We start from the raw sequence: 271,727 nt of genomic DNA on the forward strand, positions 1-271,727 counted from the left end.
TGGTTATGGGTTTTGTTTTGGGGTGATGAAAATGTTTTGGAACTGGTTGGAGATGGTGCTTGCACAATATTGTGAATGCACCAAATGCCACTGAATTGTTCAATTTAAAATGATTAATTCTATGTCATATGAATTTCACCACAATCAAAAAAGGGAGGGGGATACTCACTCAGCTAGCATATAGCTTTATCCCCTAACTGCCTCACTTCTACCTGAAGGTGTGTGTAGAAAGGTGAAGTATCGGCCATTATGTGACCATGAAGCAACAAATATTTGCCAAGAATGGCTGAGCATAAACATAAAAGGAAGCTACGTCTTTGATATCAAGAAGGAAACCATGGTATCATCAATTTTAATTAAGAGACAAATAAAATCCCTAGTTGAAGAAATAGGACAATCTTTCTTCTTTACAATTTCTTCTTTAAAGATTGACATTAACATAGAATTCACGTGTAAGCTTTCAGTTAGATGCATTTGTTAGATGTACTTTTGGTTAGATGGTTTCACCAGTTGCTGGGAAAATGCACTTTGCTGCGTAGATCAGCACTCACCATCTGTAAGTATTCCAAACAGGAAGATAATTAATACAAAATAGCATCACAAACATTAGGTATTCAAGTAATGACAGAAATGGAAAATAGCAGTCTTTTATATAAAGGCCATGGTTTACTCCTGGCCTGAATAAACATAAATATTTATTCATTCAATATGTATTGATGACTACTTACTATATGTCAGGCATTGAGCCAGGGATATGAGCCAGAACACTGCAGTGAGCAAGAAAGATAAGCCTCTGCCCTCATGGAGCTTACATTCTAGTGAGGGGAGAGACAGACAATAAACACATGAGCAGTCTCACGTACACTGCCTGTTAATATCATGCATACAGAGCAACACACTGGGCTTCCAACTCCTTTGATTTAGGACTGGCTGTCAGCTCCTCCGGCTCTGGTCTGGTTTCACAGGGTGCTCAGGTTCCTCAGTTACCTAGGAGTCAGCAGCACTTTCAACATCACAACATCAGTCTCAGTAGTCAACAATTTCTCAGTTCCTTATCTCCACTGCTGATGTCATCCCTACATTTCATCTTACTTCAGGAAACACACAAACCAAGAAAACACCTCATCCCAACCATTCCCACCCCTAAAAGGGGAAAAATTAAACCAGAAGCAAAATCCATTACTGTTCCCAAGAGAAAGAGCCTACCAACAAAAGAAAGCCTGCCTTTCTGGTAGAGGATGAGGGAGGAGAGGAGGGTGGGCACAGCATTCAGGTCAAAAGCTTGTACATGAGGAAAAACGCAAATAATCACTAAGCACAATACATAACTCTAGCACCTGAAGAGAATGCCCTAGACCAGTGCTGTTCAAGAGAAATATAATGCAAGCTACAAATGTGAGCAAAATATGCAATTTAAAATTTTCTAATAGCCATATAAAAGAAACAGGTGAAATTATCTTTAATAGCATATTTCCTCTAACCCAAGATAGCTACAGTACTATCTTTTCAACAAATAATCAATATAAAAAACTATTAATAAGATATTTTGCATTCTTTAATCCCGTTCTGAGTCTTCAAAATTTGGTATGTATTTCATGTTTACAGCACATCTCAGTTTGGACTAGATATAGTTCAAGTACTCAATAGACACAAGTGGCTAGTGGCTACCATATTGGACAGGGCAGCCCTAGACAAAGTACTCACTAAGTTCCCTTTTCCATGAACATTAAAGCTAATGGCTCCCGAGAACTAAAGCTTCTAGACGTCTCATTGGCTGCACCAAAGAAGCTATATTCTGCTACCCTCTACTGTTAGTCCTGGGGACACAGCCCTAGGTACCACAAACCACAAGTAAACATAATTCACTGGTTAAGAAAAAAGTATATATATATAAATGTATGTATGTGTATACATATACATACATATACATATCCAGGCAGGAACAAAATGATACGACGTGGTAGAGAAAAGACTATGTTTTCCTAGTGCCAATTCATCTGTTCATTCATCCATTCAACATTTGTTGAGAGCCTATCATGCACCAGAATTGACTGCATATGCTAGTATCCTGCCCTCAGGGAACTTACCATCTTTGGGGGGAGAAGTTGATAGATATAAATAATTAAATAAAAAAATAAATAAGTTCACTGTCCATAGCAATTTTGCTATGAAGAAAATAAAACAGGAAAATATCATCATGAATGGGAGAAGAGATTACTGTAGATACGGCAAAGAAGGCTTTTCTGAGAATGTGCCATTTAAGCCGAGAATGAAATAATAGGGACAAAAATGGAGAAGAATGTTCTGTGCAGAGAATACAACTAGGGCAAAGACCTCAGGCAGGAAAAACCTTGGCATATTTGCAAAACGAAGAATGTCAATGTGGTTAGAGAGTAGTTAACAGGGAGAAGAATAGTAGATGTAGTCATAAAAGTAGCCAGGAGCCAGACCTCTTTGGACCCATAGAAAAGGGTCAGGAGTTTAGAGTCTAGATGTTATTCTAAGAAAAAGTCAATGAAGGGTTTTAAGCGCCAGGGGTGAAGGGGGGGTGGTTTGTTAATATGGCTTGGAGTAGGCTGGTAGTGGTGGCGTCAGATTTAGAATATGTTTTCAATTTATTAGCAAGTCCTATCAGCTCTATCTCAAATCTGACAGGACTTGCTGATGAATGCGACATGGGATGAAAAAAAGGAAGGATGGCCAACTACTAGACTTTTGGTGTGAGCATGCAGGTGGAATGGTGGTGTCATTTACTGAGATGGGGAGATAAAACAGGAACAAACACTGCTCCCGCTCCTCTATTTCCAATCTTGATAAATGGAACAACCATTCAGTCACAAGCCAGAGCTTCATCCAAGGCGGTGCCATAGCCAAAGAGTCACCAAATCCGTTAATGCCACCTCCCCAAACTTAAAGCTGTCCCCTCCTTTCCATCCCTACTGACTTGGACAGGTCTTTAGACCTATTACTCACTAAGACTATTGAAATCACCTTAATAATCTCCACATTTAAATTCCAACCCAACGTCAATGCTACAAATTGTTCCCCTGCTTAACATTCTCCAACAATCTTTTTGAAGAGCAACTTGGCAATAGCTATCAGTTTAAAATGGACATGTCCTGTGATTGGCTATTTCTCTCTTATGGTTCTATCCTATAGAAGTACTCAGAGAATGCGGATATGAGGGTAATTCATTATAGCACTTTAATAGTGAAAAACTGGACACTACCTAAACGCCATTCAAGAAGGGAATTGTTACATAAACCATCATATAATTATATTATAAAATTCAATCTAGTCCTTATCTTTAAAAATGAAGCAGGTTTAAATATATTGATTTAGAAAGATCTCCAAGATATTTCAAAAACAAATGGCAATGTGTATATGATTGTATTTATTTAAAAAGCATTGCAGTATATCTGTGGGGATGTATGAGTATGTTGTTTCTAAAGACCTAGAAAATATCACATTAAACTATCAACAATGGTTACCTCGGGGTAAATGAAATAGGGATGGGCTGGGTGGGGAGTTCTCATTTTTTACCATATATATATATATATATTTCTTATTGGATGAATTTTTAAATAATTAATACATTTATATAACAACAACAACAAACTTTACAACTATCCTGTATGCTTTGACATGATTCAAGGCACTTTAGCACCTGGCACCAGCCTTCATTTCCAGACTAATTTCTCAGACTTATTTACATTAGGTAGGCGATAATGTACTTTCGTGTGATAGGAAATGTGGGTTGATTCTTGAAGCTGGGTCGTGTACTACACCTATCTGCTTTGCAACTGGAATAGGAAAGGCAGCGCCTAGTATTCAGGAGGACAGGAAGCTCTTTCTGAAGAGAAGCTAAGGTACTTGTTCCTTCCCTTGAGGGCACACCAGAATTAGTTCATTCCTTTAGCTCTTCAAAGGAAGAAGTAAAATTTCAAGACTCTTGCCCCTTCTCAACCCATTTGGCTTTACATGTTTTAAGAATACCTGTACTTATCTTGTTCACAGTTTATTTTACTTTTATAATATGAAAATCCAACAGAAAAGACAGCAAATTTAGTGCCATAATTCCAATTCCTTTCTGAAAAATCTTCTTCATTTCCCAAGAGATGTTTAGATATTAAAAAAAAAAAAAGTGATAGTAGCCCAGCTCTGATAGAGATAACACATGTGAAATAGCTTTGGTAGAAACAAAATGCTGAACAAACAGAAGGTAGAATTATACCAATTTCTAAATTCTAAAGATTTTCATATTTGTTTTTGGATTGTCATTTCCTAGTTAACGTTTTTTAAACTCAGGAATAAAGAGAACAAGAAAGTACATATGTAAGTCTTTCTATTGTGGTCCTGGCTGGGAATCTAGTCACAGAGTCAACCGGTAGAAAGAAAATGAACTGTTCTTCCCAATCTTATTCCCATTCAGCGTCTAATTCTCTCAAAATGATACCAAAAAGAGTTATGAAATATTCGATTATTTCCGCCCTAGTCTGTGAGATTAGAAATGAAGTACCTTGGCAAGATAGGAAGAGAGAAACCTAATTAGCAACTGTTTATGCTCTGGTTTGCTACATTCTAAATCCTAAACCTGCCACCTACACTAGTCCCTCAATTAAAATATCCTTCAACTGGTTTGAATTGCTGTAGAACATCAGAAGGTTTTTGTTGTTGTTGTTTTGTTATTATTATTCAGCCTCATTATAAAATGTATTAGCTACCACTTACCTCCACAAACTATCAGAGCAGAAAGGAATCATCGGTGATTCTAGCATAATCCTCTCATTACTGACAGATGAGAAACTAGCCCAGAAAGATTACATCAGATAACGGTGTCACACTGCAAGTGTCTAGTTAACTGGAGCTGGGACTAGAACCTAGTCTCCTGACTTCCAGGCTATGCTAAATTGGATATTTTCTTTTAATCATTTAAAGTTAACACTCCTTAAGGTGTTTTGGAAAAAGTGGTATCTAAATAAGAAAAAGGCTTCAACTTCAAGGGCAGATAGAATGAAAGCAGTTTTCCAGCACATACAAAGCTATGGATCATCTAGGGCCAGTTATTTACTCATCATCTTACTTTTGGCCAAATATATGAGTAATATTTTTTTGGTGTAATGAGAGGAGAAAAAAGTTGGAAAGTAGGGGGTGTGGGAAAAAAGTAGGTGGGAAAATGGTTCCTTGGTTAGGGAAACATCTTGATAGGCCACTTTGGATGTGATAGGACCTTTCAAGGCCCTGCTTGGAGTAGGAATAAAACAAAGAACTAAATTATTTTCTCTAATACATTTATAACTTTCCAAGGTCTTTGGAAAGAAAAGGGTGATAATGAGAAGGAAAAAGGAAGCTGAAATTTTAGCAAGGAAGGCAGCACTCTACTTGGGATGAAATATGTGAGAATGGCAAAGACACTCTTGAAGAACAAGGATGTATACAATCCACTCATACCTTGACTCTTCAGTGCTGAGACAAAAACCCCTCTCACTGCCCGCCCCCTGCCCATTACTACAAAAACTTCAGTGAAGCTCTGCTACACAGACTTGTGTCCATAGTACTGTGAGAGTCGGTATACATAGTGCAGAGGAGAGGTGAAGAAGCCAGGGAAGCAGGGAGGCTTCCTGAAGTAAGGAGAAACCTGGCCAGTGTAATGGCTAGGATACCAAACGAAAATGTTTCAAGGAAAAAGTGGGTTTATAGCACCAAATCCTAAAGAGCAGCCAAAGAGATTGAGAAATAAAGGGCTGTTAGGTTGGACAATTAGGACTGGAGAAAGCTGTTTCAGCGTAGTAATAGGGCATAACACAGACTGCAAGAGGGAGATGAAAGAAATACGCAACAAGTCTAGATGAGTCTTTAAGAAGTTGGTAGATAATGGTAAGAAAAACAGAACAGTAGCTTTAGGAAGCAGAACGTGTAAGTTGGATTCAAGAAAAAACAATAACAAGAAACATATATTCACTGAAATGAAGAGCTGAGAGTTCACCTACAACTACATTTTAAAACTTAACATCTGATTACTATTTTATTTAAATGAACTTCTTTCTAAATTATGAATGTTTAGAAAACAATGTTTAAAAGTTGAATAGCCCCATATGCACGAGGTACATAAAGTCATTCTTTTTTTTTTCTTTTACATCAAATAAAAATTTATTTCCAATATATTTATCAACAACCTAACTATACACCTTAAAGAACTAGGGAAAATTAAATTTGAATATATCAAATAGAATGAGATACTATAGATTAAAATGGAGACAGAGGAGAGAAAAAACAACAAAGAAAATCAGCAAAAGTAGGTTCTTAGCAAAGATCCAGAAAATTGACAAATTTTCAAATAAGTTTACTAAGAAAAAAGAGAGAAGATTTAAATTATTAAAATAAGAAATAAGTGTGTGGACATTTCTACTGAATTTACAAACATAAAAAGGATGCTAAGGGTATATTAGCACAATTGCACCTCAAGATTTTAGATAATCCAGGTGAAATGGATGAATTCCTGGAAATTCTCCCACCAAAACTGAACCATGAAAAAATAGAAAATATGACTAGATTTTAAAAATTAAGAAAATTGAATCACGAATCTAGAAACTCCAACAAAGACAGCCATGTACCATATGGATTCACTGTTGAATTCTACCAAACATAAAATATATATATATATATAAAAATATATATATTTTTCACATCTTTATTGGAGTTTAATTGCTTTACAATGGTGTGTTAGTTTCTGCTTTATAACGAAGTGAATCAGTTACACATATAGATATGTCCCCGTATCTCTTCCCTCTTGCATCCCCCTCCATCCCAACCTCCCTATCCCACCCCTCTAGGTGGTCACAAAGCACCGAGCTGATCTCCCTGTGTTATGTGGCTGCTTCCCACTAGCTATCTATTTTACGTTTGGTAGTGTATATATGTCCATGCCACTCCCTCACTTTGTCCCAGTTTACCCTTCCCCGTTCCCGTATCCTCAAGTCCATACTCTAGTAGGTCTGCATCTTTATTCCCATCATGCCCCTAGGTTCTTCATGACCATTTTTTTATTTTTTTAGATTCCATATATATGTGTTAGCATATGGTATTTGTTTCTCTTTCTGACTTACTTCACTCTGAATGACAGTCTCTAGGTGCATCCACCTCATTACAAATAACTCAGTTTTGTTCCTTTTTATGGCTCAGTAATATTCCATTGTGTATATGTGCCACATTTTCTTTATCCATTCATCTGTCAATGGACACTTAGGTTGCTTCCATGTCCTGGCTATTGTAAATAGAACTGCAATGAACATTCTGGTACTTGACAATTTTTGAATTATGGTTTTCTCAGGGTATATGCCCAGTAGTGGGATTGCTGGGTCGTATGGTAGTTCTATTTTTAGTTTCGTAAGGAACCTCCATACTGTTCTCCATAGTGGCTGTATCAGTTTACATTCCCACCAACAGTGCAAGAGGGTTCCCTTTTCTCCACACCCTCTCCAGCATTTATTGTTTGTAGATTTTTTGAGGATGGCCATTCTGACTGGTGTGAGATGATACCTCATTGTAGTTTTGATTCACATTTCTCTAATGATTATGTTGAGCATTCTTTCATGTGTTTGTTGGCAACCTGTATATCTTCCTTGAAAAATGTCTATTTATGTCTTCTGCTCATTTTTGGACTGGGTTTTTTTTTTGATATTGAGCTACATGAGTTGCTTGTAAATTTAGGAGATTAATCCTGTCTGTTGCTTCATTTGCAAATATTTTCTCCCATTCTGCTGGTTATCTTTTATTTCCAATTCTCTAGGAGGTGGATCAGAAAGGATCTTGCTGTGATTTATGTCATAGAGTGTTCTGCCTATGTTTTCCTCTAAGAGTTTGATGGTGTCTGGCCTTACATTTAGGTCTTTAATCCATTTTGAGTTTATTTTTGTGTATGGTGTTAGGGAATGTTCTAATTTCATTCTTTTATGTGTAGTTGTCCAGTTTCCCCAGCACCAATTATTGAAGAGACTCTTTTCTCCATTGTATACTCTTGCTTCCTTGATCAAAAATAAGGTGACCATATGTGCATGGGTTTATCTCTGGGCTTTCTATCCTGTTCCATTGATCTATATTTCTGTTTCTGTGCCAGTACCATACTGTCTTGATTACCATAGCTTTGCAGTATAGTCTGAAGTCCAGGTGCCTGATTCCTCCAGCTCCGTTTTTCGTTCTCAAGATCACTTTGGCTATTCGGGTTCTTTTGTGTTTCCATACAAATTGTGAAATTTTTTGTTCTAGTTCTGTGGAAAATGCCATTGGTAGTTTGACAGGGATTGCATTGAATCTGTAGATTGCTTTGGGTAGTAGAGTCATTTTCACAATGTTGATTCTTCCAATCCAAGAACATGGTATATCTCTCCATCTGTTTGTATCATCTTTAATTTCTTTCATCAGTGTCTTATAATTTTCTGCATACAGGTCTTTTGTCTCCTCAGGTAGGTTTATTCCTAGATATTTTATTCTTTTTGTTACAGTGGTAATTGGGAGTGTTTTCTTGATTTCAATTTCAGATTTCTCATCATTAGTGTATGGGAATGCAAGAGATTTCTGTGCATTAATTTTGTATCCTGCTACTTTACCAAATTCATTGATGAGCTCTAGTAGTTTTCTGGTGGCATCTTTAGGATTCTCTACGTATAGAATCATGTCATTTGCAAACAGTGACAGCTTTACATCTTCTTTTCCAATTTGGATTCCTTTTATTTCTTTTTCTTCTCTGATTGCTGTGACTAAAACTTCCAAAAGTATGTTGAATAATAGTGGTGAGAGTGGACAACTTTGTCTTGTTCCTAATCTTAGTGGAAGTGGTTTCATTTTCCACCATTGAGGATGATGTTGGCTTTGGGTTTGTCGTATATGGCCTTTATTATGTTGAGGAAAGTTCCCTCTAAGCCTACTTTCTGGAGGGATTTTATCATAAATGGTGTTGAATTTAGTCAAAAGCTTTCCCTGCATCTATTGAGGTGATCATATGGTTCTTCGCCTTTAATTTGTTAATTTGGTGTATCACGTTGATTGATTTGCATATATTGAAGAATCCTTGCATTCCTGGGATAAACCCCACTTGTTCACGGTGTATGGTCCTTTTAATGTAATGTTGGATCCTGTTTGTTAGTATTTTGTTGAGGATTTTTGCATCTATGTTCATCAGTGACATTGGCCTGTAGTTTTCTTTTTTTGTGACATCTTTGTCTGATTTTGGTATCAGAGTAATGGTGGCCTCATAGAATGAGTCTGGGAGTGTTCCTCACTCTGCTCTATTTTGGAAGAGTTTGAGAAAGACAGCTGTTAGCTCTTCTCTAATGTTTGATAGAATTCGCCTGTGAAGCCATCTGGTCCTGGGCTTTTCCTTGTTGGAAGATTTTAAATCACAGTTTCAATTTCAGTGCTTGTGAGTGGTCTGTTCATATTTTCTATTTCTTCCTGGTTCAGTCTCGGAAGGTTGTGCCTTTCTAAGAATTTGTCCATTTCTTCCAGGTTGTCCATTTTATTGGCATATAGTTGCTTGCAGTAATCTCTCATGATCCTTTATATTTCTTCAGTGTCAGTTGTTACTTCTCCTTTTTCATTTCTAATTCTATTGATTTGAGTCTTCTCCCTTTTTTCTTGGTAAGTCTGGCTAATGGTTTATCAATTTTTTTTATCTTCTCAAGGAACCATTCCTTCATTTCTTTTTCATTTATTTCTGATCTGATCTTTATGATTTCTTTTTTTCCGCCAACTTTGGGGTATTTTTGTTCTTCTTTCTCTAATTGCTTTAGGTGTAAGGTTAGGTTGTTTATTTGAGATGTTTCTTGTTTCTTAAGGTAGGATTGTATTGCTATAAACTTCCCTCTTAGAACTGCTTTTGCTGCATCCCATAGGTTTTGGGTCATAGTGTTTTCATTGTCATTTGTTTCTAGGTATTGTTTGATTTCCTCTTTGATTTCTTCAGTGATCTCTTGGTTATTAAGTAGTGTGTTGTTTAGCCTCCATGTGTTTGTATTTTATACAGATTTTTTCCTGTAATTGATATCTAGATTCATAGCGCTGTGGTCGGAAAAGATATTTGATACGATTTCAATTTTCTTAAATTTACCAAAGCTTGATTTGTGACACAAGATTATGATCTATCCTGGAGAATGTTCCATGAGCACTTGAGAATGTGTATTCTGTTGTTTTTGGATGGAATGTTCTATAAATATCAATTAAGTCCATCTTGTTAAATGTATCATTTAAAGCTTGTGTTTACTTATTTTCATTGTGGATGATCTGTCCATTGGTGAAAGTGGGGTGTTAAAGTCCCCTACTATAATTGTGTCACTGTCAATTTCCCCTTTTATGGCTGTTAGTATTTGCCTTAGTGTTGAGGTGCTCCTATGTTGGGTGCGTAAATATTTACAATTGTTATATCTTCTTCTTGGATTGATCCCTTGATCATTACGTAGTGTCCTTCTTTATCTCTTGTAATAGTCTTTGTTTTAAAGTCTATTTTGTCTGATATGAGAATTGCTATTCCAGCTTTCTTTTGATTTCCGTTTGCATGGAATATCTTTTTCCATCCCCTCACTTTCAGTCTGTATGTGTCCCTAGGTCTGAAGTGGGTCTCTTGTAGATAGCATATACACAGGTCTTGTTTTTGTGTCCATTCAGCCAATCTATGTCTTTTGGTGGGAGCATTTAATCCATTTACATTTAAGGTAATTATCGATATGTATGTTCCTATTACCATTTTCTTAGTTGTTTGGTGTTTATTTTTGTAGGTCTTTTCCTTCGCTTGTGTTTCCTGTCTAGAGAAGTTCCTTTAGCATTTGTTGTAAAGCTGGTTTGGTGGTGCTGAATTCTCTTAGCTTTTGCTTGTCTGTAAAGCTTTTAATTTCTCCATCAAATCTGAATGAGATCCTTGCTGGGTAGAGTAATCTTGGTTGTAGGTTTTTCTCCTTCATCACTTTAAATATGTCCTGCCTCTCCCTTCTGGCCTGCAGAGTTTCTGCTGAAAGATCAGCTGTTAACCTCATGGGGATTCCCTTAGGCGTTATTTGTTGTCTTTCCCTTGCTGCTTTTAATATTTGTTCTTTTTATTTAATTTTTAATAGTTTGATTACTATGTGTCTTGGCATGTTTTTCCTTGGACTTATCCTCTGTGGGACTGTCTGTGCTTCCTGGACTTGATTAACTATTTCCTTTCCCATATTAGGGAAGTTTTCTACTATAATCTCTTCAAATATTTTCTCAGTCCCTTTCTTTTTCTCTTCTTCTTCTGGGACCCCTATAATTCGAATGTTGATGCGTTTAATGTTGTCCCAGAGGTTTCTGAGACTGTCCTCAGTTCTTTTCATTCTTTTTTCTTTATTCTGCTCTGCATTAGTTATTTTCACTATTTTATCTTCCAAGTCACTTATCTGTTCTTCTGCCTCAGGTATTCTGCTATTGATTCCTTCTAGATAATTTTAAATTTCATTTATTGTGTTGTTCATCACTGTTTGTTTGCTCTTTAGTTCTCCTAGGTCATTGTTAAACATTTCTTGTATTTTTTCCATTCTACTTCCAAGATTTTGGATCATCTTTACTACCATTATTCTGAATTCTTTTTCAGGTAGACTGCCTATTACCTCTTCATTTGTTAGGTCTGGTGGGTGTTTGCCTTGCTCCTTCATCTGCTGTGTGTTTCTCTGTTTTCTTGTTTTGCTTAACTTACTGTGTTTGGGGTCTCCTTTTCGCAGTCTTGCAGGTTTGTAGTTTCCATTGTTTCTGGTGTCTGTCCCCAGTGGCTAAGTTTGGTTCAGTGGGTTGTGTAGGCTTCCTGGTTGAGGGGACTAGTGCCCATGTTCTGGTGGATGAGGCTGGATTTTGTCTTTCTGGTGGGTAGGTCCACGTCTGGTGGTGTATTTTGGGGTGTCTGTGGCCTTAGTATGATTTTAGGTGGCCTCTCTGCTAATGGATGGGGTTGTGTTCCTTCCCTGCTAGTTGTTTCACATAGGGTGTCCAGCACTGTAGCTTGCTGGTCGTTGAGTGGAGGTGGGTCTTGGCATTGAGATGGGGTCTCTGGGAGATTATCGCCATTTGATATTAGTGGAGCTGGGAAGTCTCTTGTGGACCAGTGTCCTGAACTTGGCTCTCCCACCTCAGTGGCACAGCCCTGATGCCTGGCTGGAGCACCAAGAGCCTGTCCTCCACACAGCTCAAAATAAAAGGGAGAAAAAAAAGAAAGAAAGAAAAAAGAAGATAAAATAAAATAAAATAAAGTTATTTAAAAAAATTTTTTAATTAAAAAAAAAAATGGACGGACAGAACCCTAGGACAAATGGTAAAAGCAAAGCTATACAGACAAAATCACACACAGAAGCATACACATACACACTCACAAAAAGAGAAAAAGGGAAAAAATATATATATATCGTTGCTCCCAAAGCCTCCTCAATTTGGGATGATTCGTTGTCTATTCATGTTTTCCACAGATGCAGGGTACATCAAGTTGATTGTGGAGATTTAATCCACTGCTCCTGAGCTGCTGGGAGAAATTTCCCTTTCTCTTCTTTGTTCGCTCAGCTCCTGGGGTTCAGCTTTGGATTTGGACCTGCCTCTGCATATAGGTCACCTGAGGGCATTTTTTCTTTACTCAGACAGGATGGGGTTAAAGCAGCAGCTGATTCGGGGGCTCTGGCTCAGTCAGGCCGGGGGAGTGGGGGTGGGAGGGAAGGTTTTGCATGTGGGGCGAGCCTGCGGTGGCAGAGGCCAGCGTGACATTGCACCAGCCTGAGGTGCGCCATGTGTCCTTCCGGGGAAGTTGTCCCTGGATCCCGGGATCCTGGCAGTGGCGGGCTGCGCAGGCTCCGGGAGGGGAGGTGTGGACAGTGACGTGTGCTGGCACACAGGCTTCTTGGTAGCTACAGCAGCAGCCTTAGCGTCCCATGCCCGTCTCTGGAGTTTGTACTGATAGCCGTGGCTCACGCCCATCTCTGGAGTTCCTTTAAGTGGCACTCTTAATCCCCACTCCTCGTGCACCAAGAAACAAAAAGGCAAGAAAAAGTCTCGTCTCTTCGGCAGGTCCAGACTTTTTCCCGGACTCCCTCCCAGCTAGCTGTGGTGCACTAGCCCCCTTCAGGCTGTGTTCACGCCACCAACCCCAGTCCTCTCCCTGGGATCCGATTGAAGCCCGAGCCTCAGCTCCCAGCCCCCGCCTGCCCCGGCGGGGGCGCAGACAAGCCTCTTGGGCTGGTGACTGCTAGTCGGCACTGATCCTCTGTGCAGGAATCTCTCCACTTTGCCCTCTGCACCCCTGTGGCTGTGCTCTCCTCCATGGCTCTGAAGCTCCCCCCTCCACCACCCATAGTCTCCGCCCATGAAGGGGCTTCCTAGTGTGTGGAAACCTTTCCTCCTTCACAGCTCCCTCCCACTGGTGCAGGTCCTGTCCCTATTCTTTGTCTCTGTTTTCTCTTTTTTCTTTTACCCTTCCCAGGTACATGGGGAGTTTCTTGCCTTTCAGGAGGTCTGAGGTCTTCCGCCAGCATTTAGTCGGTGTTCTGTAGGAGTTGTTCCACATGTAGATGTATTTCTGATGTATTTGTGGGGAGGAAGGTGATCTCCACGTCTTACTCTTCGGCCATCTTGAAGCTCCTCCCATAAAGTCATTCTTGAGGCAACTTATTGCCAGAAAAAGTTTAGACTACATAAAATTGCATCTATTATTTGAAACATGACCAATAAGAGAAAATATTCTGAAATACTTTTTTTTAAATGGGAAGAGTATTCATTTTAATTATGTAAAGATGTTACAGAGCTAGATTAACAAATTTCAGTCAGTATAAAATAGATTTATTGTCAATATTCAGTCATAATACAACCCAGGTAAATGAACCATTACTTTATACAAGGCTCAGATGTTTAAAATCTACCTCAACTTTACACATGTACTATAAAATGATAAATACTTAAAATGACAATGCAAGGGAAAATATTATAAAAAATACAATTGTTGTAGACCTTTGTATGAAAGTTCTTTAAAGTTCTGCCTTAAGGAATAATACCATACTACATATCAGAACCAAAAATAAAGTATTTTTCTTGAGGTTACAATGCTCAATGATATACTGGATGCACTCTAAAATACCATTCCTGACAAGAATCAAAAGAGACAAGGTCATCAATAATGTTGAGAGAAAAAAAAAAGAGAGAGGAGTAATCAATTGTTATATGCTGATTTCTGCTGGAATGGCCTCTTTAAACAATTTATAGCACTGTGGAAGAACTGAAAAAGAAGGGGACCAGTCTCAGCTTTATATAAAGGATTCCCAAATCAGCACACACTCAGACAATGTTAAAGGGTACTGTTCCCAATGCTCTCCACTCTTCAACCCCTTACATGGACTCCTTATCCTAAGTCTGTGTTTTTTCTCTAATTTCTTCCTAAGGGCTTACCAAACACACTTTCTGTTTTCTATTACCTAACATACAAACCAAAAGGCATTATGCACAACAATAATATCTGTCAGTCAAGTCAGTTCTAAAGACACCAATTTTGGTTTAGATATTAATCGTGAGATTTACGCATAACCATCCTTCTTCCACACGCACTCCCACCTCCCCTTACATATCGACTCCATCCTAAACTGTGAAGCAATATGAAGCTTTAAGATTTTTTTATTTCCTTCATCAATGATTTGCCTGTTGCCAAGCTGCTTGGTTGGCAGCAATATCAGGAGCTTTTTGGAATGCTTGGTCAGAATAAATAAAAAGGATGTGATCAATGAATTACTGTAACCTATCAAAGTGGGCTTCTACAGGCAGACATGAAGAATTTACCTTTAGACTTCTCTCACTCATTTCAGAAGGGAGAAAAATGTGTCTTAAAAGGGAAAGAAAAAAGGTGAGATAGGGAAATACAGCAAAATATTAATACTGTAGTAATAGGAAAGGGTATGCTTATAGCCAACCTACCTCGTGGAGAAGTTTCTGGCATAAAAATCAAAATTTCTCTCTCTCCCATTACTCTTTGCACAAGATTAACAGTTGATTTACATCAAGAGAGGCAGAAGGCCACTGAACACTTTTCTTCAAAGGTAGGGAATTTCTTTTTAAATGCACATTAGAGAAAGGAGGAAAAGGTAGGGAAAGCTCACTCAAAGAGGTCCTCAAACATGCGTTGTCCCATTGCTATGTACGCTTCCTTTTCATCTGGTGTCATTTGGGCCACCAGCTCTGGCTTCTGGCTCACTTCGCTGTAGGAGAACGGACGGCCAGCCACCATGACAATGGGGTCATCTGCTACTTCCTCAAATTCATCATCTTCCTCATCCTCTTCCCCATGATGTGCAGCCACAGCTGTAGCACAGGGTGGAGAGTCATCGTCTGACTCACTGGTCTCACTCTCAGAGTCACTGCCATTGGCAGTGGTCACAGGAGCAGCTGCCCCCACTGAGCCTGCTGTGGCAGAGGGGGTCTTCTTCTCATGAATGAGCAGTGCTCGCATGACCTCCTCATTATCATCTGGCCCCGCACGGCCTTCCTCACGCTCCTGAAACGAGTCTATATCTAAGCCACCTGGAAGGAAAAAAACCAGAAAGTCAATACCCTTAAACATAAAAGGCATTCCTTTATAAGTAACAAAATACATAATATTTTAATATATTATATTTAAATATAGGATAATATTATAAAATAACACAAACTTCACTGGTTCCATTTTTTGAGCTACTGTCCACAAGATATTCAAAATGTTTCTCACAAACTGGAACTTAAGTAGCATAATGGTTAAGTACAGTTGACCCTTGAACAACGTGCGTTTGAACTGTGCAGGTCCACATATACATGGATTTTTTTTTTCCAATAGTAAATACTACAGTACTACATGATCCATGGTTGGTTGAATCCATGGAGGTGGAGAAACCATGAATTTAAGTTATACTCAGATTAATCCCTGCACAGTTCAAGGGTCAACTGTACATGGGTTTTAAGAAATATATGGCTTGGATCTGAATTCTGGTTCTTCCACATGCAAGTTGTAACACTTTAGGCAAGTTATTTAGTCTCTAAACTTTGGTACCTTTTTCTGTAAGATGGGATAATAAAAGCATTTGTCTTCTAGGGCTCTGGATAAGAAAATGAAATAATGTCTATGAAGGACCAATTTTGTAGCTGGCATAATAGGACATCAAAATACGGCTCCTTATCTTACTCAGAGTAAAAGCCAAAGGCCTTACAATGGCATATAAAGTCCTACATCATCTGAACTCCTCCTGCCCACCTACTTATCCCTTCATCATTCTGCTCCTGTCACAGTGGCCTCCATGGTATTCCCTGTACACACCACACACACACTCCTACCTCAGGGCCTTTGCACTGACAGTTTCCTTTGCCTGGGATATTTTTCCTCTAGGTATCCATACCCCCTTGCATCTTTCACGTCTTCACTCAGATTTCACCTTCTTTCAATTCATCCCTACCTCTATATTCCCAATGCTCTATTTTCTTCCCCATAGCATTTATTTTCTAACATAATAATTTATGTCTATTGTCTTTGTCACCTACTTTCCACAGCTGTAGGTTCTCCACAACAGATATTTACCTTTTTTATTCAGTGATATATCCCATGCATCCAGAATAGTGCCTATTGCTTGTTAGGCACTGAATAAATATTTGATGAATGAGTAAATAAATGGCAGTTTTATTTTCCTGAAGCAAATTAAGTGTACTTTGAACTGTTTATCTAGGAATCTAGTATCAGAAATGAAACTTCTCCCACCACACACCTCCTATCATTTTGTGTACATATTACAGATGAAGAATTTAAGAAAAACATTTATATTCTGAAAATAATACAAAATATAATGCCATTTAAATATATAAAAGAATTTAAAATGTTGATTGAAACCTGACTCCTTGATTCAAATCCTGACTCTTAACACTTTTAGCTGTATGATTTTGGCCAAGTTACTTCATCTTTTTCTGCTTCAATTTTCTCAAGTACAAAAAGGGGGAAAAACAGTATCTACCTGACTGGATTATTGTGAATATTTGTGAAGGCCTGGCACTTAGATTAGTGTTACTTATTATCAAGAGAAGACCCAGAAATGGCCAATTCTGGCCATGGATGAAGTGAAAGCATCTTCTCATTAACATATTAGGATGAATTAGTTGTAACCCTGGACATTTTAGAAAGTATAGAACTCCTGAGATAAGATATTGGGCACATAAGAGAGAGAAAGGGAAACAGGAATTGAGAAGTTAAAAGTTTAGATCAGAGAAAACAGGCTTTTGATAACATGGATGTAAAAGTGAGGGTTAAAATCAAACTTAACCATTTTAAAATAGTGCCAAAGGCTGAACCTCCTCCTTAGAGCCCTTATTACCAATGCAGTATTTCAAAAGGAAAAAAAGACAAGGAATGTATGCAAGTCTCTAAGACTTATACACTTCTAAAAGAATTTTCCAAATACCTTAATATTACCAACATAGTATTTTGAATAATGCTTAAAGTAAATACAAAATTAGAGGAAAAGCAATTTAGTTTTGTAAATTAAATGAAGTCATATCTGAAAGATTTCTGACAAGGTTCTTGAGAGATTTAGCCAAAAAAGGAATTATTCTGTTACAGATGAAGACAGAAAACAAAAAATAAGGATAAATGAACAAATCTCTAGATGGTAAGGTAGAAACACTAGTTCTAGGAGCAGTCTTATTTAATAGAGTTACAAATTACGAAGATGTATCCTGGGAAACTGTCAAGTTCACTGATGATGCTAAGCAATTCTGGGTTCTTAAAGGCCAAACTGATAGCAAAAAAATATAGGAAGAGCTGAAGGTTGTATAAGTGGGCAGAAAAGTGGCAGATCTATTTCAATATTGGCAAGTGTAAGAAAATCTGCCTATAGAAAAGTAATCTAAAATATACTAAAAAACCTTATCCAAGTCATCAAATAAAGGGCAGGAGAGGGTCTGAAAAAAATCTCTGCACATAATTCTAAAGTTATTGGTCTTAATATGCTTCCAGAAGCAAAGCAATAAACTGTCATGTAAAAACTAGAAGGATATTTGAGATAAAACTCAAATAATTAATGATAAATTCATGCATAAATAACATGTATTGCTCTGGTCACTAGGTCTCAAGTAAAGTATATTACAATTGGAGATGGTCCAGAAAAAGATAATTAAAATAAGACAAAAACTGTAGGTGGAGATGGCTTGGGAGAAGAGAATCCTTTGTAAGGAAAGTAGAATCAAAAGGAATTAGAACTTTCAGTAGAGTAATAAGGACATGATTGAAGTCTATAAAATTCTGAAAGATGTTAAAATAACTTGAACTCTGAGGAAAATTAAGTGTAGGACAAATAAGACTCACTTCACACATTCACTGGATAGAGCCTATTCAACTACAATAAAACCTAACAAAGACAAATTTAGACATAAAAGCATATCCTATTTTATACATAGAAGGAAATATTCACAAAAGGGAACAGGGTAGACTAGATGACTTATTTAAAGCCCTTATGATTCAAGTTGTACCATTCTAGGAATTATAAACATTGACTGTTAAACATATGAGCCTAACTGTATACAATACTTGCTAACAATAGTTTTATTTCATTCAATTTTGTTCCTAAGTTCACAGAAAAAAAGGCTTGGTTGCTTCAAGAACAGGCAAGAAGCCAAGTTGGGGAAAACGAAACTATTAAATAGTTGACAGCCTAACTACTATGTAATCTAAACCAATATGCACCAAAATAACTAAACCTCATAGCCAAGGTAATCAGTGGGAAGGAGGGAGAGTAAAGTATGATTGCCAAGGAAAACTTTTTTCTGGTTGGAATTAAAACACCAAAGAGAATCACACTAGAGAATCACACATCTGCTTTTACCATGACTACCCAACTCCACACTACTTTTACAATTCTTAGCATACACAGTAATGAAACGCTAATTATGAAGGGAAAAGAGTTTAGAAAAAAAAGTCAAAAAACAAGTGGTTTTTAATTACTGATGATTCTTTAGTATTAAAGAAACAGACTCAAGTGATACGTTAGTAATGATACATAACCTAGGAATAGGGACGGGTAGGTTCTAATGCTGATGAAATCTAACCAGAGGGACAGACTCCCTCTTTCACCTCTGTTTCCCAGTTTCTGAGCAATACTTATCCAGTTTTAGTCTCCCATTTTCTACCTAGTCCTAAACCATCATCACCCAAAGTCTCTGAATCCAGTAATTTGAGACTAACATTTAAAAAGTAAAATCGTGCAGTTCTCAAGCTTCTGATTATTATATAATTCTTAACCCTTCAGGGCTCACAGAGATTTCCAAAATCTTCTAGTATAAAGTTTTGCCAATCTTCTTGGATGGTGAGAATCCTTGTCTTTACTCATTTGGTATCTTTTTATATATTTCAAGTAGCGCATCTCCTTGGTATTTATGAGGAGACAACATAACTAGTATATAGTTATGGCTCCTAATTCAAAGAAACAAAAATGCATGCAAGTTAGGGCAAGAGAAGATTAAAGAAGAAATGAATTTCGCCACTTTGAACACAAGAGTACTTTTTCAAGAAATTAACATAAAAAAATGACAATTTCTTAAATCTAAAATGGAAATTTAAAAAGCTGTCTGTTTTTTCAACTAAGTTGAAGTTTAATACAAGTATACTGGTTGGTTTTAATGCTTATTGCTCAATTTACTTCCTGCTATAATGCAATTGTTTTACAAAACAGACACAGTGGGTTTCCAATAAAACTAAGAATTGCCCAGGTGATTTCCTAGGTCAAGTTCATTTTCTACCATACCCAAGACATATTCATCTTACTTCTTCTACTCTTACCTTCCTTCATCTCTTCAGAACTATATGCTCCTTGGACAGTGCTCTCTCTTAACCAAATAGGTCTCTCTTTGGCAGATTTCCCCTCCAGTGAGGCTCGATGAAGATCTTCTTGGTCATCCATGTTAATGACAACATTCTGAGTGTATAAGTCCTCATAAGAGGGACCCTTGGTGGCCCATGCTTCCCGGTGGTGCCCACCTGCCAGGCCAGCAGCTGCAGCAGCAGTTGCTGCACGGTCCTTGCTATATAACAAGATTAGAGGAGGAAGGGAAGAAGAAAACTTGAAGCCTTGGTGCTAGAAAAGAAGGGCAGCTGGGGAAGTAGTTACTGAAGAATTACATATAAATTCTATCTAGCAATCATGCACACATGCTTTCATAATTCTGGAAAATCCGCTCTTATACCACAGGGTGAAAGTTACATTGGTTAGAACAACTCATCATATTTATATTTAAGTTTCTCAAACACTGAATCCTCTGGTGTATATAAATGCATTAGGTGTATATAAATGATTGAGGTTGTACAGATTAAGATGTTTAAATAAGTCTACTTAGAGAGAGGGGAGAATGAAATAGTGACATAATCCACTTAAAGACACTAGTCTGGTGAAAATATCTCCCAGTAACATCTTTGATGAGTATTTTGTTTAAAAACAAAACAAAAACCCCAAACAAAATAAAACACATGTTATATTTTAAAAAGCATGCTCTCAGCTCAACCCAGAAGAATTCAAAGTAGTTCTGTGGGCTTTTCCCTTTCTTTTGTGTGCTGAGAAGCTAGAATAGTATTCTACAAAGCCAGACTTCAACTCAGAATTAATATTCTGCGACTCACCAAATAAGGCAAATCTTTATGCAGAGATCAGTTTCTTTTCAAGTTGTATCTGTCCATCTCTGCACCAATGCTGACTCTCCAAATCCAGGCCCAACCATTATTTCTACCCCACAGCAACCATGATCTGTTTCTGGGTCTATTTTTTTTGTTTCTTACTTCTACTATCCATGATCTTCTTAGTCTGTTCCAGGTTGGATCATTCCTTATCTTTCTCTAGTCACTTAACGTTTCCTCATCTCTATGAGTTTTCAGCCTTTCTGCTGCTCCCCGTTTTATCTGATCATTTCACTTTCAATGTGCTCCACATTCTTTTGAATATACCTGATTTTCTGTGTGTCTAAGCTCACACCTTGTCTTTCTTTGCCTGCTACTGATGCTTTTCTGCATCAAGTTCTAGGCATGACTGTCCCTCCCTTTCTGTTTAGACAGCTCTTTTATTGCACAAACTATCTTCATATTTCATGAACTACCTGCTTATTTAGTACCTGTTCTGTATCTTTCTCCATACCTTTTGCTGTGTTCCTTTCTGTGTCTGCTGACTGATTCTCTTGGCCCTATGTTTCTCCTTTACTTCTCTGCCATTTTTCCTAAATCTTTTCCATGAATCCTGGACTGTCTCCTGTGTAGTGGGCTGTCTCATTCTGAGCCTAAGCAATACTTCTTCATTTATCTTTAAGTTCTGTATCAGTTCTCTCTCTCAGAAGCCATTCACTGTTTTTCCTTCTCTTTGGTCCTACTTCATATCTGCTTACTCCATTGCTCCTCATTTCTTCCTGGGCCCACTCACATCTACTTGAGTTTTGTCTCATGTTTAGTTGAGATTTCTCTGACGTATCCATGTCTCTGACTGGCCCATTACATCTCTCCCTGAGAATACTGTGTTTCTGACCAACCTCTGGAGGTAATCGTGGGTTCATCCCATCCCTCCCTCCTGTTCTGCCTCTGGATATCTACAGACCCACTGCCACTTTTTCTATCAAAAAAATGCACCCTCTCTAGTTGTACAAACCATGCTGATCTGGTCACTTAATCCATGCCTTGTAACTACTGCCTTTAGCTGTACCAGGGCTGCTTTGTAAATCACTCTTTCCTATAGCTTTTTCATCAGTTATTTGCTGGCCCACTCTGAGTCTAGGCCTACGAGGCCATCTCTCTGTACCCAATCTATTTGTCTTACTATATTTTAAAGTCTTATGTTACAGCTTTTTTCCATCTTAAAACAGGACACAAGGAAGGGATGGTCCAATTTTCTGTGCTTGAACATTTTCATCTAAATGTGACCACCTTAGGCTAGCTCCCCTGGTGGTGCCAAGAGGAAAACCAACAGGCCAAGTTCGGCAGAGTAAGTATGGAACAAATCTAGATCCTTGAAGATGTAACTGAGCTGTGGAATTAATTCTGAATTGTGCTACCTAAGGGCTTCTGGTCATGCTAGAAAGTTTTTCCTACTGTTGAAGCTACTTCTAGTTGGTTTTCTGTTATCACAGATAAAGGTATCCTAACTGACACAGATGCTAGAAAAGAAAATTCACAATAACTTGTACAGATACAAAACCTTCTGTATAACTGGATTGTTTTTAACCACCAAAAAGAAACTCAGTTTGCTCAGGACTGCCCAGAACTGGCTTTTCTGCAGCATCAGTACCAGAGGGCACAAAATACTAAGAGTGCTCCCAAAATCTATACAGTTACAACTTGGACTATTGTGTTCTATGGAAGGGAGTAGACGGGTATAAACTCTAAAAGCCCTCAGCTTGAAACTGGGAAGAAGAAAGAAAAAGGGAAGAATAGGAGAGTACTCTCTGACCTCAATTCTCAGTTATACTTTTCAAAGAAGAAAAACCACTTTTTATGGCATGGCAAAATTAAGGCTGCCTCTGCAATTCAAAACTTAGAGTACACTGACAAAAATAGGGAGCCACAGTAAGAAGTATTAACCCATAGGTAACACCCACTATACTTCGCTTTCAAGAAAGTTGCATTGAAAACTAAGGAAGGCAAGAAATGTGTGGTTAAAAACTTCAAAAACAAACATACAAAAAAAGTGAAAGCTGTATTCCTTAAAGAACTTCAGGCTTCAGAACTTGACTAGGAAAATTCAGATATCCCCAAAAGGCACAACCAATTTAGGACTAACTAACAATTGGCTGAGTTGCAGTGGGCCCAAGCAGATTGAGTACTTAAAAGTCAAACCTGACTATTTAAAGATTTTTGCCTAGGGCTCATACTGTTCTGCATTCAGTACAAACAAATTTCATCACAGGCACAAGTTAATACGACATGTGTGGCAGAGCTTAGAATCCACATAATCTTATAGTTTTTAGTCTCCTGGTAAATTACTTACCCAATCCTGCTCTCCAAAGTACAGGTAGTTAAAACAAGGGCAAGCTTAAAAGTGTTCTTGGTAAGAGCACAGGGCCTACACTCACCTCTGTTTCAGGGCTGGTATTTCTGTGGGTTCTGGCTCAAGTATTTCATAGGCCAAGTTCACATCCTCTGTCTCTCGAAGCAAAGCATAAATGGGCTCAATTTGTTCATTAAACCTTGCCAAAAGTGTGCGTGCATCTTTTTTGGGCATTGCTGATTCATCTTCTTCTACCTCTGTATGGCAAAAAGTACAGCGGAAAGTTCCTATAGAGAAAACAAAAGTCTCAGGTCAGGGAAGAGAAATTCTCAAGACTAGCCTTTAGCAAACAGTTTATATCTCCACTCTTCCTCCAACATTTTATTATTAAAACTTTCAAAAACATGGAAAAGATTAAAGAAGTTTACAGTGAACATCCATGCGCCCACCACTGAGATTCTACAATTAACATTTTTCTATATTTGATTTATCACATATCTATCCATCTATCATTTTTTGAAGCATTTCAAAGTAATTTCACCCCTCACTGCAGCACAGCAAACAGATTTTAATCACAACATTTCTAACATACATATACTTACTTTAACTTAAAATCAAATTCTTTACAGCTTACCACTGAAACCTGTATCCTTTTCCAACAGTTTTCTTTTTGGACAGTACACATTTGAGTCTATGTCATGGGGAAAGCCAAACAAGTACCTAAAACCGAAAGTCTCTGGTCATTCTGTACATTGTAACAAGGTTATTTCTTCGAATTTATTAACTATTTACATCTAAATAACTTTAACCAATCCATTTCCAAAATTAAAGTTCAAGAAGCCTTTATTGTTATTTCTACAGCCTTCACATTCAGCTTATAATTATATTGTAGTAATTCCTTAGAAACATCACAGATTTTTCACTTCTACTATTATTTCACTAATCTGGGCCACCATTACTTAGCCTGAAATTTAGCTTCCTAAATCTGGTCTTTGAACCTTTAGGCTATCCCTCTCCAATTCCAAGTTTCCTAAACCACCATTTGAATCATCTCATCCCCCTGCTCTAAAGTCTATCTGATGGCTGAACTTCTAAAGTCCACAGCATCAAATCTAAATTTCTCATCCTAACATTCAAGAACCTGTATAACTTGATCCAAAAATATCATAACCCTACCACAGTCCTTTCTTGTCAAGTAAATTCAAACACTTGAGAAACAATATATTAGTCATTAACATTTATCTTATTTGTATAAGTGCTTTCTTTCTAAAGCACTTCAATTTACACTTTTTGATCCCTATACCAATCCTGTAAAATGACGTCAGAACTGAGGATCTGAGTTTTGTGATTTGTCCAAAGGCACACAGCCAATAAGAGAAAAGTAATAAAAGCAGCTACAGTATACCGAGTGCTTACTAAGTACCAAGTATTGCCAGTCATCTGAAGACAGTATTATTATTATTGCCCATTTAAATCTGTAAAATACAGAGGTTCTAAGGGGTTGAGTAACTTGCTCAAGATCTTATCACTACTAATTGGGAGGTGGTGGCAGGATTCAAACCCAATCTATTATGATGAAACTCACACTCTTAAATATTACTTAACACCACTAGTCCCACTTGGATCTCCAGTTTGGTCCTTATTCCCAATGCCAGGGCTATGCATCCTTCTTTTCTAACCTAATTAACCCAAGAGATTAAAAGAGATCACACAAGCACTTAATGTCTGGCACATAGTAAGTATGCAAACATTTAGTTTTAAATAGCCCAATATATGACTGACACATAACCCCACCCCCAACCCCTCTTCCCCTAGTAAGGAATAAACAAACTAGACATCTCTGCTTCAACATTAACACTAGATTCTACTGATGTATTTCAAACAGAGTAAGTTTCTTTACTGCCTCTCACACATAAACAACCAATCACAAGTAAATTCTTTGTTCATATACCCTGTCTAAACACTCTTAATCCATCTTCCTGCTATCCATATACTACCTCATCTTTTACATCTATTTCAAATAAGTGAGAGAGAGAAAAGCAGCCCCTCATAGCTAAGAAGGAACCTAGCACTCATAGCTAGGCTGTGATGCTTTTCTGCCAAACGGAATCTCACAGATCACCAACATCAGATAAAAGGTCCTCTGAGACCATGATGCAAGTGAGGCAAAACCAAGCCAATCTGAATCTGTCTGAATGTAGACAAAAGCAAGATCTCTGCACAACCACACACACACACACACACACACACACACAAAAACCCAGCTAACACGAATGACTGCTACTTCTTTACCAATTACAGTTTTAGCCTCACCCTGGTCTTCTCACCTCTGGCATAAGATTTATTAAGATATCCAATCATAGAATTACCCTCACTTCTTTTTTTGTTTTGTTTTGTTTTGTTTTATTGTGGCACGTGGGCCTCTCACTGTTGTGGCCTCTCCCATTGCGGAGCACAGGCTCCGGACACGCAGGCTCAGCGGCCATGGCTCACAGGCCCAGCCGCTCCGTGGCATGTGGGATCTTCCCAGACCGGGGCATGAACCCGTGTCCCCGCATCAGCAGGCGGACTCTCAACCACTGCGCCACCAGGGAAGCCCTACCCTCACTCCTTGATAGTACCTAATCCACAGCAAATCCCCACCAATTCCCTGAATCCTCCCCAATATTATCTAACAAAAGCCCATATTCTCTAAGTTTGTTCAGCATAGTCTTGCTGAGATACATGGTTTCTTATGGTGTGTGGTTTCCTTGCTGCAGAAAGCATCAACAAACCCAATTTTGTACACTGTGGGCATGATGGTCTTTGATTAATGGGCATCAACATAAATATTCTGGCTTAACTGATCAAAAATACTATTTACCAAAATAAAGAAAGAGGAAGAACAAGTTTGTTTTTCTTTGTGGGAGAAAGATACCTTTCTTGAAGAAAGATAAATAAAGATACCTTGCTTTAGATATCTGAATCTATGTTGCCCACTGGCCATCAAAATGGATATGTCAGAAGCCAACTTATTACAACTGCTTAGAGCTCAAGAGTGGAATGTAAGACTAGAAATTTTGATATGAGAATCAACAACATATAGATAGTAACTGAAGCCATAAAGTAGATCAGAGTATCCAGAGATTAAGGAGTTAAGAAGCATGGACAGTCAAGATATAAACCCAAGGAAAGAAGAATCATTGAGAGAGAGAAATGGTACAGCCAGAGGGATAGGATGGCGTTTCAAGGAGGAAATGGTATGGCACTAATTTTCAAGGTCAACAAGAATTGAAAGCCAGCCTTTATATTTAGTAACAAAGGGTAAATAGAGACCTTGGCTAGAGATGTTTTAGTTTGTATGCTATCTTAGGGTATTCTCTAACTATTCCAGCCTGCCTCAGTCTCTTCTCTTCAACAGAAATATAAAGAAAATAATCCATGTGGGAGTTAAAACATAAGTCATACAGAGGCACACCTCAAATATATTGCAGGTCCAGATCCAGATCACCACAATAAAGCAAATATCGCAATAAAGTGAGAGCGAGTCAAAAATTTTTTGGTTTTCAGTACATGAAAATGTTATGTTTACACTATACTGTGGTCTATTAAGTGTGCAATAGTATTAGGTCTAAGAAAACAATGTACATACCTTAATTAGAAAATACTTTATTGCTAAAAAATGCTAACCATCATCTGAGCCTTCAGCAAGTTGTGGTAGTAACGTCAAAGATGTTACTGACCACTAACCACAGATCACCATAACAAAGATAACAAAAAAGCTTGAAAGATTGCGAGAATTACCAAAATGTGACAGAGAAACATAAAATGAGCAAATGCTACTGGAAAAATGGCACCAACATACTTGCTCAATGCAGGGTTGCCACAAATTTCAATTTGTAAAAAATGCAATGATCTGTGAAATGCAATAAAGCAAAGCACAATAAAACGAGGTATGCCTGTAAAGTAAGGTCTAACACAGCTCTCAAATACCTGCTGAATTGAAAATCACAGATGTGGGACTTATGTTGACTGCTGAAAAATGAGCGCTTACAGAGACCATCAAGGAGAACTACAGAATACTGCAGAAGAAAAATTATCTACTTTAGTAGTTTTCAAATTATTTTTAAAGGAAGAAATCCCATTCCTCAAGTGAAAAAGTACCTAAACATAAAAGTAAGTGCTCTGGTTGAAGAATAAAAAGATAGCTAAGCAAAGGGCAACGCTATAATCCTCTCATTATATGTCTTCAAAGCATTACAAATCAGCCTCCTCAATGTCTTGTACCAGGAACACTTTGCTGCAGAGCCTTTGTACTTGCTGTTCCCTCTGCCCAGAATGCTTTTCCTCCAGAGAGTTAAATGGCTCGTCTCTTAACTTCAGACCTTTACTCAAGTCACCTCCGTGAGAGCTTCCGTGGCCAACATTACCTAAAATTTCAACACTGTCCTGTCCTCCCTTTCTTTCTCCTTAACATTTGTCACCATCAACATACTATGTTCTATTACCTAGTTTATTAGGTTATTTATCATTGAGATTGTCATGTTACCCAATTAAAAAGAAATGTCCTCCCAACTACCCCATTTTTCTCTTGAAGATAACATACATTCCAAACTTCAGTGTTAAGTAAACAAATCAACACACTTGCCAGTGTAGCTTAACTGTATAAAATAGCAATGCTTTTATTTTGGGAAAAGAGAGAGAAAAATAGATCACTGTTAACATCATTTCATAGAAAGATGATTTCAGAATGATAGTCCTTGAACTTGAATAAATTTAGTTTCATTAAAAAAAATAGGGAGAAAAGAGAAAACACAGTATAGTCATAAGGAACCTGAGTTCTAGCCTCATCTAGGTACCTTTCCAGAGACCCAGGCTTAATGTAGATTAAGGCTTAACAAGAATTACTTGTAGAGGGCCCATTTTGCAGTTCTGAAAAGAGTGGCTTTCATATTACTGTCAAAAACTGTGACGAGTCTGAAATTTTACCCCACTCGTAAACTAACAAATTATCCTACCACGGTTTTATAGATGCTGAAGACAGACAAAAGACTTACAGATTAGAGAAAAGAACTTTATTACTCATGGCAATAGCAGTACCAGTATCAGGTTTTGTGCCAGTTCCCTGAGTCCCATTTCCCATAGGGTAACACAAAGATGGCCAGGTGACAACTGTACATGCAGTGGATCATGTTCCATGAAAGAAACCCTGAGCTTAGGAACCCAAACCTTTTATAATGGGCATAAACATGCTTATCTTTTGCTCTGTAGGGTGCTACTACCTTTACCATGCTGGACACTAAGTAAACACACTCTGAAGGGAGACTTCTTTATTATACTGAATAGCAAACAAACCTGCCTTTTGCTCTGGAGAGAAACAATAACTCTATCTTCCAAGGCTGCTCACTATATAAACCTCCTTGAAAAATACAGTCTAGAAAAAAGGCAGTCAGTAGCATCTCTGCTTGTAAAACATACAAGACATGTGAGAGACCCATGGAGAACTGTCTTCCAACAACAACCATGTCTGGCAAACATTACAAGAAGAAAAGCTAGCCTGACATCTGAGTCTTATGTTTATCATAAAAACACAAGTTGTAGACAAGAAAGCAGCCTGTCAAAAGCCAGACCTGGAGTCCAAGAAAAATAAGAAATTCTACATTTTATGGAAAATGACTTAAGATTAGCTTAACATACCAGGAGCATTTTTTATAAATTTTACTAAACATTGTAAAAATGCAAATCAATTTCCCCAAAGTCTGAAAGGGAGATGGGGCTCAGCACACACTGTACGAAGTACCATTCTACTGAGGGGGCAGTAGTGTAACACATATAGACACAGAATCTGTCATCCAGACGCTTAAAGTTTAATAGAGATGAAAGGTATCTGGAGACAAGGAATCTAATGCATACCCCTTGTGGAGAGCTGCTGTTAAGTAATCAATATAAATATCTCAACTCTTCTTGAAACTGGACTATACTATACTGCACAGAATATACTATTCAATAAGAGAAGAAACTGGAATTGAAACTCAGAGCTCTTTACCATTTTTCCCTTGCCACACATAAGACCAAAAAGCCACATAAGGGAGAACATGCAAGCTAGATCAAAAAATGTGGCAGCAGAGAGAAAATGAAGGCTACAAAGATTCTTCAGGCAAAGCTTGACAGATGATGAGATAAGGAGAAAAAGAAGAGTTCAATGATAACATATATGTCTGATCATATACACCCATAAACCACACACACAAAAAAAAAAACTTAAAAAGCTACTTTACAAATATTCCCACGTATTCATCATAGCCAAGTCTGTGCAACAGTATTATTCAAATCTAACATATGAGGGAATAAAGACTCAGAGAAGTTAAGTTCACCAGGTCATAGCGTAAAAGCAAAAATCATTAAGCCTGGATTCAAATACAAATCTTTCTGATTCAAAAGAGTAAATTCACCGTACCATCCTGAATTACACATCCCTTTCCTAACCTCCTATCATCCCTGCCAGCTACAATTTAGCAAACTTTTCCCATGTATATACATAGGTTCTAACTTTTAAAAATATGGAACAGGAGAGGATTTGTAACAAAAAATTTATTTAACATTAAATGTGCATCACATGCCTGGCATTGACTCAGCTGAGTCTTAATGTATCAGGTTTGCAAGAAGGATTAAAATATATCCAGATGTAGATAATTACCAGGCATTGAAAATAGGGAGAAAAAAGGTCTTTTAAAAATAGATATTTCAAAACTATATTTTAGGGTTGTCCATGCAGTAGTATATGAATGTCCCAATTCTATGACTCAGGACTCTTTTAGTGAAGTTAAGTTATTACTCCAAAATGAGAAAAGAAATAGAGACCTACTTGTTGGGATGAGAGGGAAAGAAGAGGGACAGTGAGGGGAAAGAGGGCCATACAATTTTAAGTTTCTCCCAAAATAAGAAATGTAAAAATAAAAATAAATGTAAAAATAGAAAGGAATCAAGAGACATGGGGGAGGGGAGAGAAGGGACTGGGAACAAAAGGGAAAAAAAAACAAAACAGTAATGTTCAACAAAATTCAAACTTAACACTTTCCTTTGCTAAACACAGAAAAAGAAAATTCAGGTAGTGTCTATTATGCTGGCCAAAGTCTTCTACTTAACTGTTTACTCATCATTTTAATTATGTGAGTATTCAGTCAAGGGAACAATGAATAAATACAGGTAAAACCAAACTGGAAAAAAATGTTTCTCCTCCTTAGTTTAACAAGAAGAAAATGCTTTGGAAATTTATCATAACTGAGGAAAAGGGAAGAGGACATTATGGGTCAAATCCCCAAATAATTAGATATTACTTGGTTTTGTGGTTCTTCCTTCTTTGCTCCAAAATACACAATGAATAGGCATCAGCTAATGCCTAGAGTTCACTGTCAAAGATTTATCAAACATATTAATTGCAACTGGAATATTACTCAGCCATTTTCCTACCAAAAATAAAATCAATCAATCAATCAAAGTAAAAGAAGCCCAATTGTTTTGATATGCTACAGGTGCTGCAGTGCTGAAGCAGGAGTCATGCTGCAGCCCAAGTCCTCAAGGCTGGCCAAAGAAACAGGCAGGATCAAACCTTCCCTGCTGCAGAGTTCTCAATCCAACATGGCACAATTAACATACCAAGGATTTCCCACATTCTGCCTCCCTAAATCTTGCTAATCATCTTCTGAGCTGCTTTTCTGAACTGCTTTTCACATTCTACTGGGGAGTAGTCAAGACAAAAAAATAACATCAGAGGTTGATAAGTATAATAAAGAAAAACAAAGCAGGTGGCCTCCTAGAATGAGTTTGGGAGTGTTCCTCCCCCTGCTATATTTTGGAAGGGTTTGAGAAGGATAGCTGTTAGCTCTTCTCTAAATGTTTGATAGAATTCACCTGTGAAGCCATCTGGTCCTGGGCTTTTCTTTGTTGCAAGATTTGTAATCACAGTTTCAATTTCAGTGTTTGTGATTGGTCTGTTCATATTTTCTATTTCTTCCTGGTTCACTCTCAGAAGGTTGTGCATTTCGAAGACTTTGTCCACTTCTTCCAGGTTGTCCATTTTATTGGCATATAGTTGCTTGTAGTAATCTCTCATGATCCTTTGTATTCCTGCAGTGTCAGTTGTTACTTCCCCTTTTTCATTTCTAATTCGATTGATTTGGCTTCTCCCTTTTCTTCTTGATGAGTCTGGCTAATGGTTTATCAATTTTGTTTATCTTCTCAAAGAACCAGCTTTTAGTTTTATTGATCTTTGCTATCGTTTCCTTCATTTCTTTTTCATTTATTTCTGATCTGATCTTTATGATTTCTTTCCTTCTGCTATCTTTGGGGGTTTTTTGTTCTTTTTTCTCTAATTGCTTTAGGTGTAAGGTTAGGTTGTTTATTTGAGATGTTTCTTGTTTCTTAAGGTACGATTGAATTGCTATAAACTTCCCTCTTAGAACTGCTTTTGCTGCATCCCATAGGTTTTGGGTTGTCGCGTTTTCATTGTCATTAGTTTCTAGGTATTTTTTGATTTCCTCTTTGATTTCTTCAGTGATCTCTTGGTTATTAAGTAGTGTACTGTTTAGCCTCCATGTGTTTGTATATTTTACAGATTTTTTCCTGTAATTGATATCTAGTCTCATAACATTGTGGTCAGAAAAGATACGTGATACAATTTCAATTTTCTTAAATTTACCAATGCTTGACTTGTGACACAAGATGTGATCTATCCTGGAGAATGTTCCATGAGCACTTGAGAAGAATGCGTATTCTGTTGTTTTTGGGTGAAACGTCATATAAATATCAAGTCCATCTTGTTTAATGTATCATTTAAAGCTTGTGCTTCCTTATTTATTTTCATTTGGGAAGATGTGTCCATTGGTAAAAGTGGGGTGTAAAATTCCCCTACTATGATCGTGTTACTGTCAATTTCTCCTTTTATGGCTGTTAGCATTTGCCTTATGTATTGAGGTGCTCCTATGTTGGGTGCATAAATATTTACAATTGTTATATTTTCTTCTTGGATTGATCCCTTGATCATTATGTAGTGTCCTTCTTTGTCTCTTATAATAGTCTTTGCTTTAAAGTCTATTTGGTCTGATATGAGAATTGCTACTCCAGCTTTCTTCTGATTTCCACTTGCATGGAATATCTTTTTCCATCCCCTCACTTTGAGTCTGTATGTGTCCCTAGGTCTGAAGTGGGTTTCTTGTAGACAACATACATATGGGCCTTGTTTTCGTACCCATTCAGCCAGTCTATGTCTTTTGGTTGGATCATTTAATCCATTTACATTTAAGATAATTATCGAGGCCACCATCACCCTGATACCAAAACCAGACAAAGATGTCACAAAAAAAGAAAATTAGAGATCGGTATCACTGATGAACATAGATGCAAAAATCCTCAACAAAATACTAGCAAACAGAATGCAACAGCACATTAAAAGGATCATACACCATGATCAAGTGGGGTTTATCCCAGGAATACAAGGATTCTTCAATATACCCAAATCAATCAATGTGATACACCATGTTAACAAACTGAAGGAGAAAAACCATAAGATCATCTCAATAGATGCAGAGAAAGCTTATGACAAAATTCAACACCCATTTATTACAAAAACCCTCCAGAAAGTAGGCATAGAGGGAAATTACGTCAACATAATAACGGCCATATATGACATACCCACAGCCAACATCGTCCTCAATGGTGAAAAACTGAAACTATTTCCACTAAGATCAGGAACAAGTCAAGGTTGCCCACTCTCACCCCTATTATTCAATATAGTTTGGGAAGTTTTAACCACAGCAATCAGAGAAGAAAAAGAAATAAAAGGAATCCAAGTCAGAAAAGAAGAAGTAAAGCCGTCACTATTTGCAAACGACATGATACTATACATAGAGAATCCTAAAGATGCTACCAGAAAACTACTAGAGCTAATCAATGAATTTGGTAAAGTAGCAGGATACAAAATTAATGCACAGAAATCTCTTGCATTCCTATACACTAATGATGAAAAATCTGAAAGAGAAATTAAGGAAACACTCCCATTTACCACTGTAACAAAAAGAATAAAATACCTAGGAATAAACCTACCTAAGGAGACAAAAGACCTGTATACAGAAAATTATAAGACACTGATGAAAGAAATTAAAGATGATACAAACAGATGGAGAGATATACCATGTTCTTGGATTGGAAGAATCAACACTGTGAAAATGACTATACTATCCAAAGCAATCCACAGATTCAATGCAATCCCTATCAAACTACCAATGGCATTTTTCACAGAACTAGAACAAAAAAATTCACAATTTGTATGGAAACCCAAAAGACCCCAAATAGCCAAAGCAATCTTGAGAAAGAAAAACGGGATCTGGAGGAATCAGGCTCCCTGACTTCACACTATAGTACAAAGCTACATTAATCAAGACAGTATGGTACTGGCACAAAAACAGAAATATAGATCAATGGAACAGGATAGAAAGCACAGAGATTAACGCACGAACATATGGTCACCTTATATTTGATAAAGGACGGAAGAATACACAATGGAGAAAAGACAGCCTCTTCAATAAGTGGTGCTGGGAAAACTGGACGGATACATGTAAAAGAATGAAATTAGAACACTCCCTAACACCATACAGAAAAATAAGCTCAAAATGGATTAAAGACCTAAATGTAAGGCCAGAAACTATCAAACTCTTAGAGGAAAACATAGGCAGAACACTCTATGACATAAATCACAGCAAGATCCTTTCTGACCCACCTCCTAGAGAAATGGAGATAAAAACAAAAATAAACAAATGGGACCTAATGAAACTTCAAAGCTTTTGCACAGCAAAGGAAACCATAAACAAGACAAAAGGACAACCCTCATAATGGGAGAAAATATTTGCAAATGAAGCAACTGACAAAGGATTAATCTCCAAAATATACAAGCAGCTCATGAAGCTCAATATCAAAAAAACAAACAACCCAATCCAAAAATGGGCAGAAGACCTAAATAAACATTTCTCCAAGGAAGATATACAGATTGCCAACAAACACTTGAAAGAATGCTCAACATCATTAATCATTAGAGAAATGCAAAGCAAAACTACAGTGAGGTATCATCTCACACCTATCATAATGGCCATCTTTAAAAATCTAGAAACAATAAATGCTGGAGAGGGTGTGGAGAAAAGGGAACCCTCATACACTGTTGGTGGAAATGTAAATTGATACAGCCACTATGGAGAACAGGATTGAGGTTCCTTAAAAAACTAAAAATACAACTACCATACGACCCAGCAATCCCACTACTTGACATATACCCTGAGAAAACTATAATTCAAAAAGAGTTATGTACCACAACGTTCACTGCAGCTGTATTTACAATAGCCAGGACATGGAAGCAACCTAACTGTCCATCGACAGATGAATGGATAAAGAAGATGTGGCACATATATACAATGGAATATTACCTAGCCATAAAAAGAAACGAAATTGAGTTATTTGTAGTGAGGTGGATGGACCTAGAGTCTTTCATACAGAGTGAAGTTAAGTCAGAAAGAGAAAAATAAATACCGTATGCTAACACATATATATGGAATCTTAAAAAAAAAAAAAAGGTTTTGAAGATCCTAGGGGCAGGACAGAAATAAAGACGCAGACATAGAGAATGGATTTGAGGACACGGGAAGGGGAAGGGTAAGCTGTTATGAAGTGAGAGAGTGGCATGGGCTTATATATAATACCAAATGTAAAATAGATAGCTAGTGGGAAGCAGCCACATAGCACAGGGAGATCAGCTCAGTGCTTTGTGACCACCTGGGGGGTGGGATAGGGAGGGTGGGAGGGAGACGCAAGAGGGAGGAGATATGGGGATATGTAAAAGTATAGCTGGTTCACTTTGTTATAAAGCAGAAACTAACACACCATTGTAAAGCAATTATACTCCAATAAAGATGTTTAAAAAAAAAGAGATAATGGCTTAATGTTTCTAGACAATTCTATGAAAAAAATTTGAGTAAATGTTTTTTACTTCCCCTCACTCAAGAAGCTTCCAGGAAAAACAAAACAAAACAGAAGACAATTCACAGTTCCATGTTAAAACCAAGTTACTGGGACTAGAATCACTAGGATTTTACTGAAATAAAGAGGAAACAAACTTCAAGACACATCACTAATATATGGTATTAATTTTATCACTCTGTAAAAATCCAACCACTGTATATATCTTAGGAGTCAAATTTGGACGTTGGTTCCCCTCTCACTGAATATTTTATAGATTATGTATATATGAGGAAAGGGAGTAAACTGGAGAGCTTGGGAAAATAAGACTGCCATGAATCCTAAATATTATTCCCCATTATGCCACAATGTGTTTCTGAATACGGCCTAATTCAACATAGCATATTTTCTATACGAACACTACTATAACAAGGTGTTTCAGTTCCTAACCTAGGATTTCAAATTAACCAAAGTGACTAACATTATCTTCTAAAAGCAGTGATAAAACATCCCCAAGCTTCTCTATACTTTTAAAATGTCAACTATTCTCCAAATCAAAGGGTGCTTTGAAATTAGAGTTGAAAGAAACCATATATGGTATAGAATAGACTGAACTTATCATTTTACATATCCTTAAAAAAGGCCTACAATGATTATAGGATTTGCCCAGGGAATAGTTACTAACATAGCCCAAGACTGGAAGCCAGCCATGGCTCTGGAATCCTAATACACTGTCACTTTGCTGTCTTATAGCCACTGCTTAAAAAACAAAACAAGATTAAAAAAACCCTCTGAAAATGACATACCCACTGAAAACACTGATTACACAAAAAGACCCAATGTAATAAGTGCTCTGAAAAACCCTTACAATACTAACATAAGTTGGTCAAGCATTAATAACCAGAGCTGTTATAACAACAAAATATTTAATTAAGAATCACCTTCCCTGGGCTTCCCTGGTGGCGCAGTGGTTGAGAGTCCGCCTGCCGATGCAGGGGACATGGGTTCGTGTCCCGGTCCGAGAAGATCCCACATGCCACGGAGCGGCTAGGCCCGTAAGCCATGGCCACTGAGCCTGCGCGTCTGGAGCCTGTGCTCCGCAGCGGGAGAGGCCACAACAGCCCGCGTATCGCAAAAAAAAAAAAAAAAGAATCACCTTCCCTGTGGAGGCCTGGTGTGCAATGGCTACAAACACAGCCTCCTGGGCGGTGTACAGCCTGTTGCTTATACAGGTTGCCCTAAGGGACCTTGGAGACAGCCCTTTCCGGTGGACATTCATGTCTGGATGCTGTCCCCAATCTGGACTCCAGACAAGTATGTACAGTGGCTAGGGTCCACATTGGCCAAGTCATAAATCCATCCACACCAAGCTGAACAAGGAGCACGTGACTGAGGCCCAACTCACGGCCAAGTTCATGTTCCCTGGCCACCAGGAGATCCACATCTCCAAGAACTGGGGATTTACTAAGTTTAATGCAGATGAATATGAAAACATGGCGGCAGAAAAGCGGCTCATCCCAGATGGCTGTGGGGTCAAATACATCCCTAGTTGTGGTCTCCTGGACAAACGGCTCTCACTCATGACAGCTTTGGCACTGTCCCCTCCTTACTCATGCCCACCAATAAATCCTACTTTCCTGTCCAAAAAAAAAGAAATCACCTTTCTTTCTCAGCTTTCAAAAAGGCTTATGGAGGAGGGAGGGTGAGGTGGGGTTGGAGACATAAAGTGAAACGTTATATAATCATAAAACTTACCAGTTGTCAACACAGAGAAAGGTGGAGAGAATAGGGACTGGGCTGCGCGGGAGACCATAGAGAAGAAAAACTAGGTTTGCCATTTTAGTCTATCTATTTTTCTGTCAGTTGAGTCTTCAACAAGTTTACATTAATATATTACTTACGTATTTTTAGAAGAAAGAAAACAAATGTTATTTTGAATTCTCCAAAAGCACTCAACTCCCTTTAATACACAAAAGTTACACAGTCATTCTTAGGATATTCTTTGAAAGCACTATCAAGTCCTCTGTTAAACCTTTTATAACTCAAAATGTTCAGGGGTATATATATTAAAATGTTAAGCCAAATACTGAAGTCTCAAAAAGTCACCCTTTATTCTAATTTCCAAACTTATTTTATAAAGCAAATTTCTTCAGTTTAATTGGGCAAGGGGAAGTGTGTGAAAAAAGGAATTGCTATTATAAAATAATAACAGACATGAGAGGAGCATAGTTAAATATTTTATATAATTATTTTACCTATAATAAAATGGAATTTGAAAAATCATCCTTTAGCGATTCCCTGCAGAACATATAACACTGTAAAATACTCATTTGCATGCAAAAGGAAAAAAATAGAAGTACGTTTAATGTATTTTTAATTTCAGAAGATCTCAAATGTATTCATAATGTACCCAATACAACTCTACCCCCAAAACTCAATTTAATCAATGAAACTGGCTTCTGTCCTTCCTTAACTGAACACATCTAGGTTTGGCCTAATCATGCATTATTCCTAGATTCTGGAACTCATTATAAAGGGGAAAAAAAGTATTATGCCTGGGAGGGAAAACAATAAACTGAAGTGTGGTACTTGGGTGAATACTGAAGCTTATATCAATAATAAATTCTCTGAATTAGGCCCAAATCAAATTCATCTCAACATGCAGTGAGCAGGCAAAAAGTATGTGGTTTTGATATGACTATTTGAAAGACAATAATCAACAGAATGTTATATGCCAGCATCAAAACTAAAAAGCAACTTTTCACAAATAAGTTTGTTCCTATGTAATCAGCTTCAAAATACAAAAAAGATAAAACACAGATGCTTTTTTTTTTTAAGTTTTCAAACCCTTAAAACCAAGAGCAACAAAAGTTTTAAAAAATGAGCCCTAAAGCTTTTGGTGGAAAGTGAAGGGTAGCAGAGAGAAGACACCTGTTTCTTACTATTTTTCCATAACTAGTTTTTTGTGGTTTTTTTAACTCATTCTAGTAATCACCTTCCTTCTGTCCCATCATCAGCCTCCTCAAAATCCACACCACTGAGCTTTCCAGTATAGTTTCTAATGAACCCATCCTGGGCAAAGATTCCAAACCAGCAACTGAGCAAAGTACTCCTAGAAAGATTTCTTTTAACGTTTGTTTGTCTGTGTTTTTAGCATTTCAGGAATTGGAAACACTGCTTATAAGACATCTTCTTGCCTTAAGTAGAGAGAGATGAAAACAGGAAAAAGCCTGCTCTATGAAGGTGAGCATGAAGGAAACAAGTCTTCAGAGGCTCATGAATACAGGACCCTGACAGTTTTAAAATGTTAGGTTAAAGGAACTGAAGAGGAATTTCAATGATGTGGGGATCAGGAAACTGATGTGTCTAAATCAAAAAGCATTCCTGCAGTCACAAGCAAAAGAGGGACTCGTGATTTAACACCAAACTTAGAAATGAATATCCCAAGTAGATAAGGACTTTACTTGAATATTGAGGGACTCAGAACTAACCACTGGAAGAGGTCTGTTTCCATTGTTGGCTTTTTTTTTTTTTTTTTTGCGGTACGCGGGCCTCTCACTGTTGTGGCCTCTCCCGTTGCGGAGCACAGGCTCCGGACGCGCAGGCTCAGCGGCCATGGCTCACGGGCCTAGCTGCTCCACGGCATGTGGGATCTTCCCGGACCGGGGCACAAACCCGTGTCCCCTGCATCGGCAGGCGGACTCTCAACCACTGCGCCACCAGGGAAGCCCTGTTGGCTATTTTTAAGAGTTATTTATTGGACACATTTTAGAGTCAGTTTTTAAAGACTTCTTTTACACTAATCCTAAAATCTACCTGACTCAAAGTCTTTTCCCTGGAGCCACACAAAAGCTGAATCTCCATGAAAGCTATCTTATCTTCCCCAGTACTCATTTAAAACATTCTGGAAATCTATATGGCCCTACATTTATTTATTACTTTGTAAGATCCTCCAAAACCTAGAGTATAACAGACATGTGTGTGTGTATCCACACACATTTGATGAGTTGAACTAGATAATCTCTTAGCTCCTATTTATAAGATTGTATTAAACAAACATTTATAAGATTCCTTTTTTTAAAATTTAACTTACTTCAAAGTTTATTTAAAATGGGATCCCCTGGTCTCTAGGTGAATTCAGTAATAGGGGCTCCCAAACTATTTCTAATTCAAACACCTAACAATTTTACCCAACCCACAATAAAACTACATTGCCTTATGTGCCTTTACAGAAGCTATAAAACTATATTTTTTCACCTAATATTCCCACTGCTGAGAATCCTTAAGGAAAAACTTTAAAAACAAGAATAAAATGCTATATATATAAAAATATTCAGTGTCATATCTATACCAGCAAAAAAAAAATACAAAGTGCCCCAAAGGAGTGGAAAGGAAAACAGGAGAGAAAATCACACCTAAAAACATATTTAGAACACTAGATAGAAACAGAAGAGTTGGTACATTAAGGGACCAAGAGATCACAAACTATTCTTGACTATGACTGTAATTATAAATAACACGTAAAAGGGTAGTGGTTTTGTTGTAATTTTTTCTATTCAAAAATTTTTCTGGCACCATGGTTACATAATTTTTAAATTAAAAATGGAAAATATAAAGCTATTTCCATATCATCTAACTTTAACACCTAAAAAGAAAATACAGGGCTTCCCTGGTGGCGCAGTGGTTGAGAGTCCGCCTGCCGATGCAGGGGACGCGGGTTCATGCCCCAGTCCGGGAGGATCCCGCATGCCGCGGAGCGGCTGGGCCTGCAGCAGTGAGAGGCCTGCGTACCACAAAAAAAAAAAAGAAAAAGAAAAAAGAAGAAAATACAATCTCCCCCTCCCTTTTGGGGAAGCATGTTGCTGAATTTAACTCAGAAGTGTCATTAATGAAATCACTGTGGTTGAGATTGCTATAGTAGAAATGCTATGTCTCTTCACACGGTCAGAGCCTTGCTAAATCTAAAACATGCATTTATGAACCACAAGATGCTATTTTGCTGATTGATGGATTTCATGCCATGCTACCTTTGTTCTGATTACATAAGACCCCCATATTTCAGAAAATAAAACAGCTGATTTTGCCTGATTAAGTTTCTGAAACCAGGGACTAGTGGGCAAAAGCTAGGCTCTTCCATTTTAATAAAATTAGCAGGTGGATGGACCTAGAGACTGTCATAAAGAGTGAAGTAAGTTAGAAAGAGAAAAACAAATACCGTATGCTAACACATATATATGGAATCAAAAAAAAAAAAAAAAGGTTCTGAAGAACCTAGGGGCAGGACAGGTATAAAGACACAGACGTAGAGAATGGACTTGAGGACACGGGGAGGGGCAAGGGTAAGCTGGGACGAAGTGAAAGAGTGGCATGGACATATATACACTACCAAATGTAAAACAGCTAGTGGAAAGCAGCCACATAGCACAGGGGATCAGCATAGCACAGGGGATCAGCATAGCACAGGGGATCAGCTCGGTGCTTTGTGTCCACCTAGAGGGGTGGGATAGGGAGGGTGGGAGGGAGATGCAAGAGGGAGGAGATTTGGGGATATATGTATATGTAGAGCTGATTCACTTTGTTATAAAGCAGAAACTAACACACCATTGTAAAGCAATTACAATAAAGATGTTAAAAATAAAATAAAATAAAATTAGCTATACATATCAAGCATCAAACATTGGGAGAGTTCAACCCCAGAACACCAAAGGCAAAATCTAAATGGAAAGTATGGAAAGAATCTACAATTTTCAGGAAAAAGAGAGGCGGGGGAGGGAAAAGCTATAAACTGAAGTAAGAAAATTGCTGGTTTATGTGTGAATTAATGCCGGTAAAACAATTCTTGCTGGACCCAATTTCCTGAGCCCAGAATTCCTGGATACTCATCTAGGAGTCACTACTCTCTGTCCAGTGGCAGAGTTGCCCATATACTTGAGTTAAGAACTTTTTATCAGGGAAGAAGTAAAGCCTAGAAGGCTTCAAATCTAATTCCTAAGTACCCCCAATTGCTAATATAAACCATAGTTTATAAACCTAACAACTGTTGACATTGGAATGGAGATAGAAGCCCATTAGATACCTCCATCACTGGTCAGAAACACCATCAATCTCCAATAGCAACCAAGAAATAGAACAGCTTTGTACAGCACTGGCTTTGAATGAAAACTGTAACTATTAATTTAAAGAGAGAATAAATATTACAGCAGAAAAACTTCCCTCCTCCTCTTCTGATACACATACCAAATGTTTATTTCTCGTCTTCTTCAAAATGACGGGGAGAGCAATGAATACTGAGCAAAACAGGAAGGGAACAGAGGGAAAAAGACCAAGATTTCTAAAGGGAATGCATAGAAGAACAAGGGAGGGTTGTCAAGGTACTAATAGTGGAAAAACAAAACAAAACCAGACTGACAAGGAGGTTGGGGGGTCTAATATCACCCAATTATCATATTCTCTCTGTAAAGGAAAGTCCAAATGAAAAACCAAATTATAATCAAAAGGCAAGTATATTCTCATAAAGAGGGTTCCCAATAATTAAGAATTTTCAATCATGGTATCTCAGGCTTCACTGAGACATAACTGCCAATTAAGTTGACTATTAGTGCTGGCTGTTCAGGGCATCCTCCCATGAGCGATACCAATGTAAAGTGACTTACTCTTGCTCTCCTGAACCCCTTCTTTCCACCATCATGTTGACCGTAACCCTCATATTAAGAAAACAGTCTCTGTTCAGACTGGCCACAAAACAACTGTTTCAGTTTTAGCTCTCTTTCATAATATGTTTTCACGCTCCCTACCCTATCTCAATTCCCTCACACAAATAATCTTGACTATATTTGGTCAGGCCATCTCTTCCACAAGCCACCTGTTAATTACAACTAATTTCATTCAGATACAAACCCTAGGTAAAATTCGAAGAGCATCATGAATCAAACTCCTAAATACTGATATATAAGTAATGGGATAACTTCCTTTTAGAAACTTTCATGAAATTAAATAAGAATCAAGTGATACGTAAATGTAGTAGAAGCATATTCCTTTAGATTACCCTCTCTGAGGGACTGGATAACACCTTCACTGCAGTCAAGAGTGACGAGGACGACCACTGTAACACCAACATCTGCAGAAAATCAAAAACCAAAACCCAGAGCTCCTTAAAGAAATCTGTTAGAGTGAATAGCAAAAATCATGAGACTTTTCTAGTCTATTTTGAAAGAGCTCCAGATATAGTCTACAACCCTCCTCTATAGTACACTCAAGCAATTCTTAGGATGGCTAAGATTTTCTCATAACCAAGACCTCTCCTAGTTAAGCCCTTTCAAGGTAAATAGTTAGGTTCAGACAAATTAAACATTTAAGACAAATGTGAATTCTTTAAATGAATTTTCATCCAAGATGACTGCTTCACAGTAAATAAGGGGAAAAAAAAGTCATAGGCCATCACTGCTCTTTTTGTGAATAATCTTAATTGATATCAGCATTATTTCCCATTAAAATTTTTAAAAATTCTTTAAAGTGTACAATATATAACATATACAAAATTAAACATGTACACAAACCTGTAATTTTTTTATAATAAAACATTTCATGTGTAAAAGCTTAAATTATATTTTTCAGATAGTTATTTTAAAGTCAAATCTATGAACTAAAAAGTAACCTATACTCCTGAATTCAGCCGTAACAAAGGGACAATCTAACCTAACAGCTGTGATTCTTTCTATAGATTTTTACAAATTTTTAACACAAAATTGATCCACTTGAGTAATTAGTAAAACTATAGTCTCTTTTCCAGTTTACAAATAACAACATAACTATACAACCTAGCACTTTAAAGTGTCCCATGTTAATGTTAGACATGTATTTTTAGAAAAAACATGCTTTGTAGATTCTGTGTTGATTAGAAAAATCCTTAAAACTAAAGTATTTAATTAAATGAAGCAATTTATAACTCCTGTTGATGATTCGCTTCCATTAATGAATGGCTAAGAAACTAAATATCTGTTGTTAACTTGGAAAAAGTGCCCCTCTTATTTCATCTGGCTAACTTTTACTTATTTTTTAGGTCCCCGCTGTTTAAACTTCTTTGAGAGGCCTCCCCAAATCCACATTAGATGCCCTAGTTATGTCTTCCTGATAGCACTTTGCACTTCCACTAACAAAGCATTTAAGTTCTAATAATACGTATTTATTATAACTGTCTGGCAGTGACTGGCACAAGTAGGTACTCAAATATTTGTTGAATGAAGAGCTCAAAAGTAAACTTAGTAAAGTCAGAATAGCCTCAAAGTGGTAGAGAAAGTCAACCCTTTAGATTAGGCTGCAGTTGTAAATAAGGGACGGGGGTAGAAACAGAGGTAGAGGGCTATGGGTAAAAGAACAGTCCATGGACGAGTACTCCCTTGTAAAGGAGAAAGGCTTTGCAACAGCTTCTAAAAGTAGTATGACAGTCAAACAGGACATTAAGACTAAGAATAACTATATGCTTACTTACACCAATATATCCATTTTATAATGATATATATGATCAGTTTAAAAACTAGATGAATCAACTTAAGAAAAAGGTTACATACTTTAAAAAGTTACTTGAAAGATTCATAAACTGGAACAATCTCACCTGTCATGGGATCAAAGAGCTGATTAGCTTCTAAATCTGTAAAAGTACTACTACAGACGGGACATTTGAAGGAAGCCCGGTTGGTGGAATCTCTCTCATCAGTTTCAATCCTCCTTCTCATGTGGTCCAATTTATATTTTACCACATTAACAAGAGTACGATAATTGATAAAGTAGTAGTTGTGGCGAGTGGTTTTCCCATCTGCAGCGGTCTCTACCCTCATTCTGCACTTGATGAATTTGTCTCCCTTTAAATTATTCAAGACTGATCGAAGTTGCTTCCGATCAAACTTGAGCAGCTCCAGCATGTCCTCCTCTTTCACACAGGGGTTTCGGATCAAGATGTCCAAGGCCAAAGCATGCTCAATGCCATAAAACCCCCGGATCACATACTTGGCTAACCGCTTCAAAGCTGCAGGAACCTCGGTGAGGACATCTGGATCTGCCATCTTTAGCAGCAAACTTCAACTTTAAATGTACTGAATTCAGGAAAAAAAAGAGAAAATTAGCTAGGCATAAGGACAAAGTAATCATTTTAAATCTAGAATAATCAACCCATTAGGTAGTTGGTAATCGCTATTCTTGGAGTGCCACAAAGGTACTTACAACATTGTTTTTAAAAGACTTATAATGCTAAGCATTTAACAGAGAACAAGACTTTCCTCTAGAGTACACAAAAGATTACACCTTAAAAGCTTGACATATTTCTTAAATGGTTACTTTCATGACCTACTGTGTGTTTAATTCCAAAAATTAACATTACTTATAGCAATGATATACTATATCAAGCTCACTTTATTTCAGAAAGAGAAACTCAAAAATCTAAACGAAGTCTCATTATTCTTAATGCTACAGATCTTTGGGAATGCTGGGAAAAAAAAAAAAAAAACCCTGAGAAACTTAGCAGTTAGCCTAGTTTTTTAAGTGCCTTTATTTCTTTTCTTGAGTAAAAATTTTCTACCAAGATAGATTCTAGGATGTTTTACATAGTCATGCTCTCACAATAAAATCACAACAAACCAATAAATGCCTAAGTAATCACCAGCTGGGATGTTTGGCAAAATTACTGTTATAAATCTGAAAGAAATTAACAATTATATCCAGACAGCTTTACCAACCTTGAAAAGTTAAATGACCAAGTAAGCAAATGCTATACGGTTCTAAAAAACAGTAACAACAAACACCAAGATATCCTTAAATACTGGATCCCCTGCAGGACAAGTAGAAGCTAACTGTACCCAGAAAGCTGTCTTCTAGAAGCTCAAACTGGCATGGGCTAGACTTTCATGTGGTCATTAAAAAGCCTGGGATTTGGAATTAGAGTCAGATAGCCTTGTTTAAGTGGCTGTGTGATCCTGAGCAAATCCCTTAACAACTTCAAGCCACACTTCACGCTCTGAGAAATAAGGATAATATCAACTACTTCAATGAGGTGGTTGTGATGAATAAATGAGAATGTAATGTGCTTAGGAAGTACCTGTTAATAAAGACACCATCTATATCAATTTAATACATCTCAAACTAAAAACGGCCAGGCACACAGACTATATCATACAGACTATATCAAATGAAATTTCCCTACACTATAAGGAAATTTTTAACAGCCTTCTGAATTATTTCCATAGGGAATCATAGTGTTATTAATACTAGTTTCTACTGAATCTTTTATTTAAAATCAGTAGTTATCAACCCTATCACCCTATTTTATAAGAAACAGTTTTATATCCACAGTACCATTCTAAAAAGATATTCCTAAATAACCAATGAATACACATATGGTGGGGGGAGGGTGGTTATAATACCCTACCTTTAATAAAGGAAAAATAAAAGGAAAGTCAGTTATATTTTGGATTGTGAATACTCAGGCATGACTATATATAAGAGATAACGAAGTAGCACCTAGGTCCAAACCTGTGGTCCTAGAGCCTTCCTGTCATCCCAAGGCTTAAGGATGCCAAGCAAGTGCCTGGGTTCAACACCAAAGTAGTAGTATAACACACTGCCATGTGCATTTTATTCTTTCCAGTTTGGCCTATACATTGAACTTGAACCTAGTTTTTGGGTTTTTGTTTTGTTTTGTTTTACATGGTCAACAGTTGGCAGAACACAATATGTGGCTTCGGAAACAGACCAAAGGATGGTAGACCAATGTCAAAGTAACCTACTTTTCCAGTATTATTTCCTACTATTGTACTCCCCTCCCTGACCTTCCACCCCATATACTCCATTTTCCGGGCCAATGGTTCTCAACCCTGGCTGTAAAGCAGAATCATCTGGGGAGCATTTAAAAATACCCACCCTGGGCCCCATTCCCAGAGATTCTGTTTCAGCTGGTCTGAGCAGGTCAGATTAGGCATCACACTAATTTTTAAAGCTCCTTAGGTGACTCTAATATACAGAATAAGTCCCTGACCACTGTTACCAACAAACTGGGTACCTGACTATTACATACCTGGCCAAAGCACATCCTGCATGGGGAGGGCCCTGTGCCACATCATTCAGCCTGTTACCTTTGCCTGAAACACCCTAGGGGGCCCTAAAGATTTGAGAAAGGGAGTGACATGAGGACTCTGCAGTCCAATAGTTTTAGGTTTTGAATCCCAGTTCCACCATTTCTTAGCCTGTGAACCTGGAAAGTTCTCAGCTTCAGTTTCATCAGATTAACAGTGCCTTCCTCATAGAGTTGATGTATGAGATTAAATGAGATAATTCATGTAAAGTGTTTGACTTTCAAGGCTGGCATCGTAAGAGTTCCATTAAGTACTGGCATACATAACAAGACTCCCTACTTAGAAAAGTGACTCTTACAACAATTTGAGAAATGGGCTGAAGTAAGTGAAAATGGAGGCACTGTGGAAACATTAAGAGTGATAGTAATCAAACCTAAACTACGAAAGACAAGAAAAAATTACAAGAGGACAGGATGAATGAAACTTATTAGAGGAACAAAATCAAAAGGACCCAATAATACATTGGAAATGGAGTTACAGAGTAGGAAAATTTTAAATAGCTATTTGGGGTTTTTTTCCCAAAATTTTATTGGGATAAAATATACATAACATAAAATTTACCGATTAAGTATTTTTAAGCAGACAGTTCAGTAATGTTAAATACATTCATAATGCTAACCAACTATCACCACCAACCACTTCCACAACTCTTTTCACCTTGTAAAACTGAAACATTATACCTATTAAACAATAACATATAGCTATTTGTTTTAAACCAGTGTAACTAGAAAAGTACTACTATGAGAAAGAGGTTAACACCTGAAGAGAAACAGGTTTGGAAGAAACGAGGCATTCATTCAGTTTTAGTTGCTTGTCTTTGAGGAAATAACACAGAATATTACTGTGAAGATGTCCTGCAGGTGGCTGAACAAATGAAACTGGAACTCAGCAAAGAAGTCATGCTGTGCCACCTTGTTCAAAATCTCTACACTCTAAAATCCTCCTTCCTGAACATTGTGTTCTCTCCTTCACTGCCTCTACTCCCCCAATTATGCCGAATCTCCTCAATCTCTGGATTTCATAATACTGAGATGAGAGGTCTCAAACTGGTAGCCTGTGCCACATCGTTTGACTCAAAGAATGTTTGGAAATTTTTCTGAATTTGCGGTTAACATTAAAAATCATGAGATTTCACATCAATTTCAATTTTTTCAGGCCCTCTTGAGAACTGCAAATATCTGTGGAAAAAAAAAAATGAGACCATGTTCCCACATGGAAACAATTAGCTAAAGAGCAGCTGACATTTTTAAACAGGGAAGGAGCTTGGCTGACCTCTGGAGACTTTGCAGTGTGTGACCTCTGGGGGCCAGGGCTTGTTTCTTCTTCTTAGCCTCAGAATCTATCAATCACCTCCCAGCCTCACCTACCACCCTACAGCCCAGACCCCCAAAGGCAAGTTGGTTTTGCTTTTGAACCCTATGTATTCTAATCATACAAACACCGGGCAACAGAGTTGGAGAAACAAAGCTGAAATGAATGCATTCTCTGTGCTTGGTCTACCCTCCTCAGCTTCATCTCTGGCCACACTGGCATTCTCTCAATTCTGTGAGCCACACATGCGTTCCCTACTTCCAGGCCTTTGCACATGCTGTTTTCTCTGCTCCCACAGCTAAGCCCAAAGTCCCTTCTCCTAATCATCCTTCACATCTCAAATGACATTTCCTCAGAGACACCTTCTCAGACTTCCCTTAGTGGCTCAGAATGATCCCCCCCCCTTCACATGTTCCCATAGTTCTTTCCCCTTCTTCGCTGCAGTGAATAGACTTATACTTTCTCCATGTCTACCTCGGAGACCAGGAGATTAATCTTGTTCACCACTGACTTTCCAACGTGCAGCACAGCTGGTCTAGTACTTCCATAAAACTTTCAATAGGTCTCGTAAAGCACCTTTTCTTCAAACATGCCCACCCTGCCATCCCCCCAATTCACTTCCTCCACTGCAGCTTCCACAGTAGAAAAAGATAGGGTATTGGAAACCCTCTTCTTAAACTTCAAATGGTTTTAAGGAGGTGAAAGCATCAAATTCGTGATTGTAAAGGATTATGCTGACTGCAGCGTGTAAAAGAAGGAAGGAGTGGATGTGGGGAGTCCTGTCAGATTATTTCAGTATACTTCTATTCCAGTTCCAGAAGAACTTGGATTCTACACAACCAACTGGCTTTCTCGGCTACCATATTTACGGTACTCTCCACGCCTTCATACATACAGTGGCATATCACCGCGAAACCTCCGGACAAGCTGGCCTCCACGAGCCCGGTAATGTTTACCTCCTCCCCACTGTGACACCCCGACACCCTAGATCCGCTCGGACTCTACCAGCTGAGTCCAGAGGCCACACTCGGCGCAGCCAAGCCCGTCCTACCCGAGGTCGCACATGGGCCGCTCCGGGTCAATAGTTCTTTGGAAACCAAGAAGAGAACCGAGTCAAGAGAGCAGCTAAGGGGGAGGAGGCTAGCTATGGAGAAAGGAGCGAAAAGGAGAAGACACCCTGAAAGGCGGCGCCGGGCCAGGGAACCGAGAACAAGGAACAGGGAACAAGGTTTACCAAGGCGAATCCTCGAACACTCCCACTACAGCTTCCCTCAGCGCCTCAACTACTGGTTTAAACGAGCCACGCCACTTCTGCGACAAGGAGAACGCCCTATTCCTGCGACCAGCTTTAGAAACCACCCGCTACTTTTAACTAGGCAGGCCAATCAGCACAGTGAGGCCTTCAATCAAGACGGTCACGCTCCTATTGGCCAATGACATTGAAGACTCCGCCTTCCAATCCCAGCTCTGATTGGCCTATAATCCCGGAATAGGCGTTAACCTTAGGAAGGCAGTGGCAAGATGGCGTCCCTGGATCGGGTGAAGGTACTGGTGTTGGGAGACTCAGGTGAGCCGCTTAACCCACCTCTGGGGCTCCCGACACTTTTGAGTTATCTGAAAATCCTCCCCTTTCACTCTCCCTTTACACACACACCGACTAACTGACTCCGGCCCGTGGCTGAATTCCCTCTTAAGGCCTAAAGACTACACTTCCCAGAGGACTTTGCTCAATTTAACGGAGCGGCGGCATCGCAGGGGTGGGGGGCGCGGAGCCGGGGCCTTTCTCTGTTTTCGCTGGTTTCTACGTTGGTTTCCAGGGCGACCGAAGCCTAGTGATCCTTTGTTTTAAAAGATCTGCGGAGGTTGAGTGTTGTACTGGGCGCCGTGCTGAGACAGAAGTTCGGACCTTGCCTTTAATAGATTTTGTTAATTAAAGAAATCAAATGTGCACTAAGAAGAATGACACTGTTCCAAGTGCTTTGCATATATTAACTCATTTAATCCTGAGATCAGTCCTATTATCCCATTTCACAAATGACAAATCTCTTTTAAAGAGATGTAAATGACAGAACTAGTTTGAGCCGGGAGTCCACGTACTTAGAACACTAACCCATATTATTTCGTGAAGTATCAGGTGGTTGACCTGTTTTAGTCTCAACTGCGCTTCTTTTTTCTTTGTTCTGTTTAATCTTAATTGAAAAACTGTTATGTGCTGGGCTGGAAGAAATAGAAAAAATAAGATAAGGGCCATTTTATGAAGCAGCTAGGACTTAATGCTGAGCCCAGTTTAATCCTAGTGTTAAAATTCTTACCTTGGACGCTTGAGAACAGGAGTTGAAGTCTGTGTTTCTATCTCCCCTTCACTATCCTGTTTCTCATACCCTCCACTCCTAAGCGTCTTAAGAACTTGGAATAAATATTAACCTTGCATTTCATAGATGTGCTTTTCTGGAGTTGACCTTTGGATGTCTGCTTGAGCAAAGACGTTGTGTCAGATGCTTGGAGGTGGAGAGGACATACCCCCAAAGAGCTTGAAAACTAGCCTTACCAAACTGAATAAAATTGGTGGGGGGAGGAGGTTGAGAACATTTTCACATTGCCTGAAGATTATTTGCATTGCAAAGTATTTTACAGAGAGCATTATTTAATATTCCCTTCAGAAAGTTGCATTATGAAATTCTATGAACATAATCCAGTTTATGTCAACTTTAGCATGAAGTGGTGCTGAAGTTAATTTAATAAAAGCACTCAGTTTTACAGATAAAGAAAGCAACAGTGGTCTAAATGGGCTTCGTAGGAGTATCACCAAGTAGGATTTAGAAGAATCCAGAGCTAACACAGTTCTTCATGATATGTGAAGTGGGTGCTTTCTCTCATTTATAATTACCTTTCTATTGCATCTAACAATCGCTTCATGTTACATCTTGTTCAAACTAATCGATTTATTTTTTTCCCCAAAAAATTATTTCCCTATTATAATACATGGCAAATGCTGAATTAGGTGCTGGGGATATAACTGTGGAATCAATGCATAACACAACAGCATTGAATTGGCTGCTGTATTAAATGTGAAAAAGTGATCAGGCAGTTAGTAAGCCTTTTAAAATTATTATTATAGTTTAGTTGCAAAACAGAAGACAGAGCTATGCCCACCAGGAAAGTGATTGATCTTGTCACACATTCACTGATGTTAGGCTATATGTGCAAAGTCAGTTATTGTCTTTTTATCAGTTCCCTTTTAACAATGATTTGCTGTCTTACAAGTTAGAATATACTTTTTACATTTCATCTGCCTTTGTATTTAAACTTCAAAGTTTACCTTGAATAAAGGCTCATTTCCCCTGTGAAATTTTGAGGATTTCGCAAATATATAAAGGAATGACTAGGGATTTAGAAATTTGTTTGTATCCCATAGAGATATTTGATAATTTAGTAAGGAATCCTGAAAGTCTCTCTAACATGCACACACTCTTTTCTCTTTGTTCCTTCATATGTAAGGGATGAGCTTAATACATTACCAGCTCTGTTTGGAGCTGGCATTTATTTGATTATATTGAACTTTTTTTCCCCAGCAAATCAAGTGCATTCTTTTGATCTAAGTTAGTTCTAATGATGAAAACATAGAATCAGAATTTTCCAAAATTCTTAAAGTTAACCACTATTCTTGGCACTTCTGTTGTTCTTACTGTTTAAAGTTCATCCCATGTTAGCTAACTCTTATCACCCAATGCAGTTAATTCATGGAGAGCTATACAATATTATTACATAGAGCTGTTTACTCTGACACAGTTAAGCTTAACTAGAATTTCAAGACTTGTATCAAGCTGATAACTAAATGCCTAGTTATATTCCTCCAACATAAACAAACCTACATGCAAACACAAAAATCAACAATATGCCCTAAAGGCCATAGATATCAGATGCAATGCAGTAAATAAAATACAAAGCTCACTTTGAGTAGTCAAAAATCTTACGTGCCTGTATGTAAAAAAATAAAAGGAATGGAAGGGAAATCTGGGGAAATGTTTGGTTCAATTACATGAGCAGCTAGTATATGAAGAGGTCATGTAAATTGACAACAGTAAAACCTAGTAGATAAATGGGCGGAGCACATCAGTAGATAATTCATAAGAGAGGAAAAACAACTGGTTAGCAAAGATGAACATAATGTGTATCTTTACCAGAAGGTAAAGAAATGCAGACTAAAGCAAGATGTCACTTTTTTTTCTCTTATAAGCTAACAAAGATGAAAAAGCAACTACATACTGTTGAGGTGCAACAAGACCTGCAGGCTTATGTGTATGGCGGGTGGCATAGTAACCAGATAAACATTGTCAATGTATATCAAGAACTTTCAATGTTGATTTCAGTTTACATATTAATTTCACTTCTGGGAAGGTATACTAATAAAATAATTTTAATTTTAAACGAAAGTGTAAACAGAAATCTTTTCTTAGCATAATGAAAAGTTCAAAGCACCCTAATATCTAATAATGAGAAAATGGTTACATAAATCATTATGTCTCCTCTCTGAACTACTATGGAGACATTAAAAATATTTATGAAGATTCTATAATAACATGGAAATTTTTAGCCACTAAATAAGTACTAATTAAGGCCCTCTCTGAGTACTGGAAATAAAAAATGAGTAAAACCCAGTCCCAGGCCTCAAAGAACTTAAAATCAAGCAGAGTGAGTAAACACTATAAACGAGCAAGTGTAATAGTGTATTTTAAGTGCTCTATAGAAAAATGTACAGTGTACAGCGGAGATGCAGAGGATGGTGGGTGATGTGCTTAGTTCTACCTGTATGGAGTAAGAGAAGACTTTATATCTAGAATGATGCTGAGTCTTGAAAGATTAATTCACCAGGCTAATGAGAGGGAAAATGGAAGGAGAGGATGTGTAGGATATTTCAGACAAAACCAACTGTGTAAGCAAAGGCTATGTTTCATTGTTTTTAAGTACACTGTGTAATATATTCACAGTAACAACCTGCTTATAGAAAAACTCTGCTTATGAATTTAAATCTACATTATTGACAGTAGTGCTCTTTGGGTGATTTATTTTCTTCTTTTTTTCTTTACTTTCTAGATAGACTGTAAATAAAACTTTATAATAAAAAGTGATAGATCCATGCACAGTAATGCACACAAAGAGGTCGGCTAAATTTTTGATAACTAGTGACGCATAAAGATTCACCAACAATGCTTGTTATAATGGCATCCCAGATATGTTAATTGAATGAGTAACTCTACACATAAATGTACAGGGATAGCTCATTCCCTTTCCTCTTCCTACAGATCTCAGAATACTAGCCCTAGCATTAGTAATTAGATTATCCTAAACCCAGGAGATCTATAAGAAAAGAAAGTGCTGTCCTACTGAATGGGAGAAGATATTTGCAAGCAACATATCTGATAAGGGGCTATCCAGAATATATAAAGAACTCATACAACTCAATATCAAAAAACAATCCAATTAAAAAATAGGCAGAATACCTTAATAGACATTTTTCCAAAGAAGACATACACATGAAAAGATGGTCAGCATCTCTAATCATCAGGGAAATGCACATCAAAACCACAATGAGATATCATCTCACACCTGTCAGAATAACTCATCAAAAAGACAACAAATAACAAGTGTTATCGAAGATGTGGAGAAAAGGGAACCCTCATGTACTGTCAGTGGAATTGTAAATTGGTGCAGCCACTGTGGATAACAATATGGAAGCTTCTCAAAAAATTAAAAATAGAATTACTGTATGATCCAGCAGTTCCACTTCTGGGTATTTACCTGAAGAAAACAAAAAGACTAATTCGAAAAGATGTATGCACCCCTATGTTCATTGCGGCATTATTTATAGTAGCCAAGATATGAAAGCAACCTCAGTGTCCACAATAGATGAATGGATAAAGAAAATATGTGTATATATACACATACAGGTCGACTATTAGCCATAGAAAGAATGAAATCTTGCCATTTGCGACAACATGAATGGATTTAGAAGGTGTTATGCTAAATGAAATAAGTCAGAAAGACAAATACTGTATGATCTCATTTATATGTAGAATCTAAAAAAAAATGAACAAACAAAATGAAACAGACTCATACAGAGAACAAACTGGTGGTTGCTAGAAAGGAGAGGTGGGGAGAGGGGTGAAATAGGTGCAGGGAATTGAGGTACAAACTTCCAATTATACATAAGTCACAGGGATGTATTGTACAGCATAGGGAATATCACCAGTGGTACTGTAATAGCTTTGCATGGGGACAGATGGTTACCAGACTTATTGTGGCGATCATTTTGTAATGTATTTAAGGGTTGAACACCTGAAACTAACATAATATTGTATGTCAACTATACTTAAATAAAAAGAAAAGACAAGTGCTGTCTATGAAGTTAAAGGGCCATGATGTAGAAGAAGAAGAAGAGTTGTTCTCCTTTTCCAAAAGATAAGTCTGGGCCAAGTGGTTGACTGCTTTCTAAAAATCACTGTATGGGAGAACTGGAATATCTAAATATGGAATTGTGAAATGGTGAATCCCTGTCACTGATAGTGTTCAAGCATAATCTGAAAGACGATCTAACAGGGTCTGTGGAAGGGGCCTCTGCATTGGTGGTCAGGATAGAGGAGATTACCTCTAAGATATGTTAAGATTCTACAATTCTAAAATAGGCTGAATAGATGAAATCCTTCCAAAGGAAAGGGATTAGTTTATTTGAAATTGCCCTGGACCAGTAGTTCTCAAAGTGAGTTCCCTGGATCCGTAGCATCAACATCACCTGGGAATATGTTAGAAGTGCAAAATCTTTGGGTTCCATGACAGACCTGTCAAATTGGAAACTCTGGGGACAGGACCCAGCATTCTGTGTTTTAACAAACCCTCCAGAGGATTCTGATGCTAAATTTGAGAGAACCAGTGTCCTTAACCATCTTCTCTTTATCAATGAAGCTTATTAAATCATTGGTATGGTATGAACACCCTTTAGACAACCATGCTTTATATATCATTATTACTGCTTATTCTCAGTCTTACTTTTGCCATAATATATTTCAGCATGTCTTTTAAATGACTAGAGTTCTTGTATCTTTTACAGGTGTTGGGAAATCTTCCCTAGTTCATCTCCTGTGCCAAAATCAAGTGCTGGGAAATCCGTCATGGACTGTGGGCTGCTCAGTAGATGTCAGGGTATGTGTTTCTTATATTTTAGTTTTTCAGTGCCATATTAAAGATAACTCCTTCAAATTCATGATCCAATTACAGCCCTGTAGTCAAGACTAAGTAATAATAATAGCTGGGTTTTATTAAACACCTACTTTGTGCTAGATACTATGCCCAATGTTTTACATGTCTTTGCTTACTTAGTCTTTTTTTTTTTTTAATATTTATTTATTTATTTATGGCTGTGTTGGGTCTTCATTTCTGTGCGAGGCTTTCTCCAGTTGCGGCAAGTGGGGGCCACTCCTCATCGCGGTGCGCAGGCCTCTCACTATCGCGGCCTCTCTTGTTGCGGAGCACAGGCTCCAGACGCGCAGGCTCAGTAATTATGGCTCACAGGGCTAGTTGCTCCACGGTATGTGGGATCTTCCGAGACCAGGGCTCGAACCCGTGTCCCCTGCATTGGCAGGCAGATTCTCAACCACTGCGCCACCAGGGAAGTCCCACTTAGTCTTTTTTAAACTGTAAGATATAGCTACAAAAATTAAGGCATAGAGAAGTAAAGTAATTTGATCAAATTCATTCAGTTCATAAGAAGCAGAGTCAAGATTTCATCCTAATTAGTCTGATTCCAGAGACTTCACTTTTAATTACTATACTGTATATCTAGAGTTCACTTAACATGCTCCATAAATCATTCTGCTCGAGGCTTTCCCACTAAGACAGCCAACTTTTGGCTAGAAATATAGTGTAAAGGCAAAAGCTTCTGGAGCCTTATATCTAGGTCATCTGTTCCACATCACATTTAGGAAACCCAAGTGCAGTTTCCACTGAATTAGCTATCTTCCCAGATATTTTGGTCTTGCTAATTCCAGCTATTCCTGTCCAGGCCTCTCTTGTACGAGCATACCTCTCTCCATTGAGTTAAGAAATAAATAAGGAGGGAATAGCAGTTAGCTAGATTGACAGTTATTTTCCTTCAGTTGCTTGAACCTGTTGTTCCACAGTCTGCGATGTATATTGCCACTGATTAGAAATCCTCTGTCAGCCTAAGTGTTATTCCTTTTTAAGGTAATTTCTTCTCTCTAGTTGCTTTAGAAAAAAAAAATTTTTTTATAATCTTTGATGTTCTGTAGTTTTGCTAACCTACATCTAGGGGTGGATTAGTTTTTAGTCATCCTACTCAGAAGTTGTACGCCTCGTATATATCTTCATTTTTCAAAATTTTTAGCCATTATCTGTTTGCCTTACCTCTTTCCTTCTATCTTCTTCTTTTGAACTTCTATTGGATTTTTGTCCTCCACATCTTTTAATTGCACTTTCATGTTGTCTATTGTTTGTTTCTCCATGGTGCATTCTGGATGATGTACTCATATCTGCCTTCCAGTTAACTAAGAATCTCTTCAACTATGTCTAATCTGTTTTTTAATAAATCCACTCAGTTTTTTATTTCAGTAACTGTAACTTCTAATTTCCAGATGTTCCTTTCGGTTCTTTTTCAAATGTCAAAATTTTTCAAAATATTCTGATCTTTCATTATATTTTACTTTTTATTTTAATCATATTCAACATAATATTTTATGGTTTCTTTTGGCTTGTTCTATTTTTTTTTCTGGGTGGGTGACAGATGTCCTACTTGCTATATATGCAGACTCTACCTCATGGAAATGTACCTCTTGTATGGTTTGTAATTCTTGAAGATGACCACATCTTCAACAGGATTTTTTTTCTCCTCTTCCCTTTTGAAGTCTTGTATGCTGTGTTGTGAGAGTACAGTGCCTTTCATTTCTGTTGCTGCCAGAGCCCTAGCGATTTCAGTGATCCTTGTAATTACTCAGCTTGGAATTTCCATGCAATCTTGATAATGTAAATTCCCCCCAGCATCTGATTGTGGTTTCCATTTTTTGTGGATCTTTCATCTACTTTCTACAAGGTCCCTGACAGAAAGTTTTTCCTGCTTTCCTGAGCCAGTGGACAGAGTTTTTCCTACTCTCTTTCACTGACTGGGCTGCTCATCAAGGGTCCACATTTCAAGAAGGGAATCTGTTCTTTGTCACTCACCCACATATACTCTTGCCTTAAAAGCTGGAAAACAGACCCCTATTCTTGGCTGGGCAGTAAAACTTTGGGGACCAAACCCTAAAGTTATATCTGAATCTGGGTCAGCTCCCATTTCATAATCTTTAAGTTTTTCCTTCATTTCTAGCATCTGGGGAATTTCCTTTTTTTTTTTTTCTTAAGTGTGTCCTTTTTATTTTTAAAAAATATTTTTATGGCATTTCTATGAGTTTGAAGTCGGAGGGGACCTGTCTATATCATTTCAGCCTACTATGTTCCCAAATTCTTATCTATGGAAGAAAAAGAAACTAGATAATGAATTCAGTGGTAACTTTATTTAAGTTTGGGAGACCCAATAATAAGCTCTGGACAAAATTTCCCTTTGGACTTTTCTAGCTCCCTTTCTGTGAGAAAGCTTAACATATTGAAAAGAAACTTAGAGTTGAACTTCCACTTCCTGGGTCAGTCGCATATTGCTTTTGCTTCTTAAAGAGAAACTTAGACTAATCAGTTTACTTCTCTGAGCCTTAGTATGTCATCTGCAAATTAGAGGTAAATAATACCTGCTTTATCTAGCCTACAGGTTTGTAGGGAGGATGAGAGAGAAGCTTAAAAGGTGTGAAGTTAAGGTCTAGTGCTTTACAATTTGAAGTTGAAATTGAACTTAAATTCATTTGCCTGCCCCGCCCACCTGCCCCTCTTATCTACTCAGAGCCCAGTCTGCGCGTGTAATTCACCTTTTGTCTTATTTGGGGTTTTTTCCCCTTTTCTTATTGAATTGGCTAAATCCCCAGTACAGTGTTAAGTAGAAGTGGTGCTAACAGGCATCCATGTCTCATTCCCAATCTCAGGAAATTTTTAATGTAATACCATTAAATATGGGTTTTGCTATAGGACTTTTTGTAGATATACTTTATCAGATTAAAGTTACCTTCTCTTTCTATTTCGATGAGAGTTTGAACCACGAACTGGTATTGGATTTTATCAGGTGCTTTTGCATGATAATCATAATTTCCCTGCTTTATTTTGTAACTATGGTAAATTATTTTGATTGATTTTTAAATGTTAAACCAACTTCGCATTCTTGGAGTAAATCCAACTTGGTCTTGATGTATTCTTTTCATATATCACTAGATTCAATTTACTAATACTTTTTTTTTCAAATATTTGCATCTAAATTCATGAGGAATATTGGCCTATCATTTTCCTTTCTTATAATCTCCTTGTGGGATTTTAGTATCAGGATTATGCTAGCCTCGTAAAATGAGTTGGGAAGTTTTACCTCTGTATCTATTCTCCGGAAGAGTTTATGTAAGATTGGTTTTATTTCTTCCTTAGGTATTTGGAAGAATTCACAGTTAAAAACCTCTGGACCTAAAGTTTTCTTTGTGGGAGTTTTTAAATAACATTAAAGAAAATATGAAAATGACTATTTCTTCTATATCAATTTTGATAACTTACGTTTTTGAAATAATTTGCTTCATGTAAATTGTCAAAAAATTTGTTTTTATATCCTCTATTGTCTTTCAATATCTGTAGGATCTGCAGTAGTATTCCTTTTTTCATTTCTGATATGGGTAATTTGTGGCCTTTCTCTTATTTTCTTGGTCAGTCTTGCTAGAGGTCTATCTAGGACCAGTTTGGGGCTTTGTTGATTTTATCTATTATATGTCTGTTTTCTATTTTATTAATTTCTGGTTTTTTCTCTATTATGTCTATACTTTCTTTGGGTTTAATTAGCTGTTTTTTTTTCTAACTTCTTGCACTGGGTAGTTGTTTCACTGGTTTTTTTCAGGCTTCCCTTTAGAAAGCTCTAAGGCTCTAAATTTCTATCTAGGCACAGCTTTAGCTACCTCTCTGAAATTTTGTTCATTATCATTCAGTTCAAAATACTGTCTAATTTCCATTATGATTTCTTCTTTGACTCATGGGTGGTTTAGAAATGTGCCACTTAATTTCCAAACTTTGAGAATGTTTATTATCTTTTAATTATTGATTTCTAGCTTACTTTCATTGTGCATAGAACATGTGCTGTATGATTTCATTCTTTGAAATTTGATGAGATTTGCTTAATGCCAATTTTGGTAAATATTTCTGTGCACTTGAAAAGAATGCATATTTTGTAACTGTTGAGTGCATTGTTCTAAATATATCAATTAGGTCAAGTTTGTTAGTCTTTTTGTTCAAATCTTCTCTATCTCGACTGATTTTCTTTGTTGCTTGTTTCATCAGTTGCTAAGGAATGAATATTATAATCTCCAACTATAAGTGTGGATTTTTCTATTTCTCATTTTAATTCTGCCCATTTTTGTTTATATATTTTGAGGTTGTTTTATTAGGTGTGTTCTAATTTAAGATTGTTTAAACTTCCAGAAGGGTTTAACATTTTATCATCATGATATAGCCTCTGTATATCCAGTAATACATTGTACTTTGAAGTCTATTTTGTCTGGTAATAAAACAGCTAAATCCCACTTTTTTCCCCAGTTTTATTGAGATATAATTGACATATAACTTTGTATTAGTTTAAGGTGTACAACAAAATGATTTGATATATGTATATACTGAGAAATGATTACCACAATAAGTTTAGGTAACATGCATAACCTCACATAGTTACAATTCTTTTCTTGTCATGAGAATTTTTAAGATTGTGTTCACTAATGAATGAATGGATAAAGAAATTGTGTTATATATACAGTGGAATATTACTCAGCCATAAAAAAGAAGGAAATTCTGCCATTTGAAACAACATGGATGGACCTTGAGGGCATTATGCTAAGTGAAATAAGTCAGAGAGAGAAAGACAATTACTGTATTAGCACACTTAGATGTGGAATCTGAAATAACCAAGCTCATGGGAACAGAGAAGAAATTCGTGGTTGCCAGAAGTGGAGGTGAAAGGGGGAGAGGGGTAATATGGGTGAAGATGGTCAAAGGTACAAACTTCCAGTTATAAGGTAAATAAGTTCTGGGGATATAATGTACAACATGGTGACTATAGTTAATAGTATTATATTGTATAAACCAACTTATTTTTAGTTAATGTTTTGTGGTGTATCTTACTTCCATCTCTTAACTTTTGTGTTTCCTGTACCCTTGTATTTACAGTGTATTTCTTGTAAATAAGATATAGTTAAATTTTGCTTTGATAAGCAGTCTGATGTCTTAGTTTTTTTTGTTTGTTTGTTTGTTTGTTTTGCGGTACGCGGGCCTCTCACTGTTGTGGCCTCTCCCATTGCGGAGCACAGGCTCTGGATGCACAGGCTCTGGACACACAGGCTCAGCGGCCATGGCTCACGGGCCCAGCCGCTCCGCGGCATGTGGGATCCTCCCAGACCGGGGCACGAACCTGTGTCCCCTGCATCGGCAGGCGGACTCTCAACCACTGCGCCACCAGGGAAGCCCTGATGTCTTAGTTTTTTAATTTGATTCTTGGACCTTGCCCCCAGATATTCTTTTTTTTTTTTAACATCTTTATTGGTGTATAATTGCTTTACAATGGTGTGTTAGTTTCTGCTTTATAACAAAGGCCCCCAGATATTCTGATTCAGAGTTATACATGCCCAGGAATCTACATTTTAAGAAGCACCTGAGACAATTCTGGTGCAGGTGAACAGTGTTTTGAGGAACACTGGGTAGGATGTGGAATCAGTTTTCCAAGTGGATATGGAAGTGGTTAATGACAGGACTTAGAGAGGCAAGACTATGAATCAGATGCTGACAGGGAGTTAAAAGGTATTAACAGTAAGGGAAGAGGAAGGGAAGGGGAGTATAGCTAGATGGTCCAAAGCCTCATGCAAGGTATTTCCTATTTTTTAACTCCAGGGTAATTCGAATGTGGAAGAGTGAACAGCATCCATCTGAGAGGGCAGCAGGAGAAGTTTTATCTTCAGGGTAGAGGCTGGCATCAGTTAATACAATGAGGTTGAGGATAAGAATATAATGGAATTTTATATAATCATGGAGTAAGTTTCTAGGAGAGAAGTGGAAAGATTTGGAAGAAGGAAACAATTGGGATTGAATAATGGGTAGAGGAAGCAGAAAGCAGTTTGGGAATCAGAATATAAGAAACCAATTAAGGACCCAAAGTATATGGGAACTTAGGATAACAGGTCTTGAGTGTAGCTGGTAGCAAAATTTCCAAAAGAAACTTTGTCTTAGCAGCCTCCTGTATATGAAGGTGGAGACTCGGGGTGTATCTGTAAGGAGTTCTTCTACGTATGTCCCAGATTGCAGATCAATATGAGTTTAGTTAGTTCCCAAGAACCCTGACCAAGTTTTAGAAGTAACAGTAGCGATTTCCTTTGGAAACCCCTACTTTTGGAGAAAGTGAAATTGAAGTTCCCTTGAGTTATCTTATGAAAGACTGCCGACTTTTGAACTCCCTCCATAGTTCCAGGGAACAGTGGGGAGGATGTAAAACTGCCCAAAGGGAGACTGGAATAAAGGCTACAGTAGTCGAAGACAAGTGTCATGTAAGAATGTGATGGATTTTACTGGAATGAGTGTGTTACTGACTTCTTTAAAGCCAGACTGGCCTGAATTGCATTACCGTGGAAGAGTTGGGCATGTGGGGCTGAAAGTGATCTTGCTTTTATTACTCTTCATTGAATTGGGCTGGTTGATCTGTCTTCTTTGAGAAAAATGCATTTCTTGAGTGACAACATAAGTAAAAGGCATTTTTAAACGATAATCTTAAGGTAAGTTCTGATAGACATGTAAATTATATTGACTCTTGTTGTAATAAAGTGAACAGTTCTTCCCTCTAGCAAGGATGGTTAAATCTGATAAAGGCTTTACCTAAATAACTTGAAAGAACACTTTCTGCTGTAGCAGCTTTTATATTGCAATTACAGCTTCTGTGTTACTGAAACCTGAAAGGGGATCTCCAGAATCAGTATAGATCCATAAATACACACTCTTCAGAACTCTTAAAAACAGTTGCCCCATTTAGCTCATTTCACATCTGTTAACAGCCAACTAAAAATAGAGATGGTAAAGATGATAATGTAATGATTTAATTTCAAGTACTGGGTGAAGCTAATAAGCTTAAAGTATGTACTCGGTAATTATTAACATTTTGGATTTAGTATGCAGTGCAGAGGTGTAACTGAACTGAAGGGAAGAGAGAGAAAAGTTTTATTTTGTGGTATTCTTCATTCATTGCTGTGTTCTAATTTTGTTGCCCCAAGTCTAATGGGACCAATATAAATGCATGGCTATGTTTAATTATGAAAACAAAACTTACAGAATTTAATCTTTTCACAAATTATAAATAAGGAAATTGATTTGTCATTTCTAGTTCACTTTAATGGGATTTTTAACTCTAATTTACACATTGCACACAATCAGTATCTATTGAATTCCTCTTGGGCAGCATAACAATATACAAGCACTGGGGAGAAAAAAAAATTTTTTAAGGGCAGTCTTCCTACCACTAAAAATATGAGGTGGGAACTGGTAGGTGGGACAAGGTCTTTATATAAATGATCTTTAAAATAATGGTAATAATAAATGATGGCTAACATTTTTTAGTGCTTACTTTGGCTAGGCACCTATTTTGCATACTAATCCACAAGCCTTAATGCCCACAACCCTTTGAGGTAGGTACTATTAGCTTCCCTATCTGACACATGAAGTAGTTGAGGCACAGAAGTATTAACTGACTTGTTCACGGTCACAATGCTAATAAGTGATGGAGGTGGAATTCAAACCCAGGCAGTCTGGTTCAGAAACCTGTGCTTTTGATCACTACTCTGTACTGCCTTTTGTTCCAGAATGGTATTAAGAAAAAGGTATTCTAATGCTGTTAAATACAGTAACGACTAGACTCATGGAGATTTAAATTTAATTTAAATGAACTAAAATTAAAAATTTAGTTGCTTGGTTGAACTAACCACATTTCGAGTGCCCAGTAGTCACATGTTGCTGGTGGTTACCATATTTGACATTTCCATCATCACAGAAAGTTCTGTGGGATAGCTCTGATATAGAATATAAGTGTTCAAGCAAGAAAGTGAGTCGCTTGTGAAGAACAGAAAATTATACTGAGTGTTAATGATTGAATGGGCAGCCTGGGCAACGGACAAATGTACTATTCCTTAAGAAGAGGGATATATATTACAGGTGGAAGAGAAAGAAATGATAAATTTAGCTCTGGACATGATGAAGGGAGGGATCTGTGAGCTATCCAATGTCTGGAAGGCATTAGACGTGTTGAAGCTCAAGAGAGAATTCTGAATTGGAATTATCTGTATAGGAATAATCCTGAACCATGAGAGCTGATGAGGTTTTCAGAAAGGAAAATTTAGAAAGAGAAGAGCTGAGGGAGAACCTTGGGGTATATTTAGAGAGTTGATGTTGAAAAGGGGGTCAGAGAAATATTGATCAAAGAGATAGGAGGGATAGCCAAGATGATGAAATACCGCAAGAGCAAAAAAGAGATGAGAATTTCATGAAGGAGGGATTGATTTTTAGTATGAAATAATACAGAGATATAAGGACTAAGAGAAAAAAAATTGGATTTGGTGACGATGAAGGTAGTGCTGACCTTTGAAAACGCAATGGAATGTTAGTGGCAGAAACCAAATGATGTGAGTAGGCAGAGAGGAAATAGAAACAGGGGTTTAAATCAGTCGTTTAGAGGTTAAATAAAGGAGCAGATGGGTACAGAATAGAAGGGGAAAGTGAAGGGTTTTTTAATTTATTTTTTTATTTTTATTATTTTTATAAATTATTTTATTTAATTTATTTTTGTCTGTGTTGGATTGCCGTGCGAGGGTTTTATCTAGTTGTGGTGAGTGGGGGCTACTCTTCATTGCAGTGTGTGTGCTTCTCGTTGTGGTGGCTTCTGTTGTTGTGGAGCACAGGCTCTAGGTGCGTAGGCTTCAGTAGTTGTGGCGCACAGGCTCAGTAGTTGTGGCTCGTGGGCTGTAGAGTACAGACTCAGTAGTTGTGGCACACGGACTTAGTTGCTCTGTGGCATGTGGGGCAGGTGGGATCTTCCCAGACCAGGGATCGAACCCGAGGTCCCTGCACTGGCAGGCGGATTCTTAACCACTGCACCACCAGGGAAGTCCAAGGGTTTTTTTTTTTAAATAGAGGAAATGAACTTGGCTGAAGGCAAAACAAGATTACTGGTAAGGAAGAGGCAGTTAGCAGACACCTTTATGATATTATTCATTCATTCATTTATTCATTCATTATATATATGGCATACCTCCTGGGTATCAGACACTGCAAAGAATTAGAAGTACAGCAATGAATGAGACAAATTCAATTCCTACACCCCTGGTACACTCTCATTGTTGACTTTTTTCTATCCTTCTGTCTTTTCTCCCAACTCTCTCCTAAGACCTCCTACCTTCCTGACTCTCTTTAATAATAGTTCTACAGGCACACATACTAAACCAAACTTACTAGAGAATATCTACATCCACTGCTCTTTCCTGATGTGTATCATTTTCTTTACTAAATTTGTTTCTCCTTTTTAAAAATTACACACAATGAATAAACTCTTCAAATGAGACAAAACCTTTTATACTTAGTCTTGATTTGATTTCCAATAAAAAGTTAAGAGGTGAGTAAATGAGAAGTACCAAAGTTACAGTATAGTTCCTTTTCCCATTTGATGATCAGCACATACTTTTGCTACCTGTTGAGAAAAATCCTTCTTTATATAGCTGTAAAGTCTGTAATGACTTTAAATATTCGTTCCTTGATGACCTGATTTAAATATAAAACACATTTCTTATAGTTTGGCATTACCCCCCATCATGTTGGGCTCTTAGTATAGCACCGACGGACCACTTATTGTGTCAAGAGCAATACTTGTTAAAATGTCAGGCTTTCCCTTGGAGATCACTCACCCATATAAAAGATATTATGTCATAGCTACGAGCTACAAGCCACGGTTAAAATTCTTAGGACTCATTACATTTGAATTAAGTAAAACTTAGTTTAATTCACCAGTTTGGAAAGAAAGAAGGGTACCTTCTCTTCTAATTCTGGAAGGAAACATGAAAAGATTTAATTAAGGAAGGTATTTTGTGGTGAAGAGTACAGATGAGTGGGTGAATCTGGCTTGGGAGCGTGTGTAGCCAAAAGGGAGCTGGCTAATAGACTTGGTACATTGCAAGGCTAAGAGGGCATGCTACCTGGAAGTTGTATTACATAGTGGCTATTCTGGAAGGAGTTACAGTCTGTTTACAGTCTGTAAACATTAGACATTTGAAATAACTTTAGAGAAAAAAAATGATGTACTTAAATTGTTGCCCAGCTTAATTATGTATGAGAATCTCCTAGAGAGCTTTCTTTAAAATACAGATCCTTGCGCCTCACCCCAGAAGCTTCAAGAGTTGTCCAAGAATCTGTATTTTTTAAAATAAGCCTTCCTATTGGTTCTGATTTAATTTGTTCTTAGAACTGTACCTGAGAAGCACTGGAATTCAGTAAAATAATAAACTGAGTATAATAAAACCTTAGAGGATGATATATCCTGAATTTATTCCTTGATTTAACTAAACATATCAAAGCATCTAATATGTGCCAGGTATTATGCTATGTTGTAGGCCTACCAAGATGAATAATATGGTCCATGCTCTTAAGCTCAGAGTCTAATAGAAGAGATATCAGCAGATAAATAAGACAGTGTGGTTAGTGAAATGATAGAACTGTGCAGGATGTTATGGGAGCAAATAAGAAGAGTACCTAACTGGCCCTGATTGGTTTTGGAGCCAGGGAGGGTGGCAGGATCAACAAAGCTTCACTAAAGTAGTTGAGCTTTTTGATACCAGGTAACTGACTCCTTATAATACCTTGTATTGTTCGTTTCAGTGGTTTTGCTTAGAAATCTTGATATTATATATTTCCTTGCTTTCATAAACAGAATTCATGTAGTTTAACCTTTTTATTGATGACTTAACATTTTCACATATTATCAGTTATTTATGCCTTATAGCAAAATAGTGATATCTTTTATCACAGTATACAAGATTACTTTCTATTATCCACAATGGTCCCCAACTGCTGTGATTTTGCTGTTGTCATTTTTGTGTCCTATCCTCTTTGTTGCCAGTCTGCTAATTGTCTTATCTTAACGTCAATGTGGCTATCTGTAGAATATCTTATTTACTTAAAGTTTTCCTTGGACAAAAGGATTTGGACCCAAAAAAAATGTGAATAAGTAAAAAGTATGAAGCATTCTGTTAAACATATTGATATATGCATTTTATGACATCTATTTTAACTATTCAGCTATCTTGCTTTCTGTTATTTCAGAGCCATTTGATATACAGAATATAACTTCTTCGTTTTGTAAGCAAAGAAACTGAGACTCAAAGATATCAGGGATAATTAGTAGCAATCAATGAATATAGTCTAGGCTTCCTGATGCCAAAAGAGTTCCATTGTATAAAATGAGTAATTCTTAACTAGAGGTTACAGCAAAATCATTTGGAGAATTGTTCAAATTATGCATGCCAAGGACTGGACCCCAAAGTTACGGATTCAGTAAGTCTGACATGTATATTTCTTTTTTTTTTAAGGACTTTTTTTTCCAGCTTTATTGAGATATAATTGACAAAAAAAGTTGTAAGATATTTAAAGTGTATATTGTGATGATTTACTATATTCTTACACATTGTGAAAGGATTCCTCCCATCCAGTTAATTAGCACATCCATCACCTCACATGTTTATTTATTATTTATTTGGTGAGAACATTTAAGTTCTATTAGCATGTTTCGGTTATACTATAGAGTGTTATCAACTACAGTCACCATATCATACATTAGGTCCTCAGACCTTATTCATTTTAGAGATGAAAATTTGTACCTTTATACCAATTTCTCCCTATTTCCCCCACCCCTGCAACCCCTGGCAACCACTTTTCTATTTTCTGTTTCTATAAGTTTAACTTTTTATTTAGATTCTACATATAGGTGATAGCATGCAGTTGTTTTTTTTTTTTTTCTCTGAGTGGCTTGTTTCACTTAGCATAATTCCCTCAAGATCCAATCATGTTGTCTCAAATGGCAGGATTTCCCCACCGCCCCCCCACCCCAGCCCCATGGCTGAATAATGGGATAATATTCCATCTCATGGCTGTATATCACATCTTCTCTATTCCTTCATCCATTGACAGACACTTGAATTGTCTTCATATCTTGACTGTTGTGCACAGAACATGGGAGTGCAGATATCTCTTCAGTATCCTGTTTTCATTTCCTTTGGATATATACCCAGAAGTGGGCTTGCTGGATCATATGGTAGTTCTATTTTTAACTTTTTGAGGAACCTTCATTCTGTTTCCATGGTGGCTGAACCAATTTACATTCCCACCAGTAGTGTACAAGGGTTCCCTTTTCTCCACATGCTTACCAACACTTGTTATCTCTTGTCTTTTTGATAACAGCCATATTAAGAGGTGTGAGGTGCTATCTCACACTTTTGATATTCATTTCCCTTCTGATTAGTGATATTGAGTACCGTTTCAGGTATTTGTTGACCATTTGTCTTCTTTGAAAAAATGTCTATTCAGTTCCTCTGCCCAATTTTTAAATTGGGTTTTTTGCTATTGAATTGTATTATTTCTTTATATATTTTGGATATTAACCCTTTATCAGATGTATGATTTGCAAATATTTTATCCCATTCCATAGGATGCCTTTTCACTTTGTTGCTCGTTTCCTTTGCTGTGTAGAAGCTGTTTTATTTGATGTAGTCCCACTTGTTTATTTTTTGCTTTTGTTGGCATGTATATTTCTAAAAAAAAAACCTTGAAAGATTCTGATGTACACCCCTGAACCACCGTATTATAATCTGGCTCTTGTCTATATTCTAATAGGTAAGGTTGCCATATATCAGATTTCGTTTCTGAAATATAAGCAGTAAATTCTTATAGAGTCTAGACCATGAGAAAGAGAGAGATTTTGGAGTTTACTCTGAGTAAGAAAGTCATTGGAGAGTTTTGAATTGAAGGGGGATATGATCTAACTTTCATTTTAAAATGATCACTCTAGCTACTATTTGGAGAACAAATGGAGGGTGGTGGGAAAGTGAGTCGGTGAGGCTCTAGTGGGGAAATCAGTTAGGGGATGATTACATTAATTCAGGCAAAGAGATAGATAGAGGCTTTGAGGGTGGTAATAGTTGAGATGGTTTGAAATGAACAGGTTTTGGATATTTTTTTAAGGCAAAAGCAACAGAATTTGCTGACAAATCAGATATGCAGTATGAGAGGAGTTAAGTTTTAAGTTAAGAGTTAAGTTAACGCTTAAGTTTTTGGCCCTTCAACTAACTAGAAGGCTAGAATTGCCTTTTACTGGATCAGAGAAAACTGGGAGAAGAATGGGTTTGGGAGGAAGATTGGGTTATTATTTTTAAATATGTTAAATTTGAGGTGCCTGTTAGACATCCAAATTGTAGTTAGGTGATATGGTAGTCTGAGGTTCAAGAGACTGCTCCAGGATGTATATAAATTTGGAATTCATCAACGTATTTATGACATTTTAAATCATAAGAGTAGATGAAATTGTCAAAAGAGCAAGTGTTGCGAGATATCCAAGAACTAAACCTTGGAACACTCTAACAATTAAGAGGGTAGAGAGATGAGGACAACCCAAATGGAGACTGAAAAGGCTTAGCCAGTGAGGTGGGAAGAAAAGCGGAACAGTATGATATTCCTGTAAGTTAAATGAAGAAAGTATTGAAAGAGGAGTGATTAGTTTTATCAGATGATAGAGTAAGATGGAAACTATTCATTGATTGTTGGATTTAGCAATGTGGAAGCCATTAATGGCCTTGATAAGGAATATTTCAGTGGGGTGACTGGGACAAAAGGTGTGACAGGAATGAGTTCAAAAGAGAATATAAGGAAAAGAATCAGAGACAGTTGAGAAGAGACAACTCTTTGGAGGGCTTTTGCCGTAAAAAGGCATAGAGAAGTGGTTTGGCAGCTAGAGGAAGACATGAGGTCAAGAGAAGGTTATTTTTTTTTTTTTTTTTTTTTGCGGTACGCTGGCCTCTCACTGTTGTGGCCTCTCCCGTTGCGGAGCACAGGCTCCGGACGCACAGGCTCAGCGGCCATGGCTCACGGGCCCAGCCGCTCCGCGGCATGTGGGATCTTCCCGGACCGGGGCACGAACCTGTGTCCCCTGCATCGGCAGGCGGACTCTCAACCACTGTGCCACTAGGGAAGCCCAAGAGAAGGTTATTTTAAGATGGGAAAAATTATGGCATGGTTGTTCGCTGGTGGGAATTAATCCAACAGAGAGGGATAATTTGATGATGAAAGGGAGAATTGATAGAGCTACCTCTTTGATAAGAAAGAAGGGATGGGATTTTATGCATAAGAAGGGGATTTGACCTTAGAGACACAGACAGTTTATCTATAATAGCTGCAAGGAAAGCAGATTATATGGGTACAGATACAGGGAGTGGATAGATAAGCGAAGAGCAGGTTGTAGAGTTCTCTTCTGATTGCTTCTGTCTCTGGAAGCAAGATTATTAGCTGTGCCTGAGGACAAGGAAGAGAGATTGGAAGTTTGAAAAATAGGAGTAAGTGTGAAATAGTTACCTAGGGGAGGAAAAGAGGAAATAGACTATGGAACTGATTGACAGAGAGCTCCAAAGGTAGACTTGAATTTAAAATGAATCCAGTTAGCTTGAATGTATATTTTTCTGAACATTACACTCGCTAGCTGGGTTGCAGACATGGAATACAGGAAAAGGTGGATATAATCAGGGCTGGAGTTTTGTCTAATGAATACTATGTGAGGGAAGAGTAAAGGAGAGATTAAAATGACGAATAGCAGAATTTATGCTTAGTTAGGAAGGAAGTGAAGGTTTGGAAGTGGAAGGGGGGACTTTGGAAGGTGTTAGGATCCATGAACTATAGGGACCTTTGGGGTCAAAGATTATTATTAGAGTTGGAGTGTTAGAGAGAGGAAGCTGTAAAGATAGGAGGTGGTGATTAGAGAGTCAGAGGGTAAGCTGCTGATATGGAATGTTCAGTGCTTTAAACTGGAATGAGGGTGTTTATGAGTTTTCTTAGTGGCTATAATAATTATTTTGATGGATTGATTTGTTAGGTTCATGACTACAAAGAAGGAACCCCAGAAGAGAAGACCTACTATATAGAATTTTGGGATGTTGGAGGCTCTGTGGGCAGTGCCAGCAGTGTGAAAAGCACAAGAGCAGTATTCTACAACTCTGTAAATGGTAAAACATTTTTTATTTTTACCATATATTAATGGTCTCAGATCATCTGATGAGGAATGCTGGACTCATCTTAATTTAAGAAAGATCTAAGATACCCCCAACTCTTAATTTAAATCTGCATATCACATTCCAGTTCATGTTTTTTAGATTCTAACTATGTATTTCGGAACATTAGATATTTGCTTTGTCTAAGTGTTTCTATTTATATTATTGTCATAAACTAAATATTGAGAGATAGTTTGGGTACTCGACATAAAACATGGAACCTTCCAAAACACTGTCCCCTGGGAGTGCTGTTTCTTCAGTCAACTGAGTATATACCATTAGGAGTCCCATGGTCTGAGCCAGATGTCCCAGAGATACTGAGATTTTTTTTCATCTGCTCCTTAGAGTCCTGTGTAATTATAAAAGCTGCCTAAGGATGTTTTTAGGGGTGCAGAAATTTCATCCAGTTATAGATATACAAACACCTGGAGCAGACTTCCAGGTAGATGTGTGTAATAGGACATAATTGCAGTTCATAGAGTGCCTACTCTGTGTCCAGGAACTAAACTACTGACACCTGTGATTTACCTATAGAATTTTTTTATCTTCTCTTTAATTCATTTTTTACCTTTTTTTTTTTTACTGTGAAATATAATTTCAACTTCTCTTTGATTGATGTACCAAAAGATTTAGTATCTTACCCCTTCCTTTCTGGTAGATGCTTAGCTATTAATTGGCCTGCATTTATACTATGCTTAGATCTCATTCTATATTAAGTAAGCATTGTAATTATTCAGTACCATCTTCCTTACTTATATTCCTCTTTCAATATCTTATCCCATATCATAAGGTGTTGTAGATACTTCAAAAAAGTAGAGAAGGCTCTTGTCATTGGATGCGTACTGTAGAATACAGGATGAGTCATGTTAGTTCAGACCTATGTTGCATTTAGCTCGGAATTCTATCTGAAAGTGTCACAATCTAATTGAAGAAACAAAATATTCATAAATGAAACAAAACACAGTTTAAGATGGTGACATTAATATATGACATCATAATGATACATGATAAAGTACATGATAATGGCATATATTAATAGAATGTATATAAATAAAAAAACAGTAAGATAAGACTGGTATAGTATTAGGTGACTTGCTAAAGAGCAGGAGAGAAAGAAATGAAGCCTGGTTTAGATCTAGGATCAAGTGATAAACTTGGATTATATCAGTCAAATGACTTGTCAAAGTTGATATCAATCCGATTTGGCAAAGAAAAGTTTGGATAAATAACACTTTTCCTGTTTAGATCTTTTTGACAAAGAGTTAGGATAAAAATTATAAATAAATAATAAAGACCATTCAGATCCTAGAAACTTTATGGAATTCTGAGTTGTAAGCTTAGTAAGTACTGAAGAAATCCATCTAAATCCATATTTATTTGGTTATCTTTTCTATACCTACTCTCCATTAGTGATTTGTGTCTTCCTTAAATATTATTGAAGTAATTTCATATATCCTATGTTAGTTTTACAAGTAAGACTGAGAGATATTCCTGTTTCTTAAAAAAAAAAAAAAAACAACTCCCTATTAAGAGCAATCTTAATAGGGACTCACAGACAGAGAAAACAAAATTATGGTTACCAAAGGGGAAAGGGAGGGAGGGATAAATTAGGAGTTTGGGATTAGCAGATACAAACTACTATATATAAGATAGATAAACAATAAGGTCCTACTGTATAGCACAGGGAACTATATTCAATATATTGTAATAACCTATAATGGAAAAGAATCTGAATATATATATATATATATATCTCTGAAGCACTTTGCTGTACACCTGAAACTAACACAATATTGTAAATCAACTATACTTCAATGAAAAAGAAAGAAAATCAGTTTCTGTGTTCTTCGAGCCTACCTCTGGAACATTTCTCTTGGTAGAAGCGTTCAAGGTTCTTTACTCCATCTACCATCCTTAGTTTTCTAAGAAACAGAGCATAAGGATCACTCCATTCAAATACAGTCTATTCTTAGCAATAACTTCCTTCCCTCAATACAATACCTCTTCCCACTGTGATGAATGAGGCTGGTAATCCCCAAAGGAAACCTGTAAAGTGTCTCTACCTCTCTATTTTTAAAGATTTAGAACATATTCTGATCAGCTATCACCCTGACTTCTTTCCTTTGGGCCTCACTGTGTCCCATCCCTTCTAGCTCGTAATCTACAAAGCAGGAACTCTCAGCCCAAATGAAAGAAGGAAAATAAGGAAAAAGGTGCTCAATGCCCTTAAAAGCTCAAAAGCCTTAAATAGAGATCCTCAAAAAATAAACTCCTCCCTGTGCATCTAATAGCTCATTTAGGCCTTTGTAATCTTTTCACTCTCCCAACCAAACCCACCCATAGTTTTGTGGTATTTATACCTAGGAAATAAGGAGAGGAGAAAGTGTCTTCCACTCCCTTTGCCCTGAAGTGACTTTATTCTGTCTTCCTCTAATCTTTTACTGTCAGAATACTTGATTTCAAATTCTGCTACCCCACTTACCATGTGATCTAGGGTAAGTTACTCAACCTCTCTGAGCCTCAGTTTCCACATGTGTAAAATGAAGATAATAATTCTTACCTCATAGGACTGTTCTGAAAATCAAATTAGATGCCAGACGTAAAGCACAATATTTACCACATAAATACTGAATAAATGTTAGCTATATTCTTTAACGGTAGCTCTTTATTCCTTTTTTAAAATCTATCCTTGTTCATGTTTCCTTAATGCCTAATAGAGCCCCTCATTGAGGAAAGTAGAGTGAATGCAGTTGGACACGGGGGCAAGTGTCAGATCTCTATTTTTTCCAGATCCCAGGAGAGATACAGATTTATCTGAGCTAACTGGAACTAGTCAACTATAATTTGCACAAGCACCTTAGTTACACAATGTCTGTAAAAACTAGAGGAGCCAAATAATTCTAACTCTTATGCCCTTCTTTTTCAAATTTACATATCTTACATCTTGAAGATGGAAGAATCATCAGTTTCACATTCTCTCTTCACAGTAGAATCTGGGTAATATAGGCAAGGGTTGGGGGTTTAAAAACCTATTGTCTCTTGATCACAAGATGGTACCCTAAATTTCACTAGGCATTAAAGCTTCTCCTTTTTTGTCAATATCATATTGTAATAACCTGCTTTACCTTTCTGTCCAGGATCTTAACTGATTCTGTTTAATTGTATTTCTAAACCTTATTACATTTTGCTACTTTTCAATCTCTTAAAAGTCCATCTGTTTTCTACTATTCATACTTCTTGACTATCTTTTCCTACCTCCTTCTAGTGGCATATTTCTTTTGCTTTGTTAACTAGATCTCTTACAGGTAGAGCAAGCTTACATAGCTAGCCATTAATCCAAAGAACTAAATGATTAGACTTTTGAGTTGATTAGGTTCAGGTGATCTACAAGAAAACATCTTGTCAGCTAAAGAATAGGAATTGTATCAAATTAAATCAATACCATTTTAATAAATTTTTATTATTAAATATTTTAATGAGTGTAAGTAATATGTGTATGTATGATGTCTATGACAGATGCATAGTGCGGAAAAAAATAACCTTTTTGAATGAATATAATTTCCTATATACTTGAAGTAGTTTTGATTCTTTTTATTGATGAAGTAGTTCTGTAATTAGGACCAGGCAGAATAGGCACTCATTAAGTGTTGAATGAAGAAAAAAAGAAGACATTCTAAAAGTTTAATGACATCTGTCAGCCCTTGTAGAAGTTTTTAAAAGTTATATAACTGACAAAGAAAAGCTTTTAGATAATTATTTTTAAATAATTATTTGCAAGAATTTACAGAGGAAATTTAAAAATAATTGTGTCTGAGTTTGTTAGTCGTACCAAAATGCATTCGGTAAGCAACCTAATGTTTTGCCAATTGTGAAATGAAGAGGAGTTGTTACAATATTGACATTATTTTCTTTGGTTATTTTAGGTATTATTTTAGTCCATGACTTAACAAATAAGAAGTCATCCCAAAACTTGTATCGTTGGTCATTGGAAGCTCTCAACAGGGATTTGGTGCCAACTGGAGTCTTGGTAACAAATGGGTAAGCCCAGATTACTTCACAGTTGGTTTGAAATGCTATAGCAATCCCAGGAATGTACCCTCCAAAATAACATTCTGTAAAATGTTTGATTTGCAAATATTTTCTCCCACTCTGTAGATTGTCTTTTCATTCTCTTAACAGTATCTTTCACAAAGCAATAGTTTTTCATTTTGATGAAGTCTAATTTCTCTTTTATGTATTATGTTTTTAGAATCATGTATAACAACTCTTTGCCTAATCCCAGATCATGCAGGTTTTCTCCTGTGTTTCTTCTAGAAGTTTTACAGGTTTTGGTTTACTTTTAGATCTATGATCTGTTTTGAGTTAGTTATAATGTGTGAGGGTTTGGTTGAGGTCGATTTTTGTATATGAATGTCCAATTGTTCCAACATTATTTGTTTCTCTGAATCCTAATCTTCTTCATAATGGTAGTTAAATATAGTGTCCTGAAAGATGCAAGGTTTTTTGTTTTTGCCTAAGTGGTACAGAGCATATAATACAATACCTGGTTATCTGTCTCTTTGTGATGTTAAGGTGTTATCAGACTTATCCATTCATGATAAAATTCCCCATTTGCTTTTTACCTAATGATTTAAAAAGAAAAAAAGGATTTTGAGATCAAATTTCAAATTGGATATAAGATTTAATGAAAGAAAGTGAGAAAAAGGAAAGTTAAAAAGAGAAATAAGAGAACAGATTGTAAATATACATATATTATGTGCAACATATATGTTATGTTACGTATATACAATAAATATATATGTTAATGTGCAAGAGATTATGAAAGACTGCAAGTGACAAATATGTGTATCAAAGATGATGTTTGATAAAATATATACAAAAAGTTGTATGTAAGCCAGAGTTAGAGTATAAGGGGAAAAAAGTCCTAAAGGAGGGTACTTTCAAAACTTTATTCTCTAATAAAGCAAATTTCAGTTTTGGACCATGTCTCCTAAGTCAACATTGATGTTAGTAAGAAGAATCAAAGGCCTTGAACTCAAACTATTGTTGGCTTTGATGCAGTAATTAAGATTATAGTATTTTTATGAAATGGGAGGTAACATAATTCAAAACAATTTTGTTCCAAGTCTGAACAGTAACTGAGGCTCTGCAAGGTTATTGTGAAGGGCAAAAAGATTTGGTAAGTTCTTGTGCGCAGGCGCACACACAAACACAATTTAGATTATTCAAAGAGAAAGAAGAGTGATGTCAAAGGAAGGAAAAAAATTATGCTCACCTGGTTTGTATTGATTGGGTTATGCAATATTGATTTACTCTCATAAGGTGTCGCAACCAGATTTTGCTGACTGTTATAAACTGAGCTTATAATATGTCAAAACTCCAAATCTGTTTCATTTCTCATATGTGAGTAGAATTTATATTAATTGAACAACATTGGGCTCTATGTTCCTTTCAGTAATAGAAAGACAGTGACCCAAGGCCACTAACCCTAAGTGATTCTTACTACCTGTTCTGTGTCTCCCACAGCTCTCGTGTCAGGACAAACAACTATTTGGTACTTAATTCTTTCCTTTTACTATTCATTTTGCATTTCAGTTGTTTCTTTCCCTTTCCATTTGTTGAATCCATCTTTCCCCAGGCTGTAGCATCACCTATGGTTGATTTATGCTGGCCTTCAGCAGTCCTATTTCTGATTTTCCTAAAATGATCTATTTTTCTTTACTATTCATAGACAGAAATGAGTATGGTAGGTGTAAAGCTTATGCATACCCCAGGAGGTACCCAGAAGCTTGACATTTTCCCCTCTGGCAAAAGGCGTGACTGCCATGCTAGGGTACTGGGTTTTCTCTCCACAGAGGTTTGAATCCACTCTCAGCATCTACCCAGAATAATTCCTGAGCTGTTAGCCTTAGAAGACAGAGCTTTGGGAGAAGTCAAGTCAACCTACTTTCATATACCTGGTGGGCACTCAGTTTATTCAAGTAGTCTATAAAGACCCATGGGACAAATTTTGAGTAGTTGAATTAATAGTTGGAACTTGAAAGATGGCGAGGATTGATTGAAAAAATGAACAAGTAGGTGGGAGAAAAGTAAGTTTATAGGTAATGGGTGAGCAAGAGTCAGTGAAGTATCTGTAAAATAGTGTGAGTAGTTGCATTTAAATATTACACATCTACATCAGAAAGGTAAATTCTATTCACCTCTTCATTATTATTTATCACAGGGATTATGACCGGGAACAGTTTGCTGATAACCAAATCCCACTGTTGGTAATAGGGACTAAACTGGATCAGATTCATGAAACCAAGCGCCATGAAGTTTTAACTAGGACTGCTTTCCTGGCTGAGGATTTCAATGCAGAAGAGATTAATTTGGTGTGTATTTTTTACTAATGCATGTTTGTATTATTATCAGGTAAAGGCAAAACCAAAGACTTTGAAAGTTCTATATGCTCACAGAGGAAGCTTTATATTTGAAATCAGGCATTTGGGTTCTAGTCCAAAAAGTAATGAAGATTGGAGCCAACATAGATTATGAGATGGGCAAAGCCTCCTTATATGCTGACCTGTTGGAATGTTCAAACTTTGTTTTATTCTTGCTTTAGAAAAGCCTCTTAGCTTCTTAAACTACAGAATTTACCTTAAAGGGTAAACAAGTATATAAATGAGAAAATTACAAACTGTAAACTAGGAGTGCTTCATAAGCATTAGTTTATATAAACTAATGTATAGTTAGTAATGTATAAGCATTAGTTTATACAATAGATTGAGTCCCTTCCTGAGATATTTAGCTCAATTAGAACTGGACATTAAGAAGGCTAGAAAAGTTCTCATATAAGCTAGTTAGTGTTGCCTAGAGAATGATCCTGGCCAGCAGCTTCAGTCATGGTTTATATGTCATTGTTCGCAAGTAGGATTTCTGCAACATATCTGCGCACTGGCATTCCAGACGTGGTGGTGGTAGTTTAATACCACTAATGGCTAACATTCATTAAGGACTTATTAGTGCCAAGCACTGTTCTAGTACTTTATGTACATTATCTCACATGCATCGTCTTCACATCAATCCTATAAGGTAGGTACTATAAATACCTCCATTTTAAAAACGAAGACTAGAAGCAAAGAGGGGCAATTAGGCCAAGGTTACACGGTCAAACCAGGCACTCTGACTCCAGAGCCCATGCTCTACAACTAAGCCTGTTTTCCACTTAATTATCCTTCACCTAACATTTAGAATCTCAGAGCTGAAAGAATTGTTAGAAATCATCTAGATCACCAATTACTCAAACCTGACTGTGTATTCAATATTATAGTATTTGTGAAAATTTTTGAATAAGTGCCCCACAGCTGGTGCTTTTTATTCATAAGGTTTGACAGAAGGACTCAGTATTTTTTTTTTTTTTTGCGGTACGCGGGCCTCTCGCTGTTGTGGCCTCTCCCGTTGTGGAGCACAGGCTCCGGACGCACAGGCTCAGCGGCCATGGCTCACGGGCCCAGCCACTCCGCAGCATGTGGGATCTTCCCGGACTGGGGCACGAACCCATGTCCCCTGCATTGGTAGGCAGACTCTCAACCACTGTGCCACTAGGGAAGCCCCGGACTCAGTAATTTTAACTAATAGCTCAGCTGATTCTGATGCCCTTTCTCTGTGAATCAGCATTGGTGAACGCGGCTTGGTTCAACTCCACCTGTACCCCCATAATTGAGTCAGCTTCTGCCTGCCATTCCATTGTTTTTTACATTCTGCTTTGCAGTGGAGATGCCTTATTTTTCTCAGCTGCCACCATGGAATATTCAGCATAAATGCCCAGGTAGTCAACACTGGACCATCATATTCCAGAGAATTCCTGTTACATAGAATATATAATATCCTTGTCAAAGAAGTACTGAGGTTACTTTGTTTGAACATTGTTTCCAAAGGGAAATTTACCACTGAATAGCTTAATTTGTTCCAGCAATTACTTTTTTTTAATAATAAAAGTAGCTGGCATTTATTAAGTGCTTACACATTCTAGACACATACTATTTTACTTTTAATGTATTTTAGAATGTATCTGTTTCCAGTGCCTGTGGGCTTCTGTGACAATCATCTAGATATGTGCTTTTCCTATTTTACTTGCAAAGTCAGGGCGATCTTTAATTGTTAACAAAATGTAAAGGTACTCAAGTGGCAAACATGGTCTTCACAGAATTCACATACAACATACTTATGGCCTTTTATCAGTGTACACCTTCAAGAACACAGCAGAAACAAGAGGGTCTTGAGGATGCAGGGAAGAAAAGATGAGGAGGAAAATTGGATAAGAGTTTCAAAAAGAGGTAACAGTCAAAAAGACTCAGCACGTAAATATAAAGTCTCAAGTAAAAACTAATTTAACACTGTTAGTGCTAGCATCTTTGGTTACTGTATGAATTTACTTAAAATTATTAAAAAGTAAGGATTAACATAACTGTATACATCAAAGATAGAATCAAAGCTTTCTTGTGCCTGGAAAAAAAAAAGACAAGTTGTTTAAATTATAAACAGGGAGGAGATTACTTATTTTTTTAAATCCTATTAGGTTTTTTTGTGTCTAGCACAAATTTTCCTCTGTTATGTGTTTACTTCAAAGTGATCATTCTGAAGCATCTTCCCTAGTTAATGTTTCTTTCTCAAGCATTTAGAGCTATCAATTTTCAGGCTTTGCCCTCTACCATATAGTTCTTTCAGATCTAAAACTCTCTTCCTAAAATCATAGGGTTTCTCTAGCCTGGTCAACCTGAAATTCTGGAGGCTTAGAAATAAGTTTTTGGGAGGTTTTGTCTGTTTGTTTGATGTTTGATTTAATTTTTGTATTTAGTACTTTAGCTCTATTTGGAGTCATCTCTGAAGTCTTTTGACAATCTGATGATTATGTGATCAATATCTGTTTTGTAAATCGTATCTAATACAGATCTAGTTAAGGTTTGTCTTTTATATGCCTCAATTGCTGTATAAATGTGTTCAAACATGATTTCAAATACAACAGTTTACACGATGACATTTCAGTCTGCTTAATCCATACATAGAATTATCTTTTATTATGTTAGGTGCTTTTGTGTCTGAAAATTCAATCTGATGGCATTTTCTTGGGATGAAGAAAGAAGGAAACTAATATTTCAGTACCTACTATGTGTCAGACATGCATTATCTCATTTAATTTTCACAAAAATCCTATGGGTTAAGTATCGCTATCTCCATTTCACAAATGAATAAGCTCAACTTTAAAGGTTTAGTAGCCTAACCAATGTCACACAATCTAGAGATGTTGGGATAGATACTCAGATTCAGAGCCTGCTGGCTTCAAAGACCTCTGATTTTTCTTTTACTCTATGATCTTTGAAAAGTTGTAGTCTCTCTTTTGTGGTTTTGGAAAATGTATAGCTTCTGGTCAGAATTTAAAATGCGAGCCTTGAATGTTGTATATTGGTAAAATAGGGATTGTTACAAAATGCACTGGAATGGAATCGTGTGGGCTTAGAGATTACAATCAGAATAAATGCAACAATAATAACTTCAGTGATTTCCCAAGGGACACAGATGATCTATAACTGAAAAAATAGATACTATCCTTGCAAAGGAGCCTATATGATATCCCCATGGTTGGGTCTTAGGTGGCATTTGAGGTACAAATCAAAGTACTCGGTCTCTTGAGTTGGCAAGTCAATGATGACAAGCTAAGGCAATTCAACATTGGAATTCCAGGAAAGGGATAGTAAACGTTTTAAGGTCTTTACTAATCATTGCAATGTACTAGTCACTTCATTATAATGTTTCAGATTCTTTTGTCTCTTCAGAGCCCCATTTTTTCCTATTTGTATCCTAATAGTAAATATCTGTTGTTTATTATTTATTATTAAAAATAATATTTAAAATAATAATAATAATAATATTTAATGATATTTTAAAATAAACTTTTCTATTGTTTATTTTAACCAAAAAATATATCTATTGTTTATTATTATCTTTATGGCCTACCAAGAGATGTAGTGCCTTGCATTCAGTGAGTGAGAAATCCCTGGCCACCGTTCTGTTTGTTTTTTGCTCCTCCTGCTCTTTATTTTCATGCTTCCTACTATTCCTAAGAACTTCATAGTACTTAAGTTAGTTGAGCACTGGTGAGTAACTAGTACTAAAAAATGAAGTGTTGTCCTCAGAATGGGAGAAAATATTTGCAAACGAAGCAACTGACAAAGGATTAATCTCCAAAATATACAAGCAGCTCATGCAGCTCAATATCAGAAAAACAAACAACCCAATCCAAAAATGGGCAGAAGACCTAAATAGACATTTCTCCAAAGAAGATATACAGATTGCCAACAAATACGTGAAAGGATGCTCAACATCACTAATCATTAGAGAAATGCAAATCAAGACCACAATGAGGTATCACCTCACAACGGTGAGACTGGCCATCATCAGAAAATCTAGAAACAATAAATGCTGGAGAGGGTGTGGAGAAAAGGGAACCCTCTTGCACTGTTGGTGGGAATGTAAATTGATACAACCACTATGGAGAACAGCATGGAGGTTCCTTAAAAAACTAAAAACAGAACTACCATGTGACCCAGCAATCCCACTACTGGGCATATACCCTGAGAAAACCATAATTCAGAAACAGACATGTACTACAATGTTCATTGCAGGACTATTTAAAATAGCCAGGACATGGAAGCAACCTAGGTGTCCATCGACAGACGAATGGATAAAGAAGACGTGGCACATATATACAATGGAATATTACTTAGCCATAAAAAGAAACGAAATTGAGTTATTTGTAGTGAGGTGGATGGACCTAGAGTCTGTCATACAGAGTGAAGTAAGTCAGAAAGAGAAAAATAAATACCGTATGCTAACACATATATATGGAATCTAAAAAAAAAATTAAAAATAGTTCTGATGAACCTAGGGGCAGGACAGGAATAAAGAAGCAGATGTAGAGAATGGACTTGAGGACACGGGGAGGGGGAAGGGTAAGCTGGGACGAAGTGAGAGAGTAGTAGCATTGACATGTATACACTACCAAATGTAAAATAGATGGCTAGTGGGAAGCAGCTGCATAGCACAGGGAGATCAGCTAGGTGCTTTGTGACCACCTAGAGGGGTGGGACAGGGAGGGTGGGAGGGAGGTGCATGAGGGAGGGGATATGGGGATATGTGTATACATACAGCTGATTCACTTTGTTATATAGCAGAAACTAACACACCATTGTAAAGCAATTATACTCCAATAAAGATGTTTAAAAAAAAAGTTTGTTTTTAATAGCTCTGTTTCTGCTTTTGAAGGTAAATGTAGGCAGGTCACCTAATTAGTATGTTGGTTTTGTTGTTAGTAAGACATTAACAATCCTGTCTTCCTTTATGAATTATTTGGTGATGAATACAGTGGTTCAGTGTCCTCTAAAATTGCCTAAATAACAAAGAGTAAGTGGCCTCACCTTCCTTTAGCACTTTCCTCTTTGCTGTGTGCATCATAATTTGAAAATTACTTGAATATTTTATGAGAGTATTATGCCTAATATTTTACTATAGAAATGTGCAAGAGGAACAGTAATGACTCACAAAGAGCTTATGTTTCCTAACGTTTAATTGTGGATCTTATGTTTTATCTTCTAGGATTGCACAAATCCACGGTACTTAGCTGCAGGTTCTTCCAATGCTGTCAAGCTCAGTAGGTTTTTTGATAAGGTAATGGCTTCAATTAAGTTATTTTTAAACTTAATTTATATATTATGAGAGTTTAAATTCTTTGTAGAATGCTTTGTCCTTTTATTCCTTCATGCTAAACTTCACAGCCTGAATACTATTTGTTTTGATCTCTTATCTGTTGGTGTAATTGCTCAATGCCTGCTGACGTGTTTATTCTATCACCAGTGTTCTCTAAGCAAAGGATGAAAGCTACTGGATTCAAATGGGGTTTTTTAAGATACCTAATTCCCTCCTTAAAACAATTTATGTTTCCATATTTTCTAGCATTTTTGTGCTTATTCACCACCCCCAAGTCCCCACAAAAGGCACTAAACTGAGGACATTCTGCTTAAAGCCCTGAGTTATTTTTGCTCTCCCAGCTACTAATATTCTCCATATAAATGTTACTGTTACTTTTAAGGCTAGGTCATCTTCTTGATTCCCTAATTTTCCCTATCAGAAACCTTTGCATTCCAGTTATTCACTCTTACCAGCATCATCTTATTGTCCAGAACTGGAATGAAAATGCAGCATTTTCAACATACTGGTAAATTAGAGCACTGTTTGTCTTTCCTTCACAAGGCCATACAGCTGCATTGCATACAATATTGACCAAGTTAAATTGTTTACCCAATGTTGACATTGTGTAGTAAAGTAAAATAGGATGTATTTCTGTATTATTATTGAAAAAAGATTAATTTCTGTCTTATATTTCCTTTTACAAGTAGTCTCCCAAGAAAAAAATTTCCCTCCTCATAGCTCTTCTTTATGAATCATTTTTCTTTTAACTATTTAGAAATCTAATATTTGGCTTTTTTGTCCAATAGGTCAGCATAAGATGAGGCCCACACTCCGTCCCTGTTTAATATTAGGCCACTGGGAAATTTTTGCTTTATTGCAGAACTTCCCAACTGGTGTGTGGCCAAAAGGGTACAGGTGCACTGACATAGTGATCCCCTCAGTTCTCAGAGCAGCCAGAGCCCCTGGCCTGGCTCTTCCATTTACTCCATTTGTACGTTTGCTAATGTATAAATATTAGCATTTTCTAAATGTGTCATGACATGAAAAAATGGTTGGAAGCACCGCAAGGCACCAAATTTTCTCTCCACATTGTTTTCAAACTTAAAACGTAAGAACTTCCATTTGTTTAGATCCGTGGCCACTATCTATGTCCCCTAGGAGCAGCATCATATAGATCTGTGTCTGACATGGAAAGATCCCACAATATATTGTTTAAATTTTAAATAATTTATTAATTTTAAAATTAAAAAAGTAAAATGTGGGCTCCCCTGGTGGCGCAGTGGTTGAGAGTCCGCCTGCCGATGCAGGGGACACGGGTTTGTGCTCCAGTCTGGGAAGATCCCACATGTCGCGAAGTGGCTAGGCCCGTGAGCCATGGCCGCTGAGCCTGCGCATCCGGAGCCTGTACTCCGCAACGGGAGAGGCCACAACAGTGAGAGGCCCGCGTACCGCAATAAATAAATAAATAAATAAAATGTAATAAGTTATATCCTAGAGAAACAATGGGTTATAGATCAGTGTGACCCAAGTTGTCAGGCAAGACTACTTAAAAAAAAAAATTAGAGGGAACTTGGTTGGTTTTAAGAAGAGAGCAAGTTTTGATAAGAGGAGACTTCCCTGGTGGTCCAGTGGTTAAGACTCTGCACTCCCAATGCAGGGGGCCCAGGTTCGATCCCTGGTCAGGGAACTAGATCCCACATGCCACAGCGAAGATCCCGCGTGCTGGCAACTAAGAGCCGATGCAGCCAAATAAATAAATAAATAATTTTTTAAAAAAATGGTTTGATAAGAGAAGGACATCGCAAGTTGAGGGCAGGGAATTATGAGCAAAATTGAAAAGCAACTTCTCTCTTGGTTTCCTAAATCACAAACAAAGTCAGGTGGATTAAGAGGTTGGCCAGGACTTCCCTGGTGGTGCAGTGGTTAAGAATCCACCTGCCAAGGCAGGGGACATGGGTTCCCTGTTCCTGGAGGATCCCACATGCCACGGAGCAACTAAGCCCGTGCACCACAACTACTGAGCCTGCACTCTACTGCCCACGAGCCACAACTCCTGAGCCCACGCGCCACAGCTATTGTAGGCAGCACGCCTAGAGCCTGTGCTCCACAACAAGAGAAGCCACCGCAATGAGAAGACCACGCACTGCAACAAAGAGTAACCCCCGCTTGCCGCAACTAGAGAAAGCCTGCGTGCAGCAACGAAGGCCCAATGCGGCCAAAAAATAATTAATTAATTTAAAAAAAAAAAAAAGAGGTGGGCCAGACCTCCAGACTGAGGTGGTTGCCTGAAAGCAAGGGACTTGGCAGCTAAGATATGACTTTACATCATATCTTCCAGAATTTAGTGTAAAGATTTCTTTTCCAAGGGACTTCGCTGGTGGCGCAGTGGTTAAGAATCCACCTGCCAATGTAGGGGACACGAGTTTGAGCCCTGGTCTGGGAAGATCCCACAGGCTGCAGAACAACTAAGCCCATGAGCCACAACTACTGAGCCCACGTGCTGCAGCTACTGAAGCTCATGTGCCTAGAGCCCATGCTCTACAACAAGAGAAGCCACTGCAATGAGAAGTCCATGCAGTGCAACGAAGACTAGACCCCGCTCGCTGCAACTAGAGAAAGCCCGCGTGCAGCAACAAAGACTCAAAAATTAAATTAATTAATTAATTAATTAAAGATTTCTTTTCCAAGAGGGAATCTAATCCTCTTCCACACTCCCTTCGCTAATAGTAATTCCTAACCACTCCAGAGTAATAGAATTTTCCTGTCCTACCCTGGAGAGAGGAAGGAAAATCAGTCCTGTCATAGTTTTTGTGGTGTCAGGTATTTTAGATGGGTACTAATCATGAACCAGCTTTTCTACTTTTGAGGCCAGTGAGTGCAACCTTACCCTGAGTCTCTTGTGACTAAAAGTAACCCATCCATAGTCTCGAAGATAAAATGAATCCAGATGATATGGCTGTCAGGCCAATGAGAGCAAGCTGCTGCAGGCCTGGAAGAAGATGCTCTGCTTTATTCTGAGGAAGTTCCTAGCCTCATAATTCTAGATTCTAATGTCTTAGAGTTAATCTCCAGATAATCTGTATTCTAATCTGCTGAACTTTTCTTAATCACATGTAAAGCTCTGTGTAAAGAAAATAATACTGCCTCTGTCACCATTGCAGTTTCTCAAGTGTTAAACAGAGTTCTTTTTTTTAAAAAATGTTTTTCATCATGTGAATGTAGAGAACAAATGTATGGACACCAAGGGGGGAAAGTGGCGGGGGGTGGGGGGAGGGTTGGGGGGGATGAATTGGGAAATTTTGATTGACATGTATACACTAATATGTATAAAATAGATAGCTAATAAAAACCTGCTGTATAAAAAATAAATTAAATAAAATTCAAAAAAATGTTTCTCATCCTGTTAAAATATGGTGCTCTTAAACTCATTATGTTAGGGCACATATTTTGAAGGCTTCTTTTCAGTAGTGGTGATGGATTTGTACAGATACATCCACTGCTTTACCTTATTTCTCCTACTGACCAAATACAGACAGTTCCGAAACTGCTGAATTAAGGGTGCAGATTAAGTCGGAAAAGAAGTTAATTGACTGCTTTTGATGTTGTCATCTGTCTCCATTAAGGACTGACAGAATTTACAACTGTGTTTACTAGAGGAATGTGGTAGTTTACTACATTATATAGACAGACTCCTCTTTAAGGAATAGGTATGCTATTGTAGTAGCAAAAGTGCTTTGCTTTTATCTTATGGATTCTGTTTGGTACCTTTTGGGGCCGACTGCTAGGGAACTTTGAGTCAAATTTGCAGCCATACACTAGGAATTGCATGGGATGTCATGTCACTCTCTGGTTATTTAGTCTTTTTTGTTGTTCATGTATTTTTTGACCTATCATTAATGCTTTTTGGAACAAGAGGCAGGCTTTTATAAAAATACTTCCACAATCCTGATCTCATTAGCACCAGATTTAACTCATTGTATTAGATGTCTGTGCTGTTGAAAAGACTCTTAATTTGGGTATATACCTTTTAGTGCCATTAGTGGCCATTGCAGTTACTACCTTTTCAAGGTATATGTGCTAAGCCCTTAAAATCTTTTTGTTTTTCACAGGTCATAGAGAAGAGATACTTTTTAAGAGATGGTAATCAGGTCTGTATCTATCTTTTCTTGATAAAATGATTTCTTGAAATTGGAGAGAGGTTTGACTTATTTGAAATTTATTTCCAAATTTGCTTTTGAAATTTTTTTTAAAACTTGGGGTCAGGGGGAGTCCTTTGTAGGCCCAAGCAACTGACTTTCTTCTGTCCTGTTAAATACAAAAGAAAAAATCAGATCAAGGGAAAATAAGAGTCTAAGAAACAAAAAGAATCCAGAGATAAGGTTACATTATAAAATAATAGAATTGCTTGAGACTCCAAAGGCATATATCCAGAGTCTATCACAATGCAAATAATTCATATAAAAGTCCAATAGGTGAATATTATGAGATTCACCGCCATCCTGTCTGATTTAGATGGCACTATCACCAATTGCTTGGCAAATGTTTTTCATTCTGGTAGAATTTATTTTTATTATTTAATCTGCTGTGGTTTTCGGAGTAAAACCGCAGAAAGATAGTTCTTTAAAGAACAACAGCCCAACATACAGAAACAGAAAATAAGGAGAACATTTTAAAGGCTATTAGCATTTGAACTCTGCCTGCTTGAGTCCTAATATAATTATCTTTCTTGCCTACAGATTCCAGGCTTTCCTGATCGAAAAAGGTTTGGGGGAGGAACATTAAAGAGCTTACATTATGACTGAATTACACTCATCCTTTGAAGAGTAAGCAAGCAGTGGCAGTTTTTCACAGCTTTCTTCTTGCTGTGTCAGTTATTAATGTCTCAGGCTTTTAACGAAATCATCTTAAAATGCCACCCTTCAGCCTCACCCTTTAATGGAAAACTGAAAGGAAGTAACAGCGTGGGAAGTCCAAACTTTGTCCCCATTCTCTCTGTTCCTCACCTTTCTGTCCCTGTTTATAGATTATATAAAAGCCTTGTGGAAATACGAGATGTCAAAATGATGCAGTAAATGAGCAGCAACAGAATGCTGCAGAGAAAATTTACTCTTGCCCAGAACTGGAGGGTTTTTATGGGTCTGTAATTTTCCCACATTCCTTGCTGAAGGCTTAATTAAGTACTTCAAAAATGTATCTCCTTCAAAAATGTATCTCTATTGTTCTACCTTCTGAGGGGAAAGGTTATGTTAACCGGCCCTGAGTTGTCCACCCCAAACACTCTCTGTCATTTTCAAAGAAGCAAAATGGTGTTATTTAACTGCCTCCACCTTCATCACACAAAAGGATGCGTAATAATAGCAACCGTTGTCTCTCTCTCCTCTCCTTTGCAAATGGCTCAGTGGCTGGAAGAGGCGGACTAATAGCTGGAGTTAAATATAAATAGATTAATAATACATAGAGAACAGCAGTACCAGAAAAGAAGAATTATGCGATAAATTGACAGCTCACTAAATCCTTCACTCTTTAGGTTACAGCTGTCTGCACCCTCTTACTGTTTTCTGTTTGGAAATAGGTAGGGTGAAATCTAAGACCTGCACAAGGGCAGTAAGAGAGATTTACAGCCTCTTCAGTTTTTATTTTTATTTTTGAAGGAAAGATCAACTCCTAAAATGTCCCTTAACTATAATCCGTAAACTAAGAATATTATTCTTTGTGTCAACAATGTATTTATGGAGAGAAGTAAAAATAACTTCCACAGCAACACATTTACATGAATTATGGACTAGGATTCTTGGATTTCATAATCCAAAATTGGGGGGGGTGTGTATATGCATAATTGTTCATCACTACTTTTTTTACCCATCTTTTTTGCTCGTGTAATTGCCTTTGCCCCAGTCTTTGTTAATATATAAACCTGTTTTACGAAAACTGTAATTTGCTGCCTTATTCAACAACTCCTTTTCACATGTATTCTTCTCTCTAAGAGGTCTCTGCACTCCTGATTTTGCTCCATATTAAAGTATAATAATAATAAGTACACAGTTTCAGCTTCTCATTTTAAAACTAGGGGAAAAAACCACTAAAATCTCTTTCTATTCCATACTTTGGAAATCAAGGTGTGCTGAAAGAGGATATTAAAATGATGATGTTAGAGAGTGCTTTTAGAAAGTCTGTCTTAGGAATTTGGCAAGGGATTTTAAAGCACTTTTCATCAGCTAGAATTTTCTCCAGTCTTTCTTCACATCCTCCCCCACAAGAGTTAGCCCTGATTTCTTTTTTGACATAAAGGAGAGCTATGCAAATCAGGATCTGTATGTGGAATTTGGCACAAGTATTTTGTGACAGTGGCTGTGCAGTTAAGAAGTAGAAACCAAATGCATATGCAGAAGACCTAAACCAACTGAAGCTCTTTGTATTCCTCTTTTAAAAAATAAATCAATAACCCTTAATTAGAAAGGAGATCTATTCCAATTTCTCTATTTTCTCCCTTATTAAAAAATAAGATGAAAATAACCTATCACTGATGGCTTCAGGGTCAATCTTGAAAAATTAACAATACTCAACTTCATTTGTTCTTGCTGTCAGGCTTGACTCCTGAATTACAGTTTTCTAAGAAAAAATGATTTTAATCATCTAAGGTAAGTTTGTTGCAGCATTAGTAGCAGCAAAATAAGGTTGTTGGCCAAAGTGAATGTTATTAGCCAGAGTTCTTCAAAAAGAATCTTTTGAAGCATAAGTTTTGCTAAGACTTCCTGAAACCTGCTCATAAAAATTGCTTTTAGGTAATAATAAGTTTAAATACCAAATACTTCCTAAAAAGTGTTAATTAAAGCTTTAATTTTCTTACTTTCTTGATGGAACAAATTGCTACCTATAAGAGAACTTTTTTTTCCCCCTGTTGTGATTCAGATGTCTAACCAACGTTCTTACTCACTGTGGAGGCAACCAGACATGAAGATCTGTAGCCACTCATCTGTCCCCCAGGCAGCTTAGTTGGAATCCAACTAAGGATTTGGGTTGGTCTCTCTACCTTAGTGCTCTAGAGAGAGAGCTACTCCCAAAGGGGTTGATCCATATCAGCTTTACTCAGGTTCTCAAAAGCCCCTGAACTTGGGACATCTATGATATAATCCAGGTGCCGTGACACTGCTGTTTTTCTCCATTCTGGAAGTGGACTGCATAGAACTGATGTGCTGGGCCATCGGACTGAGGTGAAGAGCTCCTAACCACTGCCATAATCAGAGCTTCTGAGTCTTCATTTCAACAGGGTATGCTTTAGCACCCAACCTAGGTAGGGCCTTATATGGGTATCTAAATGTTGGTTTAATTGAAATTTTTGAAGCACAGGTAGCATCTATTTTAAGAAGTTTGAAGTCTAACAGGATGTCTGCATTGATTTAACATCTGTTAAAATTCAAAGGAGGATACTCTGGGGGAAGGAGGAGTAGGAAGTTAAAAAATTCATTTCTCCATAGTCCCAAAACTGAGTTAAATTACTGTGGTAGAAGAGGAAGGGTTTCGGGAGATCTAGCACTGGGAGAACCCTGAGCCTCACATATTCCCCAGTATGTTTGCCTAATGCAGAATTGGAGTTGGAGCCTGCCAGCGCTGCTCCATAGAGTAGGAAAAGGATCCAACTTTGAGTAACAATTAATAAGCACCTACATTTAAGGACTCAAAGCAATGGCTTTCAAACTCAAAAGTGTATGGAAGTCCTCTGAAGTGCTTGTTTAAAATGCAGATTCCAGGATTTCTTCTGCCCCCCCTCGCCCAATTCTATGTATATGGGATAGAGCCAGGATTTTGTATTTTTAACAGGCAAACCAGGTGATTTTGATGCAGGTAGCTCAGGATCCACCCTTTGAAAAAAATAAACCCATATCAAAAACGTAGGGAACACATGGATTGTAGACTCTACCTTATGGCACCGTTATAGCAGAGTTCATCAGAGTTCATGATCGCCCCTTAATGAACTAAGTAAGCCACTCCTCCCTCCCAAGGCTACACATGCCACAGCAATTGTAGCGTGATTGTCACATCCTCTGTTGGCAAAACAGGAAATATTTGTCTTCGATGTACTGCTACCCATTTTTAATACTAGCACTTTCTACCCTCTGGGTATATCTATTTCTAATGAAATGCCTTGCCATCTTATACATAGCCCCTCTCTTATACCACATTTTTTTTCTCAGCTGGCCAACCACTAAGCTTTACCAAGATCATCAATAAGTAAAGGTGAAGAATGAAACCCCTAAACTTCAACAAAGATGTAAAATCTTGTTCAGTACCATCAAATATATCAGGTAATCTATCAGTTTCATTTTTTTCTTGGAGACATCGGTCCTGAAGTCCTCCGTCCTCTAACTGCACTCTGGAGTGATTGCTCTCTAGGCCTGCCACTTGCCCTTCACATTACTCTGTAATAATCCCCAGTTTCCTAGATGTAATATTTTCCATTTTCTTGGTGTGGATCAGTGGTCTTCCAACTGGGATGTGTGGAAGAATCTCTTCCAAGAGGTACATGGGCACGGATAGTTTTAAGGGAATCATTTTTCAGATCACGAATTCTCATATGAATGTATCTTTGTTAAGATTGATCTGCTTGTGAAGCAGCTCGCGCTGGCTCTTATTTACCACCTCTACTTTCCCAATTGCCCTTTTCCCACTACAGAAAAAGAGCATCTCACTACTAGTGCAATAGAAATACGGCATATTGCCCAGGGGTGTAAATGTCTTCTGGATGCCAACAAAGGGACAATTCTGAATATTAGTTTTATTTAAGGATTTTGTCTGTTCCACTCCTCACAATTACAAAAAAAAAAAAAAAAAAAATGCAGAGCTCTTAAGGAAGAGCTCCTGAGAACAAAGCAAAGAGCTTTGGTAGGAAACATCCAAGGCTGTGGCACATTCTTTCATGTCAAGTCTTCTTGCCTGGTCTATCAAAATATCAAAATAACATTTACATCAAAAATAATTATACAGGCAAAGGTATATAAAATTAACATTTTTATTTTCCTAACCCTTTCTGAGTAAATGAGTTAGACAAAGCACCTCCAAGTGAAAGGGTAACAGTTAAAGTCACTGATTCCAATAGCTGGGTAACAAAGCCTTTTCCAATCAGGTTTCCAATTATTTGCTTGCAACAAAATTGAAGAAGAACCAACCTGAGTTATTGACTGATAGGTCATTAAAATAATGTTTAATGATAGGTCAGTATGTGATTTTTGGTATTTAATTCAGAAGGAATTTGAGTGCTACCATAACAAAATCCCTTCCATTCATAACTGCTTATTTATGTGAACAAATTTTCTCAACATTTATGTCTAAAAAAGCAAAAAATAGGATTAAATGATGCTGAATCCTGTGTCATTCTAGAAATAAGAATTATTCATGGATATTTGAATTAATATGGGAGGGAGCCATCTACCTCATTAAAAGAAGCACTTCCAGAAAGACTTTGCCTTTTATATTTAATAATTATTGATCAAAATGTATAGTATTTATGGGACACTGTCCTAGAGAAGAATCCTCCAGTGTCCTGTCTGGAGGGTAAAACACTTGCTGATAGCATTCTGGAAATGCAATTGGAGAAGGAAGCTGGAGATTTTATCATCACTACACTTGGTTTTGGTCCTACTCCCCACTCCCTGATGTTTGTGAGTCCAGAGCTTCTGCAGAGAGTAAACCTATCTTGTGCTAGAATCCAGAGGTGGCAGGTATCTGGTGTCTCCAATTTCTGGTCCTTTTCAAGTTCTTCTCTTCACCTGTTCCCCATATCATTCACTGAATCCCTCTCCCTCTGCCTGGCTTTTGGCATCTTTGTTCTTATTGCTCACCACTTTGATACTGTGACTCTGCTCTGGTCCAGTATATGTTTGCCTTGTCCCTGCACATAACCTGCTTCTTCCACTGGGTGTCTTTTTATTTTTTTTTTTTTTGCGGTATGTGGGCCTCTCACTGTTGTGGCCTCTCCCGTTGCGGAGCACAGGCTCCGGACGCGCAGGCTCAGCGGCCATGGCTCACGGGCCTAGCCGCTCTGCAGCATGTGGGATCTTCCCGGACCGGGCACAAACCCGTGTCCCCTGCATTGGCAGGCGGACTCTCAACCACTGTGCCACCAGGGAAGCCCTAGGTGTCTTTTTGAATGCTAATCACCCTGCCTAGAAGTTCCCCTCTTTCCCCTGCTTTAAATGTCTGCCAAAACTCCCCTTTCTGGAAGCCTTCCCTCACTAGACTCCTCCACTCTGTTTCCGTCAGTGCCCTAAAAACAGGTCTTTGAATGCACTGCACTTCTCTGTCTTTGTGTACAATCCTCCCTCTCCTCAGTGCCCTATCCAACTCTTACTCTGTGTGACTTGGCTCAGCTATCATCTCCTCAGGGAGCTAGTCAGAGCTCTGTGGTCCCTAGTCCCTCCCATAGCACCCTGACTCTTTCTTGTCACAGCACACATGGCACTCCGTTATAATGGCCTGTTTATTGGTCAATCTTCTCCAGCATGCGCCCTCCTACAGGACCAGACTCTCAGTCATTTCTGTATCCCCCCACACCTCACAGGGCCTGGCACATAGCAGGTCCCTAATAATTGTAAGATAAATAAATAAGTGTGTGATTAGATTAAAATAGAAAGTCATCAGACATAGACTCAGAGCTATGTGTTCTATATTTTATTTATTCTCATTTCTCCTGTGTGTGTATGGCACAGTACCTGGCACATAGTGGTTACAAAGCAAATACTCATTTTCTTGAATTATTGTTACAAAAACAGAAAAAGACAAGAAATGAAGTGAACCCACTTGGGAGAAATCTCTAAATAGGGAATTGATAGGTTTATTCAATTTTAAATATTTTCAGGCCCCTCAAAATAATTTTCATCCAGTCAAGGATCTGTTACCACTTTCTTACTCTTTCAGAAATCTCTCACACCTTAGGAAGGAACTGAAACACCTCTTAAATCTGCCTTCAAAGCTGATTTGGAAAGAACATATAAAGTTTATGGAAAAACAAAGCAGTAAAGCTTTTCCTTTGTCGTTTATTGGTTCCCATCCATTTTTCCCCCTAATCACCAAAGCCTAACTTCTATGATCAATAGAGATTCAAGACCCAATGTACTCATAAACTCAGATATGCAAGAAATATTTTTCTTGAATTCACTTTTGATTTTGAGTCTGCATACTGCAGGAATAATAAAAACTTAGCCTCAGTAAAGCTAGGGTGTACACCCCCCTTTCTCCCAGGTTTGCATATAAATTCCAGGGAAGCTTATATAATACCACAATGTCAGTTGTCTATGCTGACATATGCTGAGATGTGCTATAAACTCCCTGGTCTGCAGGCATCAATCCACACAGTTTGCTACCAGCCTGTCACTTGTTTATATCAACATGGCTCCTTTGGCCTGGTCCTTTCTGTGCTAACACCTCAGACACAGGCAAATCATTCTGCTGCTACTGCAGTACGCTGGAGCCTGGGGACCTCTGGAGGTTGCTTAGACCCCTTTATCTAAAGCAGAATGTGTCAAACTGGCAGCCCATAGTCATTCACACCTACATGCATGTTTCTTGACATAATTGTATCAGTTATCTATCACCGCTTAACAAAACACCCCAATATTTAATGGCATAAAATATGTCATTCTATTTGCTCACAATTTTGTGGGTCAGCAGTTTGGGCTAGGTTTAGCTGGTGGTTCTCCTGCTGATCTCACCTGGGATCACGTACGTGTCTGCAGTCATCTGGCAGCCACATTGCCTCATTCACACATCTGGCAGCTAGTGCTGGGGTGTTGAGTGCCTGGACCTCTTGGTCTCATTCTCAAGGAGGCTAGCCTGACTTCTCTGAATGGTGGTCTCAAGTAGCAAGAAATGGGCAAATCGTAAGGCACAGCATTTTTCAAACCTGTGCTTGTGTTGTGTTTGCTATTAGCCAAAGTAAGATTCAAGGAGGTAAGTAAAAGACTCCGTCTCATTTTGGGAGGAGCAGCAAAGTCACATTGCAAAGGGGCATACATACAAGGATGAAAGGAATCTGTGGGCATTATTTGCAATCTATTACAATGGCTTTATTCATTCATTCATTCATCCATTCACTTGTTTAAGTTGCCAATGTTTAAAAATTGGAGCTTCGTGTATAAAAGTCATATCTTAAAAAATCACCTAGCCTACTTTACCCATTTACACTTCCTGCCTGTTCTGCTGCACCTGAGTTTATGATAATAAAGCCTAGTTTAAAAGATTGTGAAATTAAATGAGGTAATGTCTGTGGGAAAATCTGGCATGAACAAGCTCTCGATATATGGTTTCTTCCTTCCTGAATGCCATTAGCCATGAAGTTGATACCTGACCATGGCTAAGGAGAGTAGCCAAGATGAAGGACAAGGGAGTCATGGAAAAGGTGGCTGGAAAGTAATCCCTTGGTCTCTTTCTAGAGAGGTACAGGCATTAGGAAATAAGATTCCTAAAGAATTTATAAGAACACTAAATACATTTAAGAAATTAAGAGGAGCAATAGTAAATATCTCAGTTTGCTTTAAGCGAAGTGCTTCAGGCTCTGAACTGTTCACCCAGCTCATCCCTGGGAGCAGGTATGGAGAGCTGTCCAGACCCTGTCCCTGCTTCAGGTAGCTGCGTGAAAACGCCTGTGTCACAGCACGGATCATTTTCTCACTGCTCTCCAGAGAGTGAACACTCCACCCTGTTCCTTCCCAGCCTCAGTCGGGACTGAGTGGAGAAGCCTCTACCTCACACAGCAGGCCCTAACTGCCACAGTTCCTTCCGCAGAGAGCTTTAAATTCTCTGCCTTTAGTCATAAGCCTCTTTCTTTTAACTGGAACAAATCATTGGTCAACATTTACCTCGGGTGAAGAGGAGACAGGCCTCTGCAAACTCTTCAGAAACAGCCCGGGTTTCAAAACCAAAGACAGTTGTGTAAGCAGTTTGGAAACAAGCATGCTGGACTTTCTCCCTAGTGTAGCAGTTAGGAAACGCTTGTGGCTAGTTTGAGCGACCAGCTGACCAGTGAGCACAGTGAAGCAGTAGAATAACAACATCCAGAGGTGATTTGAAGGAGAAACAGAAGCATTTTGACTTCATACCCTCTCTGAGCCTGGGTTTCCTGAAATCGCCACACCTGCAGCAGAAGGAAAATGGCAGAGTTGAAGGTAAGAAACTATCTGGCCACTTCGCTGTGGCTTCTTCAGCCACAACTCATGGAAGTGTCTGAGAATTCCAGAGCTTCAGAGTCAGAAAGAACTTAGAGAGGCCCTCGTCCAAGCTGTTGTGTTCAGAGGCTTCGCCGTGGTGTCCGTAAGCATGGCTGGGGCTGGGGGATGATAAAGAAAAGAGATGACGGCCTAACTGTCCATCTCTTGCCTAGCTTTTTTCATATATTGTCTTGGGAATCTGTAGACGTCATAAGGGCTCTCCTCCACCATGGACAGACATGTTTCTCACTGTGTCTGTTTGCCAGCCCCTACTCTCCCACACCTTCCTGATGCTGCAGCTTCCTGGACAGCCTCCAGCCAACCAATTAGGCATGTTTAGTCTATTCAGTTATTTTGAGGCTCATAATCAGCGCTTGGCCAGTAGAAACCCTAGCACTTCCTCTAGGAAATAATTCCTTTTTATTATTTAATCTTCAATTGAATAATATGTGTGGGTTATGTGGTACTAATGAATTAACTCATAATCTTCAAAGTAAATCTGGAGGTAGCCACTTTACCATTAAGGAAAATAAAGTTTAGAGAGATTAAGTGACTTGCCCAAGGTCACTGCTGATAGGTGATAGAGACTGGATTAGAAATTGGGTTTGTCTGAATCCATGCCCAGGCTCCAAAAGGAGCCTTAGTAGCATCTGCTAGACTGAGTGCCTTAAGGCCAATGTCTAAAACTATGCCTAGTGTCCACCCCAGGCTGGCATCAGTGCCCAACACATGCATGTGGACCTGAGTAGAACTGCCCAGAATCTTGACTCAAGCCAAGTGTGCCAGACTCCAGGCTTCTTTCCAGGGTTTGAGCACTTTCTGAATGCCCTTCAACTGATGCTGAGTTTGAAAATCAAACATCTCCCTAATTAACAGGGGTCCTAAAACCACTCAACACCGAAGTAAAAGAGTTTGCTTCTTTATGCCTGATCAAGAGTTAGAAAGACTGAGAAAGAATTCTCATTCTTTCATTCGGCAAATATTATATGTTAATACATGATGCCACGAATTAACATAGGAAAGGAACTGAATCTGGACTAGGTGGAGCCCAGAGAAACTCCTTGAAGGAGGCAGTTCCTAAGCTGAGTCTTAGGAGAGATGTAGAAATTGACTTAACTGAAAAGGGGCTAGAGGAAACAAGTGCAAAGTGCAAAGGCCCAGCACACACAGAAAGCCCTGCACGTTCTGGGATCCAAGAGTTAAATTTGGGTTGCTGCAGGGACAGCCAAGATGTGGTCAGATGTATGGATCTGGATCTCAGGGGAGGGGGTAGAGCTAGGAGAATAGATATGGGAGGTCATCATATCAATGGTGGTAGTTGAAGTCTTAGAAGAGGGGGAGTGCATAAAACTTCATTTCCTGATGAAAAGGCTATGGGGAAGTTCAGCAGGGGTGGAAACATCCTTACCATTTATAAATAAATTATATCTAAAATCCTATCCTGCTGAAATTTTTGAGCAACTTATTATGCACAGCACCAGCACACCAACGTAAATTGCATGCTGCTCTTTGTTCTCAATTTCAAAGGCATTTTCCCCAGCCTGCTGTCTAATCTCTGCAAGGAAAGGTTAGCCCTACAGATCACAAATCCAAACACAGAAAGCCAGATTGCATCACTCTAATCAATACACACTATAAGTTAAAAAAAATATTTCTCTGCTTTTATTTCTTCCTTTTAATGGATATGTCAACACAAAGCCTCAAATGAAATCACATTAACATAAAAGCAGCACAACTGGGGGAAGAAAGTTCAAAAGATAAAATAGTAAAATTAAATTTTAAATGAACCACCCAATGTTCTTAAGTCTTCTACAAGTCCACTTCTACAAGTCTTGATTTCTTCATTTCTAAAAAAGAGAGCTGTTTAACATGCAGACTTCGGGCCCCAGCACCAAATATTTTGATTCACTAGGTATGGGTCCGTTTTTAACAAGCTTTGGGGGTGATTCTAATTAGCCAGAGATGGGACCCCCTGGTCTACATAATTACTGTATTCATTTCCTGTTTCTGTTGTAACAAATTACCACAAATTTAGTGGCTTAAAATGACCAAATTTATTTTCTTACAGTTCTGGAGGTCAGAAGTCTGAAATCAGTTTCACTGGGCTTAAATATCAAGGTGTTGGCTGGTTCCTTTTGAAGACTCAAGGGGAGAATCCATTTCCCTGCATTTCCAGCTTCTAGAGGTTGCCTGCATTTCTTGACTTATGGTCCCTTTCACCATCTTCAAAGTGCATCACTCATCTCTGCTTCCATCATCACATCACCTTTTCCTCTTTTATAATCAAATCTTCCTCTACCTCCCTCCCTTATGAATACTTATGATTACATTTAGGGCACACCCAAAGAATCCACGACATCTCCCCATCGCAAGATCCTTAACTTAATCACATCTGCAAAGTCTCTTTTGCTATATAAGGGAACACTCACAAGTTCCAGGGATTAAGACATAGATATCTTTGGGGCATTATTATTCAGCCTACTGCAGTTTAGCCTACTTGCAATAATCTTCAAGTTCCCCTAACAATCTATATCCTATGTTCCCATCAAGGTTAACTAGAAATACTGGACTCTTTGCACAGGAGAAAAAGGTAGCTATAGTTCCATCTCTACCCTGACTTCTCTCTCTTTCCCTCATGCCCAGGAAAAGGAAGTGAGGTATAGTATCTGCTTGTCCCATCAGGGTGTTACCCAGAATCAGAGTCAGGAGAAAGCACCTCATAAAACTACTCTGACAAATAAATCATATCCTGGGGACCAGGTGAAAATTAGAAAGCTGTACACTAGGGAGCTGCCAAAGAACTGATGGTACTGAAGTTACATGGACCTCAGTAATTTGTTCTTTCATTTAGAAAGGATGTGTATAATTCTCTTGGAAGGAAACAAAATTGTTTCTATGTGGGAGCAAATTATTCAGAAATCTGGATTGAAGAAAGCATACAAACACACTTGCTTAATGTCAGACGTTTTTATTTTTAATTTTTCGGCATAAGGTATATTTGTATAGTCACTGAACCAGCTGGAGTTGAAAGCTTGGATTTTCACAGCTGATATAAGCAGAGTTCAGATTCTGTCCTTGATCTCAAAGCCTTGGGAAAGCAGCTGCAGAATACTGCTTCCTTGATTCTGATACCTTCAGCAGTAAGGCACATGATATTTTAAAACTCTAACAAACTCATCTGTAATTTTTCTCTCAGGGGATTAGAAAAACCAACTGGTTTGAGAATGACTCAGCAGTTTTCATCTCCCTCTTCAGCCAATGCACCTCAGCTAAGATTGAGAAACCGATTCAGAACTCACACCTCTCTCTGAGCTGGATGGCTCCCTTCCAAAGCACCAGCTGTTCTTTCTACTTTCTTTTCTACTTTTTAAAGCAGTCTGAAGCATATGCTTTAAAATTACATATAGTAAGTCTCTTTTCCTTTGTTCCCAATGTACAAATAACCCTGGACTCTGTTCTGAGGCCAGCAGTTACAAAGAATGGAGAAGGTTAATGAGTAAACCCACCCACTCCTGCCAGAAAGCTCAGCCTCAGACCTTCTTGCCTCCCTTTGCAGAGGGAAACAACGCTGCAGTTGAACAAAGTGAAGCCACTGAGGTACTCAGTGGCTTCAGGCAAGATTGGTCTGCAATTCCATTCCACAGAACTGAAGATAATTTCGGGTCAATACCATTTCTCAGCAGCTCAGATTCAATCCTCTTGATGGTGAGCATGAGGTTCATTAGAGAGAAGAAAATTGTATTCAGTGGAGAGTCAGAATGCTGGATGGTCTCTGCCCTTTCCCCAAGGAAATCATTCCAAATTGCATGCTGCTGTTAACCAATCTCTGTGTAATATAACACACTGTTTTTAGTGCTGATAGATTTTCAAATATAAAAAAATATTGTGTCTGGAGGCAAAAAAGAATAATTTCACTTCCATTGCTTTCTAGGTCATAACATTTCACATTTGATATTCCTTCCAAATATGGGCAGCTGTTGCCCTGATCATTGCTCCCACATCCAGGTGTGTTACATCAATCTCATCCTGCTCCAAGCTGCTGAGAATTCTGGAGGGTTTATCCTCCACCCACTTACTTCCTTCTTATATCTTAAAGACATGTACTCAGATGGTGGCATTTCACTCACTGAGTGACGCTGCACTTTCATTATCGTGGGCTAAAATTAAGTATTGATACATTTATGAGGAACAACTATGGGAAGAAAATGGCCTTTTTTTTTGATGTTTAAGTTAGAGAAAAGGGGGTTCTAACCCTACTTAGATCAGGATACATCCACTCGTGTTAGAATAGGCTCTAAGGGGGACTTCCCCTGGTGGCGCAGTGGTTAAGAATCTGCCTGCCAATGCATGGAACAGGGGTTCGAGCCCTGGTCAGGGAATATCCCACATGCCGCTGAGCAGCTAAGCCCGTGCGCCACAGCTACTGAGCCTGAGCTCTAGAGCCCGTGCTCCACAGTGAGAGGCCACTGCAACGAGAAGCCCACGCACCACAACTAAGGGTAGCCCCAACTCTCCACAACTAGAGAAAGCCCATGCACAGCAATGAAGACCCAACCCAGCCAAAAATAAATAAATAAATAAATAGAATAGAACAGCCTGTAAGGGAAAAACTAAATCATACAGTAGATATCTACTGAGTACCTTCTATAAACCAGGCACAAGGCATATAGAGGTAAACAAGATGCCATAGTTCCAGCCTTCATGGAGCTTATAAACTAGCAGAGAAGCCAGACAGTGAACAAGAACTCACAGGTGTGTTTAAGTGTTGTCAAAATAAGTTTTAGGGGCTCTGCACACTTTACTTTATTGAGAAACTCCCTTTTTTTCCTCTGGGTGAAAAGTAAATTGATGACAATCAGAATGAACTCCATTGTGCCACTGAGGACAGATCTGGCTATTCTCCTGAAAGCCACGCATATCTTCAAAACTTGTTTTCCTATATCCACATAGATGCAAATATATTTACAAGTGCTCCATAGATGAGCCAGATGATATAGGTTTTTGCCTGCAGCGAGGCTGGTTGGAGGGCTTTTTCTCAAGGGTTTTGCTGTCAGATTGGATCCACACACTCTTTAGAGCTACTTGTTTCATCGTATGAAGGGGAAGTGGAGCTTCAACCTCAGGGAGGTTGCAAGCCAGGCCAGCCAGATCTTACTAACCTGGAGTTGAGGTGATGCCTGAGCCATCTCCCCTCTCAGGAACTCCCTGATGGGTCCAGAATTAAAGAACTTGTTCTTGGAGTGGGATAATTAAGAATAAGCCCATAAATCAACTAAGTACAGCTAAGGATGGAAAGTCCATGTAATATCCAGCACTCTTCTCCCAATTAATTGGTGGTCTTTAAAATTCACACAGAGAAACTATCTTTCCTAAATGGTTCACATGCCAAGACATAGCAAAGATGTTATGTATAGAATGTGATACACAAACATATGTCATAAAGAAATTCTTACCTTCATAGACAGTCAAAATAGCAAAATACTCTTTAAATCCCATTAATGGTGGCCTTTGTGTCTTTGTCACATGCAGTACATTTCTGGATTCGGTAATGAGTGTGCCTCAGAGGATCCTCGCTGCCCAGGTGCCCTGCCAGAAGGACAGGTATGAGTGAATAGAATATCAGCTTGGAGAACTCTGAATTATAGGAATGAATGACCAGCTTTCAGGCCAAGTGCTTCTACCCACCATCTTGAAAATTAGCCTGTGAACTGTCTAGGAGTTTCACAAATCATTAAGACAATTGGGATGCAGAACAATGACAATACAAAGTTAAAGTTGGATAATGGTTACCTATGGCAAAGCACTTAGTCCCAAAAAAGTAACATTAAATTTAAGGCTTTCAAGAAGATCCCCTAGGTCCGGGGTTAAGGGACTTCCTTAAAGTTCCCTTGAACAGCATAAGATATGGCAATGATGAGAAAATAATCAGTCCTTGTTAAAAAAAAAAAATATGTGCACAAAGATGTTCATACTAGTGTTGGTTAAAATAGCAAAAATATGGCAAACAAAAATTTTGTCAAAAATTTTTAAGAATATTTCATGGCATGAAAAAATGCTCATGATATAGTGTTTCCTCTTTTTTTTAAGTGCTAATTATTAACAGGACTACACATATCATAGCGTTGCCATTTTGGAGGATAAGAATGGAAGGAAATATATGTCAACATTGGGTTATTTCTGGATGGTGAGATAATGGGTTATAGTTTATAAATTTTCTACAATAAGCATGTACTACTTTTCTAATCAAGGAGGAAAGTCACCTAAAACATTATTACAAGAAGGACGTATGGGTTGGAGATGGTCATGTGCAATGAGTGGCTCAGAGCATCGCCATCCAAGACAGAATTCCCCCACTGAGTTGTTTGATGGGAAGGTGGAATGCTTTTCTGATGGAGTGATGTCATTTATTGCCTCCTTTGTTTTAGAATAATCCTCAAGTTTGCCCTTACAATCTGTATGCTGAGCAGCTCTCAGGATCAGCTTTCACTTGTCCACGGAGCAGCAATAAAAGAAGGTAAAAGGATTAGGTTAATTCTGACCTGCGGTCTATGGGAGCTATGACTAGTATTTAGTGCTGCCTCCTATACCTGGGCCACAGCCTCCCAGGGTTGCCCAAGATCCTGCTTCTTACAGGCTGTGCTCTGGGTCATAGTGAGGGGAGGATGAATCTCATCTCCAGCTAGAATCAAGTAACTGATAGAAGAAGGGGAGAGAGCAGCTGCACAGAGCCTAGAAAACAGACGTGTCTAGTTCCATTTACAATTTGTTGCTTGTACTCAGAAGAAAATCTTCCTCACAGTCTGGCCTTCCCCTGGGATTGTGCAGTTGAGTTCCGAATTTTGATTTACTTGGGAGTTTTTTTAATAATGATTAACTCAAAATTATAGAAGATTCAGTGCAATATTTTCCTCAGCTGACTAGAAGTATTATGTTCTTTGGATGAAAACGTTGGATAATCCAAGCTTGGGTTAGATGAAAGGTCATGTATTATGGCCCCTGGTGGTTTGAATTAATAAGGATTTTTCTCCTCGGAATTTGTCTTTGCTGGAAACCAGCACATTCATTAGCACAACATGTCATGATCCATGTTTGCTCTAATCCTACAAGCCAGGTCAATGAACTCAGTCTCTTGGTTAACTCCTATGGGGCAGGTTGGTTGCAGTACCTGTTGTGGTTTAGGGAAGCAGTTGAGTGTTGTGACTTAAACAAGCAGTGTCTAATTATGGGAATTTCAGAATAGAACACCTGTGTAGAGGGCTGCTGCTTATATTGGAGTTAGGAGGAGGAGGGCAGGCAGTCTTGTACTGCTTAGTGGAAGGTGATTGGGTTTGTCTCCAGCGAGTCCTCCTGAGAAGTAAATGAGATAGAACAAAAGCACCATGGACCACACAAATGATTGGTTGTTTCCCTTAGGGGTTAATCGTGCCCACTCTGGAGGCAGGCCTCCTGAGTTTAAATCCTGGTTCCTTCTCTTTCCAGCTGTGTGACCTTGGGCAGGTCATGTACCCTCCAAGAGCCTTCTGGTTTCTCATTTGTAAAAGAGATAATAATAGTACTTATCTCATAGTTGTGATGAGGATTAAGGGAAAGAACATACGTAAGGTGCTTAGCACATTGCCGGGTACATGGTGAGTGCTCAATTAACATTAATTATTATCATCATCATTATTGCCACAGTAGCAGAGTGTCTCCCTCCAATACAGTGTATCCCTAGAAGGCTGTCGGAAAACTGAGTGGCAGGTGCTATGCTACCATGTCAATATCAATATTGCTTCCCTCTCGATAGATCTGTACATGGAGGGGGAAGAGATAGTTTCCCATACTTGTCAAATCAAGATTAATTCTATCACTATGTAATCATCTCTCTCTCTCTCTGCAAGCCCAGATAGCCAAGGTAAGGTAAGCACACAGACAATTCCTGTCAATTCTAATTTATGACAGCCTGGCCTCCATGACTATGTTCTTGACTTTATGACCCATTCACTAACTGGACACCTGGACTCTGGATTCTGCTGCCTGCCCCCATTATTCAGCAATATCTTCAGTCAGCAGGAGCAGAGCCCTGTTCCAGGAGGCTGAAAAGGAGCTGTTGGCATTTCATTAAGATGCTGGCACCATTCCCTGAATCAGAATTAAATCTCTGTCCAGGGCAGTGTAGTGCTGCCTGGGGAGTTTTATATACTCAGCCAAAAAACAAGGGACACTAGGCATGGTTCACCCATCTGTTTAGAACTCTTCAAAGGTATCCACAAGAATTTTGTGAAAATGCTCAAAATCCCCAGTGGGAAGATGGAACCAGCCCCATCCATAGATGAGAAAGCCTGAAATTCCTACATTTAGTCACTACTCATTTAAGCCACAGAGTTCAGGAACTCCCCGCCCCCCACCCACAAACTATCAGAGTATATCTATCAGGGGTTGATTTTTATCTGATTAGTTAGCTGATCCCTTAGGTCCTGAGAAGGTGAGAGCCAGCACAGAGAATGTAGGAAATCTGGACCATCATAAAAACCCAGATGATTAGGGGTAGACGGATAGACAATTCAACACACATCTAGTAATTGAGCACCTACTGTGTGCCAGGCATTCTAGGTACATAAACTCTGAATCCTCACAACAATCCTAGGAGATAAGGATGAGGAACATAGGATCAAGAAAGTTTTGGGAATTCCCTGGCGGTCCAGTGGTTAGGACTCTGAGCTTTCACTACTGAGAGCCTGGGTTTGGTCCCTGGTCAGGGAACTAAGATCTCACAAGCCAGGCAGGGTGACCAAAAAAAAAAAACAAACAAGAAAGTCTTGTAACTTGCCCAGGATCACACAGCCGGTTCTAAAATACACACACACATGTTCTCAATTCCATATAGAACCTAGAGAGGCCTAGTTAATTCATGGCCCGAAGTCCAATGTCTGAGATTACTTCACCTAGAGCTAGAGGAATCAAAAGAAAACTGAACAAGTCTAGCTAGCCCTTTAATCTCCCAAATGGCTCAGTGTAGGGCCAGGTCAGTTCCACCCCCTGAAGTAGACTGTCCTGGGGCTTAAAGGGCTAGAGCTTGTTCAAGCAGGTCTGGTCTTCCATTGCCCCAAGTGGTGTTCCTCTTCCTGCTGTACCCTGTCAAGGTAACAGCCTCTGAAAGGACTTCGGTCCCTCTTAGTGAGGTTCAGTGTCCCTCTCAACTTCTGGATGGTTCTCCTCCTGGTGTCCTTCAGGGTTCCTTCATCAGAGTCTTCTCTTCCTGAAACAAAGCCAGAAATGTACTATAAGAAAGTAAAGATGGATGCTCTTATAATTTTAGATATGTTAATTTCCTAAACATCTTACAAATTAACATCAAAAAGACAACCGAGGGCTTCCCTGGTGGCGCAGTGGTTGAGAGTCCGCCTGCCGATGCAGGGGATGCAGGTTCGTGCCCCGGTCTGGGAAGATCCCACATGCCGCAGAGCAGCTGGGCCCGTGAGCCATGGCCGCTGAGCCTGCGTGTCCGGAGCCTGTGCTCCGCAACGGGGGAGACCACAACAGTGAGAGGCCCGCGTACTGCAAAAAAAAAAAAAAAAAAAAAAAAAAAAAAAAGACAACCCAATAGAAAAATGGTAAAGGACTTGGGCAAGTAATTTATAGAAAAATTCCAAGGGGCCAATAAACATACAGATTCTCAACCTTACTCATAATAATGGTAATACAAAATAAAAATGAGATAGTATTTTTTACCTACAAGGCCAAAATTAGTAATAATACCCCCTATTTGTAAAGATGTGGGTGATCAGGCACTCTCACACATTAGTGTTGTGAGAATAAAGTGGTACAACAATTTGGCAATTTTTCTTATTATGCATTGGAAATATCTTAGAGAATGTACAAGAAAATTGTTAAGTTCTGATGTCTCTGAGGATTGGCTCTGAAGAAACTGGAGGAGAAAGCCATCTAAGTCTACCTTTTGAGACTTCTTAAATTACTTGAATTATTTTTATCACTGGCATGAATTACTTCTATAATTTTAAAGAAGAAAATTGATTTATATTTCAAAAATGACAAAGAAACCACCCATATTGTCTCAATCTGTGTAGGACTCCTTGTCCTCACTTTCCAGAGCCAGAGCAAGGATTAGTATCCAATATGTACATAAGCTAATGTTTTTCTGTGGATTTGCCTGCACAGATATCCCTCAAGGTACTTTCCCTTCCTTTATAGTTGTCATTGGGAAAGGCAATTCTTTTTTTGTCAGTATGGAAATAACCAAGGGCTAGAGGCTCAATTTGAAGAGTGATGGATCGTGTGGAAAGGTGAGAAGAGGCCAGGGCTATGGGCAGCAGTGGCTATTAAGAAATGATGCTGTGTCATTGCTTCTCACATTAAAGCCCACAGATCATTGTTGACTTGAGCGTCTTCCTAATGGTATTTCCTGAGCCAGTCTGTGCGTCACTCATAACATCACCCTAAGGCTTATGTGTCCTTGTTTCCCCCCAGCTGGCTATATAGGATTCTACCTTCGGTTTCTCACAAGCCTTTTGAATCCATTGACCAAGGCCATGTCACTCACAACTGGGATGAAGTTGATCCTGACCCTAACCAGGTAACCTGGTCCTGTATTCACAGGAGAATAGCACGTATCCAAAGCCTTAAATATAAACATTTAAGTCTAACCTGGGTCTTTGAGGAATTAGACAGATTTTTAAAATAAATGCTAAAGTATATCTGTTCTTTTGCTTAAACTTGGGTAGGAATTTTGGAATTGATTGACCGTGCCTGTGCACGTGTGTGTGTGTGTGTGTGTGTGTGTGTGTGTGTGTGTGTGTAAGCTTTCGTTTTTCTAGCCTAATGGCTTTAGGAGTGCTCCAGTGAGTTGAATGAATGCAAATTATATAGGCTCGTGAAAATACATCTACACATCCGTAGGTTGGTTGGTTTGTTTTAATCGAAACTCACCACAGCATATTGAAAACACATTCAATACTTATGCCTCTGAAAAGAGGCCTCTGATATGGAGAAGAGAGGCTTGTTGTCTGACCTGGTTTCTGTAAGTCTAGTGTCACCTAGGAACTTCCATTCCTTGCCTAAGAGTTTCCTTCTTTTGATCTAGTGACAGGCTTTCCCTCTGCATATCAGTATTATTTATGTACTCTACTTTCAGTAACAAGACAGACCCATTGCTATAATGGACTGAGCTCCTGTTTTTTTTTCTTTACCTTTTGAGCACCCCAGTGTATTCCCTTTGTCCCTGAGTTTAGGTACATGTCACTGATAACTAGAGCATAATGGAGGAAGGAAAACAGACCTGGGTTTGCATCCCTGGCCCTCTACTTGTCACTGTGTCTTTGAGCTACAGTGTTTTACCTGTAAACTGGGATAATCATGACATCTGCCATGCAGTGCTGTTTTGTGAAGTTTACTTGACAGAACAGGTGGTGACCATGCTTCACCCAGTGCCTGGAACACAGTAGGCAAGAACCATGACTCTGATACAGCCATTTTGATATATTCACTTAAGGGCAGTGATAGTACATGTAAATCTCAGAATTTATATTCAGGTAATTTTTTTTTCATTTTGTATTTTTTTAAATTCTGAGGTCTCCATCTGCCAAATTGGCAGAAAACAACTTCATCTCCGTCTTCCCTGAGAATCTCTTGTTTTAAACAATGCCAAAGTAGGACTGGGGGTTGGGCCATGCTTGTTGGTCCTCTTTCACTTGGTAGTGTTGAGATGCCCATTGTTCTGCTGCTATCGTGTCAGGCCTGGGCATGGAATCATCTACAAGACATTTCTAGTTCTGTTGTCCCAGGCATGCCACACAACCATTTCTTCCTTCTGGGAGTTGCTAAGACATGGGCTCAAGGGTCCCCTCTGTATTCAAAGTTCACACAAATTGATCAGTCTCTCTCCCTCCCCTTCCCTCCACTCTCCTCTCCTTCCACAACTCCTTCCCACAGCCCAAGGAAATCTTCTGTTTCCTCTTGGTTTGCCAAGATGTTTGGTCTATATACCTGCTAATCCCCTTCCCTCAAATGCTTAGACTTTTTGTAGAACAAGACAGAATAATTTAGAGTCACTTTTGTTTTCCTGCCCTGCTCCATCTTTTCCCTAATTATGGAAATCTCAGAGAACCAAGTATCTGCTTGAGTGCTACTCACCCCTCTCCAACAGGGACAGGAGGAGAAGACTTAAGAGTGGAAAAATATGTGAGTTAGCAACATACAGTATCACCCGTCTCACAGTCATTTTGAAGCCAAGGCATCCTGTTTAAATAACTGACCCTTAAACTTGTGTGAAGTTTAGTGCATGAAGCAGACATCCTCCCTGGTCTACCACTGGCCTATATATTGCCTTTGAGCCTATGGGAAAAGGCAGCCCAACCCCCAACCCTGCAGGCACAGTCCTCTGCTGAGACACTGCCCCTTTCCCCTTCAGCAGATCAGGGCCCTGTGCTGGACACAGTTTGCACAGCCAACCTGTGGACCCCATCTTTACCTGTCTGAGTCTCACCTGGGATCCTAATCCAACCCCATACATCCTTCTCTCCCATACTCTGGGGTTAGGAACCCATCTGGCAGACATACTCATTTAACCATTTACTTCCCCACTCATCTCACAAAGGGCCATAAATCATTCTATCCAAAGTCACTGTTCATTCTTTGACAATCTGCTTGACTCCTCAATGGGTTACATCTCAAATTCTCCAATTTCTCTCTTAGAGTTACAATGGTCATACTTGTTTGTTTTAGATTAATAAATAGACCTGACTGCTTAATAATAGGACTCCATCTTTCATTAGAAAAAATAAAGGATGGTTGCCTATACCTCTATAGGATTCTTGGTCAGGCTAAAAATTAAACATTTATTATATACTAGCTTTGGAAGGTTGAGAAGGTATTTGAACCACAGTAAGTTTTCTAATTCTTTTCTTCAGGAGGCAAAGAGAATCCCCAATTAAGTTTCTGAGAGTTCTCTCAAGTAGAGCCAAATCTCATATTATACAAAAGAACAGCGTGGCTGTAAAGTCAGCAAGTAAGACAAAAATTAAGTACAAACAAAATTATCTCTGAAAAATTCCTTAAATCACCCATAAAGTATAGGATACATGGCTTTGTGTGTGCTTCTTTGTATGGTAATTCTTATGCACACTAAATTTGAGAACAATTGAGCATTGACTAAAAGAGAGATTATAGGCAAAACCTGTAGGCAGATGTTTGGGAATTCAAGTCGTGGAGCCCTTAAGGTAGCTATCGACCAGTGGTGTATAGGGTGGAGAGGGAAGTTCCAATGCCTCTGCCTGCTCATATCACCCACACAGTTATCTAAGTCTCTTTATACATCGTCATAGATTTGTGCGTGGTTGTGTTGGCAACAGTGGAGCCACACCTATATCATTTTGTTTGGGGTGGGGAGGTGAGGTTTTAAACCTAACCTTTAAGGAAAATGTGAGTGTGATGTGTAATATGTAATATGCTCAGTAATATCCTTTTATTATATAATATTATTATTGCTATGACTACTATCAATACATTTTTTAAAACATGAATACAACACTTCACAATGATTATTTGGGGGTACAAGTGGCTTATCCATGGAAGCTAACCTCATTCTGATAGAATTTTTCTGGTTTTGTCTTATTATAAAAGTAATGTATACTTATAAAAACTTAAATGTTATAGAAATTAACAAAGTAGAAAATGGAAATCTCGCCCATATGTGAGAGTCAAGTACATCAGTTGTGCATGTTAATTCATTATTTCATAAGTAGTTAACATACATTTTGAGAGAGAAGTTTGAGGAAACTGCATTTAAAAGCCTGAGTTAATATAGAGGCAACAAAATAGCTGCATCAGAAGTTTCTGCTTGCTTTCTAGTAGAACCTTGATACACATTTGTTTCCTTCTCCCCTTCCCCATTTCCTTGCTTTGCATTTTCCCTTGAACTTGTTACCTTCCTCCTGTTTTGAATCTTTCAGATGCTTTCTACATAGTGGCCACCAAATATATTTCTTCTCCAGTATTTCCCCTGCTCATTTTCAATGTTGTGCTCACACGTTGGGACAGATGTGCCCCAGAACTCGATCATGCCTCTTTGGACACCAGCTCCATCAAGGTAGAGGTTTATCCTCCTCCCACTCTGTAACCTACACCTGCCATCCTGCTTCCCTTGTCCTGATACACACCCTGGCTGTTCTTGCAAAATCTATCCTTTTGTCTTTTCATTTACACCTTCTTGACAAGTTAATATCTCTTTCCAATTTTATGCTTCATTAATTAACCATAGCAATCTGCATTCATCACTTCCCCCCCATCTCCTTGTAACCTCTTCCAAATATGTACTCCATACTCAAAGAAAAAGTCTGAGAAAATTATATTTAGATACACATCTGACAGTTCTTCTCAGCTGAAACCTGTATAGTAGGTATGTTTTCACCTATCACAGACCAAATCCAATGCTTCATCAGCTTCACCAACTCCCACGTTAGTCATCTCTGGGAATTTGAGAACATGAGAATTACTTAATATTACCTCCAAGGGAGCATTATGGGATATGCTACCATCACCGTGTTCTTTGATACCCTCCCAGGGGAAACTATGCCCCCAAACCTTCATTTTCTTTTAGGGTATATTTAATTAATTATCTAAGAATTAATGCAAACTGTTTTTGAGTGTATTTATATTCAGCTGTGGACATAACAAGTTCAATCCATTAATATCTCACATAAGAAATATACCTAATTTTGTTCATCATGCACCTTCCTCTAACTTCTGGAATCCCAGAATTTAACAAACAAATCTGCATCTAATTTAACTGTGAGTTTACAGATTTCAATTAGCATTCCTGAATCAGCATTCCTCTTTTAAACGTCAGAGTCCTTTAAAGTTTATCTTTGTTATCACTACAGCCCTAAAGTCTTAATTGTTGGAAAGTCAGACTCTTGACTCAGTTAAGCCTCAGCTGAGGAAATTACCTTTTAGTTCTCAATCAATATCATTTGGACCAAGTGAGAAACACCTCAAAGCTAATTAAAGATTATATCATAAAATTCCCTCTGCCTCCAGGACATACAAATTATCAAAAATGTTTCAAAACAATACATTGTTAGTGGGTGTTTGATGCCTTATTTGTCAGACTCTTTAGATCTCACTATCCTAAAAGCCCCCTCCCTCCAAAAATGTCTTGGATTTCCCACCTCTTTAAGCTTTTGCCCAAGTCTCTCCTATTCATAGCAACTTCTTGAGAAAGTAATCTAAGCCCACTTTATCACCCCTATTCACTCCTAACCCTTTGCAATTCAACCTGCCCAGATCACTCTACTGAAAGTATGTATACCTTCTTTAAACAACAATAATGCACCCCTTACCATTAATACATGTTTTTATTCAAAACTTACATAAAAGTGTCAATGCCTAATAATCCCACCAATGCAGAGTTAACCACTTCTAGTGTTTTGGTTTCTTTCTTTCCAGTCCTTTTCTTTGCACATATATGTAAATAAATAAGGTCTGGGGTCTCATGTAGCCAGAGACCAAAAGTAATTGAAAATAATCCCAATCTTCATTTGCTTCCCCTGAAAACATTAAGGAGCATCCAGGCTATGACCCACAGCAACACTTTTCAAAATCCCCATCCCCCAATTTTTCCTAGACTCCAACCCTCTCACACCTAGTCTTCCCCAAGCTCCTCAGGCCTGGACCACTTGTTCATGGCTTGCCTCTGCCTGCCCCTACCTTCTGCCTCTAGAAAATGACACAGTGTAGTTCCTCATCCCATTTTCCCAGGACACACACACACACACACACACACACACACACAAACACACACACACACACACACACACACACACACAACGTTGATCTACATGGTGAGACTGGAGTTCAAAGGACTGAGGGAGTGGGAATGAGCAAAGCAGAATTTTCCATAGGGAGCAGGGAAGGGAAGGGGAAGAGGCTGTGCATACTCTTATATTAATGCTGTTTATGTCTGTCTTTCTCTATCTGACTTCACTAAGTAGAGATTATCATACTACTTACATGTGGAATCTAATATATGATAAAAATGAATTTATTTACAAAACAGAAACAAACTCGCAGACAGAAAACAAATTTATGGTTACCAAAGGGGAAAGGGGGAGGAGGGATAAATTGGGAGTTTGGGATTAGCAGATACAAACTACTACATATAAAATACATAATCAATAAGGTCTTACTATGTAGCACAGGGAACTATACTTAATATCCTGTAATAAACCATAATGGAAAAGAATATGAAAAAGAATATATATACATATATGTGTATAACTGAATCACTTTGCTGTACACCAGAAACTAACACAACATTGTAAATCAACTATACTTTAATTTTTAAAAAGGTAGTTACATATATATTTACTGTAAGTACAATCATTCTCTAATACAGTTTTACATTCTGCTTTTTTTAATTTATTTAAACATCATATTTTGTGCCTTTTTTCCAGGTCTTTGTGGGGTTTTTTGGGGTTTTTTGTTTTTTTGCGGTTCGCGGGCCTCTCACTGTTGTGGCCTCTCCTGTTGCGGAGCACAGGCTCCAGACGTGCAGGCTCAGTGGCCATGGCTCACGGGCCTAGCTGCTCCGCGGCATGTGGGATTCTCCCGGACCGGGGCACAAACCCGTGTCCCCTGCATTGGCAGGCAGACTCTCAACCACTGCGCCACCAGGGAAGCCCTCCATGTCTTTTTAAACTCTTTGAGTGTAGATGATTTTTCATGTGGCATAATTATCCAATACATGTTTATAATTCCTCTGTTGTCAGATATTTAGATTGTTTCCATTTTTACTATTATAAATCATCCATGGCTAAATACAATCCTTTTCTCCTCAACGTCCCAAAGCCTGGAACAGTTGACTTCCCTCTTTTCTTTTATTTTTTTAACATCTTTATTGGAGTATAATTGCTTTACAATGGTGTGTTAGTTTCTGCAGTGTAACAAAGTGAATCAGCTATACATATACATACATCCCATATCTCTTCCCTCTTGCGTCTCCCTCCCACCCTCCCTATCCCACCCCTCTAGGTGGACACAAAGCACCGAGCTGATCTCCCTGTGCTATGCAACTACTTCCCACTAGCTATTTTACATTTGGTAGTGTATATATGTCCATGCTATCTATTTTACATTTGGTAGTATATATATGTCCATGCCACTCTCTCACTTCGTCCCAGCTTACCCTTGCCCCTCCCCATGTCCTCAAGTCCATTCTCTATGTCTGTGTCTTTATTCCTGTCCTGCCCCTAGGTTCATCAGAACTTTTTTTTTTTTTTTTAGATTACCCTCTTTTCTTCCTGGATCTCTGTCGTTTCCTGTGTTCTGTGACATTGTGTAAACCTGCAAAACAGGCCATCTCCAAGGTCCTGAACTAGACTCTCTTGCCCCTGCCCTGTCTCCATCATCCTCCTGGGAGAAAGGGAAGTTCTTACTCTCTCCTGCTGCTCACTTCCTCTTCCTTCTTGTCTTTCTTACCTTCTTTTTTTCTTCTCTTTCTTTTCACCCCCATTGGCCCTTCCCTTCTGTATTAGTTTGCTAGGGCTGCCTTTACAAAGTACCACAGACTGGGTGGCTTAAACAATAAAGATTTATTTTCTCACAGTTGTGGAGGCAAGATGTCTGAGATCAAGGTTTCAGCAGCTGGGTTTCTTCTGAGGCCTCTCGACTGGCTTGCAGTTGGCTATCTTCCCCTGTGTCTTCACATAGTCTTCCCTCTCTACGTCTCTGTGTTCAAATTTCCTCATCTTATAAGGACACATCATGCTGATCAGAGCCCACCCAAATGACCTCATTTTAACTTAATCACTTCTGTAAAGACCCTATCTCCAAATACAGTTATATTCTGAGGTACTAGGGGTTTGGACTCCAACATACGAATTTTGGGGAGGAGACAGTTCAGCCCAATTCTCCCTTTGCTTCCTCCCCTTTCCTTCCAATTATCAGTTAGTGAGTCCCACTTTCATTGGACTCTGTTTTAGAGATGAAGGGTTAATTGCTGCTTATAAGAAATACCCAGCTTTGGTGAACTAAGAGGAGGAATTCCTTTAGCAGCAGGGGGGGTTTCTAGCCCACTTCACTTCCCACCTATCCCCACATGTATACATCTCTGCAGGTAGAATTATAGATATCTAACTTCACCCAACCTAATTTCAGCCCAAAGCTTGGTATAACCTGGTAGGCCATGTTGCAGGAAGTCAGTCCCACCACTCGGGTTTGGAAGCTACTCTGGGGCTGCCTTCATTGCAGAACCTCATTTATACTCTAGCATCCACTTCTTCTCCCTCTTGCCATCTTCCACATGTTTTACTTTTTAAAATCTAACGAACATAATTCGTTCCCATGACATTAACTATTACCTCTCTGCAATATGTTTTACAAATCTCCCCACCAACTTCAAACCCCACAGGAGACATTGCCATGTGTATGTCCCAACTCAACAGGATCCATACTGAAGACATCATAGTCCCATCCAAACTTTCCTCTCTCTCTGGCTTCTCTAGGTCTGTTAATGACACAACCATTCTTTCACACTCAACCTGCTATTACCCCTCCCCTCCACTGCCCAGCCAATCCTTAGAGTCATCTTTGAGAACTTCTTTCTCTCTTTACATTGAATTAGGTGCCATGTCTATAGAATGGTGATTCCCACCTACATAAAAGTTACCGGGGTGACTTGTTGAAAATGTAGATTCCCCAGACTCCCCACCCAGAGATTCTAATTCAGTAGGTCTAGGATGATGCACAGGAGTCTCTCTAGATGATTTCCATTCAGATTGGCTCTGGACCACACTTTAAGAAACACTGCTGTAGCATTTGCTCCCAAGATGTCTCTGGTATCTGTATTCTCCTCCCTTTTCTTCACACCCCTGGTCTGGACCTCTTTTCCTCTTACCAGGACTGTTAAAATGGCCTCCTAACTGATCTGTGTGTCTTCCCACCCTATCCCACACATTGCTGCCAGACTCAACTTACTAAATTATCATTCAAAAATATTTAAATCCTGCCATTAACTCTCCCTCCCACTGCCCAGCCAATCAAGTGCAGGCTCCCACGACAGGTGATTCTTATTGTATCTTTCAAGCCCTTCCCTCTCTTCCATGTCCTCTACCCATCAGCCACACTGGAACTTTCACCATTCCAGGACAATACTCTAAATTTTCTTGCCTGGGTGCTTTATGCTCTTTCATCTACTTAGAATTTTCTCTTCTTCCCTCACAAGTATCCACCCACCCAAATGCCACCCATAATTTAAGATTCATCTTAAATACCACCTTCTTCACTGAACTCTTTCAATATTTCTCAGAGTATTTGAGAGTAGGATCTATGTCTCCATCATTTTCATATAACCTGCAGTGTCCAGCACATGCCTTCTTCCAAACGGTAGAATCACAAGTATTTGTTGAAGTAACTCCCTGATAGCTCAGATCCGATCATCCTATAAATAGACTAGATTACATTTCTCTAAATGCATTCACTGGCGCTTGCCAACACCGCAGTGCACATTGCCCTGTTCAGCCCTTTTGGACAGTTTGCTGGCTCTTTTTAAGTACATCTCCATCAACTTGCACTTCACTGCTTGGAAAGATGTTGAAGCTGTATGCAAACCAGATTATTTTATTGTGTGTGTCTCTTATTGCTCGTGTGTAAGAATGTTAAATATGCCCTGTACCAGGAATTATTCCTGAGGGAACATTCCTGCTTATATTTCTCTTCCAAAGTCACTTCCAGTTATCCATTTCCTTGTTTTTCAATCATGAATTGCCCATACTTGCAGGGTTTTCTTGTTCCCTGAGGGCAGAGACTGTCATGTTCACCTCTGGTACCTAGCACAAAACCTGGCACAAGGAGTGGTACAATAAATCATTTGAATGAGTTAATATATAGGGATTGGACAAGAATGCTGACTTTGAAGGACCTTAGCAGGATTTGGGTCCCAGGAGTCAGACTGGGCCAAGGCAACTCAGCACCTGAGGAGCAGTAGATAAGGGCCCAGATTAGAGGACCAAGTACAAGCCCATTAAAAGGAGGCAAAGCCTGGGAGCCATGGAGATCATGAATGGTTTGGAAAGCAGATCAAGACAGGCTGAGATTAAAGGGCTCAGGGTTTAAGTTGCTAAGGGAGGCTGAGAAATTGTTGGTATCAGTTCTTAGTAAAGAAAACTTATCTGCTCTAAACCATTAGTCTTGTCACTTTAAAATAGAGATAATAATTATGGGAGCCTTAGAGGGTTGTTGTGAGAATTAAATGTCATCCAACAAATATTTATTGAGTGACTACTATGTTTCATGCTCTGGGTGCTGAATAATGGATATAAAGCCCTTAGCTTTACCCTCAAGGGAAGGTCAAATAGGAATCCAGTTTTCTATCCATGAAAAAATGTCATCTAAATACTATGCTGGCTCATCTTTTTTTGTCTTCTCATGAAAGACTTTTAAAAGGCTAAACAAAGTACAATGCTTTGAATCTTCCTTAACTGTGCTCTATTACCTCTAATACCGCCAAAGAGTCGCCCAAAGCCTGATTTCTCTCCACATAAATTATGTTGCCTTTTTCCTCAGATTCTAGATTTGCTGAAGAATTTAATGAGCCACTGTTTTATTTTATCCCCCTGTCCCATCTTCCCTAGTCTGGGCTGAAACTCACTGTAGTACATTACCCTGGACCTCTCCTAGCCATAGCTGCTGCTAACAACTGTTTGCATATTATGATCACAAAACCATCTACAAGTTACTTCCAAAATCTGGGATAGATGTTATCAATTTCTAATGATATGTCTACCTCTAGCTCACCAGTGTTGTTGAGAGTATCCAACTCATCCAATCTAGTTGAGTCCAAGGCAGCTTTGGAGGGAATCTTATGTACTGTTGAAGGTGATACTCAGATCATCCAGTACACCTCGCAATCTTCTGACTTTGGAAATACTGAGTCCAATTCTTTGGTTTCATTTACATCCCTGAGCATGAATTTCAAATCCTGATCATTAAATATTGCCATGATTCTCCTACTCCTTTGGTAACCTTAAAGAATTTTTAATTCTAACTTTAGTCTCTGTTGAAGATGCTTTCCAAATTATTTTTGACCATCTCACTTCTAGTAAGTAAGAGTTTATTTTCCAACAGAATTTGCAGACCACAGCTGCAAAATATGTGAAGCAATGATAGAACTGAAAGGAGAAACAGAGTTAATCCACAATTATAGTTGGAAACATCAACACCTCTCTCTCAACAGCTGATAGAACAACTGGACAGAAAATCAGAAAGGATATGGAAGAACTGAGGGGTTTTCACATGTGTAAAGAACTGACTTATATTTTAGAAACAATCTCAGGACTTTTAGAAACATTTGTCAATTTACTAGCTATTGCCTGAATGTCATTTTGACTTCCAAAAGTCTCACAAATTTGCTTTAGTCTTGTTTTTTGAGATATTAGCAATGTTCTCAGTGTCTTATATTTGTTCATTCATTCAATCATTCAGTACAAATATATTAATATCCACTATAGTCAAGACATTGTATTGGGTACTTCAACTGATTTCATTGTTTTTGAAATGTTAATAATTGAATTCTGTTTGGGGGTTTCTTTAGCAATAATATAAACAAAATTAACTGTTAAAAGTTATAGAATTAAATCAGTTAATAAGCATCCAGTGACTTGCCAGAAGTCACAGAGTCATAAGAACAGAGGTCATAGGAGGAACAGAGGCAGCTGCAGAACCCAGGTCTCCTGGCTCAGCCCAGTGCACAGTCCCCTTGGGCTGGCCTTGGATCAGAGGGTTACTGCTCCATAGCATGCAGTTAGTCTGAATATCTGGCTTTAGCAGGAGATGTTTCCACTGTCCACTCCATAGCCTCTTCCTGTTTATCCTCTCCTCAAATTTCCCTCCCTACATTCAACATGATATTGCACCAAAACTCTTGACCCAAATCTCTTAACTGAAGACTCAAAGCTGGCTTCTTCTTGTGGGTACTGGGTTTATCAGAACCACCTTGGGGTCTTTATTATTGTTCATGATATGCTGAGTATAGGTCCTGCACAATCCTCTGCCATCAGACTCAGCAGATAAATTACTCCTTTCCCTATAACATCTCCATCATCTGAAGGGCATCACCTTTTGCATTAGAGAAGGTTCTTCAAGACCACCGCCTCATCCAGGATGTGGGCCCTATTGAAGGCATGTTACCTACATCATCATGTAGGTGCCCTTCCACCTTCCACTCCGGGCTCTCTCTCCTCATGACTGATGTGCTACAGAAGATTTTGAAAAACTGACCAGCAAAAACCTAACCAAACCAACCCATTGGCCTCTCTGGTTCAGTCTTTCCTACTCAAAATGTACCAACCTCTTCTCTAGGGGTCAGGACTTTATTTCTACCCACAACAGGTATTTTTAATTTCAGGAAGATCTACAAAGGTGCTGTCATGCTGTCAAACCCAAGTTCATGTACCTGATGCACAGTGAGGCTAAACAAAATGAGATGTCAGAGTTTGGAGCAGAGAAAGATTTACTGCAAGGGCCAAACAAGGAGAAAAGGTGGCTCATGCTCAAAAGGGCCAAACTCCATGATGATTTCTGGGGAAGAGTTTTTAAAGGCAAAATTTGGGGTGAGGACTGCAGGGTGTGTGACTTTCTTCTGATTGGTTGGTGGTGAGGTAACACAGTGATGTCTCTGGAATCTCAGCCTTCTGGTTCCAACCAGTCTGGGGTCTAAGTGCTTGTTGTCAGCATATAGTCACCATCTTCTACTGGGTAGGGGTCTTAATTTCTGCAGAACAACTCAAAGATATGCATCAGATACAGATATGTATATCCCTTGAGGAGGATCCAGGAGTCCTGTGACTCTCTCTTCCTATTAAATGCTTGAGCCTGCTCTTTGGAACTCAGAGAAGGCTTAGCAAATTAAAGCCTTTTTTTTTTTTTCTACAAACAAGAAACAGGGGACACCTGGGAGGGCCCTGCAGGGTCCTGCTCAGTTTCAGTGTCAGTGCAACAAACCAGGTAGTGCTTTCCTATTACTGGGATTCTCTCTTGCTTACTTGCTCCCTTTTGTTTATTTCTTTTTTTCTTTCTTCTCTCTCTTTTCTTGCTCTTCTTTCTCCCTTAGGTTTGGAAAGCCTTATACTTGTATTATTTAAACATTCTTGCTATTTGGTAACTGGCCCTAGATACAGCAATTTAGTTGATTGGTTGGTTGACTAAGTGGACTTTTATGAACATGAACATGAATAGCAATACAAAAATCACAGGCTCTCTGGGTTGGGTGTGCTCATTCTTAAACCATAGCTGCACATTAAAGTTTTTTTATAAGACAGAGCTTTTATAAAATACTGATGCCTGGGCCCTACCTTCTCAATCAGAATTAAGATTCTGATTTAATTTGTTTTGGGGTCTCAAAGACTCTCTGGGTGATTCTCATGGCTTGACAGGGTTTAGAATCTCTGGATAGATCTAAAAGGTTGCCCAGGTAACCATTGATTAGATACTTAAATCCCTTCCATTGGGAAATTTAGAATGATGACTCCTCTTAGAACCAAGATTCTAAGTAATATTATCTTCCAGACAATCTTCCTGGGTGTACAAACTCTGTGCTGCTACTAAACAGGGAAGCAGCAGGTAATGGTTCATGGTAAAAAAAAAAAAAAAAAAAAAGCCAGCAGTGCTTAGCTGTGGCCCTGGCTGATGTCAGGGAAATATCCTCCCAGGTCAATGGTGCTCGACCAGGGAATATATGTCCCCCAGGTGACATCTGACAATGTCTGGAGACATTTTTGGCTGTTATAACTTGGGGGAGTGCTATCAGCATCCAGTGAGTAGAGGTCAGGGACGCTGCTAAACATCCTGCAATGCACAGGACAGCCCCTGCAACAAAGAATTGTCTGACACAAAACGTCAATAGTGCCAGAGTTGAGAAACCCTTTCCTAGATCCTTGGTCTCAGGTTCCCCCCACTCCCCCAGGAAATATCATCCCCAGTGGAATTAGTCCTAAACCTTTTCCTTCTCTCTGAAGCATGATTTCAACAATGTTTTTCAAGTCAACCTCTTACATTCTTTTAAAGTAGTCCCAGAATGTGATAATCCTGCTTTGCTTTTAAGAAATAAAGGCTGCTGCCTGACTGTGTACATCAGAGAAGCAGGATCATCCCAGCGCTGCCTTTTCCACGTGCTGCTTCCTTTCCCACCCAGCTGCCTCTCTGGACTACAGAATGAGCTGAGCCCCATGACCCACTGGAGGGCCTGCCTTGACCAGGCACTGCAACCAGTGGAGCCAGCCCTCGGGGTGCAGGTCACTCCATGAGATGTCCTGAGGCTGCTGGGTTTATCAGCTGCCAGACTGCCTGGGTCAGGCCCGCGGCCAAGTTGATTAATAAGTGCTGGGCTGACACTTCTAGTAGGGCTCAGACCTGCTGATTTTATTTCCTACTTGCTTAGATCATTTCATTATTAAATTAAAGATTGTTGTGATTTAAACTGAACCGGCAGGCAGCCTGGGGACAAACACGGGGTTTGGTGAAGAAACTGAACCTGGTACTGCATTTACCAAATCCAATCTCAGCTGGGTGCTTTTTCTTTCTCTTAAAGAAATAATTCAAAACTCCAAGGGCTGGAAGTAAGAAGTAGAGCCTTCCCCTGCAGTGTCAGGAGCCCACACAGAGAGGCTGGCACACCAGGAAAGGGAGCTGATTATAAATAGCATAAAAAGCAGCATCAGTCAAAACTCACTGATGTGCCAGAGCAAAATGTTAAAAGAAATAGGAAGCAATGATTTTTTATTTTTGTAATATAAAATGCTAAGGAATGAAGACAATATATATACATATAGGTTAAACATTCACACACAACACATACACCCTGCATACACACACAGAACCCAACTGAGCCCCTTTAAGGAAATGATGGATAATTATTAAATTGAAAATAACAAAATCACAAGTAGTCAGAGCCTCACAGAGTGAGCAGCTGTCCTTTTTCATGCTATTTATTGAGAAAGTCTGTGGTTTCCCCTTGTGAAATAATTTTTCTGTATGCGTATTTCTTTTCCAGCTGAGATGGAAACCATTTGAGATTCCAAAAGCCTCTCAGAAGAAAGTGGACTTCGTGAGTGTAAGTAAGTCAATACTATCCACACCTGCCCACCACTCTCTTCTGCGGTGAGTGATCCAGCCATTTGCAGGCTGGATGCCAAGCAGAAGCAGCCTTGGAGGCAGGCAGCAGACATAGCACCACCTGCCTCTGCTTTTGGGACTGGCAGAGGGATGTCTTACGTACAGGCACTATATGGCCACTGACACCAAAGGGCACTTGTGAGCTATTTACAACATCTCCAAACAGCCAATGGAAATTGGGCATTTACCTACTTCACGTTTCTTTGTTCCTGGCTAGAACATGGGTTCTGAGCCTTTTTGTTCCATGGACTCCTTTGAAAGTCTGGAAGCCTGTGATTTTATTTTATTTATTTATTTATTTTTTAAGCCTGTGTTTGTTTTTAAATGCATAAAATAAATTACATAAAATTACAAAGAAGCCAATTATATTGAAATACAGTGATAAAAATATTAAAATAGCAAATTTGGTTTGGTTTATAGTAATATATATGCTACCTTCTTAATGCACTAAATCACAAGATCTATGAAAAGATCTAACAACTATGGTTATTAAAAGTATGAGCATAAATGATATTTTGGGATATCTGTAACAACTATAATGTGATATAAAATCATCTATGGTTTCTATCAGTACAAGGTTACAGGCACTTCTAAAACTGCTGTGGTTTGTTGCTTACATTCACGTTAATTGAAGGAAATGATAAATTTCAGTCAGAGATTAGTGAAATACATATATAATTTTTTTCCCCATCCAATTTCATGAACTCCCCAAAATGGACCCCTGGGCTAGAATAGCATCGACTCAGGGTGGCAACTCTAGTTAGCACAATGCTGATTAGAAGTTCTGCTTGGTAGTTATAGGTGCTGGGAGTATTGGAACAACTGTGCTCAGAACAAAGCATATATAGGGGAGAGGCTGGGAGCTAGAAGGAGGTGGGGCTCAAAGAAGCCAGGGGAGGGTTCTGTACACCAAGCTCAGCTCATAGCTTACTTAAGGAGAGTCCAGGTGCCCAGCCTTAGGCCAAATTGTTTGTTCCATGTTGAATTCTTTATTATATTAAGTGCTCCAAGCCCTGTGTGGGCTCATCTAAATAGGCCCCAAACTTGCAAACTGAGTTAAAATATAAAAAGAAATCTCTCACTCTGGGTGAATTGTAGATATCTGGAGGAACAGAGCTCCCTCCTTTCGGGAAGGCCCATGTGTTAAAGTCTTTGGGACTGTGGGTTATTAGCAGAGAGGATTACAGTTGGTCAGAATACTTTCCTCTACCCTGTTCTGGAAAGATTAGGGCTGACCCTATTCATAAGCAGAGGGCTACCCACATGGTAATGTATATTTGAGGGGCATTAATTGGTCCTTAATGCTGCAACTTTCCTCCCCAAGCCTCCTAGATGCCTAATTTTACCTCCAAAGGAAACTCTCCTTCAGGTTGATCTTAAGCACCAAACTGATAAAATGCCAAGTAATGAATTGATGCTCTGTAAGGTCAACTCTGATGGAGCCATTAAGACAATCCAGACCTAGGGCCATGCCTGGCAATGACGGTGAGCCACCATCTACAAAACATAAGTCAGTAAATTCCGGGTTCCCTGGTCCCAAAGGGAAGACCCTAGTAGAATTTGCCTCGTGACTCTCAGGGACCAGTGGGAGGGCTGGCCTCATTCACCTTTCCCTCTCGTACGGGTCTCTCCCAGGGTCTGCACACCTTGTGTGGAGCTGGAGATATCAGGTCTAACAATGGGCTTGCTGTCCACATTTTCCTGTGCAACACCTCCATGGGGAACAGGTAAGTGGCTCAGAGCTATGGCACGAGAGCCCCCTTCCCCAAGAGCTACTGGCAAGAGGGTGAAGGCTGGTTTGTTGTTTTTGTTACTATTTTTTTTTTTTTACCCCAGAGCAATCTTGATATACATTTTAAAATAATGACAATAAATGAGCATTTCTATCTTGACTGACTTCTGTGGCATAAATAAGAATGTCACATAACAATACAAATACAAAAGGGACAATGGAGCACTGAAAGCAGGAGTAGTCTAAGTATTCTGACTCAAACCTTGACTTTAATCAGGTTTGAGTCAGAATATCCTTAACTTCTAAGGTTCCCCAGGGCTGTTCTTGAGTCCAAAGTCATACTGTATGAGCAGCCATTAGGGCTACCTGTTGGTGGCAGACTTTGGCTTCAGCTAATAACTTTGCGTAAGCTTAAAGATCCTAAATAAAAGAACTTACATATTAGATTTTTTTTTCAAAATCAGAAACACTTCCATAAAAGTCATTTTTGCCTTCTCTTTGGGAAGCAGAATATCATAGCAGTTTTGCACACTACCTTTGGAACCAGACGGCTGTGTCCAAAGCCCAATCCATTCTTCTTGGCTGAGCAACCTAGGACAAGTCATTTAACTTCTCTGAGCCATGAATCAGGGCCAAAATCACGGCCCTATGACAAGGCACTGGAGATGTCCCTCAGGGTCCAGCGTCATACCAGGCTCCTCCTGTCTGTCTACCTGAGCTACTAGCCTTCATTCAGTTCTTTCTACCTGCCATGTGCCTTTCTGCCTCAGAGCAGGTGCCTGTGCTGTTCCTTCTGGAATGTTCTCCCCACCCCACCCCCATCCCATCCCCAAGCCCTTGCCTAGATGATTTTTTCAGATCTCAGGTCAGACATTCCCCCTTCAGGGAAGCCTTGGCTGCCTCCTCAGACTATATCAGGTTCATTATTCTTTCAGTCCCCTGAACGTGACATTCACAGTGCCATTACAGTTTATGATGATATGGTTCTGTAGTTGTTGGATTGCTGTCTGACTTCCTACTAGACTCTAAGGCTCCATGAGGGCAGAGATGGGGTCATTTTGCTCATCATTTTACACCCAGCACTAAGCCTAGCACATACCAGGTACTAAGCAATAATTTGTGCAGTGAATTAATTTGCCTGGACAGTGTTAAAACTGAAAATCATAGGAATTATTCTATATGTTTCAGATGCTTTTACAGTTCAGATGGAGACTTCTTGATTGGTAAGTTTTGAAGATTTCAGACCCTTTCATTGGTAATTGATCCCTAGTCATAAGCTACTTTTTAATTGTATACATATGACTTTCCTTTCAATCTGTCTTATTTAGTGCAGTCTACAGACTGAGGTGTAAAGGCGATTGGAGGTCTGGAAAAGATTCTTTGTGTACCCCCAAGCCCCTACTCTACTTCCTGGTCTCCCTGTCTTTGTTCGTTTCTTCTGGGCCTTTCTGATCTGGGAGATCTGGGCAGCTGAAAAGAAATGAAGAGTAATACCAACATGTGATTAACTTGTTAAGATAACTCTATTTGCCTTCACACTCACCCAAGAAAAGACCATCTGTCATTGATATCTGCAATATAAATACAAATTTTCATGAGACCATCAGGAAGGATGGAAAGTCTAGTAGGGATTTCTCTGGTCTACCCATTCTTTTTCGATGGTTTTAGTACGATATTATGGAGTGAACATTTTGATGTAGACAGTAGACATGCAAATGCCAGCATTCTGCTGGAACTATCAGAAATGGATCTTTTTCCATCCTATTTCTTCTGCTCTTTCTGGTCAAGCCACAGAATTGTGCAAATACAAGCTCCTTACCTGGCAACCAAAGAAAAGAAGAAAAAAGCAGAGTCAATTTTTCCATTCATGTTTTTCTAGATAGTAAAATAGCTAACATAAGTTGTCAATTCTGTCATATTCCCCCATGAAACTCAATAAAGTACTTTTCATTTGGAATGAAAAAGCAAATGCAGCCCTTAAGCCTTTTACTCTTCATGAAGTCATTCTCGCCTGAAAAGAGCTACCCACTGCCACCCTGTCTTTTTTGTTAGTTCCCCAGAAAGGGAAACTTCTCATTTACACCGAGTTTGGCAAGATGCTTGTTCAGCCCAACGAGATATGCGTCATTCAGGTTGGTGATGTGTCCCCCTCTCCCTGCTTCTCCCTAATTTGGGAGCAATCTGATGTTGCAACTGCTGCTATTTCCAACTCTAAAATTTCTCTGTCATATCTGGGCAATGGGGAGGAAGTTTGAGTTATACAGAAGGCTCCCTGTGCAGAAGGCTAACTAGACTTGTGTGCCTACTTTGTTTTATTATTTTTCAAATTTATTTTATTTATTTATTTAGTTAGTTTAGTTAGTTAGTTAGTTAGTTAGTTAGTTAGTTTGGCTGTGTTGGGTCTTCGTTACTGTGCGCAGGCTTTCTCTAGTTGTGGCGAGCGGGAGCTACTCTTCGTTGCAGTGCGTGGGCTTCTCATTGCAGTAGCTTCTCTTGTTGTGGAGGACAGGCTCTAGGCACATGGGCTTCAGTAGCTGTGGCATGCGGGCTCAGTAGTTGTAGCTCACAGGCTCTGGAGCGTAGGCTCAGTAGTTGTGGCGCATAGGCTTAGTTGCTCTGCAGCCTGTGGGATCTTCCCAGACCAGGGCTCGAACCCGTGTCCCCTGCATTGGCAGGCGGATTCTTAACCACTGCGCCACCAGGGAAGCCCCCTACTTTGTTTTAAAATAGTACACAATCACAAAGCAAAGAACATTGTCAATTCACTTTCCTAAATATTTATACACACTCTGGATAAGGCCCTGGTGCGGGTGGAAAGCAGTGAAGATGGATTTCTTTAAAAGTTGGCTAAATCAGGGCACTGTTATCTATGGACCCAGTGAGAGAGTAGACTAGAATTGGTTTGAGTCACAGATATGATTAGAAGTTAAATTTTTCTTTCTACCTCCTCTTTGAGCTGGTCACCTCTCTAACATAATTCAACAGGCTACAGAATTACTTGTGCAAGTGAGGCTGGCTGTGGCTCTTGGGCAGCTTCTTTATAACTACAGGTATAATTTGGGAGAGAACACCAATGTTTACTTCCGTTCCAGAGAGGAATGCGATTCAGCATAGATGTCTTCGAGGAGACCAGGGGCTACATCCTGGAGGTCTACGGCGTCCACTTTGAGTTGCCTGACCTGGGACCGATTGGTAAATCTTCAATGCAAGCTTCTAAGCCTGACTTGAAATACAGGACACAGATAATTGCATGAAAGTTAAACATCCATCTCCCCTCTTTATCTCACTCAAACTTCAACTTTCCTTTCTAGACAACTTCTTCCCTAGACCAAGTGTAGTTGGGAATTTCAGAACATACTAGAGTTCCCTGAGCAATCGCAGACTTCTTATTTCAGACTTCTAAGTTCAGGGGCTCCAGGTGGCATAGCTGACCCATCTGATGAGATGACAGCTTCATTAATTAGCTGGTCAGTGCACCAGTCCATCAGCTTGTCTTGGCTCCCATGTTGTGCTGAGCGTAATGACAGGAACCACATTAAGGCTAGAACAAGCTTCTTCCCATCGCATACATGCATAACAGAAAACGATCCAAGCCAACCCATGGTAAATCTCTCTCTAGAATAGTATACAGACCATTGGAGAGCAAAACAATACGTAATAGATTTCAGGTTATACAGAGTATACCCTAGAGGATGTAGAAGTCTGGGTTACTGTAGGCCAAGTCTCCAGTAACAGCTTCATAGAAAAGATAAGATTTGACTAATCCTTGATGGAAAGTTGAGGGAAAATAAAGAGGAAAGAGATGAGCTTAAGAAAAAGTGTACAAGTGGGAATGGGTTTTGTGGATAAAAGGAAGATCATGTTCTTAAATGAGTGGCTTGTATGTAGACAATAAAATGGGAAAAGCCATAAAAATGGTAGGGGCTATGTGGCTATGGAAAGGGGAAACGGACTGAAAGACATACAGTCTATGAACCTCACATTCCTACTGAGCATCCTCCAAAACATCTACACACTTGAGAGGCAAAAAGCATACCTCCCTCAGTACTGTGAAGGAGCTGGAAACCACAGCCTCCACGAGGCAGATTAAAACTTTCAAAAGTGAAACAAGGTCCCCCACCCCCAATTCTTCTGGCAAGCTGGAGACGGGAGAGCAGGAGAGAAGTGAAGGCGGCGGGAGGGGCTGTTCGCAAAACGTCCCTGGGAGTGAAAGGAGTGGTTGGGAAAATTGGCCCTTGGTTCCATCTTTGGCATGTTTGCTGAAGGTGGTGGCCACAGCCCCCAGCTCTTCCCTTTCCTTGTCAACAGATTGTTTTTAGAGCAAACCAGGGACAGGCCAGCATGTGCCTTCTGGTCACTCCCCTGGGGGATCCAAATAGTCAGAGGAAGGTGAGAGGCAGCAGAGAGGCAGTGGAGCCATGGTGGGCCATCTGTTATCCTGCTCTCCACCCGCTCTTCCCACTTTGCTCTGGCTTCCTGCTGCTCCAGAGCCAGCAGAGCCTCCGGGTTCCATGGAACACGTACCCTCTGGAAAATATATATAATTTACTAACCAGCTGGGGACATTTTTTCTTTTAAACCCCAGGAGCTGGAAATGATAAAACACTCCCCAGGTCTCTCCACTCAGAGTTAAATTATGTTTCTGCACTTACGTTTTTCATTTTTGGTCTTTTGATTTATTTTTTTCTCTCTGGAGGGAACACTCACAAAGCAAAGGTAAGCAGGCAAGTCCCAAATACTGTCTCCCTCAGTGACAGACAGATTGTCAGGCTGCAGAGCAATTTTTCAGGCTTGGGTTGATTCTGAGTTCTGTCTGAGGAGCAGAGGCACGCCTGGGGCTACAGTATGTAACCTTTCTCAAGGACTGTAGATGAGTTCTAGAGTCATCAGGGTTTTCTTGGAAAAAAAGATCTAGTATGCTATCATATCTTCCCTTTCCTCTTTTCTAGTTTCTCCCTCTCCTCCCCTTCCCTCCCCTGTAGTGATGAGATAATGCATGTAAAATGTTTATAAACCATATTCACTCTACAACTTTAGGACATAATGCTGGTGATGATGATGATGCTATTTTCATGATTTTTTTCTGACCAAATTCCTTAGGTCCTCCTTAAAAGGCACCAGACTGGGATTCCAATGAGCCTTTGAACAATGAAAGCAAATTGTGGAGTAGCTTTTGACGTGGAAGAAAGCCCTTTCTCTTTGTGCAACAGTGGGCATCTTTCCTATGTGATTTCAGAAGTGTCTAAAAGACTTTTGGGTCATTATGTTCTAGGAGCCAATGGCTTGGCCAATCCTCGTGATTTCTTGATACCTGTTGCCTGGTACGAAGATCACCAAGTGCCAGGTGGTTACACTGTGATTAATAAATACCAGGGCAAGATGTTTGCTGCCAAACAGGTAAAGTAAGCGGGTTTGTAGGCAGGGGAAGGAATGAATAGTTATTAAGCACCTTCTGATTGCCAAGGCTAGTATTAAGTATTTACATATATTATTTCATCTTTACCACATCACTAAGATACTACAAATAAGGTGCTACTTGCCTTACTTGTAGTCATGAAAACAGGCCAGGTGGTGATAACTTACCAAATGTCACAGTAAATGACAGAATCAGCATTCAAACCCATATCTTTCTGACTCCAAAGGGCATGCTCTTTCTATTTATCAAGCAATAAAAACCCCGCAATATCTAGGTCTCTATAAATGTTGGGGAAGCATAATATACAGGCAGGGCAATATGTTCTGAAAAGGAAAATGAGTTAATAGCAGTTCATCTAAGACATATTCAACAATGGTCACCATATTTTCAAATACAAGCAACAATTGATAGAAAACAAGCAGAACTCAGTTAGTTTGACTTCATTTATAGCACCAGCCTGGTAAACTCAGGAGATAAGCAAAGGCATAGATAATAATAAAAATAACAATATATAATCTGTAATATAATACATTATTACTTCATATACTGGATATATAATATAGTAAAATAAAGTAACCATACAGTAAAAATAATCCAAAGATCTCTTCTGTTTACCATTATTCATTTGCTTTATTTTTGCCCATTTAACTTATTGCTTATATTTTGCTAAGGCACATTATTTTCTTTGGACAGCATCTAGAAGGTATGCTAACCAGCAGAGACCAACGCCAACTAGTTTGGCGTTTAAAATTAACTCTTGAGGGTTCATTGTCACACTCATTGACACATAGTCACCCTCCTATTCTCTGGATCAGGATTTCCTAAAATGTGGTTCAGAGACCACTTGCATCAGAAATTCTCAGGAAAGCTTGTTTAAAATGCAGGTGCTGAGCTACTACTCCAGCCTGGCAAAGATGATGACCTCTGGGGATGCAGTGTGGAAATCACATTCATTTTTTTTTCCTGTGCTATACAGTAGGCACTCACCAGCCATCTACTTCGTACATAGTAGTGTACATACGTCAATCCCAATCTTCCAGTCCGTCCCACCCCCCACCCCTTGGTGTCCATATGTTTGTTCTCTACCTCTGTGTCTCTATTTCTGCTTTGCAAATAGGTTCATCTGTACCATTGTTCTAAATTTCACATATATGTGTTAATATATGACTTTTTTTCCTCTTTCCGACTTACTTCACTCTGTATGATAGTCTCTAGGTCCATCCACGTCTCTGCAAATGGCGATAAAGAAGATGTGGTACATATATACAATGGAATACTACTCAGCCATAAAAAGGAACGAAATTGTGCCATTCATGTTCATTTTTAAATGACTATTCCCTGTATTATATTTGACATATATTTGATAGAAGATCACTATGCTAGAGGTAGCCAGCAGCTCCATGGGTTTCCACTTTCCAAATGGACTCTGTGTGGGTTATTCTCTGTGTGAGCCCCCACTGATCCATTCTCCCATCTCTGCCATGATCTGTGCCCTGGGAGGCTGACCTACATGGACTGTATCACCTGGACTCCCTAGCCTAACTACCTTCCTATAACAGAACACTGATCCTCTCTTACCCCAGGGCAGACCCAAGAAGCATCACCTTAGGATTGCTCTGAAATCTCAAGTCCCTGGGGCTGGAACTCTTAGAGACCTTCTAGCCTTCCTGCACTCACCAACCCAGGCTCTGAATATACTAGAATCCCCTCTGGGCAGCAGTTAGCTGGAGAGCAGTCACAGCCAAGTGCCTACCCTCAGCACTGGGAAACCCAGACGGTGGCCCAGATTGTCAAAGAATTGCTGGCATCCACAGATTCTCACAATTGTGTTAAAATTGTTGAAAAGGCACTGCTTGGAGCATGTGCTGTGCTTGTGCTGCACATGTGATCAGAAGCAGCTGCAGCTTATGAACTGGAAGACTAGGGTTAGCGGCATAGCAAGGACAGTTTGAGAGAATGTGAAGCAACCACAAGATGATTCAGGGTGATATTTTTCCCAAAGATGGTATTATTAAATGATGAGAACAGAATCACATCAAAAAAGAGACAATAATGCCAAGTACAAACTGAGGAATCATAGCTACAAAAGCATTACAAGCTAAAATCACCCTTTCCTGCCTTTTTGTTGTTGTTGTTGTTAATCAGGATGTCTCCCCGTTCAATGTTGTGGCCTGGCATGGGAATTATACGCCCTACAAGTACAACTTGGAGAACTTCATGGTCATCAACTCGGTGGCCTTTGACCACGCAGTAAGTCTGGCCCATGGAGGGGCCCCAGGGAGAGGACACCCGTAGGTGGGAGGGGTCCACAGTAGACCCCTGACATTCACAGATTTAACACTACCAGTGTCACCCTTGGAAGCCCGAGATTTAGTCATTTGTCACTGTGCTGACAGGAATTTGAATCATCTGCTGCAAGGCTTCAGTGAAGGAGTAAATAACATAGCTAGAGGGCGATCCAGGCTAAAAGCTCAGCACTCACCCTGCAGTACAGCTCAGCTCTCTACAGAGTATTCACAGGAACTCTCCTACATGGCTAAAAACTTGGTTTCTTCCTGGAAAATATATCCCCAAAAGAAAACCAGTGCTAATGTTAGTGATGGAGTGGTGAGGAAGGAACATTTCTGGATTTGGAAAGTTCTCTGTCCTGCTCATAAATACCAAGAGTCTGCTAGCTCTGGCTGCCCACTCCAGTGCCTCCACTCCCGGCTCTTTTTAGCCATGATGGAACAGACAGCCCTCTTCTAAAGTTACTCATAATGTTCAGTGCTTGAATTTAAACCAAAGAAATTCTAGATTATGAACTCGATCATATTTTTCAGTCAATCAGGGGACTACAAATAGGTCCCCAGCCTACAGTGCAGGCCCCCAAGGCCCCACATTCTTGATAAAGTGCTACTTCTGAGATCCTGGGGGAAAGTTCACTTTGCGTAATAGATTAACTTTACCCACAAGCTGGAGGGGTAATTAGAGCAGAAGCAAGAAACCAGAGACAGAAAGATTACTCTGAGCCAGTTCAGCTTACCTCTAGGGGCCCAAAACTACCCTTCTGAAGAGCAGCAACAATTAATAAAATCAAAAGGGAAAAGAAAATGAGGCATCATGCCCAAAGCAGCAAGAAAAAGGATCCTGAGACACTGATAGAGCTTTATTTGAGCTTCGCTACCTTTTAACAGTTTCAGATCATTTCTCATGACAGATGAAGAAGTGTTCATTTTCACAGCATAAAGCGTTTTTTGACTTGCATTTACACATGCCCAATCTCCTCTGTACTGCTGCTATAGTTGTTTTCCCAAAATTCAGACCTGATCATTCTATCACAGCATTAGAAAACCTTTGCAGGTTCCCTGTGGTTTAGGATTAAGTCTGAGCTCTGAAGCATGGTATCTGATGGTCTTTGCCATCTGGCCCTGGGCTCATTTCCCAGTACCACCTCTTGCCCCTCTCCCTTTTGCCAGTGCACTTTGGGCTTTAGCTCTCTTGCCTCAACAAAATCTCTGTGCATTTTGATCTTTCCTGTTTTCTGTGCTTAAAATGCCTTTCTGCCTTTTCCTTCCTTTCCTTCCCTTCCTTCCTTCCTCCTTCCCTCCCTCCTTCCCTCTCTTTTTCTTTCTTTCTCCTTTCATTCTTCAGGTCCTACCTCAAATGTCACCTCCTCTTTGAAGCCTTCCCTGATCCTCTCAGTAGAGATAGGCACTCTGTACCCCCTTGGCTCTCTATTTGTAAAGATAGATTTCCCTTGGCACCTTGCTGTGATTCATTATTCATGCACTTGTTTTATTACTCCTTCAGTCCCCCTCACACACACCCACCACCACCACTAATGATGCTAAAGAGCAAGGAGTAGTGGTCAATCATCTTTGAATCCGAGACCCTCACGTGGCATCTGAAAGCAAACATGATCATTGATTGCTATTAAGTTGAATCTCAGTCTTTCCACCGAAGGAGTCTAAAGTTCTTGATAAATCATAATATTGTCCCCCCACCTATTCCCTTTTCCCCTACACTACCACCACCCAGACGAGTGATGCATTTTAGACCTGAGAGTCAAACAAGGGTAAGAAAGCAATGAGGATACCATCTGGAATCTCTGTGATTCCTCCAAAGAGATGCACATCCTACATCTATACCAACCCTTGGATATTATTTTATTTCTATTTCCACCTTACTCTGAGCACCCCTTCTGCCAAGAGCTCCCTGCAGCACATCCCAGCTCTGGTCACTCTGACCTGAGGTTGGGAGGCATGCACTGCTTGTTGTCAGACCCACAGGGTAGTATTTACATGAAATGAGGGCTCAGCAGGGTGAAAAAGCTGCTCAGAATCTCCTTAGCTGGTGTTAATTCATTTTGCTTCAAGCACAGCAAGAGGGGAAAGTCAGATGAGTGATTACTACACCTCGATGACAAGCCCAGACTTCTTAGCCTGGCCTGTGGTTTGATCAGACATTACAGTTTCACTCAAAAACCCTTCATGCATGGGTGACGTGTGTCATTGTTCAGTCACCTCCCTTTCCTCGTGTCTTCAGGCTTTCCTTGTCCTTTCTTTCACAGGACCCATCCATTTTCACAGTATTGACTGCCAAGTCTGTCCGCCCCGGAGTGGCCATCGCTGATTTTGTCATCTTCCCACCGCGATGGGGAGTTGCTGATAAGACCTTCAGGCCTCCTTATTACCACAGTAAGTCTTTTGCCAAGTTACATTTGAAAACCAAAGAGATGGCAGAGTGGTGAGCATTACCCACGGGGAACGCTGCCAGAGGTGTTTTTGGACGCCCTGTCCTGGCTGGAGTTCAAAGCCTGCCTCCCCAGGCCCAGTGCCGCTCCCCCAGAATTTTAGCTACTTAAACGCCACAACTTGTGTGGGGATGGCAGTGGCGTGTTGACTCTGAGAAGGAAACAACTGTGTAATGCCTACAGCCCAGTTCCTCTGACCCTGAAGAATGGCACAAAGGCTGGTAAAGGATGAAGCAAGATGTTTCTCTACATTTTAGGTATAAAGGGAGGAGGAACCACGGGATGTTGTTGGTTAGTTTGCTGTTTTTGGAAAGTTCATTATCTAAGTCTGGTTCAAGAGCCAATAAAATGTGCCTTCTCCAATAATAATTGGAGGGGTAAAGCAGATTGCAGTCCACACTAGGGGATGGATCCCATTCTGGAAGCAGTTTCTGCAAAGCGGTTGTTGTCTAGAACAGAACTTACCAAATCTATGATTTTTTTCATTTTATTAATACTGTTTTTACTTACTGCGAACACTTATTGACAATTTCCTATGGCTCTAAGGTTCTTTAAAAGTATTAACCCATTCAATCCTCATAACAGTTGTGAAAGGTAGGTAGTATCATTATCTGCCTCCACCCCCGCCACTTTTTTTTTTTTCAGAGATGAAACTGAGCTGTGAAGGATTAAGTCACTTGCTCAAGGCCTCACAGCTAGTTAAGAGGTGGAGTCCGGATTTAATGAAGGCAGTCCGATGCTGGACCAGTCATGGGCACTAGCAGATATGCCTAGCACAGTGCCCAGTGCATGATATGCATCTAATAAATATTTATTTAATAGGTGAATGCATCGCCAAGAATGAATAAGGTACCTCATGGCTGTACTTAATGAAGCTGGCATTTTTAATTGTGCAGTAGCTAACTATAAACCCAACCTAAATGTCAACGCACAATTCTACTTCCTGGAGAGTGCATTTTTGTACATAGAGTTCTGGAAAGACTCTGAGGTGCATGTCAGCTGGAACATTCTAAAAAACAAACCCCTTTCTTTAGTTAACCTCAGGGCTTTCTGTCTCTGAGGCGCCTCTCGATATGTACCCAGGTGGCAGCACTTTAACAGGATACAACAGTGACTAAATGAGCAATTTAGGCATTTGTAGAGGTTGGAGAACAAAGGCCCTCACAATGGAAGAAGGTCACTTCATGGTCAAATGTCAGCATCACCTTTCTCAGGTGAAATCACCTGAAAAGGACACAACTGGTTAACACTTCAAGGACACCAGATACTTTGTGAATAGAGATGTAACAAACTATGTCCTTTCTGAAGAATATCAAGCCCATCACAGGTCCCAACTGTTCTCCTCCTGGAAATTAGTCCCCTAGAGAGCCTGTTGTCAAGGCAAGAGAATTGCTCTGGATTATAGCCTGTACATCACATACTAATCCTTGATGCTTCACTATTTCACATAGTTCTTATATGGAGGCTGCTCTTCGTGCCTGAGGTAGTGGTTTTCAAATTTTAGCATGTGTCAGTGTCACCTGGAGGGCTTGTTAAAACGCAGATTCCTGGGTCCCACCCTCAGAATTTCTGCTTCAGAACGTCCAGGGTAGGACCTGAGAATTTGCATTTGTACCAAGTTCCCTCGTGATGCTGATGCAACTGTTCCAGGAGCCACACTTTAAGAGCATTAGGGGATATGAAAACCACTTAGAATGACTTTTTAAAAAAAAATTTTTCCCTGGGTCCACTCTCAGAGAGTTTAATTAGTTGGTATTGAGGTGGAACCTCAGAATCTGAGTTTTGAACTAGCAAGTCAGGGGATTCTGATGCAGGAGGTCTACAGACCACATGTTGAGAAATGCTGGCCTGGGGCTTGTCTCCCCACCCAGGTTCGCTCCTGTGCTACAGCTGTCAATCCACTGCTTGATTTTAGTTTGTAATTCAGACTGCTGAAACAAATGGCCTCGTGAAATGCCTCTTCTAATTTTTTTTTAAGACTCTCAAATAAATTTGGCCCAGGATAGATAAATCTCAGAGAGGTATGGTTGCCCTGAGTTAGTTGGAAAAACCCCAGAACCCTGAGTTAGAAATTATTTTTACCAGAGATATTAAAAATAATGCTTTAGGGCTTCCCTGGTGGCACAGTGGTTGAGAGTCCGCCTGCTGATGCAGGGGACACGGGTTCGTGCCCCAGTCCAGGAAGATCCCACGTGCCACGGAGCGGCTAGGCCCGTGAGCCATGGCCACTGAGCCTGCGCGTCCGGAGCCTGTGCTCCGCAACGGGAGAGGCCACAACAGTGAGAGGCCCGCGTACCGCAAAAAAAAATAAAAATAAAAATAATAATGCTTTAGCAGTAATCAAAATCTCTGCCACTTTGATGTGACTTTACAGAAGTGGAGAATGATTTCTGTAGAAATATTGCCTCCAGTCATCTTGTTTTTTTTAATAAATTTATTTATTTATTTATTTTTGGCTGCATTGGGTCTTCGTTGCTGCACGCAGGCTTTCTCTAGTTGCGGTACGCAGGCTTTCTCTAGTTGCGGTGAGCAGGGGCTACTTTTCCTTGTGGTGTGTGGGCTTCTCATTGTGGTGGCTTCTCTTGTTGCGGACCATGGGCTCTAGGTGCATGCGCTTCAGTAGTTGCGGCATGCAGGCTCAGCAGTTGTGGCTCGTGGGCTCTAGAGAGCAGGCTCAATAGTTGTGGCACACGGGCTAGTTGCTCCATGGCATGTGAGATCTTCCTGGACCAGGGCTCGAACCCGTGTGCTCTGTGTTGGCAGGTGGATTCTTAACCACTGTGCCACCAGGGAAGCCCACCTCCAGTCATCTTAATGCACCTTAGTCAACTGGATTCAGCATTAATCAAAAAGACAAGGTCTACCTTCCCAGTGTCCTTTGAAATACAGAAAATGATGTAGAAATGTCATCACCAAATCATTGCTACCTAAATTCATATTCAGATCAAAGCTGAATTCTGTCTTGCTCTCTTCCCAAAATTAAGCCATGAAGGTGACCCTGAGGATACATACTAGATCAAGGAGTGTGACAGCATATTTAAGTCATGAACAGAACTGCTTTTAAAATATAGACACTTTATGCTTACCGTTGCTTCTTTTACTCTATTTCTGCTTCATGGAGAAACAAGTAGAGCTATGACCTGGGTCTTACCTTTTCTGCAGGGGCCTGCAGCAGCATTTTGTTTTCTGGGCAAAATGGGTATGGCTGCTCAGTCAGTTCCACAAGTATTTTGGCACTTGGCTATATTCACAAGTAAGGAAGGGGGTGGAGCATTTATCATGTCAAATGTTTGGCTTTGCAAGGGTTGCCAATGCCATATCTCTCTTCTCTGTCTAAGATTTGCACTCTCAGCACTCTCATGGGACAGACTATGACTACGACTATGACTATGAAGAACTTTAAAGAGGCTGTTTCTTACTCATTTCTATCACAGTACTTAGCACAGTGTCCATATATGCTGGATGGATGGAGAGGCAGATGGATAGGGTAGGAAATGGACAGATGAATGGATGGATGGTTAGATAGGTAGATTTTCACCCAGGTGTTATATTTCTTTAATTCTTGCTCTAGATAAAGAGCTTTGTTTCAACAGAAACGTAAGATAGAAAAAGTGGAAACATGGTGATTTTTGTCAAATTTTGTTGATTCTGGAGGCACAACTGGGACCAGTATACTTAACTTATATGAAAGCAAATTTCCATTTAACTTGGGAGAACTTTCTAACACCCAGAGTCTTCATTAATATGATAGGTTCCTTTGTTGAGTAGAGTGCTTCCATTCACAGGAGGCATGCAGGCAGAGCCCAGAAGGTAATCTGTCAGGAATGATATACAGAATATATCTGTTTTGAGTAGAAGTAGGGGTACCTTCCAATATTAAGATTTTCAGATTCTATGAAGAGAATGTCAATGGGAAAAAGAATGAATCTAAGAAGCATTTTAGAGAATGAAAGAATAAGTTGATATTAGATTCAGATATAGAAGATATTTGTTAGAATATACAGTATTTATGGATTAGTTTTTATAGATAACAAGATTTTTTCACACAGATTATTATTTATTCACAGCCTCCAAGTCCAGGGTTCTTTCCATTACATCACATTTCCATCAACACACACACACACACACACACACACACACACACACACACACACACACACACACACACATTCAATTTTCTAATTTGGTAACCAGAAATATAGTGATACCCTGTATGATTGTGAGGCTATTTGGGAAGGGATTCAGATCTGAGAAAGAGGATAATTTTTATATGGGGCTTGTAAGCCTAGATGATGGAGTACATCCCTTCTTTATTATGATTTGCATGTTAACTATTATTAAAATTCTTGTCTGGGCCTTGATTTTCTTTAGATCTAGCATAATTTCATCCAGGCAGTGGAACTGAAGACCTCTGATAATCCACAGGGCCATGGAGTAGAGCTTTGCCTACCAAGAATTCCACCCTAATGAATGTTTTGCAGTTGTTTTCCTGTCTATCTATATTCTTTATTATTTCTATGAAATTTATCAGATTCTCCTATCTTCTTGACATTCTGTGGAAATAATGTTTGAGAGGTCTTGGTGTTTTCGGGCCTTGCCTGAGATAATAAAAATAATACTGTTTCAACCTTCCCAGGGAACTGCATGAGTGAATTCATGGGACTCATCAAAGGTCACTATGAGGCAAAGCAAGGTGGGTTCCTGCCAGGGGGAGGCAGCCTGCACAGCCCAATGACGCCCCATGGGCCTGATGCCGACTGCTTTGAGAAGGCCAGTAAAGCCAAGCTGGCGCCTGAGAGGATTGCTGATGGCACCATGGTAAGCAAGTTAGATGTGAGGCTCTGGTGGCTTCTGGGGTCCCCAACCTTGTTGAGAGGCTATTTTTTATTTTTCCAAAGTCACAAAGAAGGAGTCAGGAGAGGAGAGTGTGTGTCTATGTGTATGTTCCCATGTGTGTATGCACACACCCCAATGTATACACTAGACTCCTGATGTGGTAGGGTAAAAAGAGTTTGTATTGTACTTGGAGTCAGACCTGGGTTCAAATTCTAGCTCTTGGTTCCTGTGTGACCTTGAGTAAATCACTTAACTTCTCTGTGCTTCATTTTCTCCATCTGTAGAATAGGTAGAGCATCCAATCCAGCCAGTGGCTGTGATTTAACCCTGCTGACTGTACAGCACTGTTCAAATATAAGGGGGGATATTTTTAATACTATGTGAGGAGTCTTCCCTTATCTGTATGCAGCCCTCTGTATATATGCTCTGTCTCAGAGTCATCTCCTGCATTTTGAAGTAATCTTCTAGGGCCACAGGAACAGGGGATACAGGATGTCACCTTTAGCTAGTTTCTCAAGCCCAGGAGGGTCAAGGAAACCTTTGCCTGACTACAGTCAGAGATTGTGAGCAGCAGTTCTCAGCTGTTTTCTCATTTTCTTTTGCTCTCCTTTGGCATGGGATGAAACTGATGGGATTTAAAACCTGTTTTGTATTCCTCCTGTGTCACGCTGTAAACACTGAGGCTGAACACGATTGCAGTTAGCTGCGGTACTTGATTTCATTTTATTTTGCATTCTAGTTTATGGACCACAATGAGTAATTTTATGCTAAATCATATGTAAATTTGCTTTAAAGTTTTAAACAAATGCCTTCAGTGCCACCTGACTTTAAAATTGATAGCAGAGACCTGCCTGACTCCATGCCAAGCTTGCAAACTACCTAATCAGAGAGCTTATCTGTCCCTCTGCCCAACGCATTTTACTTGCAGTTCCAACTTGAGGACCATAGTTGATGGAGCTGATCTGCGGGGGCAGGGTGCGAGTCCCATCTGCTGGACCTCAGCTCCATTTCCCCTTGCAAGGGCCTCTGCAGAGTTTCTGTAGAACCCCTTCATCTCTGTGCGAGAGCTCTATGAAATATTGATAATCTTAAGCTATTACCTCTGAAAGTTCCTGGAAGTTCACAGGCTACCCCAGAGTTACCACTTAGTAACCTTCGGTGCCCAACTTGGCTTTGTATAGTGTTACCAGGGAGCAGTGCTTTTGCAACAGTGAGGCACAGGACAGGGCTGTTTCTATGAGGAGCAAGACTTTGGGGAATGTCTAGGGCTTGGAGCTCTAGTGAGAAGGAGCTCTCCTATGGAGGGGAGCCCAGACTACCTGGCAAAGGAGGGTCCAACACTTTACTAGACCTAACTGGGTCTCCCTCACCATTTCCCATTACATAATTTGGATCCAGGCTCATCCATATGCCTTATCCTTATACCACTTTGCAATAAATTAACTTTATGATACTGTCTTCATAGCTCAGCTGGGATGGAGTTTTGTTACTCCAGTCAGACAGCAAGCCTCCTAAGAAGTGGTCAGCAAAGAGACAACAATAATTATGGCCTTAATAATGACTTTTATATCTGAATAGTGCTTTATAACGTGCACAACACCTCCATATGATCTTATTTGGTCCTCATATCAAGCTTGTCAAGGGAAGTCAGGCAGAGACAATCAACTCCATTGTTTTATTTTTTAAATATGTATTTATTTATTAGTTTATGTATTTGTTTGTTTATTTATTTTGGCTGCTTCTGGTCTTAATTGCGGCACATGGGATCTTCGTAGCAGCATGTGGGATCTTTAGTTGCAGCATGCACACTTCTTTAGTAGCAGCATGCAGACTCTTAGCTGTGGCACGCATGCAGGATCTAGTTCCCCGACCAGGGATCAAACCCAGGCCCCCTGCATTGGAAGCGCAGAGTCTTACCCACTGGACTACCAGGGAAGTCCCTCGCCATTGTTTTAGGCAAAAAGAAGTTAATGTATATTAGACACCAGACATTAACATGGGTTCTCTGAGTTGTGGCACAAAGAGAATTTTTATCTTCCTTTTGTCCATGTATATTTTTTAAATTTCCAGCGACATGAGCACATAAGAATTGTAGGGTTTTCTTTTTTTTTTTAAGCCATAGTGAGTCGGAAAATCAGCAACAGGTGAAGCTGGAATGTCTAGGATGCACAGGGCACTTGCATATTCTTTCTGTTACAGATGAAACCTGCCTGAACATAGCAGGACATCCACCATTCAGAACCTTCTGGAACAGGGCTTTTAAAAGTGCTACAGACGTTCCTGCTCCCCTCTTCCCATCTCCTCCTCCTCAGTCTCTCTTTTCCTTCTTTTCCTTTTCCCAGCCTATCTCTTGGTCAGAGTCCTGCAAAAGAAAGGCTCAAATCCCAGCTCTATGATTTCTTACTACTATCACCTTAGACAGTCATTTCCCAGCTCTGAACCTTAGTTTCCTCATCTGCAAAATGGGAAGTATGTTCTCCCTCACATGGACATAGCCACAGTAAAGGCCCCTGAGAAGAATATTCCTAGGGCTCTCCCACCTCTGCCCTTGGATCTAGCAAATTTAGCTCCATGATGCTACAAGGACAATGTGATGCTTACGTGTCCAGTTCCATTTGACAGAATGAAACTTGAGTGTCAGAGAAGTTAAGGATCTTGCACAAGCTACTACCCACTTATAAGTAGTAGGGCCAGAGCCAGAACCCAAGGCTTGAGTTTTTCTCCTCACCGCGCCAGCACACATGATTTATTATTCTAAGAGTCTACCTACTCATATCGTCTCTCTTGACATCTAATCAAATGTGTTTTATTATCCACCTCACTTCTTTCTTGTCCCCATCCTCATTCCCTACAGGCATTTATGTTTGAGTCTTCTCTAAGTATGGCCGTCACCAAGTGGGGGCTGAAGACCTCTAATTGTTTGGATGAGAACTACTACAAGTGCTGGGAACCTCTCAAGAGCCACTTCACCCCCAATTCCAGAAACCCTGCAGGAACTAATTGAGACTGGAGCATTGCTACCATAATTGAGGATGGATTTGTGTGATTTCCTTTAGAATCTCATGCTCTTTGGCAGTACTGGGGGAGGAGGTTGGTTAAAATGAGAACTTTTTCACAGTCAAGGAACTCAAACATTTATAGAGATGTATTTGGAAAGTGCTTTCAGCTTAATTACTCAATAAATACTTGCTGGTGTTCTGTGAAAGTGGCAGTTGGTCATAATCAGGCCTTGATGGGGCAGACCTGTGGTGCCCAGGAATGAAAGTCCATGAGATTGGACCAGGAGATTAGGTTCTCCTGGAGTGAGAAGACAGGCAACAGAACAGAAAGGAATGGGAAGCAGTATTTCTCACTACTTTATTTTATTTATTTATTTTGCGGTACGTGGGGCTCTCACTGTTGTGACCTCTCCCGTTGCTGAGCACAGGCTCCGGATGCGCAGGCTCAGCAGCCATGGCTCACGGGCCCAACCGCTCCACGGCATGTGGGATCTTCCTGGACCGGGGCACGAAACCGTGTCCCCTGCATCAGCAGGCAGACTCTCAACCACTGTGTCACCAGGGAAGCCCTTTCTCACTACTTTAGTTCTGTTGTTTTAACACATTTCCCCCACTTTGTTGCCAAATTTTGCTGCTACCAAATTTTTATTTAACAATGTGTAATGAGAGTCAGCTATGTGTCAGGGCCTAGGAACTAGGGTTGCCAGATAAAATACAACATGCCCAGTTACATCTGAATTTCAGATAAATCACAAATAATTTTTAGTATGTCTTGTGCATTATTTGGATATACTTATACTAAAAAATTATTCGTAGTTTATCTGAAATTCAAATTAAACTGATATGCCTGTATTTTTATTTGCTAAATCTGTCAGCCCTACAAGGTCGTCAAGGAGATAGACATGGTCCTGGCCCTTACAGAGTTTACATTCTAGACAGGGAGACAAAATACACAAACAGTATAATTACAAATTGTGAAACAGGCAAAGAAAAAAACAAATAGGAACTGAGATGGGAATGACAGGTGGGATGGGGAGATCTTTCTTTAGAGAGGAAGGTCTTCATTGAAAAAGTGACATTTAGCCAGACCTAAAGGATAGGAAGGAACAAGTCATTGGAAGAGTAGGGCTGGGCTGGGTTGGGCTGGGGTAAAGGAGCATTACAAGAAAAAGCCTCGTGGGTTCAAGGAACTCAAAGAAGAGTGAATGTGGGGAGCCCAGGAGCAGGCCATTGCAATAGTCAAAGCAAAAGACACCACTGTCCTGGACTAATGAGGTGGCAGCAGGGAGAGAGTGGATAAATCCCTGAAAGCTTTGGGGTAGACCTGAAAGAACTTGTTAGTGGACTGGATGTAAGGTCTGTGGGAAAGAGGAGTTGCAGACAGGGCTGGCACAACTGCTAAGTTTCTGGCAGTGGCATTTCATGATCTCAAACAATAAGGTATCTTTGAGGGTGACAGTAGTTGGTGTGCCTTCCCAATGTTCCTTAATATATTAAGAAATCTTTATTAAAAATAAACCATTGTAAACTAGTAAAGCAGCTAATCCTGTAGAATTTTTTAATTGACCCCTATAGCAGGTTGCCAGTGGCTCACCTCTATCCCATTAACAATCACCATCCTGTGTTGACCAGCTGCTTCCAGTTGCCAGCAGGACAATCACAACATTGACTGAGGCCCAAACCAGAACAAAGTGCTGAGGATTTCTTTTTTAACATCTTTATTGGAGTATAATTGCTTTACAATGTTGTGTTAGTTTCTGCTGTATAAAAAAATGAATCAGCTAGTGCTGAGGATTGGATGGCCCTGGACGCAGCCCTCAACCAACGGAACAGAAATTAGTGGATAAATACGCCAGCTCTCTTGCTCCATACTTCTGAGGCTTGTGTTCAGCTGTGATTCCCCTCAACTTCCAGAAGGATTAAGCTCCACTGCTCATGGTGGCAACTTCTAGAAATGCATCCATTAGTAGCTTCCTTCCCTCTCGCCTCCCCACTCTCCTATGGTGCTTCCTGGGCTCTTTTCTCAAATAACCCCAAACTAAGACAACCACTGAATATTCCCAAACTCCAGCACTTCCGTAATGAGCTCATTCTAACCCTCCTTTATACACAAACCTAGACTCTCACCCATTTTGGTTCACTCTATCATCAGTGTGGTGACAAAGCCTTCTAGAGCTAAGGAAACATTCTGGGTTTACATCCATTTAGCATCCAAGCCTGTGTACTTTATCTCCCCAGTGCTGGCAGCAACTCATCAGCAGGAGATAATATTTCACCCAGACCAGGCTCTTCACACTAATTTAAAGAAGATTGTTTCCTTCTGTTGTGCTTCAGATCAGCTAGAAAGATCTGTATCATTTCCTTAATTCCCTATTCTCGAAGATACCTTCCTCTACTATGCTTCCCAAGAAATACACCATCTCTTGGCTTAGAAATTTAAAACTCTTTTTTTAAAAAAAAGCCACCCCGTTTAAGGTTCCTCCAATGACAGGAGAGTTTTCTGCCAGGTACCCTTGGCATCTTTATATATTTTCGAGAGAATGCCACAGAAGCCACCCTTCCCTTTTTTCTTTTTGGGAGACTTCTCTCACAGTCTGGGCTACTGGCAATCGCTCTACAGCAATGGTTCTCAGTAAGGGTGATTTTGTACCCCTCGCCCAAGACATCTGGCAAAGCCTAGAGACATTTTTTGGTTGTCACATCTGGGGAGGGTGCTACTGGCATCTATTAAGTAAAGGTTAGGGAAGTTGGCAAACATTCTACAATGCACAGGGCAAAGAATTATCCAGTACTGAATGTCAATAGTGCCGAGGTTGAAAAACCCTGCAGTGGTTTTAACTTCAGCTATACATTGGAGCTCCTGGCAGCTTCTGAAACTCCAAGTGCCCAGGGTGTATCTCAGATCAACTAAATTAGAAATACTGGGAATGGAATCCAAGTGAGAATTTTTTTGAAACTCCTCTGGTAATTCCAATGCACAGGCAAGTGTGAGGACCACTGTTTTGGAAACTACCTTAAAATCAGTATCCAAAACATTCTGTTTCCAACCTTAGATCCTGGTCCAAATCTGGGCTTCCTGGGGTCTACAGAAAGGAGGTGGAAAAAGTTCCCAATGTTTCATGGAATGAGATGGGATGGGATGGGATGGGGTGTGTAGTGAGCAATTACCCAGGAGGAGAAGCAGGCTACAAGGCAGTGGTGGGGTGGGCCACTGCCTTCCTTCAGAAAGCACAAGCTTTATTGCCCAGATGGGGCACAGAGAGACTGCAGGGAGGACGAGAGGGAAGGTAAGAAAACTAATGCCCGGATGTAAACCATAAGTTAATAGTTAATGTGCAGTTTCTGTGTTGTAGTTTCCCAGAGTGATGAAAGAGTTATCACTTCTGGGTTTGAAGGAAGTTCTATCCTTCTGGAAAGATATTTTACTACTAAAATGAAAAAAAGGTGGGGGGGCTTGAGAGCTGACATTTAAACTTCTTTGTTACATTTAGTAATTAGCTAGCCTTCAATTTAATATAATCAACTTTATATAATTGCATGACAAATCTGAAGTATGTCCAAAATGTATCCTTTTGTGAGTCAGTGTTGTACATAATTAAGAGGACAGATGCTAAAGCCAGACTGCCTGGGTTCCAATCCAGGCTCTACCCCTTATTAGCTGTGTGACCCTGGGTGAGTTATTAATTTTTCTGAGCCTCTATTTCCTCAGCTGTAAAATGTGGATAATGATAGTACCTACTTCATAAGGAATTCAGACTCTGGAATCCAGACTGTGCTTATAGCTGAATGAGTTTGAGCAAGTGACTTAACCTCTCTGAACCTCACCTTCCTCATTTGTAAGAAGGAAATGATTTATTTCACAAGGATTTGGTGGGGGTTAAATGAGAGCCTGCATTGAAAGCATCCACACTGCTTTTGGCATATAGTGAGCATAGGCAAATTTAGCTATTATTGTTGTTATAATTAATTGTTGCTATGGTGACTCAGTGAATACTTATTAGTTCCTGCCTCAGAGAAGCTATTGTGTAACCTACTGTAGGATACACTGGAATGAGTAAGCCAAGGTCCTTGTCCCTAAATAACTAGCCTTTAGCTGAGGAGGAAGGCATGTACTCTTCTAATGCAATAAGTAACAGAAGCCCAAAGTGTGGAAAATTTAAAGTATATACTGCCTTCTTTTCATCATCTTTTAGGTCTTAAAACAAGAAAACCATATTGAAGTTCAATTGAAGATTTCAACAGTGCATATTAATAGCTCAATTAAAGTGAAAGTTAAGACAGAATCTAAAATGGCTTTGATATAAGTAGTTCACCTATGACTAACTACAGAGCTTTTCCTGAGGAATCTTGCCTAATCAAGTGGGCCTTTGGACCCTAATTAGCCTACTCCAGGTTTTTTAAATCTAAAATTATATCACAAGCTTTGACACAACTCACTACAGTACTATTAACAGTGATACCTCATTAAAAAAAACACGTGTATGCAATTCTATACAGTTCCTGGAATAGAAATTTAACAAATGGGGCAGTTTCACTCATTAATGAGCATTTACTGCCCTTATTTTATAAATAAAATTAAAATCTAAAGGACAGGCATATTTTACAACACCGCTTCTCTTAATAAAAGGACATGGTATCAATTGAGTGCAGTCAACTGTAACTGAAAATCTAACATTAGCTTAACAACTAGGACTTTATTTCAAAAAAAGAATCTGAGGTTGGCAGGTCAGGACAAGGACAATGATAACACGAGGTTATCCTGGAACCAAGTTCATTCTGGTTTTCTGCTCTGCTATTCTTGGATATTGTCTTATCTTCATCTCACTTCCATGTCTAGGTCAGGGGAAGGGAGGAAAGCAAAAAGGTGAAGGAACAGAAAGATTTCTCCTTGGGAAATGTCTTTTATTGAGGGAAGGAAGCCCTCCCCAGTAGATTTCTCTTACGTCTCAGGTGCAGAACTGGGTCACATGTCCACCCTTAGACCAATCCCAGGTTCATTCCCTAGGCGTGGGATCATGCCCACCCTCCCTGAGGTAAAGGGACTTCCACCACCCTCCCGAACAAATCAGTGTTCTATTAGAAGAAAAAGGAGAGTGAGTATTGGTGGGCAACAACTACTGCCTGCCATGGATACATTCTTGTGGAAATTCGGCAAGAATAACATGGGAAATGTTGGTTTTGAATCAAATATTTTCACTCTCACAGCCCCAAGAAGAGATAAATCTACTAATACTTGCTTTACACAGAAAATGCTCCAAACGTCTGCCTAGGTTCTCTCCAAATACATCCTTATTAAAATTGTTACCAACCTTCCCGGTTGGTCCCCAACAAAGGTCCTTCTGCCAGTGTCGTTGGAGCTAATAGAACAAGACCAAGTTCAGATCAGAAGCAAAGGAAAGCTTTATTCTTTGATCAAAGAATGGAGATGTGAGCTCGAGCCCTAGAGCACACGCTCTTTCTGGGACAGGCAACCGGAGGGGCTGCTTTATAGGGTTCTCATCTGCAGAGGGAGGGGCAGCGGAGTTCTTGAGGGTCATGCGCAGTTGTGCTGTTCACGGCACTTCAGGCCACAGCATCTCTTCACACGGCACGTGGCCATCTTGAATTGAGGTGTCAGGCACAGCTGTTCTGCCCCAGGAACTCTAATCTGATGTGTTAGGTGCAAGGCCTCTGCACACAGGCCCCTATGGGCAAGTGAAACTAGACTAAGCACAAGAGAAGAGGTTTAGACCTTAAATTATCACCTAGATTCCATCTTATTTTTCCCAGGACCCCAGTGGGCTTTGATGGTGACAAAATGGCTTTTCAAGTCTTCTTTTTATACAGGGTAAGGAGGTTGGCTGGCAGTTGTCTCAATTGTCCTGACAGTCTCATTTCTAATCACAAACAGGTGACACGGACAATCAGAGCAGTAGGACTTAATCAAAACCTAGAATACTGATCCTCAAATTAGCAGGGTTTCTTTCTTTTATTCTTTTAATTTTAACTTTTTAAAATTTTATTTATTTATTTTGGTTGTGCCGGTCTTAGTTGTGGCAGGCAGGCTCCTTAGTTGCAGCCGGCAGGCTCCTCAGATGTGGCTCACGGGATCCTTAGTTGTGGCACGTGAATTCTTAGCTGCAGCATGCCTGTGGGATCTAGTTCCCTGCATTGGGAGGTGGATTCTTAACCACTGCGCCACCAGAGAAGTCCCTTTCTTTTCTTTTTTTTTTTTTTAAATAGACTTTATTTTTTTAGAGCAGTTTTAGGTTCATGGCAAAATTGAGGGCAAGGTACAGAGATTTCCCAAATACCCTCTGCCTTCAGTCATGCATGGCCTCCCCCATTATCAATATCCCCCACCAGAGTGGTATATTTTTTACAACAGAGGAACCTACATTGACACACGAGTGTCACCAAAAACCCATAGTTTACATTAGGGTTCACTCTTGGCATTGTACATTCTGTGGGTTTGGACAAATATTATAACATGTATCTACCCTTACAGTGTCCTACAGAGTAGTTTCACTGTCCTAAAAATCCTCTGTCCTCTTGTCTATTCATCTCTCCCTTGGTTGCTTCCAGGTTATGGCCATTATGAATTAAGCTGCTATAAACATCCATATGCAGGTTTCTGTGTAGGCATAAGTTTTCAACTCCTTTTGGTAACTACCAAGGAGTATGATTGCTGTATCATGTGGTAAAAGTATGTTTAGTTTTGCAGGAAACTGATACTGACAAACTGCCGAAGTGACTGTACCATTTTACATTCCCACCAGAAATGAATGAGAGTTCTTTATCAGGGTTCTTGAAGAATTGGACAAGTTGTTTCTCCTATTCAAACCTTTCCTATAGAGTTAGGCTGTGAGACTAGCAGATCTTTAAAGATCCTTCCAGCTCTAACTATATACCTGTGAATGTGCTAGAAATGTGCACACGGGGGTCCCTGTTCTTAAAGGCAACATCTCTTAATCCCTCCAGGCTGGATTAGGTGTCCTCTCTCAGTATTGGGCTCCACACAACATCAGTCTTTATCACTTTCAAAGATATGCCCTCTGGAGTCAGCCTGCCCAGATTTAACTTCTTTCTCAGCCCTTATTAGCTAGAGGACTCGAGCAAATTATTTAACCTCTCAAAATTTTATGATGATGAGATATAAGATGATTTTAATGATGATTTTTAAGATATGTTGAGAGGTGTGTAAAGCCCTTACTTTAGCTTAGTGCCTGGAACACAAGTAAAAGCTTAATAAGCGTTGACTGCTGTAATTGTTTTTCTCCATTGTGAGTTCCTCCAAGAAGAAGCTGTATCTTCAGATTAGTATCCTTAGTGCTTAGTAAATGACCGGGGCTCAGTCAAGTATTTGATCAACACAGAAAACCAGCAGGATGACACTAGCCGATGATGTAACCCTGGACGACTTGATCACCGCGAAAGATGACCTCTCTGGTGCCGACATCAAGGCAACCTGTACAGAAGCTGGCCTCAGGGCCTTGAGAGAACGTAGAATGAAAGTAACAAATGAAGACTTCAAAAAGTCTAAAGAAAATGTTCTTTATGAAAAACAAGAAGGCACTCCTTAGGGGCTCTATCTCTAGTGGACCACAGTTGCCTTCCAGGAAAAGGTTGGAAGTGTCCCGACCCCTTGGAGGTGTGAGGTTGGGGAAGTTGCCTAGGAGTCCATGTTCCAGTTGATCTTCATTAGCACAGCATCCTGAGTATCTTTTGAGCATGATGTGTAGGATTCCCATCTGGCTCTCTTTGTATGTTGGTCACGTGCAGTGCTGTCTTCCCAATAAAGTGGCTCTTTCTCAAACCCACCCCCCCACACACACAGAAGAGACCTGATGGCCAGTGTCCTACTAGAATTCAGTAGGACACAGGCTCCTTTGTCCCAGTGGCTCCAGGAAACTAACCATCCCCAGTACCTGCAGACCAACAGCAGCTCATTTTCCTTGTGGCCTGCACTTGTCTCTCCTCCCAAACCCCCTGATGGGAAAAAATTGCTTCTGTGCCACTCCTGCAGAGCATGATTTTGGAGGAGAAGCTGCCCATCCAGCTTCTAGTATATGGCACCGGGGTTATTGAAACCCTCCACCTCCATCTACCCTCACCCAAGCCACTCCATATAAAATAATACTACTACTCTTTGATGCCATCTCTATCTCACATAAAGAATAAAACCCTCTTTAGAAAACTTTGTTTTTAATTGATGTGAAACATATAATGTAAATAGAAAAAAGTGCTTAACTGTGCAAATGTAGTTTCAAGAAAAGTCCCCTCTCACATTTTCCTTCTATCCACAACAATTTTATATCAGACTGCAGTCCTTGAATCCCTCCTGTAATGATTTCTGGAGCAGCCTCAGCCAACTTGCCTCTCTCCCCCACCCCCAAGATTTTTCCAGAGCCTAATTATTAAATGAGATGAATGATTTAAATGCAATTGGTGATAAGAACTGACTTTAATCTGATAAGATGATACTCCTTGTGATTATGGGGGAAATGAATTTGAACTTTAGTGCAGGTTTGCTCCAGAATTCTCAGATGTTTCACCAGCCACCCATCTCCAGGGACATTCAGATGTCAGACTTTCAGCTTGACTTTAATCCTATAAATCCTGAAACTTGGCCATAAGATTGATGCTCACTGCACCTTCTTGGGATGATAAAGAGCCTCCAGGTAGATGACACTGTTCAGGCCACAGTGGTTATCGGCAGAAGGAGTCATCTCTAGCTCAGCTAGAGAAATGGCAGTAAACAAGGCAGCCAGAGAGGGAACTATCGGATGTATTACAGTCATAGTTATAGGTACAAATAGGTCCTATAATAGAAACATGATAAAATTCTGTTTGTTCACACAAAGGTAGAAAGTGGCACTGGAAGCTTTGAAATTCAGGATCTTTGAATGTTTTCATAGGATTATGTTTTTACTAATTTTAAAGTGCTGTTCGTATTTTTAAATCACACATATTTGATCAAGACAGTTTCTTGTTCAGATCTCTAATCTCTTCAAATACCCCATTAACGATCCTGAAGACTGTAGAGATAATCAATACCCTGTATCTTCCCCAAAGTTATGAGAAGACTGTGCCAGGAGTGAGAAAAATAAACCAGGGACTGGACCCAGGGGATTTTGATCAGAGCATGAATAATCTTCTTCTCCAGGTAGGATCCATAATAAAGGATAAAAAGACATAGTACTTAAACAAACCAGCCTGTTAGAGAAGGAATATTGTTCCAGAGAGAGGAAGGGATGTTATACAAGGAAAAGGAATTATTAAGAAGACTGGCTCCTCATGCATGTGCCTAAAGGGGAACTAATAGAGATAATATATTTAGACTTTCATAAAGTTTTCGACAAGTTCACATCTAAATGAGTCATCCTGGGATCGGCAGGGGCTGCTTTGTCCTGCACTGAGAGCTGTCTCAAAAATTGAAAATAATTTCTGGCCTGAAGTCTTACAACAGCCTGATTACTAGTCATCCTCCAGCCTCTCCTACCCCAAAATGTTCCTCCAGGATCCAGAAGGATATTCCAGGAGTGCAAATTCAATAAGGTTACTCCTGCTTAACACCTTCAAAGCTCCCACTGTCATCAGGTTGAAGTCTAAATTCCTTACCTGTGATAAAGGCTTTATGATCTGGTTCCTGGTTACCTTCCTCAGTATATAACTATCATTTTTTGGATGCTCAACATTTGAACCACTTTATGTTTGGGAATTCCTTACCTGCTTTAAAGCTGAACATACTACATGTTTGCTTTTTCAGTCTCCCTTGCAGCCAGAACTCAGGCACATAACCGGGGCTCAGCCAGTCCCTGGGTTCAGCCAATCAGATGCCCTGGACTTAGGAGCAAGTGATGGGAAGATACAGTGGCCGTGAGGAACTCTTTCCAGCGGCTGTACTTGTAACAAACTTGAGTTCTTGGGCCAATAGAAGCAGATTACTGTGGGCTTCTGTGCCCAGTGCCCCTAGCAGAATCAGTCAGACAAATGGCAGCACTGAGTGCTCAGATGAGGTGTAACTGGTGTTCTCACCAGATCACTTCTGAGTGTGATCTGGGGCACTGTTCATGGTGATGATAAATCTTTTGAAATTGATTAAACTCTTAAGGACACATTGCTCAATAATTCTCTATGTTAAAAAAGTGTGTGTTTAGGGCTTCCCTGGTGGCGCAGTGGTTGAGAGTCCGCCTGCCGATGCAGGGGACACAGGTTCGTGCCCCGGTGCGGGAGGATCCCACATGCGGCGGAGCGGCTGGGCCCGTGAGCCGGGGCCGCTGAGCCTGCACGTCCGGAGCCTGTGCTCCGCGACGGGAGAGGCCGCAACAGTGAGAGGCCCGCGTACCGCAAAACAAAACAAAAACAAAAGTGTGTTTAAAAAATTCTGCCTATGCCTCTCTGGGTATTGCCTTCTTTCAAAGTTTAGACACAAAAGATATATTGTAAATGTTTTTCCTGTTACTGAGGTGTACTAAAACAACTCTTGAGGAAAGAAGATTGGTATAATCAAGGATTAATATCTTTTTTTAAAATTTATTTTATTTTTGGCTGTGTTGGGTCTCTGTTGCTGCGTGGGCTTTCTCCAGTTGCGGCAAGCGGGGGCTACTCTTCATTGCAGTGCGCGGGCTTCTCATTGCGGTGGCTTCTCTTGTTGAGGAGTGTGGGCACTATGCACGTGGGCTGCAGTACTTGCAGCATGCGGGCTCAGTTGTTGTGGCACACGGGCTTAGTTGCTCCACGGCATGTGGGATCTTCCCGGACCAGGGCTTAAACCCGTGTCCCCTGCATTGCAGGCAGATTAACCACTGCGCCACCAGGGAAGCCCAAGGATTAATATCTTTAATTTACCTTAAGTCTTAAAATCATTAAGAAAAAAAGACGTTTTACATCAGAAAAATTGGGCAGTGGATTTGAGCAAGTAAATAACAAAATAAACATAAATGGACAAAAATATATGAAAAAAGTTATCCTTCAATAATAAATGAAATGCATATTAAAACATTTTCATTAATTAGGTTTAAAAATAATAATAGGGGCTTCCCTGGTGGCGCAGTGGTTAAGAATCTGCCTGACAATGCAGGGGATGCGGGTTCCAGCCCTGGTCCAGGAAGATCCCACATGCCGTGGAGCAACTAAGCCCGTGCACCACAACTACTGAGCCTGCGCTCTAGAGCCCGTGAGCCACAACTACTGAAACCTGCACGCCTAGAGCCTATCTCTGCAACAACAGAAGCCATGCAATGAGAAGCCCGTGCACCGCAATGAAGAGTAGCCCCCACTCACCACACCTAAAGCCCACGCGCAGCAATGAAGACCTGATGCAGCCAAAAAAAATAATAACAGTAAACACTCACTGAGGCCTGAATGTATGCCACTAAATATTTTATAAGTAATAACTCATTAAACAATGAGTTTAATAACAATGTAAGTTTTACTAGTTTATCCATTTTAAAGATAAGGAAACAGAATTTAAATACATTCCAGGTCACTTCACCAGTAAGTAGCAGAGCAGGGATATAAAGGTAAGGAGGGGTGGGACTGAAAGTTCCAACTTTCTAATCACATGGTTGGTTCTCCAGGCAGCCAGCCCCCATCCTTAGGTGTGGCCCAAAACTCACCTCATTAATATAACAAAAGATACCTTTATCTGTTTCATCACTTAGGAAATCCCAAGCGTTTTAGAAGCTTTGTGCCAGAAACAAAGACTGAATATATATTTATTATAAATCATAGTATAACAGGATTTCACTTTAATTTGAAGTTATAACTATCTCCTGGCCATTTGTACCTGGGAAACAGCAATAAGAAAAAAAAAAAAAAAGGTTTTCACACTGGCAGCACTAAGTGACCTTGATTAAAAGGAGCTAGGGTTGCTGCTACACAACGGGGGCAGAAAGGGATATGCCTGGCACCGAGGGGATTCACTGTCTTATCCTGGAGCTTTCATGTCCAGTGATAACTGTAAACAGGCAGTTGCTGCAACAAAGGCCTGATGATGCTAGAGTAACTAAGGTTCTGGCCTTTGGAAATGAAGGTCCTGGTGACTCAGGCAAGCAACCTAGATCTGCAAAAGTTATGGCCAAGAGAAGGGAAATCTACAGCATGGTGGGGGTAGATGAAGATTATCAGCTAGGGCCTCAGACCAGTCACAACTGTGTAGACTGTAGCTTGTTCCACTAACCCTCCGGTTAAGACTGTACCTGACTACCACCCTGAATGATACACTGCAGATTAGATTCAATGTGTGCACAGATCCAAGCAGTACCTGGAGTGGATGAAGAAACAGTATACCTCTTGTGCGTGCCTCACTTCCCCTTGGCCCATCTTTTTACTCCAGTTGCTGCTGCAGCTCTCATTTGCCTGCAGGTGTGACCTGACAATACTTCACCTCAGCTGCACAGCACACCACCCGCTTTCTGCCCTATGCTTCCTCCTCCATGAGATGCCAGTAAGAACCCAGTCAGCCAGTCTGAGCCATGCCCATACCTGGGAGTACAAGGGAATTAACTGCATGAGATAACTCTGGACCAAGAGGGAGAAAAGCTAGTATGTAAATATTCACTTTTTCCGTGTCTGCAGGTAAAATTCTGTGTCCATTCCACAGAGCTCCTCAGAAGGCCCCTATAAGAATTAAGCCCATTACCCCCAGAGGCAATGGGCCAAGAGCACCGTTTGGGCTCTGAAGATCACAGGGGCTGACAGAGTAAAATAGGAGCCCAAAAGGGCAAGGTGTGTTGGCTATGGCTAGATTGGGGGCCACTGTTGGGTAAGAAGACAGGGAGCCGGGAGGCCATGCTGAAGAACACAGGTAAAATGGTATAGAGCATTGGGTTTTCCCTCAACCTGTTTCACTCTGAGCAGTCTCCCACCTGTTCTTTCAGATCACTTCCTAACATAAACTATCTACATACAAGCTTTTCTCTCAGGCTCTGCATTTTGGGGTACTCCAGGCTCATACAAGGATCAAATGAGACAATAGTTGTGAATATGCTCTGAAAGTTAAAAGCAATATACTCATGTAAGCCAGCCCCACAGAGCATGCTGTTCTTCCTATAGCACTTGATTTTACTTTGTCTTCATAGATGAAATTGTCACCCTACTGTTTCAAGACTAAACTACAAAGCATGGGGCAGCTTTTATTGAGCAATACTGTTACTTCATTTTCATCTTTATGACCTTATGAGGTAGTAGGCATTACTATCTCCAGGCCATAGATGATGAGAGGGGGGCCTGGTATTCCAACTGCTAAACTCAAGCTAAGATTCTAGCCCAGATCTGACCTGCAAAGCCCATGCTCTATACCATTTTACCTGTTCTTCAGCATGGCCTCCCCCCTCCCTGTCTTCTCACCCAACAGCGGCCCCCAATCTAGCCATAGCCAACACACCTTGCCCTTTTGGGCTCCTATTTGCTCTGTCAGCCCCTGTGATCTTCAGAGCCTAAATCAAATGCCATCTCCCTAGACAGAACTGCTTCTTCATCAGCTTGCCAACATCACTTTCCTGAATCGCTATCTTTTTTTTTTAAACCACAAGGTTGTAACTGTTCTGCTGAATTTACCACTGGGGCTGGAACCAGATGACAGCTTAGGTTTTAAGTAGTACCAGATACATAATAAGCACTTAAATAATAACTGTTGAATGAACAGTTGTCAGAGTGTGTACTCATTAAGCACAGGGCCTAAGTTGTCCTGTTGATCGCTATATTCTCAGCACAATAGCACAATGCCTGGCTCATAGTAGACACTCATTTGCTGAATGACTGAATGAATGAACATGAATCTGTTTCTTCATTAAACTGTGAACTCTTACAAAGTAGGGATTCTACAATGTCCAGCAAATGTTTGTTGAATCTTTTTAATGATTAATAGATTCATTTAAACAAAAGTACATATAGTCATCATTGCCAGACTTAATATGAGATGTTAAATGTTCGATCCAATTTTCCTTCCCGGATAAGTTTTTCTTTCCTATCCTGTATAGACAGAAAAGAAAAAAGTACATTAAACACAATGCATTCTGGCACAATTCATGGTATAGCTCTAAAAAACAGAAATGAAACACTCCCAGCCTAATTACAATCCCCTATTGTCTAAAGCCTACAGAGTATGAGTGAGGAAGTAATAATCTGAAGAAATAAAGGGACAATAAGAAAACACTCCTATTGAAAAACACTAAATTTTAGTAAGTAGAATTATATTACCCCACTAAATAGCATACACTGAAAGCAAAATGTAAATACCTTCTAGGTAAGTGTGGCCTACCTTTCTGTTAAGCAATAATTTATCAGATAATCAAAATATATACACTCCAGGAGAGTGGACTGGCCAGTTTAAAGCAGTGCTACATGGGTGGGCCCCAGTGTAGATGGGAACAGGAGGCCTGGGGGCTGGGGTTGGGGACCTAGTATCAGAGTGGTCTAGTGTCAAAGATTAGCTTGGCTTTCTGTGCAGTCACATACCCAGGCCTCTGATGGCAGTGAGCCCCACCACAGGCTGCTTTGGCTTTTCTGTTGTTGGAGTATTAATATATTTTAACATTAGTTCACAAAATGTGACCAACAAAACTGGAATTCATGCAGACAGGGAGCATACTAAGTGATATATGTATTCTGCTAATACTTAACCCAATAAACATCTCTTTTAAAAGCAAACAAAATAAATATAAAAATTTGCAAAGATAACATCTAAAGATTAATCAGAATAGAAAAGTTTAACTTCTGTACATCCAATGAGAAAAAAGAAATTAACTTTTTAAGTTATTTCTATATTCTCTTAATATACATAATATAATTTCCTTACCTAATCTAAAACACACCAGGAAAACAAAAATAAATAAATAAAACACATCAGGAAAACTCTTTCATGAGCTAAGTTCAAGTCTTAGATATTTAAAGTGACCAATTCATTATTTTAAATTCTAGAGTAGCCATTAAATTAAATTTGAAAGACCCAGAGACAATCGTAGTTTATAAGAAAGTATATTTCTATATGAGTTGAAACAATAAAGCAATAAAACTAAACATATAATTGAAACTTCCTGTTTTAACTCAGTTGGAAAGGAATAAAGATAAAAGAGGAACTGAAGGAAGAGTAGAAAGACAAGATGGGAATTATCAAGACAGAGAGCTGCAGCCAGCACAGAGGGAACCTATCACACAGATACCAAACACAAGGTCCTAATACTTACTCTGTCGGTTTTGAAAACATAATACCAGAAGAGGAGGGGCCCAATTCCAAACAGAGCTCCTAAAAGTGAGGTCTTGGGAGTGGGTCTGAAATTGGGATAGACATTTGCTGATCTTGCATAGGTCCAACGAATCAAGGCAGGATCTTCCTAAAATGAATGAAAACAAAAGATACAGGAAATTAAGTTCTACACTAAGAAACAATCTCATCAGGACTTTTGTGGAGAAGCACAAGAGATGCCCTTTGTTCTCTTCTACAGTTAAGGGTATACCCCGAATATTCCTAAATAGCTTCAAAGAAGATCTTTCATTTCCAGTATTTGTTGAATAATTCTCTGATGATCCTGTTCAGAATTTAAAAGACTCATATCATCCTTCAGCTTCCTATTTATTTAAGATTTAAGAATCCTAATCATTTTAAGCTGTCAGAGAAGTCACTTTTTTTAAAATCATTTTTTTCTATTCTTTTCTGGATTGTTTTTGGCGTCACTGTCTCTCTTGAAGTATGACAAACAGAACCACACAGTATTTCCAATGAGGACAAACAGATTTCATATGCTCTATCATACTGTGAACTTTGTTTCCAGGACCTTTTCTAATGCTATGCCCACACTGGTCTCTCCAGGCTACAACTAAACTGCAGGAAGAGGAAGACAGAAGTAGGCTAACTCTGAACTTTACATTTTTTAGGCTGACTTGGCTGGTATTTTAAGAGCAAAATTATTACATTTCACATTATTAAAATAGTTTTTTGAAAGGACAAAGTTGTTAAAGAAAAATAATCAGATTGTCTTGGTTAAGAAAAAAGTAACTGTCAATTTTAATATATTTATACTAGAATAACTATGTAAAAATAGCAAATCTACCCCAAATACGTAATTAAATTTAATTAGCTAAATACCCTAATGATTTCACAAAATTATTTGCTCCAGTTAACTGATAGATAAAAATAAGCAAATGAAATCAGCTTTAAAACTTTAATACTAAGCTGTGAGGAGAACATTCAAGGTTTTAACCAACGCCAAGAAGTCATGATTGGTAGGACATAAATAATTAAACTGGATCTTTCACAGTAACATTTTAAATCAAACTGTTTGTCAAACTCTTTGCAGAGACAGTAAAGAAGGTGAAGACACAAGATACAGGTTCAAGGGGACATTTGAGCTCTATACCTGAAAGGATAAATACATCTATCTATTCTTGTATCTATCCCTTCCTGCTATTAATGCATTTGAATGACTCATGCCAGAATTCTCTACCAGTCACCTCTCTACACCTAATATCTGCCAGATCTGTCTTCCAGAAACAGACATTTCATTTCGTAAAAATACCAACAGCTCCATGACCATAGTTCATTGAACTAGGTACTGTTGTTGAAAGAGGTTCCAAAACACCTGCCGTGGGAGACAGTTCTCCTTCCTTGACACCACTCCACATCCAAAGGACTATCAGCAGCATGTGATATGGTGAACACCACTTTTTTTTTTAATTTATTTATTTTATTTTTTTATTTTTGGCTGCGCTGGGTCTTTGTTGCTGCACGCGGCACGGGCTTTCTCTAGTTGCGACGAGCGGGGGCCACTCTTGGTTACAGTGTGTGGGCTTCTCATTGTGGTGGTTTCTCTTGTTGCAGAGCATGGGCTCTAGGCGCGTGGGCCTCAGTAGTTACGGCGCATGGGCTCAGTAGTTGTGGTGCACGGGCTTAGTTGCTCCGCGGCATGTGGGATCTTCCCAGACCAGGGCTCGAACCTGTGTCCCCTGTGTTGGCAGGCAGGTTCTCAACCACTGCGCCACCAGCGAAGCTTATGAACACCACTTCTTGAAATCATTTCTTCACTTAGCTTCAAGGGCACACACCAGCTTGGCTTTCCTCCTAACTCTCTGGCCATTCCCTCTTAGTCTCTTTCACTCTCTTCCTCCTTATCTCCCCAGTCTCTTAATATAGGACCTCAGACCTTGTGGGTCTTTCCTATCTACATTCACTCCCTTGATAATCTCTAGTCAAATGGTTTTAAATATCCACCTATAGGCTGATGACTCCCCAAAACTATGCCTCCAGCCCTAGACCTGTACTCTGAACTGCAGACATAATATCCCACTCCCTGCTCAATGCTGACATATTGTCTAATTGGCAAATGTGATGCCAAACATGATGTATCCCAAACTGATTTGCCAATATGCCATTCCACCTTCATCCCTGATCCTTTCACACTCTTCCCTATCTTGGTAAAAGGCAACTTCATTCTTCACTTCAGTCAAAAACCTTGGAGTTATCCTTGAGTCCTCTCTTTCTCTTATACCACATATCCAATCTGCCAGCTAACCTGATTGGCTCTACTTTCAATACATAACCAGAATGGACCACTTCTTACCAACTCCACTGTCACCAACCTTGTAGCCACCATCAACTAAGAAATTAGATTATTGCAAAAGGCTCCTAACTAGTCTCCCTGCTCCTGCTTTTGCTCCCCCATAGTCTCTTTTCTACTAAGCAGCCAGAGATGTTGTTAAAATGTAAGTCCTGGGCTTCCCTGGTGGCACAGTGGTTGAGAGTCTGCCTGTCGATGCAGGGGACACAGGTTCGTGCCCCGGTCTGGGAAGATCCCACATGCCGCGGAGCGGCTGGGCCCGTGAGCCATGGCCGCTGAGCCTGTGTGTCCGGAGCCTGTGCTCCACAACGGGAGAGGCCACAACAGTGAGAGGCCCGCGTATCGCAAAAAAAAAAAAAAAAAAAAAAAATGTAAGTCCTGATTATGGGACACCCGACTCAGAAAAGTTCTTTCAATGGCCTATGAGGCTTGGTGTGATCTAGTCCCAGGTAACTTTCCCATCTCATCTCTTCCTACTCTGCCCTCACCTTTCTCCATGTTAGTCACAATGGTCTCTTCAGCATTTTGGGGATTAACCAGGCACACTCCTGTCGAAGGACCCTCGTATTTGCTGTCCCCTCTGACTAAAATGCTACTTTCCCAGAGAGCTGAATGGCTAGCTCCCTCCCCTCACTTCTCTGAGATCTTCAATGTCACCTTCCAAGTGAGGCCTTTCCCTGTGCCTTTCTAAAACTGCAGCTGCTTTCCCTCTCTACTACATACACACACTCCTAATCCCCTTCCCTGCTTTATTTTTCTTCTTATCACTTCCCATTACTTAACATACTAAATGATTTAATTTTTTAACTTATTACTTGTCTTCCCTCTGGAAAGAAAGCTTTATGAGGACAGGAGTCTTTGCCTGTTTTGTTCTCCACTGTTACTGCAGTATCTAAAAGAGGACCCTGAGCAATTATTTATTCACTAAATCAATCATTCTTAGACATTAGGCAAAGAATTTCCATGTATTGCTCAATATATAATTGTCAGGCCCTCATTTACTTAACAGAACAACCAGTGAGGCTAGTGTAAAACCTGTTTTACACAGCAAAACTATAACTGCCCTGGGTCACAGAACTGGAAAAAAGAAAATCTGGAGTTTAAACCTCAGCTCTGTCTGACTCAAAGTCTCTCTCTCTTTTTTTTTCTTTTACTACATCTTACTATCTAGCACATCAAACCCAATCGTGTGAGTATGTATACAATCAATGTCTCTGTCCTCACCTTCTCCCAAGTAAATGAGGTTCTGGCTGAAGACAATATAGCCAAATGGTTAAGAGATGCTTTGGGTTATACAGACTACGGTTCAAATTCTGCTCTATCACTTGCTAATGTATATCTCTCTATGACATACTTGTCCTTCCCATGTAGTCTTTCTCATCTGTAAAATGGGGATAGTAATAGAGCTTAACTCTTTGAATAGCTGTGATATTTGAATATCATTCAGAAAGAGTTTCAATAGTGCCTGGCACACTGTAAATTTCTTTCAATTCTCACAACTTCCTAACATTCCTACAGAACACCAATGCAACTGTTGGGAAAAGTCTTTTTTCTTTTTTAATCTAAAAGCACACTTCTTAAATAATAATAGCTATCAGTTTACTGTGCATGTATTATGTGCCGGGAATGTTACACAGACTATCTCATTTAACCTCACAACGATTCTATAAAGAATGTACTACCATTTCCATATATGAAAATTAGAAAACTAAGGTCCAGAAGGCTTAGGAATATTGCACAAAGTCATATAGTTTGCTAGTACATAGTGCCTTGGCGTTTGACTCCAAAGCCCAAAGCTTCAGCAAGCTGTAGGGTGTTTGGGTCTTTAAAAGATATAAACCGAAAAATCACTATATTCCCTTCAGAAGAGAGCAGTATTGCTATAAATGTGAACTGAAAAGTGGAAAACATCTTTAAAAAAAATACACACACACCCCATATTTCCTGAACACTCATCACAAGCCAGGCACTGTGCTGGCCGGTCACGTGCCTCATCTCATTTAATTCTCCTAACAGCCTCATAAGATAGGAAGTACTATATTATCCCCATTTTTCAGACAGGAAAACCGAGGCTAAGCAACAGAGTTGAACAACTTTTTCAAAATCACTCAGGCGGGAAATGATCAAGCCAAGACTCAAACCCAGCATGGTGTGAATCCAGAACCCGTCCTCTTGACCACCGAGCTCTCTACCCAAGGTCAAAGGGCTAATGAACTGGCCTGCTCTCTGGGCCTGGAAGAGGATCCGTGTCTAAAATACTCTTCGGGAACGGTGACCGCTCCGCGGCGTGATTCCCCTTGTCAGGTCTGAGCTGCCCAGCCCGACGGGACCGTCCCGACTCTGGCCCCTCGATTCCCACCCGCTGGCCCCTCACTCACGATGACCCCATGACGGCTGGGGTCGTTGTACTGAAGCAGGTACTCCCGTTTAAGCCGGGATCTTATGGCCAAACGCTCGGCTTGTGCCTTCCGAGTTTCCGGAGATATGTCGTATTCAGCTGGGTCAAGGGTAGTGGGCAGGGTCGCCAGGCGCGACGTCTTGTGCTCGGGGAACGACATCTTGGCGACCCGGCGCACAACTGCGCCTGCGCGATCCGAGGCCCGCCCTCTTCGGTCTGACCTTCGTCCTGAGGCAGTGCGCCTGCGCGTTAGCCAGAGGTTGAAGATGGAGTTTAGTAAGAAGTTCAGCCTCTTTCCTCAACCTTCCTCACGGTCCTGGCCCCCTAGTGGCGACCTGCGCAGGCTCAAGGTACTTTCCTCGCCTTCCCCCACCCCCCTCCTTCCCCTACCCGCCTCCAAATCTAACGCTTGTTGCTCCTTCCTAGCAGCGTTATCTCTACTGAAATACAGAGCTTATTATGTGAAGTTGAGCTGGCAGAGACTGAAAATGGGATTGACTGTGGAATTCTGATTCAGTGTGGGTTCATCTCTGCGACTTGTGACATGTCACTTAACTTCTCGGAGTTTCCTCTTCCTTATCCCGGAGATAATGACCCCTATTCTATCCGCGTAGCAAAACTGTTGTGAGGATTAAAATAAATAATTAATAGATGCCAACATACTTTGCAAGGCACAATTTCTCTTCCAAGAAAAAGAAAATTAGCTTTTCTGTGCATTACCATATTAGATCCATACAACATAAGCAGAAGAGTATTTTTCATTGGCATGAAATAATGTTTAATAGGAGAATGATGTTAGAAGTGTTCCCTGCCTGACTATAGGTCAGAAAAAAATGGTATTGTATAAACCTCGCAAAGAAACAATATCTTAGTTAAAATACTAAAACCTCTTATGTAAAATCCCTAGCACTCTTCAGGTGCTAAGAATAAAAAACATCCTTAGAGATATGAAAATAAGCATAAGGGCACTGTGTCTTGCTGTGAAAGATAATTTTGGGAAACAAGGAGTGTAACCTAAAAGGAAACCTTCTCCACCCCTACTGTCCTTCTCCTTTCCCCACTATCACCACAGAAAAAGGGCAACTTCAAATTGTATGGCAGGGTCTTTGGGTACCAGTCAGACGCTCCTTAGGGGAAAACATGTAAACAGTATTTCCATAACTCAGACAGGGAATGCTGGATCAGCTTGGGTGAAGCGTCTGGGGACATGTAGGTATGTTGGGAAATGGTTACTAGGCAGAGAAGGGACCTAGAAAGTGTTGGCGCTTGAAGTGATGAGGAGCAGCACTACTGTCAAATTTACTCAACATTTTAATACTGTTTTAAAATATTTATTAAGCACTCGCCGCATGAAGCACACTGCACACTAGTCAGTCAATCTTCCAGGCTCAGTGCGAGAAACAACAGAAGAAATGAAGGACAAGATGTTTGTCTCTGAGAAGCTGACAATCAGGCAGTACAGAAAGAACAGACAGAATATGATAATATTTGCAAAGCAGTTTAATGATCAAATGAATATAGTAGCAAAGTGGGCTCAGGAGAATGCAGGCTGAGGGAATATAGAAAAAAGAAACTTGAGACAAATCACTCACACTCCATTTTAAAGGAGTGGGGGGAGAAGTTCTGTTTTTTTCTGAGGTGTTTAAACATATTAAGAAAATAAAATGAAAAGCAGGAGCAAGTTGAAAATTCTAAAGACTACTTTGATAGTTTCAAAAACCTTTTGTTAATAGATTAGACACTGATCAAGGAAGAAGGGCATGTTAAAAAAGAAAAGAAAAGAAAAAAGAAAGGAGTACATTGAGTACAAGCCAACCGACAAAGTTAAAAAAAAAGAGACTTTTTAAGTTTAAGAGAGGGAGAGAGAGAGACAGAGAGAAGAAACTTCATCATTTCGTTTTGGATGAGTTAAGGGGATTATCTCCACATTTGCTTTTTTTTTTTAATGAGGTCATTTATTCATTTATTTATTTATTTTTGGCCGCGTTTAGTCTTTGTTGCTGTGCACGAAGGTTTTTGTCCAGTTTCGCGGCGAGTGGGGTCTACTCTTTGTTGTGGTGCGTTGGCTTCTCACTGTGGTGGCTTCTCTTGTTGCAGAGCGTGGGCTCTAGGCACGCGGGTCTCAGTAGTTGTGGCACGTGGGCTCAGTAGTTGTGGCTCATGGGCTCTAGAGCACAGGCTCAGTAGTTGTGGCTCGCGGGCTTAGTTGCTCCACGGCACATGGGATCTTCCCTGACCACGGCTCGAACCCGTGTCCCCTGCGTTGGCATGCGGACTCTTAACCACTGCGCCACCAGGGAAGTTCCTGCACATTTGCTTAATTATCATAAGGATCCCTTCAGATAACTGTTAAAAATATGAAGTCCTAGGTTTTGTTCTGCTCTTGTAGATTCAGAACTGGTCTTCAGGGAAACCCAGGAGTCAGTATTTTTTACAATTTCTTGAAGGGATTCTTACAATATTGCATGTTTGGGGAACATAGAGATGAATATAAGAGGTCTTCCTTTTCCCAGAAAAGGCCATCTTAGAATGAATCTATTTAAGATGGAGACCTAGATTCTATAGTGAAAGAAAAAGACTTGATTGGGACTTTAGCTTGAAACGGTGCAACCAATTATGAAAATGAACTTATCTTGTATTTAATACATTTTAGGTCACAATTACAACTGTGTGCTAATTCTGATAAATCAGGTGTTAATTTGTGGGGACATTATTTTTATGTAGCTCATTATGCTTCACTGCATTTGGATTTTTTGCAGCAGGGTTATATTTGCAAAAGTGCTGGAGGGCTTTGTCCTTTGAAACCAGATTATTTCCTTCTGAAGCACTGATGTTATCATCATTCTTATTCATTTTTCTCTTTTTCATTTGTTACCTGGTCCAGCTGTAAGATCCTCCTGTATTAGTAACTTTGCATGTGGCTCTAGCACTTCACCAACATCACTTTCATCAATTTCATGAAATTCCACATCTTTTGCAAGATTTGCAATAGATTTCTATTGCATTCGAGAACTGGATATTTCCAAATGGATGACCAAGACTTTGATGGGGTGAATGTAGGCACTAGAGTTAGCAGATGGAATAATTTCAGTGAGCAGCAGTTTCACAGGTGGTCATATCATCAATGTATATTTCATGTTTTGAAGATTTTTACTTCTCTAAGAAATCTCCTAATAGAATTTATGAGAATTTATTGGATTACAGGGACTAAATACATGTATCTGTACTTGGTCGGAAGAGGGGGGATGAAGTGGTGAAGTGTAGAAGGAGAGAAGTGCATATATGCAGGGGTGGTTAAGCTATATAAATGGGGCAGGGTTTCAGGGAACAGAAGACGGACAGGTGAATATAGAAACTGTAAGAAGCAGATAAGTTCCAGCTTGCAACAATATGAAGAACATTCCTTCTCTTAATTGAGTAGGATCATATGTATATTTGGGAATAAACTCTTCACTTTGGGTTGAAAATAAACCCAATGCCCAGAGATTTAATTAATCAGTGATTAACAGCATTTGACATTTAGTGAGTATTCTCTATTACTATTATTTTTTAAAATCTTGTCCTAACATTGAATGTTAGCAAAGGATATACTCTCAAGCTAATGAAAGGTCCCCTCTTTACAGGAGCCCTCTCCACTACCCTGGTAAGGACCCTAAAAATGTGTTCGCATGGTCATTCTGTTTTTGTAAAATTAGAAAATGTAAGCTATTTGAATCACAATTGCCTAAGACTGCTGTGTCTCTCCTCTCTGACTTCCCCCTTCTATCATATTTTTCTCCTGTTGGGTGGTATTGCGGTGGCCTTAGATATTTGGGGGATCTTACCAACAAAAATTGGGGTTTAGTAAGATATATTTATTTGATTCACATCTATGCCAGGTGGAGTTAAGTTATTGCTAGCCATCCAGGTACAGGATGGCTTCCAGGGATACTGCCATCACCTAGTGTGCCATGAAGGTTCAGGATCAGAGTTTGTACTGTGATATAAACTTGTCCTGTGAAGCCTGGCCCTGGAAATAATGAGGGTAGAGGAAGAGAACAAGGTTTGAAATAAACAGAACTAGAAGCTAATTTGTAGAATGTTCTTCTAGTCATCATTGAATCTTTTTTTCTCAAAGATTTTTTTCTCCCCTCCTTCTCCCCCAAATTATATAAACTTCAAATCCCATCAAACCTGGATCTTCCTGTTTGTCAGTCTTGTTAAGGCTGCAAGGAAGAGACTCAGAGTGCTTTGTGAATTAATTTATTTGCAAGGAGATCCAGGAACATGGGGGTAGCAAGGAAAGTCATCTCTTGTTTTGCATAGCTACCCTGGGAACTTGTCTTCCAAAACTGAAACGAACAGCAGTTCCAAGGGAGAATAAGAAAAATACTCCAGAGTTTTCAGAGTCTCACCTAAGCTCACGGATCCCACTTTCCCTTTGTTTATTACCTAGTGTTAACTCTTCCTTTAAAAAAGGATATTATTGAGTCAGTTTGACACTATTCAATTTAGATTGCCCCAAAGCTCTACATGGGAGGTTGGCTTTCATTGTATCCAACTCATCTGTGGCTCTTTGACTTGGGCACTGTCCAAATTAGTCGTGAATAAGATTACACAACTGTTTTTCTGTATCCCTAACAGATACACCTAGGTCAAAGAAGCTTATGGTATTTGGAAAAGACTCACATAGAACTACTATCTTCAGAAGCAGATTGTATCCAGAAGACACTTTGAGACTACACAGCCTCTTACAAACATACATCACTTTCTACTTGTTTCTACCATAGCTTTTTAATAAGTCTTGATATTTCATGGGGCAAATCTCTCCATTTTATTATAGTTCACAATTGTCTTAGCAACTTTTTTTTCCTTTTCTCTTTCAGAAGAATTTTAGTATTAAGCTATCAAGTTCCATGAAAAAAAATAATCCATTGGGATTTTTATTGGAATTGCACTAAAGTTATAGCTTGACCTGAGAACAAACATCCTTATAATATTGTATCTTCCCATTCATTAGTTAGGTCTTTTATTTCCTTCAATCATGTTTTGTAACTTTCTCTATAAAGAATTCTGGCCTCTTCTTTTAGATTAACTCCTGCTACATTATAGATTTCATTGCTATTGTTAATTGTTTATTTTTCCTATTATATTTTCTAAATGGTTATTGCTGTTATATGGTAATATTATTGATGTGATGTTGGTATGCTAATCTTGGAACCAGTACCCTTATTGAACTTTTTACCAGTCCTATTAGCTTTTCTATATATTCTTTTCAATTGTTCTGTGTAGTCAGTCATATCTTGTGAAAATAGCAGTCTTGCCTTTTCTGTTCCAAGTTTTATACTTCTTTTTTTCCTCTCTTATTGCATTAGCTAGGACCTCCAGGACAATATAATAGTAAAATCCTATCTTGTTCCCAGTTCTAATAGGAAATCTTCTGTTAGTTCACCATTAAATATGTTTGCCGTGGGGTTGGTAGAAGCGCTCTATCAGGTTAATAAAGTTCCCTTTTATTTCTTGGCAAAAGTTTTTTAAAATAATGAATGATTGTTTAATTGATCAAATGCTATTTCCATATTTCTTTTTTTTTTTTTTTGCGGTACGTGGGCCTCTCACTGCTGTGGCCTCTCCCGCTGCAGAGCACAGGTTCCGTACACGCAGGCTCAGCGGCCATGGCTCACAGGCCCAGCCGCTCCGCGGCATGTGGAATCCCCCCGGACTGGGGCACGAACCCATGTCCCCTGCATCGGCAGGCGGACTCTCAACCACCGCGCCACCAGGGAAGCCCACATTTCTTGATCTATATGTTTTTTCTCTGTTAATTTGTTAAAAAAGACAGAGAACCTCGGTAGGTTTTTCTGATGTGTTGTCATTTTGCATTCTGGAAGTAACTCTACTTCATGGTCATGTGTTTTTCAATATATTGATGAATTAAATTTATGAGCATTTTTTATAGAATTTTACTATTTATGTTTACAAATGAATTGGCTCTTATTTTGTTCTTATGTACTTTTGGTAATATATTTAAACGAAATGAGTTGGATAGATTTCCTTCTTTTTTTTTCTTTTAACTCTCCAAAACGGTTTGTACAAGACAGGAACTATAATTCTTGAAAGCTTAGTAAATTATCTAATAAAACTGTCTGAGTCTTCTATATTTTTTCAAGAGAGACTTTTGGCTATCAATTCAATTTCTGTAATGATTGTTGGTTTGTTCAGGTTTTCTTCTGGAATCATTTATTGTAATTTACATTTTCTCAAATATCTTTCTTTAAACTTATTGCCATAGAGTTTCTCATCTTATGATCTTTTCAGTCTCCATTGTCTTTTATAATTATGATCCTCTTTTTGCTTCTATTACTATTTATTTATTGCTCCTTATTTTTCTTCCTCAATGCTGCTAGAGTTCTGTCTACCTTATCTTTTCAAGAACCTATTTTTAATTTTTAAAATTATCTCTAATCAGTAATTTTTCCTCTTATACTTTTTTCTTCTATTTTTCTTGAGAGTACTCCAATGTTCTTCTTCCAGCTTCTTAAGCAGAATGCTTATCTCATTTATTTTTGTTTATATGTGTTTTATAATTTTTATGCATGTAATTCTGTACATTTTCATTTTAGCTACATCTCTACAAGCTTTTATTAGTATTTTCATTGTCATGTAGCTCTGAGTATTTCATAATTTCCATTATGTTTTTTTCCTCAACCCATTAGTTATTTAGAAATGCAAAAGATGTTTTGTTTTGTCTGTCTTTTTAATGTTAATTTCTAGTTTAACAGCATTATTGTCAGAGAACTTTGTATAATATTAGCCCTTTGGGACTTCATATGTGATGAGTTTTTTGTTCAGTTTGTTTTGTTTCTAACACACCATTTTTTTTTAAATGTAACCTACATATAGAAAAATGCATTAATCGTACATATGCTGTTCAATGAGTTATTACAAAGTGAACACACCCTTGTAATCACACATTTTTTAAGTGATTTTTAAAAATTTATTATTATTATTATTTTTTTATTTTTGGCTGGGTTGGGTCTTCATTGCTGCACACGAGCTTTCTCTAGTTGCGGCGAGTGGGGGCTACTCTTTGAAGCAGTGCATGGGCTTCTCATTGCAGTGGCATCTCTCGTTGCAGTGCACGGGCTCTAGGCGTGCGGGTTTCAGTAGTTGTGGCTCGCAGGCTCTAGAGCACAGGCTCAGTAGTTGTGGCACACAGGCTTAGTTGCTCCACGGCATGTGGGATCTTCCTGGACTAGGGATCAAACCTGTGTCCCCTGCATTGGCAGGCGGATTCCTAACCACTGCACCACCAGGGAAGTCCCACACATAGTCATTTTTTAATTGAAGTATAGTTGCTGTACAATATTATATAAGTTACAGGTGTAGAGTATAATGATTCACAATTTTTAAAGGTTATATTCCATTTATTTTAAAGGTTATATTCCATTTATAAAGGTTATTATAAAATATTGGCTATATTTCCTGTGTGTACATTAGTCATTTTTATAATAGTTCCATGTGAGCTTTAAAAGAATGTATATTCTGTATTCACTGAGTGCAAGGTTAGATCAAGCTTGTTAATTGTGTGCTTTGGATCTCTCATATCTTTATTCATCTTTGTCTACTTGGTCTATTTCTAACATAGAGTTGTGTTATAATCTTCCAATGCCATTGTGGTTTGTTCATTTCTCCTTGAGTGAAATTAGAATACACAGGGTGAATTGAAGGTGGTATGAAAACATTTTGATGTGCATGCATCTGTGAATTGTTTTTACCATAAAGACAAAGCAGTTCACACATAATGGTTCGCTCACTCCATCCACTTATTGAGCTGTATACAAACCAACCAGGAAAAAAGAAAGATTTCTGCTTAAAATATACAGTACACTTAGAAACACATCTGTCATGTAGACCTAAACAAAAGCTTATGAATATTACATTTTGCATTCTTCTTCTTCAGAGACAGTCTTTTCATCCTAGTCATATATCTGTTCTTACTACTAAAGTCACTTACATAAGGACATATTTGTACTTGAAAGGAACAATAAGTTTCCTACAAAGTGTAAGGTGAAAAAAAAAAAAAAAAAAAAAAAGTGTAAGGTGACATTTTCTTGCAAGTTGTCAATTTAACATAAAAGAGGGTTAATACTCTTAGCTGAGGCTATGTCATGCTTTCTTCTTGGGATAAAGTTCTGCCCTACCATCATCTTTTGCTTGGGAAAGGCGATAGCCTCCTAGTTGGTTTTCTTATATATGTGCACACTTGCCACACTTTCATTTTTTTTTTTCCCCACACAGCAGCCAGAGTGACCTTTTAAAATATCTGTTGTCCTATCTCTCCTAATTAAAGTCTTGCATAACTTCAAGATCCAGTGAGGTCTGCTCCCTACCTCTTCAGCTACACTTGGCTCCATGCTCCCCCATCACTGTCTGCGCTCCAGCCACACTGGCCTCTCTTCAGTTCTTTCCTTCCACAGGGCCTTTGCACCTACTTTTCACTCTGCCTTAAACATTATACTCTACACTCCTATTCATCCTTCAGAACTCACTCAATTCTATATTCCCGTAAGTAACCAACAAGGTCAAATTCTCCTATGAGCTTTCATAGCACTATAGACCTCTCCTTTACAGCACTAACTACAATCCTAACTTCACATTTTGTATTATTTAGTTAATCCCTGTCTCTCCTCACCCCCCACATAAGAATGTAGGCTCTTTGAAGACCAGGACTACATCAGGCTTGTCTCAGCCTCCATTCCAACACTAGCACACTGCCTGGCACATCATAGCAGTGATGAATGAATAAATGACCAGTTGTCTTTCTTCACTTCAAAGAGAATATATTAACCAAACATGCCTACACCCTTCTTGCTGCCTCTGCTTTCATCCCATCCTCACTTCCACCCCATACGCCATACTCATCACCTCTCCCCCTTGTGCCCCCAACCCCAAATTAAAAATTCAAGTAAAAAACCATTGTCCAGTAATGTAGACTTTTACTGAAGATTTTGTGTAGTTACAGAGGAGGGGGTACATCACAAAGCAAAATGCCCTAACAATGCCCTTTTAACATCTCTGCTTTCCCCCCTAGTTCTTATTTCTACAACAGCTTGGAGGTGTCTCATCCCTCTTCTTTTTCCCCCTGCAAAGTCTGCTCTGGGAGCCCCTCTAGCCAAGCTACCTCATCCTCTACCTGCCTCTGCGTCTATGCTCAGCAAAACAAAGCACAGCCATAGACTGAGCCACAACTCCTAGGGCCCTTGGTTTATAGAGCCTCTTGCATTTTTAAAAAATTTGGAACAGAAAACGTTGCCCCTTTTTCACTTTTTCCTTTGCTTGATGATATTATTCCCTCCATCAGTGCCACTCTGTGCCCTCCCTGCTGTCTGTGGCCGACTGAAATATTATGTCCATCAAAGTCCACTTCAAATGTCCAATTTTCTGGAAACCTTTCCATAAAACATCCAAGTAGAAGTGATTTTTCTCTTCCTTAAGTATGTTTACTACTTTTTTTATTCTACTTGTTATTACAGGCAATGTTATGGTTGTTTTTCTCTCCCTCTCTTTAAGAACAAGTTTGGTTTCCTGTTCTACACGTCCCCTGAAGAGCCTGGCTCAGAACCTGTGCACAGCCCGCTCTAGTCCTGAATAGATCATAATGAAATTGTTCATGTATCTTTTCTTAGGCTTTAGTAAAAGCCTCTTCAAGAAAGCGACTAAATTTCATGTTTCCAAATGACAGCCAATGTTTCAATTTTGGAGTTACCTCGCAGGAACTACTCCTCGCTGGGAAAGAGCTCTGTAGATATTGTGGGTGGGTGCAGTACAGCTTTGGTTTAATAGTCTTGGAGAGAAGTTCTCTCTCCAGCTAAAAGATATAGTTCACATTTTTGCCCAGGTAGACTCTAGCTTTCTAAAATGCAGCATCAGTCTGGCCCTTGAAAGACTGTCAGGGCCCCTGAAACAGAGTCTAACTCTTATGACTTCTTAAAAGTTCCAGCGAGGGCTTCCCTGGTGGCACAGTGGTTGAGAATCTGCCTGATAATGCAGGGGGCACGGGTTTGAGCCCTGGGTCCGGGAAGATCCCACATGCCGCGGAGCAACTAGGCCCGTGAGCCACAACTACTGAGCTTGCGTATCTGGAGCCCTGTGCTCTGCAACAAGAGAGGCCGCGATAGTGAGAGGCCCGCGCACTGCGATGAAGAGTGGCCCCCACTTGCCACAACTAGAGAAAGCCCTCGCACAGAAACGAAGACCCAACACAGCAATAATTAATTAATTAATTAATAAACTCCTACCCCCAACATTTTCCAAAAAAAAAAAAAATGCCAGCGAGATGGCTAACGAAAAGTGTTGGCATACAAATTTAAGCTCCTGAGGTCTAGAGAGAGACCTATTGCTAGCACTATATTCTGTTACCATTAGTGTGATCTTCAGGTGAACAGATCTTCTCAATGTTTTATAGTCACCTTGATCAAGCAAAATGTATGGAGGCCCAGTGATGAGGTTACTTCACTTGTAAATAGCTGAGGGCAGCTAAGATATAACTTACCATCACTTGCTCAAATTTCCTGCCAAATTATATTTATGTTCTCAACGCGAAACTAAATATCTTTAGCTTCTTTTATTCCTATTAGCATCTTCATTACCCTGGATTAAACATGGATAGTTTTATATATAGTTCTTTGGTTTATTTTTTAACATTTTTTCCATTCCAAATACATTTCATTATAGGAAAATTTTAAGATAGAAAGAAAAATCAAAAAAAAAATTTTTTTTTTTGCGGGCCTCTCACTGTTGTGGCTTCTCCCGTTGAGGAGCACAGGCTCCGGACGCGCAGGCTCAGCGGCCATGGCTCACAGGCCCAACTGCAACCCGGCATGCGGGACCTTCCCGGACTGGGGCACGAACCCGTGTCCCCTGCATCGGCAGGTGGACTCTCAACCACTGCACCACCAGGGAAGTCCCAAAATATTTTTAAGAATCTATATTTCTACAACCTCAGGACAATCACAAGATTTTTTGTCATTTTTTTCAAACTTTGTTCCATGCAGAGGATGTTTTTAAAACATTGTAATCATGCTATAGATATACTGTATGCTGTTTTTTCACTTAAGATTTTATGTAAGCATTTTTCTTTAGTCTTTATTATGGATAATAATATCCATAATATTATGGATACATAAAATTCCAACAAGAGGAAGTAATTATAATTTACTTATCTCCTGTATTCCAACTTAAAGTTGGTTTTAAAAAAAAAAGAAACTATAAATAAGTACTTAAATAAACTCTAATTTTCTAAACATTTTACATTTATTCATGGAGTTATTTGCTTTTTTTTTGAATTTTGTTTTATTTATATTTTTAAACAGCTGATTCTTATTAGTCATCAATTTAATATACATCAGTGTATACATGTCAATCCCAATCTCCAAATTCATCACACCACCACCCCCACCTCCCAACTGCTTTCCCCCCTTGGTGTCCATACATTTGTTCTCTACATCTGTGTCTCAATTTCTGCCCTGCAAACCGGTTCATCTGTACTGTTTTTCTAGGTTCCACATATATGCGTTAATATACGATATTTGTTTTTCTCTTTCTGGCTTACTTCACTCTGTATGACAGTCTCTTGATCCATCCACGTCTCAACAAATGACCCAATTTCATTCCTTTTTATGGCTGAGTAATATTCCATTGTATATATGTACCACAGCTTCTTTAACAATTCGTCTTGTCGATGGGCATTTAGGTTGCTTCCATGACCTGGCTATTGTAAACAGTGCTGCAATGAACATTGGGGTGCATGTGTCTTTTTGAATTATGGTTTTCTCTGGGTATATGCCCAGTAGTGGGATTGCTGGGTCATATGGTAATTCTATTTTTAGTTCTTTAAGGACCCTCCATACTGTTCTCCATAGTGGCTGTATCAATTTACATTCCCACAAACAATGCAAGAGGGTTCCCTTTTCCCCTCACCCTCTCCAGCATTTGCTGTTTGTAGATTTTCTGATGATGCCCATTCTAACTGGTGTGAGGTGATACTTCATTGTAGTTTTGATTTGCATTTCTCTAATAATTAGTGATGTTGAGAAGCTTTTCATGTGCGTCTTGGCCATTTGTATGTCTTCTTTGGAGAAATGTCTTAGGATGCTTTGTATTTCTGTGGTGTCTGTTGTAACTTCTCCTTTTTCATTTCTAATTTTACTGATTTGAGTCCTCTCCCTCTTTTTCTTGATGAGTCTGACTAATGGTTTATCAATTTTGTTTATCTTCTCAAAGAACCAGCTTTTAGTTTTATTGATCTTTGCTGTTGTTTTCTTTGTTTCTCTTTCATTTATTTCTGCTCTGATCTTTATGATTTCTTTCCTTCTGCTAACTTTGGGTTTTGTTTGTTCTTCTTTCTCTAGTTCCTTTAGGTAAGGTTAGATTGTTTATTTGAGATTTTTCTTGTTTCTTGAGGTAGGCTTATATAGCTATAAACTTCCCTTTAGAACTGCTTTTGCTACATCCCATAGGTTTTGGATCGTCATGTTTTCATTGTCATTTGTCTCCAGGTATTTTTTGATTTCCTCTTTGATTTCTTCAGTGATCTCTTGGTTTTTTAGTAACGTACTGTTTAGCCTTCATGTGTTTGTGTTTTTTACGTTTTTTTCCCTGTAATTCATTTCTAATCTCATAGTGTTGTGGTCAGAAAAGATGCTTGATATGATTTCAATTTTCTTAAATTTACTGAGGCTTGATTTGTGACCCAAGATGTGATCTATCCTGGAGAATGTTCTGTGTGCACTTGAGAAGAAAGTGTAATCTGCTGTTTTGGGATGGAATGTCCTATAAATATCAATTAAATTTGTCTGGTCTATTGTGTCATTTAAAGCTCCTGCTTCCTTATTTATTTTCATTTTGGATGATTTGTCCATTGGCATAAATGAGGTGTTAAAGTCCCCCACTATTACTGTGTTACTGTGATTTCCTCTTTTATAGCTGTTAGCAGTTGCCTTATGTATTGAGGTGCTCCTATGTTGGGTGCATATATATTTATAATTGTTATATCTTCTTCTTGGATTGATCCCTTGATCATTAAGAGTGTCCTTCCTTGTCTCTTGTAACATTCTTTATTTTAAAGTCTATTTTATCTGATATGAGTATTGCTACTCCAGCTTTCTTTTGATTTCCATTTGAATGGAATATCTTTTTCGATCCTCTCACTTTCAGTCTGTATGTGTCTCTAGGTCTGAAGTGGGTCTCTTGTAGACAGCATATATATGGGTCTTGTTTTTGTATCCATTCAGCAAGCCTGTGTCTTTTGGTTGGAGCATTTAATCCATTCATGTTTAAGGTAATTATCGATATGTATGTTCCTATGACCATTTTCTTAATTGTTATGGGTTTGTTTTTGTAGGTCCTTTTCTTCTCTTGTGTTTCCCACTTAGAGAAGTTCCTTTAGCATTTGTTGTAGAGCTGGTTTGGTGGTGCTGAATTCTCTTAGCTTTTGCTTGTCTGTAAAGCTTTTGATTTCTCCATCGAATATGAATGAGATCCTTGCTGGGTAGAGTAATCTTGGTTGTAGGTTCTTCCCTTTCATCACTTTAAGTATATCATGCCACTCCCTTCTGGTTTGTAGAGTTTCTGCTGGGAAATCAGCTGTTAACCTTAGAGGAATTCCCTTGTATGTTATTTGTTATTTTTCCCTTGCTGCCTTCAATAATTTTTCTTTATCTTTAATTTTTACCAATTTGATTACTGTGTGTCTCAGCGTGTTTCTCCTTGGATTTATCCTGTATGGGACTCTCTGTGCTTCCTGGACTTGGTTGGCTATTTCCTTTCCCATGTTAGGGCAGTTTTTGACTATAATCTCTTCAAATATTTTCTCTGGTCCTTTCTGTCTCTCTTCTTTTTCTGGGACCCCTATAATGTGAATGTTGTTGCATTTAATGTTGTCCCAGAGATCTCTTAGGCTGTCTTCATTTCTTTTCATTCTTTCTTCTTTATTCTGTTCTACAGCTGTGAATTCCACCATTCTGTCTTCCAGGTCACTTATCCATTCTTCTGCCTCAGTTATTCTGCTATTGATTCCTTCTAGTGTAGTTTTTTTTTTTTTTTTTTTTTTTGCGGTACACAGGCCTCTCACTGTTGTGGCCTCTCCCGCTGCGGAGCCCAGGCTCCAGACGCGCAGGCTCAGCAGCCATGGCTCACGGGCCCAGCCGCTCCGCAGTATGTGAGATCTTCCCAGACCGGGGCACGAACCCGTGTCCCCTGCATCAGCAGGCGGACTCTCAACCACTGCGCCACCAGGGAAGCCCTCTAGTGTAGTTTTCATTTCAGTTATTGTATTGTTCATCTCTGTTTGTTTGTTCTTTAATTCTTCTAGGTCTTTGTTAAACATTTCTTGCATCTTCTTGATCTTTGCTTCCATTCTTTTTCCAGGGTCCTGGATCTTCTTTACTATCATTGTTCTGAATTCTTTTTCTGGAAGGTTGCCTATCTCCACTTCATTTAGTTGTTTTTCTGGGGTTATATCTTGTTCCTTCATCTGGTACGTAGCCCTCTGCCTTTTCATCTTGTCTATCTTTCTGTGAAGGTGGTTTTTGTTCCACAGGCTGCAGGATTGTAGTTCTTCTTGCTTCTGCTGTCTGCCCTCTGGTGGATGAGGCTATCTAAGAGGCTTGAGCAAGCTTCCTGATGGGAGGGACTGGTGGTGGGTAGAGCTGGGTGTTGCTCTGGTAGACAGAGCTCAGTAAAACTTTAATCTGCTTGTCTGCTGATGGGTGGGGCTGGGTTCCCTCCCTGTTGGTTGTTTGGCCTGAGGCAACTCAACACTGGAGCCTACCTGGCTCTTTGGTGGGGCTAATGGCAGACTCTCAGAGGGCTCACGCCAAGGAGTACTTCCCAGAACTTCTGTTGCTGGTGTCCTTGTCCTCATGGTGAGCCACAGCCACCCCCTGCCTCTGCAGGAGGCCCTCCAACACTAGCCGGTAGGTCTGGTTCAGTCTCCCCTGGGGTCACTGCTTCTTCCCCTGGGTCCTGATGTGCACACTACTTTGTGTGTGCCCTCCAAGAGTGGAGTCTCTGTTTCCCCCAGTCCTGTCAGAGTCCTGCAATCAAATCCTGCTAGCCTTCAAAGTCTGATTCTTTAGGAATTCCTCCTCTCATTGCTGGACCCCCAGGTTGGGAAGCCTGATGTGGGGCTCAGAACCTTCACTCCTGTTGGTGGACTTCTGTGATATAAGTGTTCTCCAGTTTGTGAGTCACCCACCCAGCAGTTATGGGATTTGATTTTGTTGTGATTGCCCCCCTCCTACCGTCTCATTGTGGCTTCTCCTTTGTCTTTGGATGTGGGGTATCTTTCTTTGGTGAGTTCCAGTGTGTTCCTGTCAATGATTGTTCAGCAGTTAGTTGTGATTCTGGTGTTCTTGCAAGAGGGAGTGAGAGTACGTCCTTCTACTCCGCCATCTTGGTTCTCCATCCATCAAAAGTCTATTTCTTAAATAGACCAGCCTCCCTTTTCTTCTAAATGTTCAAAAAATATAAAATCCAGCCAAAGTGTTTTAAAAAAATATTTATTTTTTATTATTTATTTATTTTCATTTTGGCTGCACTGAGTCTTGGTTGTGGCATGTGGGATCTTTAGTTGCGGCATGCAGACTCTTAGTTGCAGCATGCATGCAGGATCTACTTCCCCAACCAGGGATCGAACCTGGGCCCCCTGCATTGGGAGTGCCGAGTCTTACCTAGTGGACCACCATAGAAGTCCCCGGCCAAAGTTTTAAAATACACTTTTGTGGTAGTTTTTTCACAAGTGGTAAAGGCAGTTGGATATGATATCCTCCCAGGACCATCATTAAAATATCAGGGTGACTTCTATTTTTTTTTTAATTATTGAAATCTTCAAATATACACAAAAGGAGAGGAAATCGTATAATGAACCAACCCCATGTACTCATCCCTCAGCTTTTACAATTTTAAATATTTTGTCAATGTCATTTTATCTATCCCCCGACATATACATTTCACTTTTGGTTTTGCTGGATTATTTTAAAGCAATCTCTGACAGTATTTTGTTTTACCCATAAATACTTCAGCATATATTTCTAACCGTTAAAAAGGTTTTTTTCCTACATAACCACAATGCTATTATCACACATAACAAAAATATCAATAATCTCAGGAGCATTTTAAAATTGGATTCTGGAAAAAGCAAGCCAAAGGAATGAGTAATATAGAATTTCAAGCACTAGGGTAAGCAGGTTGGAAAGATGCTTTTGGCAAAGTTGGTACTTTCGCTCTTGTAAATGACATCACAGAGCCAGATGCCACTTTCTCCTACATATTTGAAATTGGATTTACTTTCTTACCCCAAAATGTATTCCCTTGTTCAGTTCAAGGCATTAGCCACCATCCAGGAGCTCAAGGTCAAGACCCAGAGTACTTGTAGAGTCTTTTTTCCCTCCCCTCTCTCTGGTGCTCCATTTGACCAGTTCTAAAGTCCTAAATCTCAGGGTGAATATCGCTCATATCCATCCCCTCCTCTCCATTCCCACTTCAGCTTCTTTTGGACCCCCATTATCTGTCTCTACACTGAGGTACGGGAACGTCTTCGTTTGGGTTCCCCTAGAAACAGAGGCCTGAGACAAGGATTTGTGTATAGATCATTTATTCTACAGGTGATCCCAGGAGACCTGGGAACTGAGTAGGGGAAGTGAAGGAAGCCAATACAAGGTGTGTTATCAAGCACAGCAGGACATTGGAGCTCCATTCTACTGGAAAACTCTGGGGTACATTATAGAACATACCTCAGAGTCATCCCAACTGATGGGCAAGGGAGCTGGGGTATTTATCCACCACCTCTCCACCCATCATCGCTTGATGGCTGCTCTCAGGGGCAAGAAGTCCTGCACTGTGTACAGGCTGAGCATGCTGCCAGTCAGAAGGCAGAGGGTCACAGGCCTTCAGTGTACAGTGGTGAATAAGGAGGGTACATGGCAGGGCACGAACAGCACTCACTACATCGCCTCCGTTCTTGCTCTCTCCCCACACAAAGCCCACAGATAACTTTCCAAAGTGCAAATCTGGTTCTGGCACTTCTCTATTTAATAAAAAGGGTATATGGATGATGCTAAAGAACAACCTTGCTTATTTACCCTGATGGAGGTGACTGTCTTGAGTGGTACTTGACCTTATGATCCTGGGCACCTTTGGCATACCTTTTGCATATGAACAAAGTTTGGATTGGACTTTGAGTCCAATTGTGAATTCAATGGAGAGAGAGCTTTATTCATATGTGTATCATTAAAACCTTGTTTACTTACAGAACAGGTTGGGAGGGGGAGGGACAAGTGATTGCTTCTGGTTTGGATTCTGCTAGTGCAGCCCTTTACACCTCAACAGTTTTGCATAATCCTTCCCAGGCAGTGGAGTGCCTCCCTCCACTGCCGCTGCACCAAAGCTATCGTGGCAATAATTTGTTCTTCTTTATGCAGTCACATTATCTGGAATCTCAGTGTGATTTACAAGCTTACATAACTTCCCAAATGAGTCAGCGTGCTCCTCAAGAAGGCAGCATGGTGAAATGGAAAAAACACAGCATTTGGTAACAGACAGAACAAGTTCAGTTCCTGCATCTGCCACTTCCTAACTGTATGTCAGACAAGCTCTTCTACCTCTCTAAGCCTCAGTTTCTTCCTCTAACAAATAGGGATCAGAGTACCTACCTAGGAGGGTTATTATAAGGATTAAATGAGGTAGAGAGCACTCAGTGTGATACATAACAGGCCCTGAATCAGTGTTGACCTTCCCCATCCTACATCCTGATTTTACACATCTGGCAGCAAGTTCTTGACCGTTACCAACCTGCAGTGAGTGAAAAATGCTGATTTATATTGGTCTGCTTTTAGCACCAGTGGATTTTAGATGAAAGTCCAAATCAGTTCTTTGTAAAGGAAATTGCTCTTGCTCCACCGTGGGCAAAGCAGCCACACTGTGTGTGAAATAAATCCATACTAGAAAGGGCTGGGGTGCTCTAGGAAGAACTGGGCTGGCACAGCCTGGCTCGGTCCCCACTGCAGTGGCAGCCGAAGATCGCTGGCGTTCAGAGGCGACTTTGTGAGCACACGGTCAGACAGACAGCCAGAAAAACAAAATGTGCAGGAGAGGACGTGACATCCCATCTGCATAGCTGCTCACCGCGGCGGGGAGCAGTTAGGAATAGCCTAGCAGGATGCCTTTTGCTAGAAGTGGCAGCATACGAATGTGGGTACTGCTGTGCTGGCCAGGGCTGGGGACGATTCTGGAACTGTTTTTCCAAAGTGGCTGGAACAAATGCCTACAAGTTACAATAAATAAATAAATAAAATCCCTGGTCAGCAAATGAGCACTGCCGCAAACGCTCTTCCCTGCTGGTCACAACGCTCTTAGGGCAGGATTACCAGACAAGCTCATTTCCAGGATCATTATAGCCAGCATAATCCATAGTTAGCAGTCAGCTAGGGTAAGCAGAGAAAGTATTCATAATGAAGGGTGATTGATGAGTGTACTGTATCCATAAAAGCAAAGAAACCTCTGAAAAGAAAAACCAGGAGCCAATCTTTGAACGTCGAAACGCTAGAACATTAGAACAAGAAAGATTCAGATCATCGAGCTGTTCTGGTGATATTTAAATACTAAAAAAATAACAGAACCTTTCCTTCAAATAAAATCTTATTCAGACTCTCCCCATATAAGGCAAATAAAAGGGATACTGCTCAGCAGGGCAGGGGAGGCGGACAGAGGGCAGTGTGGTTCTGGGCAGCCTGTGAGTGAGCCCTCACTAGGTCTCCCAGTGTGGCCCAGAAAGATGTCTTGGAAATCCTGAGGCCCCACTGACCCCTGTGTGAAAATCTCTAGTCTAGTCTACTCCTCACATTGTACAAATGGGGAATTTAGGCTCAAGTTAATCTAAGATGGCCTAGCAGAATTGGGACTAGAGCCCAAACCTCTTGATTTTAAGTTCCTTGCTCTCCTAAAAACCATCTCCCCTTTAAAAAAAAAAAAATAAAGTGTCTTTAAAGGTAAAGTTACCTCATGAAATAGCTTGTTAAAGTAAATGAGAAGGCCAGAGGCATCCAAGTATAAATACTGCCTTTGGAAGTGATCCCATTCTATCTTCTTATCGCTGTACCCAAGTGCAATTTCTTATTACATTTACAACTTTTAGTATGGCAGTCACAAAATCCAAGGAGAATTGCTAAATTAATGGTCTCTTAAGCCAGGATAAGTCTAACCAGTTTGTGCCTTCTAGAAAACAACAACTTAACTACAACAGCTTAGTATTTTTAAATTAAAAAATATATATATATTGACACAATAAGAAAGGAATCTGAAATGCATGGCGGATGGAGATGGCCAAACCAAGGCTGTCACACAGGGGAGCACAAGGCACATCAGACTTCTGATCTACTTCCTGTTGTGAGACCTTGGATAAGTCACAACCTCTCTGGACCTCAATTTTTTTTAATCTATAAAATGATTAAGTCATTAAAGTCACTAAAAGTTAATATTCGACAGAACCCTGACACAGAACTTCCCAGTGCTGTGGGTCAGCCAGCACTGTGCCTATTTCATGTACAATAGAGGTCCCTGTCTTCAAGGCTGAGGACCTGGCAGTATAATTACTATAGAAGAGAGAAACGAAGCAACGTGGAGATCACTGTGGGATAAAAGGAAAGAGGGAGGAGGGAAGCGGATGGAGAGAAAAGCAAAGGCTCTCCTTACATGCTTCAGAGGACTGGATGTTGGTCAGTATCCATCCTGTACATTTTTGTGACACCTATTACCCTGAAATTCTCTAAATGGCAAGATAAATGGCATATGTAGACGAAGAAAAGCCTGTAAGACCATAAGCTGAAATACTAACTGTTTTTTGCTGGGTTGTATGATTATGAATGCCCTGCATTTTCTTTTTTCCTTTCTTCCTTTCTCCTCGTATGTGTTTCCTAAATTTTGTACCTCATCTATATATTACTAGTGTTCCCCCACCAGAAGGTAAGCCAGATAAGTGCGGGAATTTTTGTCTATTTTGTTCACTGCTGTATTTCCAGTGCCTGGAACAGTGCCTAGCATTTTGTAGGTGCTCAATAACTATTTATTGAGTGAATTAATGAGTATGTAATTTAAAATGATATAAGAACAGACACACAGATCATTGGAACAAAATAGAGATCTGAGAAGTAAACACATGCATATATGAACAATTAATTTACAACAAAGGAGCCAAGAATATACAATGGGGAAAGGACAATATCTCCAATAAATGGTGTTAGAAAAACTGGACAGCCACAAGCAAAAGAATGAAACTAGACAACTATCTTATGCCATACACATAAATCAACTCAAAATGGATTAAAGACTTAAATTTAAGACCTGAAACCATAAAATTCCTGGGAGAAAAAATAGGTTGTAATTTCCTTGACATTGATCTTAGCAATGTTTTCTTTTAAGATCTGACTTCAAAGGCAAGGGAAACAAAAGCAAAAATAAACAAACGGTACTACATCAAACTAAAAAGCTTCTGCATGGCCAAGGAAAGCATCAACAAAACGAAAAGGCAACCTACTGAATGGGAGATGTTTGCAAATTAAATCATATATCTGATAAGGAATTAATATCCAAAATGTGTAAAGAACTCACATAACTCAACAACAAGAAACAAAGAACCTAATTTAAAATTTAAACCCAATTAAAAATTTAACCCAATTTAAAAAGGGGCAGAAGATCTGAATAGGTATTTTGCCACAGAAGACACACAGATAGCCGCCAGACACATGAAAAGATGCTCAACATCACTAATCATCAGGGAAATGTAAATCGAAACCACAATGAGATATTACAACTGTTAGAATGGCTATTATTAAAAAGACAAGAAATAATAAGTGTTAGAGAGGATGTGGAGAAAAGGGAACCCTTGAACACTGTTGGTGGGAATGTAAATTGGTGCAGCCACTGTGGAAAACAGTATGGAGAGTCCTCAACAAATTAAAAATAGGACTACCATATGATCCAGCTATGCTTCTACTTCTGGGTATTTATCTTAAGACTATGAAAACACAAATTTGAAAAGATATATGCACCCCTATGTTTATTGCAGCATTATTTACAGTAGTCAAGATATGGAAACAACCTGTGTCTATCAGTGCATGAAAGGATAAGGAATATGTGGTGTGTGTGTGTATACATACAGCTTCTCTTCAGAAAGACATTGTGTCTTAGAACCTTGAGTATAATCATAGCCAACTTCATCATTGTGTGTATGTATACACACACACACACACACACACACACACACACACACACACACACACACACACACACACACACACACATATACACACACCATGGAATACTATCCAGCCATAAAAAGAAGGAAATTTTGCCATTTGCAGCAACATGGATGGACCTAGAGGGTGTTACGCTAAGTGAAGTAAGTCAGACAAAGAAAGACAAATACCATATGATTTCACTTATATGTGGAATCTAAAAAACAAAACAAGCAAAACAAAACAAAAACAAACTCACAGGTACAGAAAACAGACTGGTGGTTAACAGAGGGGAAGGGGTTTGTAGGGGGAGGGTGAAATGGGTGGAGGGAATCAGTGGTATGGCAATGGATGGTAACTAGACCTATGGTAGTGATCACCTTATACTGTATACAAATACTGATTTATAATGTTGTACACCTAAGATTTATATAATATTATATACCAATTTTATCTCAATTAGAAAAGAAAATTAGTGTGATTTTTTAAATTGCAGGCAACACAGATCATGTCTTAAAGCAGTAGCAGTGGCTTTAAATTCTTTTGGACCATGGCCCACAGTTAAAAGTGTGTTTTAAATTGTAACATCACAATACATAAAGCAACACACATATATGACATGTAACAAAGATTTCACCAAATAACACTTTATTATTACTACTTGTGATGTACTCTGGTCTTTCTCATTTAACCTCCCAACAACTCCATGAGGATAGGGTTCTTAGCCTCACTTTACACAGGAGGAAAGTGAAGCTTAGAGAGGTTAAATAACTTGCCCCAAATCAGCAAGTGGCAGAGTTGGTTTCTAATGAAGACCTCTCTGACGCGAATCCCCATATTCCCAACTACAACGCTTACTGTTTCCTAATGGACTTGGTTTGGGGTTTCTATTCAAAGCCCTGACCCATTTGGTGAATGTTCAATTAAAGACAGTTAGTAGAGTGTGGTAGAAAATGATGAAGTGTTACCAGTGGGTGTATATAAGGGAAAAAGAAGCAACGTTTTTTTAAATGCAATATCCTAGGCATTTTGTTTGTTATTCACCTCAATCCTTCCTACAACTTTCAAATTTAGGAATCATCTTTTTTTTCCATCTTATGGATTTGGATGCAGAGAGGTTTAGCAACTTTTTAAAGATAAGTATTTTATGTAGCTATTGGACTGTAAACTTTCCGAGGATAGAGACTTGACTCTCTCATTCGTGCTTCTGTTTTCAGTGCTTAACAGTACCTGGTACATAGTAGGAGATCAATACACATTTCCTAAAGGAATAACAGAAGGAGATAGCCAAGTGTTAAATCCAGATCTTCCCAACTCCCAAATCTAATTCTTTCTACTTCTGAACTCATAATTTATTAAAAACAATTGGTGTTTGGCCCGTGGCTTTTAACCTCTTACTTACTGCATAATTGGAAGTGTTTTGAGCTCTGGTTCCAATGCCCATTTGAAGCTCTAGGTACATAATTAGTTACTGAGTTCCCATCTCTTGGTGGAATCTGTAATTAAGCAGGTTTCATAAGACATACTTAGACATAGTCCCTGGTTCCCTAAAATGCGTTAACATTCACCCAGAAGGCCAGACTTGGAGAAAAACAGGGGGCTGGAAAATATTTACTATACTCCAGTATCATTGCTCTCCCTGGTCACCATAAGAAATTACAGAACTGGAAGGTGCTTTTTTTGTTTTAAATCAGTAAACACAAATTTTAAAAGGCATACACTTTCATAGAGTTTCTTCACAGTGCATCTTAGAAGTGAAACAAATTTTGACTCGCTAGCACACAATGATATTAACATATTACAGTTTCTCCGCAGGAATTGGATAAAGGTGAGAAATGAAAGACATGTCAAGCATGCTGTTCTAGAAGGACGTGTTCAGATGTGCCTGGGACCTTGCCCTGCGTAATGCTTCAGGACTCAACAAGGCAGGCCCAGTGATCTGTGAATCATCTTTATCTTCTGATAAAGAGTGGGTGAATAAAGTCATTTCTTCTTGTCTTTCTTACTCATGTGTTGACCAAGGCCATACCTGGCCATGGCCCCAGGCATCCCAGGGCACATCACTGGGCCTTTTCACTTGTGTGCTCATCTGTTTCTTCATTCCTCCACTTTTTTCAAGTACTTACTAAGAGTTCTTATAGGCTCAGGCTCTGCAAGATGTTGTGCGGCGGCTACAGGAGGAACGAAGTACGAGCTTCTAGACTCTGTGGGCATTATTGATTATACACCTGGAATTCAGGTGTGACTGTGAGGCCCCCAGCAACTGAGCTGGTGACTTAAGTATTATCACCTTCCTTCTTCGCCAGCTCCTGAGAGCTTGGGAAGTCTTTCCTGTTACTGTGCCCTGAGGTGTGTGATTCTCCCTTATTTCCCTCTACACAGGGTGTCACCCTGACATCAGCACAAAGGTGGCCCTCTTGCCTTGAGTGAAATAGCACCCATGTTACCATGACTGCATGATCAAAGAGGTTCCACCCTTTACAAATTAGGCAGTTGGAGAAGATGCAGGATCAGTTCCGCTTTGTGGATAATTCTCCTTGCTTCCTATAGTGAGTTGGGCTACCTCTATTTCCAGTCTGCACTAAATCTACTGTTTTCATTCAAAATATTTTTTAGCTTGGGGATAGGACTGGCTCTCCTAGAGTCAAATATTCTCTTTATATTCTCCTTATTTCCTGCTCTGAGTTTCCCTCTATAACATCTACGCTGCTCAAAATCTTTTTTTAAATAACAGTTTTATTGAGATATAATTCACCCTTTTAAAGTGTACAGTTCAGTGGTTTTTAGTTTATTTGCAGAGTTGTACATCACCACTGTCTATTTTCAGAACATTTTTATCACCCCCCCCAAAAGAAATCACATACATATTAACAGTCGTTCTCCAGTCCTTCCTTTCCCCAGCCCCTGGCAACCACTAATCTATTTTCTGTTTCCATGAATTTGCCTATTTTGGACATTTCATACAAATGGACTCACACAATATGTGGTGCTTTGTGATTGGCTTCTATCAATTAGCATGAAGTTTTCCAGGTTTATCTAGGTTGTAACATGTATCAGTCCTTCCCCCCTTTTTGAGTGAGTAATCACTTGTACGGATAAACTACATTTTGCTTATTCATTCATCAGTCAGTGGACACTTGGGTTGTTTCTACTTTTTGGCTATCATGAATAATGCTGCTATGAACATTCCTGCCCAGGTTTTTGTGTGGACATACGTTCTCAATTCTCTTGGATATATATCTAGAAGTGGGGTTGCTAGGCTGGTTCATATCTTAAAGAAACATTTCTAATGGTCGTCATTCTTATCTGTTTCCCAGGGAACAGGTTTCTCTATGTTCATTAAACAAAAGGGAATGACCAATAGCAGGAACTTCTTCACCAAGTCCTGGACATAGCACCTGCTTTTCCAAGTCAGATACAAAGCCCAAACATTTCCACTCTAAACTATATGCAGCTTTGAAGGACTGTGGCAGACCAGAATGGGGACAAGTCACTGCAGTGGCTCACCATTAATAGCAGCTTGCAGCACCCAGAGGAGGTATGCAGAACCAGCCTTCTCTTATAAACAAAGGAACATTTACAGTTATTTCATTCTGTGCTTATGACCGATTCCTTGAAATCTAGTCCTTCATATCCTGTCAAGAATCTTGGACTATGATCTCTGATGGTATGCATATCATGGAATAAGCAGTTTACAACCTTGGAATCCTAAATTGCCCTTTCCCCACCATCCACTCTGAAGGCTCCTGTTTATAACTGAAGTCTGCCCTCTGCTGGTCGAGGGCAGCCCAGACTAACACCACAGAGCCGCTGAGGTTTCTTCTAAAATCATCTCTTCTCCAGGAGCATTTTGGAAATTGCTACAATTTATTTAGCTATAGAAATACGACGAAATGACCTCTTCTGCAGAGCATTCCTCTTTTATTTTTTATTTTTTGATGTTTTTAGGTTTTTTCCTTTTATTCAACAGTAGCAGAACTGGACCAGTTTTGGTTATATTTATGAGCCACTTTCATTTGTGATAAATAACCATTATTTGTATTTATGCAGTGCCTGCCCAGGCCCGTCTGCTTATATTGACTCATGAATCACTAAAATGCTTTCCTGTGGTAGAAGCGGAAAAGGGCTGTTCGAGATACGAGATGGTGCAATTTATGGGCCGTTAACTGGCCAGTAGTTTTCCAGAGGTGGTTTGTAGACGGAGTGGTGAGTAAAGAAAGACCCAGAGACTGATTCTCCTCACATTCTGTAGGGTATCCATTTGCCCTGTTAGAAGGCTGCAGGGCATCAGGCATTTGGGGATCCCAAGCAGACCTAGCAATCCTTTCTTCCTATTCGTTCCACATGGGCACTGTGGCCAGGAAAGCAGGTGCAGGAGGATGGGAAAGGTGAGTGGGGAAGGAAGCCAGAGCCCAGGGAGACCATGAGACAGTGTGAGCAAAAGTCTGAACCAGTGATAAGAGGAAAGGAAGAAGCTAGGGGAGGGAAGGTGGATAAGAGAAAGGAACAGTAGGTAAGGACAGAACAGGGGACTAAAGAAGTGACTCCATTTTTCTGAGGGCTATTATCTGCTTTCTGCAATGCAGTTAACTGTAAAAATCTGTTTAGTTTTCAGTTAACAAAGGAAGGGAATCCTGTCTGATATTCCAGAGTCCTTGAAAACAACCCTATGCCTCTGACCTAATGTTTTAGGAACATTTATACTTTCTGCCTTGAGAGAAACACAGCACTTTTATGAAAGAAAACTTAATTTTTAGAGAGATGGTTTGGGTTTCTAACCTCTGAGTAGGTGGAGGGGGAGGAACGAGGGCTCCTTATTATGAGCATACACCATAGCCAGAGGCCTGCACATCTGTCCCATTCCCCAAGTACTTGATCCTCAAGTTCAGCCAGAGTGGGGGCTCCACTGCCCACCCCACGGTCACCCTCACCCCAAGGGTCTGATTACCCCTGTCAGTCTGCTTGGGGCTGCAGAGCCCCGGGCTCGGGGTGTAACAGAGATCCCTGTGTCCTGTTCTTTCTCTTCCCCTCCGTTTCCCTCTTGCCTCCTCCCTCACCTCCTTCCCTGGTCCTTTGGACTCAAGTTCTCTCCTCCCACATTGCCCCTCTCCAGACTTTGTGACTCAGAACTTAAGCGCTTGAGGAAAGACAGGGCTCAGTGTATTCCTATGAGTGGGTGCTGATGCCCCTTTAAAATCCACCTGGGAGAGAGAGGAGAGAGAACCAGATCTTCTGCCTTTCCTCCCAGAGATAAAGGTTATTCTTAGCAGTTAATAGGTTTGGTATTTGGGGAGTGTTGTGTTTCTCTCCTTCCTGTCCCAGGGGCTTTGCACATAGCAATTCCTCTTCTTCATGCAGGGAAGACAAACGGGGAGAAAAAGAAAAAATAGAGAGAGGGAGGCCGTCACTGTTGCCCTAGTAGGCTCTTCTCAGGACTTTGGAAGGCCAATCCCATTGGTTCTGTTGGAAAGCAGGGGAGTGCCCTCACCCCCAAGCCCAGAACGCCAGTTTAATTCTAGCAGTCACTTTTGAGGCGAGAAGGCTAACGGCCAAATGAACTCCCTTCAGGCCTTTCCACAGCACTTTGTATGTAGCACGGGTTCGATAAATGTTTGCTCAGCCAGCCTCCCGCTTGCACCCTTGTTAGTAAGGGTCTCCCAGGACTGCCCTCACTGGGTGTTAGGACGGTAGCAGTCAGTTAGGGAATTCAAACCCCAGCATTAGACAGCAGACTTTGGAGAACCAAGAACTTGAGAAATTTTTTAAATTAAAAAAAAAAAAAAAGTGTTAAAAAGGTAAAAAAAAAAAAGACAAAATGGCGGGCAAACCTCGAAAAGACTTACGTAATGCTATTCCACTTTGGAGCCGGATGGTGAGATTTTGCAGAGCCGCCAGCAGGGGGAGCTCGGGCAGTATGTCAGAATGCCAGCGCCCAGGTTGCCAGGAGCCAAAACCTCCCGATAAACAAAACAGTGAACCTTTGTGGTTTCTCTTGGGTTCTTAATCCTGGGACGCTCAATCCAAGACGGCCTGATTTTCATCCTAGGGGACCCAGCTAGCTTCTCACAGAACACTAGCTGGGTCCTGGAATCTTAATAGATCTCTCCCTCTTTTTTCTCCCTCCCAAATTGCTTTCTCTCTGTCCTCCTCTATTTCTAATCCCTTGTCTCAAACTCTCTCAGTATCTCTTTGTGTGTATCTCCTTCTGTAATTCCCATTTCCTCTGAATATGTGTTTCTGCCTATGCTTCTTTCTTGTTTTTTCTCTGTCATTCTAGGCCCACTAGTAAATGTTAATGAAAAATAAATGGAGATGAAACTACTGCAGACTGAGCTCTGAAAGATTTTAAGATCTGGCAAAAACTAACACTTTGAATAAAATTTAAAATATGCTATACAGCAAAAGTGGCTAATCCTGCCAGCACTTACAGTTCAGTCATGTCTTCTGTGTATATTCTCCTGTGTTTGTCTCTAGGCCTGCTGCCCTTGCCATCCTATAATTCTCTGTTGTCCATTTGCTGTTGCCAAGCTGCTGCCCACCTCCCCCAAACCACTGACCTCCAGGGGTCATCTCCCTCTCTGACCAGTCCAACAAGGTGTTTCAGGTCCAGAATAGTTGTACCTCTAGTGACACAGTTTTTTGCTTCTTAAGTAAGACCCAGCCCAGAACACACTGGAACTCTTGGGATTTGGGGTCGAGGGGCTCCAGGTGAGAAACTGGTGAGGAGCTCAGCCTTGCGCTCTACCTGAAACCTCTTGTCCTCCAATATCAGGTGCTCCAGCTGGACCTGGTCTACTCTGCCAGAGTATCTTCGCTCATGGTGACTTTCTCTCGGGGATCTTATTCATTGTCTTTCTTTTTCTCCAGACTGACACCAGGGGACCTCTAGCTTATCACACAGTCTGTATATATCTGACCCCTTTGGGGGACAAAGTTTAAATTCTTTTTCTGGCGTTTTGGGCACTGAGGACTCAAGGAATGCAACTGAGTATGTGTTTTAAGTTTCCAGAATATCCCATGACAGTCAAGAAGCACCCCTAGCATCTTACAAAAGGATGCTTTGCCTGGATCCCACAGAGGCCAAATGAGGGTCCTGAGCATGGACTGTATACAGATGGCTCTGGGCAATGCCACTCAGCAGGCACTGTCTCAGTTCCAGCCCCAGGTACTGTGACTACTGTGGTGGTGGTGGTGAAGTATCCTCCTCATTTCTACATTTTGTGCTTACACCCTCATTAGGATGAGTCTCCCAGGACCCATCCTATGTCCAGATTTATCCTGTCCTATCCAGGTTCTCATTATTTTTCAGACCCTAATTATGTGTATCCCTGAGAGGCAGATTCTAACATGAGATCAGGTAGGACATGAGACTCTTTAACCTTAGCACTTTAACTTTCTTTCAGCCTCCTGTAGCCAAGGAAGGTAGTGGTGGTATGATCTGATCACCCCTCTTCCTGCCCTGCTCAATACTTGGTAACCATTATCATTTCCTAGTTCCAGAGCCTGTTTGGACCAAGTTGAAGACCAAAGTAGGGAGTAGGGGGGCAGACAGGCAATACAATCCAACATTTAAAGGCACTGACGACTTGCTTGCCCTTGCTGGGCCCTGACCACACAGAGAGGCTGAACAAGACATAGGCCCTGTCCTTAGAAAGTGAATGCTTCAATTGGACTGACGCACTATGTCTCTGAATAGGAATAAAAATGAAACTGCTGCAGAAAAACCCAGTGCTGCAAAGTGCTAACATCATCAGGCAGGTTGCCTCTGCAGTGCGATCCATAATCTCTGTGACTTCCAGAGCCAAAAGAGTTGTTATATGACTTTCTAAATTAAGCTTTTGCATTACTTTGGAAACTTACAAAGCATTCCTTCCCACAGACACTGTTCCCAAATTAAACACTTTGTGCTTGTGCAGCTGTTCAAATGTTAGTGAATTGAAGATGGAAAGGTTCTTAGGAAGGGAAGAGAGGTGGGTGCCTAGAAAGGAGAGGAGAGCCCTGCGGGGGAGTTTTTTTTGTTTGTTTTTGTAGGGGGTGGAATTGAAGAGCTGGGGGTCAGATATCAGGGATTATAGAACAGTCGAAGAAAATTATAATCAAGTTAGTCAGCGCATAAAATGTTTTTTAAATTATTAGGTCTCGATAAGTGTAGGTTAAGGGGGGCGCATTATGATCAAGTATTTAAAAGCATGCTTTTTTTTTTTTACATCTTTATTGGAGTATAATTGCTTTACAATGGTGTGTTAGTTTCTGCTGTATAACAAAGTGAATCAGTTATACATATACATATGTTCCCATATCTCTTCCTTCCCTCCCACTCTCCCTATCCCACCCCTCCAGGCGGTCACAAAGCACCAAGCTGATCTCCCTGTGCTATGTGGCTGCTTCCCACTAGCTATCTACCTTACGTTTGGTAGTGTATATATGTCCATGCCTCTCTCTCGCTTTGTCACAGCTTACCCTTCCCCCTCCCCATAGCCTCAAGTCCATTCTCTAGTAGGTCTGTGTCTTTATTCCTGTCTTACCCCTAGGTTCTTCATGACATTTTTTTTTTCTTAAATTCCATATATATGTATTAGCATGCGGTATTTGTCTTTCTCTTTCTGACTTACTTCACTCTGTATGACAGACTCTAGGTCTATCCACCTCATTACAAATAGCTCAATTTCATTTCTTTTTATGGTTGAGTAATATTCCATTGTATATATGTGCCACATTTTCTTTATCCATTCATCTGATGATGGACACTTAGGTTGTTTCCATCTCCGGGCTATTGTAAATAGAGCTGCAATGAACATTTTGGTACATGACTCTTTTTGAATTATGGTTTTCTCAGGGTATATGCCCAGTAGTGGGACTGCTGGGTCATATGGTAGTTCTATTTGTAGTTTTTTAAGGAACCTCCATACTGTTCTCCACAGTGGCTGTATCAATTTACATTCCCACCAACAGTGCAAGAGGGTTCCCTTTTCTCCACACCCTCTCCAGCATTTATTGTTTCTAGAGTTTTTGATGATGGCCATTCTGACTGGTGTGAGATGATATCTCATTGTAGTTTTGATTTGCATTTCTCTGATGATTAATGATGTTGAGCGTTCGTTCATGTGTTTGTTGGCAGTCTGTATATCTTCTTTGGAGAAATGTCTATTTAGGTCTTCTGCCCATTTTTGGATTGGGTTGTTTGTTTTTTTGTTATTGAGCTGCATGAGCTGCTTATAAATTTTGGAGATGAATCCTTTGTCAGTTGCTTCATTTGCAAATATTTTCTCCCATTCTGAGCACTTCCTAACACCATACACAAAAATAAACTCAAAATGGATTAAAGACCTAAATGTAAGGCCAGAAACTATCAAACTCTTAGAGGAAAACATAGGCAGAACACTCTATGATATAAAAGCATGCTTTTAAGTGGAAAACTTGGTGAATGGCTGTTCTCCACCTCTAATCAGTATGAACCAGAGGAAATAAACTGCCAAGGTGGTATCTTAAGGTCATTGTAAGGCCCACTTTTGAAGATGTGACAACAGTTAAACACTAGAATGGGTCACAGAATTTGGCTGGGCACCCTCCTCCAGAGGCCTTTGTTGAAAGAAGCAGCCTTGTGTTCTGCAGGGCTGCAGGTGATACCCGGCATAGACACGGGCATGACCTGGAGAACTTGGCTCCCCAGATTCTCTTCTAGATTGGGAGAGAAAAGAACTCATGTAACATTAGAGGCCTTTAGCAGCATCTGGAAAGAAACAGACAGATACAAGGCCCACGGTTCCCACTGGCCCACCTTTCACCAACATGCCAGGGCCTCTTCTATCAAGCCACCCCTGGGTTATTTGTTTCAAAACTTGTGCCTGAATCTTTGCCTGCAAAGATGTGAGCCATCTTGGCAAATGGTTGTTCAGAGAGTCCTTGCTCACAAAACTTCTGTCTGCAATATTTGGATTGGCTACCAGGCCTCTCACTTTTGCACATAAGGTGACCTCACCTTATCTCTGGGTCTCTTCCAGAGAGGCAGAAGTTATTTGGTGGTGATGTAAGAGGAAACACAGATTCGTCTTGGAAACCATTTTTATAGGGGTTGGCTGCATGGTAAGGGATGGAAACAGGGGTTGGAGCAGAGTAGAGTGAGGAGGTGAATAAATCCACGATTAGCCCCATAGTGTTGTCCACGTGGCTGAGGGAGCCGGAAGCCCAGCCTGCAGCAAACGGGGCCCCCAGGAGCACAGACGCAGAGAGCGCTGCTGAACGCTGGCTGCCTGGCTCCCCCTGCGGTTCCAGGGCAGGGCCCTGAGGAGCCTGTCCTCTGGTCTTGGCTGTGTCCCAGATTAGCTCTTTGTCCCTGGGCCACGTATCCACTCTGGGTCTGATTTCATTGTCTGCAAGAGGAAAATATTTGTGCAAACATCTCTTAGGTTCCCATAAACTCTATGTTCTCTCATTCTGTATGGCCTTGTGTTTTGGTTTTAAATATTAACGATACCTTTTACCTGTATGGTGCTTTATGATTTATAAAGCACTTTCACATGCTTGCCTCATTTGATCCTCACAACCATGCTACGAGATAGGTAGGACAGAAATTATTCTCCCTATTTTAAAGATTAAGAAACTGAGGATCAAGGAGGTTAGATAATGTGTTATTACACAGACAAAAAGTGGAAAGCCAGGACTCCAGCCCTGGTCTGCTAACCTGAGCTCAGTTCTTCATCTTTTGTCGGGGAGGGTCTAGTGTGCTTTTGAAATTGGATAATTATGGATCATCTATCTAGAAAAATGAACTGGGGATTCTTAGATGCTTAAGCTCAGCATGGACCCCAGGTAAAATCCCCTTACTCTCAACCACCCTATGAACTCTTGCAAATGTGTGAACGCCTTGTTTCTCTGACTAGATTGCAAACTCCTTGGAGGTTCAGGCCATGTGTTTTCTCTTCCCTCCTATACCCCTCCAGCAAGTGTCACAGAGCCAAGCACCTAGCAGAGGCTGTTGCATTGCCAGGAGAGGAAAAACAAAGTAAGAATGTGAAATACATAAATGGGACAGATGTATGTTTCCACATTTGACCACTTGTCCCAAAAGAACTATTATCCTTGTACTAGTTCTGCCCTAGACAGTAATCTGATTGCCAGACTATTCCCCAAGTCCTAGAATACAGCGCAATTTCCCCTGATGGCAACAGCAACGTCCTTCCCCTCAGCATGATTTTCCAGGCACAAGATGGGCTCATAGGTACAAAGAGACATGGCCTCAGTGATCTCATGCCTCAGGAGCCTGATGTAAGTAAAGAAGGCCTACTGGCTGCCTTAGCTGAGGAGTAGAGGTGAATTACTTTGGGAGGGTCTGCTCTGAGCTAAACCTGAGAGGAAAAGGAGTGCTGAGGCAGGAGCAGCCAGAGCATCTGAGGAAAGCTGCCACTGACATCTGGGTGACTGGAAGGAGAGAGTGCCTTCTGCCAGCAGGAGGGATGGGCGGGTCTGGGGAATGAACCAATAGGGCTGAGCCCAGGGCCTGTGTGGGTTCTCTGACCACCTGTGCACACTTGGCACCTAACCTCAGTGCAGTCTTGCTTCATGTCCCTAGACCCCTACCCTCATCCGTGACTGTGACTTCAGTCCTTTTGTCAGGACCACAAGGAGGGAACGCTCAGAGATAATCTAGAGGTGAAGACAATCGACGTGATAAACAGGGATGGCCCCAACTTAAGACCTTTGCCCCATTATTACCCTGACATCTCTTCATTATCCTGTATCCCAAGTCCTTACTTTCCCAGATTTGGTGGAGAAGGAGAAGGATTCCAAGACTGTTGCAAGCAGGGCCACTCCCAATAAATAAGACCATCCCATACCCTAGGGGTTCACAGGGTTGAGCTCCACTGGCCAGAAGAATCTTAATTCCAGCTGAAGGAGGTCTCTGTCTCTCCCCTGGTAGCTACCAATCACTCCACTATGAGAAGACTCCTAAGGTGATAGAATATTAGAGATAACATGCACGCTAGAGATTACATGTTCATCCGACACCCTCATTGACGGATGAGGGAACTTAAGAGTATGGTGATGATATAAGTGTCCAAGGCCACCCAGGAAGTTAGTGAAACAACCTGGAATAGAACCCGGAAGTCTTGACCGAGTACCATGCCTTGCTAGTTCTTCTCCTAGCTTACCTGACCCTGGCCCTTTTACACGCCAGAAGTCTCCAGCCAGGGGCAACTCTGAACAACCAAGCAAGGAAGATCTGAATGTGCAAAACTTCTCTGCAGAAGCAGCTGCTCTTCAGGAGACTTGATATTACAGCCAGGACTGGGAACTCTGTCTCTGTCTCCCTGCATCCCCCCAAATTGCTATTCTAAAAGCCTTTCTGGTTACCAAGCCTGCACCCTCTGGCCAAACACAGCACCTGATCTCATCCACTAATCAGTCCTGGTGCCTCCTAGCGGTAGGTGTGAAACCCTGTCAGGTGCAAGGTGGAAGTGGAGAGCCTTGCACAGACACTTCATAAATGTTCTGCAAGTGAATACCTAAGGTTCCAACTCTTCTGCACTCCCTTTAGCCCACCACTTCTGAAAGCATCCAGCAAACTTGTATTCAATCTGTGGATCAATCAAGTCAGACAAACAGATATTTATTCAGCTATAACTGGGAAGGCAATCTACCAGGTGCTGAGCTCTATACAAAAACCGGTCTGAGTCCTTGCCTTCAAAGGACTCACAGGCCAACTCGGGGAGACCAGGTGAAATTATATTTGGATTATATTATAAGGCAGCAATACAAGAAGTGCCATGAAGCAACAAATGACCGTTTGCAACACTATTGGAATAGATAATTTGTGTATTGGTGCACAAAAGAACACCATGAACTGCACAGGCCAGGGAAGTCTGTGGAAAAGGAAAAATCTGATCAGGACTTTAAAGGATGGGAAGTGGAGAGAAGGGATGAGCATTTCAGAAATTAGCAACTGTAAGAAAAGGTACAAAAATAGAAAAATACAAATGTATTGAGGGTAGTGAGTAATAATAATCATAATAGTAGATGATGCTTATCATGTATCAGACATTGTTCTCAGCAACTAACATTTATTAATTCTCTTGATTCTCATGCAATTCAAACTATTTCTATTATTAAGCCACTTTTACAGTTGAGGAAACTGAAATGTAGAGAGGTTTAAGTAACTCACCTGAGGATACAAACTGTAAGTGACTGAGCTGGGATTTGAGCCCAAAGGCTATACATCCAGCCACTGCTTTATACAGCTTCTTTCTTTGTGGCTAAAGGAATTGATTTGTTGAAAAGGTGTGTTGGAAGAAAATCACAGAGGATCTTGATTTTTGTGGGCAGCAGGGAACCATTAAAGCTTTCTGAATAGGGAAGTGGATCTGGATTTAGGTTTTTATTTTTTTTTAATTTTTATTGGAATATAGTTGCTTTACAGTATTGTGTTAGTTTCTACTGTACAGCAAAGTGAATCCGCAATACATATACATGCTGGATTTAGGTTTTTAAATTGAAATACATACAGGAAGAAAATCCTAAGGACACATTCATATAGGAAAAAGCACAGAGAAATATATTAGCACATACATGCAGATGTTCTTCCTTTTCATAGAGTGCCTTGTCCAGAGTTACTTCTGGTGACATCTCAGATCTTAAACTACCAGATAATCAAATCCTTGGTCAGTGGCACCAAGGGAACAACCAGAAGGTAATCGGCCCTCAAATCTACCCAGGCACGTGCTCAAAAGCTAGGGACAGAGATAGGCTTGGAGGGTGGTGTATATACGGAAATAGGAGGCATCAGGAGAGAGTGGGAAAGAGTGGAGGGATGGAAGGTATCAGAGAACAAGTGAGAGGTCAGCACAATGAAATGGGACCTCAATTCAGCAAATTACAGCAATGTAATTCAGCAATACCTTAACCATGATTGGATTGAAGCTTCTGGAAGAAAAAAATATATTGCTGAATATTTTATAATAGCAGATAATTGAATATTTTGTAATAGCAGATAATTTATTTAGTCTCTTCCCTCGATTTACAGGCTGAAATGGAAATTCCTTTCATGCACAGAATGCTTTTATTTCTCTCTCTCTTTTTAAGACTCAATTTTGCTAATACATTCCAATACAGCTGAACTTGTTCTCATGACCATCACTATAATGAACGTGGGACAGATGAAGTAATAAGACCTCTGAAAGGGAGGTAACTGAAATGAGAACATCTTTTTTTTTTTTTTTTTCTGGAACTATATGCACAAAGGAGCCTGCTCAATCCAATGAAGTAAAAACATTAGGTAATTTGAGTCCTGAGCAGAGATTAGATAATGGTCTTGGATGGGACCTTGGGAACAGTCATGGGAGATGAGGCATCATCCTGTTGAGATGGTCTTTGGGGAATATCTGGTTTGTGTGAGTGTTGTTTTGCTCCTGAGTCACAAAGCATGGGTTGTAGGGCTGGCCTTGGTCTGGGCTCCAGGCAAAGTTATGTACTTACCCTTGTAAACTGTGGTATTCAGTATAAGCGTTGCTGCGATTTATGTCCACACCTTTATGACCCCACTTTTGGAAATGACTCCAAATCTGAGTTCCAGGCAGCTGTTTCATGTCCACCCACAGCAAAGCAACAGATAGATGACGTAGGGGTGGCATGAGAAATGGTTTGTGAATGCCCAAATCTTGTTCTCTTGAACATATATTTTTGTTTGAAGAATGGGTTGATTCATATGTGTTTAAGAGAGGACAAAAAAATACTCTAATATAAGAAAATCAAAAGTTGTGTAGACATACCCTCTTCAATCACATGGCATTGAGAAACTGTGGCTGTTGGTCTCTCCTGCCTTTGCTTTCTTCTCAGCTGCTACTATCTGAGAAGACTTAAGCCCATGCCTGACGTTGAGTCATTTCTGGCTGAGGCTATGCATAGGGAGTTTGGAAATGTCACATTCCCAGTCCCACATTTTAGGAACCAAGTCACTACTTTTGGGCTCCTACATTGACCTAAATTCTTCCCTTTCAGCCAGATCTGCGATATCTGGCACCAAGAATAAACCTGGGTGCCCTTGTGGCCCCAGAGCCACAGTGCTCTCTATGTTGGCCTTTCTCTGTATGTTGGCCCAAGTCCCAGAGGTGAACTGTCATCCCTGTTTCCCCTCGTAAATTCTGACTTATTGTTCTGCCTGGATTTCTGCTTCTTCCTCTAGCACTAGGTACTCTACCCAACTTTCATCCACCCTTGTCCCTTCTTTCCACCATGGGGTGATCTGTGATGCCAGCTCATGGAATGACTGTGCCATAGGAAGGTACATTTGCCTTATTGGACCCTCATATTGATTCCTGTTCACTTAAGTCAGTGTCTCTCCATAGGAGTGTTACGACCCCCTAGGAGATATATTGGAAACTCCAGGGGGCATTTTTGATTGTCACAATTATTAGGAGAGGCACTAGTGACGTTTATGGAGAGGAACCAGGGATGCTGGCTATTTGATCATGTGCAGCACGGGCAGTACACCAACAAGTGTGGTGTGTCCTGTGCAACCTTCAAAAGTCACACTGGACATTTGTGCGGAAAAACCTGTTTATAATTATCTGGCTGTGAAACTCAATCCCATTTTACTTGGAAATACAAGTTACTTCTGCATATTTTAATATACACTGACTTTTCTGCAAACACCTCCTAGGCATTTTTAAAGGAAGAGAAGATTGCACTGTATTTGTTCAGAACTTTACCAACAGTAGTCACAATTTCAGAAAAGCACTTCGCTGCCAGCAATTTGCTCTTGTAATTTGAGTTGTCCGCACACGTGTCTCTGTCTCCATTTGTCTCTGTCACGTTCACTCAGATCTCAAAGCAACTGCTTCATTCTGCCTGCTAGTTAGTCATCCCTAAATATTAATATACTCCAATACATATTATTTAATTATAAATTATTCCTCTTCTACCAGTAATTTTCCTTTATCTTTATAGTTAGGACATTGTATTGACTTTTAGAAATGTGTATAGAAGGTTTACAACTTGTGAATTTCTTTTCAGAATAATAAATGGGACCTAACAAAACATTCACTTAAAAATAGGTCATTGGATCTGATGGGGTTGAGAATCCTTGACCTAAGTGTATACTGTGGTACTGTCCATGGAAGGCAGAAAAGGACTGAAGAGGAGGTCGGTGCATTCCTGGAAGAAGGCCGTAGCTACCTACCAGGAGGTCTCATGGGTAGCATCCCCTTGAGGAACTAACCACCTTCCAAATTCCAGTGTTTACTCTCATCAGGTTTTCGGAAGTTTTCAGAATCCAGGGTCACTTGAATCACTCAAATCCATGAGGTTACTCATAGCCATAGTACAAGTTTACAGTGGGAGACATTTCTTCCCAGGGACTGAAAAGCTTATGTCCACTGCCCAGGGCAGCCAGTCCCAGGATCAGAATGAACACAGGATACTGAAGAGAGATAAGAAGAGGCGCTCCTGTCCCATAGCAACCACAAAAGGCAGGGTCTCTCCTTGGCATAGGGCTTGGGTGTGCACTGCCGAGTTAGGATGCCTTGGGTTTTTATTTCCTGTAGTCCAAGGTGACCACTTCCCCTCTGCCCACATCTTCACCCACCTTCACACAGTCTTCCCCCAGGCATGGTACAATTCAATTGATTAAATATCTTCTACGAAATGACATTCACATTCTGGACCTGCCTTCCTCTGATTACATCTGGATTGCCTCCCTTGATTGGAGTTTCCTGAGAGCCACACATTTCAGACAGTCTCTTGCTTTACTCCCACAGGTGACTAACCACATTCATTGTGAATTTTACTAGTTCAACTCAGAAGGTGACCTTATGTCCCTGATCTCCAAATTCATGGAGAGGGAGACCTCCCACTGTTGCTTCCATATTCTGCCAAAACTGATGTCAGAAATGAGGACGGAGTCTGTCTCAGCCTCCTTTCCTGCTCTGCACCAGTCCTATAGCTAGGACAGTTCTCCTGATTCTCAACTCAATTTGATAGAGAATATTCCTGCCTCACTCCAGCTCCCCACTGACTCCCCTCCACCCCCCCGGGTGGCAAAGTTTCAGCACAGATCAAACTGGAGACCACCTGAATTATGGCGATAACTGATTACGGTTCAGAATAGATAACATGGGCATCAGGATATTTGGTTTTGGGGGGTTTTGTTTGTTATTTATTGTTTTCGAAGGTACAGTGACTCCACTCATATAGACTGGTCAGAGATGGAATGATGAGCTAATTAACTGAACAGTCTAGGTAATTAAGAGATAGTATATATAACATAGATGAACAATGTTTTTGTTTGTTTGTTTGTTTGTTTTTTGTTTTTTTTGCGGTACGCGGGCCTCTCGCTGTTGTGGCGTCTCCCATTGCGGAGCACAGGCCCCGGACGCGCAGGCTCTGGACGCGCAGGCTCAGCGGCCATGGCTCACGGGCCTAGCCGCTCCGCAGCATGTGGGATCTTCCCGGGCCGGGGCACGAACCCGTGTCCCCTACATCGGCAGGCGGACTCTCAACCACTGCGCCACCAGGGAAGCCCCTGAACAATGGTTTTTGAAGAATTATTAATGAAATACAGTTAATTCAAAATGTATATTAACTATAATTGAGTTGTTTTTTCATGGTTCAGAAGGGAAAATTTCAGGAAAGTATGCTTGCGCCCCACCCACCTCTCATGATTATATTACAGACTGAAATAATTGTTTCCTCACACTTTTCATCTCAATCACCCAAATCCTCTCAGTCTTATCAGTGTTCTCCGTGCTCTTTGACTTCCCAGAATTGAAACGTTCAGTATTATTTCTGCATCAGTAAGAATCAGTCACTGTAACCTCCTTGTAGCTTCAGCTCATTTTTGCATTACTTTCATTAACTTTTTTGATTGAGTGTGAAGAAGCTTCCCTCACCAAATCAAGAATTTATGTTAGTGTATAACTGTAAGGCTTTAATTTAATGCCAGCCATTCTTCTTCATTAAAAGAAGATACAGTAAATATAGCACAAGTTCATAGCTTTCTCCAAGAACTTTTTTTTTTTTTTTTTTTTTTTTTTTTTGCGGTACATGGGCCTCTCACTGTTGTGGCCTCTCCCGTTGCAGAGCACAGGCTCTGGACGCGCAGGCTCAGAGGCCATGGCTCACGGGCCCAGCCGCTCCGCGGCATGTGGGATCTTCCCGGACCGGGGCACGAACCCGTGTCCCCTGCATCGGCAGGCGGACTCTCAACCACTGCGCCACCAGGGAAGCCCTCCAAGAACTTTTAAATATTGAATGAACACTAAACTGAAATTTAAGTGTAAGAAATATTTTAAATTGTACATAATTTATTCGTTCATTTAATTATGCATTACATGAAACATTTGTTAAACATCCATCATGTGGCAGACACTGTATTAGGCGCTGGAGATACTAAGATAGTAAGTCATGGTCCCAGTTCTCAAGGAGCTCATAGTTTAAAAGAAGCGAGACAGGTAAGTAAAAATACGAGTTCAACTCAGTGAAATGGGTACTACATGGAGGTTTGCTGATGCTCAGTTGTGGCACAAATGAACTAAATGATCAACTCTACTTAAAACAGAGGGCTACAGGGACTTCCCTGGTGGTCCAGTGGTTAAGACTCTGCGCTTCCACTGCAGGGGCGCAGGCCTGATCCCTGGTCAGGGATGGGGGTGGGGGGAGCTAAGACCTCACATGCCCCGCGGCGAGGCCAAACTAAGATTAAAAAAAAAAAAAGAAGGCTACAAAAGGTTCACAGAGGAAAATGCTTATAACAAGTTTTGAAGGAGAGGTAGAAATTTTCCTGCTAGAGACAGCAAAGAAGGACATTTCAGAAAGATGGAAGAGTGTGTGCTAATGTAAAGAGGCAAGTAACAGTAATTGTACTTTGTTCCCAATAACTGGGAATTAGAAGCAGTTTGATGGCACTAATGCCTAAGACGAGACCTTATAGGAGACAGGGCTGGAAGGGCTAGATCCTAAATGGTATTGAATACCTTGATAAAAGGTTTGGATTTCATTCAGTTGGCAGTCGGCAGTAATTGGGTGCTAAATGTGGAAGTGACATGATCAGATCTGTGGTAAGAAGACCACGATTCTGTGCGGATGGATATATGGTGAGATCAGAGGTAAAGAGTGTAGCTGAAATAGTTGGCTGACTACTGAATATTCATGATGCAGGGAAGCATTTGCTCCACCAGTGTCAACATTTCCTAGATCTTTCCAGGTGGAACCCTGTGGCTAGCTCTGGCTAAAGGAATGTGAGTAAAAGTGTATAGGGCATTCTGAGCCAAGGTGGTTAAGTGAATCTACCTCATACTGTCTTCCCTTCCACAGCAGCCCTGGAGGCCTCATTGTGAAGATGGTTATGTCACAAGATGGGAGGAACCTGGATCCCTGAGTCAGAGAAGAGGTGCCCAGGAGAGCCACCCAACCAAGAACACCTACACTGAACTCTGCATGAGTAAAAAAATAATTTGTGTGTGTGTTAAGCGTCAGATATCCAAATATTGTTAACACTGTTAGATTACCTCAATCTAACTAATCTGACTAATGCAAAAGGAGTATTAGGAGATGTTTGCAATATTTGAGATAAGATAAAGACTTTCCATATTATATGCTGAAGTATAGGAGCCCTTGGAGAAGACAAGTGGAAGATGGAAGAAAGAGGGATAATAATTTATGGATAATATTGAGAAGGCAGGAGGAGATAGGATCCAGAGCATAAGAAGCATTAGCTCCTTCAACAGGAGGCAGGAAAGAGGGATGCCTATTTAAAACAGAAGGGAAGACACATCTATAGGTGAGCAGTAAGAAGCCACCTAGTTTTCTCTAAGACAGAGGAGGTAAAGACATCTGCTGAGAGAGTGAAAGGATAGCAATAAAGGTCCAAGACAAACAGTAATTTCTGTGAAGAACAGGAGAGAGCTGGGCAGAGATATTTAACAAGTGAAAGGCCACCAGCCCACATGGTTGGATGAATTTTCTCCAGCCCAGCTCATCATTCTGGGTGCAGGGGGCAGATAGGTGGATTTTAGGATTGATCCAAGGTTAAAGGATTGCAGAGTAGATGCATTGCAAGAACAAAGAAATGGTGGAATTGGCTCAGTAAGTTAGGATAGGCCTAGCTGCTGTAACCACAGACCCAACAGTAATTCAGTGGTTCAAACAAGATAGAATTTTCCAATTCCAGGTACAATGCAGTATTCCACAATGGATGCAGCTAAAAATAAAACAAAACAAAAACCTGGACATAATATATAGAGCAGATTTTTGAGGACTCTGAAAATTAAATAGTAGTTGGTGATTGGGGAAGAGGACTAGAATTTGAAGTACCATCAAACTGGTAGTGAGTTTGTCATCTTTTTGCTCCAATAAGCAGCATAAAACCTGAATGTGGGCATCTGCACGGAGGGAGCTCCAGGAGAATCCCTCTAGCTCTGGCTCAAAGAACAGAGAAGAGTCTCCTAATGCTCTGAGAGAGTGGGGGAAACCCGCCTTTTTTCTTTTCTCCATTCTCTCACACGCCAGCCCCTAAGAAATCCCATGGTGGCAGTGGCAGTGGCAGCATCTGTAGTGACGGTTGGACCTGCAGGATTCTAAAATGCTGAGGGAGGGGAACCTTTGTCCCTGATCAGAGGAGCTGTGATCATCTGTGTGGGGCAGACCCCTGTTGCTTTTTGTTTTCTCTCTGCCCTCCTGCTGGTTGATCCTGGACATCAGTGTAATTGCAAAAACTGTGCAACAGAGTCAATAAAAAGCTCCAACTTTCTGGTTGGAGAATTCCAGGTAACCAGAAAGTACTGAAGAGATTGCCACAGGGAGGAGATTGGGAAAGCAACCCCATAAAGTTGCTTATGAATTCTTGGGCCCACTTCCAAGTGCATATGCCCATGCCCATGCTGACTCCAAACAGCATACAAGTTTAAGAACTGAACTTAAACTTGTTCTAATAAGAACTTGGAATTCTTATTAGATACTATGGAGGACAGAAAGAAGTGAAACAACATTCCTAAAGTGAAGAAAGAAAAAACACTGTCAAGCCAGAATTCTATATCCAGGAAAAATACTTTCCGGAGGGAAGGTGAAATAAAGACATTCTCAATGAAGGAAAACTAAAAGCCAGCAGACCTGCCCAAAAATAATTGCTAAAGGAAGTCCTTCAGACTGAAGAAAAATTATACCAGAGGAAGGAAACTTGGGATATCAGAAATGAAGAGAGAGCAACAAAAATAACAAATACATAGGTAAATATGAGAGTATTCTTCTCCTCTTGAATTATTTAAAATACTTTTCTAAAGCAAAAATTAGAAAATATCTAGAACTGAACAAAAATGAAAATACAACACATCAAAATTTGTGGATGCAATTAAAGCATTGCTTAGAGAGAGATTTATAGCATTAAATGCTTATATTGGCAAAGAAGAAAGTTCTCAAATCAACAATCTAAACTTCCACCTTGAGAAGCTTTTAAAAAATGAGCTAAATCAACCCCAAACAGCAGAAGAATGGAAAAAATAAAGATAAGGGCAAAAACCAATGAAATTGAAAACAGAAAACCAATAGATAAATATCAGTGAAACAAAAAACTCAATAAAACTTGATAAATCTTTAGCCAGACAGAGAGAAAGAGAGAGAGAGAGCATGAGGGGAATGTGGGAGGGTGGCAGTAGGCAGGGATTGCCAATATCATGAATGAAAGAGGAATATGACTACAGACCCTATAGACATCAAAAGAATATTAAGGGAATACTATGAAGAACAACTCTACACGCAAAAATTCAACAACTTCAATTAAATTGACTGATTTCTTGAAAATTACAAACTATGAGATGTACTAAAGATTAAATAGATATTAAAGAGATTGAATTCATGGTTTAAAATCTTTCAAAAAAGAAAGCTCTAAACCCAGATGGTTCCACTGGTGAATTTGCCAAATGTTTAAAGAATAACTAACATTATTTCTACAGTTTCTTCCAGAAAATATAAGATGAGGGAACAGTTCCCAACTTACTTTATAAAAGCAGCTTTACCCCGATACCAAAACCAGACAAAGATAGTACTAGGAAAGAAAACTGGAGACTAATATACCATATAAACAGAAACACAAATATTCCAACAAGATATTAGCAAATTGAATCCAGTAATATATAAAAAGAATAAAACACCACAATCAAGGAAGTTTATCCTGGCAATGCAATGTTAGTTCAATATTTCAAAATTATTCAGTATAATCCACCATACTAATATCAAAACACAGCATTAAGAAAATGAATAGGTGAACCACAGGTAGAAAGAAAATATTTGCAAAACAAAATATCTGATAAAGGACTATTCAGAATATATAAATAACTCTCAAGACTCAACAAAAACAAATTGGACAAAAGATTTGAGCAAACATTTTACCAAAGAAGCTATATTGTTGGCCCACAAGCCCATGAAAAGATGCCCAAATTGTAGTCATTAGAAAAATGCAGGTTAAAACTAGTTTAGCCAGTAGGATAGCTGAAATTAAAAAGACTGACAATATGAAGCCTTGGTGAATATGGAGAAACTGGAATCCTCATACATTATAAGCAAGAATGCAAAGTGGTACAGCCACTTGGAAAATCAGTTTGGCAGTTTTTTTTAAAGTTAAACATATACGTACCATGTGGTCCAGCGATTTCACTCCTAGATATTTACCTAAGAAAAATAAAAATATGTCCTCACAAGACTTGTATTTGAATATAGCATAAGCATTCATAATAACCACAAATGGTAATAATACAAATGTTCATCATCTAGTGAACGGGTAATCAAAATATAGTATATCTATGCAATAGAATATTACTCAGCAACTAAGAGGAATGAACTACTGATACACATAACAGCATGGATGAATCTCAAAAGCGTCATGCTAAATGAAAGAACCTAGTCACAAAAGTCATAACATACTATATGATTCCATTTGTATGAAATTCTAGAAAAGGCAAAACTATAATGACCTGAAGCACATCAGTGGTTCCCTGGGGGAAAGGATGTACTGCAAAAGGGCAGAAGGGAGCTTTCGGTGAGTGAAAGAAGTGTACTGAAACTGGATTGTGGGGGGCTGGCTGCATGACTCTGTACATGTATGCATGCAATTTACCAAAATGCATCAAACTATACATCTAAAATGTAGGTGAATTTTATTACATGTAAATTATGCCACAATACAGATGTAAAAATTAAAATGAAGGTTAAGTAAAGATGCTTCCAGACAAACAAAACATGAGAGAATTCAATGCTAGCAGCTGTAAACCAAAAGAAACACCATGAAGTTCTTCAGGCTAACGGAAAATGATATCAGATGTTAGCGTGGAAGAGCACTGGAAAGGGTAAATTTGTGGTTAAATGTACAAGAATGTTGACTGTTTACATCAAAACAATAATAACCCCATTTGTAGAACTAAAATACAGTACAATGGTAACAATAGCTCAAACTGTGGGAGGGTGATAAATGCAGTTTAACTGTTGCAAAGTTTCTTGCCTTATTTAGGAAGTGGTAAAATCAAAAGTACTTACTTAAGGTAGACTGTAACACATCAAGAAGGCATATTGTAATCTCTAGGGTAACCACTAAAAGAACTATTGTAAGAATGTGTAACTAAAACGTGAATAAAGAAGAAAAATGGAATAATTAAAAATGTTTTCATAATCCAAAAGAAGGCAAGACAGTTGGACCCCCAGGAACCTGTTGAGATCCCGGGCCTGATCCTCTGCCCACCTAGGCCCCTGCCAGCTGCACGGGTCCTGGGGGAGTGGGAGGGAGGGAAAGGGGAGCAAAAGTAAAGGCCGGACCTCCGGGACGGCACCCTGAGTGGTGGCTGGGGAAGGGAAGGAGTTCCTACACCCAGTGGGACCCACCCATGGTTCGGGGTCCAGCGGGGATGGGGTATACCCTGGAGGAGACGGTGGGGGGGAGCGTGAAGGAACAGAAGGGAACGTGGTGAGTGCTTCACCTGTCCACTTAGGCACCGGGAAGGCTGTTGGGCTCCCAGACCTAATCCTCTGCCCTTGGAGCCTCCTTCCCGCTGCGCAGAGCACAAGCCCCGCCCCTACACCCCCACCCAGGGCCCCACCTCTACACTCAGAGACCCCTTCCCACAAGCTGGGCTTAAACCCTACCCACACACCCTCACTCAGGGCCCTACATCCAAACTCTGGAACCCCACACTCCAGAGGCCCTTCTTTCCATGTGCTGTCTCTCCCCTTCCATGCAGGTCCTAAGCAGAGGCCCCGTGCCACGCTCAAACTTAACCCGCCACCTGCCTAGGTCCCACCGCACCCTAAACCCCGCTTCTGCCTAAGTTCCACCCCCCACCTAAACTCCACCTCCACACCCAAGGCTTTTTTTTTTCCTCTTTTAGATTGGGGTTCTGTTTTACCTTGTTGATTCTTTTATATTTTTATTTTTCCTAATCTTTTACTTTTCTAATTTTATTTTATTCTTTATACTTTGTTAGTGATCTCTCCTTTTGGTGTGTTGCCCCACACACACTTTTTTTTTTCCTTTTTTCTGCTGTGGTTTTATTTTACCCGGTTGCAGTTGTTTCAATTATAGTTTTATTTTTCCTAATATATTCTTTATCTTTCTAATTTTATTGTATTTTTTATTCTTTGATATTGTACTGCTCCTTTTTTTCTTTCTTTCATCCTTTTTTTTTAACCATGCCATGAAGCTTGCAGGATCTTGGTTCCCAGGCAGGAGGTCAGGCCCATGCTCCTGTGGTGGGAGCTCCAAGTCCAAACCGCTGGACTAACAGAGAACTTCAGACACCATGGAATATCAGTTGGAGTGAGGCCTCCCTGAGGTCCTCATATCAGCACCAGGACCCAGCTCTATCTAACTGCCTGCAAACTCCAGTGCTGGACACCTCAGGCCAAACAACCAGTAAGACAGGAATACAGCATCACCCATCAAAAAAAAAAAAAAAAAAAATGAAATGACAAAAAAATATGTTACAGATGAAGGAGCAAGGTAAAAACCTACAAGACCAAGTAAATGAAGACAAAATAGGCAAACTACCTGAAAAAGAATTCAGAGTAATGATAGTAAAGATGATCCAAAATCTCAGAAACAGAATGGAGAAAATTCAAGAAACATTTAACAAGGATCTAGAAGAACTAAAGAGCAAACAAACAGTGATGAACAACACAATTACTGAAATTAAAAATACTCTAGAAGGATTCAATAACAGAATAACTGAGGCAGAAGCACAGATAAGTGAGCTGGAAGATAAACTGGTGCCAGGGAGCAGAATAAAGAAAAAAGAATGAAAAGAACTGAGGACAGTCTCAGAGACCTCTGGGACAACGTTAAACACACCACCATTCGAATTATAGTGGTCCCAGAAGAAGAAGACAAAAGAAAGGGTCTGACAAAATATTTGAAGAGATTATAGTCGAAAACTTCCCTAACATGGGAAAGGTAATAGTCAATCAAGTCCAGGGAGCACAGAGAGTACCATACAGGATAAACCCAAAGAGAAACACGCCGAGGCACATATTAATCAAACTATCAAATATTAAATACAAAGAAAAAATATTAAAAACAGCAAGGAAAAAGCAATAAATAACATACAAGGGAATCCCCATAAGGTTGACAGCTGATTTTTCAGCAGAAACTCTGCAAGCCAGAAGGGAGTGCAGGACATATTTAAAGTGATGAAAGGGAAAAACCTACAACCAAGATTACTCTACCCAGCAAGGATCTCATTCAGATTCGATGGAGAAATTAAAACCTTTACAGATAAGCAAAAGTTAAGAGAATTCAGCACCACCAAACCAGCTTTACAAGAAAAGCTACAGGAACTTCTCTAGGCAGGAAACACAAGAGAAGGAAAAAACCTACAAAAACAAACCCAAAACAATTAAGAAAATGGTAATAGGAACAACATATCAATAATTCCCTTAAATGTAAATGGAATAAATGCTCCAACCAAAAGACATAGACTGGCTGAATGGATACAAAAACAACACCCATACATATGCTATCTACAAGAGACCCACTTCAGACCTAAGGACACATACAGACTGAAAGTGAAGGGATGGAAAAAGTCCATACAAATGGAAATCAAAAGAAAGCTGGTGTAGCAATTCTCATATCAGACAAAACAGACTTTAAAATAAAGCCTATTACAAGAGACAAGGAAGGACATTACATAATGATCAAGAGATCAATCTAAGAAGAAGATATAACAGTTGTAAATATTTATGCACCCAACATAGGAGCACCTTAATACGTAAGGCAAATGCTAACAGCCATAAAAGGGGAAATCGACAGTAACACAATAATATAGGGGACTTTAACACCCCACTTTCACCAATGGACAGATCATCCAAAATGAAAATAAATAAGGGAACACAAGATTTAAATGACACATTAAACAAGATGAACTTGATATTTATAGGACATTCCCTCTAAAAACAACAGAATACACTTTCTTCTCAAGTGCTCATGGAACATTCTCCAGGATAGATCATATATTGGGTCACAAATCAAGCCTTGATAAATTTAAGAAAATTGAAATCATATCAAGTATCTTTTCCGACCACAACACTATGAGACTAGATATAAATTACAGGAAAAAAATCTGTAAAAAATACAAACACATGGAGGCTAAACAATACACTATTAAATAACCAAGACATCACTGAAGAAATCAAAAAATACCTAGAAACAAATGACAAGGAAAACACGATGACCCAAAACCTATGGGATGCATCAAAGCAGTTTTAAGATGGAAGTTAATAGCAATACAGTCCTACCTCAAGAAACAAGAAAAATCTCAACCAACCTAACCCTACACCTAAAGCAATTAGAGAAAGAAAAACAAAACAAAACAAAAAACCCCAAAGTTATCAGAAGGAAAGAAATCATAAGTATCAGATCAGAAATAAATGAAAAAGAAATGAAGGAAACAATGGCAAATATCAGTAAAACTAAAAGCTGATTCTTTGAGAAGATAAACAAAATTGATAAACCATTAGCCAGACTCATCAAGAAAAAAGGGGAGAAGACTCAGATCAACAGAATTAGAAATGAAAAAGAAGTAACAACTGACCCTGCAGAAATACAAAGTTTCATGAGAGATTGCCAAAAGCACCTATATGCCAATAAAATGGACAACCTGGAAGAAATGGACAAATTCTTAGAAAAGCACAACCTTCCAAGCCTGAACCAGGAAGAAATAGAAAATATAAACAGACCAATCACAAGCACTGAAATTGAAACTGTGATTTTAAATCTTCAACAAACAAAAGCCCAGGACCAGATGGATTCACAGGCAAATTCTATGAAACATATAGAGAAGAGCTAACACCTATCCTTCTCAAACTCTCCCAAAATATAGCAGAGGGAGGAACACTCCCAAACTCATTCTACCAGGCCACCATCATCCTGATTCCAAAACAAGACAAAGATATCACAAAAAAATAAGCCTACAGGCAAATATCTCTGATGAACATAGATGCAAAAATTCTCAACAAAATACTAGCAAACAGAATCCAACATCATATTAAAAGGATCATACACCATGATCAAGTGGGGTTTATCCCAGGAATGCAAGGATTCTTCAATATATGCAAATCAATCAATGTGATACACTATATTAACAAACTGAAGGATAAAAACCATATGATAATCTCCATAGATGCAGAAAAAGCTTTTGAAAAAATTCAACACCGATTTATATAAAAACTCTCCAGAAAGTAGTCATAGAGGGAACCTACCTCAACATAATAAACACCATATATGACAGACCCACAGCCAACATCATCCTCAATGGTGAAAAACTGAAACCATTTCCTCTAAGATCAGGAACAAGACCAGGTTGCCCACTCTCACCACTATTATTCAACATAGTTTTGCAAGTTTTAGCCACAGCAATCAAAGAAGAAAAAGAAATAAAAGGAATCCAAATCGGAAAGAAGTAAAGCTGTCACTGTTTGCAGATGACATGATGCTATACATAGAGAATCCTAAAGACGCTACCAGAAAACTACTAGAGCTAATCAATGAATTTGGTAAAGTTGTAGGATACAAAATTAATGCACAGAAATCTCTGGCATTCCTATACACTAATGATGAAAAATCTGAAAGAGAAATTAAGGAAACACTCCCATTTACCACTGCAACAAAAAGAATAAAATACCTAGGAATAAACCTACCTAAGGAGACAAAAGACCTGTATGCAGAAAACTATAAGACACTGATGAAAGAAATTAAAGATGACACAAACAGATGGAGAGAGATACTATGCTCTTGGATTGGAAGAATCAACATTGTGAAAGTGACTATACTACCCTAAGCAATCTACACGTTCAACGCAATCCCTATCAAACTACCAATGGCATTTTCCACAGAACTAGAACAAAAAATTTCACAATTTGTATGGAAACACAAAAGACCCCAAATAGCCAAAACAATCTTGAGAAAGAAAAACGGAGCTGGAGGAATCAGACTCCTGGACTTCAGACTATACTACAAAGCTACAGTAATCAAGACAGTATGGTACTGGCACAAAAACAGAAATATAGCTCAATGGAACAGGATAGAAAGCCCAGCGATAAACCCACACACGTATGGTCACCTTATCTTTGATAAGGGAGGCAAGAGTATACAGTGGAGAAAAGACAGCCTTTTCAATAAGTGGTGCTGGGAAAACTGGACAGCTACATGTAAAAGAATGAAATTAGAACACTTCCTAACACCATACACAAAAATAAACTCAAAATGGATTAAAGACCTAAATATAAGGCCAGACACTATAAAACTCTTAGAGAAAAACATAGGCAGAACACTCTATGACATAAATCACAGCAAGATCCTTTTTGACCCACTTCCTAGAGAAATGGAAATAAAAACAAAAATAAACAAATGGGACCTAATGAAACTTAAAAGCTTTTGCACAGCAAAGGAAACCATAAACAAGACGAAAAGACAACCTTCAGAATGGGAGAGAATATTTGCAAATGAAGCAACTGACAAAGGATTAATCTCCAAAATATACAAGCAGCTCATGAAGCTCAATATCAAAAATACAAACAATCCAATCTAAATACGGGCAGAAGACCTAAACAGACATTTCTCCAAAGAAGATATACAGATTGCCAACAAACACATGAAAGGATGCGCAACATCATTAATCATTAGAGAAATGCAAATCAAAACCACAATGAGGTATCACCCGCACACCGGTCAGAAAGGCCATCATCAAAAAATCTACAGGCATTAAATGCTGGAGAGGGTTTAGTGAAAAGGGAACCCTCCTGCACTGTTGGTGGGAATTTAAATTTTAATTTAAATTAAATCGGTACAGCCACTATGGAGAACAGTATGGAGGTTCCTTAACTAAAAATAGAACTACCATACGACCGAGCAATCCCACTACTGGGCATATACCCTGAGAAAACCATAATTCAAAAAGAGACATGCAGCGCGAAGGGGCGGGGCACGGTGTCGGGCACAGGGCACGGCGCAGGGCGGGTGACGTCGACGCCCGGCGGGAAGACGGTGATGGCGTGAGGGTGACGGGGGTGAAGGCACCCGCACCACGCGCTCCTGCCCGGACGCAGACATGCCGGTTCTGGTGAGGCAGAAACTTGAGAGGAGCCGTCCTCTCCCTGAAGCCTCTGACCGGGTCAGCTGTCTGACCCGTTCAAAGGGAAGGATGAAATCTCTTCACAGGCACGCGATGTGAATGGAAGAGGCCTGTCACTATGTGAACAGTACAGCACTCTGAACACAGACTAAAGACAGCTCTCATCTCAAAGAACCCAGCGCTTGTGTCACAGTATGAGAAGTTAGATGCTGGGGAAAAGCGTCTGATGGACGAAGCCTTCCGGCCAAACAGTGATCTCTTTGGACCCATTACTTTGCATTCGCAGTCAGACTGGATAACCTCCCATTCTGAGGCTCCCCAAGACTTTGAAGAGTTTTTCAATGATCTTTACAGAAAGACACCTTCTCCACAGAAGCACAATATTTATATACAGTGCATTGGATTGCTAGGAAACACCAGAAGTATCAGTGAAGAATATGTGAAATGGCTCAAGGGCTACTGTGAAGCATTTTTCTATGGCTTGACGGTAAAACTCCTAGAACCAGTTCCTGTCTCTGCAACGAGATGTTCCTTTAGAATCAATGATAACACGCAGAACCTACAGATTCATGCAGGGCAGATCCTGAAGTTCTTAAAAAAGAAGAAACCTGAAGATGCTTTTTGTGTTGTGGGAATAATGATCAATCTTTACCCAAGAGACTCCTGGAATTTTGTCTTTGGACAGGCCTCTTTGACAGATGGTGTGGAGATATTCAGCTTTGCCAGGTGCGGCAGTGATTTTTACAGCTCACACTACAAAGGCAAACTGAAGAAGCTGCAGAAGAAATCTTCAAGTGACTACTCAGTGTTTGATAATTATTACGTTCCTGAAGTGACTAGTGTTTTGCTGCTTTGGTCCTGTAAGACTTTAACCCATGAGATTGGACATATCTATGGACTTCGGCACTGCCAGTGGCTCGCATGCCTGACGCAAGGCTCCAACCACCTGGAAGAAGCTGACCAGCGTCCCCTCGACCTTTGTCCCATCTGTTTACACAGAGTGCTATCGGCTTCCACCTTAAAGACAGATACAAAGGGACACGGGTTCCAGCCCTGGCCCGGGAAGATCCCACATGCCGCGGAACAACTAAGCCCGTGTGCCACAACTACTGAGCCTGCACTCTAGAGCCCGTGAGCCACAACTACTGAGCCCATGAGCCACAACTACTGAAGCCCGCGCGCCTAGAGCCCGTGCTCCACAACAAGAGAAGCCACCGCAATGAGAAACCCATCCACAATGAAGAGTAACCCCTGCTTGCAGCAACTGGAGAAAGCCCACGGGCAGCAATGAAGACCCAACGCAGCCAAAAATAAATTAAATAAATAAATAAATAAATAATAAATTTACTTTAAAAAAAGACATGCACCATAATATTCATTGCAGCACTATTTACAATAGCCAGACATGGAGGCAACCTAAGTGTCCATCAACAGATGAATGGATAAAGAAGATGTGGCACATATATACAATGGAATATTACTCGGCCATAAAAGGAAATGAAATTGAGTTATTTGCAGTGAGGTGGATGGACCTAGAGTCTCTCGTACAGAGTGAAGTAAGTCAGAAAGAGAAAAACAAATACCATATGCTAATACATATAAAAAAACTGGTTCTGAAGAACCTATGGGCAGGACAGGAATAAAGACACAGATGTAGAGAATAGGCTTGAGGACACGGGAAGGGAGAAGGGTCAGCTGGGACAAAGTGAGAGAGTAGCACTGACATATATACACTACCAAGTAAAATAGATAGCTAGTGGGAAGCAGATGCATGGCACAGGGAGATCAGCTCGGTGCTTTGCAACCACCTAGAAGGGTGGGATAAGGAGGGTGAGAGGGAGATGCAAGAGGGAGGGGATATGGGGTATACATATGCATATAGCTGATTCACTTTGTTATACAGCAGAAACTAACACAACACTGTAAAGCAATTATAGTCCAATAAAGATGTTAAAAAAAAAAGGCAAGAAATGAGAAATAAAAGAACAAAGCACAAGAGGACAGATAGGAGAGAAATAGCAAGTGTTAGACTTAAACTGTATCATTAACTATTAATTATTTTAAATGTCAATGGTCTATGATCCAATTAAAAGACAAAGTTTGTCAGAGCAAATAAAAACACAGAAACCAGCTAAATGCTATTAACCAGAGCCACACATTAGAGAGAAAGATGAGGAAGATTGAAAAATAAAAGGATGAGAAAAGATATCCTACCCAAATACTAATCAAAGTAAATCTGATGTTGTGAAATTAATATCAGACAAAGTAGATGTTGAGGTAAGCAGTATTGCTAGAGGTTAAAGGGGACATTTCATAATTAAACATATTTTAAAACATTACCCGTTTCTATCTTCCTTTCTTTTGTTAAGTGCTATAATTTTCTAATAAAAGAATAACTATATTCAGGTAAGATGATGACTCCAAAATGCTGTGTCATTTCAAGCGCAAAAATATGATGAAACTAATTTTTTAAAAATTATTGCCCATCTATGCATGCCATTAGACTTTTAAGAGAGACACCTTTGAAAATGTTAGAACTATTACATTTGCTGATCACCAAAGGTTTTATTTGTTCCTATATAGCATTAATGTGCAAAACTACTTATTGCATCTGTCCTGTTTAGTAGTCTGCTTCCCTTTCCTCTTTATTCTTCTGAAGTCATGGGTAATGAATTCACTCAGAAAACAGGAGTGAGTTAGCACTCATCAGCTATTATGTGTCTTGATGAGAGTTCGGACATTACCTGTCTTTAAAAAAATAACTACTGTAGCTTCGCGTTCAGCTATTTTTTTCTGGACACACATCTAGCTTCTAATATACCCTTAAACAGAAGGTAATAAATGTAAAGCTATAGAACTTTGTATAAATGTCAGGTTCTGTGATTATTTTTCAACAAACTCAGAACGCCATCATTCAGAAACCACATATGATTCAGTGAGGTGCTTTTGCTCATAAAAACCATTTAGTTTCTCTCGGGGAGCTGTAGCCAGAGGAAAAGACACTCTCTAAACATTGAACCAGGAGCTGTTCAGCTAGAACACTGTAGAGGACACACAGAATGTGTCCATCGTTCAACAACTTCATTTGAATCAGAACCAGTAACGAAACAACAACAAAATGGAGGGGCTGTCATTTCCAAGCTTTGATGTCTTATAAGCTGGTGGAGCTAAAATTTACTGTAACTGTAGACACACTGAAACCGGGAGATCTGAGAAGGTGTGGCCACGGTGTAGGGCCCTCAGAGGAGGGAGTGGTTATCAAAACGCAGAGGAAGCATCCTGTGCAGAGAGGAGCTAAGACTTTTGGTTGGTGGAGCAGGAGAGAGTTGGGGAGGGGAGCAGAAAAACCTTTGCCTTACTCTCCTTCCTTTTTCACACCTCCTGCCAATAATCTCTACTGGCCAAACACAATGGGAAACCAGCAAGCAAGTTGGTGCAGCCTTTGTGGGAACAGAGTAAGATGGAGAAATGTATAGAGAGGATCTGGAGGAGCACAGGGAAACTATCTGGCACGGGGGCTGTCGCAACTGTCTAGATGAGACCACTTACTGAATTTGAATCTCAGCTCTGCCATAAACTGTGTGCTGTTTGACTTTGTGGAAGATGCTTAACTGCTCTGAGCCGCAGTGTCCTATTCTGTTAAAATGAGAGGAATATCCTTACCTCACAGATCATTGTGAGGATAAGGTTAACATGTGTCATTTAGTGCAGTGCCTGGCACACAGTAAGTGCTAGATAAATAAGTTACTTTCCCTTCTTCGTTGAACTTATACTCTTCTTGCCTCTTTTAAGCCAAGCCTAGAGATCTACTTTCTTTTTAACATTAGCATGCTTTAGAAAGATCCTCTTATTCATAAAGGCCCTGGGGAAGAGTTAGGATCATTCCTATGTCAGATACATTACAGTTATAATTGCTTTGGATCATGGTATTATTTAAGCAGAAAAACATTTATTTTTAATTCTTCAGAAATGCTGTGCACACTACAAGGGACTAATTTGGCCCTTAGCAAATAATTCAACATAAATTACCACCTATTTACCAGAAGCAGCAGTTTATTTCCTAGGACCACTAGACACTGACATCAGCTGTACCCTATTTGTTTGTGTCAGGTAATGCGATACTCTGCATGCAGAACACTTCATTGGATAGCCTTTGGGGGAGGCTCAGAAGATTTTCTATAAGCCAATTGCTCATTCCAAGGATTAGAAGAACATTTCTTATTGTAAACTACACACAGATTTGCCAGGTCATTTCCAAGTTCTGATGGAAAGTCTATAATGTATTCTTATAGTCATCTAATGTCTTTATCCATGATCCCTCAGGCTGGAATGTTTTCTGCTATTCCATTCACCCAGAGTAATTCTAAAACAATGATGGTTGCCCTGCTGACTGGGCCTCCAGAGGAGTCTGGAGCATGCCCAGACTACAGGCTTTCCCTGTGGGGTGCTCTGATGAGGTGGGGGGGGGAACTGAGGGTACTGAGTGCAGTGTTGAGAAAGACCCACAAAATGATAATAATGCTTACATGTGTATCCACTTCCCACTTAGCAATTTCACAGCCATTATGCCAGTTGAGGTGGGTAGGATAATTACCTGCTTGCTCTTTTCAGATGAGAAAACTGACTTGCAGGGATGTTAAGTAGCTTGCCCAAGGCCTTCCAACAATTTGGGTTGACACAAGGATTAGAATATAGGTCTAAAGAACTTGTCTAGGGATGAAAAAGCAAACTTACATCCCAGAGTCACTTGCTAACTGCCTGGTCTCTGTAAAAGAATGAAACAAAGACCACCAGAGCTTTAGCAGTAAAAAAAGAAAGCAGAGTAAAGTTTATTTCTTTGCCTGACAAGAAAACACTCATCAGTTAAAAAAAAAAAAAATTCGGCAACTAGTTTGCTGAGGGGAAAAAGTCAGAATTTGTAAGTGCTTTAGAAAGGTAGAGGGGATTCAAGGTGGTTATGCTAAGTAAGCGTTGAAAACTAATTCTTTGGATAGAATGGAGCCAGACCCTAGGTCTTAACATGATCCATTAAAACAAGCCCCACTGTCCATTGATATGGAGAGTCCTTAGTTAGGCCCAGTGAGGGTCTGGTTGCGGGCTCACTAGATGTTGATGTTCCTTTTTCAGCTTCAGCTGGTTACAATAGTTAAAGACGGCATTCAGTTTTGACATCTTCTCAAACTCTCAAAATTCTCAAATATTTATCGGAATTACTCAGAGGGCTTGCTGAAACAGATTGCTGGGCCTAACCCCAGAGTTTCTGATTCAGTAGGTTTGGCATAAAGCCTGTATTTCTAACAGGTTCCCAAATGAAGTTTTGTGGCTGTCCAGGGTCCATGATTTGAGAACTACTACCCCAGACACATGATGCTATAAAGGGGGGGTTTTCATTTTATACCTCTTTGATATCAACGTCCTCTTTGGGATCTAACTACCAGATGACTCCTTTGCACCCAGGAGGGACGGAGGTCTCTTCTGATAATAACCTTCATATTCAACTTACAGAAGACCTGCCTTTTCTTCCATCAATAGTTTTCAGAGGAACTATTTTTGTGGGGGAGGAGGGGATAAAGAAATTGCTCATAAAATCTAAAGTCAACACACCTTCATACCACAAACTTTATCTATTCATTTCCCTTCCTGGTGGGGAATCAGTAGTGAATTATTTGACTTGCCTTTTTAAAAACTAGCATTACATGCATTGATTCAATCTCATTACATTTAGTTTGCTTTTATTACCTTACCCTCCCTGATCAGTAATCACATTTTTCCATCCTCATAACCTTTTCCCATCTGATTTTTGATGAGTGTACAATCTGATTTATTTCTGCTGTGATTCAGCCTTACACTTCTCCAAGCTTACAATTCTCCTTGTAAGAATCCAGTGTTCTCCATTTACACCTTCACTGTTCCTTTGTTAGGCACATATCCTAAGTAAATAGTAGTTATTTGTGTACCTGTTTGTGTCTTCCAGTGGACTGGTGTCTACAGAGAGAAGGAGCTTATTAGAAGGCTTTGTTTTCCTCATACCACTAGTCCAGGCCCTACTCATAATAGGTGCTTAATAAATACTGGTTTCAATTTGTTGGCAGGTCTTAATGAGATATGCCTTAGCTGATTCTTCTTTTTTAATTCATATAAGTAAAATTCACACTTTTTGGCATACAGTTCTGCATCATGACAAACATAAAAAGCCCTGTAACCACCACAATTAAAATACAGAACAGTTCCATAACCCTAAAAAACTCCATCATACATGCTGCCTCTTTGTAGTCAAAAAACTCCCCTTTCCCTTAGTCCCTGGAGACCACTGGTCCATTCTTTGTCCCTGTAGTTTTGCCCTTCCTGATTGTTATATAAAGGGAATGGTGCAGTGTGTAGCCTTTGGATATGGCTTAGTTCACTTAGAAAAGTGCTTTTGAGAGTCATCCATTTCAGTGACTGTATCAGTAGTTAATTCTTTGTTGCTGAGTAGTGTTCCACTGTATGGATATTCCAGTTTGTTCATCCATTCACTAGCTGAAGGACCTTTGGGTTGTTTCCAGTTGTAAATATTTGCATACAGGTTTTGGGTGAACATAAGTTTTCATTTCTCTTGGATAAATAACTAAGAGTGGGATTGTGGGGTAGTATGATAAATCTATGTTTAACTTTTTAAGAAACTGCCGGAGTTTCTTATAAGGTAGCTGTACCACTTATCAGCAATATATGAGTTCCTGTAACTTTGTCAGTTTGTTTTGCTTTAGACATTCTAATAGATGTATGGTATTTTGTCATTGTGGTACTAATCTGCATTTCCCTAACAAGTAATGATACTAAGCACCTTTTCATGTGCTTATTTGCCATCCATGAATTATCTTCTTTAATGAAATATCTGTTCGAATCTTCTGCCTATTTTTTAATTGAGTTGTTTGCTTTCTTACTGTTGAGTTTTGAGAGTTCCTTATATATTTTGGATAAAAATCCTTTGTCAGATATGTGATATGGAAATATTTCCCCCAGTCTATAACTTAGCTTTACAAAGCTTTAAATTTTGATCAAATTCCATTTATTAATTTTTTTCTTTTGGGAATCATGCTTTTGCTACTCTAAGAACTCTGTGGCTAACTTAAACTCACAAAGATTTTCTCCTATGTTTTCTTCTCAAAGTTTTATAGTTGTACCTTCTTATTTAGGCCCATGATCCATTTTGAGTTAATTTTTGTATAAGTTTGGAGCATGGTTTAAGGTTCACCTTTATGCATTTGGGCATCCAATTGTTCCTGCACCTTTTGTTGAAACAACTGTCCTTCCATTGAATTGCATTTGCCCTTTTGTCAAAACCCAATAGACCATATTTGTGTGGGTCTATTTCTGGATTCTCTATTTTGTTTTACTGATCTGTATACGTATCTTTTTACCAATACCACACAGTTTTTATTTAAAAAGACTTTTTAGGGCTTCCCTGGTGGCGCAGTGGTTGAGAGTCTGCCTGCCGATTTAGGGGACACGGGTTCATGCCCCGGTCGGGGAAGATCCCACATGCCGCAGATCGGCTGGGCCCGTGAGCCATGGCCGCTGAGCCTGCGCGTCCGGAGCCTGTGCTCCGCAACGGGAGAGGCCACAACAGTGAGAGGCCCGTGTACCGCAAAAAAAAAAAAAAGAAAAAAAAAAACATAAAAAGACTTTTTAGGAAGTCTTGTAACCAGGTACTAAGAATCCTTCAACCTTGATTTTTTCCAAAATTGTTTTTATTACCAACCCTCCCTAGTCGGTCCCCGACAAGGGTCTTTCTGCCTGGTGTCACTCATGCCAATAGAATGAGACCCAGTTCGGTTCAGAAGCAAAGGAAATCTTTATTCTTTGATCAAAGATTGGAGATGTGAGCTCACGCTCTAGAGCACATGCTCTCCCCAAAAAAGGCCAGCAGTGGGCGGGGCTGCTTTATATGGATCGCCTCCGTGTGGGAAGGGGGCGGAGCTCTTGCTTGGCAGATGCAGCTGTGCTGCTCACGCTCCAGATCACCACAGACCACAGTGCGGGCACAGCGTCTCTGCACACGGTCCACCGGCGCTGGCGCTGTCGCTGGCGCTGGCGCTGGCGCTGCCGCCGCCGCCATCTTGAATTGAGTCAGGCGCAGCGTCCCTGCACTCGGCCTGCTGAGCTGAGGTATTGGCGCAGCCATTTCACACTAGGAACTCTGGTCTGAAGTGCTGGGTGCAAGGCCTCTGCACGCTGCCCCCCCCCGCCCCCCATGAGCAAGTGAAACTAGACAAAGCACAAAGGAAAAGAAAAAGGTAAGACTTTATCTTACTACCCAGATTCTATTTTTATTGCCTGGGAATTGTTAATGGGCTTTGCCAGTGGCAAATCTCTCCTCTGTCTTTTGTCCTGCTCCTCATTCTTGAGGGGCACTGAGGGGTGCAGGTCCATCTTCAGTAACTGCTTTCTGCTGAGGGCAAGGAGCGGAACTTCTCCTCAGCTGCTTTTAGATACATTTGATGGTCACCAGACGTCAGCCCTGACTGTTGGTATCCCTGAGTGACCACCTTTTGTCTAACCTTTTGGAGACAAAGGGCACCAGACAGTTTGAAAAAGTAGTGGTTACCAGTGGGGAGAGGGAAGGGGGAGGGGCAATATAGGGGTACAGGAGTAAGAGGTACGAACTATTAGGTATAAAATAAGGTACATGGATATATTGTACAATACGGGGAATATAGCCAATATTTTATAATAACTGTAAATGGAGTATAACCTTTAAAAATTGTGAATCACTATATTGTACACCTGTGACATATAATACTGGATATCAACTATACTTCAATAAAAATAAATAAATAAATAATACATGGCCCAAATACTAGCAAGAGAATAATGGTCACATGTCAATTTTCTTTCCTAAAAATGCAGGTGTCTAGGTCTTTTGCCTGTAGGCAGAAGTGTGCCCTGATGTTGAGGGTCACTGCCATGGCCTGAATATCCCTGGTCACACTTTTGTTGTTTTTTGGAAGAGAAGCTTCGGGTCGGAGAGAGGTTCACATGAGTAGTCAAGGGGATTCATTGCCCCAGGTTGTTTCTCCAGAGGTTGGGGCTCAGGGGCCTCTTTGCTAGAGTGTGATGTACCCATGGAGTGATCCCTGCAACTTAAGGTTGGAAAGGGTGGTTAAGATTACCAAGTGGAGTCTGTTCTCCCTAGGAGTGAGTTGGTCTTGCAGACTGCCAGCTTTCTAGGTTTTTAGGTTCACCCAGGCTCCTGGCCAGAAGGGGTGCAGGGCAAGGTCAGTGGGTGCAGGCAGCACCTGGTTTTACATATTTCATGAGGGCTTTCATGGTTTCTCCTATCTGGAGGGTATACTTGAGTTGTCCCATTTCAAGGGGGTTAAAGTGTCCCTTGTCTCAGGCTTGGGAATGGGTCTACCATACATGAGTTCAAATACACTAAACTTTAACCTATCTCTTGGAGTTAACCGAATACCGAGCAGGGCAATTAGAAGCAACTGAATCCAATTTTCTTGAGTTTCCTGACATAGCTTGGCTAAGGCCTGTTTCAAGGTCTGATTGGATCTCTCTACTATCCCTGGTGATTGGGGTCTCCAGGCTGAGTGCAAGGTCCATTTTATGCCCAGGGCACTCGTTATCCCTTTGTCACTTGAGAGACAAATGCTGGACCATTATCACTTTGTAGGGATCCTGGGAGCCCAAACCTGGGGATTATCTCTTTTAGGAATAATTTAGCCACTTTGGCTGCCAGCAGAGAACACTTCTACCCACCCTGAAAACTATGCGCTAGCACCAAGAGATACCTGAAGTTGCCTGATGCTCTCAGCATGACGGTGAAATCAACCTGCATTTTCTCCAGGATATGTTTCTCTGGTCTGATGGACCTTATGTGGGGACCTCTGGGGGGTCTGGTGCTGGGGTTGTTCACTGTGCAGATGGGGCAGGTCTCAACTATCCGACTGATGATACTTTTCACGCCAGGAGTTAGCATGACCTCAAATGACCAATTATATAGGGCTTCTCTCCCATAGTGAGTTCCTTGATGAGCCTCCCTGACGGCTTGACAAGCTGCAGTTTAGGGAAAGAAGTATTGCCCATGTTCATCAGGTAGGCACACATGGCCTCCTGGATCTCTACTGAAGCTCCATTTTCAGGCTCTAATTCTTCCTTTGTGTAGATTGGGGAATAATTGGATGGATCTGGCCTTCAAGGTATGAGGGGTCGTTGCCAAGTTACTGTTTCTAGGGCCACCCTTTTGGCAGTTGCGTCTTCCTTGTTTCCCTTTATAACCTCTGCATCCCCCTTTTGGTGACCCCCTGCAATGAATCACTGCCACTTTTTGGAAGCTGTACTGCTTCTAAGAGTGTCAGTATGCTTATGCCATGTTTCACCTGTTTATTCTCCACAGTAAGCATACCTCTTTCCTTCCAAATAGCCCCGTGTGTGTGTGTGTTTGTTTGTAGGATGGCCTATGCATACTGAGAATCTGTGTAAACATTTAAGATCTTCCCTGACCTGAGCTCCAAGGCTCGAGTGAGGGCTGTCAACTCAGCCTTTTGGGCTGAAGTCCCTGGGGGTAGTGCCTCTATGACTTTGGTCTGGGAGGTTAATGCGTATCCTGGTAGCCTTTTACCCTCTCCCATAAAACTGCTCTGTGAACCATTCCTCTTCGACATTTGGGAAAGGATCGCTTCCTAGGTCAGGGCAACTGGAATAGATAATGTGTATGGTTTCTACACAGTCATGCTCCAGGGGCCCCATTTCTATACAGTCATCCTCCAGGGTAGCAGGTGGCAGGATTTAGCATGTGTCAGGTTTTCGTGGTAACAAGTGGGTTGTCTAAAAGCATAGCCTGGACTTGAATCGACCTTCTGGGGAATAACCGTTCTGTTCCCTTAGAAGTTACTGAAGTGTGGACCTGGTGTGGAGTCCATATAATGATTGGCCGACAAACGTTAAATTTCAGCCTCCTTTAGCAGGGTCGTAGTAACTGCTACTGCCCAGAGGCAAGGAGGCCATCCCTTAGCAATCTGATCCAATTGTTTAGAGAAATAAGCAACCACCCCAGTAAGGGGTCCCAGTTTTTGAGCTAATATCCCAAGGGTGATTCCTCTTCTCTCGGGAATGAAAAGGTCAAAGGGTTTAGCTAAATCTGGGAGGACCAGGGCAGAGACCTGCAATAATGGCTTTTTTAATTCTTGAAAGGCCCCTTGGCACTCTGCATTACATTCAAAAGGATCATCATCTTTTCCTTTGAACATTTCATATAGAGGCCTAGACATTAGACCATAGTTAGGGGTCCAGATAGGGCAAAAACTGACCATCCCCAGGAAACCTCTAAGCTGTCTTCTAGTTTTAGGAGAGGCAGAACTGGGGTAGGCTTCTTTCCTGGGGTAGGCTTCTCTGACCTTCTGTGAGAATGAAGCCTAGGTAGGTCACACTAGTTGGTGACCTGTTGATGGGCCAACTTTCCCCGTCTCCCAGCTGGCATTGGGGCCGGGCTGTATTACATAGAAGACCGAATGTTTCTGCAGGATGCACCCTAACAGGCTGTCCTTCGGTATAGTGGACGTTTGGTTCCCCGTACCTTAGATGCTCTGTTTTGGATTTGTCTCCCACCACTGAGGGGGCCGTTGGAGTGATTTATTGGCACACATTTGGCACGTGATTTGACCCGAATAAGATTTCCAGTTCAGGAAATTTGGAACCAGCACCAAACTCTTAATGGATTCCTCAAAAGACCAAAATACGAGATGTCCAAATGGCATGGCCTCGATATAACTGGGGGTCCCCCTTGAATTTGTAACGGCCTGTGCTTGAGATAGTTAGTCCCCCCTCAGTCAGAACATCCCAGAGGAAGTTAGACAGGACCACCTCTGGGCCAGAGCAGCTTAGCCACATTAGTTCCTGGCCCACCTGGTCCGTTAGGGAGTGGCACAGCTATCTGAGGCAGTGGTCTTCTCTTTCCTCCTTTTGGCCAAAAAGTTTTCTGACTTCTCATCAGCTGAGAGCTAAAAACATGAGGGGTTCCCATAGGGTACTCACCGGATCACTGGGGAGGGGAGCCCCTGGAACCTCGGTCAATAAAGAATTGCCTAAGGTTCGCCTCATAGGCAGAAGAGGGCAGAGGTCAGGTGGTGGGTGTTTCCTGTTCTTGTCAGCAGCTCACAGGGCTTCCCGATAAAGGAGTTCCTGGTCTTATGAGTGGCTCACAGGGCTCCCCAGCCCAGGCTCCCCAGCCCATTTCAGAGAAACTAGTGCTGGAATTGGTCAAGTCACCAGTCGCACACCTACACTGGGACCCTTTCTCACTCAGGCATCCCTTGTGGCTTTCCCTGAACAACTCATTCCGTTTTGTCAGGCGGTCCTTATTACCTGGGCCTCTTCCCAGTCTCACCTTTGCGAACCTCCCAAAGCCTTCACCATCCTCCCGCTGGAGCCAGGGTAAGCCTGGAGCCTAGTGGATAGGTGCAGGCAAAAAGGCCACAGTCCGTCCCACCTGTGGTGTCAAAATTTGTTCCCGATCCTTTTGAGTTGGATCCCAACAAGGGTCCTCCTGGATGGTGTCATTTGAGCCAATAGAAGGAGACTGAGTTCGGGCCAGAAGTAAAGGGAAGCTTTATTCTTTCATCAGAGGATGGAGAGGTAACAAGCTTATGCTCTAGAGCACTTGCTCTCCCTGAAAGGCCGTGGGAGGGGCTGCCTTATAGGGATCTCATCAGCAGGGATAGGGGTGGAGTTCTCGAGGGTCCAGGCACAGCTGTGTTGCCCATGCTCCAGATTGCAGTGCGGGTTCAGCATCTTTGCACACGCACACCCCCAACTGAGGTGTTGGTGCAACCATTTCGCACTAGGAACTCTGGTCTGGAGTGCCAGGTGCGAGGCCTCAGCACGCAGCACCCTCTGAGCAAGTGAAACTAGACTAACCACAAAGGAAAAGGAAAAGGTTAGACTTTATTTTATTACCCAGATTTTATTTTTATTTCCCAGGAATTGTTAACAGGCTTTGCTGGTGACATTTTTACTATTTTAATTTCTTTGCCTTTCCATATAAATTTTAGAATCAGGTTGTGAATATCTGCAAAAAATTCCACCCTCAGTTGATTCTTAACTTATACCATTTACAGTGGCTAGCCTATGGTTCTCAAACTCCAGTGTGCTTAATAATTATAAAACGCACATGCCTGGGCCCAACTCTGAATATTCTCATTCAGTAGTTCTGCCTTTTTGAACACTGTCCCTAAGGTGAGCTAATGTAGGTGGTCATGGACTATGATTATGTCCTAGCTTCCCTGGAACCTAGGAAATGCTCCACAAGCTTTGAGGAATCTTATAAATATTACATCCACAAACTTGGTGAAAGGACACGGCATTGGGTTCACAGTTAAACCTAACAGCTGTTACTATATGTTATACAATATTGTGGCCAGTCAGTATTGTCCAGCCAGTGCTGGAACACAAACCAGAACCTCACAGATGTCTAACTACCCTGCTTTAGATGATGAGAACAATGATGTGGATTTCCTTATCCTGTGAGTAGCTCCTCTGTGGTAGGTATTCCATGGACCACTTCCATGAACATTTTCTTATATTCGGGGCAGAATTCTTAAACCATTCTCAGACAAGGAAAAACTGGATTGGAGGGATTCACAAGGTAAGTGAGAGAGTTGCAAGGAGAAGCATTAATCAAATGAATAGATTCTCTAGAGAAAAATTAGATTAACGACCATAAATATTACCTTTGTTGTACATTGAAATACGAATAGACCAACTTGCTCAGGGAATTGGACATTCTTATTAATTTAATTTTCTGGGTAATGGGAGATGGAAGGTTAACTGAAAAAACCTTCCAGTAGAAAAATCTTTCTAAAATGAATTAGTGTACTTTCCATGTTAATTTATTACTAAGCATTCACTGCTTTGCTTATTTCCTAAGGGTAGGAAATAACAATTTACAAAAACCAAAGTGAATTTAAGAGGCTTCTCACAGGTCCCTAGACCGAGAGACTCACTGAATAGTCCTGGCAAACAGGTAGGAAGAAATACATTATTGTAGAATGCCACTGGGGAAGTGAACTCCTTTCCAGGTATTAATTGCTTTGCTTATAGGCCAAAGCTGCTTAGAAAGGGGGAGGGGAAAGTAACAATTTAGAGGAAAACCAACCTTCAGTCTTAAAAGAGCCTTCTCAGAAGCCCCAGAATCAGCAGCCCTTGTGAAAAGGTCCGGCATATGGCAATATTGGTTCCCATTGGGAGAAGCAAATAGGAGATCCCACCACCTGGCACAGGACATTTCTTGGTCTTAAATTTTATCAAGTAACCACCTATTCTTGACTCTTCCTTTAAGTCTTCTTGAGGCACCATAGGGAGGCTTGATGAATCTTTCACTGGGCAGTGTGGTCTAGGGGTTCCTAGGTGGGCTTGGACCAGGATGCCTACATCTACGCCCTGGCTTCACCTTTTGTTGGTTATATGACCTTGGAAAAGTCGTTGCACTTCTGTTTCCCTCAGTTTTACTATCTGCAAAATGGATGAAACAATAGTACCTACCTCAGAGTTTTTTATTGTAATTAGCAAATGAATTCATGTATAATATATGCAGAATAGTCCGTGGATAGTAATCAGTACTTACATGTTAGCCACTACTAATAATAAAATTCTTTATTTATGAGGAAGGATTTAAGACCAAGAAAGCATACTTTCTGAGGCAGATGTTGTAGGACTTGGAGTATGGGTGCTGTGCCTCTTTTTGCCTGAATTGCTACCATATATTTGTTGTATATAAACAAGGTGGTTAGGTCTGCAGCATAGCTGCAGCTTTCCCTGCCCAGTTATGCTTCTTCCCTTCTCTCCTTTCACAGGTGTCAGACCTACCTCCCAGTCTGAAACCTTTCCCTGCCCTAGCCTGCTTCCACCCCCTTTATCTTGACTCTTGAACTCTTGACTCTGTCCCATTATGCTTCCTGGAGGACCCAAACTGACACACTGGGCTCATTGGCCCCCAAGAACACCTCCGAGGACAGAGCCCCCTGGGCCCTCTCGTGAGAGGCAGTATCTCACACTGAATCCTCAGCAATGAACCCTCAGACAGTGGACACTGAGCTGCTGGATGGGGAGGGTTACAGGCAGAGGACTGAATGTACCAGCACTATCTTAGCTCTTCCACTTGGAAGTTGTGCCTTTGGAGGATTAAGAAGATTACTGGAAGTGAATAAGTATCTCAGAAGATGGTGTCAATATTTTTCTTCTCAACTCTGATTTATAATACCAAAATGACAGATTCCCGGCAAAGCAAGGGACGCAGGTTAGGAAGATTAAAAAAAAATGTTTTAGGGACAAAGCTTACTAGCCAAAGGGCTCCACATGAAGTTTGAAGGGAAGGGAGAAAAAGACTCAGAAGAAACTTCTAAATCACATGAATGGAAGTTATTATGAACGACATAGAAAAAAGATTCACAGTGGGAGAAAGAGAAGCCCAGTAATTGTAAGAAAATAACAGAGAACCAGACTGGGAATAATATTTAAGGCTCAATTTTTCATGTTTCAATGTATAAGGTAATACAATATAACTGACAGTTTAAGATAAGCAAATTGTCCCAGGTTGGATTTCTCAGGAAACAAGCACTGAGACAGAGATTAGCTTGCAGGAAGCTTATTAAGGAGTGCTCTTGGGATTAACACCTGTGAACTGGAAGGAAAGAAGCAGAACTGATCAGAGGGAGAAGTGGAGTTTCTGTGCCGTCTCAATGGAATGTCTCAGCCAACCTTGTTGAGGATGACCCTCAGAGCTATCCTGAACTGAGGCAAGAAGGCCTGGCCTTTATCCCCACATCAGTCAGTCATTGGATGCAGGCCACCCTGGAAGGGGCATGGCCTTGGAAGATGAGGCAGCTCTCCCTAGCTGAGACAGTCCCCGAAGAGACTAACAGGTGAAGACCAGCTTCAGTGTCATTCCCAGTAGCTTGAGTAATAATTCCTTTATTCCTGAAGGGGAATGGGTGGCACATCATAGCATCCACCTCACAGATAAGTATAATTTCATAGATCTTACTGAGACTTGGGGAAATGAAACTGGTTTAAGCAATGAAATGGTATGTTTTTCAATGTAAACATATCTGATAAAAATGGATATATAGTACCACCATATATACATAGTGTCAAAACTGCAAATGTATGGAATCCACAAGTACAGTATACAGCATATGGAGAGGATTAAATGAGAGTGATAGAGTACTGTCATTTGTGGGAACATGCTAAGAATGCCAGGCTCAACAGGAGGATGCTTCCCTAAATCAAATGATAAAAATGTCACAGAGGCAGGAAGTAATATTGTTATTTACTTCAACTACTTGGATGGCTGTTCAAAATCTCTACAACAATCTTAGAATTTAATACATCCTTGACTTGCCTTCCTAATAATTTCATCTTTAAAAAAGTACAAGAAGGAATGAAGAGAACTGCTATGCTAGACTCAATCTGACCAGCAAGGAAGGATTTGTTGGTGATGTTTATATAAAAGAAATCTTTTAACAAACTTGAAATAAAATGCAGTCCTTGCCTTCCTGAAGAAGAAAGAAAGGAATCATGTCATTCTAGAATCTGTAATAGAAAAAAAAAAAAAAGAACCTTTCATCATAATAGACATGTAATTGAGGCTTTAGGAAAACAAACTTCAACAAGTTCATAGAAATATAAATATAACCCCAAGGCCAGAGGCAGTAAAAAGGACGTTGGTTTTTCTTAATTGTGAAACTGAGAAAAATTAAACTTTGTACTATACTAATTACCTGCAGAAGCCAATTTGATCCAACATGGAATTCTCCAATGAGTCTGTGTTTTGAAGTGACACATACAAAAAATGAAAGGTCACAAACCAAGATGAATAAAAAAGTTATAAAAACATTGTAAGAAAGTGACAGAAGGCAAAAATCCAGAATGAGGTGAGGAGTGCTAAATGGTAAGGACCACAGAAAGGGCTTTAAAAACACACACACAGTTTGAAGCAAGATGAAGGAACAGATAAGCTGACTGCTTAGAGAAGATTCTGTTAAACGATAACGGAGAAAAGGCAAAGCTACTCAATTGCTTCTTTCTTCTCCAATAAGGAACATGATCTTCAAACTGAGAAGGGTATAATAGATATCACAGAGAATAAATTGAAGCCCAATCTCAATGAGGAGAGAGTCAGAGAGAACTGGTATGCAGGCTTTGCAGGTCTCAGGGAAATAGAAAATAGGACAGGTGCCAGAAATCTAAGCCAGGCAAAAATACAGATTTTCTAAAAGGAGAAAAAATGGATTATGGAATCTATAGAGTGAGCTTAGCATTACTTTCTGCAGTATTCTAGAATGCATATTACATAAACGTTTGTGAACTAAGCGTTAAGACACTGAATTTACTTCATGTTATTTTCCGATAGAGCTAAAAGATAGATAGAATGTAAGAATACCAGGCATAATTAATCTTTTTTCAGCATGATATTTTGCAAAGATGCTCATAATAATTCGTTTGAACAAGATGGAGGGATGTTGCGCAGTTTGTACACTGGTTAGAGGGATCCACTGCTGACCAGACAATTGCATTCAAATGTCTGTTCATTGATCCATGTCCATCATAGAGGAAGGCCTCTAAGGCTGTAATGTGTAGCTCTGTACATGTTCTTTTCCTATTCAACACTTTTTTGGGAAGGTGCATATGAAGACACTATAAAACAGAGTAAAGAGAATATTGTGAAAAGAATGAGAAATTCATAGAAAAGGAAATAGCTCCTCAGCTGCATTAGGAATTGGAGCAATTCAGGTTAGTAAAAATTAAAGGAATTTGTACTAATCAATGTTACTGAAAGTGTGGGAGAATGCTCCCCTTGTGCACATTGGCAGGAAGATACATTGGAAGGCCTTTTTGCAGGACAATTTTCGCATTTGTTATCAACATTTGAAAAGCATATACCTTTTCAATTCCATTTCCAGGTACATAGCCTAGAGAAATTCCCACAAGTGTATCCAAAGAATCAGGTACAAGGTATTTGTTACAGTATTTTTTTAATAGCAAAACGGAAAGGCAAGTTTAATGTCTATCAACAAGAGGAAAGTTAAATAAGTAATACACATCCCTACAATGGAACACTGTGCATCAGATAAAAAAATGACTAGTATATGTAAATGCTGAAATGGAAAGGACTCTAAAATATATTATGAAGTGAAATGGCAAATTTCAGAAAAACAAGTACAGTATGATATCCCACAAAATGAACTATTTCTAGGAGTAAAGAAGTGCATGGGAAAAGTCTTGAAGAATACATTCCAAGCCACATTGGGTGAATGCCTCTGGAGAGGAACATGGGGTTAGAGGAAGAAGGGCCAAAGGGGATGTTCACTTAATCTATGGTGTTTGGTTTTGTGCAACGTTAATGTTATTTAGCATGTTACCGTAAAATTAAAAATACATTTAAAATTTTTAATTAAAAAAGAAATTAGATCATTTTAAAAATATATAATATTTTAAAGAAAAAAGGCACCAAGGCACTACTCTGAAGACATGTATCCTCTGCGCTTGCTAGTAAGTCACCTTGCTGCTCTGAGCTTCAGGGCCCCTGTGAGAAAGAGAATGAGCACTTCCCTGAGACATTGATGATAAAACAAGATAAAAACAACAAGGTTTCACAAACTTCACAGTGCAATGAAGTTTCTTATAATTAAGGTATATCCAAGTTGAAGTTTCAGTGGACCAGGGTTAGGAGGGTAAGCTAATAAATTGATCGAAATAGGGTTGAAATTATCTTAATGAATTGGAACAATTGGCCTCACACAACCAGAATAATGGACTAGGGAAGAGTATAAACATTTATTTAAAGGTTCAGAACATGAATTGCATAAGTGCAGGATATAAGAAACCTAGTGTTAGAATCATCGTTGTAGAAGCAGTTCTACGATGTAGATGCTAAAAATATAACAATTTCAAGCCATATTAGGAGAAGCCTTGGGAAGAGAGATGTGGCCACAGTTGCCACTTGGGTCATCCACTGAGATTGACTGGTCGAAGCTTGTTGACCAGTTTGAAACACTGAAGTATGTATCATACAGGAACATAACAGGTTTCTCTGAACTTCTCTTCATTGAATGCCATACCATTTAGCATTTAATATTTCAATAATTTTCACTGGTGTTCCCATTATATTCTAAGCTCCTTAAGGGCACACACCATAGATCATACTTTTTCATTCCCTGTAAAACTTGGAGGAGAACTGAGCATATAAAAGACATTTAGTAAATATTGAACATAATAAAACAGATTTTAAAGACTGAAGATAATGCAGGCCCCGCATCCGTCATTCTGAGATCAGTGATCCCATACATGATTCTAAGAGTAGATGTAAGGCAGTGGTTGTACCTCTACTGCCAGTTGACTCTTTTGTTACTTTTATATGACCTTGTTTTCTTGGGGTGTTCTTTTTTTCTAAGCAGAATACAGTGGAAATTTCAGTGGATTCATTACTGTATCATATTACTAAAGGTTTTATGTGCAGAGGATTTTATGTTACAGGTGACAGAAATAGCTAAGCCACCTGTAAGAATGTGAGAATAAGTTATCCATCAATCAGAAACAACTGGGGAAACAGCTATTTAAGCAAGGAAACCCTTTATAGAGTTTTATGAGAATTCAGACAGGTACAATTTTTCTCTCTGTTAAAAAAATCCACTCAGGGTACTAATTTTAGCTTTCTCAGAGTTGTGATACTCTCAAAGGAGGAAATATGTCCATTGGAATATGTGGAAAGGTGGGAGCAGTTTTTACCACTTTGTATTGTTTCAGTGAATCCTTCTTCCCTAGCATCTATCTGTGATTTGTCTCAGAATCAGCTGATATACTTATTAAAAAGATATATATGACTTGGTCTCCCTCCTTCTGGTTTGAAATGGAGCCCCAAGTTCATGAATTTTTAAGTGTTTTTATGATGCATGGCCAGGAATGAAAAGAACTTGGCTATCACTATAGAAAATAAATTTTGAAACCTTAATGATATGTTTCTCCTACTGTCCTGTTTTAAATATTGTCTTCATCTAATTCAATTAATCAGTGATTTGGGTTTGAGAAGAAAACAAAAGGAAATATATTCTGGAATTTTACTGGTGAGATGAGAAAATAAGGTCAGGCATGTGCCACAGTGGGGATGGATGTATTTGTTATTTGGGATCATGGCAGGGAACTGATAAAACATGCAAATAGGATAATTGGGGAGAGTTTAAAGAAGCTATTTACAAGGTATGGAGAGGATAGGGAAGTCACAAGGGGTGGGTAAGTGCCCCAGCTAGCAATGGTGGGAACCGCTGAACATGGAGGGGCAGGAGAAAGGAGTGATGGCCAGAACTCCAGCTGTAGGAGAGGGTCACCCAACAGGGGCCTTCAGGATAGAAACAACCTGCAACTCAGCCAGAAGGGAACTGGGGTAATAAACACCCAAACCTTGCCCTTCTGCTACCTTCCCATCTTCCGCCAGCCCCTCCCACTGGCCAAACCTAACTGGAGGCAGAAGGCAAGGAAGCTGGTTGATGAAGTACACATAAGTCAGCCTCTCGTGGCACAGTGCAGGGTGGAGAAGGATGGAAAATGGATTTAGAGGAGTAAATGGAGACTATCTAGCACAATGGATTGTCCCCATGCACCCCCATGAACACTTCTGCTTCTTTGTTTGTTTACCAATTTTAATTTATTAAATGTAGAAAACATTGGCAAACTTCCTAGTTGCTTGGTACCTGATCATTGTTGAGATATTTGGGGAAGCTTCCATGTTCAGAGCCCTGGCTCTACAAGATAGAAAACAGAAAACTAGCTTCCCCAGCCCCTCATTTGCAGCTAGCTTGAGGTGTGAGCTGTAGTACATCAATTAGACATAACAAAGCACAGCAGATTCCTGCTTGAAGAAAGAAGCTTTGCATATTTTGCTACTCAGGATGGCAAGAGAGGTGACTGGCTTTCAGAATTGGTAGGGTTATAACTGATCTCCCATGACTGGAGGAGTATCAACACACTGCACAATTCCAGCAGGTGTCATTTAAAGCATGGTGTATTCTACACAGAAATAGCACTGATGCTAGTGGCAGTTGTAGTTTCAGTAAAGCCAAGTTCCTCTAAGCAACTAGTTCACTATAGCACCCATTGCTCAGTGCTTGAAACAGTAGTGGTTTTCTCAGCAGGCTACTTCTAAAGTTTGGGGCCCTGTTTCTGGAAGCTTATTCTCAGGCCTGATTCTAGCCTTCCCAATGATTTTGTGAGCTACACAAAACCCTAGTAATAAGTTATTTTTCTGTTTAATCAGCTAGAGTCACGTTCTGATGCTTGTAACTGTGGACCTTGAAATACACGATACTTCTTTTTTTTACATAAATTTATTTTATTATTTATTTTTGTGTTGGGTCTTTGTTGCTGTACGCGGGCTTTCTCTAGTTGCGGTGAGCGGGGGCTACTCTTCCTTGCAGTACGCGGGCTTCTCACTGCGGTGGCTTCAGCTGTTGTGGAGCACGGGCTCTAGGCGCACGGGCTTCAGTACTTGTGGCACACGGTCTCAGTAGTTGTGGCTCGCAGGCTGTAGAGCATAGACTCAGTAGTTGTGGCGCACAGGCTTAGTCGCTCCGTGGCATGTGGGATCTTCCTGGACCAGGGCTCAAACCCGTGTCCCCTGCATTGGCAGGCGGATTCTTAACCACTGCACCACCAGGGAAGTCCCCACAATACTTCTATTTTCATTTCTATTCTTATTTTTTATTCTCCTGTATTTATCTAAATTGGATATAATAAGACCATGTGAGCGATAGAATAAGGAGCATCCTGGCTAACTGCTTTCTGTCTGAAGCAAGAAATGCTGGTATGCACATATTTGTATTTGAAAAAAGCACAGTAGATTGAAATTGAGACCTTATAACCTGGATGTGATTTGTTCTGTGAAATGCCTCTACTTTGTAAATAATTAAGCATCGCAGTAGAACTCATTTATCAAGTATCCTAGTTCTATCACTTCTGATATATGCCACAGACAACTTTGTTGGAGAAATACAAACCTAGGAGAACCCAATTACTCAGGCTCTAGCTTTGCTACCAGAATACCATGTAACCTCGAGCAAAAGCTTTCTCTATGCGTCTCCTTTTCCAGGTCCAGAAGTGAGAGGTCTACAATATGTGATCTTTGATGTTCCTTTGAACTCTAAAATCCCATGATTATATATCTTCCTCAAGATCTTAAGAGAATATGCTTAGCTTTTTCTGGATTTTAGGTTCTGAGGGACCACAGAATTTTCAAATCAATTCAGGTACTGAGCTCTAGATTCTGTAAGAATAGTTTAACCCTTGACAAAGAAAATCTTACTCTATTTTTAGAATCAGCAAGTCATTCTAACTTTGCTAATTACAAAAATTCCCATTCATACCTTAAACATTACAACCCATGGCCTATGTTTTAATTAATGGTCACTTTGTCACAGAAAATTGAAAGGTTGGCAAGGGAGATTTTTTAAAAACAATTGCTGGACTTCTAATAAGATGGGACAGGGAGTTCACACTTTGGCATTGCTATTCTTCCCTCAAATACATGGTAAAGATAAACTATGAAAAAGAAAATAAAAATAACATTGCAGAGTTCAAGGCGGAAAAAAAAAGATTGCTGTCTCCAAGGATGAGAAAAAAAAACAACAAAATACCAAAGAGTGAGTAAGGCTAAAGCCATGGACCTGCCAGTCTCCAAGTCCAGAATTAGGTGGTGAAGGCTTTGTGACTGGAAGTCTACTCCACTTGGGACAAGGGACCTCAATTAGGATCATCACCTTAGCCAGAAACTGCCTGAGCTATGAGTTAGGAGAGTCTAGGTAGCTAGGAAGGTGAGAGGACACAGATCTAACCTTGAAAGCAGGAAAAGAACCAAGCCACATGTTGGCCTGGTGACTGGACCTGAGGTAGCTCTGACATCACCATGGCCAAGAGCCCTGAATGGCCTTTAGAGAATCTGGTTCTGAAACAGAATTCCAGGGGGCCAAGTGAAGAGACAATCGCAAAACCAATGAATTGGGAGAAGTAGACACAGGAAAGGAGGAGAGAAAAAAAGAGACTGAAAACAAACAATAATAAAAACATTTCAACCCAAAATTAGCTTGCAAATCAAAATTCCAATAGCCATGAAATCTAATCCTAAAAAAATAAAGTCAATAAAATATGAAATCAGAACATGAATTCACTCCAGAAGGAAATTAATTGTAATGAATATATAATGAGTATAACAAAATGGTTAAAACAAGGAAGCTCAAAGAGATAAATAAGAGAATAACAGTTATAAAAAGAAGCAGCTATTATGGAACAAAAACAGGCATGAATGAATCAAAAACAGTTGGATATGCAAAATGACCAAATAGAACTACTCTTCAAGTAGCCCCTCGAAATTTTAAAATTACTTAATAGACAGAATGAGCTCTAGACTCAGTGAAGAAAGTACTGGTTCCTGGAAAGCTCACATTGAGGAATTCACCCCAAATTTAACACGGAGAGACAAAGAGTTTAAATATACAAAAGAGTGGTTACAGGCATATAATATGAGTCTCAGAAAAAGAGAATGAAAAGAACGACAGCATAAGTTGCTTCACATAAAAGTAATGGCTGAGAATTCTCCAGAGCAAAAGAAAGACACAAATCCTCAGATTGAAAGTTCACTCTTAGTAACGAAAGGATAAATAAAAATAAATCCCCACCTAGGAATGTTGTCACGAGACTTAGCACATAAAGAATAAAAGGAAATCTTAAATGTGCCCAAAAAAAACGCCACAGATTATTATAAAAAAAAAAATCCCACAGATTATCAGACTTCTCAGCAGCAACATTAAATACTACAAAACAATAGAGAAAGCAGTCTTCAAAATGCTGAATGAACAAAACTTTCAACTTAGACTATTATATTCAGCCAAACCACAATTTGAGTGATGAAGAAAAATAAAGATATTTTCAGACACACAAAACTAAAACTATTTATAATCCACAGACCTCCATTGAAAGAACTTTTGCTTTGCCAACCAGGCTTCCTGCCCATCTCTTCTTCAGCAGTTTTCCACCCCAGACCACTCCTACCTCACTTTCCTCCCTGCTTTTGCCATGCTTGGTGCCCTGATAATGTACACACCATTAACCCTTTCCCTCTGGTCTCTCTCTACTCTTCCTCACTTTACTCTCCCCCTCCTTTGACCTGGTTCTCATTATCCCCATGGTACCAAGCAACTGCCATCTCCTGCGTCTCACCCTCTGAGCCAACCAGCCGCATATCTGTTGCTGGATTTTCTGCCATCTTCTTCCCTAGAGCATGCAACTCAGGCAACCTAAGCCTGGAAGCATAAGAAAGGCTTCCCCATTATCCTTTATGCAATTGGGTTAGTGCAGGAGGTAGATGAAATATGTAGAAATAAGAGTGCCAGGGAGAAAAGGAAGAGGGCCAGGTCATAAGAAAAAAGATATAACAGGAAGGAACACTGAGAATTCCAACTATTGCTATAAGTCACGCTCCTAAAATCTGTCTCTCTTTACACTGGGGGATGTATATGTGTGTGTGTGAGAGAGAGACAGAAAGGGAAATGAGATTGAGATTTTGCAGTTTTTAAATACATGTGTCTCGATTCGGGAGTAGCTATTACAATAACACTTTAGTTTCCTGACCATCTTGGATAATAGGGTTTAATGGAATTTCCCATCTAAACATGAGTCATTCTCATTTGTGCTGTGAAATTGCCACGGACAGGGATCCTTCCACAAAAGAGTGCATTGACCTAAGGCCTGATCTTTCCCCAGTGCACAGTCTTACTGGTCAAGGCCTCAATTCTCCATCTACAGTCAGGCAGCTTGATCTGTGCTCTGCATGCTGGAGCACCCTGGCTTAGCATGTATGCCTTCTTTTCAGTTTCTAGGGTTTGCATATTGTTTTGAGGGTGGTGTTTGTCTATGGAGGTTTTTGCAGTAATAAAGGACTGTTTTATTTCAGGCCTCTTGACCAATTTAATGGCCTATTAAAGCCACCTAACAACTTTTAAAGAGGCTTCACAGAAATAAAATTAAGACCATTTCTGTTGACTTTGGCACACTGAAATTTAATTTCACCAAAGCATCGCATAAGTAAAGAGCAGAAAACTTCCAAATATGACAGGAACTGACAGGTATTATTATTTTATTGATGAGAAATATAAGAAGTAGATTCACTCTAAAAACCCAAGTAATTTGAGAGTTATAATTTAAAAATAAGAGATTAACATATGCACCATTTCGCAGCAGATTTTGCAAATGAAATGTCTTTTTGAGGCATTTATTTCTCTTTTCTTTGATTATAGAAAGAGGCAGAGAGAAAAAAATTCAGGTTTTTCTGGCATTGCCTTAGAGATGGCCATGATTAACTTTTGGAGTCTTATTTTTTAACCTGCTTTTTTTCTCAATACATATAATAATTAGTTTAATATATCATAAAATTTTCTTATGAAATTCAATATTACTACAACATAACATTATTTTATAATTGTATAATATTCCACTGTGTGACCATATCATAATTTGTTTAAAGGAGGATTCTCTTTTTGGCTATTTGACTGTTTCCAATTTCTCACAATGATAAATATTGTTGCAACAAATAACCTTCTACAAAGTTTTTTTTTTATTTTGCACATCTTGGATTATCTTTTTTCCTTCCTGAAGGCTGGAGTAAATGACTTGAGAGATAACTTTCAAGTGCCAATTTTTTTCAAGCTCAGGCCCTCCCAGGAATGTTGACCTTCTGGTTCACAGTGGTATCAATTACCGGAAGGCTTGATGTTAGTAGTAAGATGGTGCATCATTCTTAATGGACAGGCTCATGGTTAGTAAACTCTTCATTTCCATCTTGAAACCCTAGATTTGTTTTTGCCATTCTATTCAAACCAATTAGAAAAATCAAAAACAAGTCCTGAACTAACTCACAGGCCAAATTTTTGAAGCAGCTGAAATTAATTTTGACGTGTTTAATATGAGGTTGGGAACTGTTCTCTGAGGATTGTTGTTTTTAGGGTTTTTGTAGCTGTTCCTATGCCTTCCCAATGCCAATTCATTGTTAAGTGTATCAGATCTGTAATGTACATTTTAATTAACTCCGTGGTTGAGTCAAATAGAAATCTGCAAAACGTGGTTGAAATTTTGGAGACGCTTGATGGGCATCTTAACACATAGTTCAGTCCTATTTAACATGAGTCAGAAAAAAGGCATCTTTGGCTCACGAATCTGCCGCCCTTACATTAGCAGTCACTCAAATCCCAGCAGGCAGAAAATGAAGTCACTTTGGACCAAAGCCTAAGAACACAATGACTCAGAACACAAAATCTTCATCTAGGGAGGAGTTTGAACATAAACAGTTCCACTAATGTCCAGGGAGTTTAAATTCTACTTCTAGTTAGGAGGACTATTACAAATAGCCAAAAAAGTAGGGGAGGGAGGAAGGGGGATAGAATTTTCTCCTATTTATCTGTTTCATTTGATTATTTCTCCTTTAGTGGTGCTTTTTGATAGTACAATATCTAAATACATAATCATGGAATACTATAGTTCTCATAATTTCATCATCAATAAAAAAAGAGGAAGAAAATGTAGGTTTATTCAAGCTGACCTAATTACTATAAAGTAACCTTGATAGATTAAAATAAAATCTTTTTTTTCTGAATATAAATAATATTCTGAATATCTTGGGTTTCCAAGGTGCAGCAGCTGAAAATTAAGTTTATGGCCTATGGCAAAAGCAACGTATCTTAAGATATGTCAGATTTTCTCACTGAAAACAAATAACTAGGGAAAGTGGGGATAATGAAAGCATAGAATTTCCAGGTTAATTCCTAATATTTTTAGCAGTCCTGGCCCCAGCAGAATTATAATTGGTTTTTAATAAAGGCCAGTTCAGTAGCATCAGTGTAGAACGTGATGTTCATGGCACCTTCCATAATCATGGCTTGTTTTCTTATAAACCTCTATCCTTCAAGTTGTAAAAATCGGATAAGGCTGCCTGGCTCATTAATAGTTTATATGAGTTCAGACTAAAAGGATGCCAGAGAAAGAAAGACAAGCCTTCAGAAGGGTTGGGAGAGGAACCCAGAGGAGAAACAGAGCCTATGCTGAGAGCCTGGGGGCATGTGGGGCATGATTTCAACCATACTCTCCACCCACACAACTGGGCCAGAGGAACATGTGGGGAGCACAGAGTGAGTGCAAGAATAAAAGCTCCTTCATGTTCTCTTTTTATAATCGAAATGAAGGAAACCATGTGATCTTCCATCATCCATTTGTAACTCAAGGTGAATTGGAGTTGGGAAATTAACAAAAATGCCTAGGGTCAATGTGCTACCACTCTGGGGAGAAAGAGCAGAATCAGGATGTAATAAGATGAGTCTGGGCTTATTGCCAAGCTGGCCAGGCTACAAGGATGGGATTGGACTTCTCCCTGAGGAGTATGAGCATACAAGTCACCAGATGACAGGGCCCCATTCCCTGACTCAGTACATAGAAAATAGAAACCACTGGGGAAGGTTTCAAGGGGTGTTATATACCAATAAGAATAAACAACACCAGCACTCTAGTTTACAAAGCACTTTCAACTTCTTTTTCTCATATCTATTCCATGGACTCCTCACATTTCCAACAATGGGTAAACTCTTAAGAGAAATGATACTGGAAATAGTGTGTAATTCCCACGTTACCAGGGAAAGATTCAGTAAAGGGTTCCAAATAAACTCATGAGAGAGCCAGGTTCTGAGGGAGTAGTTAGCACACAACAGAGTGTAGCACTCTGGACTTGTTGCATTCTTGAGCTCACTTAACAGGCTCAGTTTTGTTCTGCTCTCCCAGGGTATTCAGAGAGATAGAATGTTCCACTACTTGTGAAGAAGAACCTGTACAGGCCAGTCCTACCCAGGCTGTGGTAAAGAGATACCAGATGGGGCTGGGAAGACCTTGCTGCCTACAAGCCTTCACTCTCCTCCTAGGTGACCACATGATATTTCCAGAGGAAATATATCAGATATTTCCATCTGACACTATTTCCACTATTCATCCACTTTCCAATCAAGTGAGGCTGGCATCCTCAAGTGGGTAAGTCAGTGACCAAGACTGAACTCTCTCCCATACTTCAGATTCCCAGTGCATGGTTTAGCCCTGGGAAAGAGGGTCCTGCATTGATACAATATCCCTCATGAAGTAGGGTTACAAGCAATATCTAGTTTTGCCTTCAATATCATAGCTCTGTGTTTTACTAACACAAATCCACACCATCTATAGGGGGCATTAAATCCTGGAGAACCATCTGAGCCGAAGCCAACAGCTCTTCAATGTTGTATTCATGACAAGGCTCTAGAATGTTACAGCCAGGTTTGGCCTTGTCCCATTGTGAAAGGCTATGACCCTAAAGGGCCCTGGACCAGGCATGCAGCAGCACCAAGTGTGGGTCCAGCAGTCTGAGCTCTTTCAAGCATTAACTCATTCACGGAGAGGAGTTCTTAGTTTTAGAGAATGAGGGAAGCATTCAGTGGAGGTGTCTTGTATCTCTCCCTGCTCAAGCTCATTCAGCCCTAAAGCCCTGGAGGTAAGTGGTGAAGCCCCTGGGACTGCTGGAGATGGCTCTGGAGTTCTCCAGGCCATGGGGTTAGGCCTGTGAGTGAGTCAGTAGAATGTTAACCTGAGGTTTGGTGGTAAGGGAGCAACAACCCTTGGGGACCCTATGAAGCCAAATGGGTGGCAAGCAGCGCTCAGAAGGCTCCCTCTGAGGTCCTCCTAAGCAGCTGGGTTACAGGATGGAATTTCTCTGGGCCTTTCAGTGTTCTAGCTGCCACCTCAGTCTTCCATGAGCATTCGCAAAAAGAAGACCCAGTGAGGGTGTTTCAGCAAGAGAGAAGCAATGACAGAGAGGAAAAAAAGGCAAAGAGAAAGTTGGAGAATGAGCAGTTTAAAGGAATGCAGGAAAGAATGGAGGGAGGACTGAGAAAGAGCAGTTACTGTAGCTGTACCCCCTCTGTGGCCCTCAGCATCTGATACTATTTACATCCCACATTTTTTATTTATTTATTTTTTTTGCGGTACGTGGGCCTCTCACTGTTGTGGCCTCTCCCCTTGCGGAGCACAGGCTCCGGACGCGCAGGCCCAGCAGCCATGGCTCATGGGCCCAGCCGCTCTGCGGCATGTGGGATCTTCCCGGATCGGGGCACGAACCCATGTCCCCTGCATCGGCAGGTGGACTCTCAACCACTGCGCCACCAGGGAAGCCCCTACATCCCACATTTTGACCAAACCTCTTAACAAAGATTTTTGCATTAAGAGGTAGGTGTCCTTATTTGTGTTTCATAGATGGAGACATGAAGGGTGAGGACTGGAGTGTCCTTCCTCAAGAACACACAGTGTCAGAGATTTTCCCAGCTCCTCGTTTGTCCCCTGGCCTCTGGAGACTAAAATGCCTATTGATTACCCTTAACCACTTTATGTCCTGTGAACCCTCTCCCTTCAGTGGGTTCCAAGACATAATCTGCCATAGCTGTTCTGTGCACTTCTTAATTAGAGAGCATTGTAGCATTGTTTTTCCAGAATTGTACCAAAGCATCAGAATAATGAAAATAAATGACAGAATCTGAGAGACAGAAGCAACTCTTGAGATCATTGCGCTCAGTCTCCTCACTTTCTAGATTAGGCGCCTGAGTGCAGTCCAGAGAGGTGAAGAGGTTCGCCAGAATCACCTGGCTGCACGCGGAAAGCTGGAACTGCAATTTAGATATCTTGATTTCTAGGAAGCTATCTACCCAAGCGTCTTACCAGACACAGATTTGTTTCTTTTTTTATACCCAATCCCAAGTATTTAGCATTCCCAGAGCATTCCAAATGGGTGAACCATAGCAAAGAACTCAGTGTGATCCAAAGCACTGATTTCTGGTGTTTCTTCAAGGGTGTTTTTGGCTTTCAATCTGTTAACCATAAGGAATATTGAATTTAGCAAAATACATCGAAGTTTTCTACGCAACATGTTAAGAACAGCTGAAACCAATTAAATGCTAATCAATTTTACCCTGTCTGATGCAGAATGGAAAAAATGTTCCAGAGGTCTCTCCACCCTGAGATGTTCTTGGCAATGGGTCTCTGTGCTGTGGGCCCCCTCCCATCTCTCTTAGTCATGTACACTCGGAAGAGGAGACCTGGCCAACTCCCTTCAGTACTGGGAGGAGAGTAGAACCCAGCACAGACTTTCCCTTGAAATGAAAGTTCATCTTGGGAAAAGAAGTCTGCAGACTCTGGGACAATGCACATCACGACTGTGAGAATAGAAGGGACTGAGGAAGGCAGTGAAGTCCAACCACATCTATCAATCCTCTGTGACCACCTTGTGGAGTTTACTGAGGTCTCTATTACCTTATCTCCTGATGCTGCTTTCCCCAGACCCCACCTTCCTCTATGAGAAATAGGCAGCAAAGCAGGCGATGTCCAAATATGACAAACTGGGGTTTGAATTTTGGCTCTGCAATTAATAGATGTGATGCTAGGCAAGTTATTTAAGCTCTCCTGGCCTCAGTTATTTACTTATTTGTTAAAATTGAGTAGTAGGGCTTCCCTGGTAGTACAGTGGTTGAGAGTCCGCCTGCCGATGCAGGGGACACGGGTTCGTGCCCCGGTCCGGGAAGATCCCACATGCCGCAGAGCGGCTAGGCCCGTGAACCACGGCTGCTGAGCCTGTGCGTCCGGAGCTTGTGCTCTGCAACGGGAGAGGCCACAACAGTGAGAGGCCCACGTACCGCAAAAAAAAAAAAAAAAATTGAGTAGTAATACCAACTTTTAGAAATTAAATGAGTAATGTTTATAGAGTATCTGATACATAGAGGATGAGCAACAGGTCTTCTAATTAATTATTCATAAACTCTTTCCTATATTCAAGTCATTTCAGTCACTTTTCTATCAGCCTAGTTCAGTGTCTCACAGTGTGTATGTGTATCTGTCTGTCTGTCTGTCTGTTGACTATCCTGCTCTATCTGTCCTGGGGACAGCTAGATGAGAATATGTGTATTAGGAAGCCACAAGCCAAAGGGTCCTGATCCACTGCTTGTGTGCAGAACTGGGAACATATCACCCTCAACTTTGCACAGGGTTCTGTGTCCAGGGTAACTATCATCTTCTATCCCCAAGGTCTGAAATTCAGGGCCTCTAGAAGATACCCAACATTCTCCAATTCACAGCATCAGTCTAAACGTATATATTTTTGAATATGTTAACTTTCATGATCCTATGTCTATAAAAATATCTACATGGGTAGATAAACATGTATCAAATTATATCTTTATTTTATTTACTTAACTTTTTATTTAAATAAACTCACCTCTTGATTAATTAATTATATTTATATTATTAATTAATCTAAAATATTTTACCAACTTGGTGCTTTTACTCTTTTGTATTTGTGTAAAGGGTAGGAGTGAGAAGGGGGGAAATGATGTGCCTGAGTCAGATCACCAAGTGTTTATTAAGACTTCAAAGAGACCCAGTGACTTCTGCTTCCAAGAAGATGGAGGAAATGTAATTTTCCCTATTGCTCCCACTAAGCACAACTGAAAACCCTGGACATAAAATATAAAACAAATATAAGAAACCTCAGAAAGGTGGAGAGAGGACAAGACTTCTGGACCCGAGGAATGGCATGGTGGCAAATTCCCTGGGTTTTCTCTTTGCCTTGCACAGACTGTTATGATCCCACAGTCTGAGGTTCTGTTCTTTTTTTTTTTAAGTCTATTTTTTTCTCTATTGTTCAGATTGGGCAATTTTTATGGTTCTTTTATTTCACTATTTCTTTCCTTTGAAAAAAAAGTGAACAGCATCTCAGACTGTGGGATCATAACAAAAGATCTAACATTTGTGTCATCAACGTCACAGAAGAGGAGAAAGAGGATATGGCTGAACAATTATTGAGAGAAATAATAACTGAAAACTTCCCAAATTTGACAAGAGACATATATTTCCAGGTTCAAGAAGCTGAGCAAACTCCAAACAGGATAAACCTAAGAAACCCATGCCAAAAACGCATTATAATTAACCTTCTGAAAACTAAAGACAAGGAAAACTTGAAAGAAGCCAGAGAAAAATGACACCTTATCTATTGTAGGAAAATGACTTGTATAACAGCAGATTTCTCGTTAGAAATCATGAAGGCCAAGGGGAAGTGGCATAATGTTTTTCAGATGCTGAAAGAAAAGAACCTTCAACCCAGAATCCTGCACCCAGTGAAAATATCCTTCAGGAGTGAAGGGGAAGTCAAGACATCTCAAGTGAAGGAAAACTAAGAGAATTTGTCACCAGACCCATGTTAAAAGAATGGCTAACTAAGGTTCCCTAAACAGAAAGGAAACAGAGAAGGAAACTTGAAATATCAGCAAAGAAGAACATAATAAGCGAAATTATGGTAAATACAATGGAATTTTCTTCTCCTCTTGAGTTTTCAAAATTATCTTTGACAATCAAAGCAAAAAAATTATAACACTGTCTGACTTGGTTCTAAATGTAAGATATTTAAGACAATTATATTATAAATGGGGGAGGGTAAAGTACACAGAGGGAGGTAGCACTTCTCTAACATTACTCAAACTGGTAAAACGATGACACCAAAAGACCAGTAAGTTAGGTAGATACAATACTTAGAGCAACTATTTAAAAAGCTATGCAAGGAGATACACTCAAAAACACCACAGATAAATCAAAATGGAATTCTAAGAAATGTTTAAGTAACCTACAGGAAGGCAAGAAACAAACCAGAGAAACAAAAACAGAGAGAAAACAAAAATAAAATGGAAATAATAAAAAGTGTTCAGGAGCTCAGTGGGCGCCCAGGTGTACAAACCAGCACACAAAATGCTGGGCTTGCTAAGCCACCACTACTACCTGCCAGTAGGCCCAGCTTCACCACTACCACACTCACAGGCCTGCGCCTGGCTGCAGCCAAGTGCCATCCATCACTGATGGGGGAGGGGAGGCATGTTTTCCAAACTAAACTTGACTGCACAGGCCCATGGTCTCACTCAACAAGGTTGGAAACGTCCACTCACCTTTTACCTTCATGGTAATATCCTTACAGTACTACCAGCTGCTGAGTGACTACAGGCCACCACCCCTAGGCTACACCCAGGGAACTGGGAACAGCCAAGTACCTCAGAGCAAATATGCAGAGCGGCTGACCATCATAAAGGGTTGGGGAAAGTGATCAGACCCACCTACACTGAGGCATCATCCACCCTAGAGGACTGGTTAGGGCGTGCTTGGTTGAAACAGAACACAATGCCAGACCCTAGTCACCCTGTTAGTTCTGAAAGGTTTTCCTTTTTTTTTTTTTTTTTTTTTTTACAAGATGGGAGGTTACACTTGTCTCTTCTGTCCAAAAGAAACATGTTTTCAAAATAGTAACAGTTTGAATTTTTCTCCCCTTTTCCCTCTCATGGTTCATTAGGCTCTGAACCCATAGAAGAGATTTTGCAGTTAATTAGAATTTGCATTTTAAGTAGTTAGGAACTAGTCGGGTTTTTTTTAAAGCATCGATTAAAAAGATGCACATAAAAGTTGTTATCTACTTTTCTGGCAAACTGTAGCTTGCCTCCAAGATGCCAGTATGTCACTTTAATCTTCTCTGTTGAATTCATTTATGTAGCCCAAATTCTTCCTTGTTCCTTTTCATAAGCCAATACCACTTTATGGATTTTGTTTTTAATGAATACTGACAGCTCACTTTATTTTTTAAAATTTTTATTTTATTGACAGCTGTACAGTATAGATTCTACATAATAGAACTTCTTTTTTGCTTAAACACTTGCATGGCTATCAATGCTTTGAAGTCAGTTTAAAAAGTCACAATTTATAAATACAGAAAAAAGAGCAATCAACCCAACAGCAATTTTTGTACCAAGACTGTCTGTAGATTTCAGTACTGTCTTTACTGTAAGCTGATCAAAACATCTGGAAAAAAAGACTAAAACTGCTTTCATCTTCGTGTGTACTTATTATTTGACATAAAAAACTTATTTTAATTAACAAAAAATTAAAATAAATGGAAGATTAAGGCCCCTAGCATATTAATAATTACTAAACACAAATGGTCTAAATACACCAATTAGAAGACAGAGATTGGCAGACCAGATTTAAAAACATGACCCAGTTTATATGCTGTCTGTAAAAGACTCACTTCAATTATGATGATATTGGCAGGTTGAAAGTAAAAGTATGGAAAAAGATATACTATGCAAACATTAATTAAAGGAAAGAAGAAATATTAGTAACAAAGTAGACATCAAGCAAAGAAACTTACTAGAGACAGAATGCGACACTGTATAATGAATCAATCCATCAGGAAGACAGAGTAATTTTAAATATGTTTGCACCAAGCAACAGTGCTGCAAAAACCAATAGAATTGAAAGGAGAAATAGAGGAATTCTGAAGGAAGAGCAGATTTGAATCACTAGAGATTTAGAAACCAGAAAACATGACAGGACCGGAAATCAGTAAAGATGGACTTTGTACAGATGGGCCAGGCTGGGCCCCGTGAGAGACAGAGTCAGCTACATATGGTGGCACCTGAGGATTCTGGCAGAGTGTGGTATGCAAGATGATTTCAGGAGGCATATCACTGAAGGTTTTTTTTTTTTACTTTATACCTAAGTATTTTAACGTTATTAGGGAGAAAAATACTTGGACACAGAAGGTAGAAACATGTTTACGCAGGCCACCTAGATTAACACTTTGCCATGAATTTTTCAGACCTTCATGTACTAAACATTTCACCATGACTTTTTGGAAGTAGGGATAGTAAGAATAACTGCTCCTATCGCCTTTCCCATAGTGGTCTTGGTAGGTTATCATTCCCACATTGAGATTGCATCCAAATTGGCATGGGCTGTCAAGGTGTCCCAACTGTGTCATACCACCAAGCAGGGGCACCACCCACTCTTAACCAAGGAAGCATCTAAGCTTAGTGGTAACATCAGTCACCAACTGGCCAATCTTGGACCTAGACCAAGGAGTTTTTCACATGTTTAAAATAAACTCTTTTCTTGTATGCATTTGAAAACAAAATTATATTTACTACTTGATTGTCATTTTTTTATTTTAATTTTTTAAAATATAACTTTTGTTTTTGCAGTTTGTGTCTCAGCAGTACATTGAACAAGTATGACTGAGACACAATCAAAATTCAACTTAACGTTTTGTTTCCCAGGTCTCCTTTAAACTTGATCCAGTGGGAAAGCTTTTTTTTTTTTTAACTACCACTGGATAATATCCCAGCAGGCCCACTGTCTTTTTTTCCACTAGCTCGCTCTTAGGTAAAAGGCAGTCTTACAGTCTTTTCTGTTCTAACTCAGTTTTAATCTGCTGACTTGAATGTCAAGTCCTAGATATTAGCCAACTCTTCAACCTCCTCCCCATCCCCTGGGCAAGGCCTCTACTCGACAGCTGCCTGCCTTCCAGGAAGGCAGTGTGGTTGGCTTCTGCTCTTTCCACTCACTTCCTCCTTCATTTGTTAGCTGCTATTCTACTTCTTCCCAGGTTAGAAAAGGGGAGGTCAGAGAGAAGAGAGGTAAAGGCGCTAGGACAGTATTTTCTGGCTGGTGGCTGAGGGCTCTCTTGGCCAAGTAGGTCACACCTGAGTTCTTCTTGCCTGGGCACTTTCACGTAGATTTCTATCTCTCCCTGTGGCGGGACACTTAAGTATTGCTAGTCCTTTCACAGCCCCTAAAAAGACAGCATTCCCCTCTAGCTTCTTTTTGCTGGAGTTCCTCCAGGACCCTAGATGATCTGACGCAACTTCTCTTTATCCCAAGTGGCCCACCTCTGGTCCATGGGAAACAGTAACACCTTCCTTGTCCCCAAAACACTGGGAATGCAGCCCACTCCTAACACAGCCCCTTCTACCCTTCCTTAGGCAGGAGTTGGTTGCAATTACTCCATCTCCCCTAACAGCGGGGAACATATTCCATAGCTCTTTGTGTGGTCCCAAGGAAACTTGTCACTCTAAGTCTGAAGAAGAGGCAGTACCCCCTTTCTTGGGTCTCTGCTATAGCACCAGACCCGCCCTGAAAGATCCTCCACAAATCCTCCTCTCCCTCCACACTTTGACTTATTTTAAATATCATTGATCTGGCTAAGGGGTACAAAAATCATGGAACCAGTTCTCCACAATTTCCTATGTAAACTTGCATATGAGGAGTCCATCTTACACTAACTTTGGCAATATATGCTGCATATTACATTGGAGCCTCAGTCAAAAACCGTGGTTGGAAACCACATTCTAACATCCTGCTATATTTATTTGTATGATTACTTTCTATTTAAGGAAAGTGATACCAGTTTTCATTTATGATAGAGTTTATTTTTTAAATTAATGTATTTATAGCGTGAGTTGATATTTTTAACTATTAAGTGATAAAATACAGGAGGTAACATAGATAAGGCTAAAACACAGAGACAGTATATCAGTAATAGTCATCATAGATTATAAATCTAAGGTATTTTATAGAGATTAATTCAGTAGAAGTGAGAAGAATACATTGGAGGAAGGAGAAAATGGGATTTTTCCCATAAATCCCATAAATCCCCAAAATACAAATACACAATCATGAAGAAGACAATAGATAGCACAGGGAACATTTGGGTATAGAATGCCTCCTGAGAGTTAAGGTATAACACGGGCTGCAGTGTACAATTATGTCCTTTGTTTGCCATATTCTCTGACTTTTGAGGAAACTGCCCTGTCCCTCCCAAATGCATATAAAATAAAAGCAGTACATTCAAAGGGACCTCAGTCCTTAGCCACAGTTGATTGTTCCAGGGCAGGAAATTGACTGGAGTTTGGCTAATTATACTCCTTCCTTAGGAATTTGGAATTAGGACCAACAGATTACAACTCAGTTTAACTATCCTGCAGGAATGGATTAACCATTAGTGTGCTGGCAAATTGTATTTCTGAACTTGTGAAATGGACAGCCCTCCTCTCAGAGCCTGATGATATGTGTTACCCAAACTCGTGAAAACTAATGAGTGAAAAAACCAGAACTCTGATTTTACATTTATAATGAGAAATATAATGATCCAACAAACTAGATACTTTGGCATACAGATCAGCATATCCTGTCACTGCTTAAGCTACATAAGCAGCCAAGTTATTGGAAAGTTCTTTGAAATCAGAACAAGGGATGCTAGCTCAGTGAGCACAGTGGCTGGTGTCTGGACCACAGTAACATGATGCGTCCATCCCATCTCCTCCAGGGGGATATGCAACCTTGGGGGGGGGGGTCACATCCTGTGTTCTTTGTATCTGGGGGCCTTTTATTCCACCCCATGCTGAAAATACTTTGTCATACCATTGCCAGCTAACACCATTTTAAATTGGCATTTTGTTTTTTAAATATGCCAAATGTGGGAGGCTATATAATAGTTCCCGAAAAGATATCCACATCCTAATCCCTCGAATCTGAATATTACCTTATATGGCAAAAGAGGTCTTTGCAGATGTGATTACATTAAATATCTGGATTATCTAGGTGGGCCTAAATGCAATCACAGTGTCCTTTTAAGAGTAGGGAGATTTGATGCACAGACAGAAGATGGGAAGGCAACATGACCCCAGAGGCAGAGATTGAAGTGACTGATGTGGGCACAAGTCAAGAAACTGTGACAGCCACTAGGAGCTGTAAGAGGTAAGAAGCAGATTCTCTCCTAGAGTTTCTGGAAGGAGCACGGCCCTGGAGTGAGCATGGCCCTGCTGACACCTTGATTTTATCCCAGTGATACTGATTTTGGACTTCTGGTCTCTAGGACTGTAAGAAAATAAATTTCTGATTTTTTTAAGCCACCAAGTTTGTGGTAATTTTTTACAGTAGCCACAAGAACATAATACACCAATAATGAATGGTTTCAGCTTGAGAGTCACCCTTTCTCTTACAGATGACTTTACATGACTGAATTCTGATTCATTATGTGTGTGAAGTAAAAGAAACTGACCTTAGTGACCATAAGCAGAAAAGGCAATTTGTAATAAGGGTCTGGGGGAGTCTCATGAAGCCTGGAGGCAGGAGTGCAGCTGGACCTCAAGAACGGATAGAACTAGGCAACCTGGGAATTCTCTTTCACAGCCTCTCATCTCTGCTCCTTTCTGAGCATCTCTCTGCTTCGCCGTCTCTCTTGCACCAGTCAGGCTTTCTCTGTTGCTCAGCCTCCATAGCAGGTAATGGCTTCTTCCTCCAAAAGCTCTCAGCCGTAAATTTTGTTTTCTCAGCTGTTAAATGAAAAAGTCGGATAATATGCTCTGCAAGCTCCCTCTGGCTCTAAAATTTGATGGAATTCTATTGAGTCCTGTGTGGTAAGTGATGGAAGGAATGGAAAGTCAACGACGGTGGGTGTGAGGGAGCAGAAGTGCCACAGAGAAGGTAGCTACAGGGTGAGGCTCAGAGTACGGAGTTGGAATCTCTTAGGGCCCAGTGAGCTCACGGGCTTGGGCAACTGGAGAAGAGATTCTGACAGGCGGCTTGAGGAGGGGGTTCACTCTGACACCATAGTTTTAAGCAGGCACTATCCACTCACACCTAATGGCTGACAGAAACTCTAGCTAGGTAGTTGCTTACCTCTAGTTAGCATCGATTATTTATGAATTCCTTCCCCTCATTTTATAGGAGGACACTTTCATTTTTTAATAGAAATGGGTCATACTGCCCCAGTCTATATGTGTGTTCCCTCAGAGCACTTCCTATGGCTTTGGAGGAAAGTTCAGTCTGGGCTGGGAACCGCAGTGTGACAACTAGACACATCTTTGCCCATGCCCTTAACCTAGATAATCACACCTGCTCACATGACGCGTCCTCTGGGACCCTTTCACTGACTCTGTCTTATTAGGAGCACCCCTTCTATGTACCCAGAGCCCCCCTTACTTGTTATTAAGCTTATCACCCTGGCTGGCAGTCAGCTATTTACTTCACAACACTGTGGTTCCAAAGTGTGCCTTTTCCACGTACATCTCCTGTGCCTATCACAGAGCATGGAACATGGTAGAGACCCCACAAACGTTGAATGATGAGAAGGTCAGGTGTCCATTTACCCACCTTAATTATGTTGGTCTTCTGACAGAAACCACTGGCCCCTTCCACATTTCCTGCTTTCAAATTGTGACCCCTTTTATATTATAATGAACATTTAATCACGAGATATAGTGAAAAATGAGATGCTTACTACCCTAAACAGGGAGAAGTCGATGTTTTCTTAGATTAGCCTGATTTTTTGTCCACAAATATCTAAATGAAGTTTCTTTTTTTAACATGGCAAATGTTCAGGGAAACATAGGAAGGGATATAGGGAGGAAAACCAGCCCTTCCTGCTCTCAACTTAGACCCTGAAGGGACGCCTTCTAAGCATCCTCCCAGTATTGTTACAGGATGACATGCACTGACCCACTCCGAGTTCCCCTTGTGGCTTTATTTCTCACATTCCTATAGTTTGGAAAGCAGAGTGAATTCATTTTGAGACTTCAGCTTAATGTGCAACATTCTAATGATTAAATCCATCTAGAGAAACATCACTCATTGCCTGACTGAGGTTATTGTTGTGTGGTTAGCACATATTTTCTGAGCATGAAAAGGAAAGGGTTGATGTGTGGAGCCTCAGAAGAAATATTTTACTTGGCACCTGCTCCAACTACTTCCTCAGGACCACTCCACCCCCAGGCAACCTACCTTCTCTCAGAGGTCTCAGTTCCTATCCAGAGCCTCAGGAGTTTAAAGGAGCCATGAAGCACCCCAGGGAGGGGCTCCCACTCAGGAAGGAGGCATTCTTTTCCCATGAAATTAGGCGAAGGAAAGAGACTCCATTTTACACAACTGGGAGTATGACTTCCTTTTTTTTTAAATACTAAGCAGCATAGACATAACTACTGCTTCTGTCAAGGCTGCACTGCTACTTCCAATACCAAAGTGAGTGTCTGGGTTGGAGGAAGAGGTTGGAAGTGTAGGCGAGGTCGTGAGGCAATGGGGAAGAACCCCTCGCTTGACTCTACAGAGCCAGGCCTTTGCCGATGTGCACACGTTGACATGCTGCCCTTCCAATGCTTCTTGTCACTCTAGACCAGTGGTTCTCAACTGGGAGCAACTTTGCTCTCCAGGCAACATCTGACAAAGTCTGTGGACATTTTTGCTTGTCACAACTTGGGAGGTGTTACTGGAGTCTAGTGAGTAGAGTTTAGGGATGCTGCTAGACATCCTATAGTGCACAGGACAGCCCCCTACAACAAAGAATTATCCAGCCCCAAATGTCGATAATGCCCTGCTCTAGGCACTTTGACTTAGTGACCTTATTCCTGTCCACGGCAGCAACCATTTTTCCGAACTCCAGCCCAGAACAGCCTCCCGAGCTTCTGCCTTACACAACTGACTGCTTGGCGGTATCTTTACCTGGAGGTCTCAAAGGCTCCTCAAACGCAACAGGCCGAAAACTCATCTTTATTCTCGTTCAACAAACATAAAGAAGCACTTGCTACATGATAGGCGCTATACTCATGGTGGAAATATAGCAGTAAAGAAGATAGGCTCTCTGCCACCTTAAAAATTCTGGTTTGGTAGAATGTCTAAGCAGTCAAATAGGCAATTATAATACTGAGTAAAAAGTGATCATTAATTCAACAGAAGACTAGGCTTTAGAATTGGTGGGAACTAACACTCAAATATATAGATGGTATGCAAATTCCATTCTACTGTTGTAGGTTTAAAGGATACAACTGTCAGCAAAAGGATAAGAGATATCAACTAGAGATGCTTGATAAGTACAAATTCTTGGATCTCCTCTGGACCCTCCTGACACACACTTTCTGTTGGTGACCAACAGTGGCCAATCTGGGATGGGTGTTGGGAGATGGAGTCCTGTCAGGGAATAGAAAGCTATGAACTCAGGGCACGTTACCCTGAATGTGCTTAATAACCTGCATTGGTTATAATTTCTGTTTTATTTTTTCCTCTGCACGTCAAGGTTCAAGATATAATTTCTTACTCTGCCACAAGTGCCATGTTTTTGCCTTATCCAGAGGCTATATAAGAATAAATAGACTCTACACATGGGCCATGGCACTGTTTTTACATAAATCACATTTAGCTTGAGGACATGGAGGATCATTTAACTACTATAACATAGGCTTAGAAGGATTAAATGTGGTAGACTATTAAATGGTGCTTTAAAAGTGAGAATCTAACTCACGCTTGGAGGTTAGGGAAGGACTCCTGGAAGAAGTATCTCTAAGATATGACCTGAAATACCAGGAAAAGTTATACAGATGAAGGTTATGGTAGTTTGTGTGTTCCTGGAGACTTTCACTTTTCTCAGTGAATTTCTCTGGATGCCATAATTTAGATACCTACCCTCACTCTCGGCCCTGGCCCTCTGTAGTCCCAGCTTTCTTCTCTTCCCCAACGCCCTGCCCTACTGCTGAGGTCCCCACTGCCTTACAGTTGGACCTGCCTACATACAACCTGGTTGAGACCACATTTTTTTTTTTTAAGTGTGTGGGTTTATTTCTGGGCTCTATATTCTTTTTTCTTTTTTTTTGGCTGCATTGAGTCTGTTGCTGCGTGCAGGCTTTCTCTAGTTGCAGTGAGCAGGGCCTATCTTTTGTTGCAGTACACAGGCTTCTCAATGCAGTGGCTTCTCTTGTTGTGGAGCATGGGCTCTAGGCACGCAGGCTTCAGTAGTTGTGGCACGCAGACTCAGTAGTTGTGGCTCACTAGCTCTAGAGCACAGGCTCAGTAGTTGTGGCGCACGGGCTTAGTTGCTCTGCGGCATGTGGGATCTTCCCAGACCAGGGCTCGAACCTGTGTCCTCTGCATTGGCAGGTGGATTCTTAGCCACTGCGCCACCAGGGAAGTCCTGAGACCACATCTTTACTCCCCAACTTACCAGCTGTGGGACATCAGGTGGTACCAGGTTTCTCACCTGCATCATTCCCCTCAAGAATGTAGCACCTCAAATTACCAAAGGTATATTGTTCCAGAAACAAGTTGATTAGAGTTCATTGCATTTATTGGTCTGTCTCTCACCTGTTTCCCCTTCTAAAGTAGTTCTCAAGTGTGTCTTCATATTTGAATAACATGAAGTTTTAAAAACTACCAATGTCCCCAGAGATTCTTAATTAGTATAGGATACAGCCTGAGCAGCAGGATTTTTTAAATCTTTCCAGGTGATTCTAATATGCAGCAAATTCTGAGGACCACAAAGCCAATCCACGCCTGCTGGGCCCACAGCACAGAAGCAGTGATCTGATTTCTATGACCCCACACCTGCACTCTGCCCAAATCTGCCAGGTGTGTGCCTTTTCCATCTGTTTCCAGTAGTCCTGCCTGGGCTAACACAGAATTGTCCATTCATAATGCTCGACTTGCAACAGTGTTATTGATTCCCCCCCCAAAACAGGGTCTCTTCAGTTTCCTCAGCAGCCTTCCCATCCACTCCATTCTACCCAAGTGCAAACTTACTTCTGCTTCCCCCACAGCAAAGGACTGTTTATCTTCTTATCATGTTCCCCTGTGTATTAGTTTATGACTGCTGTAGCAACTTACCACAAACTTACTGGCCTAAAACAACACACATTTATTCTTTTACAGTTCTGAAGTTCAGAATCTGAATTGGGTTTCACTGGGCTATCCTCAAGGTGTAGGCAAGGGTGCATGCCTTCTGGAGGCTCTAGGGGAGAATTCATTCCCTGGCCTTTTCCAGCTTCAAGAAGCTACCCACATTCCTTAGCTTGTGGCCTCTTCCTTCATCTTCAAAGCCAACAGCATAGCATCTTCTAATCTCTCTCTCTATCTGACCTTGCTTTCATCATCACATCTCCTATTCCCTAGTGATTACATTGAGCCAACTTGGATAACCCAGAATAATCCTTTATCTCAAGGTCCTTAATTATAACTGCAAAGCCTCTCCTACCATGTAAAGTAACATATTCACAGGTTTCAAGAATGAGAACTTGAACATCTTTGCAAGGCCATTATTTACCTACCATTCTATGTTTGAGGCAGTCATCTTTTTGTAATCTGTCAGCTTTCAATTATCTAGAGGTTCTGAGAGCCTAGAAGAGGTGGACATTGTAACAGGACTTCAGTTTGCAATAAAATGAGAAGGTTGGATTACGCTAACACGGTGGGCGGTGGTGGTAGCAGTGGTGGTTTTGCCCCCCAGGGGATACTTGAGAATGTCTGAAGACATTTTTAGTTGTCACAAGTATGTACGGGAGTGCTACTGGCATCTAGTGGGTAGAGGCCAAGAATGCTGCTAAACATCTTACAATGCCCAGGATAGTCTCCTAAAACAAAGAATTATCTTTGCTCAAAATGTCAGTAGTGCCAAAGTTGAGGAACACTGAACTAGACCATTCCTACTCAGAGTGTATTCAGTGGACCAGCAACCTTGATGTGACCTAGAAGCTCTTTAGAAATGCAGAATCTCAGGCACCAGGCTGAGAAAATGCAGTTTAACAAGATTCCCAGGTGATTCCTGTACCTATTTTGAGCAGCCCCGACTAGAGCAGTGATTCTCAACCCTACCTGCACATTAGCATCACCTGGGATGTTTTGAAAAAAGACACTGATGCCTGAGTCCAAACACATACCAGTTAAATCAGAAACTCTGGGTGGGGGCGGGCGGGGGCGGTGGTGAACCAGGAACTAGTGTTTGTTAAAAGCACTCCAAGTAATTGTAATGTGCAACCAAGATTGAGAACCTCTGTTTTATGATCACTAAAGCTTTGTTATTCGAAGTGTGGCTGGTAGACAAACAGTATTAGCATCACGGATGAACGTCTCAGAACTGCAGAATCTTAGGCCCCATCCCAGACCTCTCGAATCAGAATCTGCATTTAAACAAGATCCGAGGTGATTCGTATTCATATTAAAGTTTAAGATGCACTGCTAAAATTCCTTCCAGCCTGAATTTGTCAATGTTCTCCAGAAAAACAGAACCAATAGGAAGTACAATATATATATAGAAGGAGATTTATTATAAGGAATTGGTTCACATGATTATGGAGACTAACAAGTCCCAAGATCTGTGGGGTGAGTCCCCAAGCTGGAGACCTGCAGAGCCGATGGTGTAGTTCCAGTCTGAAGGCTAGCAGGCCCGAGACCCAGGAAGAACCGATGTTTTAGTTCTAGTCCAAAAGCAGGAAAAAGCTGATGTCCCAGTTCAAAGGCTGTCAGGCAGGAGGAATTCTCTCACTCAGGAGGAAGTCAGCATTTTTGGTCTATTCAAGCCTTCAACTGATTTGGATGAGGCCAGCCCACGTTAGGGAGAGCGCTCTTCTTTACTCTATCTACAGATTCAAATGCTAATCGCATCCAAAAACACCCTCACAGAAACACCCAGAATAATGCTTGACCAAATGTTTGGGCACCCATGGCCCAGTCAAGTTGATAGACAAAATTAACTTTCATACCACTTTAAAAATTCCAGGGCTCCCCTGGTGGCGCAGTGGTTGGGAGTCCACCTGCCAATGCAGGGGACACGGGTTCATGCCCCGGTCCGGGAAGATCCCACATGCCGCAGAGCGGCTAGGCCCGTGAGCCGTGGCCGCTGGGCCTGTGCGTCCGGAGCCTGTGCTCCGCAACGGGAGAGGCCACAGCAGTGAGAGGCCCGTGTACCACAAAAAAAAAAAAAAAAATTCCATTTGCTTTCAAAGTATATAATTCAGGCTTCACTAAGCCCTCTAACTGTTTCCCTACATGGAAGAAACTATTCAAAAATCCTGTTTAAACAATGCTCTTCTTTTTCAAAATACTGCATTTTTTGTGACTATATTTAGCTGTGCTGCTCATAGGTAACCGTTACATTTTAAGCAACTCACAGCTTGTTAGCTTCCAGGGACAAGGATTTCTAAACAAAGTAGTGTGTGGAAAAGCACTTTCCCCTGAGAGGCAGGGGTGTGGATAGCTGCCAGAAACTTGGCCAAAACTTGTTTAGGAAAGTGGGGTCTCTAACAGAGACACACCCAGATGGTGCCAAAGGGAGCAGAGAAATGAGTTACAGAGCAAAGAAAGGCTGGGAGGCAGCCCTGGCGACTCCACTTGAATTAGAATGAAGGACTTCAGAGAGCTGTTGGTGGAGGTCTGAATTTCCAGTGGTCAGTAGAGTCTGTCAGTCAAGTCTCAAAGTCGGTTGTGAGCAGCAAAACTTCACCTTTTCGGACTTCCTTGGTGGCGCAGTGGTTAAGAATTTACCTGCCAATGCAGGGGACTCAGGTTTGAGCCCTGGTCTGGGAAGATCCCACATGCCACAGAGCAACTAAGCCTGTGCACCACAACTACTGAGCCTGCTCTCTAGAGCCCACAAGCCACAACTACTGAGCCAGCATGCGACAACTACTGAAGCCCGCACAACTAGAGCCTGTGCTCCACAACAAGAGAAGCCACCGTAATAAGAAGCCCACGCACCACAACGAAGAGTAGCCCCTGCTCGTCGCCAACTAGAGAAAGCCCACGCGCAGTATCGAAGACCCAATGCAGCCAAAACTTAATTAATTGATTAATTAATTTAAAAAATTCATCTTTCCATCTAAACAGGATGAGAATAATGGAGTGAGCGGGGGGGTGGGGGAAACACATTTATCTTCTACAAAATGTAAAAAAGAAAGGAGAATTGGGATATCTTTATATTATCTAATTGAATCTTTGAAGTAGGAATTACTATATCCATTTTATAGAAGACAAAAATTGAGGCTTTGAGAGATTAAGCTACTTGTGCAAGGATATAGAGCTGAAAGTGGGCTAAGCAAAGCTTAAACACACAGTTTTCTCTAATTGCTGTTCATTATGCTGAAGGCAACACTTATGGGTTGAATTCTGTGGCCCTCCATATGTTGAAGTCCTAACCCCTGGTACCTCAGAATGTAACCTTATTTGGAGATAGGGTCTTTATAGAGGTAATCAAGTTAAAATGAGGTCATTAGGATGAGTTTTAATCCAGTATGACTGGTGTTCTTCTAAAAAGGGGAAATTTGGAAACACATGCACATAGAGGGAAGATGGTGTGAAGAGACATAGGGAGAAGATGGCCATTTGAAGCAAGGATAGAGGCACGGAACAGCTCCTTCCCTCATGACCCTCAGAAGGAACCAACCCTGCCAACACCTTGCTTGCAGACTTCCAGCCTCCAGATCTGCAAGATAATAAATGTCTGTTGCTGAAGCCACCCAGGTTTTGGTAGTTTATAACAGCAACCCTAGCAAACTAATATGGTGAATCTATAGTAAGGATTTAATCAAGAAAACAAAATCCACATCAGTTATTTTTACAGAAAGAATTTAACTGAAGAAACTGATTAAGTAGGTATTGCAGACTGAAAGGTAAAAGAGAATTCAGGAAGCAGCTACCATCCTAGGGCAAGGGGAAATGGGTTATCAGAATCTAGAAGCTTAGAAGAGTGGCCCTGCTGAGCTGGGGTTCAGACATGGGAGCTGCCTGTTAGTGCTGGTGCCTCTGGAGCTCAGAGGAAGGACCCGCCAAGCTGGAACTCATCTCTGAGGAGATGGGGCCAGTGGCTGGGGCTGGCATCTCCAGGGGGATGGTTCAAAAGTGTGAAAAATATGGAAACCAGAACCCATTGTCATCGACATGATGAACACCATTTCCTGGGGTGACACTGACAGGAACAGAAAGCAGAACAGTTCCAAGAATCTCCTCCAGCCTTCCAGTCTCCCTTTAGTATCCCCTATTGTCAGTGTCACAGGGAGCCAGCCAGTCAAGGAGAAGTGTGGCTTGAAGACGTCTGTCTTATTATAAAGGTCTAGATGGTTTTCCTTCAAGAGGACCCTGCTCACCGTCCCTCCTTCAATCCCATTACTAGTCAGCCTAGAACTTGGGAAAGCTTACCTGCACCATCTGGTATACCAGCACTTTATAAAATCCCTGAAACACATTTGTCATCACATTGCTCCTCTCCTCAAAAACTTTTAGTAACTCACTCTTGTCTCTATAACCCTATTTTCTCTCAACTTTGACCAGGCCCTCAGCCCTAACCAGCAATGATTTCACTTGTCGCTACTAAATGCCCTTTCTCATTCTCCGTGTTGGCGACTCCACACACCTTCCACAGCTCTTTCTCCAGCCTATCCCCCTCAATCTCAGCAGTTGAGATAATTTGTCACAAAGAAAATGAGCCATCAGATCAGAGCCCCTCAATTTCTCTTTCCTCTTCCTCTAAACTCACCTATCGTGGCTGCAACTTTCCTCCTTCCTGCCTGGCCCAGAGGAAGAGATTTCAGTCCTCCTGTCTCAGGCTAACCTCCTCACCTCCCTGAGCCTCAACCCAATCCCTCCTGCCTCTCCCCAGGCCTTGCTCTTTTGTCTATATTTTTATAATCTCACCCTCTCCAAGAGCTACTTCCTGTCCACCAAAAATATATCCAAGTCTTCTCCCATCTGAAAAAAGGGTTCCCCAAATCCAGCTCCCTTTTCATGCTCTCATCCACACATATCTTCACTTCATCACTTTTCAGTCACTCCTCCACCTATGCATACTGGCATCTGTCACTATCACTCACCTAAACACCTTCCACTAAGGTCAGCAATGACCAAATAATCAAATTTATTTTGTACTCTCTTACCTGATCTCTTGGAAGGTTTTATGATGGTTTTTGTCTTGGTTTAAAATTAATACGCAGTCATTATAGACATTTGGGGGAATACAGAAAAGAATAAAATATAGTAATAAAAAGTTCTGAGGGGGTTCTGAGAAGCCATGGGGCATTTATGAGACAACTGGGATTCTTGGAGTAAAAAATTAAAAAGGAGAATAGGAATTAAAAACTGTTCAGAGGTCACAAAATATTTACACTGAAGTCTCAACTATTGACATCTTTGGAGAATAGTTCTGGATAATCCAGCATTCTGAATACCTAATGCTCATCCCTTTAACCATCAAGACATTTGAATCTTATCACATAAGGCTAAAAATCTGTTTTAAAAATAACATACCCCCCTTCTTCAACAGAAAATAACATACAGAGTTTAATCTTTTATTGATGACTTAAGGTCATCATATGGTGAGTAGAAATAATAATAGAACTATATTTGTTTTCTGCCTATTATGTGCCAGGTCTGTGCTAGGTGTTTTGCACATATAACCTGAATGTAATCTCATATAATTTGCACACCTCATCTGTGTTTTGTAAATGGGCAAACTGAGGCTCAGAGAAGTGAAGGAGATTGTAAACTGCAGCCCACCTTCTAAGTGGCAGGGCCCTGTATTTGAACCTAAAGCCTTAGGTCCTTTCTGCTACACCAAGCTGCTGCCTGGTGGGCAGGAGGTTGGGTTGGGGAGCGCTGGGTTCAATTCTGTACCTTCTTGGAGATCTTGGAAAAACCCATGGTCTGCTCTGTGACTAAACTACAAAACCTTAGATAGACTTTTTTCAGTAGAAAACAGATAACAGAGAAGTCAGTTCTTGGCTTCTGTGTTTCAAAATAGTCTTCATATTATTTTGCTAGGGCTGCCATAGCAGAACACTACAGACTGGGTGGCTTAAACAACAGAAAGTTATTTTCTCACAGTTTTGGAGCCTGGAAATCCAAGATCAAAGTGTTGGCAGGTTTGGTTTCATCTGAGGTCTCTCTCCTTTGCTTGCAGATAGCTGCCTTCTCTCCATGGCCTCATGTGACCTTTTCTCTGTGTGTGTGCATCACTGGGCGTCTCTGTGTGTCCTCATCTCCTCTTGTAAGGACACCAGTCAGATTGGACTAGGGCACACCCTAATAGCCTAATTTTAGCTTAATCACCTCTTTAAAGGCCCTTTCTCAGAAGGCAGTTACATTCTAAGGTACTGGAGGTTGAGACTTCAACATATGAGTTTGGGGGAGACACAATTCAGCCCATAATAATCTTTGCAAAAAAGAAAAAAAAAAGTTTTGAGATCTAAAATCTTGCCTTTTAGTTATCAAATGCTAATGCGCCAAAAGATTTAGGGCATAAAATCATGTCACACTGTTATTATTATGTCATATTATTAAATTATGAATCCCATATTTCATACTTGGATTAGATTCCTCTGAATTTCCACTGAGCTCTAAGACACTGATCAATTACAGCTCTGGTTACAGAAACAAAAGAGAAATTTAAGACACGCTGTCTTTACACTGATGTCCCTAGACAGCACTGATGTTTTAAATGTTTATATCTGATTTTTGTTGTATTTCTGACTCTTCTGTTGCTATCATGCTAACAGCACTTTTTCTTACTGTTTGCAATATACAGCTAGATCCTCCTGTCACTTACCAACCCCAATCTAGCCTAGAAACTTGATAACTTGGGTGTGTTTGAATATGTAACAAGAACAAATAAGCTTTATTGGAGGCTTTAAGGGGCTTGCCTATGAACGAACTCTTTGGTGTATGTCTTCTGTGAAACCTGTTTTCGTGACTCTGAGACTTTGTTTGCTACTTCCTATCCCTAGCTGTGTTTTGATTAAGTCCAATCCAAGTTTCGGGTAGAAGAGATGTCACCATATAGTAGAACCTTTGCAAGGGAAAATCTTTTCCTCTTTCCACAGAGGAAAACCTTGAGCTTGGCAAGGGGAACACAGGGGTCTATTTAAACCCCCCAATTCATGAATACTCCACTGGCACACAGAGTGGATACTGTGACCTAATGCCTTCTCCTCCTACCCACCCACACACTTTCTGCTATCCTTTGTCCAGTCTGCATTTGACCTAGACCTGAAGTTGTCATTGTCTCAGGGTAGATTTGTTACAACAAAATGCAAATAACAAGTCAGTTCTTAGCTTTGGGGTTTCAAATAGGCTTTGCAAGAAAAAAGGGTTTTGAGATCCCAAAGCTTGGCCTTTAGATATCAAAAGCTAATAACAAAAAAAATTCGGGGCATAAAATCATATCAAATTATATATTATTAAATTGTGAATCCCATGTTTCTAGGAGAGCAATATAGAAAGACTCTCTTTGTTGGTTCTGGTTATTTTGTAATTAAAGAAAACAACCAAATAAGCTATTTCTGTATAGGTACTCTAGTAAGAATAAAACACTATGTTTTAAAAGAAACTGTGCCATAAACAAGAGGCTGAGAAGACTTCCAGGGGAGGGTCTATGATCCAGTCCACCATCCCAGGGTTGCACAAGAGGAAAGAGAAAGAATGTCAGCTAGTAACTTGAGAAAGGCCCTTGTGCCCTTCCACAAGCTAAGCCAGGGAGGAGAATGAACAGACCACTCAGAATCCTGCTGGGGAAATCTGAGCCCAGGGAGGGGCAAGACTCTACCCCTGTGGGCAGTGGAGCAATTGCAGGGTCTGGCCCTAGAGAAGGTGTGGGCTGAGAGGCCAGAAGCTACCTCAGAGAGTCCCTGTGCACTGAGGCAGCAGGTCTGGACCCCAAGAGCAGGAGGGCCAGGAGGACCAGAGGGTGAGGGAGATCATTGGAGATGCCAGGCACGCATCAGTGGTGATGACCCAGGGTTATAGCCCATCCTCACCAACGCATTCCCCCAGGGGGAAGGAGGAAAAACACTGAACCCGGGGAGCAAACTCTGACTCTGCTACCAGGTAGGAGGAAGGCTGAAGATAGGAATTAAATTCAGCATCGAAAAGGCACAAATGTTACTCCCCTACACCCTAGCCCACACCTGAGTTTGTGGCCTGAAGAATATGTTCCCACTGCACATGTGGTTTACCCTTCCAAAAGCTGTAAAGTACAATTGAAAATTATGCTTCCAGTTAATACTTTTATTCCGCCTCGACTCCATTGAGATGCAGAAGCTAGCAGTCTGCAAGGCACGTTCTCCAGTTAAGCCACTCTTCCCGATCTCAGCTCACAGGAGGAGGCTCGTACATGCCCCCACTGCACCAGTTACCACAGACTGGCCAGGGGGCTTGATTGGAGCCCATTTTTTCAAAAGGGCCAGAACAACTCAAGATAGCTTAAGCAAAAAAAAAAAAAAAAAATTAAGAATTTATTGGAAGGCTACCAGGGTATTCCATGAACCTCAGAGACAGAAAGAAGAGGTAGACCTTACACTAGAACCAGGCCTCTGGACCCAGAACCAAGAGATCAGGAATGCACCCCATGCTCCCCATTTCCCAGGGATCTCAGGCTCTCTCCCCTCTGCATGTTTCTGTACCTTTGCTTCTCTTATCTCTCTCTGAAGTACAGCTTTCTCTTCTGTGTATGCTTGGCCCCTTCCCCCAAGATCAACGGGCAGTTTCTCAGCTCAGAGCCTAGGAGAGATGCCTGGAGGCTCAGGAGCTCATTGTAACTCAAGGAGTTTTGTTTTAATCTTTTTAAAGGGGCTTTTCATTTTCCATTAAAATCTTTTCCAGTGTTTAAAATTTTAAACCAAAGAAAAACTGAAATAATAGTATAATGAACATTTGTATACGCTTCAGTTAGATTTATTAATTGCTATAACTCTGTGATGTTTGCTTTCTCTCTCTGTATAATATATACACATATATACACTTTTTTCCTGAACCATTTGAAAATAAATTATATCTATCATGAGATGTGATCCCCAATTTCTTCTTCATGTATCTCCAGAAAATAAGAACAATCCGGGAGAGAAAATTAGGTTGACTCAAGCACCAAATCAGCTCTCCCTGGGTCAGGTGTCCAATCAGTTGTGGTGAGGGGTCACAAGCCAGCTCTGGGGGTCCATCTCTTTTGTTGGGGGGGAAGTTCTCAGAGGAGAGCATGACTGGGTGGGTACTCAAAATGATTCTACTGCATCCTCGCTACTTCTTATCCCTTTTAGATTAAGGTGATATATATTTTTTTATATATATAAAATATATACCACGTCACGAACCCTTGAGATTGTCTATGAATAGCTGAAACCACAAAACTGAAATCCACGAATGACAAAGGTCTGCATCATTTTACAAATGGCTCAAATCTGTCCCTGCTAAATGTCTGTAAAACATTCTGCTCTAGGCCATTTCCATCGATGGAATTCTGATATTGGAAGGTTCTGGAATAAAGTACTTGTATGCAGGTTCAGTACCTATGAAAAAATAAAATAGTTAAATAAATAGCTAAGTAGTAATTACGAACTCACTCTGTGCTAGGCACTAAGTGTTTTACATACACTATCCAGTTCCATCCTCATAAAAACGCTGCGTGATATTATTCTTCTTCACGTTTTACAGATGAAACTGAAGAGCAAAGAGCTTAGGTAACTGGCCCAATCAGCTAGTAAGCTGCAGGTCTCTCATACACTGGAATCTGTAGTCTTAACCACTGCTCTGTATTCAAAAGCATAACTGTGCCCTGAATGCCTAAGGAAACTATTAATTTTCCCCTCCCCCTATAGAGAAAGAAAACTTGAGCCCATTTTTAATAACAAAGGATGGAAATGGCCCCAATACTAAAACTGGGTAGTCTCAGACAACCCTTATCATTTTTACTGCAGGAAGCTCACCAGGGAACAATCATCACAGAGTAAGTATTCTTGTGCCATTTAGCACTATCTCTGAACAGCCCCAAATACTCCAAGTTCAACTAAAAGGTCACATGCCAGTTAAAGAGAGGTTATCCTTTTCTTAAGAACGCCATGGTGTTGGAATGAAACCATCCTTTCTAATCACAGTCCTGCCTCAGCCCACAACATGTCAATGGGAGTCTCTGAAGTGCTTAGCCAGGTGGCAGGCACTGTGTCTCCCACACTCACTGTATGTTGTGAGGGCCTTTCACAAGAACATTCTGGGCTAGGCAGTGTGTCCATGGAGTATACTTCTAATTACCCTCATCCTTGCAGAGACCCAGAATGTTGACTCGATATATTTAGTCCACAGACAAATTGATAAATACACTATATTTCTGCCTCTGGGCCTGCTTTGGATGCAAGGGGTTGTATGTTGCCTCCCACTGAGCCCATCACAATGGTTCAGCTCACTGCTCAGGTCTGGTTTAGGGCTTCTGGGGCTCATGTCCTCAGAGGCCATTCGCAACTTCACAGCCCCTGCTGGCAGCCTTATCAAGAGGAACCCTTGCTTCAGGCCGTCCTGGGTGGGTCCTGCCCGGGACACCACAGTTATGCCATAGGAGATCATCACTCTCTTTCCTGACATCCATCTCATAGAAGAGGAAATAGTCCCAACATATTGAGCTTTTCCCAATAATTCCTTATGACTCAACCACACAGATAAGTTTTAAAGATTTTCTTAAGCCCACTTATGTTTTCTAATTGAGGGAGTGGAATGTGTTCTGAAACTTCCTTTTTGCAGTGTAAGTTACTACTTCCTGTTATTGACCTAAATTGTACTCTTTCAGGTTTTCCTTGGATGCTCTCTAGTACAACTCTTTTAATTTTAGTTGCCAAATCTCTTTGTAAAGGGAAAATTTACCCCCTTGTCTGCTAGACTCTTTCAGGCTGCTTGGGAAAAACACACCCTTACTAGTAAAGGAATTCATTGCAAGGATACATGAGAATGTGAGCCAGGAGGCATCCTCTCCATCTTGACCGTAGACTTCCAAAACTGAGGAGCGCACCAGGCTTCACGAAGACCTGGAACAACAACTCAACATTGTTCGCATTCAGTCTGAGCTCTAGTCACCCACTTTCCCTTTCTCCATCTAGCATTTATTCTTCCAAAGACCATGGATGGGATCAGTTTGTCATGCCCCACCCTACTACTCCCCTTATTGGTCGCACTCTGTGACTCTTGGTCTAGATCCTGTCCAACTGCGCTTCGCAGCTTTTGGCTCAAGGAGAAATCTCTTGTTTCATCATTTATGGCCAGGATAGCAGGATAAACACATGATAAATAAATCCAATTTGAAAGAAAGGTGGGAGCATGACAGACATTTGAGGCTTCATGGTGTATCTCCCAATTTATGTTTAATAAGTTCTGTTTTATAACTTCAGGTTTTCCTTAAAGCAGGAAAAGCTACAGACACTGGCAAATTGTGGAGATTAAAGAGTTAACATAACAGGCCTGAGACTGCTATCCTTAGAAAGTCCTGATTGCAAGTTTGGTCCATGGCTGGCATCAGGAAACTTGGATTTCAGGAGGGTTCCCACCATTCCCAGAAACGATGAGAGTGGTTCATTGTGCCTAATCTGTGCAAACAGTATGGCTTATGCTGAACACTTGCTTTCCTTTTAAAACTCTGGAATTCTGGTAGGACCAAGCAGCGTGTGCCTATATGACCAGCTCCCAATAAAAGCCCTGGTTACGAGTCTTAATAAGCTTCCCTGGTAGACAATATTTCACACTTGCGCCAATTTGGGGCTGGAAGAATTCCGTGCATTCTGAGTGACTCCACTGGCAATAGACTCTTGGAAGGCTGCACCTGGTGTCTTCTGGTCTTTGTCCCATGTGCTTTTTCCCTTTGCTGATTTTGCTTTGTATCCTTTCACTATAGTAAATCATAGCTGTGGACACAACTATGTGGCCAGTCCTGTTAGTCCTCCTAGCAAATCATGGAACTGGGAGTAATCTTGGGGATCCCCCAACACACAGTCAATCTGGTCCACAGATTTCCATTAATACTGAAGTAGCACCATTTCCTCACATTAAAAAATAAACTGTACGTCTATCTGCAAGGAAGAGATATTACATTCTCCTCCTTCCCCTCCCCCATACACCCATTACAGCTATTTAAGTCAGTAACTTGAAAGAATCAGCTTTCTTTGGAAGAAGCCATAAGTGCCTAAAAATTTAATGAGGGCAAAGAAGAAACATCAAGGGGGCAGACCCAGCTGGAGGGGGCTTCCAGGCAGCATCTCTGGTAGGTTCACTCTGAGTCGTATTCAGCAGGTTAATGGCAGCATTTCTATTTACCATGAAAAGCCAGTAAAAATGAACATTTTCTGCCACGTTCACACATCCTAAATGAACCAAGTTCTTCTACTGCATGATCTTCATGTGCAGGTCAGTTCCTTTAACCAGCTGCATTTATTCACTTCCATTTTTAGGTTTTGCTGGTGCATTAAAAATAATACCTAAGGATCTCAAAGAAGCCCTGTCATTGCTCAAAATACCTGATTTACTCCCGGGGAGTAGCCCAAACCCTGGAAGAATCTCAGTCTGTGAGGTTTTATGATAAATGTCAGTGATTATGCTGATAATAGAATGTTCCACCAAAACTAGGCAGGGGAAGGCATTGCTTTTCAGTGGGGAAAAAAAAATCATAAACTGCTTTCTACAAAGCCCATGGCTGGTGCGTTAGCATCCTGCTTCTTATCCCAAGGGTGGGAATGAGGAGAGAAGAAGAGAGAAAAAAGAGGGAGGGAGGGTAGTAGAGGGAGGGAGATTAAAAGGGGGAAAAGAGAGGGAAATGAAATTGCCAGAGAATGAGGAAGGGCTCTCTTCAGCCTTGAGCTCTGGCCATGAAAATGTCCTATCCCTAGGGGTCCTCTCAGGAGAGTCCCAACCTGTCCATAACCGGTGACTGCCAATTAACTTCACGGCACCACTGAGGCCACCCTCTCATCCAGCCTAGACCAGGCCCACTCTGACTGAAACACGTAGGAGGGTGGGCCCATCATTTTGATCAAACACGCAGCTTTTCCAGTCTCCACATAAATTCCAAAGGCAGTTGTTTACTCCTTCATCTGGATTAGGGGAGGGAATATCCAGTGTCCCATGTCCCAGAGACAAGTCTGTTGTTCCTCTGCCCATAACCCTACACGTCCTTATGGTGTCCCAAGCTGGGAAAGAGCCCAGGAATCTGGCCGACTACCTCGTGGTGGATATTTGTTGTTTTAGTCCGCCCAGTGTCCTTTCTTGGGAAGAAACTCCTGCCCCATAACATGTGTTTTGGGAAGCTGTTAATCAGAATGTGCTGCCTGCTGTAGGGATGGTATCATGACCCAAATACAGCCTAGCACAGGACCACCCCCTTGACAATATGCTTTGTCCAAGCACGTGGTAGCGGTGGGGGGAACATGACACAAACAGGACCAATGAGAATCCTTCCCTGGGTTGGATGTACACAACCTTGGGAAAATACACACTCTCTTCTTGTTGTGGTACCAAAGCTGGGAGGATGCAATTTGGGGACTTGCACTAGCCATCTTGTCAGCCATATGGAGAAACTAAAACTGCAGAATAAGCTGAGAGTCTGATGAGAGAAAGAGAGAGAGCGAGCAAGTACTTATAGCATTGAATACTGTATTCATTTCCTGGGGCTACCATGAAAAATTACCACAACCTTGGTGGCTCAAAACAACAGAAATTTCTTCTCTCCCAGTTCTGGAGACCAGAAGACTGAAATCAAGGTGTGGACAGGGCAGTGCTCCCTCTGCAGGCTCTTGGGGGAGAATCTGTTCCTTGCCTCTTCCAGCTTCTGGTAGCTGCCAGCATTCCCTGGTGTTCCTTGGCCTGTGACTGTACCATCTCCCATCTCCACTTCCCATGGCCTTCTCTGTGTGTCTCTTCTCCTTTGTCTGTGTTGACTATCCCTCTGCCTATCTCTTATAAGAATGCATGCGATTGCATTTAGGGCCCACCTGGAAAATCAAGGATAAGATCCTCCTCCCAAGATCTTCAACTTAATCACATCTTTGCCTTATAAGTAATATTCACTTTTTTGCCTAGGTAACATTTGCAGGTTCCAGAGATTAGGAAGTAAATAAATCTTTGTGGGAGTCGGGGGGGGAGCATTTTTTTAGCCTACCACAAGTCCCATTCAAGTCTCTGAGACCTTATTTCTTGCCAATAAGTTCCTTCTTGTCTTAGGCTAGTATAAGTTGAGTTTAATCACTTGTGTTAAAGGTATCTTAAATGATACATATCCCCATGTCTGCAGCAAGCTGGGAAAAACACGGAGGAAGCAGCCTAGTGCAGTGGACAGAACATCTGCTCTTCTGCAAGTGTTTGCGAAAACCATTTCCTTTTCCCAGCTTTGATACTTCACACCTCTTACAAAGATTAGGTTTAAAGGACTGTTGAATTTGCATATGCTAACTATTTTGTTTTAAACACTCTGTACTTATATTTATGGCCTGATGATCAGTTGGGACTTTTTTCAATTATGATCAGAAAACTCAACCTAAGAGGCTTGAGCAAAACCAAGCAGACAACAAAGCTAAAAAATCTGGGGCTAATGAGGTACAGCTCAGTTTGAGGCTCTGATGATATTATTGGGCTCCATCTCTTAGCTCTGTCTCTTTACGACTGGTGGTATCTCAGGTCCCAGGAAGCGGCCCCTTGCAGCTTCAAGCTCACATCATCTTGTACCCTGGCCAGTGGAAGAGAAAGTAGCCTTCCCTGATGGGTAGAACAGAAATCTTGAAATTGGATCTCATTGGCCCTATTGGTCTGACTTCTGTCAGATGTCTACTGCTGAACTGTGGCCAAGGGAATGAAAAGCATTAGCTTACCCTAGAGATCATTGCTTTAGCTCTAGAGTGGACTAGAACACAAGGATGAAGAGTGGAAGAGGAATGGTATTCTAGAGGGATATGCAATATGGTTACCTGAAGTGGGGTGAAAGCATGCTGGCTGCAAAAGGAATAGATGTGTACTTAATATCAGAGATTTCATGATATAAATTCCTTTATTTTTTCAAATGAATAGGCCTGTCAAGCTCATGATAAATAGATTATCATAAATCATAGTTTTGTGAACACAATATGATAATTTATACTACCAATTCACAGAATTTTCAGAAATTAACTTGGAGAAGATTGTGTGAATCTAGCACCTCTAGATAGGGTAGAATAGGCATACATATAAATTACACATTGTTCTGTGTATGTAAATAAACACATAAATATGTAATATTTCCCTAAGTTGGTGATGAAAGCGTCTTGTCACAGGTGCTCTCAATGATTAAACAAAATGTCACAATGATTTGATTAATGTCACAATGAACGTGATTAACAATAATAAATATTGCATTCAATTCTAGAAATGTTCTTTTGGCTTGAGAGTGAGATTTAGTTTTCTGTAGCAGCGGTCTTCGAACTTTATGGTGACATACCTCCGGCAATAACAATGGACTAAATATATAAAACATACACATATATAAAACATACACAATATAAAATAAGAAGATGAGTTAAAGACAAAATAATCAACATTTAAAAAACACATCATTTTACTTATTAATGGTTGAAAAACCTTTATGCTCTCATTGGAAAAATAATAATAATAAATTTAGTGAGAGTGGTGTTTTTATTTTATTTAGAAAATATTTGCTTAATGTTTTGTGACAGAGACAGTTGAAGGTCTGATCCTAAGTCCAGTTTATTTTGATATTTGGTTTGATGACTGTGAGAGGTGAAAAAGATAACTCATTTTTATAGACAAAATTGTGTTTACCCAAAACTTATATGTTGAACCCCCAATGTGGCTGTATTTGGAAATAGAGCCTTTAAGGAGGTAATTAAGGTTAAAAGAGGTAAGAAGTGTGGAGTCCAAATCCAATAGGACTGGTGTCCCAATAGGATGTGTCATGTGAGGACACATCAAGGAGGTGCCCATCTGCAAGCCAAGGAGAGAGACCTCACCGGAAACCAACCCTGTCAGCGCCTTGATCTTGCACTTCTAGCCTCCAGAACTGTGAGAAAATAAATTTTTGTTCGGTAAGCCACCCACTTTGTGGTATTCTGTTACAGCAGCCCTAGCAGACTCATACACTCCAAATGTTCATACATCAAATGGGAGATGTGCATCAGTGGCCCACTCGCAAAATTATGACAGTGTTAAAAATCAATCATGCAAAAGTTTTGTCTAAATTTGGCTAGTAAATTTCCATCTGCTCCAGAAATCATTTGTTCTTCAAATTAACTGAAAGTTTTTACATATTTAAACTTTTCACAAGTGAGTAGATAAACTATTAAAACTCTTTGCTGGGAGATTTTTAAAACAGGTTAGAAAATTTTGTTAAATTTATTTATTTTTAAACATCTTTATTGGAGTATAATTGCTTTACAATGTTGTGTTAGTTTCTGCTGTATAATAAAGTGAGTCAGCTATACATATACATATGTCCCCATATCACTTCCCTCTTGCGTCTCCCTCCCTCCCACCCTTCCTATCCTACCCCTCTAGGTGGTCACAAAGCACTGAGCTGATCTCCCTGTGCTATGCGGCTGCTTCCCACTATCTATCTGTTTTACATATGGTAGTGTATGTATGTCAGTGCTTAAAGTTTTTTAAATGTGCATACATGAGAGTTCTTTATGGTGCCACACCTTTTTTGTTTGGGACAACAAAATCACCTAACAATGAAACGTTTCCAAATATCCTATTTCAAAGTATTTTCTCCATAGCACAAGTTTGTTTTTGTTTTTGTTTTTTTGTGGTACGCGGGCCCCTCACTGTTGTGGCCTCTCCCGTTGCGGAGCACAGGCTCCGGACGCACAGGCTCCGGACGCACAGGCTCAGCGGCCATGGCTCACCGGCCCAGCCGCTTCGCGTCACGTGGGATCTTCCCAGACCGGGGCACGAACCCGTGTCCCCTGCATCGGCAGGCGGACTCTCAACCACTGCGCCACCAGGGAAGCCCACAAGTTTGTTTTTAAGAGCAATTACTTTCTCACTCATTATTAGCATCACAAATTTTCCACGAAATGGTAGATTGTGTGTGGATTCTTCTTTCAACATGATTAACATGATAGGTAGCCTTGTTATCACATAATAAGACAACAAATTTAGAACAGCTGTCTTTTTTTAACATCTTTATTGGGGTATAATTGCTTTACAATGGTGTGTTAGTTTCTGCTTTATAACAAAGTGAATCAGTTATACATATACATATGTTCCCATATCTCTTCCCTCTTGCGTCTCCCTCCCTCCCACCTTCCTTATCCCACCGCTCCAGGCGGTCACAAAGCACCGAGCTGATCTCCCTGTGCTATGCGGCTGCTTCCCACTAGCTATCTACCTTACATTTGGTAGTGTATATATGTCCATGCCTCTCTCTCGCTTTGTCACAGCTCACCCTTCCCCCTCCCCATATCCTCAAGTTCGTTCTCTAGTAGGTCTGTGTCTTTATTCCTGTCTTACCCCTAGGTTCTTCATGGCATTTTTTTTTCTTAAATTCCGTATATATGTGTTAGCATACGGTATTTGTCTTTCTCTTTCTGACTGACTTCACTCTGTATGACAGACTCTAGGTCTATCCACCTCATTACAAATAGCTCAATTTCGTTTCTTTTTATGGCTGAGTAATATTCCATTGTATATATGTGCCACATCTTCTTTATCCATTCATATGTTGATGGGCACTTAGGTTGTTTCCATCTCCGGGCTATTGTAAATAGAGCTGCAATGAACAGTTTGGTACATGACACTTTTTGAATTATGGTTTTCTCAGGGTATATGCCCAGTAGTGGGATTGCTGGGTCATATGGTAGTTCTGTTTGTACTTTTTTAAGGAAACTCCATACTGTTCTCCACAGTGGCTGTACCAATTCACATTCCCACCAGCAGTGCAAGAGTGTTTCCTTTTCTCCACACTCTCTCCAGCATTTATTGTTTCTAGATTTTTTTGATGATGGCCATTCTGACTGGTGTGAGATGGTATCTCATTGTAGTTTTGATTTGCATTTCTCTAATGATTAATGATGTTGAGCATTCTTTCATGTGTTTGTTGGCAGTCTGTATATCTTCTTTGGAGAAATATCTGTTTAGGTCTTCTGCCCATTTTTGCATTGGGTTGTTTGTTTTTTTGTTATTGAGCTGCATGAGCTGCTTGTAAATTTTGGAAATTAATCCTTTGTCAGTTGCTTCATTTGCAAATATTTTCTCCCATTCTGAGGGTTGTCTTTTGGTCTTGTTTATGGTTTCCTTTGCTGTGCAAAAGCTTTGAAGTTTCATTAGGTCCCATTTGTTTTTTTTTGTTTTTATTTCCATTTCTCTAGGAGGTGGGTCAAAAAGGATCTTTCTGTGATTTATGTCATAGAGTGTTCTGCCTATGTTTTCCTCTAAGAGTTTGATAGTTTCTGGCCTTACATTTAGGTCTTTAATCCATTTTGAGCCTATTTTTGTGTATGGTGTTAGGGAGTGATCTAATCTCATACTTTTACATGTACCTGTCCAGTTTTCCCAGCACCACTTATTGAAGAGGCTGTCCTTTCTCCACTGTACATTCCTGCCTCCTTTATCAAAGATAAGGTGACCATATGTGTGTTGGTTTATCTCTGGGCTTTCTATCCTAGAACAGCTGTCTTTATATCAGACAAAGGTTTGAGTTTTCAAGTTCGACAACATTTATGGCCTGTGCCCCAAGGTAATCTGTGAGCCTCAATG

General features: G+C 40.2%; 4 protein-coding genes, 2 non-coding genes and 2 pseudogenes across 16 annotated transcripts; 6 read left to right on the forward strand and 2 right to left on the reverse strand.

Moving 5' to 3' along the window:
- Window positions 1-381: 381 nt before the first annotated feature.
- Window positions 382-48,678, reverse strand: GTF2E1 (general transcription factor IIE subunit 1). Of its 5 annotated transcripts, none has more exons than XM_060149323.1 (6): window positions 48,636-48,678; window positions 43,582-44,059; window positions 23,077-23,278; window positions 19,814-20,055; window positions 15,126-15,546; window positions 382-554 (listed from the first exon to the last, which is right to left on the reverse strand). In XM_060149323.1, exons 2-6 carry the CDS (start codon window positions 44,027-44,029, stop codon window positions 548-550), a joined length of 1,320 nt encoding a protein of 439 aa, XP_060005306.1. In that variant the 5' UTR covers window positions 44,030-44,059; window positions 48,636-48,678; the 3' UTR covers window positions 382-547. The 5 variants fall into 5 exon arrangements, with proteins under 5 accessions (XP_060005306.1, XP_060005307.1, XP_060005308.1 ...); XM_060149324.1 differs by lacking the exon at window positions 48,636-48,678 and adding an exon at window positions 48,453-48,588; XM_060149325.1 differs by lacking the exon at window positions 48,636-48,678 and adding an exon at window positions 46,850-47,211.
- LOC132521406 (small nucleolar RNA SNORA70) lies at window positions 36,100-36,230 on the forward strand. The gene has a single exon (XR_009540856.1). It is a non-coding gene; the product is annotated as a small nucleolar RNA SNORA70 (small nucleolar RNA).
- A 232-nt stretch (window positions 48,679-48,910) lies between the features above and the next one.
- On the forward strand, window positions 48,911-117,235 carry RABL3 (RAB, member of RAS oncogene family like 3). 5 transcript variants are annotated; one of them, XR_009540756.1, is made up of 13 exons: window positions 48,911-48,968; window positions 54,507-54,598; window positions 69,720-69,849; window positions 73,818-73,932; window positions 76,118-76,268; window positions 81,529-81,600; window positions 85,731-85,769; window positions 86,358-86,444; window positions 88,793-88,889; window positions 89,814-89,924; window positions 100,350-100,421; window positions 101,246-101,334; window positions 117,217-117,235. XR_009540756.1 is itself a non-coding variant. In XM_060150515.1 (9 exons), the coding sequence occupies exons 1-8, from the start codon at window positions 48,923-48,925 to the stop codon at window positions 86,421-86,423; spliced, it is 711 nt and encodes a 236-aa protein (XP_060006498.1). In that variant the 5' UTR covers window positions 48,911-48,922; the 3' UTR covers window positions 86,424-86,444; window positions 88,207-88,225. The 5 variants fall into 5 exon arrangements, 2 of the variants coding, with proteins under 2 accessions (XP_060006498.1, XP_060006497.1); XR_009540754.1 differs by lacking the exons at window positions 100,350-100,421; window positions 101,246-101,334; window positions 117,217-117,235 and adding an exon at window positions 92,533-92,609 and having other exon boundaries at window positions 88,757-88,889; XR_009540755.1 differs by lacking the exons at window positions 100,350-100,421; window positions 101,246-101,334; window positions 117,217-117,235 and adding an exon at window positions 92,533-92,609.
- On the forward strand, window positions 83,236-83,308 carry TRNAG-CCC (transfer RNA glycine (anticodon CCC)). Its single transcript has one exon. It is a non-coding gene; the product is annotated as a tRNA-Gly (tRNA).
- Window positions 94,515-139,905, forward strand: HGD (homogentisate 1,2-dioxygenase). Of its 3 annotated transcripts, XM_060150511.1 has the most exons (14): window positions 94,517-94,778; window positions 100,350-100,421; window positions 101,246-101,334; window positions 105,288-105,393; window positions 119,860-119,919; window positions 121,617-121,708; window positions 122,902-122,936; window positions 123,766-123,845; window positions 124,806-124,905; window positions 126,986-127,110; window positions 129,275-129,379; window positions 131,682-131,808; window positions 136,501-136,682; window positions 139,555-139,905. In XM_060150511.1, the coding sequence occupies exons 1-14, from the start codon at window positions 94,764-94,766 to the stop codon at window positions 139,702-139,704; spliced, it is 1,338 nt and encodes a 445-aa protein (XP_060006494.1). In that variant the 5' UTR covers window positions 94,517-94,763; the 3' UTR covers window positions 139,705-139,905. The 3 variants fall into 3 exon arrangements, with proteins under 3 accessions (XP_060006495.1, XP_060006494.1, XP_060006496.1); XM_060150512.1 differs by lacking the exon at window positions 129,275-129,379 and having other exon boundaries at window positions 94,515-94,778; XM_060150513.1 differs by lacking the exons at window positions 100,350-100,421; window positions 101,246-101,334; window positions 105,288-105,393 and having other exon boundaries at window positions 94,523-94,778.
- Window positions 139,906-153,521: 13,616 nt separating this feature from the next.
- On the reverse strand, window positions 153,522-159,831 carry NDUFB4 (NADH:ubiquinone oxidoreductase subunit B4). The gene is made up of 3 exons (XM_060150516.1): window positions 159,615-159,831; window positions 154,870-155,016; window positions 153,522-153,655 (listed from the first exon to the last, which is right to left on the reverse strand). Exons 1-3 carry the CDS (start codon window positions 159,792-159,794, stop codon window positions 153,593-153,595), a joined length of 390 nt encoding a protein of 129 aa, XP_060006499.1. The 5' UTR covers window positions 159,795-159,831; the 3' UTR covers window positions 153,522-153,592.
- A 50,784-nt stretch (window positions 159,832-210,615) lies between these two features.
- LOC132520584 (archaemetzincin-2-like) lies at window positions 210,616-211,717 on the forward strand (annotated as a pseudogene).
- Window positions 211,718-243,576: 31,859 nt separating this feature from the next.
- Window positions 243,577-243,808, forward strand: LOC132520253 (cyclin-dependent kinase 2-associated protein 1-like; annotated as a pseudogene).
- Window positions 243,809-271,727: the final 27,919 nt, after the last annotated feature.

Source organism: Lagenorhynchus albirostris, chromosome 5 (genome assembly GCF_949774975.1).
Source record: "Lagenorhynchus albirostris chromosome 5, mLagAlb1.1, whole genome shotgun sequence".
Taxonomy (NCBI): Eukaryota; Metazoa; Chordata; class Mammalia; order Artiodactyla; family Delphinidae; genus Lagenorhynchus; species Lagenorhynchus albirostris.

Coding starts and splice junctions, on each gene's coding strand:
- GTF2E1 (XM_060149323.1), bottom strand. CDS start 44,029: ATGGCAGATCCAGATGTCCTCACCGAGGTTCCTGCAGCTTTGAAGCGG. Junction 20,056..23,076: donor ATACCAGCCCTGAAACAGAG/GTGAGTGTAGGC, acceptor CTTGTTATATAG/CAAGGACCGTGCAGCAACTG. Junction 15,547..19,813: donor TTCTGAAGAGATGAAGGAAG/GTAAGAGTAGAA, acceptor TTTTCCTTCCAG/GTGGCTTAGATATAGACTCG.
- RABL3 (XM_060150515.1), top strand. CDS start 48,923: ATGGCGTCCCTGGATCGGGTGAAGGTACTGGTGTTGGGAGACTCAG. Junction 54,599..69,719: donor GCTGCTCAGTAGATGTCAGG/GTATGTGTTTCT, acceptor TTGATTTGTTAG/GTTCATGACTACAAAGAAGG. Junction 69,850..73,817: donor ATTCTACAACTCTGTAAATG/GTAAAACATTTT, acceptor TGGTTATTTTAG/GTATTATTTTAGTCCATGAC.
- HGD (XM_060150511.1), top strand. Junction 124,906..126,985: donor GCCTGACCTGGGACCGATTG/GTAAATCTTCAA, acceptor ATTATGTTCTAG/GAGCCAATGGCTTGGCCAAT. Junction 127,111..129,274: donor AGATGTTTGCTGCCAAACAG/GTAAAGTAAGCG, acceptor GTTGTTAATCAG/GATGTCTCCCCGTTCAATGT.
- NDUFB4 (XM_060150516.1), bottom strand. CDS start 159,794: ATGTCGTTCCCCGAGCACAAGACGTCGCGCCTGGCGACCCTGCCCACT. Junction 155,017..159,614: donor CCAGCCGTCATGGGGTCATC/GTGAGTGAGGGG, acceptor CATTCATTTTAG/GAAGATCCTGCCTTGATTCG. Junction 153,656..154,869: donor ATGTTTTCAAAACCGACAGA/GTAAGTATTAGG, acceptor CTGTCTATACAG/GATAGGAAAGAAAAACTTAT.